The 279,168-nt window shown below is 38.8% G+C and overlaps 2 protein-coding genes across 32 annotated transcripts; both read left to right on the forward strand.

Annotated features, from left to right (window-relative positions):
• The first annotated feature begins 8,597 nt into the window (after positions 1-8,597).
• Positions 8,598-70,117, forward strand: jcada (junctional cadherin 5 associated a). Of its 4 annotated transcripts, XM_088642836.1 has the most exons (5): positions 8,598-9,058; positions 27,393-27,572; positions 46,193-46,578; positions 58,662-62,599; positions 67,168-70,117. In XM_088642836.1, exons 3-5 carry the CDS (start codon positions 46,280-46,282, stop codon positions 67,200-67,202), a joined length of 4,272 nt encoding a protein of 1,423 aa, XP_088498962.1. In that variant the 5' UTR covers positions 8,598-9,058; positions 27,393-27,572; positions 46,193-46,279; the 3' UTR covers positions 67,203-70,117. The 4 variants fall into 4 exon arrangements, with proteins under 4 accessions (XP_088498962.1, XP_088498963.1, XP_088498961.1 ...); XM_088642837.1 differs by lacking the exon at positions 27,393-27,572; XM_088642835.1 differs by lacking the exon at positions 8,598-9,058 and having other exon boundaries at positions 27,250-27,572.
• Positions 70,118-96,298: 26,181 nt separating this feature from the next.
• Positions 96,299-215,452, forward strand: svila (supervillin a). 28 transcript variants are annotated; one of them, XM_088642856.1, is made up of 44 exons: positions 96,299-96,714; positions 149,083-149,146; positions 151,541-151,632; positions 155,616-155,673; positions 155,861-156,012; positions 156,861-157,587; positions 159,161-159,244; positions 163,125-164,030; positions 164,456-164,626; positions 165,370-165,404; positions 166,394-166,458; positions 166,972-167,111; positions 167,824-167,919; positions 171,711-171,969; positions 172,894-172,971; positions 176,142-176,775; positions 177,709-177,931; positions 180,116-180,248; positions 186,773-186,820; positions 187,387-187,467; positions 188,955-189,023; positions 190,754-190,901; positions 191,672-191,764; positions 193,733-193,762; positions 193,919-194,005; positions 194,470-194,647; positions 195,386-195,558; positions 196,864-197,019; positions 198,270-198,406; positions 199,660-199,807; positions 200,096-200,241; positions 200,794-200,969; positions 201,464-201,611; positions 202,963-203,239; positions 204,772-204,926; positions 205,289-205,394; positions 206,718-206,925; positions 207,173-207,306; positions 207,962-208,117; positions 208,534-208,698; positions 209,727-209,848; positions 210,988-211,143; positions 212,221-212,241; positions 213,096-215,452. In XM_088642856.1, the coding sequence occupies exons 4-44, from the start codon at positions 155,666-155,668 to the stop codon at positions 213,180-213,182; spliced, it is 7,116 nt and encodes a 2,371-aa protein (XP_088498982.1). In that variant the 5' UTR covers positions 96,299-96,714; positions 149,083-149,146; positions 151,541-151,632; positions 155,616-155,665; the 3' UTR covers positions 213,183-215,452. The 28 variants fall into 28 exon arrangements, with proteins under 28 accessions (XP_088498982.1, XP_088498981.1, XP_088498983.1 ...); XM_088642855.1 differs by lacking the exon at positions 96,299-96,714 and adding an exon at positions 124,922-125,479; XM_088642857.1 differs by lacking the exon at positions 96,299-96,714 and adding an exon at positions 136,401-136,587.
• Positions 215,453-279,168: the final 63,716 nt, after the last annotated feature.

Raw genomic sequence — 279,168 nt, forward strand, 5'->3', positions numbered from 1 at the left:
ATTGTTTTACTGGCAAGTGTGAAGCTGCTATTCCATTACTCAGCTGTGATTTACAAACAAAGGCCTTTGCGTTTGGTAAAGCAATCTGTAGTCACTTCCTCCTCAGTTCCATGAATTGTTTTAGTGACATTGTGTAAACTTTCTAGTTTAACTTCCTCAGCCTGTGGAGGATAAGTTAGTTTCTTCAAGTTATTTTCCTTTGCTAACATTCAACCCATGAAAGAGACATTGTCCAATTTTTTGTCAAAATGGGAATCTTTTATTTTATCTAAAGAATCCTTTCAATCCATATGTTTTCACTTTGGAAGACCTGCATCCTGTTGTATTATTTGAAATTTCACACATGCGTGAGCCACATTTGGTGCTGCCGACACTTGGATTTTGATGACAGAAAACTGCTCGCACTCCTGTTTCATGACCTTAAAAATTAGAAATTTCTAAAGGGAGAAAAGCAAGACAGGCAGTAGAGCAGTGATTTATTATTCATGTATAGTTTGTGCAATATATATGCATTCACTTATGGTCTGGTATTTATTGAAGGTGGGAAAAACAATCAATTTTCTGACAGAATTTATCCAAGGTCACAGGCTGACTTATGCCTGTGTGCTTTGCAGGATAGTGAGTTTCTCAATCGGAGTGGGCAGTGCTGTACAAAGAGTAGCAGCTCTGTAAATGAACACTTCCACAACTTGATGAGTCCAACTCGGTTTCCACACAGATTATTGCTAGTATTATTATTACTTAGCACATTCATTCTTGATCGTAACATGTTAGAGGTCTTTTATCGTCCCAGTCAGCACTTGTGAACAGATTCGGTGGTGTTGTTGATGTCCTGTCCCAGCAGAGAGACCCATGGCTTTTGGACTGGGTCCAGTTTAGGGCTCTGAAAAGGACACCGATGAGTCACTGTGGAAATATGTGTTCAACACTCCACAGATTTGCTTTTTGTTTTTGTAGCTAATCAACATCAGCCAGAGCGCAAAGCTGAGTGTTTATTTTTTATATCAAGGCGGGTGGACACTAGCTGTAGAAAAACAGTTGGCAATGCTCTTCATTAAAGTATATTTATTTTACTGTATTTTATGCACACTGTCATTTTGGAAAAGCTGATCATAGTTATTTGAAATCATGCTGTAGGGTAGTTCTTTAGGCCTTAACCCCAGTTATTATTTTTTTCGAATAATTGAATCTTCAGCAATCTTCCATATTTCCAAACATCATTGCCTTGCAACTACAGTACGTTTCTTGGATGAACCTGCTGTACTTGGTAAATCCTGTTTGTACACATGTATCTTCCTTTTCTTGGTTTTATGGTTATTTGATTAAATTTCTGTATGTTGGTGGTTTGTTTTTGGAGCTGATGACAGCAGTTGTTCAGGCTAATTTCAGCAGTTTATACATTTTAATAAATGCAGTTACCATTAACTCTGTGATTAGATTAGAGCAGATATTCTCTTCTGATTGTGGTGGGTTGCCATACATCATGTTATATGGATAATGCACAATCTTCAATAGCTTAAAGGCCTGTAAACAGTGGTATTATACACCAATTTGATTCAAATAAAGTTTCCTGCCGTGCTGCTCAGTTTGGGCGAACTGATCAGAAGAATTCCGGCGTTGTACAATGCATCTTCTACTTCTGAATGATAGGATTTGCTGTGCTGACCGGCACATGTTTTTTTACTTTGCACTATGAATCTCTACTACTTGGTTCCTGACATGTTCTCAAGAGCTCCTTGGTGTTCGGTTTCCGGATGCATTTTTTACCTTTCTCAATTTGGAGTACTCCCTTTATTTTACGTATACTGTCTGATTTGAAAGCTTTGTGAAGCACATTCAGGTTGAAATAAAACATGAAAGTACTGCAGGACAGGTAAATACATCTGCAGACTGCTGCACAGTTCTGTAGTGGGGCTTAAACTCACGTCCTTCCCCTGTTTCGTGTCAAGGCTTCTCAGAAGGCAGCCTGTATTATTGTAACGTGTTAGAAGTCCTCTGTATTTTTCCTCCTGTGTGTTAATATTCAAAGTATTCATTTTTGAAAGCCGAAATTAGAAAACAAAGGTCACTCAGTCCATTCATATCATGGGACTTTCAGTTGTTTTCTGGTGTTTTTCTCTTGCAAAGTTTTGAAGCATCAAAAGGGCATTTGAGGCATTAAGTTTTAAGTGATCCTCTTGGTTGAGATGCTGAACCGTTGAGATTTATATGGATTATGGAAAGGATTTGGAATTTACATGTGTACTTCTGAACCCTTTTGCTGTTTTATAGCGTGTCTGTAGCTGATAGTTTCTCTGGGTGGTATAATCACCTCTGATAGCACTTTATCTTCATAATTAAGTTCCAGCGGGTGTTTGTAAGTTACAAAAAAAGCCAGCTAGATGGTCATTCAATCGTCGAGGTGGTGGAATGTAATTTTCAGAGTTTGCTCTTCGTCTCTGTTGCAGGATATAATTGAAGAGTGCATCTGAACGTTCAGCTGCCGCAAAGGGACCTATTGTACTGTGTAGCCGACTGGCTGCAGGCCAACAGCATCATCAGCTGAGTACTGTCCTTGGGAGCTGAACCCTAGATAGACCTCCTCTGAATCTGTGGGTCTGCATCAGCTTAATCTATTACCAGTAACAGTCCTGACAATTCTATCACCCCTACACTCTGCAGCTGGTGTGACTTCTCGCACGTCTGCTTTCCTGTGGAGCCTCTGTGCATCCTTCTTCCAGGACCAGGAGATCGGCCACAGTGGGCTCAGTTGCTGTTGTAACATCTGTGCAAATTGTTCCGACCGGCTCCGTTGGCGTTGGTGTTAGCAAACACAGGTGGAACGGCTTCCGTCTTGTGCCATGAGCCCAATGCCTTCTGGTCTGCTCTTACAATCTGAGTAACGTAAGAGGAGAATGAGTTTTGCTTTTTTGAGATGTCTGTTTTTACGATGGAAGTACAATATGTGGCGCAATTCTTTTATATTTTTAATAGCTTCCATTTTTTTCCTCTTCCTTTACTGGAATAACTTGAAACGACCTTTAAGTTCACACATGTCCAGTCCATAGATGAGTGCTTTACTTAAACCATGATAGATATGTTCCTTTAAATATTGTAACGCATATTGCCGACATTACAGGGTGGTGACGTCACCGCCCTCCCCTGTAAATAGCAGGGACCTCAGCTGTCAGGCTGAGGGGAGATTTCCCTTTAGCTCAACTGGCTGGGTCCCTGTTGAGTAACACAGGGGACCCAGGTTCAAGTCCCCAGCAGTGGGAGGACTCGAGAGGACCTGAGGCGGCAGTGGCGAGAGCACTACAATATGTTCGATTTTTATTACTTCAAAAACTGAAAACAGGGGAGCACACAAACACAAAAATGCCACAACCTTGATACTGAGGGCAATGCCCAAAATATGACACACTGCTTTGTGTCCTCCAATATGCCTTAAATTGTATGTTGACAAAATTAAGCTTTGAATAAGAATTTTACATATTTTATGCTCTACTTATTTGTAGGAATGTTATTGCCAGTACGATTGCTTCAACTTTATGATTCTTGATGGGTTTTTTTAACTCCCTGCTTAGTACCTTTCACATATGAGCACCCTCTAAAATTAACTGTTCCTTTAAATTTCCTTTAAAAAAAATAATATAATTATTAGTAGAGAAACCACTTTACAAATAAAGTGTTAGATTCTATAATACGATTTTAAAATCTTTTGTTATATTTTACTATAACAGATCAGTGATAATAGATTTTCACTTTGTCATTTTGCTGGCAACAATTTCAGCAATTATACACAACACATTTAAGAGCAGTTTCATTCGCAAGTACTTGTCTTTGTTTATATTTATAACTTCTTTATTCTTCCATCATTCCACTGTTAAAGAATATAAATCTTCACCCATGTTACTCAATTAACTGAAATATTGGCTTGTAATGTACCTAATTTAATGTAAGCAAGATGTGCATTTCTTAGAAGCAACTTAGAAGAATGTGGCACAGAAAGGTATTCAAAATGAAATTGGAAAGACTGAATAAAATAGCTGTAAGGGCACTGTGTTATGCTATATGCTTCTGCAATCATGATAACCCCATCTGGAAAAGGAAAGGCATTTTTGGAAATGTAAGGGTGCTTCAGGGGAACAAGATTAACCTTTGAACAAGAAGAGCATTCAGAATTTTAATAGCTGTTCTTTGAGTATAGAAAAGGGAAGATGCAAAATCGGTTTGAAAGCTCACCATGCGTTCATGATAGGCAAATGTCAAGTTGTCTGTTTGAAAGCAAGTTCAACTAAAAAAAAAATGATAGAAAAAATAAACACTAAAGAGACAGAAAAAAGTGTTACAAAAGTCCTAAATCATACATCTGTGTGTTATAGCTCCAGGTTCTAATGGGCTTTCGGCAGACACTGAGGAACAAAAATAGATCACAACTGTGGCTGATGACACTTAATAGATATGTTGAAATAAAGTTGCTTCCAGGCACAGACTTGTGATCCTATTCTGTGACCTCACTGGCTTTCTTTGTAGTAGGAGACAAGCACAGAAACAACCAGGGTATTTTCCTCGCTGCTTCTCTGCAGTGCCAGGGTAGATCTGTTCTTCCTGTGAACTCAATGAAATTTCACCGATGCAAAACCTGCACAGGAAAAGGCAGTTTTGTGGGGGGACAGCTCACAACATGACATTTTAACACAGCCCTCATGATTGTCTCTTCCAGTAGGTTTTGTGACACATCAACCATCAGGAATGGTGTGCCCTAAATGGACTTTTATTGCCATCCATTTCATCTATTTTCTAACCAGTTTATCCAATTCGCGGTCACTGAGGAACTGGTGCCTGTTCTGGCACGCAACAGCTGCAAGTCAGGGTACACCCTGGACAGGATGCCAGTCCATCACAGGGCAGAAACGGAGACACACACTCACACTAGGGCTGATTGTCCCAAAAGCCAATTAGCCTACCAGCATGTCTCAGGACTGTGGGATGAAAGTGGCACATGCAGCAAAAACCCATGAGAACACAGGAAGAATTCGCAAACTCTGCGCAGGTCTGGAATTGAACTCAGGGGCCCAGCGCTGCAAGACGACAGCTTTAACAACTACACCAGGGTGCATGTCGATAAATTTCCATCCAGAGACCAGGGTGGCTGTCCTGGACATACTGTACTAATCGGCCATGTTTGTCAAACTGATCAACAGTACATGCTTTATTCAAAATTCTGTTTTGTTACCTGCGTTTACAATACTGGGAGTGTTAGAGTATATTATCATTATAGTTTTTCTTCACATTTGTATTACTATTGTTTCACTTTATTGTTTCCTCTAGTCCTCACAATGAAATGAATATAGTGAGTAATTTTGTCTTCTAGATTTTGGATCGATTAATTAGGTATGACTTTCTGAACAGTGAGCTATCCTTAAACCAAACTATAAGTACTAAGCCAAGTGGTACCTAACATGGCAGGTAATGAAAACTGTATTAGCTAAAACAATAAAGACAAAGTCTACTTAAGCACTTGGAATGTGCTAAGTTTTCGGGCTTACATAAATACCGTTAGTTGAACTAACAGTGAAGCTTAATTGTATTCCAAGCCTTTTTTTTTGGCATTCATACTTGATAGGTTGCTCTCTAGAGTGGTTGAGGGGTTAATACTCAAGTGACCCCATTGCATGCTTTCAAAATGAAGAGCTTAATGGGTGTCATTTAACATCTTTATGATGTAATTGAAGACTTGTTTTTTCGGCTGGAGAAAGTGGAAGACCTTCAACGGTTTTCTCCCGGGGACATCAGTCGTTGGCGTACGAGAAGACCACTTTTCTCAGGGAAACGTGTGAAAGAGAAGAGTTTCATGTGCTGAGAACGAATGAAATCAGTACATGTTCCCAGTTTGAAAGCTGAAACCAGAGAAATCTCACATTACATATCCAGCAGTTAAATTGCAGAAATTAAATTTTCGCACTGATCCATAATAAATGTTTACAAATGCTACGGCATGTGACGTAGCATGTGCTTTCCAAACTGTGCTTAATTTAATCCAGAATAAATGTGGCTGAACTGTAAATGCTGCTTGCTCAACAAACTATCTAGCATATCAGTAGGGTTGTAAATTCTTGATATGATGTATTTATTGTTTTTTTTTTATTCCCCTCTGGCATTAAATATAAACATGACTTGGTTAACAACATTGAAATAAAACTGCATGTACCAAATGAGAAGGTTTAGATTGGCCTCACCCCAAACTTGTGTGAAAAGATCTAAGACCATGTTGAGTGGTCATAACAGGATTAAGAAAACAAATTGAACGGATCTTGGAATTTTTTGCCCTTAACTGTTGCTACACATTTGTAAAATGCTATTAGCATGAGGTGTCGAGTGCCTCTGTCCATAGCTGCTAAATCATGGAAAATTACAAGACGGGAACTGTACTGTGGATAGCTAAACTCGTTCCTTTATTTTGATCTGGATCAGAACAAGGAACAAAACCCCAGAAGGCACTTCACTCCAATGGTATGAGTCCTGGACACCAGAGTCTAACACAATACCTCCCAACTGGCTCGTTTTCACGCTCCAGGTGAAAAGTGTCTGAGACAATACACCTGTCTGGTCGTCTTAGTCTCAGACACAAACACACTGTTTTTGTGCTTGGGCTCCAAAGCTGCCCTGCCTTAATTTCCAGTATCTTGTGCAACTCAACCAAAGAATTACATTTTAGAGAAGAACTGAAACCTGTAATAAGACTGTGGCAACAGATGAGGATTACTCATTCTTATTGGATATTTTGTAATTGAGTAAATGAATGTGGAGCCCTATACTTATAGGATGCTGTGTGACATACATTATACTCCAGCACAAGTGTTAAAAAACAAACTACAGACACAGCAAAAAAATGTTTGACAATTAAAGAACCACATACTATAAGTCTGTTGATACTTTTACTTCATCAGCACTTAGAATGTTTGTTTGTTTTTTGTTTCTCATCTAACAATACAAGTAATGGAAGCATTTAAAACTTGATTTTATCCTTTGTAAAACAAAATAATATTTAGGCTGTCAACAAAAACAGCCTTTTGCTGAGTACTTCCTTTATAAGATTCCAAACCACAACACAACACTCACTTGGCCAAGAGTCCACAAGAAGAAAGCAGTAAAGCATATAGAATGTTGAAAATGTTACAATATGGTAGAAACTGAACATTCATTAATCCTGGATTGCAGGCTTAACAGGACGATATAGAAAGCACATCTATGGCTCTTCAGTTTCCTTTAATGGCATTATGGGACAACAGTGAAGTTAAGCAGTGAAGTTAAACAGCACCATTTCTTAGGATCTGAAGGATAAAAAGATCGTTTTGAGATCTGAAATATGAGGAGCCCAGTTTGCAAGATTTGGCCAGCAGCCATATCACCCTGCAACTCACAACTGGCAACCCACTGAAGCTAAGCAGGTGTGGGCCTGGTCAGTACCTGGATGGGAGAACTCCTGGGAAATACTAAGGTTGCTGCTGGAAGAGGTGTTAGTGAGGCCAGCAGGGGGTGCTCACCCTGCGGTCCATGTGGGTCCTAATGCCCCAGTATAGTGACGGGGACACTATACTGTAAACAGGGCCGTCCTTTGGGTGAGACGTAAAACCAAAGTCCTGACTCTCTGTGGTCATTAAAAATCCCAGGGAGTTTCTCAAAAAGAGTACGGGTGTAACCCCGACATCCTGGCCAGATTTCCCCCTGGCTTTTATCCATCATGGCCTCCTAATAATCCCCATCTCTGAACTGGCTTCATCACTCTGCTCTCCTCCCCACTGAGAACTGGTATGTGGTGAATGTACTGGAGCACTACGGCTGCCGTCGCATCATGCAGGTGGGGGCTGCACATTGCTGGTGGAGGGGAGTCCCTATTATCTGTAAAGCGCTTTGAGTGGCGTGTCCAGCAAAGTATTATATAATCGTAAGGAATAATAATTATTAAAGAATTGTCTCCTGTTCTCGGAAGTTAAAAAAACATTTCCCTGGAGTTTTTTTAACTTCTGTCCTATAGTAACTATTGACTGAAGAAGTCCACTGGGTTGAGTTTGTCAGTCCATTGAGGATTTCAGTACTTGGACACATTGACCACGTCAAAGTTTCATATTTAGTAGTTCATTTCATTTACTGACTTTGTTTTGTGATACCAGGCTGACTTCACTTTCTTAAGAAACTTGTTTTAAATACCTGTGTTTAGAAAATGTATTTCATTCCCTCCATTACCACGTACACATTCAGAGAACTCACCTTGTTCTTGAAAGCCTGGTCCAGAATGAGCCCAGGCAAGACCCAAAGGCTGATGGGCATACGCACATAAACATAATCCAATTTAAAAAAAACTAGGCAGGTTGTCTTATGGTGTAACTGTTATTTGAACTTGAAAAGTTCATTTTCTTTGGATTAAACTGGCATTTGGGGCATGCGGACCTCTGATTAGAAAACATAATGGCTGTACTGTCCTCATGTTTCAGGGGTGCTGATGCAGAGAAAGGAAGCACATGTGCTCCTTCTCCTTTTTTAGATAGTACCCTGCTTTTATTCCCCCCCGCCCCACCTCCCCTGTCAGTATCTGGCATGAAATTCCACACATGCCTTTAATTTAGACAGGGAGCACAGGAGTAAGTTATCTTACGCCTCTGGAATTTTCCACCGTTACTTCCAATGTTAGCCCAGATGCAATTAAGAGAAGGGGTAACAGTTGTGTGAAAATTAGATGTGCATTCAAGTGCTGTCCTGCATATGTGCTGGAGGATGCTTAAAATACAGAGAGACATGCAAAGAGAGAGGGAGATTTGTTGAAGAGAAGATCTGCAAATTTACCTTATCCAGAACCTCCCCTTCTTTGGCAGCCCCTTGGTTAAAATAACAGAGCATACAGTACATACAGAGTACAAAGTATAAGCTGCAAGGGGAGAGACAGACTTGGGATTTAGAGGATGCACACCAGAAAACGTTGTTAGGCCTTTTCCAGCTGCCTTTTTTTGTTTCAGTGCTGTACATTTTTTTATTTGCCGATTAGCAGAGACCAATGTCTCCTCAGTTTGCATCTGAGGTAAGCTTTTCTTTATTCCCTATCCTGAAGGTTGTTTGTGTACAGAGCAAGAGAAATGCATCGAAGCTGTGTCTCAGTCATGTGCTGTGTTTCTGTGCAAGGACTTCAAAAGAACTGTACCAGTACGAGCAAAGCTCTACATTTGTGTGCAAGCGTTAAAAAGGGCCTTTTTAAGGACAGCAGTGCCTAGCACTGTACAGCTAGAAATAGCAGGCTCCTGCTCAGGGCTGGGATTGGGCCAGCTGAATATTTTATTGCTGATTTATCCCATTCTGATTTTAATGAAGGGATGCCTCACTCTGCACTGCAGTGTCTGAAAGGAGCCCTGATGCCGGTGTGGGCAAGCATGCTCCAATAGCTCCCACGGAACCATTCAGACAAGAGTCTCCGTGTTAATTATTAAGCTAAGGATTATTTAGACCACTGACTCTTCAGATCCTGCAGTGGTCCAGTCATTTGCTGCCCTAGCTGGTACAGTACGTGCTGGGTTTAAAATTTCGGGATGTGGATTACAGCAGTCCGATGATAAGATTAGTAAGGGTTTTGCACCCCATGTCCTGCAGAATTTCTCATTGCTTGTTGTGTTGGGGCTTCTTTAAAAAATAACACCCTAATAAAGAACTGTGAGGTCTTAATGTTTCTGCTAATACCTTGAGATGAAATTGGGAAATAAATAAGATCCTTCAACTTGAAAGAGTACTTACAGGTGTTTTATTATGCTTTGTGTCCTGTTGGCCTACTGTCCTAAAATGCCAAAAGAAGGCTTTCTTCAAGGAATCACATTAAAAACAGGCCAACATTTCTTTCACACATTGTTTTCTAAAATATAACTATTGTATAACTATAAAAAACTAAAGATTGAACTATAAGATTGAATTATAAAAAACTTTAAGATTGAACTATCTCTAACTTCTGAAACTTATTTTATTTGTGGTCATTTGAAATGCTAGTGGAAGATGCTTTTTTTGTTCCCTCTCCTTTTTAGAAGAGACTATTACTTGTTTTTTTGCTTGCATTTCCTTTATGGTTTATTTGGAAGGATTGAGTCTTGAATTTAGGAGATCTGCAGCTTTTCTCAGAAAATAACTTTTTAACCCTTTACTGAATGCATGGAATGTAATTTCCTAAAGATTTTTCTGAAGTAACAACAAACAACAACAAAATCATTATTATGATATTTCTTTTTGAACTAGCAATATTTGACATCCACTAACATATATTTGTAGCAGTGTTACAGTACATGTTGGGCAGGACTCCCCAGAAAAAATCCAGGACGAGAGTTAATGTTGTTTTTCTTGAATAATTTGACTGCTAAATGTTCTGCTTCCTACCTTTTTCAATAATCCTTCTTTACCCATTACCCATACGTTATGGTCTAAAATAACAGACATAAAATTGTAAAAATGAGGGTGTGCATTGGAATAAATCTTCTTTCTAGAGAATAACTACAGTAAATGGTTACTGATGATTAGAAGAGCACCACTCATAAATCTTAAATTTCTTGAAGATTCCTACACTGAAGAGTAATGTTTTTGTATTTTTCAATGAAACTATTTTTATGGTCCTAAAAAAAAAGCTTATGTTCTCCGACAGTGTCCAGTGGCTGTTCAAAAATACAGAGCTTCTGTGGCCGGGTGGGGCTCCTGTTCCTCCTCTGATACTCAGGCTTGGCTGTGTACAGTACATACAGCATCAAAGAGACGCAGAGCAGTTTGCTGACCGATAAATATCAGTCAGCGCTGTGTTCATCTCTTTTACACAGTAATGGAGAGATGTGGCATTAAATCAGGTCAAATAACTAGCTATTCCAAGGTGGATGGAACATAAAAAATAAATTATTAGGATTTCTATGAAAAAAAACAGGGAAAGGAGAGAATGGATAAGTAATCCCATAAATTTGAAAATATTGGTGTGAATATCAAGTGATGGCAGTGCTGTGCTGCTCATCGTTACCTTTTCTTGTGGGTCCAAAACAGATGGAATTCACTGCATTCAGTGCATCTAAGCTTTCGGCCTTAGAAAATATTGCACTACATAAATAACTTCTTACGAAGTCAGAACACAATAAAATTGTGTGCATCGTGCATGATCTTTTAAGAATCGTTGTGTGGTGCAGCAATTGTACAGCACTGACCCATAGAGGGACTTCCACAGTGTAAACTGTAGTCAGCTTTTGTGTTTGCTTCTTGTCATTTCTGGCAAATGTATTTTGCAAATGAGTGATTATTTTTGCATTAAGAAGCGGCAGTACTATAGGTTTTCATTAATCTTCGGTAATCAAACTGCTCCAGCGTTCATTTTTAGCAGAAGCTGCACAAATGTACTTTCCCCAAACTAAAGTCTGACAATTATTTTATTTAGCCAGACATTATTAAGAAAGATGCACCCAAATACACATTCAGCAGAAACACTGATAAGTGCTTGTCTGGAGTATATCACTGGACCAACCTGCACTGACACAAGCCCTGTCCTCCTCTGTATCATGCTGTGAACTGGCACCTACTATCTAAACAAGAGGCATGCTTGTGTCCTGTTACTGTTTACAGAGAAGAGGCTCTGAAACCACAATAGTCACTGACAGTCTACTTGAAGACTTTAAAATCTTCATTTCGTCATGCCACGACTTCCTTTCATGTGTAATGTACTTTCAAACAAATAAGCACTGAAATAGAATAACTGGGAATCTCATGAAGTGTTGCTTGTGATAAGGAAGCAAAGATGCACTTGACAAGATAACTTGAAGTTGCAGCTGTGTTTTCTGTTAATAACAATGAGAAACTTTTTTTATTTAAAGGACAATTACAGCACAACTGAAAGAACATCAATCCCTCATAGAAGATTCTTGAGTCACATTTTACAAAATAATTTTCGTATGGCAAATAGAGATAAATGAACATTGCCTCAAGATCAATCATCAGGAATTGACACACAATATATACAAGTTTTATTGCCCTAAAAATGATCAATTTCTTTCCTATGAAATTATGCAAAACTATGTTAATTATGCATATAAATTATATGTCTTCTACATTTCCTTTTATCGTTGTATTTTAATTGTATATATTCACTTCTTAGGGAGTATAATGTGTGTGTTTGTTTTTTGTTAAATTAACCTGGAAAGGATTCACTGAGCACAGACTAGTTAAGTCAGATGACTGGAGTGAGACAGCAGGAGCCACTTTTTCACAAGGGGTACTGCAGTAGAAGATGTATTCAGACTTTATTGCCTCTCTTGATATGCTGGAATGTTTAGGATTAAACCGTTATGATTTCAACTCCCAATAATGTAACTGACATACTTCCACTTGTGAAATATTTGCGATGTCATGCGTTGTGATTCGCCAAGGTGTTTTTTACATTTGCTATGTCCACCATGGTTGCACTTGGAGATGGAAACTTTGAATGCTAATTAATCAATATCACTATGACATAAATCAGCTATGAAATTCAAAGCTGTGAAGGAAGTAATGAAACAGAAGTGGATATGCGATGAAGGCCGGACCTTTGAACATTTTTCACATTTGTGTCTGACGTGCCTTTTATTTATTCGGTTCGAATTTTTATAGTTGTTGTTCTTGTGAAAATGGATGTGAGCTGTAAAACTGGATGCACTAAAAATGGATATGATTTTCATTAAAGCTTCAACTACTTCTGATTATGTCCTGACATCTCTTACTCCTTTGGCTTATCTACAAGAATGTAGTTCCTGATAACAGCTCATAACATTCCGACTGGAAAGAAACAGACCTCACCCTGGATGGCTCTCTTCAGTTTTGAAGTGTTGTAAACCCTTATGTCTGCTCATTACTTGCCCTTGGCACAATATTCAGGGTACTTAAACTCATTACAAGGCACAGCTGTTCTCTTTATAGCTTCATTAAAAAAAAAAGTTTATTAGTTGCTTTCTATTGTGTCATCCATTCATAATGCTCCCAGAGATTAATGACAGTGATTGTTCCGTGGCCTACCCATCTTCCTACTGTACATGCACACGTTCAGACAACAGTTATCATTTTTGCCTCAATGAAAGAAAAGAACCTTACTGTATACTGTAGGCACCTCATTTAGAAGTAAAAAGATGCTAGAGTGTTCATGTATCTTACACCACTGTGTTCATGTTTCTTTCTAGTTTTGAGGATTAGTGGTTCTGAGCTTTTGAATTCCCTTTTTCAAAGGCTCCAAACTGTGTCTCTGTCCCTTATGTTTACTGCTAGATGAAAACTTATGGCTTATAGCTATATAAGCTTATAGCATTTTAAGCATTCAAGCTAGGGTCATTTTCCCCTCAGTCTGACATTTTAAAGCTTAAGGCTCAGACTGCTTATGCGAATGGTTAAAGAGCCAAGAGGAGCATGATTTTTCCTATAGCCCAGTCTGGGTCACTCTGGATGTCAATGCAGCTCTGTGCAAGCACAGAAAACATCTTCACACTTCCCAGTGAGCTAACCCTGTGACAGAACAAAAGGGCAGTGTCCTCTTAGCTTCTGGAACAAGTTTCACAGTGGCTCCTCAAGCAAAATTATTAATTTATACAAATGTGACAATGGGAGCAACTCCTTTCGCTGAAGCAGCAGGGGTATGCAATCCGATGTCAAATGGAGCAGCCCACTGTATTCTTTTCTTTTTCAAGTTTTTAGCTTACTGAAAGTTGGAAGCTCCGTCCTGCAACCTCCTCGTTTTTCATAATGGCGTCATTAACAGTTCCTGCCACAGAATGGTATGTCAGTTTTACAAGTTATTCTTGAGTGGTTTTTGAAACCCGTCCTGCTCGCTCAGCAAAACAAAACAAAAAAGTAACGCATAAAAGTGGACATGCAGAGCGAGACAGGATTAGTAATTTATTTTCCAAAGACAATAAGCAAGGGCTGCACTCCGGTGAGTAATAATATCGGCCCCTTTACAAGGCGCAGCTGGGTTGCAGATTAGGACTGTTTACAAAGGAAAAGGGAGGTGGTGGGTCTGGCTTTTGATCATAAGTTATTTTAATCTAGAGCTTTAAAAAGAACAAGTGCCAAAGCAGTATGAAGCATGGTCAATATGGCTTGCAGGACTGTTTCGATTGCATTATTAAATCCCAGTTGGACAAACCCAATATACAGTGTCATCTACAGTATGGACAGTGAAGCTTTAAAAGGGAATTTGTTGTAAAACCACTTGCTACTAAACAGCTTTTCACAATTTAGCTGTACCTGCACATTGACCTCTCAAAGGCCTATATTTCATAAAATAGTCCAAAAGTCCTTGTCTGCAGCATGCCTACAGACAGGGCAGGGTGGAGGTGTGAGAGATCTGTCCAGATACAGATTCCTGTGCAATGGGGGGCACACAGATGGGTCTCATGATGTACATAATCTGCTAGCGGGAGACCAAGAAGCCTGGATTGTGATTTTATCATTAATCCAATAATAACTTAGTTCGCTGTGCTAATCTTTCTGGAAACACCTCTTTTAGTTTTTGCATTTTGAAGAAAACAAAAAAGGCACTCACTTTTGTGCCAACTGCCTCGTACACCTATAAAGCAATCCTGAGGAGGGCAGCAGTGGCAGGGGGAAGTAGTTCTGTAAATCGTAATGATTTCACGAATGAACAGAGCGGAGAGCAGTATGACATTTTGTGAGCTTGTTTTCTATGACTGAAACTAGGACAGCTCTCCATGCTCTATGATTGTCGCCGCAGAAGCAAACTAGGGCATAGCCTTAATCAACTGCAGAGAGTTGACAAAAAATGGAACCACAAATGCAATGACTCTTCCGTGTTAGGAAAACTTACAACTTCTTCTGAAATGTCTTGGCAACCTGCAGCACTGATTTTTGATTTCCAGACACAGCTAAGTGTCAGAAATATAATAGTATGTCCATCCCATTAAAACCTTTCATGATCAATGACTTAAAGTGGCTGCTTAGACTTGATTCATCTTTGTCACACGTACAACACAAAAGATCAACAGGTAACAGACACATCGTTGTGTCAAGGGTAGAAAGTGTGCTCTTGTGATTTTTTTCACATTGGGTAATGTTGCAAATGGTTAGCATCGCTCAGAGGGTTGACAGGTTGAAGCAAGACAGGCTGAATTTTGAGCACGGATAAAAAGTGTGACTCTTCATGGCATAATCTGGGATGGATGCTCACCTCAGATTTAAAGGCTGTGGATTGGGAAGGGACATGTGCTGGCTGTAAAGCTTTCTCAGCCAGGCCTCAGTAACTGCTAGCCCATACTGAGAAAGAGAACAGCACTCCTTCCAATGACATATGTAAAACATAAATCTGGGATAATCCATGTTGTGTTTTGTTCTGTTTCGCTGTCATTCTCCTGTTCTACATGAACTGCAGAAAAGTACGGAAAAGTTCAAGTTAAAAGGGGAGAACTACAATAGCAGGACAACAGTAAGGCACTTAAGTGCCTTACGTAAGTAGGTTTGCTTGCTTAAGAAACCATCAAGAATGTTGCTTGAAGTCAGTTAATCCTCATACCACATATTTTGAGAGGCTGATTTTTCAGGAGCTGTGGCAAACTTTACTTGTTTATTGACGATGTGAATTTTGTTTGCAATGTGCAATTATAGAGCAATGAAGATGTAGCAGTGAGTAGGTACAGTAACTCTAGTCTCCCAGGCCTCCAAGTACCAAGCTCCTGGATGTTTTTGAGCTAAATATGAATTATCACCTACAGTAGTTAAGACCTGGGAATCACTGGTTTGTCTTCTTCTTCTTAACTTCAATTCAATTAAGTCACCTTTCTCAGTGTTTTTTCACATATATTTAGGCTGAGTGTGAATAATATTTATTTGAGCCCAACCATTTCAGCCATAGCACCCACAACTCTACATGTCTCCCAACTTCTTTTTCAGAACATGTACAGGTACACATTAACTCCATAGTGAAAAACAGAAAGGAAAAACACAATGTTTCGTCCATACAACCTTCTTTAGGTACACTGAATAACATTTGCTGTTTTTATTTTTTTTTCTTTATAGTTCATGTTACTGTACATGCCTTACAGTGCTCTGAATATTGCACACCCACGGGTTTTCACTGAATTTTGCTGCTTTGCATATTTTGGCACAAGAATTTAACAAATATGTAACAAGAAAAAGAGGTATGTGTGCCTGAACTTTAAGGCTTTAATTGAGTACACAAACATTACTCTGTAGAGTGCCTCACCATTAATGCTGTGAACGAAAGGATAGTTCTCTTCCTGTTATTTATCTTCTTCGGGTTGGCTCTTGAAAATATAGGAAGACCAGCTCCAGGGGCATGATTAAAATTAAAAATGTTTAAAGTATCAGAAGCTGTGTGATTATGTGAAAAATATTACATTTGCTATCTTACGTTCACATAAAATAGGTACAGTGTTTATCATCTAGAATTTTCAGACGTAATACCACTTAGATTGAATTCAATATTGCAAATAAGGAAAGGAATGATGACCTTGAATTGAAATAACTGTGCACAGAAATAAGTATCGTCAAGATGCTACTGTATACATACAGTATGAGAACATTTCGGTTGTTTCTGTCAGTTGTTTCAATCTTGTCTCATTTTCATTGAGGAGTGGTGCAACATTTTGCATGGGAGTCAGTTGCTTTCCCATGAAACCATGAAGTTCGTTCCTCACTGTCCCTTTGTATGCTGTCAGTGTAGAAACAGGAGGAAGAATGTGCTACAGTATACAATGTTAGTATTCAGGGCTGGCAGCTGTAATCTGATTGGGCTTTGAAAGCAAGGATGGAGCTGAGAGCTCCAAGGACAGACACTGTGTTGTCATCACTTAAAGCAAAAGATGCCGGTTTTCAGCAAGAGCATAGCGGACAACAGCAGTTCTCTAACTGTGTAGCATTTTAAAAACTTTACTTTGTTCTCACCAGTTTCTCCAGCTGGCTTAATTTAGTAAACCATCAAAACGGCGAGAGACCGTGCCCAGTAAAAGTTTGCCTCAGTACGTGTGGAAGAGATTTCACAGTTTTACCACATTTCAAATATGTATACTGTACCTTACACTTACTTTTCAATGTCGCCCTACAATCTTTTATGCTATTGCAAACTTCATCGGTACCTATGAACAGCAAAAACATAACTTTTATATAAAACAAACCTGTACTCCCACACTAAATCTGAAAGTGCTGTTAATGCTCTGCACTTGTGCTGCATTGTCTCTGTGACCCTGTGATACAAGTTATGCCGACTGCGAGTTTATTTTAAACGTGCCTTGTTGGGACTTTATCAACGAGGTTTTCCTATGACTTCTTCTCCCTCCTCCTTGTATAAATTCTACATTGACTCCTCTACCTGCCCCGCAAATGATCTGTTTGAGCTGTGATTGAAGTGCAATCAAATCTGCCCACTCAGTCACGCTGCAGCTCTTCACACTCACACACACACACACACGCCCTGTGTTAGTACCCAGGGGCATGCCTGGCTAGGTCCCAGGTGTAACGCACTCGAGCCCAGCACAGTTCACGTGGTCGTGAGGACACACATTGTTGTCCATTTTCCTACACAAAAGAAAGCGATTCAGAGAGCAGCCTTTGTTAGTCTCCAGTGCAGCACAGTAATGGCCCAACACCAGATGTGCATTATCTCATCGAGCGTCGATGCCTCTTGAGGACTTTACTTTCTCTCCTCCCTGTGGCTGAGCCCAGCCTGGTACCACCAGTGCGGGATGATATCAGTAATAAACAGCCTTTACATCACTTCATACTCATGAAACTCTGCACGCTGTCTTTATCCTTCCTCTTCCCTTGCAGAAATGTGGGGCGCCTCAGCTGTTAACTAACATGTAACCTTATTTTTGATCTATCTGGAAATTCTTCTGAATGTGTTGTATACTCAGAGTAAATTGAGTACAGAGATTAGATGGATCTCCCCCCCCCCCCCCCATGAGTAGGTTTGAAAAAGGCACTGTTTGAAAAACTCGCACAAGGGCAGAAGTTAGAGGCTGGATGCAAAAACACACAACATTCAAGAGGTTGTATTCACACCATGATGGAGTGTTTTGTTCATAACAAACATGTACATCAACAGCATGCCTGAAGATGTCTTTAAAGCTATTGATACTTTTGGCACTGAATGACTGCAGTCTAACCACGAGTTTGGGAATGATATGAGAAAGTTAAGATAAGTGATAAATGTAGTACTGAACCTTTCAAGCTCACCGATGATACCAGGATGGGATAACTGAGGCGGTGCGATGGCTTGGGGACGGTGCGATGGCTCTCTGGCTAAGGATCTGTGCCTGTGGTTGGGCTGGGAGGTTGCAGGTTCGTATCCTGAGAATCCTACTCCGTTGGGCCCCTAAGCGAGGCCCTTAACCCCAGCTGCTCCAGGGGCGCTGTATAAATGGCTGACCCTGCGCTCTGACCCCAAGCTTCTCTCCCTGTCTGTATGTCGGTGTATCTCATGGAGAGCAAGTTGGGGCATTCGAAAAGACAAATTCCTAATACAAGAAATTGTATACGGCCAATAAAGTGATCTCTTAGCAAACATTGAGGAAGCTGTAGAGGATATTCAGAAAGGTTCTGGGAAATCTGAGACGGGGCAAACACCTGGCATATGATGTTTAATGTCGGCAAATGCAAAGTGTTACATGCTGGTAGTAACAAAAAATCCAAAATGCGAAGTGTTGAACTTGAAGAGGCTACTTATGAAAAAGACAAATGAACAAACTCTCATCTTGTAGACAATGTGGAAAAGCAATAAGAATTTCAGGACTAAAAGCAGATAATGAAAATCAAGGGATATAATATTACAATTGTACAGTGCACTAGTTAAACCTCATTTGGTGTGTTACATTCATTTTTTACTTTATGAAAAAAGAGAGTGCTGTTCAATCCAGGAAAAAAACCAACCAGGTGCATTCTAGGCACACAGCAATAGCCAGAACTAAACCTTTTAGCCTTGAAAAGAGAAAACTGTGAGGGACCTTGATTCAGGTTTTCAGAATACTAAAACACTCCGACAAAGTTAAGCCTATGGACTCCTTCTTCTGAAGCATGAAACAAATAGAGACTTAGGGGAAGTGCAACATGGAAACTTAATTCAGGGCTACAAGTCCCTCCCACAAGATAAAGATATGAGAAGTTAAATAATTACCATGATCATTTTACCTGTGGCTATGACCCTCACCAGTACAAGGAGACTAAGAATTGATGGATTTTGCTAGATAGTTTTACTTGTATTCCATTAAATATATCCATATATTAAATTGAAATATATATGAAACACTTTTGCATTTCCTCTGCAGTTGCCAGTGTTCTAAAAAAAAAATGTAATTGTTTTTTCAATTCCGTAAAAGACACCCCCTGCCTCATTCATTGGCATACTCTACCAACAAAACTGTCAAAGAAAGTTCACTGTTCACTGCACTTGGGTGCTTTCTCGGGTTGGCTACATTTCACCAAACCCTCATTATGTATAGCATTTTGTTATATTGCATTATTTATGCTTTAAGGTACAACATAAAAAACCAACCATACCATAAATTAATCTTTCTGGTCCTTCAATGGAATATATTGCTGTACATACCATACTGGATGCCATGCAGAACTTCTCCAATTTACAGTACCTTCACATAAAGGTAGTAAATCTTTACTTAACCTGACCCAAGTCAATGGAGAACAAAATTCTCTTTTACTGTGATGGAAACCACAGAATGTGTATTTATTGAGCTGTGCATTGCGCTGCACCAATCTGAGTGATGTACCTTCTTCCAGGGCACAATAGCAGTGCTCCACCAGTAATTTGAACCCACAGCTGTCCAGTTGGTCCAGAGTCCTACTACTTGATGATTTCTTAAGGGGGCCTGCTGTCTAAGGAATTGTATGGCTACTGTGTTCTATTAAAATGAAGGTGAACTACTTTTTATACTTCAGCAGAGGCTTGAGAGTGTAAAGGTCAGATGCTGTATTTTGCTTCGGTTGCTTTCCAAAAATAACCAAATTCCACATCTGATCAAAATAAAAACGATCAGGTCCACAATCTCTATGGTTATTCCTTCCCAATGGTAATATAATACAACCAGACCACATACAGCTCTACATCTGCGATGTGTTATGGAAAGTGCTTACGCTGTCAAACTCAGTCATTTAGAATTTGTTTTGGAAAGGCAAAATGTTTTCAGGTTTCATTTCAAGTTAAGCCCTAAGGCTGTAGAGAAGATATGAATCCATAGAAGCTCAAAGACATATGCTTAGGACCATAGGAGTTTTTGGCATTATTTTGTTGAAGAAAATAATATGCTATTTTCCTCCCAGATGTTGGGATGAATACTGAGTCTTAATCCTGAATTACAAGACTACATTTTTTCATGTTCTTTAATTACTGACAGCTTCTATCATTATATGTATATCTTGTTAAATATAACATGTATTACCAAAATTTGTTTTGATCTCTTTGATTAAGCAATGGTGTAAAACTAATGACAAATTAGAAGAAGGAACTCACAAAACAGAATGTGGCAGATTAGATATACAAAGATTTTAAAAGGTAAATTCTACAAGAATTTGTATGAGAAGATTACAATATATTTGCATCTTTATAATTTACTTATTATAAAGAAGCATCAGTCTCAATTGCTTTTAAGCAAAAAATAGATTTTTTTTCTTCAGCAAAAAGTCATCTACAGTATCTAGTTGTGTTGTGAGACATGGATTAATCCTTCTGTAACATGCAGTATGTGCTTTCAGTATAGTCCCACTGAAATCAGTATTGTGAAGTTTTCCATTTTATATCTTAAATGGTTAACATTTACTTTGGATTTCAGATATTTTACAAAGTTGTCCCCTACCAGATCTTTTTTAATCTGTTTTTACTTTTGTGTAGGTTGATATTATCTGTGGTTCAAGACTAAAATAACTGGCTTTCAAAATACTTTGTTTTTTTTTCCTTAATTTGATGTGGTCAACTTCATTTGAAATCAACAGGAAATTAAGTGATATCAGAGGTATACCACAAGTTAAGAGTCAATCATTAAAAGAAAAAAAATGGTGCTTAGTAAAGTAAAACTAAGATTAAACCACGACTCTGTCCTTGCAGAGGAAAAACTGAATAGATTAGATAACAGAGTTTAATGGCTGTGAACAAAATGTTGATTTAGTCACTTCAGACATTAGACAAGGCAGAACTTTGAATTTGCTTCTTTTATCACAGTCCAATTTCTATATATTGTTGCCAATTTTGGCATTGGTTTTCATGGCTGAGGCAAGCCTGATCATGAGGTACAGTATAGAGAAATATTTAATGCATACTACATCGGACATCAGTGTAAAGTAAAACTTACAACAACAAATGCGTTTCTGGTACCAATCATCTGTATGTCAGGTTTTGAAAGATGCTGTGTACTTCGTAATTGTTTTACAGAATTGTTTCTAACTACCATAGTAGGAAAGCTGATAGGATTTTGCAGAGCTATCCATGCAGTACATCCACTTCAGAGATGACTGCACATCAACCCCAGCTGCACCCTACTGCAGTGTCAGAAAGAAAGAGTTCTCTTCAAAGAGTTCCGTCCTTCGGATGAGATGAGAAACCTAGGTTCTGACTCCCTGTGGTCATTAACAATCCCAGGGCGTTTCTCGAAAAGAGTAGGGGTGTAACCCCGGCGTCCTGGCCAAATTTCCCTTTGGCCCTCACCAATCATGGCCTCCAAATAATCCCTGTCTTAAATTGGCTACATCACTCTGTTCTCCTCCCAACTGATAGCTGATGTGTGGTGAGCGTTCTGGCGCACTATGGCTGCCGTCACATCATCGTGCACATTGGTGGTGGTGGAGGGGAGTCCCCATTATCTGTAAAGCGCTTTGAGTGGAGTGTCCAGAAAAGTGCTACAGTATATAAGTTTAAGCAATTATTAATATTATTAAAGATGTTAAGCAAAGCTCCTGACTAGAGATCATTAAGGATCTTGATACCTTGGATAGATTGCAATTCATGGGGTTTGATTTTTCCCATCTCTCTCTCAAAGCTATGCAGAACTACTGGTGCAACTGATTTCTATGTACTACCCAAAGGGTTCTGAACCTTAATGGTACATAAAGCTATCTCCTCTTATTTTCCAAGTGCTTACAGACTCGGAGAGATAGATGTTAAACTCAATGTATATCAGCCAACAGATCACCTCGACTCAAAATTATTTTACTCTTACTGTCTAGGAAGACTAATTAAAGAAGTCCAAAGCTGTACAGCAAACATATCTGATGACATAACCCTTATCCCTAAAGAGCGAATACAATATTTTCTTAGTGTACAATATTGGGTATACAAAAGAATATAGAATTAGTGGTTTTTTCAATTTACCCATTTCAGGAAATAAAGCAGTAACTGGGGTATATAAAGACATGTCCTGTGACACTATGTTCCTGCAACTTAAGACTCAAAGCTTGTGTCTCAGTGACCCTATTCCAAGATCACATCCTTGCACATCTTGACACCCTCTGCAGCCGAGCACAACCTTCTCACTGGAATCGAACTACAGTATAAGGTGGAGGAACAGCTGAAAGGAATACAGAATGGACCACTGCTTACAGATCTCAAACACCCCCTGTTTTCATTCAGCTGCAACTTCGCCTGACGTTACATTCAAATCAATCTTTTTAAAGCACTTGAATCATATTTTGGCTTCATCCATTTGCCTGGAATGTCATTTCAAAAAGGGTTTTCTTGTGTATTTTCCACTTGAAATGGAGATAGTATTCTAATGACATTATCAGAGGATAAAAATAGATTTATTCCATTTTAACTGAATACATAATAATTGATTTTGAAAAAATACGGCTTTTTGAATGACGTGAAATACTTGATATCTTTAGATGCTTAGGTTTTGAACATTCAAACTTATGATTTTATTTTATTATTTAATACTGAATTTGTTGTAAAATCAAGTTAAAATTGCTTTTTTTAAATGTACATCTTGTCTTTTGATATCGGTTATGAACTAAATATTGAGAAATGTGCCGTGGAAAGCTGATTTGTTGCATCTACACTAAGTATTTGAACACATCTAAAAGTACAGCAAATACTTCAAAAACCAGTCACCACTTTGCAAGTCAATCTCATTTAGTTTAGGACATCATCACTGCACATGTTAGCTTGTGTGGATTATGAAACCACAGGGCAATCTGAAAACCCAGGAATAGTCATAACAAGTTGGAGACCTCCAAATGATTGGGTAGGACGATTCTAGGAGGAGGCGTAGGTTTGTAATTACTGTACAGTAAGTGTGAGCTAAGCACACTTCATCGAGAAAAAAGGATGATGCGCTAAGTAGCAAAAGTTCACGTTTTTAAAATCAGCGCAGCTGCTGAGCACTTTGTTCAGATTTTAATTTCTGAATGTTTTGATTCTGGGCAGATTTATCCAGAATAAAAAGATGTGTTCGCAGGTGCTTCAGACTAATCACAGTATTGTGCAGGTTAGTGTGTTCTCTTGGACCTGGTTGGGAAAACAGCTTGGGCCAGTATGGGGAGTTGGAACCCCCTCTTTCCTCTTGCAACGGTTGGAATGGAAGGAGGCTACTGGACTGTGAAGGATCGGATAGAACATGATGCATGCTGGGAGATGAGAGCACGTTACCTGTATGTACACTTACATTCATACTACCTGCTAGGCATGGCAGAAGGGTTAGCCCCTCACTTTTTAAACTATATATTTATTATATACTGCTTACTGGTTTCTTTCATAACTTACAAAAGTTTCAAAAAGAGGAATAAGGGAGAAGATGTTCATAAGCACACAATTGGTAGCAGAAGCTATGGTGGCCCAAAACATTAACTTACAAAAAGCTTTAAAATATAAATAATTTGCTGGTTGTTCTAATACCATTTGGTCCCATTTATGATTCTTAGTATATTTGAGTGTTTTTTAATATATCAGTTTCTAGTAAACTGAAATGTCAGCAGAAGCCCAATCTCACTGTCATTTTGCAGTCTGAGCTTGTCTTCCTCTGATGACCTTAAGGTTGATAATGTTGCCTTGAACAGAAGCCACTCTTGAATGAATACCACACAACAGTTTTGAAATGAGATCGTTTTATTCTTGAACTGCACCTGAAATATTGATTACATTCTGTTTTGAATGTTGTCTTTTTTTCTCACCAAAACATAATTTGCCCAAAACCAGCTCTCCTAAACATCACTGCAGTGACTACTGCGCTTGTCGCCGGGTACTTCGTGCTGGAATTACAACCCTACATTCTTAGTCACTGTTAGATGGTGTTTTTACATAAATCTTAAATTAGATTATTTAATTACATAAATTAGACTTGAATCGAATTCCCTACAGTTTTAATGGAGTTTATAACAAAAGTTTGGGAGGGATGACAACAACCAAGCTCAATTGGACTCAGCTGTCAGTAATTAGCAATGGCTCCTCACAATCCATTCCTCTCCCAAATGCTATAAATACCTACAGTACAACATCCCTGTGTCTCTCTCTCTTGCATGTCTCTTGCATCCCACCTCCACCCCATCACCACCTCTGCAGCTGCCCCTTGGTCACCCTGCAGGGGGGTCCTGGTCTCCTTGTCCACTGGCCGGGAGGCCAGCCCTCAGCCAAGCGGGTTAAGCCACAATTTTGCTCCATGACGCTTTATTCTTGGGTGTTTGTCATTCTTCGTGAAATGTGAAAGCAGAGAAATATCTGCTTTCCAATTCAATAAAAGAGTTTTTCTGTAAATGCAACATAGTTCTCTTTTATTAATTACCACACATGAAAGGTCTCCTCAGTGAACATCCATTTATGGCCAGTTCCACCACAGAATTTTGGTCCAACAGCTCCTTAATTGCTGTATTGATCCTACTAATTATCAATTAAATAATTAAGGGGTAGTTGCTAATTGACTAATTCTGGCACAGAGCAGTAGCCTTGATTTGTACAACAGCTAACCACTGCCACCTAATAAATAATTTAAAATATATTTAAAATTGTATATATTAAATATATGATAACTTTTAAAAAATATTTTCCAAAATAGTATACTATTCAGTCTCTTCATCGCACCATAACTCCATAAAAATGATGCACCTTCAACAGAGAGTGTGTGTTTATAATTCTATACTTGTGAGCCCATGGACTCTCATTCTATTTATATTTTCCACTCTAAGCTTTTCTGAAAAAGGAGTCGACCTGGGGTGAAAGGAGAAACTAATATGTCTGGCACTTTGAAATTTCGGCGATAGAAGACACTATTTGGTTTACAAAAAGAAAGTAGTCTGCCTTGTGAGGGGTCTCTTTGACTGTACCCATAATTCCTGTTTCTCAGGGTTTACCGCCTCTGTGTGGATATTTTCTGAAATTTCTATAGTGTGGACACACGTTAATACATTCAGCCAACAAGGCACAATGACCATGGAGCTGCTAAAGATATATTAACAAGGAGCCATGACACATTTTCCTAATTAAACAACAGCTGGCACATCCTCCTTCCAGCCACAGGTTAATATGAAGCACAACAGTGCTGGAGCCAAGTCAGATAACTTCCTTGCGTTTTTTAAAGTACTTGTTTGGGTGCAAAACATTGATCTATGAAGACACGTCCTCTACAATCGTATCAAATGATTTGTGAAAAGGTATATTTAAAACTGGATTAATCTACATCTCACTGTGTTGCATCAACACCATAACAGGAACATCCAAAATAAACTGGGCAGTATACTGTACGTTCTTGTGTGATGTGGACTGGAACAACATGGCTGCCATGTTTCACCCACAGAAAGAACGATTCATTGTTTGCTGGGGATTATTATAGTAAAATGCTTTGGCAACTCTGGGTAGAAGGAAAAATGAAACTTACAGTGTATGATTATAATATTATTTCTGGTTGTGATATTACAGTAAATATTTATTTCTTTCACATAAAGATTATGAAAACAAACATTTGCTTTTGGCAGAGACAAGGTTTTGGAAAAATTACAGGCGTTTTATTTTTTTTACCAATCAACTACTGATTGCTTAATCAACTAGACTGCCAAGAGGAAAGTAAGTAAAAAGATTAATAGTGACCATGCTCAGATATTACATATTTTGGGAACTAAGGATAAGCTATTTTCTCTGTTGTGCCAGGTACCTTGTAAGAAGGAATAAAAGATGGTGCTGCAGCTCACAATACACCCTTACTGGCTTTACAAAGCCCATTAATTTGTGTTCTATTTTAGACCACCAAGCCTCTTTGTTCTTGTGCTTGAGCCCAGATTTAAAGGCCAAGAAAAAAATCTCATGCTTTACAAATAAGTAGCCTTTGTGGTTTTCACGTGAAACCTCAAAATTGGAAAAAAAACCTCTGAAAATGTGACAAAAACCTCTGAAAATGACCTACAGCGCCCATGGTTTGGGATTTATTTGTTTTTAATAAAAATCACACCATGTACAGTATGTAGTCCATCTGGGAAAAATCAGTCTCTAAAGAGGCTCAAAATACACATCCAGGAGATAAATGCTACTTAAATTATTACAGAAAGAGTTTCTGTAAAAAAAAAAAGTTTAGAAGATACTGCAGGTAAGCCTGTTATCCACTGTCAGAGCAGGATGCCCTAAATTTTCATATTGCAGAGATATGATCTCTGACCTCCAATCAGAAAAACGTACAAATGGAAAAGTATTTTGGAAGTTCATCCCTGTCTTATGATTACTGTACATGTTTTTAGATCTAGGGCTGAGATTCTTGCGTGATTTTTAAGAAAGGTGTCAACGCTAATCAATCTCAAAATTGATTTACATAAATACGCAAATGGCAGACATTGGACACAGTAGCAGCTGCGGAATTACTCCGAAAAAATAAACGCATAAACGAAAAAATCTCGCACATCTACAGATTTCGTTGAAAAATAAAGAAAAAATCATTGAGGGTTTAGCCTTCAAATAGTTTAGTGGTGTTCCTTACTTTTCGAAACAGAACATTAAAAAATAGAGTACGTAAAATAGCATGGTCTAGTGAAAACTACACTCAGGACACGAGAGGAGAAATTCCTCTTTTAAATCTAAACACTTGGTTCCCATACATGACTGTATGGTACTAAAAGACAAGTATTGGGTTTCCCAAACACTAAAGTAGTCCTATTAACCTGTATGCACATTTAAGCAAAAACAGGACACAGTATTTGTAGTCAGGGGGTATGTGTTGTATATAGAGGATGGGATCCCATAATCTTCCACAATTGGTTAACAATGAACGTTTTTAAGGGTAAAACCTCTGCGACGAAGCGTAACCTAGACATAACCTAGCTATATATATGCGTGTTACCTAGCATGACTTAAGTGGGATACATACTGAAAAATGTAAACAATGTCGTTAGCAGAAAAAAAGCCTACTAAATGAAGTGAGGAAATGTCTGTCTCCGCCGGTCAGGTTGTGGAAGCAGCGCGTTCAGTCCTTAAACGGTGAGGAAAACTCATTCCCTCCAGTTCCCTTCCCGATGACTCCCTCCAATCCCAGGCATGCTCAGCACAACCCACCACTACAGGGCTCTCAGCGACGGGAGCTGAGCGCAGGGGGACTGCAGGACTTGGGCTGGAAAGCATCGGCTGGGTATGTGACCGCCGTCTTTCCGTGTCTGCAGACACGGTACCGAATTAGCACCGGTTGTTTTCGCTGCTTCATGTCCAGGACTTACGCCAAGGGCTCTGACGGAGACGGTCGGTTCGACGTGTTGTGTACAGAAAACGTAGCCAGGACAGGACAGTGAAACTGGCAGCCGAGGCGCATCTGCTAATGCTTAATATAACGGCGCTTAAACTTGCAACCTGTAAGAGAACCTCTCTCAGTGTTTTTCTGTGTTGTTAATGTCTGGTAAAGCGAGATTTTAGTTTCCCGCCGATGTTATACTGGGATGTATAGCGTCATATTGCCGTTTTGATAGAGCAACGTGCATTTTTTTATGTTTGCAAGAATGACCTCTTGCTAATGTATTTTAAAGTTAGCACTGGTCTATACATTGTGTGGCTGCGGCGCAGTCTGTATCGGTCCCTGCATTATAACGTGTTATTTTTTTACAAACCTGTTTTTATAAACTGTACATCTAAAAGGAGCTTCTGTTTTACAAAAAAAATATTTAAAAAAATGCAAGAACCGACAGATTTTTCTGGGACTGCGTTAGAGTGGTGAGCAGGGTTGTAAGCCCTTTCTCCTTTTGATGTCACTGTCTGTAGAGAGGAAAGTGGATAAGACAGTATACGAAACAATGAAAAAGTATGTTCAGTTGTTAAGACCCAAATACTCCAGGGTTGGAGAGAGAAGATAAATTCCTGCGTGCAATGCTTGGCCTCACAACTCGCGGAAAAATGAAGTTGACTCTAAAAGTACAGAAATCCAACTCCTGACTGTATGCATTAGTCTTCAAAAGAGGAATTTACGAAGGCACTTAGACTGTGGACGTGTAGCATTTACATGAAATATTGGCTGCTTTGACTGGAGCGATTTTCTGGCTGGGGAAAATGAACTACAGTATAACAGCCAGGTGTGGATGGGGTCCCGCCAGCCAAGTGCTATTAAAGTTTAGAGCTCAAACAGCGGGGGTCTCTCGCCGCAACGTCCCAACGTAAATAATCAAAAGACCAGGACAGGAGAGGGGTTGATAACGGCGAGGTCTTAGGTCTTATCAATATGCTATGTGTGTGTTGCACGTAGGAAGCATATTCCTAAATTCCTATTCCCTCCCAGTGACCCTGCGAAGAGAGGCAACACATGATCTTCTATGGGCTTGGTCCTACCTTCACTTCGGAACTTGTTTCGTTATTGTTCTGCTCGCCTACCTTCTCGACTACATAACACAGGAGATGTACAGTACAGTATGCATCGTTTTGCGCGCATGTAAAGTGTATCGCTCGACCCGAACTGTTCTCGTTTTATTTTATTTTTCTTTTCACTTCTACAGATTTATCAGAAAGACAGGGTCACGCAGGCCACCCAGAGCATCAAGTGTTGTTGCCTGAATTTCCTTGCAAGGAAGTTTGACATCCGTTGTAACGAAAGCTATCACATCACCGTAATGTTGTGTCTCCCGTGACCTCGCAACCGCCTTACAGACCCTAATGACCACTTCACATGAGTTCAGTTTGACGAGACAAAATAATTAAAATCAGACTTGTTTCCTGAATGTTTTCATCCTCTGGGTTTCGGATATACAGCGTCATATCAAATGTCTGTCTGTCTCCTGCAGGGAATGACGTAATTTATTTCTCTGGAAGTAATTGCACAGGGCGTCATTTGTCTATAGTACTCCAGGAGGAAAAAAGCCAAAACTAAACTATGTGTGGTTTTGTGAAAATGGAAAAAGCCTTTCAAGTTTCAGATCTTTATGCATCAAGCATCAGACTAAGGCTCTGTTAATTTCAGGTTCACGATTACCAAACGCGCAATTTAATAGCCAAATATATTAATTAATGGACACTCTGAAATATGTTATTATTTAAGATTTTAGTACCACCCTTAAACTTTTAAAATATGTAGACAATAGATTTGATATTATCCAATTTTGGTTTGCCTAGAACTTATTGTTAAACCCAATTCATTGACTCATTTGTTATGGTTGATAACTTTAAGAATTATTACTTAACCAGCAGAGTATCCTTTGAAACTGAATTCTCATTAACATGAGGGTACTAATGCACCCATATTAAATTCTTTGAACAATAAGTGGACTACTTCTAAAACTATGTAAATATTTTCTTGGATCATTCTCCAGATAAACCCTAGCTATAAATTCCAAATTCCGCTTAAACTGTATGAAAAAACTCCTACTATTTCTCCTTTTTTTGTTCCATGTCACTTGGAAGGTTTGTATTTCTAAACTCTTACGGTTATGGTCGTAAATTATCCAGCAACAAGGTTGCTGACAAATCGTAATAAAAGCAGGTGGTTCCGAAATAGGACCTTAGATGGGGGCTCTCAACTGCAACGGGAGAAGACAAAGCCAGTTGGAAAAATATACAGTTATGTTTTATTCTGGCTAGTCACGCCAATTTCACATTGGTAAAAGCTGCAGCTTGTCTTCGGTGCTGCTTAGTTTACAATAACTGTTGATCTTAAGAGCTCTACATCAGTGAGCTTTGAAAGTAAGGTCTTGCCAGAAAACACTTATCCATGATGATGTAGAGAATAAGGAAAGGTTGGATCATGTCTAAAGAATGTTATACATGGCTCTGCAGTGTCTTGATAGCTTTGGATCACTACCATACCTGTTATCATTCCTGAGGTTGTAAGTTTACACTCGTTTTATACTTTAAAGACAGACGCCTCTTTTACTTAAACAGCTGAGAGATACTGTAGTCCTTGAAAAATCACCTTATTTGACACTTCTGATATAAGACTATGGATTTTAGGTGAGACATTATAATTCCTTCTCCCATTTAGCTATACGGTAGTTTTAAGCCTAATCATCATGCTCTTTTAAAGCAAGTGTACAGGATGACCAGTCATTGATGCTGCACGTCTTCATCCGCAGTCCCCTTTTCAGAACTCATCATCATTTATTTGTTTATCATCATTCTGATCATTAGCTCAGGGTGTAAGCAGTGTTAATCCTGAAACTTTAGTCTGTGTCCTGAGCCGTTTCTGAGTTTTAGCCCTGTTCAGGGCGACAGAGGAAGTTAAGTCAAGAGGAAACAATTGTCTTCCTGTGTTGTATTGCATAGACAGCGTTAAGCCCCCTGCCTTTGGGGATTCTATCTTTAGACTGTTTCTCGACCAGCTGCTGCCGACCCCAAACACACAGCGCACTTTTCTCCCACCCGTCGCGTTTCGAAGAGGGTGAGGTCGGACACCTCTCAGGTGGTAGGTTTTTGTAACGAGTCTGAATCCTGCTGCCAGCACACTTTGTTGTGCGGAGAGCTGCTCATAAATAGAGGCCTGAAGGAAGGTGGCTCATTAGTTCCAGCAGCAGAGGAAGAAGGGCTGGTCAGTGTTCCAAAACAGCTGGAATGATGTGAATTAGTCACAAGTTAGCTTTCAGCCATCATCCAAGAAGCTGGATGATTACATTTATTGAGAGGGTCACAGCTCCAGATGAATACTCCTTTCCTCATTCCTTTCCCTGTAGTCTCCGCTGTTTTACATTTTCATTTCGTTAACTAAAGTTTATGGAAGGAGAATGTTGCCAGTATAAAAAAGGGGAAAGGTTGGCATACAGTACGTTAAAATTGTGTGCCCCTCTGAAACCTGCATGAACAGAACAATATGTGAGAAACCACGGGTGACTGCATTTCATTGCGATTGCAGTGTCCATACTGCAGTAGTGCTAAATTTAATGAACAGTCTTTAGAAGTATTTTAAAGCATTTTAATGTATTAACTCTTAAAATGAGGTACTGTATGGTGGCACAGCCGTAAGCAGGGCTGGGGCCCTGGATTCAGTTCCAGACCTTGGCTGCTGTGTGTGTGTGGAGTTTGCATGTTCCCCCCATGTTCTGGTGGGTTTCCTCTTGGCACTCCAGTTTCCCCCCACAGTCAACAAACTTACTAGTAAGTTATTTGGCTTCTTGGAAACATTGCCCTGGTATGTGTCTGTGTGTGCCCTGCAATGGATTTGTGTCTTGTCCAGGGTGTGTCCCACTTTGCAGCTGTTGCTGGCCAAGGTAGGCTTGAGCTCTCTCGTGACCCTGCATTGGATCAAGCAGTTAGAAAATGGACAGATGGATGAATCAGAAAACTCCTAGGAAATATTTTGGCTCTATAGTAAGGCAGGGCTTCTGGACATTGGAATGCACATGGCCTTATAAACCCACTTGTTATGTGCGAGTTCATTCACTTTGTGTCAGTGCATCAAGCTCTGTGATGACATGGCCAAGCTGCAGTTAGGAAATCAAATTCAGAATGTCGTGCTGACTCCATTATGGGCCGCTTCCTTCAATTGTAGGTTAACTACAACGAGTTTTGTTCAATATTACGCTCTGATCAAAATTATTATTACTTTTCATAATAGAGTGAAACGATTTGCAGCCAAAATGTCATATCTAGACTTCCACCATCTCACCATCCATATAGGATCAGTTATGAGGTTGCCTAAATGCTGTTGAAATGTCCCCCAAAACGATCTATGCAATACATAAATACCAGCAGCTACATAAAGTATTACACAGTCCACACTGAGTGGATTTGTTGAAATGGTGGTTATGAGCTCAGTGACGATATATAGTTGTTAAAGAATTTGTTCACGTTCAGATGACGGCGGCAGTATGCATGGATTCACTGCATTGTTACAGAAACGCAATGTTTTAAAATAGCTCGGATCCATGCTGGACGCAGGAGTATATCGGCACACGTCAGAAGTCCAGATTGATCCGTTCTTGTCCGAGTGGAGTAAGTGGTGAAGCAGAATCAATCTGAAAAACCAATAACGGAAGAGCAAGCAGCAGCGAGATGTGTTATCTGATGCCTTCTTGCTGGGCGCCAAAGAGGAGGGAAGTGGAAAAATGAAACATCTGCAAATGTATTTGACCGAGAATTGGAATGAGCGGACAGTAGTGACGTATTATAAAGCATTTCAAATCCACAGCAGTTATCATGTCTCTATCAATTAAGGGATTTGTATAAAGTATCCATATGCGGGAGACAAGGAGGACCTGTGTAGTGTAGTGTAACCGTAAAGAACATAAAACACAAGAAAAATTATTATTAATTAAGTAACTTATTAGGTATGAAGTAGAATGATTAGTACACAATAAAACTACTTTAAGTGGAAAAAAAGTGTTTAAGGGATAATTGTCTTGGATAGGAGTGTACAGGTTTTGGATTGCTTCATACCCTTTTTCATATGGCTTTCATTTTGTTGCAGTTTTGGGGTCCTACGTTTGTGAGAGAAAATGTGTGTTTCTGTGTGACTTTAGTCCTCTTACTAGGCTGGACCTCACTGGTGTTCCTCAGGGCTTTATATTAAGACCTGTATTTTGTTTAGCTTTTATGGAAGCTCTCAATTATACAAATTCTTACTCGTCGGGACGCAGTCGTCCATATTTGTACTGATGATGTCTGTCTCTGTGCTTACCGATTTTATCGCTGCTGTTGGGAACATCACTGGAATGTCTGCCTTTTGTCTTATCAGAACTGCTTGGCGACATCCTGTATTCTCAATACTCGTTTAAGGTAACACAGTGGTCAGGAGTGCTGCTTCATAGCTAAAGGTTCTGGGTTCAATTCTGGCCTTTAGTGCCTTTCAGGTTGGAGTTTGCAAATTACCGCTTCATTCATACAGCTTTTCTCTAAAGCATTAAAGATATACAAATATCCAGGGTCTACTGGTATTCTACCCCTCGCGTGTAAGAGAAGCATGGATGTCGTAGGGCATTATCAGAACTCTTCCAACAGTTGCTCAAGACAGGGCTAACACCCTTTGTCTGCAAAAGTGCTGCATGCTAATTCCAAGCCATAAAAAGGGCCACAAAACTCAAGTAATCGTAGAGAAATAAATCTTTTATAATGTATATGGTGGTGGAGAGAATAATTAGAACTAAACTAGAGGAACATCTAATTGGAAACAGTAATCCTAAGGGATAGTCAGTGTGGTATTATAAAAAATAGGTCTTATATTACTAGAATTCTTGCAATAAGCAACAGCGCCAAAGGACTCACAGAGCTGATATGGTTAGTTTTTCACAAGAAGTTTAGGATAATCATAAATGATTAATGAATTGCAAGCAGTAGGCATTGAAAGTAATGCTTATATTTGGATTAGGAGCTGGATAATGCACTTTAAACAGAATATAGATAAGATAAGATCACTTTATTAGCCAAATACAATTTCTTGCATTAGGAATTGTCTTTTCACATACCCCAGCTTGCTCTCCATGAGACATAGACACACAGACAGGGAGAGAAGCTTGGGGTTAGAGCGCAGGGTCAGCCATTCTACAGCGCAGGGTTAAATGTTCATATTTTGAGTAGTGAAGTACCATCAGGATCTGTATTAGGACTACTGCACTTAATAATTTATTATTTTTTCTAATGTTGTTCCCAATTAGATTCTGGTATATTCAATAAGCTAGTCGGGTTTGTAGGTGATACCTAAATAAGGGGATTAACAAGCACTGCAAAAGTTGCAAAAGAAAGATTTAGATACAATTCTAGACTGAGTAACCACTTGGCAGATGATATATAATGTAGGTATGGACAGAGTACTGCATATAGGAAGTAAAAACATACACTAGAGATATACTGTAAAATGGAAAATACTGAGCTTGAAGAAACTACTGTATGAGAAAGACTTACAGTAGGTGTTTATGTTGATTGTGAAGGAGACCCTCATATAGCCTGCGCGCAACCTTTCTCTACAGACCGATGTATAAAAATAACTTAGAGGTTTAAAAAATGCTCATACCTGTTACTGGCAGATCCATATCCATCAGTCTTAAATATTTGCTTGATGGTTGGGTTTCTAGGCCTGCAGTAAAAATCTCACTTGCCTACACTATAGACCCAAACCACACTGAACATTAGATATAAATATGGTCATTGCAGAAACCAGACAGCTTCTGGCACACTTCCACAGTGCCCTCTTGTAGTGTGGAGGAGAGCTGGCTTATAATAATAATCAGAATACTTTTGGTAGATGGTCACTAAATAAAGTCTTACCCATAGTCTGTTAATTCCTATCTGAAACATTAATGGACTACCTAGAGTCCAGTGCTTGTTCTGAGAGATTTAGGTTGTCTTGAATCCACCTGTTGGTGAGTTGTTCCATGTGGGATCAGTCAATATTTGGAACTTGCAAAAGCTCCCTTTTTCTCCAAAAGACTTTGGACTTTAAATTTGCTGTTGCTGTGTCTCATTTCTGTCCTCTGCTGCCTGCAAAGGTGTTTGTTTACATGTCTTCATTTCCTGAATTGAAGACTGCAAGGCTAGCCAAGTCTATACCTGATTAGCAGAATGCTAATGCATGTGATTCCTTTGATCACAATGTGTCTGCTTTATAAGCCATGTCACTGTCATCTCAAAGCAGTGAAAGCTGGTGATGGACCCTAATTAATATAAGACAGGCCAGCCTGGGTTTAAGTACAGCCCTGCAAGTACAACAACTGGGATTATTAGGAATAATATAGTAACACTAAGCCCTATGCCTTTTGGCAGGCATTTCATTAAATAAACTATGAAGTCATTTACTCTTTTTATAATATTAATGTTTTGTTCTGTTTTTGCTGTAAATATGATCAAATGCCTTTTTATTTAGACCTTGTTCTCTTAGGCAAATGTCTTTTACTTTTTTTCTTTCATTGGTGAATCAAACATTGAAAAATAGCATCATGGGGGGTTGCTCGCTTTCTAGAACTTGTCGTTAATGGAAAAGCAAAGAAGCAATTTTTTAGGTTGAAAATCAAGTTTTTTTTTCTGTGTATAATGTGTTATATTTTAAGGACCACAAAGACAAGACGATATGACAACAGTAACTAAAATATTGGAAGTAAAATTATAGGATTGCAAGTGATGTCGCAGCGTCCTGGACATCATTGAACATTAAACACAATGTTTAGATTCCCACTTAATCAGACTTAAGCCATCCAACAAATGTCTTTAGCATTTAGTTGCAAAGGTCCTAGATGGATGAAGTAAAAAAAATGCAGAGATAAAGAACAGCAGATTAAAAGCCATCACGCACAGTTTTCTATAACATGTATTAATTTTCTTCTTTGCAGTTCAGGAATCCACACAAGAAGTGTGCTACTAATTGACCATAGTTATAACAATGGGGCAAGTGCACCTTCTGAACAGAAACCTTCGTCGTGATGCCTTTTGTTATCTTATTCAAACCACGAGGCAGTGTTGGTTGCTAATTAGAAGTTCAACTAGCTCATGTTAAAATATAGTTTAACAGGTCTTTCATGGTTTGTAAATTTTTTTAACACAGATTCTCATTAAACAAGAACATTGTAAGAACATTTGCCTAGCTTTGAATAAATCTCAGTTAGAAACTTGGAAACTAGAGTGCTTAAGGTATTTAAATGTCTTATTACATGGGAATGTAATACTATATATCTAAACACTTTGTCCAAGTCACAGTCATGGGGGGAACTAGAGTCTATCTTGGCAAGTAACGCGTGCAAGGCAGGATACACCCTGGACAGAGTACTAGTCCATTACAGGGCAGACAGTCACAGTCACACCAGGGCCAGTTTTCCCAGAAGCCAGTTAACATACCTGTATTTTTGGACTGTGGGAGGAAACTGGAGGACCTGGAGGAAACCCACACAAACACAAAGAGGCAGTAGACCAGGAGTTGAACCCAGGGCCCCAGCACTGCAAGGCAGCAATGCTAACCACTGCACCACTGTGCCACCCATCCCATATAATATCCATTTAACAATCCTATAGAAGAAATTAACTGGAGTCAATTGTATGTACATTGCCAAATGTTCCTCTTCAAAGGAGGATGCTACTCTTGAGTGGTGCCAGGTAAAATAACTTCCGCTGAATGTTTAATCAGCTCTGCTGTGGTGTTTTATTAAAACTGGCCAGAGTGTACATTGTATGATGTACAACTGTTTAGCACACACAGAAAAAAAACATTGATTAAAATGAAATGGAGTCACCGAATACTATAGGTGCCCACAGTTCCTTTAAAAACATTACAAAGCTGTTGGGTTTATTTAAATCATGTATTTAATGGAGTTTTTGCTTCTAGAAATAAAGTGAAAACTCTCTGGGATTAATAGCTTTCTTATAACATTTCATTCCCCTTATGGAAGTAGAAACGTACAGCATGCTGAAACAAGCAATATACAGTATATTAAGTATGTGGCGTTTATTTGACTTTGTGAATGTGCGACATGGCAGCAGTCATTGTTCTGAAAATGTGACACAGGAAGTTATGACTTATGTTCTTCTTCAGAAGAGGTTACAGCAACAGATGCATTGCTATAATTAGTACACGGCGATAGTAATGATGGTGTAAGATTACTGAATCAAATTTGTTCAGAAATGAGCAATGCTAATATATTACATTGTCATTTGAAAAATAGTGCTGTACAGCGCCCTCTAATATATTAATATGGTGTGAGGTAGGAGTGTTATGGTTAGGGGAAGATTGGCAGAATGAATGTGGAAGCATGGAGACTACATCATTCAGAAAAGGAACTGATATAGACATGAAATGATTTTTAGGTGTTTGCTTAGGGGAATGAAAAACGTATTTTTACACTTGATTGCAAACATGGAATTCTGTACACAGTGACTCCTGTGTGCTCATAGGTTTTTTTTTCATGTTAGAACTTCCATATATGTAAAATAATCCGAACATAATGCCTTAACCTAGGACATAAGGATTTATGCATGACTTGAGACTGAATTTGTACAGCTGTGTAGGACTCGGAACTCTTAATTTCTTAATGATTCTCTTTCAGCATTCAGTTTCTGGGGTTACAGTAGGTGAAAAAATGTTGTTGTTTTTTTTTAATGGCATAATGCAGTTATTTGTCTGTTTTCCTTCCTTTTTCGGCTTCATCATAATGAGCTTTGGCTCACTGTTTTACATTTAATTGCACATAGATCTGAAACACTTGCAATTAAGTCCTTTGGGCAACACACATCCTGAGGAAGCAGAGTTGACTGGGTGATGTCATTGACAAAACCAAATGTTGCTTGAGAAAAACACAAAGTATTTAGTATTTTCTTACAACCTGTCTCTGTTACAGTACTGAAATAATATAGATGTAAAGAATGGATTTTGATTGATTAATGCAGACAATATAATATATTTCTTGAAAGAAGATTATGTGTTTTCCTCAAACCTTAAGAAGTCTATGTGACTGTGTATGTGTCATAGTGTGTGAGTGAGATTGAAGATCTCTGGTGTTAACATTTTAAAGACACAGTGGAAGACCCTTTACAAGTGTTTCAAGACAAGTTTAGGATCCGTTCTGTTCTTCTGTAACCTTTTCATTTTACAAGGCTAAATACTTTGATATACTGTAAAACATTGATACCTGAAAGAATACAAGGTAGACTTGGACACTTTAGGAATACAACCTGTATTAGTCTGTACTACAACATGTGCATTGTGCTTGTTCAGATAGTGGATACACTCGATATTGATGACTTTTGTATTGGTATCAGAATTGAATGCTTAGGACAAGCCATACTATACATGACCATTAGATTTTCTTGACAGTGTTAATAAATGACAAAGTGATGTCAGAGCCAAAACCTACCTACTTTACCAGCATATTTGCTTAACTTAACCCTGTATGGATTTTTGTTCTAAGCTTTTCATCAGTAGTGGCTTCAATTTACATTTTGTTTTTTTCAGTGTTTTTGAGATATTAAAGCCTACACTAATTCTAACCCAACTAAACTGAAATATTATAATTAATCATGGTTTTGTAAGCTAGAGTTTTTTTTCTGTTTTATCCTTAGGCTGTTTTACAAGTACCTGTTATAAATATTTAATTTACAATTTCATGCAGTGCAAATAGTTAATAGTGTAAGCTTCTGAGACAACCCCCAGAAAGCCTAAACAAGGAACATTTAAATATGACAGCTCCCAATAATCTGATCCATTTTTTAGTGCAATAACTGAGGAATTTTCCGAGACTTAACTGACCTCTCTGCTGTATTTTGTAATTAATATTATAACCGACTGCTGTGTGTGCTGACTGTAAAAGGCAGACGGAAATCAACCAGTAAGTTCCATGGAGGTTTGTGTTAGAGGAAAACCTGGGTAGTCCTTCACCCCCAGTCTGTCCTCTCTGTCATCAAGTGCCAGTGACACACAGAATGGGACTCACAAGTGAAGAGACTTTTGCCCATCAGACACATTGTCAGATTGTATTATGTTTATATATGATGTCACAAAGCGTTCTTTCAGGACCCTATGCAGACAACACAATCCGGGGGGAAGTGAAGAAAACACTGGGAAAAAGGCATGCTAGGGGATGGAAGAAAAACAGGGGGGCGTGTCCATGGTGCGCTGGTGTTCGGGGGAGGTGTGGCCCAGGCAAACAGTCCAAGGGAGTCCGAGGCAAATCCATAAGTATAGCAAATGTCCAAGACCAGGTGATCCATCCTAACAGACAAACAGAGTTAAAAGCTGGAGCGGGATCTGGCAGAGGGTCAGGGGAATAAAAAGGGGGTAACGGGATCAGGAATCAGGGATCAGTAGGTCAGGACGCCGTGATGAAGCCTGTGCCATCGAGTCGCTCATGGACTCACGGAAAGGCGGGCTTCCGGGCGTCCATCTTCCAAAGCTGAGCCCCGATAGGCAGGAACGTCTGGCTTATATAGGACGGGGGGCAGGAACCGGAGGCAGGTGAGGGAGATAAATACAAAACTAGGAAGGGCTGGAGCGTCCTTAAGAGGAGGGGTTTACGATCATGACATATGAATATTCAAATATATATAATAATATGTAACAAAATGAGATTAAAGAACATGATCAATAAAAATGTGTCACACCAGAAGAAGGCTCCGCAGCCGAAACGTTGCGTTTCCTTTCTTCTCTTTTCAGCCTGGAATAAATCTTTACTTGTTCCTAATTTAAATATAATCTGACTGTAAACATAAAGCATAAGTCTGTAAATAAGATTATACAATATAATACACTCTTAATTCATTCAGTCTGTATTATATTAGCCGGAGTATTTGAGATGCTGTGGTTTATAGAGGGCCAAATGTTTTTTTATAAAAGTAGTTTTATTAATGTACTTTTGTGTGTACAGTAGTATTTCTTACAGTATTACTCAAATGTACTTACACTGTCGATGAAACGAATTAGTGCTGGGTAACTATAGTCTTCTACTTTCTGCCCTTAAGTAGAAAGAAAGCAGTTGTTTGTTCATAACCGTGGAAACTAGACCACACAGCACATGTGTCCTATGCTGTATTATACAGTGTCATATATGCTGTAGAGAGGTATCAGATGCTGAGTGTTCCATATAGTACCATGAGGTACCATATAGTGTGTAATGTAAATGTTTTTAACAATGTTAATGTGTAAAATCCTTAAGAGCAAGATGTTAATACTGGCAGCATAGGGTTCTGATGGACTATCCCCAGAGACCACTGAAACGGTACAAACATTTTATCAGTTATATGTGTTGTGTTTTGTAATACTCAGATGTAAGAATAATTCTTACAATATGTAAATATTTTCAATTGAGGATAGTTTTCATTTCATCAGCCTGCTCATTTAGTAATTGCAAATTTCCCCAAGAACACTGAGACATAGGAGTATGTCAAATTCAGATGAAATGTCAGGTTCGTTAAGCAGTGCAGTTACTTTATTTGTGAGTAGTTGATGGGGGAATTCTTTTAATAGCCCAGCTCATAATGTTCTTATATATTGTTGACTTTTATTGTTCTCTACTGAAGGATGTGTTTTGGAACATTAAGGCTGTATAACAAGAATCTTTTTGTAGTGAAGTATTTTTTCCTGTGAAGTAGATCCTGGGAAACTGTACCAGGGCAGTTAGTTATTCCTGGATTAAATTGCTGCCCTCTAGTGGAGAATGTGTAGAACCCTTGTGTATATCAATAAATCAATAAGCCACACAGAATCCATTAAGATTAGGAACCATAGAGCTGCTAGCCAAGCTTAATGAATGCTTATGCCCATAATCTTCCATCAGTCCACTCATGAGTCACAACGATAACGTGCTTTACAACAGCATTAATATATGGAGGGAAACATTCGTCAAGTCAAACGTTTTTATAATAGCACATGAGATTTTCTTGTTTTGAATTTTAGTTATTTAGTCTTACAGCCTTGCATTAAGAATTACATTTAAAACGTAAAACTTGGATGTTTAAAAAAATCAAAAACTGGAAACTTTTAAAAAAAATGTCCTCCAAAAATGAAAGTGATTTCTACCATTTGGAATAAAGGTGCCACATACAGATACCCTAAAATGCAAAAATATGTTTTTCTTTAATTATGCTTTTTAAATTGCGGAACAATATCATTTCACAGAGACGTTGGTTTTCCAAATCAGGGCCCACATTTAGGCCTGCTGTCTTTCTGTTCTAATGTTATCTCAGAAAGATCTCACCGTTGTCTATAAATCAGTGTCTGGCACAAAAATATCAGCCTGGGAACTGTCATGATTTGCAGACAACATTCTTTCATCTTTTTAGCAATTTCAGTGTCAGTGTCTGTCTATTGTTATGTGAAACTGAGGTTATTTATTTATATGCAAGGCGTTGTCTCATTCAGTGCATATTTGTGAAACCATAAACTCCTATAAGCTTTTGGCTCTTATCTTCTTTGGCAGCTTAGTAGCAAATTTGCAAAATTGCAGGAAGCCACAAACTCAGAAACAGATGGGGATCTGCAAGAGGGGAAAAAAAATTAACGTTTTTTTATTTACAAAACCTCTTCATCTGATTGTGTACAACAAGCTGTCTTTACTTTTGCCTCTCCCAAAGCTTCAAAATAAAGCGTTTCAGTTCGGACACAGAAGAATGTTGGTTGTGCTTGTAGAAATCGTTCAAAGGCATTTCTGACATTTAACATGACCCGTTTTTGATTAAAGAGTAAATATATAAACTTATTGTTTTGCATAAAATTCAGAAATCTGCCAGAAGAAAAACTTTGAGGCCCAATAACTTTCCTTCTGCCCATTGTAGAGCAAGTATTTTTGTAACTTCGCATGAGCTTTTAATTTCCTTTTATGTAAGCTTTTACTGTATATAAGATGTTGTCATTGTTGACTATATTTCCCACTTGTAGGCTCCTGAATATTTACTGTATGTTAGAAAATGGTTTAATTGCTTCTTTGTTGGTTTTCTTTTTTTCTTGATTCCTTTAAAACTTCACTGTCTGCAAGGACAAGAACAGGAAGCCACCCAGATATTCAGTAGCTGGATGTGAGCCTTTTCATTTCCTGACTTTGACCAGGGATGCCTCAGTCACAGGCAGACAACCCCAGTCCTGATGGTTCTCACTCTTTCTGCTTTTCTTCCTATCTCACCTTACCTTGGTGACTTCACTGAACTAATTAAGAGGATAGGATAATGAAATGAGATGCATTCTCCACATTTTAATCGGGCGCTAATTGGGAGATACCTGACTGACTGACCACCACCTGGACTGGGAGGGTATAATGTTCACCAGGGTTCAACAAGTTTTTGGGGGATGTTTTCTGTTGGCCTAGATCACTTTGCAACATGTACCTGCAGCCTGTGAATTTGCATCACTGGGCCTGTCTCTCCTGTGAAAAGGGAGACGTGACTGGGAAAAAGGTGACTTAGGTGTCTCAGCTGTTAAGAAAAACATAAACAATAGGACTCTTGGGCTTTAAACATCCTAGAAATTTGTTTTAATTTACTTTGGTCCATAGAAATATTTTATATTATACATTAGCACTGATACCATCAGTTTCACCCCTTTCTGTCCTTCTGGAGAATTCTTGCTGTCTTGTTGTCCAGAGCTGTCTGAAAGCAGTCTCTGTCCTTCCTTAATAAACCGCTTAGTAAGAGCTGCCTTCGCCTCCTAGAACCACTGCTTACTGCTGTGCTTATTAGACACAGCCCAGGTTTTCTGTGAACCCTGGTCTTGCTGGGCACCTGTGAGCTGAGCTTGCAGTGTTATAAGCCAGGGTGGCACCTTGCCGATGTGAAAGGACATGGTCGGGCATTAGTCACCACGCATGCTATCTATTTCGCTCCTCTCCAAGAGCTAGATGGTGGGAACTCAGGGATTTATGCATTTTTAGATAAAAGGGTGTGTCTAGGATTTCATAGGATTTTTGTTCTCCATGATGAAAACAACAGTGAAGCATCAAACTTCACTTTCAGCAGTTTTACAGAAAATCAAATTTAGCGTGATTAGGGATAAAAAAAAACCAAAAGCCCAAGTGGCCTGTAAAGCTTTTTGGACTCCCTGTTACGCTGGGGACCAGCAAGTAAAATAAAATAGATGGACCCTATGCGGGTGACGCGATAACAAGGAAGCCGTTAACAGGGCGATCAGAAATCGTGGTCAAAAGGGAAAGCGAGAAGGTCCAAAAGCCAGAACCAGCAACAAATCTTCAACATCCAGAACAGGTTCCAGGATAGGTCAAGTAGCCTATCCAAAAGTCCATAAACAAGGAAGCAGTCAAGTTACGAGAAGGCTCTGATGTGACACAAGATTTAACCCCCAACTGAGCGGGGTAGAAACAGACAGCAGGATTTGAAGTAGGCTGAAGGGGAGGCGTGAATGGAGGAAGAAGGCCGCAACCGTGTAGGTGCCCTCTGGTGGCGGGATGCCGGTACTGTAACTCTCTGCAGTCACACCCTTCAAGCCACCAGGACCCATCTCTGAGCACTGCTCGGTGTGTATCTAACACTTTGTAATGGAGTGTCACGATCGCAAACCCCTCCTCTTAAGGGCGCTCCAGCCCTTCCTTGTTTGCCTCATTCCCCGCACCTGTTCCTTGTTCCAGCCACTTTTCAGTTCCCCCTTAAAAGCCAGACACAGACGCTAATCTGGGCTCTGCACTGGTTCCCGTATCATGCGAGCCTGGGTCCTAGATACGTCTGGCTCCGTCATGCTTTTAAGTTTCTGTTCCTGTTCCAGTTTCCCCTGCCGGTCCCGACCCGGTTCTGGTTTTTAATCTCCTGTCTTGGATGGATCTCCTGGCCATGGACTTTTGCCTTGGTTTTGGACTTCTCTTTGGACTCGTCCCCGGATTGTTTGCCTCGCTACACCCTCCCCGACCACCAGCACTCCTTGGACACGCCCCCCTGTTTTTATTCCCGTATCCTGCATGACTTTTTCCCAGTGTTTCCTCAGTCAACCCCGGATTGTGTCGTCTGCATAGGGTCCGGAAAGAACGCTTTCGTGACATGGAGCTGAAGTCTCAAGTCCCCGGCAGGACTCAAAAACAGCCTCCTTGAATTGCTGGGGCTGTCAATACAGTACAGTATGTGCTCAAAGCAGCATTAACACGACTCATTAACACGATACAGATAAGCTTTGAAAGCTGAAATTCTGCGCGAGCGTGGTTTCATATTCCAAAAAGTGGTGCTTAATTTATTACCTTTATTTCAAGTCAGATATTGGACCTTAAATTCCATTGGATAATTCCTTTGGACTATCTGAAAACAGTTGATTAGTCCCAGAAAACCGAAATGTAAATCAATATAAGTATTAAAAAAATAGTTTAATAAGCTCTGAATCAACATTCTCTTATGCCTAATGTCAAGTTTTCTTAACTCAATGTTAAATATTCTAGAAACTTACTACAATGTTATGTGTTCTAAAATACTGTATGCTAGAGCTTACTTACAGTCATTTTTCATAATCTAACAAGTGTAATGTTCCTTTGCTTAAGGCAGGATTTTTCTGCCATAGGTTTTATATGAGCATGTAATTCCATTGCATAAGGGATTTGGGAGTGTTTTAAGTGGGCTTTGTTTGAGCTGCTGATGTAGGATCAACAGGGTCAGAAACAGCAGTGAATTGTGGAGCACCTACTGTACTGTATCTAGAGAACAGTAGTTGACATTATTAACAGTGACAGAACAGCTAAAAACTGATCTTCATTTGCCTTAAAGCTTTGAACTCCAAAGTTTTTTAACTCTGTCTTTGGAATTGTGTCACAAACACCTGCAACCAAGGTGTCAAACTAGGAACCTTTGTTAGACAGTAACAATGACGTGGTAAAGATAGAGAAGGATAGAAGTAAACTTTTGTGACATAATAGGATTAGCCATACCATCCTCTATGGTTTCTGTTGTATTCCTGTTATCTGTTAAAGTACTTAACTTCATGTAGGAGGTTAAACATGCACTGCTTTTATCAAACCTCCAATAAAGTTGGCATACTGTACAAAGTATACAGAGCGGACAAAAACAAAAAACATTTTTAAATCAAAATCCTTGGTGTTCAGTTCTTGCAATGTTTGTGATGTACAGTTATTTCTTTATTTTGATTAACTTTTAAATATATCCACAGGACTGAAAAACTAAAGAAAAATGCTCCATGAAAAGCACTGGAGTCTCTAACTGAAGGTTAAAGGTCAAATCTCCAAAGTCTCCAGTGCTAATAGGTTTAAAGTTTTAATTTAAAAGCCTTAACGTATTAAATTCTCTGGCATACACTTAGGAAAGAAAGTCCACAGTTAGGGGGCTACTAGCTGAGCACTTTGTTTCCTTACTGTTAAAACTGCCTTTGAACCTTGATTAAAACCCACTGAGACCTACAGTAGCAGGTTGAGGTGCTCGTTGGTGTTCGGTGCTGGCAGTCTAAAAGTTTCCATTTCACTGCTTTTGAGAAAACTGTTATGTGTATTTATGTAATAGGAACTTAAATATAGATGTAAATATGGAAGGATATATATTCTGCTCATTATATTGCAATATGAATGATAACCTTGATGATTTTTTAAAATATGCTAAAAAGCAGACTTTTCTTAGGTATTCATAGACGTATAAAGTAATAACTACTAAAAAATCAGCTCTGCATGTTGGAGTTATGAAATACTAAAGCCGATGGCAAGTTGTAATACACAGATTATTTGGGGTATTATCTGAGTGATTGACTGAAAACACTCCACAAATCCATTATATCTAAATATAAACCAGGTTATTATTTTTTTTATTTTGAAGTAAAGTAGTTTTGTTCCACTTCACACTTGAGTTTTTCCTGGGAAAAGTTTACAGTGTGCCGGATATTTGACTCACTCAATTTTAAGCTTTCTTAGGTAATCATTACAGAACGCAGACATTATCACTCACAGAAGGGGTTCCATTCACTTCATCGTGAATATCATGGAGTTCACACTTCAACATGATTCGTTTTTTATCAGATTAGATTCGATTCAGAGGGACAACCTTTACGAAAAGCCCGCGAGCCCGCGTGAAGACTTGTCTGCGTAACATCTAAAAGCTGCCATCCCAATCCCAACTACTGATGCCAAACCCTCTGAGTCAGCAGCTCTCTGCAGCTGCCTCTGGGCTGGAAAAGCCGGGAGTTAATATCTGTGGGAAAAGTACAAAAAATATCGATAGGATTTTGACAAGCCTTCATGAGCAGTTTAGGATCTTAAATACATCAGTCAGATCGAAACCGCATCTGCATGGGGGTGAATGGCGTGGGGGAGAGCAGTCTGGCTGTGTGACCGTTGCAGGGGTAAAATGTGGGATTTTGTTCTCTTCTTGCAGTCCTGCCTGTCAGACCTCACAGGGAAGGATATTGGCGATCATCACTTTAATGCTACCTTCTTCTGTTTCCTCCTGTTTTCCCAGTGATGGCTTCTGCTGCACACTTTTGCTCCAGCCCGAAGTGCTGTGCATAGAAAATCACACTCACCACTACAAGAGCAACAAAACAACATGTACAGCGTGGAGGATCTCCTGATTTCTCATGGATACAAATTGCCCAAAACCGCTTCTTCATCCAACGAGAATCGCTACGCCGATTGCCACCATGAAATCGTAGAGAACAGGTCTGGTCATGGAACAGCGAACGGATATGAAACAGACACAGGGGCCTACTTTTACAGCAGGCAGGCACCGGCAAAGGGCTACTTCAGTGACAATGAATGCAGGGAAAGCAACCAAAGGAGAAAAGCTGGCAGTGGTAACCAAGGTGACACACAGCCCTTGGGTGATTTTCTTACTTCAAACACTGGGTAAGTTCCCTTACTCTGCCTTTGCTGGCCCTCAGCAGTGTCTGAAATCCTGACCCCCCTCTGTGTTTGTGTGGCATTGCTGTTTCACTGAATGCTGCCTGTGCTGCTGTGTTTCGGAAGCATCATGGTAAGATAGAATCAGTCCCAGACTCGTAAGCTGTCGAACAGTTTGCATCACGAAATGAATTAATACTTAAATCTTTAACGCTCTCTTTCATTTTTGCGGTGAAACCAGGCGACTTTGCACCAAAATAATGCATTCAAAACATTAATTGGGTGCACAGGATTGAATATTTTATACATAGATCATAAATGGATGTCTGATGCATACTGTTCAGACAAGTATGTCTGTAAATACATTTACAGCAGAAGTCCTACATCAGGTGCAATATATATATATATTTTAATATGGGTTTAAAATAATGGCCTTAAGTACAAATTGAAACTGCTTGAAAAATTCAAATAGATATTGATTTGCAAAATAAGAAAGTTTAAAAATATATCGTCACTGAAGTTTAAATATAAAGCTATATCCCTATAGAATTATTTTATTTAAAATAATATGTTAGACCGGAAACACAGACCCTTGGCATTAATTTTTACTCGGTGGCAATAAGTATCACCACACTCAATTTTTTCTTTCCTATTTTCTACCAACTTTCAACCTCAGCAAAACATTTATTTTTTAAACATTTACCATGCCTTTTTGGAATGCTGTTTTCTAATTGGAATGATTGTATGTATTGTTTCAAAACATTCAATTAAATTAGGTATTACTGCATCCCAGCGCTGAGGCACTGGGTTCAATTCCTGGGGTGCTATCTGGTTGTATATTCTCCTTATTTTTGCGTAGGCTGCTATGGGGTGCTCTGGTTTCCTCCCATAGGCCAAAGACATGCTGGTGGGTTAATTGTCTTCTGGGAAAATGGGCTCTGGTGTGCGTGTGTGCGTGTCTGTGCTTGTGTTTGTGCGTGCCCTGTGATGGACAGTTGTCCCATCCAGGGTCTATCCTGCTTTTTGTGCCTGTTGCTTGCTGGGATAGGCTCTGGCTCCCTTGCGGCCCTCTATCGGATGAAGCAGTTAGAAATGGATGGATGGATTCAATTAAATTATTGGAAGTGGTGATATAATGATGATCAGTTGATCATCATTTAGTTTATTGCAGTACACTGTATGTATTATGGCATATTAATAGCAATATTGCTTTATGTAAAATGTGATAAAATGATGTCTCGCGCACAAAAGTACTTTTTTCTCTGATGGCTTTTGGATGGCAGTTTAAGCTTTTACCGATACATATTAGAGCACTGTCATTTTTAGAATGATTAAAAGTGCATATTGTAGGCTAAAAACTGAACAATAGTGTTGCATTGCAGGCTTTGCAAATAGGGTCTGCAGCACAGAGGCATCTGGAAGGTCATTTCTCTAGCTATGCAGTGATGTTGTGCAGTTCTATAGTCACAATGAGTTTATCAGTCGACCATGTAGAATCCAGCCTAACATGCACAGGGCCTTGCCACATTGTCTTCATATTTACAACAGGTTAGGTTTTAGAACAGATGGCCATATTGTTAAAAATGGTTGTTTTTGTTTCTTATGTGTAGAGAACCTTGAGTGTATTTGAACTCCAACATATATTAGTGTTGGGTTTTCCAGTTCACCTAATCAGCACTATATTTTCCAGATCAAGGGGATAATCAGTAAGTTTAAATATCTGAGAATTCACATGGAATTCTCAAACACTGAATTTACCAACACTGATACACATTCTAATAGACCACGGAATATTCTCTTAATCTGACACCAGACATTACCGATTCCAGGATCAACAGATCAGTTCAGCTGCTTCAAACCATAAAATGCTCCTTGCAGCAGTAGGTTGTGGACAATCTTTGGACTGTATTTGAATGTAAGACTTATTCTGCAACACAGATCATCACCGGGCCAGATCCTTTGAGAGCTATGGGCTTGAGAGTATAAATCTAACTTCTGAAGACTGAAGAGGAAGCTGCTCTATTATTCCATTATAATTTCCTTTTTTAAGTCTTGTTTTCTTTTTCCGAGGTTTCTTGATTTGTTTTACAGCCTTCTGTGTATTTTGCCTTTGTAATTTCTGTTTATATTATTGTATTCCATACTAAATATTTCAGCAAAAAATATGTACAGTAAATCAGCTTCAGAAGCCTTAACGACAGTATATTTTACATTTAGGAATGTAGAAGGAAGCATGCAGTCAACACATTTAAATACAGTGTATGTTATCATCAGTGGAGGAGAAAATTCAGATGATATAATGTCTTACCCATTTCATGACAGTCTATCTAAAATATTTGTATGCATGAATAGCATGTTTGAGCTATGCAGCAGTGATTTATTACCTCATAAAAGAGGTCAAGAAACCTGTGAAAAGTCAGAAACATTCGGATTTGTTCAACATAGAAAATCTATCCTAATAGAAATAGATCAAAATGCAAAATCTGTACTTGCAAAGGTTTAAATAGGGACAAACTGGAGAGATGTAGTAGACAATTCTGAAAACAGATGGAATTGTTTGTGTGAACTGTCAGGATAGGGACAATGTAAGCATTCTGGCGATTAGCATGAGAAAACATGCAGTAGAAAGGGATGTATAATTTGCAGATTTGGAGATCACATACCCTATCCTGACAATTACACCTGCATTTCACATCTGCAGTTGTGATGTGTGTTTGACATGCACTGACTGGGTATTTTCTAGTATAATGAGAAATAAAATAAGCTTTAGCTCTCAGTTTATGCACGTTTGTTTAGAGAAAAAACAATCAGTGTTTTGCTTATTGAATCTGGGATTTTGGAGTCATTTTCAATAATTGATCATTGACTGAGAGCCCAAAGGGCACTGGAGATGAGTTAAATTAATCTGTTGAAAATTAAGAAACAAACACAGAAAGGAATCAGACCAGCCATCTGATCAAGAGAACGATGCCTTTGTGTGTTTCAGTATGTTTAGCAACCTGACTGCACAGCCCTACGCTGATGAAGTCCTGGGACCTCACTTGATGTCAGTGCTGTGGGTCATCCTTAGACTGTGACCCTGTGACTTTCATATCACAGGAGCCCCTCTGTTGATCACCACAGCTGATGATAAAAAAGGAATCAATATAACGAATTTACCTGCGTTGTCTTGTCCTCGATAAAATGTCAGAGCGTCTGCTACAAAACAGATTCTGTAATTTTCTTGATAATCACTTTGTGAACTGAAGTGATGAGTCTCGTTTGATGCTAAATAATATAAAACTTAGGATACTTGCATATATTTCATACTGTATATGGTAAACAAATTGTTTTAGGCAGTTCTTATAGAAAACGTTTTTACACACAAATAATATTGTTTGAAAAAAGTTTGGTTTTTGCTTTGGTGCTGGGAAGCACCAAAGTTCAAATGTGATACCAGGTTAAGATTCGCAGAGATACTTTTTTATATCACTTACTGTAGATGTCTGTTATCAGGAAATGAGTTTCTACTATAATTATAAATTCTCTTAAAGTACCTGAAAGACACTTTTAAGACAAGTTTCAGATCCTTCCGCACTAAATTAGTGGTAAATTCCAAAGAAGCACTCTGTTTTATTGGCATTCAGAATGAAGAAAAACACAAGCGAAACAAAAAAACTGAATCTGGAGAACAGCTTGTTCGAAAAGGTTAGCGAGAAGGAAATGTCATAGGAGAAAAAGTTACAAAAAGGAAACCAGACTAAACAATTATCTCTGAAAAAACACACCCAGTCTTAGCAGTAAGGGACCTTTGACAATGGTAACCATTGTTTAAAGCAATGTTTGTTTACAGTTATGTGGTGTTCCATGTCTGTTGTCATACAGTTTGGGTTTGAAGTTGATCACGTCTTTGTCCACTCTAAATGCATACTCTGACTAGTACTTTGTAAAGTATTTTATCTAAGAAATGTTGAAAATTGTAACAAGATTAAGAAAAACTAAGACGTATGAAAGCAACACAAAAAACATAAAAGACTAAAAACCCAACAGCGAGACAATGGCCAAAAAGGTTGATCTTTTTGAACCTTTTTACACTTTTCTTGTTGAGATAAGAATAAAATCACGGACTGACTATGCAGAACAATCAGGAGTACGTACAAAGCTCAGTCTTTTTCAAAACATTCAAGAAAGGGACAACAGGATCCCATGGAAACGCACCAGAGATCCTGAAACGAATCGGAGATGTTTGCTGTGTACAATAATCACAACTATAGTTATTTATTAACTACAAGTTGTTTTTAGCAATAATACAAACATATCCTCTGTATGGGAGTGTGACAGAGCAATTTTCTGTGCTTGAAACTCGAAGTGAAGCAGGTAGTTTTCTCAGTTATAGGAATTCCCTGAAGTGACGGAGAAGGCGCTGGGCATGAGGAAATACAGGAATAGTTCTGGCGCCAACACCCAGGAGCACGAGGTGCACAGGCTGGTTCCCAGGGCCCTGAGACAGTTTCTCGGGTGTGTCCTGAGCGTACAGGGACAGATCAAACAGGAGCGGAAGAGCATCGGTTGGCAGAAGGTCACAAAAGGAATCAAGTTATGGCTATAGAAATGGGAGATCAAGAAACGGATTTAGATGCACAGTAAGAAAAGATGGCGCAATCCTTGCTGATGTTAGAAGTAGCCGTTCTCGAATTCAGAAACTAGTTAACTCAGTGACAGCCTGTTATCATTTGAAGAGAGGTGTACAGTTGGAAAACAGTGAAAATATGGAGCACTTTTTATTTGTATCTCAAATTATGCAGTAACGTGAGAGGACAGCAAACATAATGAACATTCGCAAAGACATACAGAAGCAGACATATTTTATTGCATTTAAAGAATGATGGTACTTCTTCACTAATGATACTTTTTCAGTGTGGCCATGCAGGTTTTGGTTTTTAAAAAGGATGTGAAAACTGGGGGCTTTCTTTAAAAACTGTGGCTCAATTTATTAAAGTGTCACCCTTCAAGAATAGCCTAAACGGCCCTGTTTTGAGCTTGAGCTGTGTTATGAGCTGAATGTGACCAGGATTCCCCAGCTGCTGGTGTGCTGTTGACTTAGCATTGTCTTGGCCCTGAGTGGGCCTTCTATGGCTAGTGCAGATGCAGCCACTAAGAATGCGAGTTAATCCTCATGACTGTGTTAGCGGTACCACAGTGTGGCATGGTGTGTGGTTCACTGGCCAAAGACGATCGATACTGTAGGTGGCACTTGTGGTGCATTAGATTTTAGTGAAACAATCGCTTAATTTATCTGTTTCCATACCCTGCACCTTTAAATCCACTTAATATGGAATTTTGTAACTGAAGGTAGATTTTGGTAGTTGACATTAAAAATAGCAGGACTGTAACATCTTTGAATTTCATCATTTATATTAATTTATGAATATAAATAGATCCTACATTGTTGGTGCTTAAGTGCTTACCTGCTACTTGAGTGGTTTGATTATTGAAAATTTGTACAAAGCAGAATTAGTCAGCTGGATATAAAAATAGTTTATTATTATGCCTTGTTGTCATGCCGTGATGTGGATTTTTCTGGTTTGAATCTGTATAATAATCTATATTTTAATACTAATTTCAGCAACAAGTAATTCGGAAGCAATTTTACTTTAGATTTTGATTATGAAAAATATATTTCACACATGCTGTACTGTAGTGGCTTTAAAACAATATGGTATCATACTGCTTTTACCATATATACAGTATATTTATACAGTATACTGATCATACTGCAGTTTATTTGAACGCTAGTGTTTTGGCATATCTGTGGATACGACTTCATGTGATTCGCTTGTGTGGCACGTCGGGAGTTGTAGTCTTTGTTTACGTATGTGATTCATGTGGCCAGTGTTTTAAAACTACAGTACATGCTGTGAATGAAATATGTTCCGTTTCAAAGAGACCATACCATCTCATAATAACAATGGAGTTGGACCGCCTTTAATCGCACAAACAATGTGCTGCTTTTAGCTCACGATGTACTGGAACTGTTCCGTCACAGCCCTGAGGTTTTAGGGCAGAAGGCAAGAGGAATGTCCCTGGGGAATGCCGTTGAGAGATGATGAAGTAATAAAGCAGACTGATGTATTATAACACAGCACGTGCATATTTTTGTAGAAAGAGTTACAACAGATACAAATTTTAAAAGAACTCTGAAATCTTTTAAAACAGAATTCATTAACACTCCTGTATTTCACACCTGCATGAGAGATCACGGTGCACCCAGCGGTTGTTTTGTTTTGATTATGCTGAGGTTATAAAGATGCAATGCACCAGGGCACTATTTCACGAAGTAAGTAAGATTGCTCAGCCTGATAATTTTAGTAAATATGTTCACAAAAGTCTGGATTTTCAGTTTCACAATGCAAGATCAAATTGTATCCAGTTGGGAATTAGCTATGTGAAGTTGACCCCAAGTTGAAACAATGAACCCCCCTACATTCATTCATGTTCCATTTGTGCCGGTTAGTGCCATTAAAGTAGTATTTTGTTCCCGAGCCACAGCTCCTTATTTTTTGCCTTATTGGAAGTCAGCTGTTGGATCATGTCTGATGAGAATTTTAGGATCTTGTTGGTTGTCTGGCACTGGTATGTGTTTTAAATGTTTTTAGGGATGTTATGTGGGGGGGGGCGATTTGTTTTATTTTTTCCTTGTTGCATCAGAACTCGTAACTTTGCAACCTAAAGCCCCTACATAATTCATTCTCTTGCATTATCTTGCAAATGTCTGCAACACTCTGCGGCCCTGCCCCCTTTGCAATAACTGGACAGTTAACGCATTCTTCTTCTTCGCATTTTTCCCACTTATGTGGGGTCTGCTTGTTTGCACCGATTTTTCCACTTCGTACGGTCTGCGGCATCTCGGCAGGTGACTTTTGCAAGGCGCATGTCGTAAATGGTCGCCCATGGTGCCGGCGGCCTTCCACATTCAATTCGAGGGCGGTCTTTGCCATTGATGTGTCATTGCTGCGGAGCACGTGTCCAGTGGTCTAGTCTTGTCAAGCCGAGGGTCCTTCGCGGCATCTTCATTTCCATCGTATGGAGTGCCTGTTCATGTTTCTTTGTCGTTGGCCAGCATTCAGTTCCGTATAGGGCCACTGGTCTGACACTGAGTGGTAGACTTTGGATTTTAGGCGCAAAGGGATCTTCTTGTCTCACAGTACTCCAGTGACCTGCCGCCATTTCATCCAAGCGGCGCTGACTCACGTCTTGGCGTCTTGGAGGTTAGTGCAGTCGGAGTTGACACATGAGCCTAGGTACTTGAACTGGGTCACTTTGTTCAGTTGGACCCCACCAGTTGCGATTGTGCCATCGGTTTGATCACTGCATTCCAGGAACTCCATCTTCTTGATGTTCAGTTTCATCCCGAATCGTTCAAGGTGCATCTTCCACTCCTGTACTTGGTGTTCGAGGCCGTGTTGTGTTTCACTTGCTATCATAACATCATCAGCATACAATAGCGTCCATGGATGTCTCGTTTGGATATCCTTGGTTACTGTATCCATGCAAAGTATGAATAGCAGAGAAGACAAGGCTGAGGTTTGGTTGACGCCAACATTGATCGGGAAGGTGTCTGAGGTTCCAGCTGCGCAACGTACTGAGCTAGTGGCCTTTTGGTACAGGAGCTTTGTCCAGCTGACATAGGCTTCGGGGACGTGGTGCTGTCGCAGCGCCAGCCAGATGAGATCGTGTGGTACCCTCTCGAATGCCTTTTCCAGGTCGAGAAATGCCATGTGGATCGTTTTCCTCTTCCTGTGGTGCCTTTCCATCAGTAGGCGGGCTGCGTGTATGGCGTCTGTTGTTCCGCAGTTTTTCACAAAGCCGCATTGGTTTGGCGAGATATCAACGATGGTTCTTAGTCGTGCGTTCGGCACACGCTCGAAAATCTTCGTTGTATGGCACAGCAGCCGGATCGGCCTGTAAATTGGAGCAGTCGTTAACATCGCCTTTGTCTTTCCAAATTGGCACTGTGATGCTGGTTTGCCACGTTTCCGGGGGTGCCTTTTCCTCAATGATCTTATTGAAGCCATGCTGCTCCTTGTGTTCCAAGGAGCTTCCATACTTCGGTTGGAATGTCGTCCGGGCCAGTTGCTTTGCCACTTTTCATCTTGTTGATGGCGGTGGTTACTTCTGCGATTGTGATGGTGGGTACTGGGCCGGAGATGGTATCGGCTGCTGGTAGTGGAGGATGCGGAAATTCCTCGTTGCATATTTTCTTGAAGTAGTCCTTCCAGCGCCGGAGGATGTCTTTTGGCTTCTGCAGCATCTGCCCATTTTCATCTTTGATGTTGATAACGTGTCCTAGGTCTTGTGTGGCGCGGTCGCGTGCGCGGGCGAGTTGGTAGATCTTGTTTGCCCCACCAGGCATGTCCAGTTGGTCATAGAGGTCCTGGTAGTCCGCCGCCGCCTTTGCAGTCGCCACGGTTCGCTTTGCGGTGGATTTCAGTGCGCTGTATCGTACAAGATCGTCTGAGCATTTTGATGCATTATGATGCATTATTCGTCTCACTTTCTGAGTGGCTGGATCTGTATATCCTGAGTTTATCTGGACTGAAGTGGTCAACCAGGGCCTCACATTATATCTTCCCAGTTAAAATGCTTACTTCACTATAAACTTGTAACATTTCATGTCTTACAACAACCAGACACCAGGTGTCTGTAAAGCACACTCAGAAAACTGAACAACTGAAGGTATAATGATTAGTACTATGTCAAAGTACTTTCTTTCAAAATGATGTTACTTTAACTTTCCTGCGGACTGGCATGCCTTCCAGGGTATGTCCCCCATTAACCTGTACTGGATGAAGTGGTTAGAAAATTAATAATTTCCTACTCCTTCCTTTGCACTCAAGTTACAATAAAATATGCTTCCATGCTATTCAAGTTACAGTATTAGATATGGTGGCAAAAATAAGCAAGACTATTGACGTTCTTTAATTGCCTTAGACAGCAATTTAAATTGTTTAGACAGCAAATCTGGGGGAGGAGTGGTGGTTCTGTGGCTAAGGATCTGTGCTTGTGGCTGGGAGGTTGCTGGTTCAAATCCCACAGCTGGCAGAGGAATCCTACTCCATTGTCCCCATGAGCAAGGACCTTAACCCCAGCTGCTCCAGGGGTGCTGTATAAATGGCTGACTCTCCACTCTGTCCTGATGTTTCTGTGTGCCTGTGTATCTGGTGTGTTTATTTTCTTCTCTCTTCAGCCTGGAATAAACCTTTACCTGTTCCTTTGCAGCCTACGCATGCTGACACAGCTCCCTACTTGAGTTGTTTAGCTATATCAGTTATGGAATGTTGTTGTCCTGATTTGAGGGTGACTTCAATCATCACCTTTGGTCCAGGCTGGAGCTGGAATAAAAAAAATGTACAGAATTCTTGCAATGTAATTATGCTGTGGTGCTTAATATTTATGCCTCTTTTCATTTTCTTTTCGTTACAGTGCTTTTAATAAAGCTGTGCATGAAGTATATTAGAAAGTTCTATAATAATACAGTCTTAGTAACAGGGGGAAACAGAGTATTAGATCAGCACTATTGTTTTGCCCTTGTTTAAACATCTGATTTTTTCTTTGCAAATCAGCCCAGGATGACAGCTGACTTGAGATTCGTCGAACAAGTCTCATTTTTGCTATATTTTTGTCTTGATTATGAATGCTGAGCATCAAAAGAAACATCCCTTACCCCTGCAACAAATTGATAAAGGTTGATGTTAAATCGCCTCATTACTTGTGCCCAATCAACTCGCTCACTAGTGAGGAAATTTAGTGCTTAATCAACATAGTCACTCAGGGATATCAGTCGGCCATGAATGATCAATTAATCAAAATGATACCAAGCACATTTCCTCAATATCTAAAATCTATGTACAGTATGTACACCTATAGTGATAAGTGATACAGTAAGTTACTCAGTACTGTATATATACAGTATAATCAGTGCAGGGGAAGGAGGTTATGACACTGGGAGTCTGTACCTTTCTATAGTGTTTCATGTTCAAAGGCCTCAATATAACCAGTTTGACATTTGCCTTCTTCACTAAATGCTGACACATTTCCTAGCAGGCCAACCTTAAGTTTCTGACAGGTTTAATGGTATGCAGCAAGGCTAAGGCAGGTCTGCCATGTGTTCAAGGGTCTTCAGCCGGGCCTGTCTCTCTCTCTCATGTCATAGAGCTTCACTTAAACATGCAGGCAGGGCAGCTACTGCACCAGGACCCACTGAAATGAAGAGCAATTCAAAACCAAACCAAACCTGCACGGCAATCTAGTTCATTTAAGGCGAAATGAGTTTAGTAACTGGGAATTAAGAGTTGACACTTCAGTGCATTACACATGCTTCCTGTGAATTAAGGTCAGGGTTGTTTTATATGCAGATTGTACTGCAGCAGACTTCCAGTATCACATCTTCAAGGCAGTCAGAGAGCTGACTCAAGCAATTCCATCAGACTTCTGCTTGTTCCCCCTCAGGGACTCAGGGAGCAGACTCTGTAAACTCTCATGGAAACTGTATTGAATGTGAATTGCAAAAAGGGTTTGGAATTGTATCCTTCATTGTGTGTGTACAAACTGAAAGGTGTGTTATGTAACATTTGCAAACTTACATTACTCTATAAGCATAACCAATGTGTATCTTTTTTCCTCAGGTTTTTCACATAGGTATGAGCAATGTTTAGGCTCAGGGCTTCCTGATAATCTATTAATTTGTACAGCGAGGTGGCAGGTTGTGTTAATCTCTTTGTAAATAGATATTTTGTGTGTTCGTTAATAGTTGCAGTTACCTAAACACCAGCTCATACTTTGGCTTGTCTTTGGAAAGGATTACATATTGTAGGAATAGAGACAACTGTGTGTAGCGAGCAACTCCGGCAAGAATGCGTTCGTTTTTTGAATGTTTGATGTTTTTTTTAAATTCCATTTTATGCAGTGCAAGAAAATAGAAACTGAAAACTGGAATGTGTATTTTGTACATTGTTTGCCATATGATTTAATCTGTGTTTTTTCAGCACTCAAGTGCCATTCATGTAAACTGTAAACAGGATATTGCTTCACAGAGTATTTTCCTCAGTGTTTTTTCGAATGTGAGATATAATAGTGGACTACCATGACTTTTTCGTCACATAAAAGCATAGAGCGAGTTTATCTCCCAGTAACTCTGTTGTGAATTTGATTCTGGTGTATAAAAAGAACAGAAATATATTCTCAAAATAATGAATGACTCTTCTGCTGTGATAGGAGTTCCAGGTCATGTCAGGACAGTTAGTGCTGTTTGCAGTGTATTGCTGGTTTGCTTCTTTAAGCTTCTGATGTAAATCTGTCTGATGTTTTCCTAGACAGAATTTATAGATCACACTTTTGAGAAATCAAAGAAAAATTTAACTGTGTAAAATACTCTTGAAGCTCTTTCATACCTGCATACTGTAGGTCTGTTTTCATGTTGAAATAACTGCATAAAGAATACTATTTTTGTAAGGAAAAAATGATTATCATATGAATTTGTTTTTAAAAATAAATATGGATGTTTTTTTTTTTACTTTATGCCCGCCCAAATTAGAATTGTTAATTGTCTCATTATGTCTTAGTTGACTTTACAAATCCCAGTACCCACATTGAGAGCTTGAGTAAGAATAGACAGCTCCCCCATCTTGGCTATCCACTGAGCCATTTATCAGCTGATATACAGTACTACAGGCTTCACTCATAGGGGTTCAGCACCTATTGGAGGAGTGTCACATCCCGCACTAATGTCACCATAAACCTGCTAGTGTACAGGAAGGTGTTTGAGAAGAGTAGATAGGAGCCCCAAGAGCTCCGTCTAACTAATTTTAACCCTACCCGTGGAGAGAACGATATAATCTGCATTTTTAAATCTTTCTTTATTATTGCATACAACACAATTACAATGTTATTACATATGTGATATAGTGAATCTTTAATACCTACAGAGTGCTGACCTTGAATTAGTCCATCCCCTTCTCCAGCCATAACTGCTGATTCCCTAGATCTGTTTAATATTTGTTCCATGATTTGTTCTGCCACTGCTCTGATGTGGTCATTTGCTTTCTTTAAAGGCCCTGTGATGGACCGAGGGGAATGTATTCTGCTCAGCCGAGGACACAGAGAGATGTGGCCTACTGGAGGAGACGAGGGCAGGACTTCAGCGTCCTACTGGATTACACTGACAGGGGAGAGAAGAGAGGAAGTAGCTTCGCAAAACCAGAAGGGACGAGAAGGACACACGAGCTGCCTGCAAAAGAAGGAAGAAACGACAGGGAGTGGTGGGAAGAGAGTGCAGTTTTGAAAGAGAGGAGCAAAGTGCAGGAGAAATGGAGGATGGCAGGCGATAGGAAATGGCAAAGTCTGGGCACAGAGGAGTGGAGGCCCGCTGTGGGCATAGGACGGCAGCTGTCAGATGGCGATAATGACAAGTGGGCAAAAGATCAGCGTGGCATGAAGGCGGAACAAGGTGCCGGTCACCCGAAAGCCAAGGGAAAGTCACAGTCTCTTCCAAGAGTGCTGTCACCAGAGAGTCTGCAGTATGTTGACATGCCTTTATCCAGTCAGGACGTGTTTAGTAGCCAAAGGATGAATGGAAAATGTTCAGATGGACCTTACAGTAAGTATCACGAAGAAGTGGCTGGCAGAGAACCGTGGACTGAAAAGTGTCGGGCAGGTGGTCACCCTGCCCTTTTACCAAAGCCCAGGTTTAGCAGGCCACTCAAGCCTCCATCGTATGAGGCTCACCAGCAAACAAGGGGGAGTTCTGAAATGATAGCTGGAGATCAGGAATCCAGATCAAAAGACAAGGTTTCGTATTTCTGCAAGAGTGCCGAATCAAGGCAGGACTTTCTTCCATATGAACCTCCAGGGTCAAACATGGAGCCTCCAGTTTATATACCTCCTCCGTCTTACAAAAAGCCCCAGCAACAGAAAGGAAGCCAAAAGAATATCAACGAAGTGTCTGATTACAAGTTCAAGAGAGAAGTGCAGCAGGTGCCAGAAAGAAAGGATGCAGGGAAGTGCTTTTCCAGACAGACAGGAAACTCTTGGATTGAATACCAGAAGGACAGAAATGTACCTGGCAGGAAACAGATGTATCCTGGATACATAGATGACCATCTGGGATGTATTCAGTACATACCCTTTGATGATCCGCGTGTGAAACACATTCAAGGAGATCTATGTGGAAACTCTCTAACTGACTCAGACAAAATCAAAAATATCAGCAAACGGATTCCTAAAGTGTTAGAACAATCTTCCCATGATAGTGCCTTTTCCCCCCCTGAGGGACTATTTTTTGATATGGACACAAGCAAAAGATCATTTCATGAACATGACAGTGGCAGTAATAGTGGTTTACACAAAGAGAGTGGCAATTCAATGGACCAAAGCTGTGTTAAGTATGAACAAGAGCGATCCAATGCAATTTATCAGAACAGAACAGCCAGGCAGATGCCAAACATGGACCAAGGTTTCTCTGAAAGTGTTACCAAGGTAAAAAAGTTTGAACCTGGTACTGAAGCAGACAACAAAAGAAATACAAAGAAAAGACTCAATGAGACCATATTCTGCTTAGTCTCTGTTCCAGTTCACTTGCAGCCGAATGGTGACAGGTCAGATCAGAATAATAATGAGAAAGATCTGAGCCACATAGAAAGTTCCATTGATAAAAGTATTGGAAATCTGCAAAACCAAAGTCTCCTAAGCACATCGTCTACTGATTTAGAGTTACAAGCACTTACTGGTGGCATGATGAATGACAAAAGCCTCAAAAAACCACAGCAAAGGAAAGACACAGATGACACGAAGTCCCAACAACCAAATAGACACAAAGAACTTAAATATTCTGGGTCTTGGCCTGGAGATCAGTACCGAGATCAGGAGACACAAACTAGCTTCCCTGAGGCTTCCAAAGGTGCCCCTCAGGGTTCTCCAAATAACCAAGCACAAATCCATAGCTCTCCTGCCTCTGAATCCACAATAGAAGTGAATTTAAGTCACGGATATGGGTATCCTATGAAAGGGCAGATGCACTTGAACCCCTCCAGCAACAGTGCTTTTTCAAGGACAACGTCTTTTTCCAACCAGGTAAAGAGCACAGCTCTTCAAGTTCCACCCTCAGGAAATCTAGAGGAGAAAACCTACATTGCAGCAAAGAAGAGTGAAAGTAAACCTGTGGCCAGCAATGGTAAAGAAGCTTTTGGGCAGTTTCTCTTGAAGCCTGTTAGCCGTCGCCCATGGGATGCAATTGAAGAACTGGAAACTTTCAACAAGGAGCTTCAGGAACAGATTGGGAAACGAGCCAGCGTGGATAAGTCCATCGATGAACTTGACGTGGCTTACAGAGATATTCTGGATTTAAACACTGCTAGCGCTAACACTGAATATACTAAATCACAAGTTTGTGACCATAAAAATGGTACAAGTATTTTGGAAGCACCACGCTGCAAACCAAGCAGCTGGAAAAACATGTTAGAAAGCAGGAGTGCAGCAACAGAAACTGACTTCGGAGATGTTAGTGCTTTTTCACGCCTTTCAAAAAAGACGGTAAGTTTTAGCAAGCCATCAAAAGAAGAGGTGTCTATGCTGCCCCAAAACTCCCCGAGTGACTGCAGAGTAGTTAACCAGGGTAATCTGCTTTCAAAAGAGTTCTTGCACAGAGATGTCAGTATTCCTTCGTGTATCTCCTCAGCTGAAGCACCGCGTGTCACCAGACAAATGAAGCAAGATGCGTCAACTCACACAAACCCCCCTAGCTATGAAGACATATGTTACTCTCTACAGCTATCACGGGAAGCCATGGGGACAAACAGAGCACCTAAACAAGATGACTTTAAACCGGTGGAATCTAAGTTTGCGAGCTTTAATGCAGTTTCTCAGACTTCAGTTAAAATCACTGGCCTCAAAAAACAGGAGGGTGTTCCTCTCAAAACGGAGCCTGACAGAAGGATAAAAAAAGAACACCTGGTTCCCAAACACAGTGAGGACAAAAGTTCCAGCATCAGCAGTCAGAGTGATAGGTTTCAAGGTGATGAGGGCCTACATTGTAAAGTCACCCGTAAGTCATGGGGGGGCAGAGATATGAATGGAGGATCATTTGTTATTGATGATGATGCGGAAAGCGTCGGCTGGATGAAGCAGTTTTCATTAGCCGAAACGCAGCTTCCAACCAACAAGAAAGCAGAGAGCGAGCAGAGTGAGGACCTGAGCAATCTCTTTGAAGTCAAAAAGGCTGAGGGGATTCCTGAGAACGAATCCATAGAGCAAAGAGCAGCTAGGATCTTAGGAATAGATGTACCAACTGAGTGTCTTTGTGTGGCAGAACAGAAAGGAGCCAAACAGGGAACAGAAGATCAGGTTACTACAGGAAACCGATCTTTGATGAAGGCCATGTTTTCTGAAGAAGGACTGGAGCGTAGTGCAGGTGGAAAAATATCGGGCCTGAAAGGAAAGCACGAGGAACTGAGCCCACATTCCAGGGTGCTGAAGTGGCAACAGCAAGAAAACGGTTTAGCAAACTCAAGAAGAGAAAATAGCTCCTGTTGTACGCTGGAAAAAAACAGTGTAGAAAACAACCTAAAGATTGTTCTCAGGAGCCATGACATGTCATCGGAAAAGCCACTGGTCACTAACGCCGAGGAAAATATGGTCCAAGCCTCCAGTTGTGATAAGAAAGGCAGAGTTGCCTCAAGAATGATCGAAGCCCTGCAGGACAAGCTGGCTTCCTCCCCCAGCCGCACAGTCATGGAGCGTATCATCCGCATGAAAGAGGTGGATTCGGTCTCCCGCATGAGGCGCCTCAGCATCAAGAGCTCGGACTCGGGGGACGAAGCCGAGAGCGAAAAGTCGGCCAAGCAACCAGAGGAGGTGGAGGAGCTCTTCACCTTTTCCACTCGGCAGGAAGCACGGAATGGCGCTGTCGCCAAGAGAGAGATAACTCTGTCCCAAGAACGCCATGTTTCTTTGAAGGGCAGCGAACCGCAGGACGATGAGGTCTCTCCCCCTTCAGGTAAGCGCTGAGGCAAGCAGGTGAACATGTGGGTGCCCAGCTGGGATATCTTTGACAAGTGCGACAAATCCCCCAAATTGTGACATTTTGCTTCCATTTTGGCGAACTGTGCACAAATTAAAGGGGCAAATGTAACAAGAGTCAATAGGTGTGGAAAACAGGAATACAAACATTTTGTCACTAATATACATTGTGCTGGATTTATTGGGAGATAAAACATGAAGCAAACGTTGCACGGGACCAAAAAGCCTTAGAGGTTCCCTGAGAGCTGATCCAAAGTCACAGTTAAAGTAAATTAAATTGTGTTAAGACTTTCTCTGGAAGAACTATAAAGCAGAAGTGTTGACCTTCTGACTCAAGCTGAATTTGTTACTGAATGTGCATTTTATCTGTTGAAAAACAACTTAGGGCTATTCTTTTTCCTGGTTATTTCTTGCCAGTTTGCCTGCTTTTAAAGCTGTAATTAATCACTGCTAAGTCTTTGACTATAAGTCTTTGACTAGTTAATGGTGACTATTACAGTACTAAAAAAAGTAGAAGGAGGTCTTGGCAGCTTCAGAGACAATGCTTGTAATCGCTGCTAATTCATGTTGTTTGAACAGGATGTGGTTTTCTCTTGGTTTACAATGAACTCCAAAACATACATATGTTCAAAACATTCAGTGTGTTAAACCCCAAAAAAAACAATTAATACACATTCAGAGTTTAAGGATACAGTGAAAGCTAGTCAGTAGCTACTTCATTCAATATTGCTGTAATCAGATGCCTTTTTTACTGTCACCATCCTCTCTATTAATGGTGATAAATGTAACTAAGATCAATAGCTTTCTGTTTTATCTTCATTAATTATCCATTGCATGTATATCTTCTGATATATTATATAATTTTATAATATCTAATATAACATACAGTAGGTAAATGTCTATATCTAGTTTTGCTGGTGAATGAAAACCTATGTATGAAGTATGGTGTGAGTGTACTGTTTGAAACCTAACAAACTGGCTTAGACTGTAACGTGGCTTGTTCAGAGTGCAGGCTGGGCTCTGTGGTCCAGGTGTTGCTGATGTAAGCCTGGGTCATGACCATGATTCCTCAAGCAGGAAATCTCGCAGGTGAGTGTTAGGCTTGAGGCAGCCAGTTTCCTCAATGGTCCACGACAACAGCGCCCCCTGGCGGTTGGACGAATGCCTGTGAGCTTACAGTGATGTCTGTGGGAGACGAGCATCTTCGCAGCAGTAGTACTGACATAGCTGTGTGGCGCTGTGGAACTTGTAACGAGCAAGCATGGCGCTTGTTGGAAGGGATTCCGCGCATGTAGAGTACAAAAGTCCATATTGATTGAGGACTTTGCATTTCAAATTGGGTTGATATAAAATAGAAGACAAATCGTAATCAAGTAAAACTTGTGAATATGTGTTTCAGAGTTATCTCTACTTTCCAGTGTCTCTTCTGATTTTTGGTTTTAAACAGTCATACAATTAAGAGTCACAGGACGACCTTGGCAGATTAAATCACATCGCAAGAACAGTCTCTGGTCTTACCTGCCCTAAATCCTTCCATTAACCATTTAAATGAATAAAAACATTTTAAAAACAAGCAGCTTTTTACAGTGCAATCTTATCAGTGTCCACAGATAGCAGAAAAGCCAAGACAAAAGAGAAAAGGTAATAAAAAAAGGCAGTGCACAAGGCAGTGACTTGCACCTTGACCAGGAGGATAATGGAGATAACCTACATGAAAGGATCAGTGTCCAGACAGGGCCAAAAAAATCAATAAGCCAGGCAGTTTGAGTTGAGTGTTTCGTCTGCCAAACATATGCTCAGACCTCTCTGAGTGCTGCCAAAAATTAAACCAGAGATCATTTTCAAATCGCTGATAACTTGTCCTTGTTCGCAGACCCATTACAGCCTATCCTACAGCTGCAAAAGGGAGTTGGTCATGTTTGTTTTTCAAATTACAATAAATAATTCACTTAAGAGCAAGGGGTTGCAATTATTACAAAACAACTCGTTTTACATGCCAGAAAACTATTAAGAGACAAAATTGTTGATATGTTTTGATCAAAGGTGTATTATACAGCAAACCAACTGTAACATTAAATATTCGTGATCCGAAGACTGATTTTGTACCATTTTATAATCGGATTACCTGTCTTATTAGAGTGAACTAGAGTGAACCGGTTGGTGAAGTCTTCAACACCCAGACCAATTACAGACAGCTCAAATAAGATTTTTCAGATAAAGGGGTTTTAGCACCTTTGGTAGATGTGTAAGAGTGCAAGACTGTGTAATGTGTGGGGATCCAAAGAAAAGAGAGTTTTAGGAGAATGGAATCTTTTGGGTAGAACGACTTATTCTTGAGTGCACTTTTTCATTAAATCTTTAGGAAATTGTTCATCGGCAATGCTATTCCTCAAAACATGAAAAGGACTCATACTGTATGTTAAATCAGACAAACTATTTATTGTAATCAATATATTGTAACTGGTGACAAAACTGAGAAAGCATTGAACCATAATTTGCAAATGACAAAGGCACATACCAAGAGCAATAGTAAGGCTAGCCAGATAGTAAAATCCCTTCAAAATTGAATGTTAGATTTGTTACATTTTAGGACTCATTCTACACATCGGCAATAAGACTGAATCAGTTAATTGGAAGAATAAATCTAGCTAAATCAAGGTGATAGTTGAGGGATTAATCTGTGTTTTTAAACATTTTGTTTAGATTAAGAGGCTGATAAATTGGTAAAGATACTTATGGGAACCCATAAGGAAGGATGCTTATGTAAAGGCTTCATGCTTTTATCTCTGTTACGAAAATACAATAAAACGTCCCCTGAAATGTGGGAGTTGTAGGCCTATTTCCTTGCTAAGCGAATATGCACCCAAGAACTATTGCCCCTCTAGTGAGGCACCAATATAGATTTACAAGTATAAGTAGATCTTAGAAAACAGAAATGTGAATAAGACAGTATTCCCAAACTAATACATTTTTGTTAAAGACAAAATTTAATCATTGATCAATTAAAATTAAGGTGTTAAGCATTTTCTTCATACTGTTTTGGAGCAAATTATGAATCTTTTTGAAGATTTTTTTCTAACTTTTGAAAACTTTTTCTAAAAAAAAAACTTGATTCATAGACATTATAGGGGGAAATTAATAAGAAATGTACAAAAGGCAGAGCAAAATCGGTAGAGCTTTGAACTGTTAGACAAGTCAGTTTTGTTATATGTATTGTGGACTGAGCCTTGAGAGTATTCGAAGTGCTGATGTGTTTTTTGTTAAAAAAAAATAATTGTTTTGCATAATTGTGCAGTATGTAAAGAGAAAAATAACCATATATGACAAAGGAAAGTATGCTGAGCTTTGCAAACAAGTAATGATAATGCCAAGGTTAATAGCATTGTTTTATGTGTACAGTACCTATATTGTTTCTAGTATTAGAGGCACTGAGATGTCATTGCTGGTGGAAAAAAAGATTTAGCTTTTCTGCACAAGTTATGTGACAGTCTCCAAGTGAACCTGTTCTACAAAAACAGAAATTGAAGAGGTGGATTGTCCTCAAAAGTACAGTACTGCTGTGGTGAATCAGGAAAGGTTGAACCAAGCTAGAACATTAACATGTCTTTGCCACAAGAGGGAGCTCTTGGCTATTCTGTTTGAATTTTGGTGAAACAATACATACTTAGTAGATGAGTTTTTAGATGCTAGGAAATACTGAAATTGAATAATGATACTTAAGTATGTTTTGTTTGCTTTACTAATCAAAAGCTACACATCCTAAGGCCTTCTCCTATAATGTAATAGGAAGAATATGCACTTCTCAGTTCAGAGATTTAGGGGATATTGGAGTCAAAATGCTTGTAAGGAAAGGGGGACTGACAAAGCCCATGAACCATGATAAAAATTAAACCAAGTCAGAACAGTGTTTGTTGGGACAGAAAATATCAAGCAATTTTCTAGCTCATTGTTTTGTAGCACTCAAGACGCATGTGGTAAGGTTGTAGAAATCTTATTGAGAGATAAGAGTCATGGAGACCCAGTCTTCAGTCCCTTGCTCCCAGTTCAGAGTGGAGGCAGTTCACTGAACCTGGAATAGACACAAGACACTTTAATGTCTAGTGTTAATAAAGGCTGCCTTCAAACATTGTTGCAAGCTTATTTCAATGTGTTTATAAAAAAATATTAATACAACATGGTCCACACCATGTGGTTAGCATTGCTGCCTCACAGATCTGAGACTTTGGGCTGGGTTTCTGGGGTGCTATCTGTGTGGAGTTTGTATGTTCTCCTCATGTTCATATAGGTTTCCTCTGTGTGCTCTGGTGTCCTCCACAGTCCAAAGACATAGAAATAGGTAAATTGGCTTCTGGGAAAGCTGGCCCTGGTGTGAGTGTGTGTGTCTGCCCTGTGATGGACTGGTGTCCTGTCCAGGGTTTATCCTTTTTTTTTTTACCCTCTAATGCTTTCTGGGTTAGGCTCCAGCTCCCCCATGATCCTGAATTGAATAAAGCAGTTAGAAAATAAACAGATGGATAAATGCAACTTTTTTTCTTCTGTTTGCAGATTCCTATGATCCCAGCAGAGTTGAGAGAGTTTAGAACAACAAGGACTGCGCATCTGACTGTCATTTACATCAGAAATTCTGTTCAAGCACTGTGACCTGGCTGCCCACTGTAATGCCTTCATTTCATCTTCCTCTAATGAAAATTGCCTTCTTCGACCCAGGAATTGTTACTTTCATCTGGTTTTGTGATGAAAGTGGTGTTTCACTGCCAGTGGGGAACAGCTCTCTCGGCCAGGGAGACTCCAGGCCGTGAGAAATGTTTCCTTTTCCCATTTTCCAAACTTTGTTTTTCATGGACCAACTTATGCAATGCTGTAATGAAAACATAACAGTTTCAGCCTATTCCCTAACAAAAGCAAAACACTATAAAATGTGATTGTTTCTAGATGTGGATGCAATTGTATGAATTGCTCAAATATGAATGTATTGTAAGTACTTGTATTTTCTAAATGAAATGGTCACAGAAGAGGAGGATAATGGGAATTGCTTTGTTACAATCAGCAATGTACATGCTGTTAGAAAGAGGTGCCTGGCCACTTAACAGAGTCCATTAATTAGGACTCCAGACATACGGGCTAGAAAACTGTTTATTTTTATAAGACTGTAAATACTATTACCCATTCAACTTGACTAAAAGTGTTATACTGTGCAGTATATCAAAACCCCACAGCAAACACTATTATTATAACCCTGCATTTTGGGAATTCATGTTTATAGATGGAGAATGTACGTATAATAGCAAACAGATTCAATTTAAAAACACTGTGGTTCACTACATCGTCTCCTTAGATAACGCAATATTTGTTGTACAGAGCTAATTTTGTTGTTTCTGCAACTAATAGCAAGCAGCAGGACTGACCTCCAATAAGTTTTTGATGGAAAAAATAAATTGAATTTGTGTATGTGTGTTCATTTCGAGATAGCAAACAACGTGTTCAGCATTTTCACCCAATGTTTATTTTTCTGTTATTTCATCGAATTGTTAATCAGTCTGCGTTATGTACAAAATAAAGTCTATTTTAACAATATTTTAAGAGAAATTTTGTATTTAACCCATTGTATTTGCCTGATTCAATTAAGCCTTGACTTATATTATATCTAGATTATATCGTTTTAGGATTATTAATATAATATGACTATCTTTTTTTATATAATTATAACGCATACGAACGGATGAGTGCTGTTAATTGTGATCTGGTCTTCTATGTAAAGATGATTGATTCTTAAAATAAGTTTTTTTTCCTGAACCTTTCCTCTAATAACTTTGTGAGTAGCTATTTCATTTGCTCACTATATTACAAGAAATAGGAGGCTTTCAAAAGTTCACTCTCTTCATGGAATTTATATGGTGATATCTCTCTTTATGAAATAGTACAGTTTAATTTCAGCATGGTCTTCACTGGGAAAAATCTGTGAATCGTTTTTCATGTTTAAACTTCATATGCTGGCATTGTCCTTATTTCAGCACGGTCCAGTGTGAGGCAGACAGTAGATTTTAAATAACAATAGGTTTCTGAGAAGTTTCATTACTTTTCATTCTTAGCAGAAACAGAAAGAAATAAATGGATCTAAAGAAGATCAAAACTCACATTAAAGGCGTTATAATTATGCAGCTCACCAAACCCACGTTATTTCATTTGTTGTGTAGTGCGTGGCTTACTTTCGCAGCGCTCCTTTGTTAAATTCATATTCGTTCTTTCAATAGTATTAATATGGTTACAATGTCTGTAAATTAACATTTCTTAGAAATAAAAGATGTTCTGATTTCTGTTTTAGATGCGTAACTTACTTCTATAGTTTTCCAGTTTAGGCTTTTTTGATATTAATATGGTATGCAGAAATAAGGATGGTATAATTAAAAACTATTAAAGTTGCTTTTTATTGGGTTTTCACTATTTGTACTCATTACTTGAAGCAGTATTTTATTCAAACTGATAGTAAGTCTTTGCAATAATAAACTGGAATATTTTATATGGTATTACTTGCGGAACTGTATGCTTTCAGATTGCTGGTAACTGGTTCCAGAAATCATTGGGAACACTGCTACTAATGTTATTGCTACTACTAATGGTAATACAGTAATAGTGAATATCCGTCCATGCTTTGTACACATAGTGCCACTAACATCCATCTTTATGCCTTTACATAGAATTTTGAAAACCTTGTCAGTGTAATCTGTTGAAAAGAGAGCAGGGCAAGAAATGTCATTTAGTGTTTGACACTTTTTACTGAATTGATTAACTAGCATAACAAGTGAAAGGATGCTTACAGTAGTCGTACATTGTAGTTGTCTTCACGTCTGGCTACTCACATTGCTGGATGTTGAGGGGGATCTTGAATTTTCGCTTCTCGTTAAATTCCTGAAATCAGTGACTTGGAAGGCAGAGGTCTGGAAGACACTGGTGACACTTTCAACCTTTTATTCATGGGTTTCGGTGAACAGGACAGCCTGTTCAGTCATCGTGAAAGGAGGGTGCTTGACCTTCTAGAGCAATCTATTTTTTGACCTTGGCATGTCTAGCAGACTGTTGTATTTTGGTGTCATTAATATTTTATATTGCCACCACTGCGCAGCACGGATAATTTTGCACATCTTGTTGTAATATTTTCTATTTTCATACAAAATTGAAGTGCTTTTTGTATACAGGGGGACTGTTGTTTCTTGCATGGATGAAATATGACAGAATTTGCATTTGGGACTTTTGTCTACCCAAGAAGCAAACCATTATCTTTCATACAGCATATTTTTATTTACAAAAATGATGCCAAGTATTTAAATTGACGAGCTACCAGGCTATTTTCAGAGTATATTAAAAGGGAACTCATTTATTTTTCTTTGAGGCACATCAATACCTTTGTATTTAAAACATGTACATAATATATTGGCATATGATTGTGCTGCTGATGTATAATAATGCAGATTATTCATAAATAAAGTATTTGCATGGATGTTGTGTTTGTTTTCATTTTTTTATTTTGAATATGCATGAAATGACAGCATGTGATCTGGTTTAATACTGTATGAACATTTCATGTGTAAAATAGCTGAGTCCCTGTCACGGATGTCGGAGGGGGCGAACCGTGGAGAGGCAGGAGAGTGGAAAGAGACCCATATGTGTAGCGGCAGAATGGGGGATTAGCCCGGACTCAGCAGTTCAGGAGTTGTATAGAAACCAATGCCCTCAGGCAGCGGACGTGGGGCGACCTGGATGCTAGGCGGGTCTCAGGACATCCGAACGTCAATGCTGAGTGTAGGTGAATCAGTGACCCGGAAATATATAGCCCCAAAGAGAGAGACGCACTGGAAGGACAGCAAAGCGCAGGAAACTAAGGACAGGACAGAGTAGGAGCGTCCTCTGGCTGCAGAGGGCATGACAGTCCCAGCATACAGTATTAAGTTTAGCACCAGCATAAAATAATGGGCCACTTCCTCACAGTTCATCTGAATGGGTATAAATGTCAGCCATCAGGGTGAGAATTCTAACCCAGTGTGTGGAGTTTGCTTTTCTCATGTGTGTATTTTCTGCCAGTGTTGTGTTTTTAAACACAAAAGGTTCAGTAGAGAACAATAGAGACTTGAAAACCTAACCTGTTTGTCTTGGACATACCGGTTGCTCTCTTATTTCTGAAGAAACGTTCTTCTGTTGCACCAAATAAATACTATTGTTCTTTAAATGGACTTTTTAACATTGTGAAAAGAGAAATGGTCTGAACTTAAAAGCACAGTTATTAAAAATAGCAGTAGGCTTCTTTTGGTCTAGTGTGTCTCTGAATGCATAACTAGTTACTCTTGGTATGAATATGAATGATACTGTGCTGGAGGAGGTGGGGAGGACTCTGGGGTCGTTCTCTGAAGGAGAAGCACGATTAAGTTACACAAGCTTGCCAGCTCGGGGAGTCTGAATCCCAAGGAGGCAGGCTTCTGCTCTGGAAGAACCACAGCAATTCCACCTTACACACACACAGAGCTAAGCCACAGCCTCTTCTACAACATTTGAGATTGACGTTGGTAATAAGATCACAAACAGTGAAGTGGCCTACCTGCCACATTCACTTCTATAAAATTGGAAAGAAGTTCCCACCTTTTACCATTCCTAAACATTGTATCATGAACACTTTAAATAATCTTTTGTTGCATTCTTTAGAAATGTCTATAAGAAAAGAAAACCCTGTAAGATCCAGCAGTTTCTTCTCATGTGTTTTCACCTTAACTTTCAGACCTCTGTCTGCTGCAGGACTTACTGTAGGCTGCAGGTTTGCTGAGCTGGTTCTAGCATTGACTCAACATTCAGGTAAGGAGGTAAATACTCATACGCCTTATGTAATAGTATTTTTCAGTCATGTGCAAAGGGAAATATTGCACTACATTTACACTTCATACATGTTCCATTTATAGGATTTTGCAATCAATATATTGCAATTTTGAAATTATCTCGTCCTTCTTTGTTTAAATATAATGTCTTTACAAAATACCTAATGCTAATGCAGAGCACTCTAGACCAGAATTAAAAGCATGTTACAGTACAAAGACATTTATTCTCATACAAAAAGGAAATGGTCCTGAAAAAGCATGCCTCTTTCTCTGAATATTTAATTAGAGGTCTTATTAATATTCTTGTGTGAAGGAAAGGCTTTAAGTCTGTAGTTTGAGCCCCTAGATTTGCTCTTTTCTTTGAAGTGCAAAAGATTCTTGCAGTTAGTTTCAGAACAAAAGCAGAACATTTCCCAGAATACCTTTCACCACAATTTGTTACCTACTTGGATGTGTCCTGAATGCTTCAATCCACGAATATGAAAAAGAACAGTACTTAGGGTCAGCTCATTTAAACTGATTAATTACAAGCGCTATTATATGTTTGTAATTATAAGCCACCCATTCACTATTTCTAAATGATCAAACTTGTCATCTTAAGGTGAATTGGCTGGAATAAAAAGGCAAATAGTACATTAGGGAGCAAAACTGAGATACTGTAAGTGATAAATAGGCTATATTTTTGGAAATACTATCCCTTATAGAATATTGTAAAATAACTCCACCATTTGTTAACTTTACAAACCCAGAAGACTATCCATCTAGTTTTTAAACACCTCATCCAATTCAGGCTCTACAAGCAACAGGCAGAAGGCAGGGTACGGCCTAGAAGATCAGTAAAAGATAGTTCTACACTGACAAAATGCAATGAACAAATGTGTACAGGGGTCGGGAGATATGAAAAATAAATACTTATTTCCACAGTGTGTGTAGCATGTCAAAATCTTACCAGGTTTAGACCTGTATTTAAAATTAAACTTTAGTGCAAAACACTTAGCAGGTGTTCAGTTAGTGAATCCAGATTCTAGGAATATAGCCCACTAGATAAAAAGCAGATAACAATACAACATCAGATAGGCATTAAACTGTTAATCTAAGCCCTGATATTAACAATGTCACCCTAACCTTAAAACTATTAATTTGCTGAGCTTTTTTCCAGTAGTTTTGTTCCTCCATGAATCTGTTCTTCCCGTTTACCATTATGAGACTAAGGTGCATAGTTTATACACACATTAATAACTTTATCAACATTTTAAAATTACCATTCTTCAAGGTTGACATACTTGTAGTACCATTTTGCTTGTAAATAAGCAAACATTTATGCATTTAAATTAACAATTATAGTTTCACTCTGATATCCTTCACAATGATTAACTCAAGAAAACGCTAACACCAATCTAAAAATGCTAATGAGATGAAGTGATGTTCTAAACTGCTGCAATTTATTGTCTATGTTGTATAATTACTGACAAGCCACATCAAATTCTTTCATTACCAGGATACAAACTACTGCAGCTGTTCAGAGCTGTAAAGTGGACTCAGATCACAGGATAAATAAAACTGCCTTGCGATGTTCCACCTTCTAATGATTAATTTCTTATTGCAGGGAGTTTTGTTTATCACTGCTTAAGGACACATAAAATTAGAAGGGCGTGTAAAAGGATGAAAGCAAAAGAAATGTATCTGCTCAGATTAGCTGTAAAGCATGAACCACAGTAGCACACAAAGTGCAACTTATTACGTCAGTATGTTCTTCCAATACTGTTTTATGTAAGAATAAAACTCGTAAATGTACTTTTAACCATTTTTAAACAAGAAGCTTTGTTGAAGGTACAGTATTCGAAATGAAGACGGATACATCACTGATGAGTGATTTTCTGAATAATGAAACGTGTTCAGAAACACTTCACAAAAATGACACATGTGGCTGATTAAAAGTTTCAATCTCTTGTGGAATAGAACAAAATAATAAATATAATTATAAATTGTGAATACATTTAGATGTTCAGAATAATTGATGCCCGAAATTTCTTTTGCATTTTAGAAAAAGAAAAAAAAGTTTTTTTTGTCTTCAGTGATAGATTCATTTTATACATGAAGAGGAAAATGTCTTATCTCTTTAGACATGGACAATACATTAAAAAACCACATGTAATGTAAGTCCAGGATCTCTTGTGAATGCCCTCTAAGCAAGGATAAACAAAGGACAGATACAGAAATCAATGCAGAAAGATAGATGTTACTTATATTTGATGTGACAGAGAAGCATCTAATTTCTTTGTTCAGCAAAGAAATATGATCTCACAAAAATAAAATGCTAACATGCTCGTTCATCAGTGAAAAACTGAGAGATTGGTTTTGTATTTCTTTCTCCTGCACTTACAGATGTTTCAGAGAGAAATACAAAAGAGGTCTTTGTTCTATTCTGACAGTGTCAACATGGGTCTGAAACCCAGCCAGCAGGAGGATTTATTAAACGTCTCTGGAAGAGAGTCAGCTGTCAACTTTTACAGGGACACGGTGCGTACATACTATTTCTTATTTTGTGGACTTCAGGATTTTAGCCTCAAAGCAAACTGAATAGGATCTCTGTTATAATAATGTTGAGGTGTGATTTGTTTTGGTCATATTCTTAATGAACACAATAGATTCAAACAGCTCGTATTACAATAATTATAATAATAATAATTGCTTACACTTATATAGCGCTTTTCTGGACACTCCACTCAAAGCGCTTTACAGGTAATGGGGACTCCCCTCCACCACCACCAATGTGCAGCATCCACCTGGATGATGCGACGGCAGCCATAGTGCGCCAGAACGCTCACCACACATCAGCTATCAGTGGGGAGGAGAGCAGAGAGTAATGTTGCCAATTCATAGAAGGGGATTATTAGGAGGCCATGATTGGTAAGGGCCAATTGGAAATTTGGCCAGGACACCGGGGTTACACCCCTACTCTTTTCGAGAAGCACCCTGGGATTTTTAATGACCACAGAGAGTCAGGACCTCGGTTTTACGTCTCATCCGAAGGACGGCGCCTGTTTACAGTTTAGTGTCCCCATCACTATACTGGGGCATTAGGACCCACATGGACCACAGGGTGAGCGCCCCCTGCTGGCCCCACTAACACCTCTTCCAGCAGCAACCTTAGTTTTTTTTCCCAGGAGGTCTCCCATCCAGGTACTGACCAGGCTCACACCTGCTTAGCTTCAGTGGGTTGCCAGTTGTGAGTTGCAGGGTGATATGGCTGCTGGCCATATCACAATACAATAGAATACAATACAATACAATACAATAGGCAGCTATGACAACGATTTCAATGACAGCTCAGTGACACTGAGGGCTCCACATGAAAATTAATATCCAGAGTGTCTTGGTTTCTTCTTTGGGCTTTTCACTGGTGACAGTGAAAGGGGTTACAGCATGTCTGCAGGTTTTGTAAATCTTAAAACTACCTAACCCGAAGAGCTCTGAGAAGCTGTTAATTGGTCCAATTAAGACACTAAGGAGCTGACTCAGGTCACTACCAGCCCTGCTGGACTAAAACCCTCAAGAAACGCCAGAATATTTATCCGAGAAAACCTGAGACTCTGTCACCTCGGGTTTGACCACAGTACTTTCCATAACGGCGTAACCAAAAAGAAGATTCCTGACAGAGGCAAGCATACCCATGTGTCCTACACAGCATCTGTACCATAGCAATATGATTAACACCAGGCCAGAGTGCTAAATACCTTACTTAAGTGACTGCAGCTCTGAATGTAAAGGATCCAACATACAATACGTGTAAATGTTCTGTGGGCCTTGGAAAAGCAATGAAACAAAATGATGCCAACCCCTCTAGATTCAAATTCAGAATTATTTATGAGTGAGAGCTACATGCAGCCCCACAGTTCTCAGGTTAAGTGCTTCCTCTGCAGTTTGAAACAGTCAGTTCTATTTGAGACAGTGCGGGGAAAAGGTCATTTATATAAATTGTAGGCAAATCTAAATAGCTTTCAGAAGCAGAAGCAATTTTAATTGCACTTTTTTTTCACAGAGGTTTTATGTGTGTGAAAAGGTTATATCTGAAGAAATATGTTTATAACAATTGTTCGTGGAATTATATTTTCCTAGCAACCTCCAGGTGAACAGAGCTATATACTACATACTGTATACAGATTTGTGTTTTCTTTCCAAATGCTGAACACTTGAACTACTGTTTAAAGAAGGTTTGTATTTTTTGTTTCATTAAGTAAACTGGAGTCTAGGAATGATGTACGTAACAGTGTTTTTGTAATCCTAGCTGTAGACCTATCTCATATTTAAAACTACAGTTACCCATCAGTTTAAGCTCTGATTAATCCTTGGGTTTAATGCAGTCCAAATAGTAGACTGATGTCTGCCTTTGAATATCATGATGACCAAAACCTTAAGAAATTCTAGCTAACCATAATCCATACCCTAATGTTTAACTTTAGATTGTATGGAAAAATTACAGCTTTGCCTTTACTTAAAATTCTTAATAACAATCTTGGCACATGCACCATATTCTGATAACAGTTTTTAGAAATCTATTCCTCAGCTCAGTGATATCATAAAGTTTGATTAATCTTACAATGTATTGGGATATCAGAGAAATGGATAAATATACTGTCCTGTACTGCCTTTTAACCCCAACTCTCATACAGTACTTATACAGTACTTATCAATAATTATAAAACCTAAAACCATAGGATAAACAAAGTAGGGTGTTGGATTCCTGCTCTAAAGCTATTCGTATTCAATAGCTAAATCACAAAACTTTATGCTAATTAATAAAGGTTATCAACCTCAGTCAATCCAGATTGAGGCAGTTAATCTAGACTAAATTAGACTTCTTCTCAAATTCACTGTAATGTCTTCCTGGATATAGAACGGAGAAAATGTCCTGGAAAGAAAACTAGTTTATTTGAGCTTGTTGTCAGAAAACACAAGAAACATGGTAACATTTAAAAACAGACTCTGAGTTACCATGACAATCATCTTTTGCAGCGTAGGGCTCAGTGACCAAGGCAGGCCAGATTGGAAACACCTGTTGAGAGTGTATTACTTTACTGAATATGTAGATACTTAATTCATATACATCTAAATAAAATGAATAAATCTGAAATTTTTCCTGTATAATTAAAACTATATATATATAGCGCAAAACACAAATGAAAAGAAAATCATAGCAGCCAGTACCCTTAAATATACAGACTATAATATTTCAGTATTGATGTCTTGTGAATGGCTCAGCACGTGAAATGGTCTGATACAGTTCTAGTGCATTATGAAGCCCTGAGGAAATCTTATTTTTTCTTTGTAGTTCTGCCACTCCAGATGTTGCAGACTGAAGAAGTGATTTTAGGATGCTAATATCAATCTGGCAGGACGCTCTCAGATGCATGTTTTTCTACATTTTGGAACTGTACATGAATTGTTGTGCCAAGCACCTGCTCTGAAGTCAGTGTTATTGTTTACTAAGTGACGTATTTTCAGTTGTATAGGTTTGGATTGCTTCATTTATCTCTAACGATCCTTATTGTCTTACATTAAAGTTATTTGCCACCGTTTTAAGCAGAATGTGACCAGTAGCAACATTTCCTAACACCCTAACACTATATAGTTTACCTAGTTGAACTCTCAACCATGAAAAACTGAAATTGCAAATGGGCTCCAGTCATTCTGCTAAATTATAACTGTCACTGACACAGTTGCCATGATTTCAGCACTATAGATTGTTGACTTTAACTTCTCCTGGGATAGTAAGTGCTTGATTTGCCCTACATTTTAAAGGAGAAATAGAGGTCAATTAACTTGCAGCAGCAGTAAACACTTAAGTGTTAAATCCTCATCTAACAGGCAATAAAGATAAATGGGCTGTCAAGAGAATGATTGCCTAGTCAAATTCTAATGTTAGTACAAATGTTGATACTTAATTAATAACACACTCCAGTCACAGGCATGTCCAACCAGATTAGGCTATGTCCAATGGATTATGGGCTGAACCCTTTGATTGCAGAAATATTTCTGTTTCATTATCTGGTTAGTAGGAAGGAAACGTAAAACGTCCTTTTTTTCCTGTTACAGTAGAAACACTTCTGCTGTGAAGACAAACTGCTCACAAATACTAAGGGCAAATTAGTATGAAAGAGTACGCTGTTCCATGGCAAAACACATCATAAAAATTAAAGTGTCCACACATGACTGTTGTGGAAATATAATTGAGTTCACTGTGAAGGGGAAGCAATGTAGGGGGTTTGTTCATTTGGTTAGCACTTAAGACTTAGCACTTAGGAAACTAAAGCTTATATATACAAAGCTCACATTAGGTGCCTTGGACGAGGACATTCAAATAAATGCATCTTTCAAACTAGGAGTTGCACATTTCAGTTATCACATTCAAAGACCTAGTGCGAAACTAAGACGTGTGCTTCAGATACCAAGATCTTATGTTTCAATGGCATCACATACTGTACCAGGTCACCCAGTGTCTATGTGTCTCTGAGTGTGAAGAATACAGCACACTCTTTTTCCATTCTGTGGTGAGGCAACCGCAAAAACAGCTGTTGTTGTTCTTGACTTTTCAACATCCTCCTCTCCAGCGAAAGGGAGGGCCTGTTCCATGGCATCAAAGACCGGGTCAAGAGCAGAAAGGAGCAGGACATTTGATAGTTATTAATGACATCAGCCTCAGTGCAATACTCGAGGACTGGCCTAGGGAATTGTTTTTCTTGCTTAGGAGTAAAGCTAACCAATAAAAACTGTTATTCCAATAAGTCTGTGGACTGTACAACAATAAGAAACAATAAACAAACGCATGTTTTATCAGCTTGTTAGAAAGCAGCATCTGGTTATGATCAAAAGAAAGGACAAAATAATGATTTGGGTGTTTTCTGCAGGACTTCAGTTAAAAGACAATTTAATATCTGTCAGCATAGATTTAGCACACGATGCCGGCTGCCAGACTTGAATGTTTATAAACTTGATTTAATCTCTTGGTAACAGGCAGCACTTCCAAAAGATTAATTGCAAAGACATTTGTCAGCAGAATTGAGCATTACATGGAGGGAAAAAAATATCATGTAAATTCAAGTGAATTTTGAAGCGTGATACCACTTCTCTAAACTGAAACAGCCATCATGGCAGGAACTCTTCATTAGGTCAATTCACAATAGAAGTCGGCCATACAGTTTAGATCCACAATCTATAGTCAGTGGTAAAACAAAATACTGGACCAATATCAGCCCTGTCATTTGCAACACAAAGCTTTGTTTAGGCTGAATTGCAACTTAAGAACATATGAAAGGTTACAAATGAGAAGAGGCCATTCAGGCATATCATCCAGCTGTTTCTTGAAGGAAGTCAAGGCATCAATTTTAACAATGACTCCCACAACCCTTTGCGTGAAAAAAATGCAATTCCACTTGTGTCCCCTGGTTCATGTTTCACTCTTTCTGAAGAAGGCCACTGGGTTCACTTTTCCATGCCTTTGAATATTCTGAGTGCATGTTTGACAATGGAAAATTAAAACGCAGTTTTTAAGAAAACATTCGTAACAAAATGGTCTGTATCCAAACTCTGAATACATGCAAATGTTCTACATTTCCACTCCCTCATCTATCTGAGCTAAAGACTGCAGCTGAAAAGGCTACCATGCAGTCCATTTTTTATTACAGAAAATGTACTGTAAGACTTCAACTACAACGTTTTTACTCATTCACTGTAGCAAGAGAAGGCAGTTAGTGCTATTGAAATATATGATAGTGAACAGTATAATGTATGATAGGTGCAGCATGGTGGCACAGTGTTCACCATTGCCAGAGCTGGGGCCCTGGCTTCAATTTCTGGGGAGCTATCTGTGTGGAGTTTGTATGTTCTGAATTCGCAAGGGTTTCCTCTGGGTGCTCCGGTTTCCTCCCACAGTTCAAAGACATTAATAGGGTTATCAATTACCCAATTAAGGAAAATTGGCCCTGATTTGAGCATGTGTATTTGTGTCTGTGTGTCTGCCCTATGACAGACTGCAGTCCCGTCCGCAATGAACAGTTACTCTGGGTTGCTGGGATAGGCTTTGGCTCCCTTGAGACTTTGAATTGGAAGACGTAGTTAAAAAATGGTTAGAAGTGGTTAGATGGATGATGCGTGATAGATGCACCTACCTATTCATGTGCCACCAGACAATGTGTTCACCACCTCCCTTTGCGTTTCCCTGTGACCCCTTGAGGAAGTGCATTAAAATATGCAGGAAGAAACAGGTGATTTATTTTGAAATTATTGCATGGATTGGTTCACAGTGAGTGTAGATACTCAGCCCAAATAATTAAATTAATATTCTCACAGATGTGACATTTAGAAAAGAAATTATTTTTACAAAATTCTTATAAAATGAAAACAATTAGTTACCAATGCAGCAGCTATAAGTTTGAATCTGATGATGTCAATTTGTTCCATTTATTGAAGACAAACTTTAGACATTTTTAAATGACTTAAACTTTGAAACATGCCCCAGTCTGTCTTACTTCTATACAAAATGGAATTCATTGATTTAATTTATATGACAATTTATTGCCTTTGAGGGAAAAAACACTATAAAATATGAGATTTATGGCCTTCAAATCATTTAAAGAAATGTATTCTGAGGGAGTACTTTCTGCTTACTTGAGTTACTGCAGAATAACACAATGAAGATATTTTTAGCCTTGCAAAATTTCACTTTTTTATTAGAAAATGAAACATCCTGCTTATTGCCCTTTGAAAATTTTATAAAATATATTGTTGGCAAGAGGAATGTTACTATTTGATTTTTTTAGAGCTGCACGTGCAATTGAACCTATAGTATAAGACCCAATATTTGATTTTATGCAATACATGATTCTCACATTGTTTGGACAAAATATTTAAGATTATACTGTAAATGTTCAGAAATGCATAAATCTTAGAGAATTGGCAGAATTTATTGCTTTGCTTCCTGTTACATTTTCTTGTGTTTCTGAAAAACAAATGATCGAAGGCGAGGCAATTCGAGGGAGAAGTGATCACATTAATGGTCTTGGGCTTTCTGTGAAGGTTGTTTTTATCGAGTTTTATCTTTGTCTTTGTCGAGGAATGAATTTAAAGCACAGAAACGAATATCTCTAGGGTGAATATTGCAAAAAGGACCAGTCATTTTAAATGGATATCTGGAGTCAGAGTTTTGACCCTTGTTTTGGAGTGATGTTTTTCTTGTTAGGGTATTTCTGCGATGTTAGTTTAATCTACAGTAGAGCTCTGTGTTGGGCAAGAACAGGAAGCCTTGTAAAGGGTGATATAGATTTGTGGTTGATGGCTGTAGACTTTAATCATGCTCTAGAGGCTCTTAGCCTGAAACCTTGAGGAACCCTGCTTTTAGAGGGAAAGGAGACGGGTGGAGGGGGTGCTGTGGTGTTGATGGATGAAAAGCTATTTTCCCATTTTTATAGTTTTTAAAGTTTACAGTTGCACTACAGTAAAAAAAGGTACTGTAAATAGAACTTGTAGTCTTTCTTTAAAATGTGAACTACTTTGTATGCAACTACTTTTTATACAGTATATCAGAATTTATACATTCACTGTTTGTATTAAATTTTATGTAATACTTTAGCATAGGTGATATTAAATTGAATCTACAGTTGTAGAGCATCATTGAAAGACAACAATTATTCATTTATTATTTTGAACATTATCAATTGGGGTTAAGTAATCATCTGTGACTCTTAGAATTTTGTCTTTCTAAACTGAGATTTACTATTCATCTTATTTTTCTACTGATATTTGTGACTAATACAATATTAAAAGGCTGTGAGTGTATAATTTCGCTTGATTATTGTGGTAAACCACCCTTTATTTGTTACTGTATGCTTGTTGTAACAAGACCTACTGGCTAGAATAGAGGAAGTGTTCCTTGACGGAGGAAGAATATCTGTGAAGGAGCCCAGTCTTTTGAGACTCAAAGACATCAAAATGGGAAGTAAATTATCAAGAGTGTTGAAGTGAGCTCACCATGATTGAACTTCATAGTAAAAGACCTGATACCTCCCAGATCAACACCTGCTCTACCTGCCAGAGAGTGTGCAGATCCTGTATACTGCCTTATCAATCACCTCCTGTAATTGCTCCTGAAGGATCCTCACCTACAAGAAACAGCCAATGAAATGAATGACTTCATTCAGGCGAGTCTGCCCTTTCAGGTTAATATGACTCAATGTGCAGTTCATCGCAGTGCAGAATGGAAGCTGGCTACACCCCAGTGACAAAAGCAATCAGCAGCACATCCAGTTAAGCAGCTGAATAAAAGAGCTGCTCCACACTGAGATTAGTTTAGACAACCCTTTTTCACAGTTTATAGTAGTGACTTTAATGATGGTATTTTTCAGTGCTGCTTCAGGCTTTCCCAAATCAAAGCCTTTTCATTAGGCATCTGATAAGTTTGACAAAGCATGCTCTCTGATTAGTTTGCATGCTGATTTCCAGACGTCACACTCACAAAAGGATCAACAGGCCTCCAGCAAACATGCAAACATTATGGACCAAATGTCCTGTTCTCAAGTGACAGTTCTCACATCCTTTACAGGGTTATGGAGTACTGATGACACAGCCTGTCAGCAGTTATATCTGTCTGATTTTAACTACATTGATAGCTTCTTAATGTTGAAAATAGCTTTTGCATTTCTCTTGAACAATGGTAGCCTGAGGACCAACATTTTTTGTCAAATGAATGAAATAAGCTAAGAAGCAAAGGAAAAAGAAATTTTAAATAAGGATCTAATAGCCTGAGAATAGCGTGAGAAATTATAGACTGTAAAATACTTCATTGTTTTGGCCAGGCTGTTCTCTTTTTGTTTTAGTAGATTTAGCTGAAACCAAATTCTATTTTTATGCGCTCCAGGCCACATTTTACAATTGGGTATTGTACTGTATGTAGAATTCCAGATAGTGACAAATGGAGAGACATTGATATCCATTGTAAATCAGACATTTTGGTCCGATGTTACTGGGGTCTAACTGTACTCCCTGCTAGTTGTAACAGTGCCACTTATCCCCTGAAAAGCCTGAACTACAGTATGGGAAAGTGCAGCTGTCGCAATCGTTAATGACGAACTATACAAGACAAGCATGATTAGTGTCCCCACAGGAGGCCAGGTTAGCCAGAAATATTTACTTAAGCGTTAAGCCAAGGCTGACCCAAACACAGCTGGAAAACACGCTCACCATCTTCAAAGTGAAACACGTTTGAGAACTGTTGTTGCATGGTCTATGCTACCCACACTTGAAATTCCATTTCATTTCATGAAAAGACATTTCATTTGTTTTCTTCTCCTTTGCATTCGTACCCTGAAACTGAACTTCACCTGAGATTTGTTGTGTACCACAGGTTCCCCAGCCTGCACATAAACTTCCAAAACCTGAAGAATGATATGCCTCGTATTGTCGCTTGGATATATCCATGATAAGCACATTGTTACATGAACAAATTTTCAAATTTAATTGACCCCCAGTTATATATACTGGCAGGATGAAACACAGAAGCCAAGATAGAAGAAACAATTGGGATAAATATGGTCCACAAACAAACAGGCACAGGTGTAAAACTGCCTTCCTGTCTAAGCAGCAACAATTGGCTTGGCTTCTTGTTCAATGGTAAAAAGTCTTCCGAGAGATTAACAAAGGCAGTTTACTAGGGCATCCAATTCATGTATGAATTTAATCTCTAAAATGATCAATTTCTGTATTTCTAAGTGTTGCTCTGTGATGGACTGGCGTCCTGTCCTGGGTGTAACTAGCCTTAGCTCTGGGCCACAGTGACCTTGAATTGGATAAGTGGTTATTGAAAATGATGTGATGATGTTATTGTAAAAACGTAAGAGTTTCCAACAAGGATTAGGAAATATTTTTAAATTAAATGGAAAATCTGATGTTCTCGTGGGTTTTCAAAAGTCACTGGGCCTAAATAAAAAAGAGAAAATGAAAAAGTGAAGGAAGAGGAAGAAGAAGTAATAAAAAGTAAAACAAATGAGTAGAAACGTGTCTTGCTATCATGATGTGTTGCTTTTATTACATGACAAGCATCGGCATTAGTCTTTCACATATAAGAATGTCTGGAAGTGTGCATTTAAAGCAGAATAGCCTTTTTGGCACAACAGGGAATTTAGTTTCATCCTTGCTGTACTATATAAGCTTTTTGTTTAGACAGTGACTGGCAGCCCACTGCCTCTTTGTAACTTGGTGTATGGACTACTGTCCCTCTTGATTTTCTTTCAAGCAGTGCTATCTTTAAAACAGTCAATGAGTACTATGTCCTCTTAAGCGCATGTACTGTGTGCTATAGATGGGTCTTTGAAAGCCCAAAAGGCTGTAGCATTGTAAGAAAGAATATAGACACAAAGACCCAATTTGACCCTGGCTGGCTAGTTGCTAACTGATTTGAGGATCTCATCCAGCTGTTTCTTGAAAGAAGCCGAATTATCGACTTCAAGAAAAGTTTTTAATGCACTTCCAGTGCTTCACTGTAATCAGAAGATGCCTGTTATTTTGTCAATGCGTGTGAGGATTTGAGGTTCCCTCCTCGTCTTCTGTAATCTTCTTAAGGGGATTGCAATGCTATTTTTAGATTTGGGGGTTACAAAGAATCAGTATTGATGAGTGCTTTTCAAACTACAATAAAAGTCAAATGTACACAGTAACTTGTAAAACCTCCAATTTACATCACAAAATAGACAAAATGTCCAGGTATCAGCAGCACCATGTTCTGCAATTCAGAACGAGACAAAAAAAAAACTTCCAGTGACGTGAAGCGGCCTTATCACATTGTAAACAACCAGGCTTTGAATACATCTCTTTTAATCCTAAAGAAATATTGCTTTAGATTGTGAGACAGTTTTGCCGACAAGTACTACTTAGTAAAATATCTGCTGCACAACCTGTACTTATTCACTCATACTTCACATTACATTTGTCATTACAGTGACTAGGGAGCAGGAAGGGCTGCATCACGTTGTAATTTGTGGGAACTCGATTGCGAGCTTGCGACAGCATGGAGACTTAAAGTACTTTCACAAAGTTCATGAATTTGTGCTTAATTTAAAATTGTAACATTTTTCTATAACGCCAATTAATTTATTTTGTTACCGAGATTTAAGATCTAAGAAACTGGGACTAGAGTTCCCCTTTCTCTGTACTCTCTCCGTAGTTTTTATGAAGTTTTAATGAAGGATTTTAAAGTTTGCTTCAGTTGAATAACCCTGTCTGTGTATTTCAAAATGATGAAGCTTTCAACAACATACATACAGTAAGACTAGTGCTTTATAATAACTTATACTGTATATGTCACAACTCTGCATATGAATAATATTCTCTTCCTGAAGGTAAAATTATCAATACTGTGGAGAATCTTATTGGATGATATGCAAATACTGTAATTCTGTATGGATGAAAACATCTCAGTGGCTTTTATCTTATTACTTTGCACTTAATTTTGAAGTTTTTATTTTGCACCAGTATTCCTTGCCTTTTTTTCATTAAAAAAGTCTTTTAACTTTGCACATAACTTGAAGCACTTTTCATAAGTGTTCTTATCATTTTAGTCAGTACGTGTTGGATTGCAGCCTTTTTCAGTTGCTTAAGGAATATTCTTACTTTTGATTTTAATTTATATATTGTTTTTACAGAAAATAACAATTAAATGTTTATGTCTATGAATAAACAATTAAAAACAGCCCTAATTTTCATGCTAGTTGTGGGCCTAGAGCAGCACAAAAGTATAACCAGCTATTTAATTATTTGGAGATACAGTAAATTCCTTTCAGGAGACAATACTGACTTTTACAATTCCACCTAGGGGCTTCTAATAACAAGCAATGGAGTTCAAAGAGATTAAAAAAACAGAATAGTTCTCTATGCCAGCTAACAAGGCAGTCTTTATAGTAAATTTAGACTAAGACAACCATTTCAAAATGTAGTTTATACAATTCTAGTTGACTGTATCTTCCTAATTGTTTTGATCTGTTGTATCTTCAGGATGGAGTAAATGAAAACATTTCTTTTTTCATGAAGCACAAAAACGTCACTCACATTTTGACCAAATACTGTATATTTTGTGTGTACTGAATTTGGAGATCGACTCATTTGTTTACGAACATGACATTTTGTGCAGAAAAATAAAAATGCTAAAAATGACCTATACAATTATTCAAAGTGACCTAACCGCTTGTTGACGTCAGAAAGCACCCTAATGTATGCCATGATATGCAGTGTAATGACGAGCAACATTTCTATCCAAAAACTGAATACAGTATAACAGCTTTCAGCTTAATTACCCTTTCTACATTTAGTATGTATTACTACAGTATATTACGTTCAGACTACAAAGAAGCAAACTTAATAAGCTTTAGGCCTAATAGTTTAAATCTGACCTTTAAGACTGAATGGCTGGCCAGTTCTTCTCTCTGTTTCAATATACGTCCCTGAGGGAACCTGCAGACAGAATCTGCAATGAAGATATAAGTCTTCTCTATGTAAGGCCTTAAGCTTTGAAAGCAGTACACAAGATTAAGGTATGTCCATTCTACAAATGTCCATTAATCCATTTTCTAACCTCTTTATCTGGGTTGCAGGGGAGCTGGAAACAGGCCCACGGCAGGGCACACACAGACATAATAATAATAATAATAATAATAATAATTGCTTACACTTATATAGCTCTTTTCTGGACACTCCACTCAAAGTGCTTTACAGGTAATGGGGACTCCCCTCCACCACCAGCCATAGTGCCCCAGAACGCTCACCACACATCAGCTATTAGTGGGGAGGAGAGCAGAGTAATGAAGCCAATTCATAGATGGGGATTATTAGGAGGCCATGATTGGTAAGGGCCAATGGGAAATTTCGCCAGGACACCAGGGTTACACCCCTACTCTTTTCGAGAAACGCCCTGGGATTTTTAATGACTACAGAAAGTCAGGACCTCGGTTTTACGTCTTGGTTTTACGTCTTTATGTTACAGTATAGTGTCCTGTTTACAGTATAGTGTCCCCGCTACTATACTGGGGCATTAGGACCCACATGGAATGCAGGGTGAGCGCCCCCTGCTGGCCCCACTAACACCTCATCCCCACATGGAATGCAGGGTGAGCGCCCCCTGCTGGCCCCACTAACACCTCATCCAGCAGCAACCTTAGTTTTTCACAGGAGGTCTCCCATCCAGGTATCGACCGGGTCACACCTGCTTAGCTTCAGTGGGCTGCCCGTTGTGAGTTGCAGGGTGATATGGCTGCTGGCCATATGGCTGCTGGCCATATCACCAGCAGCCTGACATGCATGCCAGGTCCAATTGTGCCAGAAGACAATTAACCTACCAGTATGTCTTTTAACCGTTTAACTGTGGGGGGAAATTGGAGTAAATCTGGAGTAAACTCACGTGAACACAGGGAGAACATTCAAACTCTCTGCAGACAGCACCCTAGGAATCAAACCCAGGGCCCCAGCACTGTGAGACAGCAATGCTAAGCACTGCGCCACTGTGCCGCCGCCCAAAGATGATTGCAGTGTTTTTCATTTGTCTGTGTGCATTACAAAAACATTTGATTATGTGGGTCTTTCAGCATTCTTAATCACTCCTAGAACTGTTTTCTCCAGCCTCTTTATTATTTTTGCTTTTTAACCCTGTTTCAAATGGCTTTATTATCTTTGACTCTCAGTGTGTTTGTGTGGAAGCTTGGTTATCAGTCCCACAGTGATTACATTGGAACAATGCAGGATGTGGACGTAAGAAGTCACTGGATCTGCTTTACTGGTGGGAAAATATATAGTCTGGGAGAAAGCTTGTAAAGTTAACTAGAATTAAATGAAGTAGTGCATAACCAGATATAACTTGGATTAAAATATATTGACAAGTAAATCTACCGAAACAATACAATTATAGAAATTCAGGGAAATCGGTTAAATTTATGACCTGAAACTTGTTTCTCAAGTACAGCAACAGAAACGTTGAATCTCTCTGCAGATTTTTATTCTTAAATAGGAGTATTTGCAGGTTCTTTGTTCAGTTTAAGGCTAGTTGGGTTCAAAAGAAGTGTGTAAACATTTTGTGCACAAGTTTCAGACATCTTCAGATCTTTTAACAAATGTTAAATGTTATGAGCAGCAACTCACTGGGCTCCACCAGTGTTTTCTACTTTTTAAATGAAACCAAAGTCATCATTTAACTATCTCTAACTTTGATCAGAATTTTCATGAATTCTCAGTCTAAGCTACAAGTTTCCAATTTCGCAGAAGCTGTTCATTCATGGTTTCCATATTGAGTACCAGTCTTCCCAGGTGCAGGAAATGCTTGCTCATATATGGTTCACCAGCTCATGGCAATGTGTTGTTTTCATGCCTCCCTCATCATGTTCTCTAACCAGCCAAGGCGGACAGTGGAGTTTTTCTTCACATTAGTGTACACACGTGATTTCAGCGATCTCTTAAGTTTGTTTAATTCTTTTGCTATTTTTAAGTCTCAGGATTCAAGATAAATGACATTGCATTTTACAATTAGATCTTTATTTGTAGCAGTGGACAGCACAGTGGTGTAGTGGTTAACGTTGTTGCCTTGCTGCGCTGGAGACCCTGCTTTTAGTTCCCATGGTAGTCTGCATGTTCTCCCTGTGTTTGTGTGGGTTTCCTCTGGGTGCCCTGGTTTCCTCCCGCTAGGTTAACTGGGCTTCTGACCCTGGTGGGTGCCTGTGTGTGCCCTGTTATAGACTGGTGTCCTGTCCAGGATGTATCCTGCTTTGTAATTGTTGCTTGCTGGGATAGGCCCTGGCTCTCCTGCCACCCTGAATTAGAATAAGCAGTTATTGCATAGTTATTGCAGTTAATGCAAATGCATAGATGGGATTGTAGAATTATAATTCCAGTTATTGAATTTGTTATTTTGAGGGAGAAATCTGCAAGTTAAGTTATCCGCTGACCAACGTACAGTAACACGGACGCTCAGAACGTATTTCCCATGTCCTCAAGTGTTTACCAACCGAGGGAGTTTTTAGGAGCATAACCCCCTTCTCTGTTTGCAAGGGAAACCTGTAAACACAAGGAACTGACATGAAGTGCTGGTAGCTAATCCATCACTTTTATTAATCTATGTTATTTTTATTCTTCAGTGTTTGTTTTGGCACAGACATACTGTACATAAAGTTTATTTTTTAACAACACAATACTAATTGCTCAGAATTAACTGTTAACGTCAGTGGTTGATTTTTCCTTTTGAATTGTTTACCTATTGTATCTAAAGAAAGAAAAGCATGAAATGAAAACAAAAAGGTTAAAAATGCTTAGGGCATCTGCACAATAGTTCAAGTGAATTACTTTAGCAAATGTAAAAAAGAAGAACGTATTATTAAGAGAGCCTGAAAATAATGATGTCACTCCTCGTCAATATGTGCACTGAATTAAGTAAGAGTTGTTTGATTTAGTGGGGGACATTATTAATGTTGTGTCAGAATCTTTTAAAAACAACAATAAACATCAAGAAAGCACATTACAAAGCACTGAGCTAATTAAAACTTTTCTATTGTTCCTCAGCCCAGAGCCCATGAAGTGTACACAAAAGTATTACAAAATTAGGGTGGATTCTCCATTGAGAAGCCAAGTAATATAATAAAACTATGGGGACTGTGAATGACCTAACAGTCTATCATTACTTTTATTGTGTTCATTCCCCAGTCACATTTGTCTTTTTAATTGGCTTTCAGCTGCTGTTTTGAAGAATTTGCTGTAGTTAATACAAAAAAGTTGAAAGAAATAGAATTTAAGGAAATTTCACAGAACCACAATAAACAAGGAGACCTTATTTCAGTGCAGTTTATTTGTAAAGTTTAAAAGAAATAGCATCTAAATGCAGGAAATAAAATAGAGATAGTTAGGCTTTTCCTCACCGTGTAAAAGAAAAGGGAAACTATATTCAAGAAGCAGGTTAAACAATAAATGTGTCTGTTTCTGAAAATGTCTATGTTTTTAATTTTCAAATTAGCAAAATGTGAATAAACTATTTGCACTAAAGAAGTACATAATTTTCACTAATAAACTGTTATTCTTGATTATTCCGAAAGAGATGATAGTGTAAACTTAGAAGATGCATTTTCATCGAACAGACACTTTTTACATTTCTTCTCTTTAAATGTTGAGTGGTAGAGCAAAGAGCCTTATTAGGAGAGAAGAAGGTGGATGTTCTCCAGCCTCCTAAAAAGTGCTTTGTTTGAAATAATGGGAAAGTCTCAATCATGGGAAATAATGCAGGCCAAGGTACTCTGCTCAATATCACTGTAATAAACTGTTGTAAGTACAGTACAGACTGCTTCAGAGTTCTTTCCAGCTGGGATGAATAAACTCCATTTCAATAGAATTTAAAAAAATGGAACAGAGCTTTTATATATTCCCTAGTTTTGTACAGTGAAACAGGACATAAACAAGTGAAATTTATTTAAAAGAGTACAAACTACCAAGCAATAGAGAATTTGTGATATATAAATGCGATACAGGGAGCAGAAGAATGCTTTTAAAGTCTACAAAAGAAAGGGTGGCCTGCACTACAACTAGTCCGTTGTATTATAGAATCTATTTAGTCTTAATTCATTTGGGTCTTGACATTTGCAAACAGCAAACTGTTACAAAAAGATAAATTCACATACAACCAACTCCACTCCAATATCATTGCATGTACTATAGTATATAGTATGCGCAAAACATAAGCAATCCTCACTTGTATGATACTTAGTACTAATGCATTGGTGTAAAGTTAATTAAAATAACATTGATCAACGAAAAGAAAAACAACAGAAATCACAAACTAATAGTAATTAACTAAAATAAACAACGTAAATCCCTCATCTGCATTCAGCGGATGCCTGCACTTTCTCTCTCTGTCTCCATAATGAAAGGGACAATGATACTGTCAATCTCCAGCCTGTCATTCCCTACACTGCCCACACGGGACCGGGAGTGTTCTTTACAATACAAAAAGAAAGACCAGAAATGCAGATGCAGTGGGTGCTTGAGCAGAGGGCAGGGAGAGGCTCATTCATGAACTGGATTCATCTCATGCTCCCCAGTTTGTAGCGAGTCTCATTTTCGGCTTTGTTTCATCCTGTTCTGCTGTTCTTCCATGCAAGATACCATGGGCCAGACTGAAAAAGCAAATTTGCGAATGTTACATTCACAAGTGTCAAGACCCTGCTGTATTTATGTACTGTATTTTAGGGATGAACATATTGTCTTACAGTATGTTGGGGTGATGCTGTTTCTTTTGTTATGTCTTTTTGTGGAGGGTTGGCATTTGTGGATTGTTCTGTTATTCTTGCAACATTTCCTACCAAACAGTTCTGATAAATTACAGTATGTTATTGTTATATTAGCTGAAGAGTTTTAATTTCCTGGTCCAGAGCTTTCATGATGTAGTTTATTTTAGATTTTTTATGTGTAACTAGTATGTAATAACACAACATTTCGGCTGTGGAGCCGTCTTCAAGAACACCCGAAAAAGACTCCACAGCTGAAGTGTTTTTTCTTTTCTTCTCTTTTCAGCCTGGAATAAACCTTTACTTGTTCCTTCACAGCCTACGCATGCTGAAGCAGCTATCTACTTGAACTAGTATGTAATAAGCTGTGTAATGTACAGTTGTAAGATCCATAAACTTTGATAGGAAATGGGCCAAAAACTTTGTGGGTATGACCTAGTTGAAAGAAAGTCTTTGAATTATATTATTTTAAACCAGTTCTTGTATGTACTTTTAAGCTAAAAAGGGTTATTTAATTTTCTTCAGAATTTCCTTCTGTCACTTCATCACTCCAATCTTGTTTGAGACTTAAAATGCCCACATATAAATATTTGGGATATTTAATATTATTTTTAATTATTACTGAAGAAAAAGTAAAAATACAGTATATTGAGACACCTAGAAAATAGAGCTGATCAGAGACAAACCCTATCAAAATGGAATTTATAACTTTGATTTAAAAAAAGGATAATTTTGGAATTACATAGTTAACACCTTATTGTTGGGAATGTACTGTACTTCCTAAAATACAGTGTCCCCAGTTACTATAGTGGGGCATTGGCCATTGATATTGTACTATAGAGGAAATAAAGCCATATACTAGGTTACCAGCATCACGTAGAGTGAGAACCTGGCTATTCTTGGAGGTCTTCCATTGCAGTAGGATGTCCCAGCCTTGCTTAGCTTCTGCTATCTGACTGCTGTCTAAATTGAAAAATTAAAGTCAACAGTCACTTGTTAATCAGTAGAATGAAATATGTGTATGTGCACATAGGGACATATTATTGGGGATGTTTTGTCAACTGGGATACCGAGCTGAATACTTGTACTGTATATGAGGTGCACCTGAATCTCACCTGGGTGCTGATAAATTGGAGTTGGGAAATCCTTTAAGTGAAGTTTGTGAATAGTTGGAATTTTCTGTTTGATACATGCTGTCTCAGGTTGGAGTGGGTACTGTCACGATGCAGTTAAAGCTCATATGAGAAGAGGTTTCCAGGGTTTCAACTGTAGACAGTCTTATTTTTTGTTATAAATTCAATAGAATAAAATCAGGAGCCAACAGAGATTTTTTTTTTTATTACAGTAATGTTAAGGGAGGGACCTATCTGCCACCAATCCTGTAGTGGAGATCTTAAACGTGGTGTTTTGAACAGGAGATTCAAAAGTTAAACCAAAATTTGAATAACAGAAGTTATTCACAAGGACCATCCAGATTTCTGTTTCAGATTTGAATTTGGTGTTATTACAGTAAGTGATGACCTTAGCCTGGATGATTTTGAAATCCAATGCTAAGTATCTAACACCATTCTTGACTTGTCAGTGCTTAACTTAAGAAAGTGGAGTTCTCTCTTTTCTTATTATACACACATCGCAATTGTTGTGTGAGTTGTGAGATATTATCCTGTATGTCTGCTGTGTGCACTGTCAAGTGGACCTTCAGAATTCTACTGCACTCCTTTTCAAACGTTTCAAGGAGGTATTGTCTGAGGCATCTGAAAATAAACTGTCAGAAAGTTGTGGAAAAAAAACATTCACTGTGTATGCAGAAACAGAAAAATGTTTTCTCTGATAAAGTTTCACCTAAAATTGAAAATAATCTATTTTATTTTAATTTTTGAATCATCATGCAGTGAGAGTTGCAACATGAACAACAAACAGGGAAAGCAAATGTGCTGTGTGCCCAGATTCACTCAGCTCCTTGTTGTGTGTCTTTTTTTCTCCAATAAGAAATTCAAACAAATTCATTTTTATGATGACAGGCAGACAGTGGAGATTATTTGTTTGCCACCAGCATGTTGCCCCTAGTAACCAGCTTCTACTTGCCTACGATATCTACCAGAGGAGCTCCTGTTCCAAGCCTTGCATTGAGCCAATTATAAACACTGGATGAATGGACAGTAACTTATCTTGTGACAGTTAAGTGTTACGAAAGCAGCATGGCCTAATAGTTCCAAACAGGCACGTTAAAGTTTAGTGAAAGCCATATGCCTGTTAAGTACCAAACAATGAATGTTCCCTGTAAAAATAATATATATTTTATCAGCTATGTAACTTCTAAAAGGAAGTAACAAACTATATAAAACATCTATTCATTTCTGAACTATTAAGGGAAAGGATATCTGGATAGTTTTTAGTCTGCCTCTCAAATCTACAGTATATTGAGGACCAAACTGATCTTTTGAGTATCTGACATACTTTCATGGTTTCAAGGTAACTTAATTTATTAAAATATGCTAAAATACTCAGTCTAGATACTTTTCCATTTCAAGACAGTATCTTGAAAAAGTGTTTGTAGTCATTAAACTTATTTTTGATTCAAAACTTGAATGCTCAAAAGGAAAACCTCTAAGAAAAAGATAAGTCAAAGTAAATGTTCTCAGTTTTCTGTTCTAGTTTGCTCTTGTGTGTCCGGACTGTGAGTTACTCTTGTATTGTATTGTATGTATTGTACTATTATTATATAATTCGTTACACTGTGGCTGTTGTGTGTGTTAAGCTGCTGTTGCACTGCAATTTCCCTCACGGGATCAATAAAGTATCTATCTATCTATCTATCTATCTATCTATCTATCTATCTATCTATCTATCTATCTATCTATCTATCTATCTATCTATCTAAATGTCAGCAATAACTACAGACAAAAATCTGAAAAATGTTGACTGTAGATGTTTTCAGGCCCCTGTGGCAGCAATTACAGCTGTAAAGCTTTATGGGTAAATCTCTACCAACTCAAAAATTGCACCAAACAACTTGGTGCTATTTTTGATTTGCTCAGGTGTCATCAGGTTGCTTTAGAAATTGCTTATGGACTGCAGCTTTCGGGTTTTTCCACAGATTCTCAATAGGATCCAAGTCAGGACTTTGACTGGACCATTCAAGGAAATTCACTTTAGAATTCTTATGCTACACCAGTGTACCTTGAAATGCAGATGACCTCGTGCTTTGCATTACTGTCCTGCTGAAAGGTGAATTTTCTCCCCAGTTTAAATTCCTCAGCAGGTGTAAAACAGGTGCTTCAATTAAATTCCCTTGTACTTTGCCCAGTCCAGTCTTCCCTTCCGTCTTAACAAGTTTTCCAGTCCCTGCTTAAGAGGGGCACCCCCATAACAAGATTTAGCCATCTACTGTGCTTGACTGCTGACTGGGATAAGTGTTGTGTCTCTTCTGTGTCAAAAGTGATGTTTGGTGTTTAAAACAAAAACAAAAGTTCCAGTTTAGTCTCATCTGACCACAACACCCTTTGCCACATTTTTGCAGGATCACTCAGGTGCTTTGATGCAGGTGTCTCCGTGCAGGATATGTAATCGGTTTACAACTCTGCCGTCAGGTCAGTTTTGTGGAGTGACAGGGATATTGCTGATGGATGCATATTTTCTCACTGCTTTTCTCTTTACTCCCTGCTCAGTTAGGAGAGACAGCCTGATCTAGGCAGTGTCTGGGTGCCACCTTCCCTGTCTCGATGACTGAATAGACTGTGCTCACAGGGGTATTCAGAGTATTCATTTTTGGCACCCTTCTCCTTATCTGTGCTTAGCAATGACTTTGTCCCTGATACCTTAGTTTTAAGGTGGAAGTTTTGCTTGACATTCACTGCCTGACTAAGGAGCTTCCTAAAGGCAGGTTGTTTTATTCTGGAATCAGGAGAACCACAATGATTGTGCACAGACAGAGGAAAATCAACTAATTGTGTGGTTCATTAAGGTAAGGTAGATTTGTGCATCTAAATTAATGTCGGTTCAGCACTGCAATGGGTTTGAGTACTTATGCAATCACTTGACTTTTTCATTTTTCTATCATAGTAATTATCTATTTACTCATTTCTTTAAGTTTTTTTGCTATGAATTGAAGAGTATGCTGTGTATTGACAAGCACTAATTTCTGCTTCAGAGTGTTGTGACTGCAAGCTTTAAAGGAACAAAATTTGAAAACTGGGCAAGGCTCTGAATAGTTTTGCGAGGCACTGCATATGTATCCTCAAATATGATGAGAACCAACATGATTATGTGGTTAGAAATTAATTTTAAAAATGTGATTTAATATATAATTCCTACAAAAAGATGATTGAAAAACAATAGGATTGTGTACACTATACATACTGTACTGTACAGTTATGCAGAAATTGGGCAGAATGAATAAGTGGAGTGATGCGACCATTCAAGGACATTCACTTTAGAATTCTTATGCTACACCAGTGTACCTATGACCTTGTGCTTTGCACCACTGTCCTGCTGAAAGGTGAATTTTCTCCCCAGGTTAAATTCGTCAGCAGGTGTAAAACAGGTGCTTCTCTAAAATTCTCTTGTACTTTGCCCAGTCCAATCTTCTCTTCCATCTTAACAAGTTTTCTAGTCCCTGCTTAGGAGATGCATTTATCTCAAATCGGACATTCACGACAGAAAAAGGGTGGAAGCAGTAATTTGGGCATTTTTGTTTTGAGATGAAGAGTTAGAACACCACATAGGCAGCTTTTAGACGACATTCCTAAAAACAGAAAAAAAATATTTCAACAGATGCAGCGGTAAAGACAAACTTGTCCCAGTTTGTCCACCAGTAACTCCTCCAAAATCCAAAGTCCTAACAACAGAACAAAATACAGAGCTGATGTTCTGTAAAACTGTCTTCTTGTGTTTCTCTCAGGGCTGACATAACATCTTAACTGGCTCGGGTAGAAGAATACTTCCAACAAGTCGGAATATTTCATTCCTGCCAAAACGTTGAAACCTGAGAGACATTCTCAGCTCTCTCCCAAAGCATCTCTGAAGATTAAGCCCATCAAATCTATTTCATTCAATTCAAATGTGGTCAGTTCATTTTCCATTTCACTCACAAGATGGTATTAAGTCCATATCACAGCTCCAGCAGATATTACACTGAAATTGACAGGCGGCTGCATGATTTGCTCAACAGAAATCACGTATTAAACAGCGGCTCAGAGAAGCTTTCAGGGCATCTGTTGCGAATGTCGCTTCAAATGAAGTCGAACAAAAATTGCAACTGTATTTACTGGATAAAAAGGAAAGATCGCATTACTTCTGCTTTTACCACTACTGTAAGCTATAATGAGTCCCAAAGATGAGCCTAAGTCATGATGACATAGAAAATGAAAATAATGGGCGTCAGGTGAACTGCTTTATGAGTTAGCGGGAGTCCGCTCTGCGCTCCGGGGTGACGCCGCCTGCTCTCTTCCCTGTGGCGCTGAGGAGCTGCCCCTTTAAGAGTTGGCTCACGTAGTCCGGAAGCTGCAGGACTAGGGGAGCCGCAGGGAAGTTTGAGAGAGAAGGCTGGTGTGAATGACAGGCGTTTGTGTATTCAGAGAAAACGGACAGCTTTCACTTTAAATAAATGAAACGGCCACAACTGCGCGTCTCAAGAAGAGAGCGTTTGAACTGGCAACCCGTGGTCTGCAATTACTACCAGCGCCAGAAAATCAGCCCCCCAGCCAATAAGAATGTATATGATCTACTCGCGAGTTTCTTTCGTGGTAACGTTTAAGCAGGAATCACAATTTTTATAAATTGTATAGTGGCAAATAAACATTGTCTGGCTTTGCATGCTTGTTCTTGCAAAATGCTGTACGCCGTGTGGAAACGATTGCAAAGAACCACCCAAAATTTCTCAAACTAATTTTCGAAGAGTTTAAACTGCTTCAGCCTAGCTGTCCTAATTAATGGAAGAGGTAAGTTAAGTTTAATCTTTACGTGCATTTCCCGTTTGTACTATTGTCTTTTTTTTCGCTATAAAAACATTTCAGCTCTTTGAGTCTTTCGGGCGAATGATTTGTTAAATCGAAATATTTTAGATTCTAAACCTAAAACTGTTTTAAGACGCAGAGGCAGCAGGTAACTGGTTCGTCACACTTGACTATTTTCGCTGGCTAATGAAATGACGCGCAAAGGTTTTTTTGGGGAATAAAAGCATAACGGTTTTAATTTGTTTTTCACGGAACATACCGCTTACTAAAATGGAAACAACTGCTCTTTCCATTGAACTTTTAAGTGAGTTTTTTTTTTTAAGTCGCTTGCTGCCATCTGCGCTAGCTCAAGCAAGTTGTAATGTTTGTGTTGGATACTTTCTTTTGTCTGAACGGCTACCACAGTGTGTGTTGATTTGCTATGGACAGACGTAATGTCCATCTGCATACTGTATGTTGATATAGAAAATATAATTATTTGGTTTTATAAATACAGGCCTGAAAACTGAATTTTGTTTTTCATTTTAGAATTCAATTGTCAGCCTAAACTATATTGTATGAGTGTAAAGTGTACAATCTCTGCTTTGTCGTGTAATTGCCTATTTTTAAGGAGGTTGTAAAATAGGATACATTTTGGCTTCAGTATAGAAGCATTTATTCCCCCTAAATGAGGTCCCAGTGTGGCTATAATATAAAGTTACCCTTGCTTGTAATTGAATCCTTCAGCAACCATCGGAGGATGGGGGCAACGATGACAAAAGCCACGAACCTCACATTTGTTATGAAGTGTACAACACCCTCTACAAAAATTGCTTTTTTACACTTGGGTACTCGTTATGTATGTGGATTATGGAACAAGTCTCTCCAGCAATGGGGTTTAAATCCCAAAGTGTCGTCCTCATTCAATGCAGTTTTTAAAAGTTGGGACTGCTTTTATTTAAACATTTTAATAAGATACTAAACTCTGTATTCCACTTTAGAAACGGCAGCGCTTTATAGGAATGTCCCTAGAGCTGGGGAGCTTCAGCTTTGTTTTAATAAAATCAGCATCCAAAGTTTCTTCCGGACATTTTCAAATACTTTTATGTAAAAATAAGTTTGTTCTTTTGTCTCCAGAGATAAGTGTGGGCACCAGTTTGGGGCAGATTTTAAAAGCACCGCCAGCAAAATATGATCTGTTGTACAAATAATTGTACAAATTTTCTCGTTTTTTAAAAAAATTTGTCACAATATACTATATACTGTTATCCCCTCACTAGCAAATGCTAAAAATAAATTGCGTACCTTTCAGTGAAGTAGTTACAGTAGATCTGATCAAGGGGAAGTATAAAAATTAGCATTATAAAGAACTTTATAGAAGAACTTCAGTTTCTTAAATAAAGATCAGCATTGCCTTCTATATTTTAAGAAGTAACAGTCATTTCCCAAATTCCAATATTTGTGTCCAATATGGCTGTGGTCATCTCTGTTCCCACTGTGTCGCTGTTGAGCAGGTTTTATGGGTATATTTATTGTAAGTCATTGACCACTAGATCAAATAAGTGCATTTTAGGAGATGGATGACAAAAGGTTGTGACTTTCTAGGTCCAGTGTTAATTGCCTATAGAACAGCCTCTCTGCTCTTCCGCAAAAAACTTTTAAATCTCTCAAATGAATTAATCATAAAGTACTTCTTCCTTCCTGTCAGGTCATGATGGTGGATATAGTGTGTCCTCCTCTGGTCCTTCAGTGCCAGACCTTTAGGCATTTTTGGTAACTTTACTAAAGCGTTAGTGTTCAACTTGAAAGAGGTCTATTTAATCCCAGAATATAATTGTGTTTTGGTGACAACAACACTTCTGCTCCTAATGTGACGGAGGGTAAATGCTTTTTTTAATAATCCTGTAATCCTTGGGGGGGAAATAGCACTGTTTAAATAGATTACATTTTCCCTGGGTTTTGTTTTTTCTGATTGGTTTCTAAAGCCTGGGTTAGCCTGCTTTGCTTGTTTTCTAAACATAGAAACTGTGTGTGCTATGGGTGAAGATGGCCTTTTCTGCTGTACAGCTGCCTGGTATTCCAGGGTGGCCTCTTGGTAGGACCTCAGGGAAGCTGCCCTCATGCAGGAGGGTGTGGGGCTGAGCTCCGAAGTGGAGCCACACCACTGACGTGTGCGGCAGGCTCCAGGGGCTTGTCACCAGCGCAGTATGAGTATGGTTGTACTTCAGCCAGGGAAAGGCTCCAGGGAGTCGTGTCAGAGGCCTGGCTGAGCGCAGCCTTTTGTTTATAGACCTCAGAATGATGATCTGCAGGAGAACACTATAGAGTGCCACTGAGGAGAGGCCATGCATTGTATTATTCATATTCTACATTGTTTACTTAACACAGGAGGTGAAAGGTAAAAAATGAGCCAAAATCTGAAATGAGCACTTAAGCTCTAGTGGGTTATTAATTATTGAGTAATTCGAGGTCCCAGCTGCTGTATTTTGGTCCTCGTCTTCAGGAGGACAGCAGTGTTAGAAGGTTAGAACAGTCATTGACTTCAATTTGTAAACATTCATTAGCTTCATATGGTGTCCAGTTTCCTTTGGCATCTGTTCTCTAGACCATAGAGAACACGAAGACTTGAACTTCTTTGCCAGTCAGATTCACGTGCTAGATTTTTGAGCCAGTGTTGTTAATTTTATTTCACAAAGCGGTTCATCCGGGGGATATGTATGTTTTGTCATTTGTAGTTTCATGAAACAAATCTTAATTGGGTCTGAAGGCAGTCTCAATTACAGTGTATGAAATGCTATGCAGTGTCGGAAAAAATCTGTATAAATTAGTTGTCGGAAACGGAACAGATTGACTGGGAGTGCTGTGGACCTGGTGCTGTATTAATTTGTGCAGGCTGGTGTCGCTGTGGTTGGCATTGCTGCCTTGCAGCACTGGGGCTCAGGGTTCCATTGCTGGGATACGAGTTTGTATGTTCTCCCTATGAGTGTATGGGTTTCCTCCGGGTGCTTCTGTTTTCCTCCAGCAGTCCATACTGGTAGGTTATTTGGCTTCTGGGAAAATTGGCCGTGGTGTGAGTGTGTGCCTGTGCTGTATGATGGACTGGCATCCCATCCAGATTGTATCCTGCCTTGCACCTGTTTCTTGCCAGAATAGGCTCTAGCTCCCCTGCAGCTGTGCATTAGATAAAGGGGTTACAAAATATATGCAGGCAGTCCCTTTCCCTTGGGTAACACCATAGAGTTTGGTTAGAGGCATCCACTTACAGCTGTTGGTAAGGCCTGAATAAACACCATAGGAATGTGGAGTAAACTAATTGTTTAAAAAAACATGTAACTTTTGCTCTTCTTGCTGAGCCTTGGTTCTTGCTGGTATCTGTTGCAAGTGTCAGCGCTTACATGGTCACATAGCCTTTGATTCATATTGCGAATGTAAGCCTACATTTCACAATTTAAATGTCCTAGAAGATAGTGTAAAGTTTCTTAAACTCAAAGCTCTGTAAACGTCCATTGAATAGTGGTAAAATACAAAGAAGAGTACATCAATGTGCAATATTTGGTAATGCATTTTAACGAGAGGTTTGAAAATGCTCTGAATATTGTTGTATGAAAGGATTTCCCAGCCTAGATACAGCTTTGCTTTTTTTTTTTGCAAAGGGGACAAACAAGAGACGTGAGCTCTTAGCCTTATGGTATGAAGCCCTGCTGCTTCTGGTTTTTGTTACAGCTGAGTTCAGAACTGTAATCTTTAGTTTTGTATATGAGGTGTGATTTGAAATTTTTCAGCCCATAAAAAGTTAAGTGGGATTGTACTTGGATTTTCTCAGATTCAGGGCTGTAACCAGCTAGACTCTTCAGAAAGACAAAAGGTCATTTGGGGAGTTTTTGATCCATATGTCTGTTAAGATTTTGTACAGAAATGTTTTCTTATTTTGGTCTAAAGTTGTTGGAACAATAGGCTTGAAGTAGAAACTAAGTATTAAGCACAGAACCAAGTAAACTAAAGTCTACACTAGTAAGTCATCAATACAATACATAATTGATTACCAGTTCTGTTGTCTGCTGGCTTCCAGTCCAAGTGTCCCCCAGGATCAGGGTCCCATCCACTGCTATAAAGGAAAGTTCTTCCTCGATCACCTTGCAATGGACAGGACCACGAGAGGATGCTCTGTTGGAATCGGCAGTAATGATTGTGTTGCATATTAACGCTGCCTTATTTTGTTAGTTTTTCCAATTTGATTGCTTCTGGTAACGAAGCATTCTGCACTAAATATTGACATTTCCATGTGACTTTAGCATCGGACCTATTTTACGGTATATTTAAAAAGTGCATGGTAATTTACCTCGTATTAACTCAACTGCAACCCTTTTCAAGAGCACTGGTAGCAGATGCTCTTGTTCTTAAAAAATAAAGGACAAAGTCTTCAGGATATGTCTGCCTGTGTTCTTCTGAATTATGCAGTAACCAAAGCCTATCTTAAAGCAGTGAAATAGATTTTATTGTGCTGGGCTTTGATGAGAGTTTTTGAGTTTTGACAATTGCTTACTTTAACCATGATTTTAAAAAGGATCAGTGACTTTTGTCCACCTAGCTAGCAGTATTGTATCGTGATATTCAGAATACAGTAGTAGTAAAATATTGCTACTCACAGAATTTATCGTAGGGGCATGGCTTCAGTATAACCTGGGTTCATAATGAGATTTACATCATGCATTTAATTGTAGATCTGTTTTTCTGAAACAGTACTGTTTTCTAGTCTGGTACTAATTTTGCTATTATGTAAAACAAGCTGCAATCACAGGTTAATTATCTTAATTTCTTCCAATTCCTGGAATTCAGATACTGTATCTAACATGATTGTACAGAGCTGTAGCATAAAGGTATTGAAAGAACCGTTAACTTGCATATTAATCCCTTATGTGGTAGTGACAAAGGAGGACAGCTTGTTGCTGGCAGCCATCTTGGAATACTGTACTTGAATAAGAGAAGATTTCAATTGATTTTATTCTTGTATAGCACTTTCTTTTAATGAGCATTCTCTAGGCACTCCACATAAATAATACAATAAAAAGTAGTCCCATAAACAGCTATATATAGAAGTGTGTATTTGCAGTAATTTCACCCTTTGACTTCCTAATTACAGGGTGACTACAAATGAGTTCATAATGTGTTGAATACCTTTCCACAATGAAAAGAGTGTCTCTTTCTAGGCAAATGTTAATATGGTCTTACACTCTCCTTTGTGTAATGGATTCATTTTTAAAGAATGACTAACCATTGCATCTTTATTCAGTAACTGGAGACTATAATTGTCCACCCTTCAGACTGTGATGTACGTTTGTGGAAAGTTTCCCATTTTTATTCAGATGAATTCCCAGAAACCCAGCTGTGTTGGCTGTGCCTGAGCTAATGAATTGTCATAATCTTGCATTTCATTTTGAAAATGGGCTGACAGCTTTAATTTCATCCTCTCCAAAATACATTGGTTCCAGGATCAGTGCTAGCAGTTTTAAGGTCCTTGACTGTGTTTGCAGAAAAGCCACTGCTAATGAGGAGAAAACGTTATACAAAGTAAGTGAGTAAGAAAACAGATTTAATGTTTTCACTCAAAAGACTCATTTTTTTCTAACTACTTCATCCAGTTTAGGGTCATAGAGGAGCCAGGACCTATCCCAGTGGGTACAAGGTGGGTAGCGCCCTGGATGGGCCTCTAGCCCATCACAGGGCACACGCGCGTGCGCGCGCACACACACACCACGGATGGTTTTACTGGGAACCAGTTAACCTGCCAGTATGTGTTTTGAAGTGTGGGAGGAAACTGGAGCACCCAGAGGAAACCCGCATGAACATGGGAAGAAAAATAAGTGAAAACATAAAAGTAGAAAATGAGAACTCCCTGCTGTGTAGACTAAATGCTGTACCCTGATTAAAAAAAAAATCAATCTGTTCTGATTCTCTTAGAGGGTTTCCATTTTGAGAAGTTGCGGGCACATCTCTTCTACTCAGTCTTGATAAATGATCTCAGATGCCCATTAATAACATTGGCAGGTTTTTGAAAAAGCAGTGTTTACCTTGCCCATCCAGTGTAAAGATTTACAATCTCTTGTCTATGGGGTCATATGCCTTCTTTTTCAGCAGTCTAACCTCATTAGCCTTGAGCTGTCTTTCTGTTAATCTACAGTTTCAGTCAGTTTTGCGTTTCTGACCTTTTTGTGGGGGCAAAACAACCCATGCAGTATGTGATGATATTAAATAAAAACATTATTGTTATGTCTTTAGGCCAAGTGACACAAAGCGTATGAATTCATTCACATTTACAGTGATTTGATTAAATGTGTAAAGGAAAATTACTTTGTCTTTAATGGCACTAGTATAAGAAATGACAACACAAAAATGACTATATAGACTTGTCAGAAAAGTAACATTGTATTCAAGTTATTTTCATGGGAGGAGAGCCAAAGATATTCCTGCAAAAGCGCCATTTAATATATACATGGCATGTCTAAAGAATAAGCAAACTTTCTCAAGTTTAAGCTCTTGGTTTTATTCATAAACTACTGTAGCATTAATGGTCAGGACGTCTGATGTCTGTTTTTCACTAGGAAGCTTCCAATCCATTTCTGTTCAATAATGTTGTGTCAGTTAATATACTTAATATAAATCTTGTTCATTTTATTTTTTGAAGTGAAAATCTGACCTTATTTTGTTGTCCCCCGATGCTCCATGACTCGCGTAGGAGGTGTGCTTGCCTTGGCTGTGGGGAAATCCCAGATGATTCTAGCCTTGCATAGAAGAGGGACTTTTGTATACTAACTGACATTTCTTTGGCCCCAGCTCTTCATTTAAGGGCCTTTGCTATGGAGGAGTCCCGCTTGTTGTATTGCTGGGATATTGGATGTTCTGTGTGGTTTGGCTGATGCTGTATTAAGGCTGCTTTTTATGTATTCCCCCCCCCCACCCAGGTTTTAATTGCTTTTCTGTGGGAAACTGATCTTAACTGATGGAGCTTTTGAAGTACCACCATCTTCCGGTGCTATGGATTGTCTAGTTTTTGCATAGTATTGTACATCTGTTTGTTTCCGGCACAAATCATTGCTGCTGGAGATTATTATAATTGGGTATATTCACTTGGTTGGACAATAGAATACAGGGATTACATTGTCTGGGTCCGGATACTTTGCACGGGTCTAACATCAACTTAGATCACAGTGGAAATGGTTGTGTATGTTTGCTGTAATCCTCGCAAAGTCTATTCTTCAGAGGTGAATTGGCAATGGATTTATGCTCTGCCTGCTGTGTAAAATCTTTTGCCAGCACTCAGTACATCTCTTATGTTATTTAGATTACCATATTTTATTTTTTTAAGAAATGGCAAGGAACAGCTTTTTCCCCAGCTCTTGAGTTGCACCTCTATAAAATGTAGGATATTGGGGGGGGGGTGGTCTGGAACAAGTTCCCCAGCTATAATGTCAACTGTTATTGCTTCTTTCAAGAAATGGTGGGATAGTATCTTCAGAAAAAAAAACTTAAGGAACTAGATGGGTCACGTGACCTGCTCCTCTCATTTACAGAGTGTATATTTTTTTTCATTTTTATGCTGCGATATTTCTTGCTGCTCGGTTTATTTTGCAGGAAAACCAGTAAGAAAGTTTTGTTCTTCGAATGATGGATGTCAATCTAGAGTGTGATTGGAGCTCCTCGGAAGCTCTGGGGCTTGGGTGAGCAGGAGGTGGAGTGCTGGAATATTTTTATCATTTCGAGAAGAGAGAACATTGACCTCAGCAGCTCATCCTCTGCCACCTCTTTGCTTCTTTGTAACACTTTTTGTGCAGCCGGTTTGACCTCTTTATTCCCGACCATACAGTGTCGATGTACTGGATAGCAAAGCATTTCTGCGTGTATTGTGTATTGATTTAATAAAAGATGATGGGAGCCCCTGACTGAGCCCTGCTCAAGCCCCTGTATTATCTGGAGCTTAGAAGCCGAGCTTGTACTGAAAGAGTAGGAGCTGAGGATAAGATGACATGGAGCAGAGCAAATGAGTGCAATAATTGCTGTGTATGGTTAAGTGATGGCTCTTCTCTGCTTACAGTATCTTTGTGCTAACCTAGACATTGTATTTAATTTGTCTGTTTTTGAAATATGCCCGTTTTGGTTTATATCAGTATAAATACACATAAACTACTGTCTTGTCTCCTCATCTTAATACACTAATGGCCAAAAGGTCAAGAGCTGTTTTCCATTTTGGAGGATATTGAAGGACTTTCAATGTTGATCAATTACCCTGCTCTACAACATTGTCCTATACATCACTCAAAACAAGATATATTGGGGAAAATAGCTGCACTTTCATTTTTGAGCACACAAAACAGGTTTATAATTTTGTTTTCATTTTTTTGAAATGCCTTTTGATCTTCCTTACTGTAGTTGTTGCTACACTAGCGTGGGCTCTGACGCTCATAAATGAAATGTGGTAGCGATTGGTGTCCTGTCTCTTTGGCGGTTTTAATATAAGAATTCTACGTTGAGGACCTATTTACACCTGACGGCGAACTCTTGCAGAGTCTGTCAGGGCTTGTTCAAACAAACTTGCGTCCACTTCTTCACCTGGCCTTATCCCATCCATGGTTTGGTTGGAATTGTAGCAGAGCTCCCCCAGAGCGGGTGGATTAATGAGGGGCCCCCACTCCGGCTCCTCATAGAATGGGCCAATCAACCCATCAGCCTTTCTGTGGGAGGTAGGAGGAAATTGGAACATCTGTGGAAAAACTCCCATGAGTTTGAACAAACACTGGTCACTACAATATTAAAAAGCATGCTACAGGTCATTTATTTTTTTGCAAACTTGTCAAACTAGACCTTTATTAAACCTGATACACATTGTGAAAGGTTAGGTCTTTTGTAAAACAAAACCTGTGGAATTTAGCTCCTGAAGCCGTGTTCTGCTAGTACAGTATATTGCACTTTAGGGTCTTTAAACTTCAGTTTCTAAGCTGATCGCAAGTATAACATTTCAGAAGTGCTGTGTTTTTAGCCCTAGTCAGGTGACAGGGTCTGTGAAAGGCAAAGCAGCTGTTATCAGGCTTTACAAACGTATCTGACAGTTTTTTTTTTTATTGTTGTGCTCCAACAGGTTGTCCTTTTGAAATGAGAGAGCAGCAGCCTATAGCTTTGTGCATTTGCCAGCTGTTGAGTATTCCCCCTGGCTAAGAGTGTAGACATCCCCTCACATGTGACTGGACTCATTGCTCCAGTTTTTGAAGCTGAATTTTATAACGGATGATTTGTGCGTATTTAGATATCCTTAATATAAATTAAACATTCACCTTAAATATATAGCTCTGTAGATGGAATTGGATCTACTACATCTAGTGTAAAAAGCTGTGAAAAAACTTGTGGTCTGTTTTTTTTCTGCTTCTGATGTTTGTTTTTCCCCTGTGTGTTACAGTATCGCTCCAACTTCTCCATTATCAAAGTGGGTGTGAAAATGTTTGGTTCTTTATGGAACTCCTTTGGTATTTAGTGGGGTTTCTCGTGAGCATTTTTACTGTACGTTTCCTGTTCAAACACAGCTTGACCTAGCGAAGCTCGGGTTTAATTGCGAATTTAAATGTCCTTTTAATTTTGGTGATGTCTGCTCACAAATCAAATCTTGTCTATACTTAAATGATACGGGTTGGAGAATTTCACTCCTGTACCGTTACGGCATTAGTTTGAACATCTTACTTTTTCTACTGTTCTAAAATGCTGTCATGCTCGGTTACTTTCATCATGGCAAAGCTCATTGGAATTGTCCAACTTTTCTGTGCCGCTGCGTTGAACGTTAAATTTTAACAGCCTTTCTTTGTTTACATTAAATCAAAGAATAACATGTTTTAACAACCCAACATTATTTCAAAGGAAAGCATCTCATCGTTTAACGCTTAATGTAAGAACTTGGATTTAATACAGTGAGTTAAGCATTATAGTAAAGGTAGACCAGTTGTCTTCAGTTTTCTGTTTAGAAATGAAAAGTAATTGGGAGGTATGCAATTTCAGGTGGATTTGAAACAGAGGATATAAATGTCTGTACATACTAATATGGTTTTCTTGTAATCTCAGTTACAAGTTCAACTTTTAAAATTCGATGTGTTAAACTATTAGGTGTGCAGTATGTTAGGATGTTCATTTTTAGTATACTAATTAAGTGATCTAATCCAATGATTTCCAACTGTTTCCTGCAACACTGTGGATGAAATGTTTATCCTTGTCAAGAAACTATTCTCTGACTAGAAATTTCATTAACTTAAAATAGGGTAGTACAGTACAGGCCATCTCAATCCACTTCAAATAAAAAATAAAAGTAGACACTAATGTTACCTGTAAAACATTAAGTATCAATAGAAAACACAACTTTGTGACCCTGTATTGGCTAAAAGTTAGAAAATAGATGGATAGCAAAGATGGTTAATTCCCTGTTCATGAAATGGGTACGCCTCCATGCTTTATGGTCTTTGTAACTTGCTTGCCTTTCGTCATGTCATACTAATCGCGTGTCTTTGTAATGCAATTTGTACAGTACGTGGGTAGCTGTGATCTGCAGCAACAGAGCAATCTTACTTTACATTGGCTATTCTTGGAAACATAAGGAAAACTGCAAACAAGTAGAGGTTTGCAAGTCATTTGATTTGTAGTAGCTGACTGAATCTGGAGGGGCCCCATTCAGCCATTTCTTGAAGGAAGTTTGTCGCTTGTTCCAGACTTAGACAACCCTTTGTATGAAGTGTTTTCCATCTTCTGCTTTAAATGCATCTCCCCTTCATTTCTTTTTGCATTACTGTAGTTTGTGTAACACTGATTCTGAAGATGTCCATTACTGTACATTGTTTTTTTTCAATGCCTTTGATGGTTTAGAATACTTCATCTCCTCCACATCACCCTTGTTCAAGACTGAAAAAAAAACAGTTCTTTAGGTATATCAGTGACAATACGTTTGAGCCTGGGAATGTACTTTTCTTGTAATTTTCTTAATTAGGACTTGCTAGTTTTATATGGAAACGATAAATGTAGCGACTTGTGGTCTGTTTACTGTGATATCATTGGTTAGTTGCAGCAACTCTTTCTTGCTCAGGCATTGCATTATTAAAGATTTTGAAACTGAAAAGAACTTTTTGACCCAACACTTAATCAAGTTGTCAGATAGATTTCACAGCCATTTGACAGTCTTTCTTATCAGTGTTGCTGTGTTGTAACCGTGCTTGGGGAACACTGTAAATTGAACAGTTACTTTTCTGTCATGTTTACCACTGTGCAAATAACTTATGCCATTTGCAGTGCTCTTCCAGGGTTGCCCCAGTGTCCCTACGTTTAGGTCCATAAACTGTAAAACAATGCCTGTAAATTCTGATTAATCAGAAAGTAATGCTAAAATATCAACTTCTACAATATATAATGTTTTGGATGCTACAGTGTGTGACATTGGGCGTGACCTGGAGTACATTCAATTAGCAGAGCACTACAGAGCATCACATAATAGGCAAGAGAACTCCCAGACCTGACTTCTTTGTCCACAAACATCTAAGCGATGTGCTTCTTTCTTAAACGGTCTTAATATTGCTTAAAATGTAAATATTATACACTGATACTAATGTTGTCCTTTTTAGAGCTTAATTTTGTTTTGGTTCTGTCTGAATAAGGCCAGCCTGAGCCTCATTGCCAGTTTCCTCAGATATTTTTGTTACAGCTTTTCTCCATCTCCTTTGTATTTTCTGCACCGTTACTTGTCATTCCATTGCACTTAGTCCGGGACAAATTCTTTTCCAACTACAGTCATTGAGTGCTTTGAATATCCATGCTTCCGTTTGCTTTCTTGGTAAAATGGCAAATCCTTTGTAATTCTGGCATGCATATCTTAGCTAGATGGTTCAAATAAGCAAGTGGAATTATAACTTTTTCATAAACGAAGTGTTGCACAATCTGAAGTATTGGTGCTCTTGTCAGCCTGTATAGAAAACGCAGCTGGAAACTGAATAATTAAGCTGGACTTCAAATTCTTTGCATCTTTATACTCGCAGAGATTATTGAAAAGTATACCTCTCAGTGATCCTGTATCTTCATTTCAGCAGGGGTCTTATTGGAAAAAGCACTACATCCAGAAATACTGGAAGAATGTTTTTCAGCAGCTGTATAGGCCATTGTCTCTTTGGCCATATGGTAAGCAATCGCATATCCGCTGTGCCTTCTTTCGAAGTAGTCGAACTAGGAATTTGAGCCGATGACTTTATTTCCTGTTGCTTCCAAATGTCTTTTCGGCCTTTTACAGTTCTAAGCTCATTTACAACACGGGGAGAACATACTGTACATTGTCCATGGAGCTAGCACTCCAGGTCTGGAACTAAACCCAGGGCCCCAGCACTATGACCCACTGTCACCGCCAACAGTCTAGTGCTTTGAAGAACATTGACCTACTCCACCGTTTCCTCTAGCCAGCTGTCAGCTGCTGGTATTGCTTCTTACACTGTTCTCGCTTGCATTGGGGGTCCCAATCAAGATATTACTGGTGTGTTTTTCCAGTGTGCTCCGAATATAAATATGTGGCTTGTTTCCTCTCGCATGTAAATAGGTTTGTCTTCATATTTGGCAAGCATTGGTACATTTCCTACAACTAATTTACCATTACTTTTGTTATTAAATGCTTATTGCCCGACTTAGAAATTTTCACTTTCGTGTGTTTTATATAAGGATATCTACATTTAGAACGAAACTGCTTGTTTCAAAAAGCACTTGCTTTTTGCTCTTAGTGTAGAGGAAGTGGTTAATATGTCAAAACACTGCTGCAGTATTAGTGGGTTATGGCTATTGAATGTTGCAGGGTTATTAACTTCCCCTTCCAACAGCCTGCACTTGAAAACAGAAGATAACACACCAGCTGCCTCGTCTGGTCCTGTTACTTTCCCTTATGAACCTGACCGTTAGTCCCCACAGCAGGGAGCTCACCCTGAGTGACCCCCCAGAGAGCAGCAGTCCCGAGAGACAAAGTGGAGATTACTGTTGGTTCAAATGGTCAATCACTTTTCACTTTCTACGTCATCTCATTTTTCAACATGGTGCGACACTGTCAATACATAGAGTATTTTAGAAGCAATCTTATTTTCAGTCTGAATGGTTAAGCCCCTCTAAATAGTGGGAAAACAGTACAAGAAAGGTGAGCTGAAGATGAGCAATACCCTACCTTTTAAAATGTGCAGTATTTGGCAATCGGTTTATTTTTATATTCTGAACCTAAGATGCGATTATCAGGGCTAAGGCTTTGGAAAGGGGACCTATTCTGCTCTTAAATAGTAATGTAAGGTCACATTTGCCTGTCAAGCCATTGGTGGTGGTTGTTAAATAGCAAGCTGGGGAAACCCTGGCTGACAACCAACCCATTCAGCCCAACAAGGTAGAATCAAAAACGCTTATCAAAGGCGAATCTTGGCTACTGTACTGTAATGAGGTTGCCCAGATTCAACCAGCAACATCTTGATTACCCTTTAAGCAGGTGCCTTTACGTGTTGAGCTGCTGCTTGATGTTATTTTACTTTTGTTTCCTTGAGTGTTTTCGGGGCATTTCAAAACCAGCTATGAAAGCCCCTTTGAACATTCACTGTGCCTTCTCCTGTGGGCTTTGTATCCTGAAGGCTGTATTGTCAATCCGTCTACAGTACCCATTTCTACACTGTCATCTAAAAAAACCACTGGAGCTTCTGTGTCAGGGGAAGGGCTGAACAGAACCACTAAGTCAGGGGTGTCCCTGCATCACCGGAACTCCTGGCTCTAATTGTACCTGCCCAAGTGTTTGCTGGTTCTCACAAACTTCCAGCCTTCACAAATGTGGTGAGAGTAGAGTAGTTTCATTTTGAACAAGTCAACACCACCCTGCTGTACTCAATCGTGCATTTTCAGCAACGTGTTTTTTCTGTGCGCTCTTGTCAGGGCTGATGTTGGCTTGTAAGAAGAAGTATTTTTAATAACTGTTGACTTTTGCACTTGAACATTCAAGGAACTGGGCTTTAAGCGTTTGGTTGGAGATCTAATGGCAATATTTTTGATTGGTTTAAGTATTTGTTCTTAAATGTTAGTGAAAACCTATGTCACGTAAATGTACCTATTGAACCATTTAGTTTCTTGAACAAATATTTTCACTGACATTGAAGGCAAGGAATCCGAGATAGTCATTTTTCTGAAAACAGCAGGCAAACAGCTGTAGAAGCATTTTAAGATACTATTGGCTCTTTGCCATGAGCCTTAAAGCTTACAGATTTGGATGAGGCAGGAGACTGCAGTATTGAAAAATTGGGTCATGGAGTAAAATACCAAGGTCTTTTATAACTACGTTAGCTCTTTCCTACAGAGGATGTGGATGAGAGAATGAGGGTTGCAGAGGTATTGATCAACAGAAGACACAGGAGATCATGGAAAATACTGGGAAGGTTTTAGGTTAATTGAGAACACTTCGCCTGAGATTTTGCAGCTCACCAGACCCATTCTGCCACTACCCTACAAGGTAATCAGATCTTCCGTTATTGTTCCTTGGTCAGGTACTGTATGCACAGTAAGTTCTAATTTACTCTTCAAAGTTCACGTTCACCAGAGCCTAACACTTTGTAAACAGGCTTGTCTCAGCCTTTTTCATTACTTTGCTGAACCTGCCAACCCTGCACTTTTAATCCAAACAGTTAATGGACGATTTAAATTTAAAAACTACATTTGCAGAAGAGGTGAAAGTGGGGGAACTGCATCAGCATGAAAGCTGTAAAGCAGAGGTTAATTCCACGCTGAATAGTGAGAAAGTATAAGGCACTGTTTTTGCTGTGAAGAAGCTCAAGAAATGTCCACAACTCACTGGAGAGTTGATATCTAGTTGTTCGTTTTTTGATATACGGTAGTACTGGAGGTAAAAGATTTAAGACGGCGTATGGATCAATTCTTATTTAAGTTCAGAAACTGCTGTGCAGTAATTAAAAATCTCAGTTTAACATAGTTACTTGGCAGTTAAGTCCTTTTGAACTTGGGTGGTCTATAATTTGAATTGCAGTAATAATCCTGAAGTCTTTCTGGTGCTACTACAGTGTTGACTGAGTATCGTTCATTGTATAAATATAGGTATTGTGAAAATTAGGATCACCCTTTACAGAAATCCAGGGTTTAAAAGTTGACCCATAAAGTGTATTATAAATTGCATATAAGAATTACTCTAACCATTATAAGAAAAGGGGGGGGGAGTTTGGTACAGATTTTGAGCAGTACATTTTTGAATATCTCCAGCTAGTCAAGTGTAGTTGGCAGTGAAAACCTTTGATTTTAGAAAAGAAAAATGTTAGTACTGCTTGAAAGTTTATTCTGCAAAAAACTTGTGTGGGCTTTGCCTTATTACAATAAGAATGCCGTTACTTTTAAGAGCTCCTTTGTCTGTAAACATGAATGAATACGCCTTCTTTTTTTTAAGAACCTAACTTGCAGACTACATTTGTTGGAGTAAAACTTGCTTAAATGCATATAGTAATCTAATTGGAATTCTACACATGACTTCACAAATTCATGGAAGTTTTCACATTTCAGAAGATTGTGGTGGAAAGTGAAATGCTTTCTTAGTTTGCCTTGTTCCTAGGAAGTATTTTAATCAAGTGCTTTGAGTTTCTTTCTAATCATTTTTTTTCAAATGCCTTTATCAGTATATTGGAATACCAGCCCTTAAATGGGAATTTGGACAGTCATGTTTGCTGACAGCTTTAGCGGTAGACACCCTTGTTTATGAAGTCTCACAGTATCATGAAGTAGCATTTTGATTCAAGCATTTGAGTACTCTTACTGCTGGAAAAAATAGCCAATTATGGATGTATGCATGTACTCTTAAGTTTTTTTTGTGCTGTGACCAAACTACCCTGATTTCAGTAACTACAATGGTGAAAGCCTCAGTTTAGGAAGTGATGTACTTATTGAATCAGAGTACTGTAAGTTCATTTTGAAGCTGTGTGTAATAAAAAAAGACTGTGCTGATCTGGAATTTTTTTGTTGTTGCAACAAAATTCTGGTCTGGTATTTTGGCATAGACAATGTCTCAGCTGTGTTTTCAACAAACAGCTGTTCTACATTTGAAGGCAAATCTAAAAACCATGATTCTCAAAGTTCCCAAACACTTAATCTTATTTGGTTTCATTCCCCCACCCCCAATGTAGCTTGGTCTCTTCTTACTTTTGATGTTTATCATCTGATTAATCATTGAATTGAAGGTCTTGTCTGGGACACTCTCCTAGATTAACTTTTCATCTTCCACAGACATTTAGAGTTAGCCTATTAATGGGATTTCAGCTTTGATTTCCTTTTTCAGTGAGCCTCCAGAGCTTTGTTTTGCCTTGGTGGTTGAGCAGAAGATGTGGGCGCTCAGTGATTCATACATTGGTGTTGACGTTTTTATTTTTGTGATGAAAAAATAAAATGTGTAGCGGATCGTAATTAGTTCTAAAAAAATGTGCAACTGCTCTAGAAAACTTAAATATTGTTTTGCCTTTATCTTGTAAAAATGTGTATACACTGTATATATGCATATATAAAATTCAAATAAGGTTGGTGTTGCTCCCTCTGTTAGGGGATAACACCTGTGACTCTACATCGTGGGAAGGAAAGATGGAATTTATACGTTGGTGTTGTCCACCATAGCATGTTAAACGTTTCCCACATGCTCCAACAGGATATTGTGCTGAGATTTTTACGTTGCGCAATGGACCTAAAGAAGCTCTTTACTTTTGTGAAATCCCTCTCCGCTCCGCTAAATAAATTAGTTCCATCCTTTCTGCTGAATACGATCATTTTGTTTCTGCAGGGAACTGCAGGCATTCTTACTCTGCTATTCGGTTTTTCCATAATTTTTACTTGGTGCTCTTTCCATCACTGGACTTACTCCATCACCAACTGTTGGTCCTTTTAACAATGTGACTGTTGAGGTCACGTATGAATTACGTATTGGTAGGTATTTTTTTGTATAGGTATAGTTTCTCAGATTTGACAAATTGGTATGTGATAAAGGTTAAAGCTTTTCTGAGAAATAGAATCTGAGTAAATTCTACAAATACACATTTAATAGAATTCACAATCCTTGTTCTTGGTTATGGTGCCTCATACTATAAACAGTATTTTGTCCACTTTAACATACTAGATGAGAGTCCTGTATTGAGCATATGGTGTGTTTTGTTTAGCAGAGATACAGTATGTTTGACTGGAAGAGAGCTCCTCTGTTCCACTCTTTGTAATATACTGTAGAGTCTTTGGGCTGACTGTTTTGAAGGACGGTTTGCTGAGTGGGCACAAATGGGGGGGAGAACTATTTATTTATTTTTTTTCTAGAAACCAAAACTCCTCTGGATATCAGAAAGGCATGGGCCCTGAGACGGAGTCTGGAATGTAACTCTTCTCAAGGAGCAGATCATTCTTTTAGAATTGTCCCGTGTTGGGAAGGGAGGAAATTGGATTGGGATGTATTTTGCAGTAGTACCTGTTAAGTGGCCATGTACAGTATATTTTTAAATCATTTTTTATTACAGTAAGTGTTTCTGTGACAATTTATCCATCGGGAACCTCTTTGAATGTTTTTTCCTCAGTTCAAAACCAGGGCAGAGCAACTTTTTCTGTCACTTATTCTTAGGCTTAGACCAGTTTAGATGTTCCAGCAGCAGATATCCACAAATTGGAAATAAACAGTAGAAGGGTGCACTTAATCTTTTGTGTCTTCTCCATTTTTCTTAAAAGTGCGGACTGTCATTAATTTTTTCCATGAGCACTTCGTGATCAAATGGGGTCTAATTGCTGTTTTTGACAATATGGTTGTCAGGCTAGTTTATAGGCAGGCTATTTTGGCTGAAGTTAATGGCTGGGATGGTAATGTTTTGTGAGGGTGAGTGACTCTGTCTCAGTTGTTTGAGAAGCATCTAATCTATCTTCAAGCAGATCATCAGCCTGGCAAGCATGATAAAATGTTATAGCATAGTGTCGGAGGCTAGCTACAGTCTTGGGTACAAGAGGAGAAATTTGTGAAAACCAGACGGCAAGATAAGACTTGCACAGATAAGGGGTAAGAGGGCTTTCTAAAGATGAAAGAGCATGTGTAAGCAATGTGATCATTTTCTTGTTCCTCTAACCTCGACACCCCTTCTCTGAGCAGTAGGCTGGCACCGACATCTGCAGTCCCCCCCCCCCTCACGCCTGCACCTGCTGATCACCGAGTTTCAAGTTTCCCATTTTGAATAAAAGGCAGCAATAGGCAAACTGAAACAATGCTGGTCTTGTGTTGAATAACTGGGATCCCCCAAAAATGCTGGATCAGTGTGTGCTGTTTTTATTCTGCCATGCTTTTGCTTGTTCTTTTGTAGAATTTAACATAGAAGGGCAATTCCAGAATCCCTGCCCCCCCCCCCCAAAAAAAAAACCGTTCTGGTCTTATGAGTTGAGACATGACAAGCTTTTTTGCCCCTCCTCAATAGCTACTTTGTAGGTGCTGTTCTGTATGATTAGATGGATATAGGACATCCTAATAATCCTACTCTACCCCTTCCCAGTAGTGCCTGCCCAAGTTTGCACTCCATATACAGTACACCGTGAGCACATACTGGTTTTTAAGCTATGTTCCATATAGAATCATTAATATAGCTCCACTTTGTTTGTGCTTGAAACGTCTAATAATCAATGTACTGTGAAATGTCCTGCTGGATGTGTGAGGGAGGAGCCTTGATTTTGTAACTTGTTTAATTAGGTACATCTTGAACACATCAGGGTGGTCTGTTGAAGAATGTTGTAAATAAGCCACAAAGTTATTAATGCATGGGTATTGTAAGCAAAGGTGTGTCCTTTTAAAGTCTTAAGATCTCAGGTTGGAGAAGAAAATTCCTCCTTTTTTGAGAAGGAAAGCTTATATACTATGTTTTGTTATTTAAGAGGGTGTTCGTTTGAAATATTAAAGAACATATTATACAGTACCCAATACCAGCTTAGGTATAAGCTAAGCTATGTCGAAAGTTCGACCAAAACATAACCTTTTGGTCTGGAAATGGAGATTGTGTTACTTTAGTGACTTGCTGTGAACTTTGTGGCAGGGCAGTAACAGATTTATTTTACAAGATTAGTTCCATTGGCATCTATAATAAGTGCAAACTAGGAGGCCCCAATCCAGATGCATGTGCATCGTGCTTGTGCTGGTTTTAATACAAATAAAACAAAATGTAGAAGCAAGGCAGGTATTAAGTAGAGCACTAAAAAAAATCAATGTTTTTTGTTTTGTCAAAAAATTTGCTTACCAGGGTTTAGTGTGTGCAAAGTGGATTTTTCTTTAATTATAAGCATTCCTTAAACTATGTAGTTAATAACTGCAGATCTTCATTGCTTGATTCTTTGAATTTCCAGATTACCCCAAAAGAGGTGCATCTGTCACAGTGACTCGATTCAACGTGCAAGACCTGATTTAATGGAGTCAATTATAACCATATTGAACTTGAACTTTATTGCCATATGTAACCGGTACTGGTACAATGGAATTCTTACTTGCAGAAAGTCTCTCGATTTGTAAAACAAGTCTAAAAAACAAAACAAAGTGCAAACAGTGCATCAAGATAATATACAAACAGTAGACAATGTGCAAGTAAACATGTAGACAGTTTGAATGTAAACAATACAGACGTGTAAACAATGACTAGAGATGTGCAATAGATAAGAAACCATAAAGAGGTAGATGGTGATGGTGTACAGTAAGTGTGGTCTGAGGGGGATGGCTAAATGTGTTCGCCAATCTCACTGCTTGTGGATAGAAGCTATTGAAGAATCTAGTGGTAAGTGTCCGTATGCTCTTATATCTCTTGCCTGAGGGCAGTGGGGTGATGGGGTGGTGAGTGAGTTCTGTGATGGCCAGAATTCTACCACGGCAGCGGTCCTCATAGAGCTGTTTAATCTCAGTGAGACCGCAGCCAATGAGCTTCTGGGTCATATTGACCATTCTCTGTAGTGCCTTTCTTTCTCGCGAAGAGGTGTTGCCATACCACATGGTGATCCCGTTGGTGAGGATGCTCTCGATGGTGCATTGGTAGAAGTTCACCAACACATGTATTGGCATCCCCCATCGCTTGAGGCACCTCAAGAAATAAAGGTGCTGTTGAGCCTTCTTCATGATATAGAGTCAGTGTTCACAGTCCAGGTTAGATCTTTAGAGATGTGAATTCCCAAAAACCTAAAGCTGGTGACTGTTTCCACTTCCGTTCCATCAATACTGAGTGGGCTGTGAGTGCGTGGCCTGTGTCTCCGAAAGTCCACTATTAGCTCTTTTGTTTTCTTTACGTTCAAGAAAACTACTGTTTTCTTGATTCTACTGTATATTATTTCGGTGGTCTTGATTGAGTTTAGAAACTGTGATGGTAGAAAATGTAGATAAAATGCCAAGACTGTGGGCCAGGGCCAGCCCTAGCTCTTGGGGCCCTAGGCAAGGCCTTGGAAAGGCCCCTCCAGATCACGATTTGCACGGACGCTATCGGCTCCCAGCATGACCTTATTTTACAAGTAAAGGTTTATTCCAGGCTGGCAAGAGAAGAAAAGAAATGTCTCAGCTGTGGAGCCCCCCCACCAAGAAGGCCCCACAGCCAAAACTGTTTTTCTTCTCTCTTCAGCCTGGAATAAACCTTTACTTGTTCTTTTGCTGCCTACGCATGCTGACGCAGCTCCCTACTTGAACTCCTTCAACCTTATTTTACTAATGTAGAACAATTACATTCTAGTGTATAACTAAAAAAAACTTTTAACCAGCTTTGAAGAACACAACTTTTAAACAGGAACACGAGGCATATCTTTTACTAAGAACTACAGTAACTTGTTTTGTTTTTTTTTTTACTCCCCATGCGGGAATCCATTCTGGAAGCGGGTGTATCCCTAAATGAAGTCTCTCTCTGGATTGGTTGAGTGGTCTGGTTTTAAATGCCAGAATGGGATGTCCCGAGATGGCGCCTGAAGAGAGGAAGAAGAAACGGCGAAAAACGTGATGTCGGATTTGTTTTCTTAGCTGTGGTGTAGGGTTGGGATTGTTGTGGCACCAGTGTTTTTTTTTTTTAAGTTTTCCCATTATAGCTTAGTTAAGTATAGTGTAGGAAGACTCTTTGGCTTGTCCACCCTTTTCTCGGGAGACAGTTTTAGCGGGTAATGGGGTTGTAGAACAGTGTAGTGGTTTTTTTTTGTTCCCTTAACCCCGTGTTTTGTTTTTTGTTACTTCCTAGCATTTTCCATCATCCTACATGTGGTTGTGTGTATTCCCGTCAGTTAAACCCTGGCTCATATGCAAGTCCCCATTCGCCCCTAGGCTGAGCCGTATAGGGGACATAACGGTAATGTGTTGTAACATTGAAAGTCATAAAAAGGAGCGTTAACAATGTTGAACCGAATCTGTTACGCAAAATTACTGAAACCTTTGACGAAATATTTTGTTCTTGAAATCCTGTAATTAAGAAATTAAAAAAAAGTGCACTCAATAACCAGGGAGGTGAAATCAGTATGGCAGAGCAGAGGTTTTATAAAGTTCTTATAAATCTATTCATATATTTTCGATCTCTGGTACAGTATGTTTTAATCCACTTGAGCTCTGAAAAGCTCCTCTCTGTTCCTGCTGCTGTCACTGGGAGAGATTGCCATCCAAAGGGCTCCAGGCTTAGTTCACAATGACCCCATTTAATGAATAATAATAATAAACTTTGTTTTATATAGCGCCTTTTAAAGGTGGCTTCTCAAAGCGCTTTACAGGATGACAATAATAAATAAGAAGAATTCAAAAGATAAGACACAATTACAATTACAACAATAACAATAGAGGAGACCATGGAAGGTGGTACTAAGAAGAGCAGAGGGGTGAAGAATGGAACCAGTTAAGTAAAGGCTTTTCTGAAGAAGAAGGTTTTGAGTCTGGATTTGAAGGAGTTTAGAGAAGGTGACTCTCTGATATCCTTGGGCAAAGAGTTCCAGAGCTTGGGGGCATAGCAGGCGAAGGCCCTGTCGCCCACAATGTAGACGGGCTTGGGGAACAGTAAGGAGGGCAGAATTTGAAGAGCGGAGGCTGCGAGGTGGGGAGTAAGGCGATTAATAGTTCTGACAGGTATTGAGGTGCCAAGCCATGTAGAGCCTTATAGGTGAGCATGAGGATTTTAAAGTCGACGTGGAATTTGACCGGAAGCCAGTTCAAGGACTCCAGGGTAGGAGTAATGTGAACACTTGCACTACAGGAGTGCATGAAATACAGGAGAAACTGCAAGGAAAGTGATGCGTTTCAATGCCAATTATGTATAATTTCTGAATAGTTTTTGTACTTTTCATTTGCTTTCATACTTTGGTTTGGCTGGGCAAAACTAATGTTTAGCCACACTGCATGTATACAATTGTGGGGAAACGCGACTCAATTAATTTTTAGTAAAAACACCTAAACTAGTCTACTGTACATGTCTAGCCTGAAAATGTGGCACATCTCCAGTTGGCTAGTTACAAGGATCTTACAGGCTCAAAGCCACATGAAATACAAATTCTTGCATTATTACAATGACTTGATTTGGTGTACCTCTGTTTTGAGATCGCTTATGCTACTCTTTTATGAAAGATGAAAAAATTGTCATCCCGTAGAAATTATCTACCAAATAATTGTTAGAGCCAAACATTATCTGGATAACTGGATAACACCCTCTTTATCCAGTGATTCCCCAAATAATATGCAGTATGTACATTATTTAACACTCACTACCATACAGCAGCATGTTCAAGAATAGATTGAGTTTGAAATTCAGTTTATCAATTGTATTGATACAAACTATAGTTGGCATGTACAGTTCTAGTTCCGATGAGAATCAAAGATTCTGGACCAGCTTTACATTTATGTGCCATTCTATCGGGTTTAACTTTTCACCTTAATGCCTTGAGTTCCAGCAGTGTGTTAGTTTCATCTTATCTTTCATCACTACTTCGTCCTGAATCTGAATAATACAGCACAGAAGAACTACTGTATTTGCATGTATTTTGTTCTTTTCAACAATTTGAAAACTAATTTTCCATCCGTTCCTCTTGATGCCGCAGTCGCAATGCGGCAGATAGTTGATCCTGTTGGTGTTGACCTGGTCAAGTAAGGTTGCCATTTGTTCTTGTGACATAAGAGACGTTCCCGATCTTCTAGATGTAAGTTCTGTCCTACTCGGTATCGGTACGGAAGGTCCCATGTTTTTCAAATGTAACATTGGCAACTGTATTGTCAGGATCAAATTAATTAATGGTAGTGTGATCTGGATCAATACTACCCCCTCTGACCGACAATAGGGCTCCATTGAGCAGCATTTACCCTGCATTTTTTGAGTTGGATTAAATGCTATTGAAGCATTTGATCTTGATCAGAAATGAAGGTGTAAATCCAGCTTTTATCAAGACAATAATTGGTAGTCCTACTGATGGGAAATCATTTTCAGCATATCCTGATAAATGCCAATACAATAGAGAAAATAAGCAGTAAAAACACACTAAAGGATCTTTAAGCCTAAATATTACCATATTAAAAGGTCATTCTTTGACCCAGTCATGCCCCATGCGTACCTGTGCCTCAGGAATTTTAATCAAATCGGCAATTTTTTTTAAAGTCAATTTGAGCACTCTGTTTTCTGTTCTGCAAGTGGCGGAAAAAGTGGTCTAGCCTGAAGTAAAAAAGTGTATTAATTTAGTTAATGCCTGTTTACCGAGTTGTGATCTGGTACTGTTGCCTCAGCATGAGGCTTGCATAAATGTCGGAGCCATATTGGTATGAACAAAGCTAAGACAACAGGCTAAAGCTTTCCTCAGTTCTTCAAAAGGGATATTTTTCTGTGATTTCAGTGTAGTACTGTTTTAGTGTATGCTCCAAAATGAGTCTGATCTGTGATTATTTTCTCTACTATAGTATGGGTATCGCTATTCAGAAACGTAAGGCATGTTGGTCATTCCTGTAGTTTCAAATCTGCATTAACAACTGAAAGAACCTGAAAAGAGTGTCACTGATTCATTCTAGGACAATGTTGTAAATGTTACAAAATGTCAATAAATATTTTAATATTTAGTATTTCCTCTTTGTGTCACTGCAGTTGTTTTCTCCATTGAATGGTATTCTGCAACAAGAGTTTCAAACCATCGTGTTCCAAAACATGGTTGGATTCTTCCGTTTTCTCCAGATCTGACAGGTTGCATCTGCTCTGTTGGGCTTCAGATCAAAGTTTTGTGGCGAGCAGTTCAATGGTTCTTAAAGTCTTCACTTTAACTGTAGTATCAGTACTGTTTGCTCTTTTCAAGAAGTAAGAATGCATAATATATATATATATCCATTACATTGAAAATACTTTGAAGAGGGTATTACTTTTAATTGTTGCTTCATATAAACTGCAGTTCATCTGTGTTGGAGTTTTATATGAGTACGCTAATAATACACTAGGTGTCACTGTATGTCGAGGAAATGTCTCTGTTGACTAGGCATTTTGTCAGTGAACCACTTTAAAAGACTGATCAAGTCCATGGGGTCAGCTGTACTGAACTTCAACATATAATGGTCTGGAGTCCAGTAAAAGCTCTTACTTGTTTTCATTTTTATCATTTGTTTATAAATGCAGGATTATTAAATTGTTTTGTTGAGGTGTTGCCAGAAGCTGTTTTGGGACTGACAATTTCGTAATGCTTTGAGCTTACAAAGACCACTCCAATATTAGAGACCATTCGCATTTCTACTTATGGGCAATCATGCTTTTGTTCCCTTCTTTTATTTCACTTAGCTGTGCTCCCTGATGAATTAGTAATGTTTTTTGTTTACGGCAACCTTTGATGACTGGTCAAGTGATGTCATGACAATTTTCTAGACTGCAATGTTTAATAGCTCAGTATGGTTAATTAAAATTTGGCTCTTTAAAGTACTTTCTGAAACAACAAATTTGTGAAAGTTTGAATAATGAATAAAGCTTCAACGGTATCTGTGGAATGTGGATCTAGATGAAGACTGCTGTAACGGGCATTTAGAGGCGGTCTTGTACATTTATATTCCAGCACTTCTCTGGTTGTTTATCTGATTATTCCAAGTTTGTCTAAGAATGTCTTTATATGCTCCTACAATTAACTTGTTCCAAATTACTACTATTGGAATCTCCGTAGTTGTTATTGTTCCAAGTGGGGGAGATCAAAAGGCATACTATATACAACACAAGCTAAAACGCATTTCTCTTTATGTGATCCTGCTAATAGCATATCAATGACCCATCACTGCATCATCTCTCAAGAAGCACCATGAACTTTGAGTTGGTTTAGATCCAGAAAAGAACATTTCTGCATTTTAAACGCATGCACTAAAATTACAACTAACATCACTCTCATGCAGGTTGGCAGTGTTTGCTGTTTGCTTTTAGCAGCACTTAAGAATTCCCAGGGCTCTCTCGCACACATGCACACAGCCTTATACAGTATACTGTGCTTGTCCTATTAGGTTAAAGCCCACTGTGTGACTTTGACAGGATGTTGAGAAATAAACTAAAAATTATTACGCATGAAAATATGGAGCCCTACAGTAGTTCACTTCCCCTGGAGGGTGTTGGCCCAGAGAATTATCTAAAATATCTCACTTTGTGGTGCAACTATGGGATTCTTGTAAGATAGTCAGCATTAGTTAAAGCTTATGACACTAATGGAAGAATAAATGTCATTAACAAGAACTTTTGTAATTTCCTCCATTTACAGTAGCTGGTCTGAAAAGCTGTTGCACACCAATAGTATTTTAGAAATTAAGACTTTAAAGTGTGGCCCAATCTAAAAAGAATCTTGACTGCAGAACAATGCACTCTGCTACAATTCTGCCACTTCAGTAAATTGGTTTACATCTGTGGGGTTGTGGATTTAGTGTCTTCAGTGTGTAACAAAGAGAACAGTGAGATTAAATAGAATCTGTGTATGAAGAAAGATTTAAGATGGATATTGTGATTTTTTTTTTTAAATCCCAAATCGCCAAAATGTGATCTGGTGAATAAGAATAATATCCAAGTCTTTTTGCTGTATCAGCCTCCTGTGTAGTACTAGGTCATGAGGTCTGCCATTACCATTGGTCTGGGGATTGATAAGCAATCGTGGGATAGTTCAAGACTTTTTGGGGGTTTGTGAAAACAATTTTTTAATATATTTTTTAAAGACTTAGAAGTACACTTTTTTTTAATTTCCCTTAAAAGATGAGCTTGGCCAAGAAAATAATACAGTATACAAAAAAACATACATTCTGTTGTGGGTTTAAGTGCTTGAGAGTGTGTTGAAAATCTATTTTGTTTAGATTTATTCCAATGAAAGTTACGTTTACAAATCTACCAGCAATTTCTATGTGACCGTTTTCCCTCTGGAATCTGGGCTTCATGTTCAGCCAGTATTGTCACCCCAGGTTATATTCAGTAAATGTTTGGTATAGCTCTAGTTTCCTCCCACCTTCCACAGACATGCTGGCTTGGTTCATTGGAGTATCCAAATTGTCCTGTGGTGGAATAGCAGTTTGTCCAGGAAGCAATCCAGGCTTGTACCCAGTGCAGGACAAAACTCCAGAATAGGATGTACTTAGGTTGCATATGTGAATATGCACCTTTTGGTAACATGGAATGCTTTTGGTAATGTTCAAGGGACCGATTTAACTCCTGGGATGTTCTTTCACAAAAGAAGGAACATACTGTTGGTACTGTAGAGTGACCTTATTTTTGACTAAAAATGGGAGCAGTGGTTTGATTTGGGGGGGAAATACAGCTCTTCTGTTCCATTAAATTCTGGGTAATATGAAATCTCCCTCCTAATGTTAAAGAAATACAGTGCAAACTCTTGTTCTTTTTAATGTATTCACTACAGAATGTGTTATCTGAGAACTTTATTACAAAAGCCCACGCTGCTAATGATGCTCTTAGAACAATCTTTCTCATCGTCCGCAGGAAAGAAGCCCCTCCAGCTTCCTGTCCTTTGTCAGGCCTAGTTCACAGTGTTCCTGAATATTGACATCACACTTCCTTGATCTCTTCTCCATCTGCCGTGTGTAGCTTTGTGCCTGGCTTTTTTTTTCTAGCCCCCTTTGAAGTGTCAGGGCTTGTTTTGATCTTTTTGTCAGTTAATTGTGAAGGTTGCGCTCACACAGGTGTTCAGCAAGTGATGTACCTAAACAGAAGAACTCCCAGTTTCTGGTCCTTGAGGTAAAGCAATTCTGTAGTGGACCACACATTAGATCATTTAAAATCAAAATGAATGATTCATAAAGCAGTTTGGACTCTATTTTCTGTTGGAAGGCATAGTCTTCTAGCATGTACATGTTTTACTACTCTAAATGTCATGGTTCCTGATTTAACTACTATATGTACTAAGGTTTCATTACTTTTGTGTAAATTCATGCCAAAATGTTTTCTTATGAGGAAACTCTGGGGGAAAAAAAGATGGGGAAAGCATAGTACAGCTTTTGTATTGATAATATGTTGAGTGCAGATCGATGAGTGAAATTAGCTATTCCAGGGTCAGACAAGGACTTAACAGTACCTACACTTTCCTACAAGAACCTTCATTGTGAAGTGACTTCCTGACTTATAGTGACAGGTGCTTCATGCAAGTTTTCTGTCCCAGCATTGTTCTGTTGTCAAAGGTCTTGGGACATCTGTAAAAATACAATTTGACAGAATTGACAAATTGTTTTAGCAGGTTATATACAGTATGTAATTTGTCTCTTCCACAAATATATCTGTATATTTATAAAAAAAATATACAAAATAAATATATATTTGCAGAACCCCCAATGGACTGTCATAGACCAGCCTAAATTCTTTTAAAAATTAACAAGGTCTGCAATTTCAGCAAGTCTATGAGTGTTCCTACTATACGATGAATATAATGCAGTTGAACTTTTCTCTTCAATTGTGTAAAAACAAAATGCAACCTTGTAGTCTAAGATGTGAATATTTTCTGCGTTGGGTTTTAAAACCTATGTTATTAGTGTGGTTTGGAGTAGGCTATTTGGGAGAAAGGGGAGCTGAAGAGAACTGCAGTCCGAGTTTGTTGTTATAACAGCTGATTTGATCCCTCGGAGTTTCAGAAGCTATTTATGGCAGATTTGCTGGTATCAAAGCTCCACAGTTCAGCCCATAAATGGTTGGCCCTGTATGAGGTTACCACGCTGCATTTGGCCTTCAGTCCTCCGAGGTGGAAGTGAGCCTGCAGTTTGTTGTGTCGGGAGACAGTGCAGGATGGGAATTTAGACATTTGGAGTTGAAAACGGCAGAAGGCGAGCCGAGCTGTATGTGACATTCTGTGAAAGACTTTTGGGGAAACTTTTTATAGAAGCCTGAAGAGCAAGCACCTGGAACTTTAGCTCTCCCCCAGTCCTTTCAGTTTGGGCACCATCAACTCCCCCACCCCACCCCCAACTCGTTCTGATTTATTTTACCCAGCAGTGCCATCGGAAAGCACCGTTCTAAATTTATCAGGCCCTGAATCATCTTTGCAGATGTAGCTGCCAGGCATTGCTTCTGAGAGACCATGTTGTGGTATTGGCGCTCCGATTGATATCACTTGTGTCCTTTTAGCCTCCTGAAGTGTGACCTTCTCTGAAAAGGCCCGAGGAGTACAGGAAGGAGTTTGAATTATTTTGCCTTTTTTTTTCCACTTTGCAATTTTAAAGAGAAGAAACTCAAGCTGGTGCAACTTTCATAACCCCATTGAAACCTTTTCTTGTTTTTCCCATGTGTAAATCAACAGAGTAAGTACCACTTTATCTTTTTTTTTATTGAACCACTTCTAGTAAAGATTTCTCAACTTTCTGTGCAGCAAGAGCATTTATTTCTTAAGCTGTTTTTTGTCTGGAGGAGGGATGTGCTGTAGGTCGAAGTTGTCCTAAGGTTTTTTACAGACGTTAAGTGTTTAAGTGTCTCATGATAAATTGTTTGGCTTTCCGATGTATTTTTGTGTTCACTGTCGGTACAAGAGATGTTAAAACAACTAGCATTTTAATTTTTAAATGTATCTCACCATTCCTGCAGCCAGATGCTTTGTGCTGTATATTAAGTTTTGAAATGGCAATGGTCAACATGTAAATCGATTAACTGTATTCATCTTTGGTATTGCACTTTTTTTCTCACTCTGCTGGTTGTAGATATTCCTTATTGACAATCAAGAATTGAACTCCAACATTAGTTCTGTTAAAATGGATTTCTAAATTTGTACAAATGGGACGAGCCAAGTCTTTCTCTATTCGGATGTGTGCACTGTTTTTACTTTTATGACGCGGAAATGTACAATGTTGTAAAACGGCTTGTTCACTTTTTTTTGGCCAATGTAGAAAGCCCCTATGAAACTGCTAACAATTAGTATGAATTAACATTCATGACACTAGTCCTTGAAGACCGTACCGGTGAACTATCTGAAAGTCGGTTTCGCCTTTCTGCCATGCCTTCTTGTGATCTTATCCCCACGTCCGAGATCCAGTCTGAGAACCCAATACAAAACACTTTTCTTTTATCACCTCGAGCTCTGTAAGGCACTGCTGGAGCTCTGAGTGATCTCCAGTGTGAGACTGGAAGAGGTGCGTTATTGTCATGTAAAACCATATCTGGGGTTAGGGAATGCAAAAATTGATGTCCTAATCCCTTGAACTGAGAGGTACCTTAAAACCTTTAACTTGAAACAAATACTGTATGAAGAATGTGGATGTGAGAGAACTAATTTGTATGGAGAGGACATGGTTTGAAAGGTCAATATGAATAGTCAGCCCAGAAGAACAAATGGGCTTAAAATTAAAGGGCTATGTCTTCTATTGGCATGGTGTTTCCTTTCATGCCGTTATCCTAAAATACAGCCTAACAGGTTACAGGAGTCTTCATTGCAGCTATGAATAGAAATGTGTAGTGTCCCTAATGAAGAAATTGAGTTAGATCTTTGCAATAAACTATTTTTTGGCTTTAACACACTGAGCAAGAGGAGGTGAAATTTATTAATTGTGTGACTCGTAGACTGTCGTGGGCAAACGAGGGGGGAAGAGGTGGTTTGTACTTCATTTAATGCGGTCAGTGTACAAGGAAGTTCCCACTTACCAATTTTTTTTTTTTTTAAATCCCTGCCTTTAGCCTAGTTTTGAACCTTTTAAAAGTAGTTTTAATACAAGCTCTCAGCTAACTTAAAATAGACCAAACCGTTTATATAGTGCTTCTAAATAGTCTGTTTAAATGAGTGGCTTGTAGGAGCCCATGATGTGTTGAGGCCTGATCTTGTAGCCATTTGTACTATAACTGCCTTATCAAAATGTAGACTCTCGAATAGCTTCAAATTCGTTAACTGTTGGTTACACCTAAAGATGAATACTTGATTGTTAAGCATTATTTACCAAATTTTCCTGCAGTAATGTCACTTTTTTTTTCTGAACTTGGGTTTGGGCAATCTCTTATTGCCTTTTATCTGTAAGATTTAACACTGGTTTTAAAGAAAGCAATAAGTGCAGGCAGTGTTATTTCTACTGAGGAAACCTGAACCTTAAGTCAGGTCTACAGAAAAGATTCATGAACCACAATTTCTTTAACTTGCATATACTGTATACTACAGTTGATTTGCCATTTACCAGAATGTTTATTTAAAGTGGCCTCCCTATGTGCTTCCAAGTTAAGCTAAACTGGTTGACAAGTTAATCTGAATTTGAGAAACAAGTCCAGTTTTTCCTGATAGGATTAGTGAATTCTCCAGTTACGTGGTCATTGTGGATAACCTACAAAATAAACCTCTGCTTAGAACTTAAAAGAAGCTGTTTAGATACGTTTTTCAGCAATGATTTGGAATACTCTAGATTATCTGTAGGTGTTTCCCAGTTCATTCTAGGAGGACTAAAATGATCCATTTTAAATGAGGGGTGAATTAAGGTGATTTACTAAGTTTCTTAGTAGTTTTCAAGTTGTGTACTGTAGGCCTAGGTATTACTCTTTTCATTGGAGTCAACTACCGTAATTATGCGGTCAAAAATTAAGTAAGATTACCGATAAGAGGATGTAATTCCAGTTTTGCATTTTGTGGTTGAATGGTAACAGCAAATAATCCAGCAGTGTCTTGAAGGTACTGTATCAAAAGGATGCTGCTTCAAAAACATAACAGGTTAGTTTCAGACTCCCATGACCTCCATACATGTCCCCCCCCCCCTTCAGACCAGGAATGGTTTCTCGTATTTTGCTGAACTAGTTCCAGGGCGGTACTGTATGTTCTTATCAGTAATGGTAAATTGTAATAAAAATAATGGTAAAAATTATTTCTTGATTTTAGGACAAATTAGGCTGGCAAAACAGTTCTCATTTGTCTAGAAAGGGATCAAAGCTGTTATTTAGTGGTCTCTTGCAATGTTTTCTTTTCCCCCCAATGGTGCATTTTTAATAGAAGGAGAAACTGTCTTGGCAATTGATTTTTTTTTTTTTAGTTTTGCTTAGTTCATTGCATTGTAAAAGACATTTAATGGGAAGAGCTGAGCACAAATTAATTTAATGTCAACTGAATTTCACTCATTCTGCTTTTGAAACGTTGCCAAATCCTGTCTGGAAGTTGAGAGTGGAGTTGATTTGAACCAGTGATGTTTTACCACAAGCTGCACTTCTTGTCCGTCACTATGGGACGAGATTCTCATTTTCATACAAGAGTGTTTTGCTCAACCCTTTGGCTGCTTTCCTTTCATTCTGTAAAGTAGGCTCGATGAAGAAGGCAAGATGTCCGCAAGAAGCAGTGTTCTAGAATGCTTTGATCATTTGGTTAGGTGTAGATGTAGGTGTTAAATTGTCAGCTGATAAATTCTCGGCCTGTTGCGTATCTGCAATCTGATCCATTGTAGCTGTGAAAAGAGATCTGCACTTGGGCATTGCCTCATTGAGCAGATGTCCTGCGATGAGAGGCTTCAGTTCACTACTTGGCAAAGTGCTGGGGTGAACCTCTCCTAGCCCTGATGTTAAAAAGTTCGGATTAAAAAAGGGTAAAGTACAGAAGGGCACACCAAAGACCTCACCATCTTTAAGGCCCTCTGGGGCCATTCTTGCTTAATATGGTTTGTATTCCTGTTGTAACTGGCGGGGGGGAATAAGGCAACACATTTTATACTTTTTAGGAGAAGAAAATTCTGTTGGCAACAAATAGGCCTTACAGAGCCAGACCATTAATACTGTAGCTGTGAACTAGGATGGGTCAAAGTTGGAAAATGTGTACTGCTAGTAATCTTTCTTTTTCCCTGCTGAAATCGTAGCTTGATTGCAGCACTTTAACTTTCTGCTGATTTTTTTAAATTGGAATCCTTTCACTTATTGTCCGGTCCTGCAATTTGGGCACAGTTTTTGATCAAATACTGGTGTGATGTCCAATGTAAAGTGCACCGAATGCTCTCATACAGTTAAATGTTGTTAAACTGTTTAGGGCTAAATGTTAAGGAAATTCAGTCGGAGACATGCACATTTCTCTAAAGGAAACATGTTTAAGAATAATCCTGAGGCCCACAATGTATTATGATGAAAGTATTGTATTAGATATAAAGAGTAACTGAAGTATGTTTTAAAAGAAATCCATGTATGTTTATCGATCTATATATGCATTACGTGTATGAGGACTTACTTTATGGGGGGCTTTTCTGCTTTTGTATTTTGCAAGATTAATTCTGAACTTGATGTTGAGCAGCAGTGACTGATGGTAGGTAGAAGTTTAAGGAGCCATGGATATCTGTTCTTCTTGCTAGTGGCTGTGAAGAATAGCAATACAAGAAATCTCCATGTCCTGGAATTCTTTGCTGTGGGAACAGTGATATTGTGGCGTTGTTCTTTAATGCGGCAGGAGAGGTTGGCTTAACACCCTCTTGTTTGGCTGCTTTCCAGCCGAAACATTCATATCGGTAACCCCGGAAATAGATGGGGGGCATCCTTGAAACTCCAGATGCTTTTCCTATATTTAAGTAGTGGAAGCCAAGACAAAAGGAGCTGGCAGTAACTGAGATTTTTGGGCTGCAAATGTTTGCTAAAGGTAATGCGGTGAGGGCGGGGAGTTCTTACAGTTGTGCAAGTTAGTTCTTGCTTAGATTTTTACTTTTGGTTTTTTCCAATTAAGCATTGTTATTTTCTTGGAAGGGCATTATTTAAAAGCTGCAGTAGTCTAGTGCTTGAGTAATCGATATATGCGTCCTAGATCAGGGTTTCTTTATTACAGCTTTCCTTTAACAGGGAGTTAATTTAATTTTCACTCTCTCATTTACGCTTTTGGACCATGGGTCTTTGATTTGAAATAAGTCTGTTAATACCTATATTTCCTTCACAGTTTTGTCTGTAAAGCCTGCAGTCTGAAGGTACTTGCTATTTCAGTCTCCTTATGAATTTATGTAGTTTCCTGCCAGGCGGATCAGAATACGGTGACCAACCAGCTCAAGAGGAAGGGGTAAGCCATCTGATGCCTCAGCTTGACATGACTCTCCTGGCTTGAGCCCCAAGTGAATTGTTGCGTTGAATAATTACAAGTGACGTGTGTTTCTGAAGGGTTTAACAGGACTGAGCTGGGAAAATCCATGACCGCTGCTGGCCACTGGAAGTCTGGGGCTTTTCCTCAGTGGGTGGCAGACATGTTGGAGGATTTCAGTTTATTTTGCTGCTCCATGTGTTTGTGGTGTGGGTCAGTAGGAATTAGTGGTTTCTAGGCTATCTCCTAACAAGTGCAGCCAAGTTGTTTTTGCTGGGTCTGATGTAGTGAACCATTTTACAAGGACTACTGCAAATGATTTTTTTCTGCAGTGGTTTCCCCCTGTATTTGGTTCAGAAAATGCAAGAGTGAAGGACGTGTATGTTAAGCCCATCGTGTGTGTGTTTTCTTTGAATAATGTAGCACATTTTTCAAAGTTAATCAAACTTAGTGACTTTAACTGAATTTTGAATGATTCAATAAGCAAACTGCAAAGAAGTGTTAGTGTTTTTTATTGCTTTGTAAATGCAAAACCTCTAAATGCTTTTTAATTATTCTTGCCTCTGGTTATTCTGTATTTCCTCCTATTCACTGTTACAACTTGCTTTCTTATTGTATTTGTAGTATTCATAGATTTAAAAAATCTTACTTATTTACAATATGACACATTTTGTAAAGTGCTACTTGTGAATGGTCTGGTTGATCATGATTTAAACTCTACTAAAGCTATAGGACAGGAAGTGTCCATATGCAATTTCTAACATACTTCTCAATTCATAGCATTGAGATGGAAGCCACAGTGTTGAGCCAATAGATATATATTGCCACCTTTTAAAGAACTTGCTCTTTTTTTCACACTGACTTTTGCTTCCAAAAAATAACTGTCATTTCCGAATGGTCCTATAGCAGTAAAGTGCAAGTATTGTCTGGTCACTAACTGGAGTCCTTAGACGTAGCCAGAGGTGTCCTCAGAGGAGCATGGAAAATGTACTCAAAATAATGAAATTGCTGTGTCTGAGCATATTGGGGAATCTTTATTAATATGCCACACATAAAGATTAATTGCTTACATATTTTTAGAAAACAAATATAGTTTGGACACTAGGCAGGTGCTGTGCTACACAACTCAGAATCTCGTAAATTGCATCATCATGTTGGATTAGAATGTATAAAGAAAGTGCTTCTCTTGGGAATTTGTTTCCTTGCATAGACATGGAAAAACCAGTAGGAATGTCAGCATGCTGGACATGGCTAATGTTTTCTTACTCCAGGTTAGAACATCTATAAGAGGGAATGTTTGTAAGTGAGCGGACTATTAAGGAACTGTGATCATTATATATTTACTACTGTAATTTTGAAACATTCTAGCCAGAATATAGTTGACTGATTTCAGGAAAGGAGACTACAGTATGAAGGAAACAATGTAAGACATATAGAATGGGACAGGCTATATATGGAATTCTGTAGAGAATGAATACAAATGGTTGAATATATTGGGTTGTACCCAAAGTAAACAAAAACAAGTGGTTTACTATCTCAAGAAAAAGAAGCAAATGGGATCGAGTTTGTGATATACTGGAGATTTACAAGCAACTGATAAAGGTATTAAGAAGCCCAAAGGGGAAGAAAGATGTTTTAATATTGGGGGGGGGGAACAAGTAAGGATGAAGTAAAAATGGATCTAGGGTAAGAGGAAGCTTGTAGAAGAGGAAAGGGAAATTGTTGATTTATTAAAGGAGTTCTCGGGTTCTTACCAAAGAAGAAATTGAACGGACAAGCTTTGGCTATTAAATAGTAGTGTCATTAAAGAGGTGAAGGTGGTCTTGAAGAAACACTTATTCAGGGCAATTGTATTATGCTAATCCTAGTTAAGGAAAAGATCTTATTCCTAAAACCAATTAGAAAACAAGTCATCAAACATTCACTGACGGGGGTAATACCCAGTGACTGGAATGCTCAATCCACATGCCCGTCTGTAAAAGTGACAAAACTGAACCAAGTAATAGATCAATAGTTTGACTTTTTATTATGCATCAGATAATCAAAACAATTAGAACCAAGATAGAGGACCATCTATTTGGGGGGACAAATGCTAGGGGATAACAAGCAGCATGGATTCAGAAAAGGTCAGTTGTGCTTAACTAATTTGTTCAAGCAACGATAGTACTGGACTAACAACAAAGTGCAAAATGGTATTCTAAGAATTTTGGAAACTTGTTTCATAAAGTTCTCAAATTACAGGTGGTATTTAAGGAGTTTTCAAATTGAAGGCATTCACGGTGTGTTTGGGGTAAATTGTAAATGGACAGGAAACTGTACTAATGTGGAGCATCAATGGGACTTGTATTCAGACCAAAGCTCTTCCTGATTCTTGTCAATGGTCATGATTCTGTTATAGTTAAACTTTTAAAGTTGGCAGATGTCAAAATATGAAGAGTAGCAAATGCTGAAGAAGCTACCAAGGAAGTTCAAAGTGGTAGGTATTCAACAATTGCACAAATCTAGCAGATTAATATAGAGGGAGTATTGCATATATAGTAGGTAGCACTCTTCTAGACAATTTTGGAAAGCAAAAAAAAAGTTAGTCTTAGAATTGATGGATGTTATTAAAACTATACTTTAAACTAGTAATACCTCATTTAGAACATGTACAGTTTTGGTCACCATATTGCAAGATTGTTAATATTGCTCCTCCGGAATCAGTCCAGATAAGAGACCCAGTGCACTCCTAGGCTTAAAGAAATGTCTTGCACTAAATAAAAATTGAACTTGTCTAGTCTTGTGAAGGCTATGAAGGAAATCATATTAAATGTTCTCAAAGGTATTGACATGGTCAACCTGATGGACTTCTTCAGAATCAACAGTGAAATATGAAACTTAAGGGATGTAAATTTAAAACTGAAAAGAGGATTAATTACACCAGGGTTTGTAGGACAGCTTATTATGTTGATGTTAAAACTGATACCCTTGTCTTTCAAGAAATAGTTGGATGAAATCTTCAGATCTGCTAGCTAGAAGGAATTGAATGAGCTTGATAGACCACACAGTATTGCTGGGCTAAATTCGATAACGATAATTATCGCGATATAATTTTAACAAAAGTTTGATAAATGTTCGATAGATATGTTTATGCTTTGCGCATGCGAACAAAATACTGCGCGTGTGTGTTGCAGACTGGGCAGCTAACGTGCTGTTGTTTACCCACACGGTGGTGGCTGACAGGATTGTAGTTAGAGTGGAGAAACGAGCGACACTGAAGCAAATGTAGTGCTGCCAACGACCAGCTCGAAGGACGATGACATCGTCGACAGAAAAGGTCATTCAACTTCGGTAATTTGGGGATATTTTGGCTTTTTACGATCAGACATAAAACAGAGCACTTTAAACTTTGCAGTCTGTCTGAGCCATCTTCTATGTGTGTTTTATCACACTGCAGTATTTAATTTTTCTATTAAGATATTTATTTTGTAAATTTTACTCATGCATATTTTGACGTAAAAAAGACTTGAATACTCTCTAACTCAGATTTGTTTAATGTTTCTGCTGTTTGGCAAGTGTTTGTTGTGTTCTTAAAATAAAGAGTTGTCTAATTTATCAATTAACTGTCTGGTTTCTTCAACTTTCACTCAGGAGAAAAAATCTGCCTTTAAACTTGAAAGAAATAATGATTTGACATTTATCGTGATAATTATCGATATTGACTGGTATGAAAATTTTTATCGTGATAATGTTTTTGGCCATATCGCCCAGCCCTACCACACAGCCTACATTTTTTTCAACTTTTCGTTTCTCATGACATTTTGTTCATCACGGATTGATGCAAAAATACTAGATCATTCCAAGTCCCTTTAGTAAAGAAGTTGATTGGACATACATGTAGGTAATGGTGATTTAACCTTTTGCTGAAAATCGAGAAAGATACAGAAATACAGAAATAATATATTACCCATCCACTTTATCAGGTTTTGTACCATCTGTATGGAGCCAGATCTTCTATAGACAGCCCTAATGGACGTCCACAATTGTGATGGCAACAGAACGATCTGCTCAATGTTTTGTACACTAGACCAGGCAATGAGGAGGTCCTTGTGCGATGCTCTAGCCAGGAGGGCTGAGTTGCTACAGAACTCCACTTGATTTATGATACTCTGACTGCACAGTGCCCCATTGCTCAAGACTGCATTTCCTACAGGATCAGCCAGACGTGACAACATCTGAGCAGGACAACACACGTCCTTGTGCTGCTTTTGAAACAACTGCTTCCTTGAGAGATGAGAATGTGACAGCTATGCTACGAATGCCCTGCCCCCCATACTTAAACCCTGTTGAACTTTTAGAGGAGGTTGTGTTGATGGGGTAATGGGATGATGTGTGGTATCTAGGGCTCATAGGCCAGTGAACAGGCAGAAGCTTGTCCATTTTCTGTGAGATGGAACATACAGAATCCCACAAGATAGCATCTGCAACCTGGTGCAAATCAGATGGACAGCTTGTATTATTTCTAATAGTTGCCATAAGCTGCTGTTGTGACTTTTCCAATAGACCCCCTATTGGTCAACCATGTCGATGACAAATGTTAATCGGCATAACTGCTTGTCATGTCTCTTCAATAAAATATCAGTAGACCAACTGTTAAAGGACATAATTTTCCAGATAATGTTTTGAATTGCAGCTATTAGTGGTTTATTTTGGTACCTCTTATTTATTGCCAAAGAGACAAATCTTTTTAAATCAAATCGGTAACTTCATTTATGGCAAGTTGATATTTTGTACTGGGGAAATTTATTTGTTTTGATGTAAATAGTTTGGTACATTTGAAGATAATGTTTATAGCTCATAGTCTAGGGGACCTGCACTAAACATAGAACCTTAAAAAATATCTCATGTTGGAGAAAAGTACGTCCTGTGATTAGTAGGTCATTATAATACCATACAAAGGGTGTTCAAAAACATCAACAGTGTTTTTTCTCAAATTAGTGCTTCAGAAAATCTCTACCTCTCACATTTCAAAACATTGGTTCAATAACGTATAGCCCAGCTAAGACTCTGGATGCTGTAAATATTGAATATAGCAGGAGTGAGTGACTGTTATAAGAAATAAAACCATGAAAATCTGCAAAAGCTAATTGCAATCTGGCAAGTCCAGTTGAAGTCGGAATAGCGTACATTAATGAAAGAGCTTAGTTGAAGATCCTTGATGTACAGTAGTGGATGCAAATTGGGGATCATGAATGTGTTACAAAGCATTCATTTTACTGATTTTAACCAAAGTGACTTGCAGAGGTTACTTACCTCTAGTATTTTTTCTTTATATGTTTTTGGTGCCCATTTGTAGATTGGGTACAGCATCTTGATCTGGGGTCAAGCACCTGACACGATACAGGTTGCATTACACTTGACTATATGCTTCAAAACTGAGAGAGGCATATGATATCTTTTGGAATAGGGTTAATAATTCTTAAACAATGGATATTTAGGCAATCTAATCTTATGTCAGATTTTACATTTATAATCTATTGGTCTATGGTCAAAATCTATGATTTTGAAGATCTCATGGTTCTATATACATACAGTAATGGAACTGTAGTTCAGGGTTTCTCAGGTCCATGGGTGTTAGGAATGCAGCCCATTTTCTGTGTCTCCTTAAGTTCTGGACCTGAGAGCTCTAAATAGAGCTAATTAAGGGTTATCTAGACTAATTTTTATCCGTTCTCCACAGCCTTAAGCGGTGGAGAAATTGGAGACCCAGGACATTTCAGGATTTCAGAACCAAAGTATTGTCGTTGGCAACCTTTTTTCTTCCTTTAATGTACATGGCAGCTTTACTACAAAATGAATTGTAAGTCGTGCAGACGTGATCCAAGGTCTATTTTTGATGTACCGGCACAAGGTTTTAAAAAGAAATGGTCTGAAACCTACATTTTCTTTAGTATAGTTAAAAGGTACAGGTATTTGTTACTGAGTTTTTCACATTTGAAATTGAAATGCATACCCATTACTGGAAGATTAATAAACTCAATAAAAAGACAAGCATTTCCTTCTTCAACTCACTGCTTTTTAGTAACGCAGTATCGGTACCGTCTATCGAAAAGGCGGGGCTGATAAAACTTTCTTAAGAGCCCCAGTTGGAAGAGCTGCCAGCAGTTGAGCAATGAGGTCAAAGGCTGTTGTAATACAAGAGTAATACTAGCCTGCATTTCGACCAAACACAATATGGTCTTGGTGATAGAGCTCTGCTGTAATGTGTTCCTTCTGCCCGGCACACAACACTTGCAAAGGCTGCCCTGCCGCAGCCTGCTCTTGCTGCTTCTCCTAATAAAGGCACGTCTGGGGAAAAACAGTGGCGAGACCGACGTGTTAAGCTTCCAGCTGTCAGACCTAGAGGCAGAGGTCTGTGTGGTGGGAGCTGGATTTGAGGTGAGTTGGCTACAGCCAGCTGTTTCCTGAAAACTTGTTGATGGCATAGTTGAATCGCATGAGATATATACACACCTTGGCAATGGTTGCTATGCAGACGACATTGTTCCTTCTATATAACACTTGTGGAGTCCTGAAATTCCGGCATGTAGGGCAACTGCTCTTCTGCATCGCGGGGAATCTGCAAGAACTAAAATATAAAGGGTAGGCTAAGTACTGTATAATACCTGAATTTATGGTAATGCAATATAAATATGGATACAGTACATAGGGTTCAGGTAATTCTTAGATATAGATTGCGTCATATGCCTTTCCCCCTTTTTTTGTGCTTTATTTCTGTAGCGGTTTTGTAACTCCTTCCTTGTGGTGGATTAGTCTAACCTTGAAAGCACACTGTAATACATTACGGCAGAAAACCTATGAATATACTGATGACTCCCTGCATGTCTTAAATTATCCCTGAAAGTGGCAGTAATAGAGAGAACTTGATAGTTCTATTCTGTGGTTGGCTTTTAAAGTGGGTTATATATTTACTGGTTTATTTTGATTCTAGTTACCTGCTGTCTTGGGCTTCAACTGTTTTGAGAAACTGCAGACATATTGTAGGGCCCCTGGTGGTGCTGTTTATGAAGCAGAAGCCTGTTGTAAAGTCATCTGGAGGTTTAGTATTTTGCTATTCTTTTGGACATTGTGGCTGTTTAGTCCACAAGAAAGAACATGGGTCCATTTATTTCAGCATGGAAAGTAATCCATAGTGAAGTGCTTTCCTCTGAGGTAATCTTTATACTGTATATGTATGCAAAATATTGAGCAGACTAACAAGCCATTCTCAAAATAACAAGATGTGGTTTCTTCATAGAATTGAATTTGCGACAGTGTATATCACAAAGTTGTGCTGAACTTTTAACCCTTTAATGAGTTCATATTGCAGAAGATGTAGAAATTTTATTTGAAATTATTGATCACATCTGTTGTCGATCTCTGCAATGGTCACAGTTTTTGTAATTGTTTGTCTATTTCTTTGAGCTGATATTGGAATTGTGCTCTGCTGGATGGGCACAGACTGAATGAAACCTGCCTTGCTCTGTAGCACATTTGTGGTTTTATGTTTGTGACTTAATTTTAAACAATTGTTCTTTACTCTTTTCCCTTAATTATAAAGAGGAAACAGTTGTAATCCAGTGTAGACTGAATTTATTCAGGTGTTTGCTCTAGAATGAAATGAAAGTTTTGTCGGGAGCCATCTGAATTAGTGCCATCTAAATCCAGTTACTGAAAGAGGTTTTAAGTGGGGATACTCCAGCTGGCCCTTACTAAGATTCTTGCATCACTAAGATTCTGCTTTGAAGGCAATATACTTAGGGTATTGACCTACTTTCAAGCCATTTCAAATTTTTACCTTTAAATGCCTGTACAGTATTTCAGAAACTGAAGAATACATTTTTGTCTAAGTCTCAGGACATCTCTTTATGTAAACCAAAACACTAGTTGAAATGAAGACCATCTTTGTGTGGGGAAAAAACTTGTTCAAGTGCTTTTCTGACACTTCAAAAATGTTTTTATATGACCACTTTCACAGAGGAACCCAGGTAATGAGTACATCTTCCGAATGGGTTTGTTTACCTGTACCATTTTTTCATTTGCAAAAACAAATTTGAGGATGAAAATGTGACAAAAAAAGGCTTGTCGATTTTGTTTATATAGTCTCTGCGCAACAGGAACATTTTGTGTATCGTGTGCTGAGCCTGGCATGAGTGAATGTTGTATAGTGCATACTCACAGGTAAAGTTCAGGTGTTTTATTTTATCTCTGCAAAGCAAAAACTTTTTTTTTTTGTCTGGCTTCTGTTTGCTAAGTGGCACTGATTATTTTGTGCAACTTTTCTCCTCTTGCATCAAAATACTTTTTATCACTTTGTGAAAATTAGTCTTTTCTTAAAGTACAACTGTGAAGGTTTGCTGCCAAAATTTCCCTTTGCTTGTGTGAGGTTTCATAATGAGTTTACATGTCTTAAAGTACTGTTTTTCAGCTAAACAGTCTGTCACAATTCTTGCTCTTTTAGATGTTGTACTTTTATATATTCTGTATCCAAACCTAGAAATATCATGGGTTTAAGACCAAGTTGACACACATTGGCTTAAGAGGAATATATTACTGGCAGGCTAATTACTTTCGCAGTGGGTTTCAAAGATGAGAAATGCATAGTTTTGGCCAACGGGATTCGTTTCCTTACAGTATGTGCTTTGCCAAGGGAACAGATTTTCGTGTCTGGCGCAACATACCTTCTGAGAGCTTTTTTGAAGTGAGAATGATATGGATTAACAATGTTACTTGCCAGTTTTCCAGTAATACCTTGTACCCCAATATACAACAGAAAAGCATTCAACTACAAACTGCAAGTGGTGTCTCTAATTTGTTTTGTCAACTTGTTTGTAGTTTTACTATTCAGCACTCTGTTTCAACATTACTAAGCAAGTAATTGTCCAAGGTGTCATGGACAGGGAAGAGAAATGCTTGCTGGCCAGCAATTAATTATGTTATGAATTTTGTTTCAAGCAATTTAAGAAGTGCTCAAACGTCTTTACTTAAAAATGTATTTGTGTTTTCGCAGCCTAGGAAACTTCTCTGTTATCCATCTGGTGGGGGGAAAAGGATGTTGAGATTTGTTTTATTCCATGTCTTTTCTCTTGTAATGATGGTCCAGTTTCCCCATCTCATCATCTCCCAGCTGCATGGTACTTGTATTCCTTTTTGAAAGAAAATAATGGCCATTGTTTCTACAATACATCTTGGTATACAGTTGTAGGCTCAGAAGCCCTTGACTTCCTTCTTCAGTTCAGAGGGGGAGCTGCTCTCTGAACAGAGTAGACAGTCCTCCAGTGGATGTTTTCTTTGAGGACCTCAAGCACTGTGCAGCCTTAAAGCCTCCAGCTGTACTGACTGCCTCCATGCTGACACTGTCTTGCTTTCTCACTCACATTGCTAATCGCAGTGTTGTGTCCTGCCAGCTGACCTGCTGAATGTAGGCATGACATCTCCTGGCATTGATGACAGCAGCTCACTGCTCTAGAGCTGTGTGGAATGACAGACTCGACCCAGTTCTCTGAGCCTCTATAGCCTGTTTAGATTTAGGATTGCAGTGAGGTTGTGTGGTATCTGTTTTTCCTCCCTAAGATGGCAAAAGTGGCAAAACACTGAAAACTGTTGTCTTAAAATGTAATGTAAATGGACACTTCCTGCGGCCATTATTTCAGGGATTATGGTCTTAAAATAAATTTTAAAGCACCAAGAGTCAGGATATCTATCGTTTAGTCTTATCGGAGTTCATTTTTTGTTCAAAACACTATGACATCTATTAATACTCATGAATTGAGGTGAACTTAATGTAAGCTAATTGTTTCACCACACCACTGGATACATGAGTGATAAAGATGAGAGATGGATTTGGAAGTCTTACCTCTGCAGTTATTTGCCTTTCAGACAGTTAAGATTTATTATTATTCCTTTTGTAGGGTGGATAGATTACTGTATATTGGATATGTCTTATGACCACTTTAGGGGAAAAAGCATTTTACAGCAGGGTGATTTTCCACAAGGGCTGTGTTTCTCATTTTATCCACTTTATGCAAACAAATGTTAGCACAGCAATGACTAAGTCTAGCTCTTACTGTATCTGTAAACCTATTGCATTAATTCTGTGGTATGTAGTAATATCAAATCGGTGTACACCATTCCATGAACAAAGTCTTTAATGGTTGTAAGGCATTAGCTATTAGTCCAGGCCCTTCTGTTGACTCAACAAGTAATTAGTCTTGTCTGATTCAGGGTCATCTCAATGTCAGAGTAGCCCTCGCCTTCTTTTCTTTTAAGCCTTACACTAGGGGGGGAAAAAAAAGATTAGAAAAGACTTTTACAAACAGAGACAGATAAGAGATTAAATGTATCATTTTTTTTTACCGCGATCGTGAATGTTTAACATTTATATTGTTAATAGGTTGTTTTTAATAACATCTTTCATATCGAAAGAATCCCAAAACACTTGAAAGGTGAGGAGGGACTCTCTTCATCCACCACTGTAACGCAGCTGCTACAGTTAACTGGCGACGGCTGATAACGTGCATAGTTTCCCATAAGGTGTACAGTGCAGCAGTGCATTCCACAGTTAATGTACTGCTTAGCAGACCTTTCATCTGGTTTATTTTGAGCTTGGGATTGGTGGGTGTTTGCCTATTTGTAGCAACAATAAAAAGCTTTAATGAGTGTCTGTTTTTAAACCAGAAATTTCCCTTCGTATGAAGGTAGTAGGACATGGATGCTTTTATAGCTGCTGACAAGGGTTATGCATGCACGCCGTCTGCCAGAAGGTACAGGGTCACAGGGAGCTAGCATGCTGTTTGCTTGCAGAGGTAAACAGTATACGACCTCTCAGTCAGCCAGTCAAGTTGCATGTTGCCTTATTAGGGTAGGCTGCTGGGAACGGAGGCTAGGGACAGTCTCTGTCGGTTTGCAGCTAATGGAGCTGGAACCTTACAGCTCTCTGCACCCCTGAGAGGTATCCCACTACTGGCACTGTTTGCAAAGCAGTCCCAGAATATGCAACTCTCAAGGCCTTCTCTCTAATGGCAGCTAAGATATTGCCATCTGCCCTTTGTACTGTATTTTTCTTTGGCGTTGGTTATGTTTTAAGTTAATCTGACTAGAAGTCGCAAACTAATTGTGACTGTAGGGTGCACTGTGCTTTCCTTTATCAACAGCTGCACAGGCTTCATCTGGGTTCGTGTATTCGACATTCTGTCATCACTTCATAGACCAAGACCTACTGTATGCAGGTCTTTGCAGGGAAGTGCTTTCTCCGTTCAGAAAACAGTTTTGTTTTGAGAAGGTTTCTCTTCTGTTCTCAAGTCTGTTTCAGTGATTTTAATTTCAGTTTCTAGTATGCAAATGTACATTTTTCAGAACCTTTTTAAATTCTTAAGCAAATTTTAGTATTTTCTTAAACCAGTGAAAATGCATTGCTTTAAGTACAGTAAGGCTATTTTAAAAGGGCTTGAGTTAAGCCATTGTTGTACTGTGTATATATATACACACTGTATACATACACACATCTTCTAAATAGTTCCAATTCATGGGCGGAGCTGGAGCCTACCTGGCAATTAACAGGCACAAGACAGGGTATACCCCAGACAGGGCTTCAGTCCATCGCAGGGCGGACGTGTAATGTGGTACATTTCCAACTTAAAAGACGATTGCCACAAGAAATGTAATTAATCTTGAAGATCTACAGTAGCAAAGACTTTTTTCAAAACTGAAGTTGTTCATTTTGCATTTAATAATGTTCATTGCCCCACTGAAAATTTTAAATCGTTTTTGTTGAAGAGCATTCTTAGCTTTGTCTTTGTTAGGTTGGAGTTCTTGGTTTTCAACAGTGGCAACCTTGCCTTTCCAAACCTGCCCTTTGAAGGAGCCTGTGTTTTGTGTAAAACATTATTGATTTTATGCTTTGTGTGCACAATTCCCACCACACAACGGTGTATCACCACTTATCCCCTCAGTTTTGTTCTGTCCTGTTAGTAAATGGTACACGATGAAAGCACTCAGTATTGAAATATCAATTGGATTATCAGTGCCTGCCTTGTCTTGAGACCATTTAGTTGTGCGCAAGAGAACAGACCCTTGTGCAAATAAGCAGCCGTGTGCTTTTCTCTACTTTGATCAGGAAACACATTCTAAAATGACTGAAGGTATTTTCCACACATCCTATCCAACACTGATTGTTCGCAGCAGGCTGTGCATTTTGTTTCCTTGTTGCAAAAAAACGATGGCACTTTGTTGTGAAACAGTTGTCCTTAAAAAGGAGTTTGCCATATTTAATTTCAGAGTGTAAGTTTCTAATTTTAACAATTGTTGTTTTTAAATACCAACATGATGTAATTGTCAAAATGTTTCTCATTCTGTTTTGCGGTGCCTTTACAATTGTGATGTAGTCACAATCTACTATGTATATTTTACAAAGCCTGTGATCTTTGTGATCTTTGCAAATTTATCATTTTCAGCATTTTTACTGTCGTCATGAAGAGAGGATCTAACTCATATTGACATACTGGGTATTTTATTAATAAGTTTGCTATTCATATTTTTGCTAGTGTAATGAAGAATGTACAGACTGAAAATTATATTTCCCAGAATATTTTTCTACGTTATTATTAGTAAATGGTACAGCCAGGAATCTGGCTTTCTTGAAAGTTTGAGTGCCTTTTGTGTAAAAAAAGTAAATGCCAGAATTTTTCCCCCACTGAACCTTGTGGAATAATTCTAATATTTTCTGCAGAACAATTGCTTTAAATGGAATGTATTGAATGCACTTTCCTAGAAGTGCTGGTCATGGTCATTTGATTGTATTACATTTTAGAAAGCCAGTTACTGAATGTGGCACTTCTCTTTATGCAAGTAGTTGTTTTTTCCCCCCATGTTGTTTGAGCCACAGTTTTGCTTTATGGTAGTTTTCAGACTAATCAACCCTGCTCTAGAAGTTGAGTCCAAGTTGCTGTGCAATGACAGATTTTTAGATCTTTATTCTCTTTCAACAGTGCAATTGGAGTTATATATATTGTGGTAAGATTAGTATGATTTTCCTCTGGAGAGATTCTTACAATAGGTGGAATTCTCTTCCCGAGACCCCACTCCCTCCTGTGCCGTTCCTATGTGGAATACCAGTATTGATTGTAGCTACAGTGCTAAGAGATTGGCATAGCAGTGTAGTGGTCTGGAATTCTGGGTTCCCAGACAGTGTTGTGTGTTCTTCATTGGGTTAACAGGCACTTGTGACAGATGATGTACTGCAGGTCTCTACTGTATCTAAAACAGACTTGAAAATTGTTATAGCTCACGCTAATCTGGGTTTACCCAAAATAGTGTTCCGTTGAGAGCCTGCTAGCCCATGTTTTAACTTGTTTTTGACATTTCAGATGTTGCTTTTTTTATGTATGTGAATATACCATTTGATAAAGTCTTCTTTTAAGGTTGCTAGACCTATTAGTTAATGCAAACGACTCGGTAAGATGGAAAATCCTATAGAGGTAATTGTAGATCCCCCTCAGATGTGAGCTGGCAGCGAATCTGTGTCTATGGATGCATGGCCTAGATTAGATCACAGCAGAAGTGATTTCTAAGCCTGTCACTTCTAATAAGTTCCATCAGTGTCTACTTGACCTTGTTTGACGTCAGTGAGTCCAACACTATGCCGTTTTTCTAGCAAGGATGGCAAATTATACTGTACATTCTTTTCTGTTTTGTCAATATACACTTGCAGTTTAGACCCTTAAACATGGATGTTACATTTCAAATAGATTTGTTTGTCCTAGCAGTAAATCTGTAGGAGCATGTTCTATGGTGAAAAGTGTAACTCTCAGCTTTTATCATATGGAGTTCGACATGTTTGGACAAGCTGACCTTATCCCTGTCTGTGCACAGTTACTGTAGTTGTCATACCCCACTTTCCTTGTGAGGGAGCATTTCTAACCAAGTGGGTCATGAACTGTTCTCCATGGGGCTCTAATTGGGAGAGGGCCTGCACATTCGATTCCCAGATCAGTTTAACAGTAGTTGCATCTCGCAAGTTGAACGTACTGTAGCTGGGCACTCACCCACAGCTATCATTGTGGACTTGCATGTTCTTATAAGTACTGTATATATTTTTATAACTTATTAATCCAGGTGCACCATAAACTGTGGAAAAGCTCGTAGAAAAACCTGCTTCAAAATGAACCACTTAGCACTAACTTTCCAAGTAGTATTTTAAATTCAACCTATGAAAAGGTTGAGTAATTTAGGAATATTGTCTTGTTTCCAACTAAATTGGAAACAAGGGCATAGTTTAGATAATCACTTATTACGATACAGGAAAAAAGGTCCTGGTAAAAAGTATATCATTAAAGGTTTTCTTTTTAGGGAAAGACCAGTTTCTTTTATTGTTTGTTCATTCTCTTCAAAAGCCAAAGTCATTCCAAGTAAATTTATTAAATACAGTAGCTACCTTCAGTTGTGAATCTGAGGGATCTGAAACATGGTCAACAAGCACGGCTTGTATTGGAATATCTCGGACCACTAAGAGGGTCCATTGCTTTCTTTTCAGTTTTACTCACATGTTGTCCATAAATCAAGACTTTTAACGGTGTGCTTTTTTGGCTTCTCCTGGGGTAGGCAAAGTATTTAGCATAATGATACGATTAGTCAGAGCCCAGTCCTCTGGCAGCCTGGGAGCTGATTTCGCGTTCTCTCTGAGCACTCCTTGCACTTTCTGATTACTTAGAGATGAGTGGAATTTCTTGTCCATTAGAGAAGATTGTTTCTCTTCTTTATTTGAGGAGCTGTGCCTCCGTTGCGCTGCGGTACTGTACCTCATCCAAGGGAGCAGATGTTGTGACTTCTTGGCCACAGACTTGCGGCAGTTTTGGCGATTCGGGCTCTTGAACGCCCTCATCAAATCTGTTTTAACATTTTCCTGTGCCTAATTTTCGCCTGTAATCTGATTACCAGCCTGAGCTGCTTTAGCATGCAGCCTATTGCGATGCATGCACTGTATTCCCTAAGCCCATCGATAGCTTGACAGCTTCAGTCTGTTCAGGACTGCTAGTAGGAATCTCTACATACTGCCTTGTAGGCAGGCCTTGTGCTGCATCTATACTGGTTGAGGAATAGCTGCTACCTCTTTTCCTGTTGGCATTTTCTCCCTTATTGCAACAATGTTCAGGAACCCCTGGATCTCTAATTACGTCGGCGCTATGAAGTATTGTGGACAAGGTAAGTGACCTGATAGTATGCTATTCGGAAATGCAGTGTTTCCAGTGTCCTTGCATTATGTAGTCTGAAATTCCGAGGACGCAGTTGAAAGGTAATGAATGAAATAGAGGGATAAGGATTTTCATCTGTGAGTTTAAAATGCAAAACAATTAATGAGTAATTCAGGGAGTCAAAAGGATGTTGTCTACAATTGCAGCTTTGATATGTGCATCGAGTTTTTATTTTTACTAGCATTTCAACTTGCTTGGTATTTACAACAGGTGTCGGCATACTTCATGCACATTTAATAAAAACAACCGCAATGTAATTCTCAAGCTTAATTCATCGGTGGAAGTCCTAAAAAAAATGTAATTTCAGTATATGGTAATGGCTTGCCTAAATGAGATAAATCAGTTCATAATGTTTTTATTTGCCACTGGATTTTTTTTTTTCCTGGCAGCTCTATGGGAAATTTCTGCCTTATTCTCAAGATAGGTTTTGAATGTGTAACACTAAGAAATACAGCGTTTTGCTTTGGAGCAATTACTGTAAATTCGTTTAAATTCTAACTGCAGAACATCCTTCTTTAGGATATTTTTAGAATTTTCTATTTCTGGGAGCTAGGCATTTGGATAATCATCCTCCTATCACCTAGCTTATTGACTATAAAGAATTCAGACATGTTCAGCATCTGTCTGCAAGTAACTCTCCCTTTATATTGGTTAAAATCTACTGCAGCTGAATTGTTTACTTCTAGGTTGTTGTGGCATCTGTTCCTGTGTAAATTTGGTGAGGGAGTTTTTTTTTAAATAATGGAAATGCGTATTTGGTAACCCTTTGAAAACGACAATTAGACTGTTTTATAGACTTCTTCGGTGCTACTTAAACAATTGTTTTGCATTGAATATTTAGCCTTTGATAATTGCATATGAACATGATTTTATGCTAAATATTTGCAATTTAGTTTTTGTCAGACCTTGAAAATTTGTTTACTTTCCTCAATTAGCACATTACTGAAAAGAATAAGGAAATGATCTATTCTTTAATGTGCATCGTGTCCTGTTGCATCACATTTTTAGAACAGGACAATTAAATTGTATAATAGGAGCTAGATTTTATGCGGCCTTCTAATTTGACAGTTCTTAAACCTTAAAATACTACATACTGTGTAGGCATTAAACATAGGATTTATGCTTACTTCCGTTACTTTTGTGAGTTTATAGAATATCCTAAGAGCTCCTAGAAAGCGTTATATACGCAATTCAATTTTTCTGTTTCAGCTACGTCAGTAAATTAGACACAAACGTAATTTGTGTGCATATACTGTAAAGGTATAATTTCCGCTGTAGATTATCTAGTGAGATATTTGGACATTTTCAGTTAATTTCAGGCACCCTATACAAAATATTAGCACCTCTTAATACTGGAATCTTTCACCCTACTGTAAGTAATTATGAGGCACATAAGAGAAAACCCAGTATAATTCATAAAAAGTGAAGGACAGCATGCTTTTTGTAACCTGCAGCTGATGGGGATGATTCCAATGGTGTTTTTTCACATTGGAATACCTATTGCTGTAGTTTTACGTTCCCTAGTTGGAATGTTTAATGTATATAAAAAGTCTGTTCGAGTCTTAGAAATTTCTTGCATGCCTTTAGCACTGCTATAAATTTTACTGAGGCCTGTGTCTGATTAGGCCCTCTTTCAATTCCCCTTATGTTGCACAGGCCCATAACCAAAAAAATATTCCCTGAGGAACATGATTCTTGTATGCACATGCAGTTTATTTTAAAGTTGTGAACTAAAAATAATTTTGCTTGAAGATGTAACAACATGGAAATTTGTATAGTATATTGAAAATGGAAATATTAGTATATTATGAAAATGTCATTTCTAAAACCATCAATTTTCTGATTTGTCAGGTATGAACCATAACATCAAAACAGTATTAAATAAAATGTCAGTTACTTTAATGTCCTCAATGTTCTTTATAGTTGTCTGTCAATTAGAATTGCTTTATCAGCTGTTGAGCTGAATTCTGAGAGGGATTTCTTCCGAATGAGCAATGTTTTTGGAGGATATTCCTTGCAGCTGAAATAACACTATATATGAAAATATATCCAGATGAGCATTTTATAAAAGAGATTTCTGACTTTGTGAAGACGTGATATGAACAGCACTAATATCTATAATGAACATTTTAAATGAATGTCTTCTGTTTTTGTGACTACTGATGTTCCCTAAGATGAATTGGTAATCTTGTGAACTGAGGTGTATTTAGAAGTGGAAACACCCGTTCATAAGGAAAATAAATTAAGCAGATGACAAACTTTTAGTCTACCTTTTATACGTCAGTAGAAACCACACGAAGCTCTGATAATGGCTAATGTTACAGTATGTTAGGCAACCAATTGGTATTAGTTTGCCAAACTTCTCAAACCAGATCCTTGCCTCTGCTTGCTGAACGGTTTGGTTAATTTTACTTTAAGCGAGTTCTTGTTTTTTGCTGGCTTCACAGCAGTGGAAATAAAAACATTCTTCAACTCTGGATAAACCCAGACATTCTTTCAGATAAACACTGGTTACTCACTTCTCAGTATATTGCAAACTGTTGAATATACAATGGCTAGAATTAAGACAAATCCTACAATCCAGTCTTGAGAATGGATTTTTACATCTATTAGAAATATCTGCCTCTTGAAATCGGTGAATACACATACATATAGAGTACACTGTATTAGCATTACATGAGCTTTGTATTAAATTGAAAATTCAATAAAAACATTTGGATGCCAAGAATCAATGGTGAAAAACAATACAATAGCTTTCCGTTATCTTATAACTAAAGTACATACTGTATGCTCTTTGATTTGTACCCGACGTGGTTGAAGTCATTTTAGCAGAGATCTCCAGCTGTCTTGGGTTCAGTAGCTGGATAAGTGTATTTTCACTAATAGAGCCTGTAGTTGGACAGTTCGATTAACACCACCAGCACTTGGCCTGCACTGCTATTGTGACGCAGGGGAGGAATGACCGAGCAAAAGCACAAAGCAATCAAAGTGTTCGAATGGAATCCTTCCATAGTTAGCCCGACTTGAGCTGGTTATTTTCCTCCCAGTAGAGTTATTCACAGCCAGCAGTCTTTCCTCCCCCTCAACTTTAGTAATTTGATCCATACAACAAATCTGTATATAAGGTAAAAATTTGGGTAACAGCTGAAGCAACGTGTGAACACACAAGCTGGTTGTCAATGCTGAGCCTCCATGATGTTAACAGAATGAATTATATGAATGTTGAGCTGCTTATCAAGTATGTGCCTTTCTAGGTATGAATAAAAATGATCTTTAGCAATTTATGGAATTGGTGGGTTTCTCTGATCGTCACAGTACCTCTAACGTCCATTGATTAGAGGGGCAAATCAACACTGCCGGTCTTAAGTTATTTTCCTTTGAACTGCTGTATGATTTTCTCCTGCCTGACTTACGGTAAAGCAGTAAACAATCAGATCTGTTAGCATGTTAAGTTTTTTTTATTATAACAGCTAAGCTGTGAAAAAAACTATTTTTAATTTTACTTCCCACCCAGGATAACCCAATGGATAATTACTGGATAATAGTTTTCTTCTCCAACTCAACGCCTAAAATAACAGTGGAAAGGCCTGCATTACCAATTCTCTAATCTGCAACGTTAATTTATGTAATTTTTTTTTACTTATAGGTTTTGGAAGTGAGACTCCAGTCAAACTTGGGAAGCCAAGACTATTTCAGAAGAGAGCATTAAGGTGAGCATTTGATAACCATTCTGAAGCAGAGAGAGGACTGTTTACAGATTACCCTTTATTCATCTGGTTTATTGCCGTGTTCTTTGTTGAAATCTGTAAGAAGGTTTGGTACCAAAAGCCCTCTAGAGAAAGTCCTCCTTTTGCAAGGCTGTTTTGGGAGTTTTTCTTCTTTTCCTATGACATTTGTAGAAATGGGGAAAAGTACAGGTTTATTCCATGCTGAACAGAGGAGAAAAGAACGTTTCGGCCGTGGAGTCTTCATCAGGTGTGAGCCTTCTGGTCACACCCGAAGAAGGCTCCACAGCTGGAATGTTTCTTTCTTTTCAGCATGGAATAAACCTTTTATTTGTTCCTTTGCAGTCTACGCGTGCTGACGCAGCTACCTACTTGAACTATTTGTAGAAATATCCTTACATCCATTGTCTGTTAAACAGTATACTGAAAGTTTTTTCCCCCTTTTCACAACATAGTGTGCTGTTTAAAAATATGGATTGGATCTGCTTAATTAAGGTGGTTTATTTTGTAGAAAAATAACTCAAACGGATCTTATATTGGTGACACTTCTCAATTTAGCCACATGAAGCTGTTCATATATTTCTGTGCCATTCTTTCACTCCCTTGCTAGTTTTGTGTTCCCAGTGAAATCACTTTCTGTTGATACAGCATCATTTACTTGAAATGCTCCTGTTGCCAGTGCTTTTTTTTCCCCATTAAAGATGCTCTAGGATCTCATTGTTTGCATTCATCAGAATGTGTGAACCACTTGAGGGTCAATGACTTATTTCCTTCTTTAGCTCACTAATCTCATTTGAGAGGATCTGTCTACATTCAGCACCTCTTAAAGAGATTATGTCCGGTACCCATAGGCTGGCTATTCTGAATGTTCAGGCCTTTTGCCTAAACATGCCTTAATTCAAAGATGCAGTTAGGGTCTTAGATTCAACCGTTTTGCATGAAGTTTAAATGTCCATGGATAGTACTGATCTATATTTGACAGACATTCAGTTTTTACTTTGGTTAATGCTGGTATCCAAAGCAAGCAGAAGTCAAAGTATTCATTCACAGCTTGCACCTCATCTTGTAAGGTAATAAACTTGTATGGTGAGGTAAAATCTTATAAGGTACTCCAGACAGACGCATTTAAATTTCTCATTTTTAAAGATGAACCTGTACTTCATTGAAGGAGTGTAGGATGTTTGATTAAAATTGCCCTCACTTTAGCATTCTTCCAAACCTAATTTTAATATTGTTCACTGTCATGATTGCATGTACTGAAGCTCATTCTGTTTGACCCAAGGTGAATATATGACCTTAATTGCGTAGATGGTTGGAAACAGGAAGAGATTTTGAAGTTGCCTCCTAAATTGAAACAACAAATTAAATACTTTGCCATTATAAAAATGTGCATCATTAGCATTCACAAAGTTAAGACTTTAGCTTTTCAGTATTACCTGTAATGTTCAGAGTGAACAACTGATGTTACTAATTTGAAAAGGGAGCATTCCTGTAACAGCATTAAATATCTGAATTTTTAAAAAGGTATGGTACTTAAATGACCTAATATCTCTTCTGTTTAATGGCAATATTAGGACCCCATCCTGTTTTAGTATCCCAAAGAAGTCATGTGATCACCCCCAAATTGGTCACATTTGTATTTAAAGCCACAGGACCTACTTAATGGGAAATAGGTGAAATTTTGTCTCATGGTCACTTGCATGTTAAATGGAATGCAGAGTGGATAAACTGTAAGTTGTTCAGAAAGACATTGAAACAGATGCCTCAACCTTACTTCATCGCTCAGTCAAACCATCAAAACTTGATACAGCATTGTCCTGATGTTAGAACCAGATAATCTAAACTTCATACTGTAATCTGGTTAGCAGTAATGTGGATATCCACACTTACAGTAATTTCTCATGATCTTGGTGTACACGACCTTAGGAATACAGGGATTATTTTTTATTGATATGATTTTGAGAGGTATGCTAATGATGTACTGTATAAGGACACTAATTTGTCCATGGGAATGCCATTAACTTTTCTTTTTATTATTCAAATGAAAGCTCCAAAGGGGAGAAAAACATACTTTTAATCATTCAGAACTTGTAGCACTGGCTTAGCAGATTTACAACCCAAGCATATATTTAGTTCCTCAAATAACTTCAAAGGATCAGATAGGCTAATAAGCTTTAAAAAATAATGGATCGGCTTTTAATTCACCACTGCCAGAAAATACTGTGGATTTTCCCATTTGCGAAAGTATCTAAAGGAGATTTGTTACCCTTCCATTCACTTTTCAAAGTGTATGTTTCTGTGAAGAACACAACATACGGCAAGTATGATTCTAACCACTTCACAGAGTTTATTCCCTGTTCTCTTGTCCTTCATTTTCAGTTTTCAGAAAGAATTTTCTTTTGAAGACAAAGAAGAATTTGCAAAGAGTACCAGAGATATTGATGCTAATATTTTGGCAGTCCTTCCAAAAGGTGAGTTAACCTTTTCTACTACTGTAATAAAGAACATGAATGGAATGGTATGTACAGTAGCATCAAGCATTGGGATAGTAAAGATTGAAGAATGCAGAGTTAGGGCACCTAGAACTTTTCTATATTTTTCACTTTGGATAATGGGATCAAACTAGTTACGTATTTGATGCCAGTTTATAGAGCACGTTTAGACTGTGTAAGGTGGTTGGTTGATGTTTTTCAGTTTGGGTCTTGCAGTACCATATGAGAAGGGAAGGAGAAGTTTCAAAGGAGAGCTGGCTGTGCAGCTCTATTTAAAGCTGTAAACTTGGATTTTCATCAATCACCTGTTTGCTGTCCGTTAGCACTTTGTAGTTACCTCATTCTTTTGGAGTTAACTTGTAAAGTAACAAGGTTAGTCAGGGGCATTACACTGTTCCTATCTTGGTCTTAAGCGGGCTGTAACTGAAACACTAAGTTTAGGTAGATGATATGAATAATCCGCCATGCCTGGCATTTACTTAAAATGTGTACATTTTATTTTTGTGCATCTTGTGTAAGTGTTTTGGTGTCCTTAACATCCATTACTATGCACCTCTGACTTGTGGTTAAGAAAGAAAACCACCATTAGGAGGGGTAGGAAGTGTGAATACCACATTGTTTACTACTGTACTTGCTAAGATCACAGCAAAACTATTTTAACCATTTCAAATTTTGCTTTTTTTAAGCCAGAAATGTTAGCTACAAATTTCTTAGCCAAAATGTTTTCTATTCTAAATAACTGAAATTCCCCATACATCTTTCAGAGAAAGGTCAAAGACGACAAAGGAGCTTGAGATTAGAGAAATAATGAAAGATGCTAAGCCTATTTATGCAAAAATAACTGAAAGCAGTAGCCTAACTTTAGTAAACAAAAATAAACATCAACATTTTCTGGTAAAATTTATTATATCCAGACCATGTTTTCATTCTAGTATACAGTATCCTAAGCCACAATAAATTCAGAAAAAATATTTTCTCAATAAATATTAAAGGTTAATGCTTTTAGACCTTTGTGGATTGTCTTAATAGAACTTTGTTTAAATTAAATGTAGTTAATGCATTTTTAAATGCAGAAGAGAAATGTCTCGCTGAGTAGCCAATTGGAAGATGAAGTTATTTGCAAAATGGTGTTTACAATTGTCACATTTTCAGTGGACTGATGTAAGCGTCTTGCACATTTTTATTTGCATTTAAACATTTAATTTCAATACTCTATATATACTGCTAAAAATGCTTCCAACCAAAATATTAATTATGGCTTCAATACAAACAGGTAGTCATTCATTTTTTTTCCCCCTAGTCTGCGTTTTACCGTTACAGACTAACAATTGCTGGTGTACTGCATTTTTCTGACTTCTCTGTAGTCCGTGGTCTTCAAATATTTGCTGTTATAGACAGCTTTGGAAGTGTTTTGGTCAATTTTATGAATCACCTTAAGCCTTATACAGTACCACTTTCTTGCCATTGTTTGATACAGTACTTTTTTTTAGGTTTAGTTGCCAGTAGTGCCAACAAACAAATCTTTTTCAAAGTAGCCAGCAGCTTGGGTGTCCTTTTTATGAAAACCAGAGTTTTGTTTTCCCACCCTGATGCACTTTTAGTTCCATGATTTTACAAAGCCTGCCTGATTTTATCTGAGGTTTGCTATGATGTATGGTACCTTACTGTATTGTGTGGTGACAAGCTACTGTACATTGTATTTAATAATATGCTGTTAACCCTGATTGCCCTAATTGAAACAAATAGTAGAACCTTTTTAAAAACCTACTTGTTTCTGATTAGGTAAAAGAGAAAGACTTCATCTTCAGCCCACAAACCTTTTAATCCAAATTGCTTTTTGCTCAAATTTGTTTTTGATAAATTGTAAATATATAGCCACCTTAGATGTACAGTAGATGATGCTCCTGCACTGTTCTGGCTGAGACTCGGTTTAGAATCAATCATGAGATATGATTTCAGATCTTACTAAGAACATTTGCCAGGTCTTTTGCTTTCCTCTATCTTTCTTCAGTGATATAACTACCAAATACTCAAAAAAATTCCCCTAACTCTTAATACCTTGTCAAGTATTGTTCAGGGAAAATAATATGAAAATTTATGTAGTTAATGTGTTTTTATGACCTGGCAGCACTGCATGTTGTGCTCAGTATGGTCGGTTTTCTAGGTTGAATACAAGTGTTTTGTATTTTGTGCTGTCCAATATTCTTTACTGCAGCAGTTACTGCATTGGCCTACATAAACTTAGTTTGGAATTACACCAGTGCAGTTTGTGTTCTGGGTCATGTGTTTTTTTTTTGCAGATAAAACTACAGGTTCAAAGCATATGATGCAATGATAAGGATCAGATTCTGTAGATGTATCATAGGATATTTTAATTCCAATAATAAAGCAAGTAGTCCAAATGTGTAGGATGTTTATTAATTTGTACGAAGAAAACAAGAAGCATAATGTTTAAATCTGTTTTGTTGCATGTAACTGAATGTAACACTTAGTCATTGATATAGAATATACTTCCTTATTCGCTACCAATTAAAGTAAAACCACCTTTGTCTCAAGCTTCTTTGAGAATTATGTCCTGTATATAGAATAGGAATTGTCAAAGCCTTTGCATAAAAAATGCGTATTGTCCTTAAAGGTCAATGTTTTTTTTTAATCTACATTATGCCAGTTGATGTCACATTCAAACTACAGTATTTACTTTTTATAGTTATTAAACATGCTTATGAACATTGCTTAGTTTAGCTTGGCTGTTTTTATACATCTTTCTCTGGTAATCGTAAGATCTTTGCCTCATATTTTTTGGGTTACTAAGCTGTTTGGAAATACAAGAGAAGGTATTTTTTTCTGTTTTTTTTTTTAGTTCACACAGAGAGGGGAGGACTTCAAACATTCAGCTGCTGTGTAATGTTTAGAGCCTGTACCGAAGGTTCTAGAACTCTGACCATGAATCTAGACGAGCCAAGTGTGAATCATTTTTTCTTTTTCAATGTAACCGTTCTTTTGGAAGGGCTACATTGATTTGTAAATCTTACATGTGCATTTTAGTTATTTCTGTTTTGCTTGTCTGGAGTGATTCCTGAGAAAAACAGTACAAGTTTAGAACAGAACCATTATTATTATTATTATTATTATTATTATTATTATTATTAGTTTAATTCTATCAGGTGTAGGAAGATCTGTGGTTAACTTGCTAGGATGTTTCTGCTCTATGAGTCAATCTCACCTCAACTTAAAATGCTGACACTCCTGCTTGACCACTTTTTTTTTTGTTTTGTTTTCACTTGTTGGTGCAGTGAAGTTGCAACAGATTTGCATCTTACATTTATTGTTAAGTCCATAACACTTATACCTAAAGTCTCTTTTATATGTATATAATGACAGTGGTTCCTAGATATGAGAAATGAATGCTGCTCTAATTTTGCTAGCAGTCTTTTATGTATTCATTCATTGGCGTGCCGGTTATAACCCTAAAAGTGATAACGGTTCTTAAAATTCACAGAAACCTTCTAAGAGCAGTTACATCTTACTTTTTTAATGCAATGTTTTCTTATTGTCGAATAAAGCATGAAACATACTGGATCATTTATAGTGAAATGCTTAAGTGACACCTGACATTCACCTTTGGAAACATGGCTCCATGTTTGGCTGGGATGAGTGGGAAATTTTAGTGCAAGCCTTTTGTCTGTATAGCTTTTTTTCTTGACTAGCTGTTTTTGTTTCATGTGTTTATGAAGGCTTTAAGTGCATCAGGTGACTGTCAGAAAAGGCTGTTTATTAAAATTGAATGGTTTTGCCGTTTTGAAATTTTTTAAATAGAATTAGCCATTTTATGTATATAATCAGCTGTGCAACCTCAGTCTTGCTTCCTAAAAAAAGTTTTACACCATTTATACTTTACTGAAATATGATAATCATACACACTTTCTTATTTCATATACGATTTCTCTTTTTCCTCCTATCAGTTTCAGAACTAAGGAAACGTTTTGAACCCGACTGCTCAGCTGTGTTGGAAATGAACAGGTAACAACTGTTAGATTAATCAAGAGCAGAATTGATGCAAACAAATGCAAGAAATCTAAGAAGAATGAAGCATTACCTGAAAGTCATACTGTACTGATCTAGGAATGTTTGGAGTTTTGTTTTTCACTTTTACTGATGTGCATGGTTTGCAGTTACTGACGGTGCCTTTGTTTAAATGTCTCTATAGGAAAGAGAGAATTGCCAGGCGGTTAGAGGGGATTGAGAGTGACTCCCAGCCAGTCCTGTTACAGAGCTGTGCTGGGTTAGTGTCTCATCGCCTGCTTGAAGAAGACACTCCACGATACACTCGGGCCTCTGATCTCTGCAGTCCATGCGCAGGTACTGTAAGCACAGAGGTCGGGGTGGGAAAATCTTTGATAACTGTGCCAGTTTTGAATAACATGATGGCTTCAGAAACCATGTTCTTTGCAGCACTGTAGAAATATTTTAAGTGCACCACTTGACAGAACATGTTTTCAATGTTACGTTTCATTGCTTTGTTGCCAAACAATATTATCAATGAGAAGATTCTGATTGCACTTGACTTTTATACTGTTTGGAAGAACAAACCAATATGCAGCATACAGCTGATCTAAATTAAGGAGTCATTGGTCTTGCAGTAATACAGCTAAGAAATGATCACAAAGTGTTGATTGACATGAAATGCATGGACTACTTTGTTACTATTTCACAGCAAACTTTTCTGATCTACATCTCTCATTTCCAATCACAGCAGTGCAATACTCTGGGTATTCTGTCACTGGGCATACAGAGCAGAACATTGCATGCAGTACAGTGTGACATTTAGGGCAGCCTTTGTGCTTTTTCATTCATTCCCTAATGTTCAATGAGGTTGAGGTCAACTGACTGACACAATTTTAGGATCTTTCTTCGTTCTGATGAATGTAGGTTGCCTGACAATTTACTGGGTCATTATTGCTCACAAACAAGCTCTTCAGCTAGAAGCGGCTGAACGGGGAATATTGCAAAGTTGCATTCAGATTCACTCGGTTTGTGTCAGTTTTCAGTGCATTAAAATTAAAAAATGTGAGCAACACCACAGTTGAGTAGTAAAGGATAATTCTCATTTTGAATGTGAGCGATCAGTTGTGATCACTTTTTCAACGGAGTGATAGATGTAGGAGTTTGACTAAAGCTTTGTTGTTTTTTTTTTAAAATCCTGCTAGTAGTGAGAAGGTTTAGTAAGGAAGAACTCGAGATCCCGGAGACCACCCAGGTCACTGCTTCAGAGAGGATGTCCAGAGCTAGATGTCGACCTGAGCCTCAAGCGGGCCTCACGGAGTCGACGTATAGCTCCGGAGCCCTGGACACCGCGGGCCTGGAGTCCAAGGCCGAGAGGATAGCCAGGTACAAGGCGGAAAGGAGGCGCCAGTTGGCCGAGCGGTACGGCATCTCTCTGGACCAGGAGCTGGACGTGGACTACTCGTCCCGGTACGCACGCGTGCGGAAGGAGTCTGACCCGGCCGAGAGGCGCCCCCCGGCGGAGCTCAACAAGCAGCAGTACCAGCGAGACGAGGAGGAGAGCCGCGATCTGAGCTCCCTGTACAGCACCCGAACGGGACTTGCGAGAGAGTCGAAACAACAGGCGCCCTCCGGAGCGAACGCTTCCCGAGAGGTGGCGGCGGACGGCTTCTCGGACCGGGAGAAGGCGATGAATTTGGAGAATTACAGGCGGGCCCAAGACAGGAGTGCCACGGCAGGGCTGTATGATCAGTCATCCTTTGCGGATATTTCCACCTCTGCCAAGGTGCCAGGAAAGGAGCTCTCCCTTACTGGGGTGCCAAGCTCTCCTCAAGCTGGACGCCGCTCCTCCCTTCCATCTCCAAAGCATGGCATATCTCCTGGCGACCTCTTCATTGAGCAACAAGCCCACAACATTCTCCACAGACAAGGGTGAGTGCTGTGAAACAGGAACCTTCTGGGTACCGCAGTGGAGACTGTGACTTGTAATACAGTTTTGTCTACCAAATCACTTTCTCCAGTTATTTTTTTCTTGGCCTGTGTAATATCTGGTTGGATGCACTGTTCTGTTTTAATTTGCTAGCTCAATATTTCATTTAAAGGGTCATCCTTATAAGGCTTTCCAGTGCGGTGCAGATTGATCTGAAGAAACTGCAATGAAATTGCATTGAATGTAGTGAAAGTTGGGTCAGTGATTGTGCTTTATTGCATGCCTGCTGCAAGTCTTTCATACAGTTTAACAGCACTTTGTCATGCAATTCCATAAAACATCAGACTATTTCAGTATGCCTATGTGGACAGCAGGTAGGCCCATTCTTTATAATGTGTGGTATCGGTTTATCTATAGGGAATTAATAGGTAACATTTTCTTCTAGGGTTCACTTTACTTTTCAATCGTTAAACTGACTGAAAGAGTGAGGAGTTTAGTTCCACTTATTTCCTTTCTGTTTGACCTTATTGCAGGCAAGTTCAGTAGGGCAAAAGGGGGGGAAAAATGGCTTCATGACACTAATGCCTCCAGTCTGCTCAGTCAAGTCTGGCAGCTGCCGCTTTCACTGTGTGGATTTCCTTGATACCACAATTACAGTTAGCTCTTCAGACTTCATTAATCACCAGAATTTAATTAGAAACATAGTTTTAAAATGTTAAATTCAGTCACTTAGAGTCTTGCATCCAAAAGTGTTTGACATGACAATTCTCTCTCCTTATTGTCATTGTAAAAGTAAGCCTTTAAAGGATTATTACTACCTTATCTGTGATCCATTGTCTTAACAGTTTTTTAAATCACAAATTTAGCAAAACGTCAAAGCTCTGCAGGGATATGCTTTTTTTAAAGCATTGTATGTATACTAATGTAGTGTACAGTTGAGGTTCCAATGTTAAAAAATGCAAATCTGCCATGGAACAGTTGTGGACACATGCTTCTTGACTTGTATCCTACCAAGCTGGTCTTGAGTTTCAAAACTTGGCAGCTTGGTAGGGGTCAGGTTTCACAGCATACCATGTAAGTTATCACTGGGACTGAAACACAATTACAGCCACTAGTCCACAGCTGGTCTTGATAAAATTCAGCATTAGCTCATAAATTAAAGCATAATATTATAAATCCATCTCCCAAATTGTTTTGTTACTAACAAATGAAGCTTGGAGAAAAGATGACTCTCTTCTTAAATATGTGCCTCCTTCAGTATGTATGGCATTCAGATGTTTTTTCATAGTTTAAGACTGATCTGGAGGTCAGACGACAGGATTAAGTGTTCAGACTCACCCACTGACATGCAAAGTTCAGGTGTCTCTTGGTGCATACTGCACATGAGTTAGTGTGTCATATTTGATGACAAGCATGTCTGGTAATAAATAAATGCTTTTAATGGCCAATAAAGATTAGTGTTTCCTGAAAGGGAGAGTGTTGGTTTGCCCCCAGTTTTTGTAGTGTTGCTGTTTTTTTTCCCACATCTTTGGCTTTGTGTTTACCTAAGCTGTCTTTTACCACATTCCTGTGTAGCCCTGTGGTAAAACCAAAGAGCGATTGGTTTCTTCAGAAAGATTCAGAAGGCGAGACACAATCTCTTATCAACTGGCCCTCCAGGTATTATGGGTTGTGTGGATTTCTAATCCTTCAATCATTCCTAACAAGAGGTCTGCTAACTTTTACCAAGTCCATAACATCACACCCTGAATGAGAAAATGAGCTCTAATAAACCTTAGCAACTTTTATGCACTTAATTTGTGTACCATTTTAAGTGATTTTACAAATGAATAGTTTCCTTTTAAAGTTTTTCTAAAAATACTAATTTTCCAGCTTACAGTTTGACAGTTTTCCTAGTTAGAAATGCACACCTTATTTATAAATCGGTTATGCTTCTTGCATCTTCAATTACTTTGTGGGTGTTTTTATGCCATTGTTAAAAAATAAGCTCCTAGTCAAACAGGAGCAGCCCAAATAATAGTTAAAACTGTGCTGTAAGGCTCTATTTTATGGTTGCCTGCCCTGTAATCATATTATACCAGACAATCTAAAGTAAAGACAGGCATCCTTACTTCGGGGGGGGAAACTAGCCAAACAGAATAACTTAGTTGATCAAGTCTCCACATTTATTTTATGAACTTTCTGCATGGCCACTGTGCAGTTAAATGCTTGTCAGTGGGTCTGGAATTCCTTGCATTTGAAATTAAATTCCCGTACTTGGCTGCTTCTGCTGACTGTGTTTAATGCTCACAAAGAGGAGGATTGTCTGGATGCAGCCGAGTCAGGGAGCAGCCCACTTCCACTTCCTCGAGCTAAACCACCAGCCTTCATGCCAGTTGAGCTGCAGTCTTGCGGCATACCACCAGAAAATCACTGTCTACCTTCTTAACTAGAGCACTTGGGTATGAATGTTTGGCAGCTGGATGCGTGTTTGTACAGTATGTGTGCAGTTTTGGTTTTGTATCAAGTGTGTTATCTATTCTGGTGTCAAGGCCTTTTTTTTTGCTTGGGAGGGAAATACTATTTTGCCCCCAAAAAACTCCTGTGAAGAAATAAAGCAAACCATTTTGGTATTAAATAGGTTTCTCCATGCAGTTGCCTCTTTCTGAGGCCTTGCATGAATACTGTAGTTATTACCAGCAAGTCTGTTATTTTATTATTGCTTGAAGTTGTTGTTTGTTAGCATAGATGTAATACGATTTATAGATATTCAGTAGGCTGAAGTGCTACTTTTATCACTTTAGTAGAGAATCCACAGAAACTGCTTATCAATGTACACTGAAACGCTTCAGGGTAGGAAATCTAAAGAAATTATCTCCCTCTGTATACTGTATTGTTTACATCTTAGTTATTCTCTATAAAAGATTTCTAGTGTTCAGCAGCCATATGAAAAAGAAAAATAACCTCTGGTGGATACTTCATTCAGATACCTTGGATGGTAAGAACTGTGAAATGTAGTGTAAACATACTGGACAAGGCAACATACTAAACTAGATGCTCCATCTGTAATTAGGCAGAATAGAAGCAATGGCTCTTAATTTGTATGAGTCAGATGCTGTTTCTTAAAGTGAGTACAGATACCAGTTTTGCCCTGTTCAGACTTAACTGAAGATATTTAAATAGTAGATGTTCTCTATCTGAAAATCGTAGACAAGAGGTGGTGCACTGTTCTTAAGAGGAGACGCCTGCATGCTATTGTATGCAAAATTAATCTTTTATTATTAAAAGAGGCCTAGAGTTGCTAACGTTTTGGCCAAAGACCTTCCTCAGTTTTAAAATTTAGTTCAGTCCTCTTAGGCATGATACTGTACTGTATATTGGTTAATTGTTTTTTGTGAAATATTCATTAACATAATCACTATTGATTGAAAGTATATTGAACTCTTATTTGTTTAGTAATTCAAATATGGAGTATATTGATAAAGAAATCTTTTATTCGTGCCCCAAACGTGGGTCAAAATTAGTCTTTTTGTGTTCACTACTAAATTACTTAAATTGCAAGGCATGAGTTCCTGAATTTGTACTGCATGTCTACATATTTCTGAAAGGTCCTTGTAAAACCCACAGTAGGCTTATACAGTAGTTTCGTCTAGTGGGTGTATTAAAGTTATGATTCTAACTGGATTCTATTCTTAAAATGTATAAGAATTATTTGTCGTCGTTTTTTTATTCTGCTGCTTTTCAGCAGTTGGGCCATGATCTTTCTTGGGAAGCTGTGGGAGAGTTGACCATCTGACCCAGTAAAACCAATTATCAGCTTTTTCTTAAGATGCAGTAAATGAATTGGCTCTCATTCTCTGGGAAGCTGTTCTTTGTCTTAGCTGTATATCCCTGTTTTGAGAACAAGCTGACCTTGTGACATTACAAGGAATAAGTGCATAGTTATTCATTTATTGGATATTCAAGGAGTGCTCAGGGTTATTGTCGTTACATCATTATATATAATACAATTGTATATCCAATAAGCCTTCTAGCACTAGGTAATATTGTGTAGCATCTGTTGATCCTTCTACAATACAAATGTCTCTATTGCCCAAATATGTGTACGTGTATATATAGAATAGAAACAGTGAAGATTGTTTATCTTAAGGATCCAAGACTAATCTTAGGAAATGGGGAACGAATCTGTAACTAATGGAGGTAATGCGAACAGGGAAGTCATTAAAGGGCAGAGGGAACCCAGTTTCCTCGTTTTCTTTTAGACAGCACTTTACAAATGTGTCCATTAGGCTGGGCCAGGTTACGTTTGAAAGGAACACCTAAGTCATACTCTTTTGTATTTCCAGTATTCACAATGGAGTACTTTTTTGTTTTATAGCAATTTTGAAAAATGGATGAATTTGAGAAAGTTTCAGTTAGTAACTCAGGCTATTAAATTGTTCAGATACTTCCCTCAGAACAACAGGAATGATTGCTGGAATCATTTGAGTTTATTTACAGAGCTGCTTGGAGAATCTGAAGTGCAGATGTCTGAATGTGTTCACCACACTTGAGACAAGCTAAGAATAAGCTTTATCCTTGTCCAGGGCATCTTGGCATTATAAGGCTGTTTTGTTTATCAGGCTTAATGTTACTTCACTGGCTTCTTTTCCCCCCTCTGAACTTTTTTGGAATTTCTTTTGAAGTTGTATTCCACAAAGAAGAGAAACAATCAGGTTTTTAATCTTAAGGCTGTAAAAAATAAATTATAAAGGAACAAGTCAAAGTTAATTCCACACTGAAAAGTGGTAAAGGAAATCATGGATTTGTTGTGAAGCCTCCTTCACACCCTACTTGTACTTTTCTATTTGTAATTAACTCCACTTGTTCCCACAGATTGCATACGGTCATAGCTCGAACCTCTTTAAATTTTAGTCGATCAAGGTAAATTATATTGCTTATAGTCATACTGTACATCCAATAAAAGTGAATATAAGAGCTTAAATTAAAAAAGTCCTGAACTTTAGAAAGAAAAACAAAAGGGGTTAAGGAGCTAAAACTAAATCTGCAACTTCCTACAACTGCCGTTAAGGCTGAGTATTTAAGTACCCAGGTATTAAAAAAAGACTTCCACTAAAAATCGCTGTCACATGTAGAGCGTGCTAATAAGATGATCCAAATAAATTGCATATAGTGTGTGCAGAATTTGTGTGAGGTGCATTGTGGGTGAAGTAACTCCCATGGTGCCAAAAGCTGCTATTAATTCGGTTTCTTGATATCAGGCTACTAACACTTTTCCTTCCTCTCCTTTCCCATGTGTTCTACATCCTTAACTTCTCTGTAAAGAAAAGTTTTTTTTTTGCTTAATTTTGTTGTATAGTCATCTCACTGATTTCATTGCAGGAAGGATGATCTTTTAGCGAATAATGGCAGTAAACGGTTCTGGGGATTCTTTTGCAAAGCTATTAGAGGCGTGTTCACAATTTATTTTCTAATGGGTGGGGAAGAAAGGTCTCCCCGTTCTTGGCAGAGTGTTTACTATCTGGTACTAAAGAATTTTAATCCTTCTTTTTTCTTAAAGAATTAAAGTTAGAGAGAGACTGGCGAAAGAGGAAGGTGTGCGAGGAAGCCCGGAACTTGTCAAAGAAACGGCAGCTTCCAGGAGACATCCACAGGTGTCCGCTCCTTACATGCGTGTTCATGACTCCTCCGCTTTTGATAGGGTGGCCCAAGCTCACCCTAGCCCTGCTCGCCAGCCGGCCTACGGATTCGTCCAGCCTGCTGGCCAGGCTCAGAGTGCCAAGTCTGTAACAGCGGGGGAGACGGAAGGTGGCGGTTGTCAACGCAGTCCCTCGCTCCCAGTAAGCTCTGCAACAAAAGCAGAGGGCACCCGTGAGGAGGAGCCTGATGGATGGTTCAGTGGAGAATATAGCCATGGGCGCCAGTCAGATGATAAGCAGACAGTCAGAACTGAGGGCCTCCTGAAGAGCAGGAAGGCAGTCCTGCCTTCAGAAATCCGCAAGAGGGAGAAGAATCGGGAGGAATTTCACAGCCCGCGAGACGACGAAGAACCCGGAGCCTCTTCCCACTCCGCGCACAGGCGACATGCTGATTGGGAAGAAGTCGGGTCTCCATGGCAGGCGGTCGATTACCAGAGCAGAACAAAAGAAGGCCCACAGAAAAGCGATGCTGTCGCGTGTCGTCAAAGGGCATCGGCACTGGCTCCAGCAAGGCACCGGAGTCCGGGCCGGGAGGTGTCCACAGCCAAGCACAAGATGCTGACCCGTTCGATGTCGGACTTTGGGGTGGTGCCAGGGGCGCCGGTCTTCAAAAATCTAGAACGGGATCCAAACCGAGAGATGGTGTTCTACGGTTCTGAAAGTAGTGTGCCAAATGGAGACCTCAGTGCAGTAGATACAAGGGTGTCTGTTGCACAGCTCCGCCATACTTACCTGGAAAGTGCCAATGCCAACAAGAAGCAAGAACTGTAGGTGGTATTTTGGAATACTGACCCCTTTTCTTGATTTGAAATGTGATTTGCACGGTCTTAATGAGTAGGCTTTCATGAAATGGTTTAAAAATCAGAGCAATGTGCTTCCTTGACCGTACAAGACACCCTGAAGCTTAGCTCACTGCCAGCATTTCGGGGAGCGGGCTAATTATTAAAATGGTGTTTGTGTCCTAATCCTGCCGCGTCTGCTTCTCACCTAAATGAGTAACAAAACTTGTAGCTGGAATGTGTGCAGAATACATCCATGCATGGTGTTGGCATGTGGTGTGATATTACTACACTAATTAAAAAAATCTGGGCTTGGGCTGCAGAAGGGAACAACCCTTAAATTGCTTCATCACTATCCTCTTTCTCCTGTCTCTCTCTCTTCTTCTCGTCATTTCTTCCTCACGTGCTTAAAGGGAGGCTAAGGTAGAGCTGGCAACATCGGGTCTCGATTCGGCTGGCAAAGCTGAACGGGAAAGGGGCACCCGGAGGCCAAGGCGCTATATTTCCCCGGGAGAAAGTAGAAAGACCTCTGAGAGGTTTAGGACTCAGCCTATCACTTCAGCAGAACGTCTGGAGACCGATAGGTAGGCTTCATGGGAAAAGGTTGACAGTGGAGGGGTCTGCCTTCTGAATGATGTTGCGCTTTCCGAGTTGAGGACGGGTAGCTCAAGTACTAGAGGAGAGCTCCCAGTCTGTGCTTTTATCATGGCTGCCCTCTTAAATACCAGTCAATGCAACTGAGTGGCCCTTCCTCACAAGGGGAATGAGACTGAAAATACATTGCTTTTGTTTGGTGGTTGGATAGTTCTGGACACAGTGCTTCTCACCCATCCCTGGTCTCATTCGTCTTGAAAAGGGAAAAACTATTTGACATGCTTTTCATGTCATTGTCGTGCATTTTCAAATAGCCCACTGCTATGCGTATAAGGCGGTGGTGAATTATGAACATGTTTAACAGAAAGGTTTGTGTTTTCTCAAGAGACTAAATAAGAAAAGGTCCATTAACAACAGACTGGAAGCTCGGTGCACAACAGGCCCATGTGATCACGCTTCATGAATCACCCATTGTTGTTTACTCTTGGCGTGCTGGTCCTACCCTGGTCTGAAACCTAAAAGCAGTAGAACAGTTCTAGTGCTAATACTGTAGGTCTCGAAACACATCAGTAACACTGTTTCCATCTTATTTCCTAATCATCCATTTGTTTTTATTTCCATTCATGGGAAATCTACTGCTTTTTAAACTAAAGTTTTGGATACTGTTTTATTTTTTTCTTTTCAGGCAGTGATGGATCTTGTATATTTTAACTTAACTGCTTTTCATTTACAGGTCATGTCTGAGTCCTGAGCTACAGAATACTGAAGGCAAGTGCTATTATATTTTTTTGTCTTATGTCCCTTTCTTGCTGTATGTGTTTGTCGATTCCATTCCTTGCTTGAAATATCCTGACATTTTGGAACATGATGGTACACATATAATGCAAGGTGTGATTTCTGAGTATGAGGCCATGTTGAACTTTGTTCCTGGAGGAAACTAAGAGAACCCAGAACTAGTCTTTTGGGGTAACTAATCAAATTAATACAAATAAATTGAGCAGAATAAAATACCCTTTTCAACACTTTCAAACTAATACCCTGGGGTTTTTGGTAGCTCCAGTATAGCCTTATGCTTTTTTATAACTTCTTGGTATCTGATGCAAAACTACTGTACTGTATATGAGACTGCCGGATTCAAATCTTTTGAAGGTAAATGTACCACTTTATTTTTTACCTAATGTGAATATTGTGTACTCTGTCTCAGATGAGTATATTAACTGGATTCTAGATGGATAGCTACACTGTCTGGTGCTTCTTTTGACATTTCCAAAGAACATTTTAAAAGCTTAATATCTGTTCACTCTCGTTCCTGCATAGTACAAAGTGACACATTTTTATTTTCAGAATTTATGGGACAATTCCTGAAGGGACTTGCAAAGAAACACAGCACACAAAAAATCCAAGGGAATTCTGTTTCAAAATAAAATATTTCAACCATGTAACTCGCACTTTCTTAAATGCAAGCATAAAAAAATGATGGGAAGGTTGAGGGAAAAAAAACAATTTCGGCAAATTCACAATTGCAATTTGGGAGAGCAAAAACCAAAACATCAGTATTACCATGATAACACAACATAAGGGAAACCACTATATGCCATTATTTGCCAGGATAAATAATAGCTTTTAGTGGGGGTTCTTGAATCCTTTTCTAGCTTTATAGCATAGTGTGTAATTCTATGTTTGATTTTGTCATCTTCTCCTGGCAATAGAGTACTTTCCTCCTTCCTGAATTTCATCTCATCCTTTTTGTTTTTCAGTGGATGAAGAGAAGTTAGATGAACGAGCAAAGCTGAGTGTAGCTGCCAAGAGGTCACTTTTCAGGGTATCGGCTGTGGTTTTTATTTTTTTCACTGCTGCCAAAGTTGTTTGCCACAAGGCTGGGGTGTGAGCATTTACCTTTCGTTTGATCCCACTGAGCTGTAATGACATCTGGTTTTGTGGCACATCTGTGTAGTCCTGCGAGGAGAGCGATCACCTCCCCTCCCTGTTCTACATTCCTAGATCCTGACTCACTTTGATTCCAAACGTCCCACTTTCCAAATGTGCGAGACAGCCAGACAGGACTGTCTTTTTAATGTGGCTGCACTGTGCATGCCTTGTGTGCATTAACACGTGTGCCCAACTGTTATTGTTCTAAAGTTTGTACAGAATACGCCTGTGTGATTCAATAACTCTTCAAGAATGTTTTGGTAAATGGAAATCCTCAATTTTCTTTTTTTTTTTAGTTTGATTGATTGGCAAAGGTTTTTATATGACCTGCTGCTGTGTACGTCATAAGGCGTCATCGACTAGTGTATTAAATGTCTCCATCAACCTGTCATCGCTCTCGCATCAGGAATTGGAAAAAAGCGTTGAAGTGTCGGCCGGACCTAAACCGCGTTCCCGGAATGCCGCGGTGGAAAGGAGGCTGAGGCGTGCCCAGGATCGCTCGCGCACGCAACCCGTCACCACCGAGGAAGTCGTCATTGCAGCAACGTAGGTTAAAAGGGTTTGTCTAAGGGACAATTCAGGTCGATCTTGATGCACATATCTGAGTTCTAAACGGTTGTTGGATCCCAAATATAAGCACATTGCCTTACTAATAAAGAAAACTTAGGGCCACACAAAGCTGGATAGGATTATACTGTATTTAGTCCGATTTAAAGGCAACAGTGTTCGTGAGCATTCATAGGCTGTCAACGCTTGTGACTGGAGATTACCAACAACACCCAAAACGAACATCTGTTGAGGGATCAGAGTGACTGCGGGCTGAAATGTACAGGGTGTTTCAGCGAGATATTGGCAAAATCCAGATGCTTGCAACACAACGGCACCCCTGGGGAAAGGTTGGAAATAGGGACGATGAAGGGTTTTCCTCAAGGCAGGCCTCGGGCCTTGAAATTCATTGATCCTGCGAACTTTTCTACACATTTCACGTTTGCCAATTTTTTTTTTTACCTCCATTTTCACTTGTATTCATTTCTTAACATTTTGATTGTTTTTTCATTGCGGTTAACCATTGCTGGTTGGGCTTTACTGTACATTTAACTTATGAAAAGCCACTTAAAAGTTACATGTGCTCGAACAGAAAAGGCCGGTGACCAACTGACAGTCTGTAAAATGTGTCCAACGTATCTCCGCCTATCTCCTATTTGTTTTGACTTATGTTTTTTTCCATTTGCTCTCTCCCAATCTTTGTGGCGTGAAGTGTACCTGCTTCGTCCTCACAAACTGTGACTGTCCACACCACAGTCGCCAGAATCCCTAGCCCCACTGTAGTAAGCACTTCTGTGCACAGCACCAGGTACTTGAGTGTGTGCATGCCAAATGAAGCCTGTGCACTAACTCGACTAATACCAAGTGTTCCAGCCACAAATTTTGGCCTTGTGCTTGGATGCCCAGCACTTTTTGAAAAATAGTCTTCTAACATGCTCTATTCAACATAAGGGACAAGACTTCATAAAACCTTGTTTCTACAATAAATAAGTGAAGATGTTTACCCATATGATAGTTAACATGTCGTCTTTTAATGTTTAATTATTAATGAATGCAGCTCGTAGTCCCAAGGTCAGGTGTTGCTTAGATTGTAATAAACACTGTATATTCATAATTTTGCTTGATCTGTAGTGAGGTTTTTAAAAGATTCTGGAAATTGAGGGTATTAAAATAGATCATTCAGAAACTGGAGTATAGCTCATTTAAATCTTTATTTTAATTACATCTCAACATCCTTTAAAATAAGCCAGCACCACTGAAATGACTTACTTTGTCAAGCTTTTTTTAATTCAGGAAAATGAACATTCTGATTTATTTTCAATATTTCAAATTAGTTTAAAATATTGAGAGTGCAAAATATTCCAGGGAAGAGTGCGTTTCCATGTAATCTTGGGAAAGCTTTGTGTAATGGCTCCAATTTCCTGGTCTTCTACGGTTTGTTTAAACCCATTGCAATTAGACCCTGGGTGCAGTCCATCACTACAACCAAGTGGTGTTGAATGCCAATTCTCAGTTACTGGACTCCGATATTCATTTGATTCATTGCAACATTTAATTGTTTTTTGCTTTTTTAAATTGATTGATTTACAGTATGTCCACATAAACACCCCTAACAGTTTTTGCTTTGTTGAGTATTGCCAGCTCTATCCAACACCGAGGCCTGTATATAGAGTTTTCATTGTGAGTTAACTTGTAAGAAGACTGCTCAGGTATGGCTCAGGCAACTTGTGTGATGCGTTAGGCTCTATAAGCTCAAGATCACTGGTTTGAATTTCAGCTGTTATTAAATGTTAGTGGGATTCTCCAGAGTAAATAAAGGTGAATTGTAAAAAATAAATGCTGAAAAACAGAAAAGAAAAATGTATTTCAGGTGTGGGGAGAATGAGGGAGGAGGGATCTTTGTTTTCTCTCGTTCTCCTTTGTAGCTTAAGGTACAGTAGCTGCACAACTGAAACATTTTTCCACCTTTCAGGGTGGAATTAACCTATACCTGTTGCTTTGCAGCCAGCACACCGAGTCTGACCTCAGACTTTTCCCAGGTTTCAGCACATAGGCTATTTCCATTAAGATATTGCAGTAAACAGACATTTGGTTAATGTAGTGCACATAATCTACTTAAATGTTAGCTTTCTTTTAATATCAGTCTCTAGCAGATAAAAGTCACTGTAATAACACTGTGGGTTGAGCAACAATTTTTATTCAAAAATGAAAAACAAGTGTTCACATGTTCTCGTTTATTGTCCCTGCAGTCTGCTAAGGGTACATGCGTTAGACCGGTTTAATACATGCTGATTTAGTATGTATCGTTTGACTCAACAGATTGGGACTTGGGAATGAAGCGACTAAGTCATTGAGCGCCCTTACTGTTGGTGTCATTTGACACCAGCTAGGGTCTCGGGTTTTTAAATTGGCCAACAGTTCCTCAACATCGTGTACTGCAGGAACAGTCCTGTGGCTGACTGGGCACTTGTGAGGGTGCAGTTTTGTTCACGTCCTCCAGCCGGGCGATGCCCTAGCTCATCAATGCTGTGGGTTCCCAGTGTTCCCTGGAACCCTGCGGAGTGAGTGGGGGCGGGGGGGGGGGGGGGTGAGGTCGATGCCCTGAGAGCTCGTGTCTCCAAATTAGGATTTTGTAACTCCTAACATGGAAGTTGAATGACAACTCAAACTCAATTATGTGGGTTAAACCTTTCCTAAATAAGTTAACATTTAAGCAGCTAACACTTTAAATTGCTTCTCTGTTCCACATTTCAATATCTTTAGTATCTTGCTTCAGACAGGCCCCTAGAGCATAGGTAGAGCATTTTACAGTTGTGTTGGACCAGTCTTCAAGACTGTTTTTGATGTCAAGATTGATCAAACTGTGAAAGTACACTTCAGAAGCTCTGAACAGCAATGGGGGGAGCTAAGTAGGAGGCTGTATTTTAAATCGTTGCTGAGTAAAATATATCTACGGTAGGTATAAACTTTTTAATGGCCTTAGTTTTAATTGTTTGCAAAACTAGTGTTTCTGTGGTATGTTTTCATGTTCTCTTTTGAAGGCAAATCCAAGCTTGGGTGTGTAACAGTATTTGGCAGTACTGTGTTCATATGAAGTGGAAAGAGTTGAGTTGGGATCCCAACAGGTTTATTTTAGGGAACTTATTTCTGGTCTTGAGCTTAATGACCATGGTAGCAGTTTACAGATACAAAGGAGAGTTCTTTAGCCCTTGTTTCAAAGAGCCACTTTCATTTTAAAGGTCTGGGGTGAATTTGACACCTGAAGAGACATTCCTGAACTATGCTTTATTTAAAAATAATCTAAGATTTTAATGTTTAAGAGGTTGTTGTTTTTTTTACAGTTGGTCAAAGATGGCTTTTTTTAATCTCCCACTCATGTTAGCAAAATAAACTTATCAGAAATTAAATATTTTGAATACATGCAAGCTGATGTAATGATTCAACATTCATTTTACTGTGCTTTAGTGCTGATGTTTGAGAGCTCTTGGAGCTTTCTTTCAGCTACATGGCGCCACCTGCTGTTTTTGTAGTTTGAAAAGGTCTTAAACAGGATGACGGCCATTTACACAGTTTCTAGTATGAAGTCTAGTGGCATGTTTATTTATTTGCATAAATGGATCTTGTGGAACTCTGCACTTGGAATTAATCCGCTCCATATACTGTACCCCCACACCTGCCCTGTTTAGAGACATTATCTAAAATCTTGGCAAAACGTTGCAAGTCAGTCAAAAAAAACTATACAGCTTATTCAGCAGCAACATTCACTACATGAGGAGACTAATTTGAAATGAGCAACAAAATGCTGGTTGTCTCCTTGTGAGAAACAAACGTTGAATCATTTTAATTTAATTAACTGTTGTATCGCGAACCATAAGTATTTGCTTCAACAAGCCTTGCTGCAGGATGCTGCTCCCTCAAATCGTGGATGTAGTAGCAATCCCCACAGGCTTTGTCAAAGAAACCACAATTGAGGAGTTTGTAAGTATTGTAGTCCGTCATGGTTTAGTAAAACATTGCTCACTGTGGCTACCTGTGATTCAGAATTAGAAGCGTTATACTGAAAAGGTAACAGTCATAAAGACGGGCTAGTACTGTTACCTTTACATGATTAAGTTTTAATTATATCATTGTCTACTTGCGCAAACAGTGTTTTCAGGCATTTTCTGCCTCAGTGCTCTGGCATACTGTATGTAGTAGTTTATTATATTGAAATAATACCCTACAATGGTGAGCCATAAGAATTCATCTTAAGGTTAGAACCCGATCACATCCCTAGCAATGTACAGTAGTTAGGGGTCAGTTACTCTCACAATGTCTTCTGTAAGACAGATACTGTATGGGCATGCTTTGACATCCACCTTGTGTATAGTGTCATTTACATCACACCCTTTGTTGTTGCTGTGTTTGTACACTTTCTTAAAATAACGTAACTGAAACAGGTGTTGCATCTATCTGCAAATGGAGCCGAAACATAAGAGATTGCAGGCAAAATCCTAGAGCCTGAGATCATCTTTTGTAATGTAGACTATTCTGTTAAATGTATTTCCCCCCCCCCCCCCCCCCCCAACTCGCATCCAGTAACTTGGGTTTATCCTACAGCTTGCAAGCATCTTCACACCAGAGTGCTTTAGCCCGAGAGCAGGCGAGGGAGACCGGGGAAACCAAGAAAACCAGCGACGAGCAGGAGTCGGAGGAGCCCGACCTGTCCACTCTCAGCCTGGCGGAGAAGATGGCTCTCTTCAACCGCCTGGCACAGCCTGCCACCAAAGTGGTGTCCAGGGCCAAGACCGACATCCGGCAGAGGAGAGCCAACGCCCGCTACCAAACGCAGCCCATCACCCTGGGAGAGGTGGAGCAGGTACACAGCCCCAAACTGGAGCCCTCTCCGACACAGACTTCTATTTTGCCTGATAGGAGAGAAAAATACTGACAGGCTACATGCAGTTTGAGATACAATTCTGTTACTGTTGATAACACTTAACTGTTGGTGTTTTTTGGCAAAAATCTCATACTCTTGTTCCCAGGAGAGTGACTGTGTTGTTTTGGAAACTCCCAACTTGTGTGGTGTAAGAACAGTTTCCTGTTGAAACTGGAGTGGGGACCTGCTTGGCCTTTTTTTATCCTCCCTGCAAAGGAAATGAAGCCCTCGGGCCGTTGGGACCAATTCAGCCAGCTTGCTCCCCTTCCCGTTCTCAAGTTTCAACAAGGATTTGCCAGTTATGGTTTTTCCTCAGAACTGTGAACAATACGGTGAAACCACATCTCTTACAAAACACAAGTGGATCCAAATGAAATGTGAGATATCTTAACCAAGGGAAAGCTTGTTCATAACAAACGTGAAGCAGGAGGAATTAGTTCCTCAGGATTTTCCTGCTGTGAAGGAGTTGAGGGGTGGCTCACTCTTCTGCATTGTGCTTGTAATTTAAATACTTGTGCTTTCTTCTATATGAATAAATATTGAAATCGGTTAAAACCGTCTTGGCAGGGAGCACTTAGACCAAAGTATTTGGGAATGGGTCAAGCAAATTAGTTTCTCACATTAATTCTTCATATAGTATCTTTGTACCAACCCTGTTTCATGGCAAACATGTTTAACGTTTATCATTTGGTTTATTTGTGTTAATGTACTGTAGTTCAGAGCGTGCAGGTGTTAGTTTCCCCCAAAGACAGATTACCTTCAAAAGCCCCCTGACATTTTCTGATGCCTTTGCCATTCCCTTTTTAAAAAAGCAAAGTGAGAAAACCAATGTCCATAAATGACCAAAGAATATCTCTGGTGCAGGAACTAGTACCTAAAAGCCCTTCTCCGCCGACCAGTGAAACTTCCGAACACCTGCAGAGAACGTTATACTCGGTTCACGTAAGGCTAGACGTCCCTTGGAGTCACTTGCATGTAGTGCTGTTGCATATAATATTGTGACTGAACTGCTTGTTTATTTTTACTGTATACCAGCAGTGTAAGTTATTTCAGCAGTTTGTGCTTACACTGTTTTTTTGCCAAAATCTTGCTTGCGTGTGACTTTTTCCCAAGTATTGAATAAGATTATATTAAAAATAAGGATATTATATATCCTATATATATATTAGTGCAAACTAAATTGATCCTTAATCAGATGTGTACTGATTAAACAGTTTGCTTCTAATACCTATGCTGCTCAAAGCGTTTCTTAAATTGAAAATAGCCCTGATTGTTGGTTTAAATTAGACTTTTCGTGACTGCCAATTGTGTCATATACACAGGGTGTGCCATGGTTCTTCTGTAGATATTTGTGCACAATATTCAGGCCAAATAGATTTAACCAAGTATTGTAAGTATATCGAACAATCACAGCAAGTATGAATTAAATTTAACAATCTGTATTCAGTATGGAACATGTTACTGTCAAACTGGGAACTTTACGGCATTAGGTTAGGTTATGAGCTTCTTGAGAGTTCACACTTCTTGCTTCAGTACAGGCCCAGACAGCCTCTGGACATAATGCGGTGGGAAGCTTCACTACTCTTGCTGTACAGCTGCCACCAGCCAGAGAAGGTGGACTGGTCACAGTTTTGTCTGTTGGTCTGATGCTGGTGTGTTGGTTCCACAGATCTTCATTGGGAGTAGGTTCAGAAGAGGTTAGCCAAGCCAGAAACTTGGCGTATTTTTTTGTTATTGTGCCGCTGTAATCCTAGTACTATATACCCTTGCAATCAACACATTGGATGTGCTGGATTGGTTTATGGAATGGAAAAACTTGGCTTAAGGACTTCATCAGTGTATCTCTAAGTAGTAAGGTTGGCCATGATTTGCTCCAAAGGTGTTCTCATTAAGCAAGGTTCCTTCCCACATCACAATTACCCTGCACAACCAGTGGACATTAACAATGCAACAGCAGCATAAAACTCACCATGTCCTTTAGAAATGTTTTCCTCAAGGTGTCAAATAACGTTGAGTGAATATAACTCTACCACCTCTTCAGATAACCTCTGGCCCACAGAAGATGGTTTTGCCTCTAATCTGTCAGACGTTCAAACATGCAGATCATTTTCGGGCTGATGTAAGAGTTATTTCTTCCTGGAGATATGTAAGCTGCAGCCGCTGCTGTTTGAAAACAATTGTGCAGATGGATCAAGGGATGTGATAATCCTGGCCCCAGTACAGTGACCCTCTTCCTTCCAGGATGAAGCCCTTCTTTTCCCACTCAGGGCTGGTTTCCTGGTTTCTCTGGATCAGTGTGCTCTATTTTTATAGCAAAATGTTTTACAGGCAGTTCAATTTTGGTCATGCTGATGGGAACTACATAGTAGTCATTGCTTGAGGGGGATATTATTTTGCTTTTATTAATAAGAATGTTTTCTTAAATGGCAGTTTTTATACAGAATAATCTTTTTCTCAGTATGTTATTGTCCTAGGGAACAGTAACAACTGATGTACAGTGTCAAGGTGTTTTACGTTGGAACTAAAATATATGAAACGGGATTCAAATGCTTCAGTCAACGAATATGGGATTACTATCTACAAAGTAAATAGTTTTCAAAAAGAGTGGTAAAACAAAGACTTTCATTTCTTGTGTGCATCAGTATACATCTGTGCATGAACTGATAAATGTTGCACCCGTTATGCATCTGTGTTTTGAATGAGAAAAAGAGCTGATCAGAATCACAGAAGAAAACTTTGATTAGCTTTCCTGTTTTCTTTTTTGATCAGGATGTATACTGTGTTCAAAAACCAATGTGTGCAGGACAAAGTTACCCAAAAGGTTTATTTTGTACTTTTGAATAACTAGGCAGAGTGTTTTAGTGCATGAGTTAAGGTTTTTAGTGATTTGAAGTAGGCTTGCTTTCTTTTAGCCCAGTCTGTAATAGCTGATCTGCAGAGAGACTAGATAACAGTACAGTGAATACTGCAAGTTCACAACCCATAGCACCTGTAGAACATTTCCTTTTGAGCTTTCCTTTCCTTAATAAAACACCAACCATCTCTTTCCTCTCCCACCTTTTCCTGTGTTACCATATTGCCAAAACAACAGACGTTCCTAGCTAACTTGAAACAGTGAAATTTTCCTTATTCAGTTTGAGTAATCCAGTAATCCATCCTAATTCCTGAACAAGAACAATTGTCTATTGAGTGAGACATTCCTGGATTTAGATGCAGTGTAACGAGAGAACCAGAAAGATGAATTTCTAAATGTACGTATACAATATTTAGTAATTATCAGTTTTATTCCAGATGCACTTTACCCATAAAGTGAATGATAATTTTTAAATACCATTTAAAAGATTGTTTTAAAACCTCTGTTTTTTGAGGTTTTACTGACCTGCTGAAGAGGGTTTGTAAAGTCAGGTTTGTAGTAGATTGTAGTAGGGACAAATGGCACAGGGGGAGAAGCGGACCAGGACAAAAAGAGAACGCTGATCTCGCCAGTTGCAAATTTTTCTAATCCATCTGAAAACCTGATCTAATCCGAACTTCACATGGAGACAGGAATTCTCTATCGATATAATGTTTTGTGAAAAATAGATTTCTCAATTTGTGTGGGTTGGTTACTTTATCATCTACTTGGAACATCTGTCTGTTTGGAAAGATAAGGATCGCTTGAGATAGCATCATGTTACAATAAATCAAAGTATAAGATTAGGCAACAACAAAAAATTAATATGAAATATTACATTGAAGATGGGGTTGTGTGGTCATCATACGTTAAACAGTCTGGGAGACACTTGTTACAGGAATGAGAAGCTTCAGTTGTCTAAGCCAGGTCCATACTGTACATCTTTCCTTATAAGCACCTGTTGGATGCATCTCTCAGCATTGTTGTGACCCGCAGAGATGATGAGCATGGCTTACGAGAAAATTTTATTTAAAAAAAAACAGCTCTCGGCTTGATCAACAGGATGTAAAATGAGTCACTGTGATGCGAATTTGATTACTCAGCATGATGAAGTGGCATTCGATCTTGATGCTAAATCACAGTTACTCTCTGAAGTGGCACAGTTACTCTTCGATTGTTAATGAAAGCTGAAATGTTTTGTCAATTTTGCCTTCCACAGCTGCAGAATGGAGGAGGTGGAAAGCTAGGACCTTTGTCAGCGTCAATTGTGAAGTCGGTAGCGGCTGCAACTTCTCAGGCAGCCGCAGTGTCAACCGTCCACGCAGGGGATATACACCGGGGGAAGCCTACGGCCGCCGCCGAGAGCTCTCTGCCCTCCGCGGGCGAGTCTCCTGAGAGAGCAGCTCCCAGGTACCACAGCCCTGCAGCCCCACCTTTCACAGAGCAGCAGCAGCAGCAGGCAGCAGAAATCAAAGGCGTGTTTCACAGCTACTCAGCTGCTGGGCAGCGACAGGAAGAGGCAACAGGAGCAGCACGAGAAGAAAGCAGCAGCAGCTACAGAAGAAAGCACGGCTCTCCAAACGGAGACGGCAGGCAACTAGGACCCCTGCAGCCAGGTGGGAGCGAGTGGGATTTGGACATCCGGCCCCTGAGGCACAGCCCTCCCAGAAGAAGCAGCAGGGAGCAGCTCAGCCCCGACACCTCGCCGGCAGTCGAGCCTTGGAGCCTCTTGAAGACAGACAGCGCCGTTCTTCAGGAGCGGCAGGAGGCCAGGGGGGTCCTGAAGGAGAGGCACCCCCAACGGGAGCTGTTTGAGTCTGAGAGTGTCCAAAAATCCAGGGCAGCTGTCTCGGGTAAGTGGTCTGGGCTGTGCCTCCATCTGTTGTGGCTTAGAAAACCGTTTACTGTAGGTATACAAGTATCATTTGTAGTGTGCATAATGGATTTCTTTTATTACATTTATATCAAGATTAACAGTTGTGACCTTGACTTGCAGCAGGGAGCTTTGCTGTCCAAAATAGGGTATTGAAGTAATTTCTTGCACTCTTTTTCTCAGCTGAGGTACAAGCAGTGCTGTTCTGTTTAATTAATTGCCGTCTCTGTCATGGCTTGGTGCAGTTTAAGAACAAAGGGAAGCAGACAAAAAGTCACTAAAATGCATAAAGCTGTTATTCAGGTATATGTTTTTGTGACTGCCATCATGGTTGTGCGTCAGCCTTATTTAAAACCTAAAGTAGACTTTTTTTTTCAAAACATTAAGGCATTTCCTGTAGTAGTGTCTGTTACAGCTATGATGCAAAAGTCTGTGGTTGTCGGCTTTCCCTTATTTGTCAGAGCAGACACTATGGTTTTCCTGTTTGGTGCTCACTTTTGACAGCAACAATGACTCTCAGCATTTGACCTTTCCTAACATGCTCGCGCATGTAATACAAAAGAAAAAATATTTGTTTGCGCAGAGCAGCATCTTGGAGAATTAAGCTTTATGTACTACAGGAGGGGAAAGGAGTAGAAACATGCAGGACAATATGGTTTTAACCCCAATACCGAAATCTAGCCTATTTAAATAGCTGCTTAGGAGTTCTCATTCCATCTTATGAAAGTCAGGCTGACAATTAGGAATGCAAGCCACTGGATCTCATAAAACACGTGCTGAGGCACCTCTAAACGGCAGCCTCTCTTTTCTGCCTTGTGCACCAATTGTACATACAGTACTCCGCTGCTTGACAGTTATGTATTGGTGTGCACATCTTCTAACGCCGTCCTGTGTCATGTGCGTCTGCGTGCAGAGCTGCTGGAACCCAGTGCTTCCCTCAGAGTCGGCGCTGCAACAGCAAGGAGTGTCTCTCAGTCTTTCAATGTGCTGCCCTCAATACTGCAGCCTTCAGAGCTGAGCGAAGACGCAGGCAACAGCATCAACTCAGAGCTCCCCTCTGGCAAGCAACACGAGCCTGACAGGAGTGAGGAGCTTTCCGACACCATGACGACTAAACAGTTGTCCATCAAAGAGAGGTAATTTCGTTTTGAGTTCTCGATCTTTTTCAGCGGATATTCCAGCGGCATTCGCCAGTAGTTTTGCTTACATGCAGTTCCTTTTATGTGTGTCTGTTTCCTGCATATTGTCATTCACATACAGTTCTCTGTGATCTTTGTACACGGTGAAGGGCTGTGGACTTACCTTTTTGATTCATTTTAATTACACTTTTATACCTCTAGTTATTGACATAGTAGATTTTCTCCAATTTTCAAGTTTAGTTTTGATTCGTTTTTTATATAATTTGATTTTCAATTGATAATAAGGATGTGAGGATTTTTTCCTGTTGTAATCTCCAGTAAGTGAAGGGTGCTCACCTTGATTCTCATTGTAAGAATGTAGGTTGCATTTGTGGTCTTGACAGGAGTTAAGGGGGTTTATTTTAGGAAACAGTGCTGTGAGTTAACACCGGTTGTTCAAGGAGAGGCAGCAGGAGTGTTTTAACCTCATTCTGTTGCAAGTTGGGAAGAAATTAGGTTGCTTCATTGTTTCTGGTGTGCTTCAAAAAACAGCTCTTTCATTCACTATTAAAACTTCACGTTTTCATAAAATGAATGACTTTTCCTATGTTCACATCAATTGCCATCATTAAAACGGAAATGTTTGACATTGAATGAAATTGAAAATGTTTGCAATAGAATATTTTTTTCCAAAGAATAGTGCTTTATGAGAAATTGACATGCATGTTTGTCAAGAGATTTTATCAAATTACTGTAGGTAAACATGTTTGTAAGTGATTGAGCAGAGGAGTGTTTAAATGACCATAGGTCGTGTATTGTAAAGTATGAGTCCAAGTAGGATATTCTATTATTGGGGGGGAAAAGTAACTGCTATGCATTTTCCCTTGGAATCTGTCGGAGCTCATAGCTGTTTGTCTGTACACAAGAATAAACTATTCCAGTGAAATGACGAATCAAGACAATTTTACAGATTTTAAAATTTGAGTTAAATCTTTTAAAGCAGTGCAAAAACATTAAGAATGTATTAGCCATTTATCCAAGGCACTGTTTATCCAAAATATTACAGAAATCTAAAGTACTTCCTACCAGATATTTAATGTCACGCCTTTTCAGTATTTTTTGTTGTTCTTTTGCAGTTCTGAATTACTTTAGGCTTTTTCACCAATAAGTGAACAGTTTTTTTGCTCTGTCTCTTAAGGTGCAAAAATAAGGTGTATGTCTTGCCCTACAGTAACTAGTGTCATCAGTATTTTAGAGATGTTCATTTTTGCACCAGTCACTCTTGACTTTTCATTCAATGTGCAACATTTAGTGTATTCAACCAGGCTGGTGTTTGTCCTGTCCAACTGGAGTACTCTTAATGACCTGGAAACTAATCAATGAGGTCATACAGTAACAAGAAAAAGTACATACTAGCTGGTGTTTTTTTTTTGTCTTTGTGGCAAGTTTCTTCAATAGTCAATTTAATGCATTTGTATCTAAATGGACTTTGCAATGCAAAACTACTGCAAAACAAAAAAATAAGAAAACATTAATCTGAAAAACATAAAGTAAGTACAACACAAAGTTCACAGACGAGATTAGTCCCATGCACTTTAGCTGCTTGTAGCCAACTGATTTGAGAATATTATCCACTTCAACAGATGCCAAGAGTCATCCCTGGCAAGTCAAACTTGCAAAAGAGAATCTTTAAACATTTTTTTACATAAATTGCATTCATGTTTATATTTGGTGTTGCCCAGAAATAACCAATATGTTTTAAAGGATGGGAATATGAGCTTGTCCTTTTAAGTCTGTAAGTAGTCGCCTAATGTATACGTCAGTCTTCCAAAACAGATCTGCTTTCTGTGTTGACTGAAAATCCTTTAAATTTCCTTGATGTGGTATTCTGACTTGTGCACTGATGGTTATTCATATCGTAAGTAAAGCCATTTAACAGTTCTGTTGCCATTTTGTAAATACATAATAGAAAAAAAAGCTAAGATGTTTACATTGAATGTTTTCCTTTTTTTTTCCCAAATTAAGTACAAAGGCACTTCGTTGCAGAAAGTAATTATTCTGCGTCTGACTACCTTATGAGTGTCTTCTGTTTCCATTTACCATAAACAGCCGGCACTCTGTATAAACACTGTCAAACAGCTATGAATTGAAGCCCAGCGAGGCATTTGGTGAAAATTAAGGCCGCATATTCTTCCTTCTTAGGCTGGCTCTGCTAAAGAAGAGTGGGGAGGAAGACTGGAGAAACAGGATCAACAAGAAGCAGGATGTTGTCCGAGTGGCCGTTGCAGAGCAACACGTGCAGCTTTGGGAGGTTGAGCAGAGCTTCAAAAAGAAGGTAACCTGACTTGTTGCAGCAAGTGGATAATCAAACCTCCATAACACCTCTACTAAAAAATAAACCCATCTGCATGACTAAGGAAAGCTGATTGTTGCTATTGAGCTAACTCCTATTGAAAATCTTTTAAAACCCATGCAAAGCTCTGTATGGCATTGTTATACACAGGCTTACCGTATTTACCTTTAGTTAAAGTTCTTTGTGCATTAAATAGGTTGTAAAATGCTGCTTCTCCCTCTTTATTTAGTCTTTATTCGCTTCCTAAAGTTCTGCACTGCTTCCTATATTACAGTAGGTAGTTCTTTGATGTACTGTACTTTCAAAGTTCATTTTTTTTGCTATGTATTGCAAGGCAACATAAAATTTAAGAGTACATAGGTTGCATTTATAGCAGTCGCATTTAATAAATGCAAGTAAAATAAAATCTGTTTCAAATTGATGGGGCAAATTCTGCAGCTTGGGTAAACATAAGAATTGATCACGCATACTAAACCTGGTTTGAGGGCATGATCAGTATCTGATGACCATGGGACATGAACAGTGGGAGTATAAGGTTGCGGAGATACTATAAGGCAGACTCCATCAGACGCAACAGATCATACACCAACACATTAGCATATTCTGGAGTTTTTGTGCCTGTAACCCTTAATTTACATTAGTAGTAACAAAGTTGAGTCCACCTTTTAACGTGCTCAAGTGAACCCAGGGGGAGAGGGGTTTAATTGCAATGTTAAGAAGTCTTGGTTTGAAAGAAATCTCTTTGTGCCTTTGCCAGGAACAAAGTGTTACTTCTCAGACTGATTCGTCAATACTTATGTTACTGATACCAGAGCAGAATGTCTGGTCACTCTGTCTCGGCAAGTAAGCTTTCAGCAGACGAGCTTTAAGGCTAGGCTAGAGTTCACACATCATACAGTGTTTTTCTTCCAAATATCCAATGTACAGGTAATACTTACCAATCATTGAGAACACGGCATGACGGATACTACAACCATTTGGAAATAGTACAGCATGAGAAATCTGATGACATACTGTACGTGATTAACTTTAAATACCCAGTCATATTAAAAAAACGTATGTTTTTTGCTTGTTTTACCCATTCAGGTCTTGTATAACATTACTCCAGTACTGTATTATATTACATATTACTATTATATTTGGAAAGGCTCAGTTTAAACACCAAGCACAATCCCAAGACTGTAAATATTTGTGGACCAGTGTTCTCTATATCAAAAACTGCTGAAAGATTGCCCCTTCCACAGATTGAAGCGTCAGAAGCTTTAGTGTAGAAAAGAGCCCATGGAGGGATGCAGCTTTCAGTAAAGCAATACCCCAGGGAATGAGCTTTTTTAAAACTTGTCCATATTTTGTTTGCTTGCCACTTTGTATTGAACAGTAATGAATAACATGGAGGAAATGTAATGCTGATTTCTTGGATCTTTTTTACAAAGTAGCAAGAGATCGCAGTTCAGATTTTTACAGAGAACAGGTTTGTAAGATTTTCCTCGAGCATAGTCATTCGACATCTGCGTCTGTTTCTCTGTCTAGCCTTTTTTTCAGTGAAGGTGGTATGGTTGTTTTGATAAGGTGGTGCATTCACGGATAAGAAACCTGAGAAACTGCCTTATTAATATACACTGTACCATGACTGCACTGTTTTGATGTCGTAGCATAGTTGACCCTTTAAAGAGCAAAGTTTACTCTTTTTGTATATAGACTGCTGTTATGGGAAGAAATATACTTTTTAAATATTGCCCAGTGATGAATAGCATGCAGTAAATAAGGTAACATTGATTTATTTTTTCAGTTTTTATGGATCAATCCTTCAAAGTAGCAAGATGTTAGACTAACAATTAATTGTCAGCATTGAGGGCAAGTATCCAGCTCATTCCTGGTGTATCCAATTGTATTAGTCGTGGGAGGTGGGTTTTATTCCAGGAATTCCTGGGGGCAGCTTTACTGCTCAAGTACACTAAGCTTTATATCTGTTGTGGTGGGGTGAAGAAAGTTTTTGTGCTGCATGAGTACGGAGGTCAGGGACTGAGGTTTATTTGAAATACTAGTCAATAGAAATGTTGAAATCGTTTGAAAATATTGATATAGTACATGGGATGTCTAGATAGATGCCTAGTGCTCTTTGCAGCCTCACCAGAAAGCCATTTTAAATTGTGTAGCTGTGAAAACTTGTTGTAGCCTTACCATTCAGCGTTCCCTGAAACAAGTATGACACCAGTACATGGTTGCTTGTTTGAGCCTGGTAATGAAGTCCCAGAACCGAAATGTTTTTCTAGGTGGAAGTGGGTACTGTGACGCAGTTTCACTTTCTGAAACCTGAGGGAACAGCATGCTACCCTCAAGCTATTGACTGCCACATCAAATGATAACCAATCCTGTTTTATAATATCAGTTAGGACTGTTCCAATTGCATTTTAAAAATCTGGTATGTTGTGTGGATTTCATACGGAGGTTTCAGCCATAATGGAAGCTCACATTGTAAAGATAGTTGTTTACTGGTTAGAATTCATTTCTTTGGATTGGTAGTAGGACCTCCCCATGCATTAACTTTGTATAGTACACTCCTACCATAGCTATCCACCATGTTAATATTCGAACATAATGGTAATCCTTCATGTTTCAGCTCTCATTCCCCTAGCAGTAAATCAACCAGTAAATAGCATCTCTTGTGACTCTTGAATTGTATTTTCAAACTTACTACGCCGTTACTTGGGTTTACTGTTTCCACAGGTCCTGGGCTTTGCACATTGTGTACGTTATTGCACATTGATAGAAATACTGCTTGAAAGGACTGTCTATTTGATCCAACATTACAAGACTGGCAGACCTTAGGCTTAGTACTGCACACAGTAGTAAAATGGATTGCAACACAATTTGTGGCTGATTTATGGTATCCATCCAAATGAATGTTTTGAAGATACTGTACTTTAAAGGATCATCTTTGGGTTCTGTTCTGTATCGGCTCCATAGGATTTTCTGTAGTGCTTTTAAAAATGCGTATTGTTGCTATACTGACATTTCACAGGTGATAAGTGTGGAATACTAATTAGAATGTATGGAATCATCTGAATTTCAATGTATTTTGTGCTTGTCCTGTTAATTATTTAAAAAAATAAATAAAGCAGGTGTCTTTCCACAGCTGATGCTTTTTAAGGATGAAACTCCCTTGGAGAGGTTATCAAAGCAAAACTACACATCATAAAAAATGTCTTGTAGTGCTATATGTATAGTTAAAATCCTTACAACACGAAGGTAACTGGAAGGTTACTGGAATCCTACTCTGTTGGGCCCCTGAGCAAGGCCCTTCACCCCAACTGCTCCAGGGGCGCCGTGTAAATGGCAGACCCTGTGCTCTGACCCCGGGCTTCTCTCCCTGTCTGTGTGTCTCATGGAGAGCAAGTTGGGGTATGTGAAAAGACAAATTCCTAATACAAGAAATTGTATAGGGCTAATAAAGTGATCTTATCTTGTATAGAAACCTATAACCCATTGGCTGTTACCATATAATTTAAGAATGATCTTTCAGGAACCATCTACAAAGTGGATTTTAATCCAGGTTTATATTTGGGTCACGGGGCAGTCTTAACACTGTCTTTGTCTTTATGAAGTGGATTATTCTCCTAAGGAGGTTTCAATAAATGCCACTAGTGATGTTGACTATATCATGGTAACTTTCAGTAGGTTAAATGTTGTTTCAGGCGTATTCCTTTTCAACCAGATGCAAAAATGTTTCTGGGAAAACTGTTCATTTTTCATGATTTTGGAATATTATGCAACAATGCATTAATAAAAAAAAACTCTTACTATACTTTTTTTTCCCCAAAGGTTATTGTGGCTGTTTCAAGGGCATCATTAGCAGCATGCTAAGAGATCTACATTATCTACAGTGCATTGCTGCACAGATAATTCACCGTTAATATAACCTGTTCTGTGAACCACCAGTGTGTAACAGGGTTGAGAATTGTGCTATGTCACCTTTGGCCTGTCACATGGCAGTTAGTGCATTTCAAATGCAGTAGGTAATTATCCTTTTTAAGCCTTGGAGATCAGATCTTTCACTTACAGTACAGTAAGTCTGTTTTGTGGGGAAACAATTATACTTTAAAATTTCTGATGAGCACGATCCATAAGCTTTGAAGTAAGCAACGTCTAATTGTATTTCACATTTCCACAAACGTGAATGTTGCAGTTTTAGTGTTACTGGGGAAGGTTTGATTTCCACTTTCTAGAAGTCTCCCATCAATTGATTTGTTTTATGTGCTTTCTGTATTTTAAATTGTAAGCAGCTTATCTTCACTTCATCAGCTCCCTACCTCTTTCTGATCGATCTGTCTCCATTATTATTATTATTATTTTGGTGCTACTATAATTGAAGAATTTTAGAAGATTTCTTCAAAATATTTAAAATTAAATATGCTTGACAATTTAGGTTTTAATTTTCAGGGCTACCAGCTTTAAAAGCCACCAGATGTACTGTTGGTGGTTATTAAATATGATTAACTTGAGTGGAAATTTAAATGCAGTTTTTGTCTGATGGAAGCATTGTGGTTTAACAGTAGTACTGTAGGACAATTTATCTCCAAAGTGTTTTTCCTGTAAGATAATAGTGTTTAACTTTTATCTTGTGAAATGTCTGTGGCCTTTGCTTAGGAAACTCCTAATTTAGTTTATTATACAACACAAACTGGGGAAAAAGTATCCGTCCGATTGAATTAGTCTACAGCAAAATATATGAACAAGTTGAGAAATGTTCAGTGTAAAGGTAGACCTGAGCAATGCTTCGCTTTTGTTTCTGAACTGTTTTTCCATGTTCCTAGAATGCTTTCAGCTTTGTTTCATGCATCTGTCTTTTGTCTGTCTCTGTATGGTTTTATTTTAATTTCAATAAATTAAATTTCGAAACTCTGCATGGAAAGTGTAATTCTATACAGTTCCTCAGTCCTGCAAGCTATAAATGTAAAATAAGAGGACTCACTAGTGTTTTGAAAAGTACGGTACTGTGTGGCCAAAAAACTCATGGCAGTGGGTTGTGAATAACTAGGCCTGTTGATTTGTTTAGTGACCAATATCAAATTAGATATGAAGTGGTTACATCTTTTCGGTAAGTCACTTTAATTTTTAACTTAAAACTTCTAAAGTCCCTTACACTTCTTACTACACACACCCTTTAAACCCCTAGTACTTCTCTGCTTTTGGGCTACCTGTCTGGCTTCATGCCAGGAGCTTAAGCTCTGGTCATTGTGTAGTTTAAAAGGCAAAATAGTTTTCTCAAAATATTATTGAAATGTTTTTTTTTCCAATTGGTATAAATGAACTTGGTGCAATCTGATACACTACTGTAGGCACGGTCACCGTTGTGGTTGTTGTGAAATGGTTAAAAAGACCACCGTCAAATTTTTTTGGTTTTCATCGATATGTTCAGACAAACCACTCTTGCCTGAATGCAGGTGCGGTTCTCATTCATAATATGAAGCAATCAAAACATCACAAGCAACATCGGGAGGAAACGGGAATTGCTGTAATAAAATCAAATGGTTAAAACCCAGAAATGTACTGAAGGTTTTTTTTAGATCAAACAATACTGAATAGAGAACACAAAACCATCTGGTCAAACAAGACGAGTAGCTTGTCTTAATAGAATCCTTTTAGTCTCCATGCAGCTGATTCCACGAGTAAGATTAGTCCTGCCTCTGTTTAATTCTGTATGCCTGCAGAATGTTAGGTGCTCTTTTAAAGCTTATGTTGGACAGCATGGATGCACTCGGATGTTTATAGCTTTTTTCCATGCCGTATAAATGAGGCTTTCTGATCTTGTTGGGGAAAAAGTCAAATTTTTCACTACTGTTATAGGACGATTTGGTAAGTTTAATTTTAAACTTTTAAAGTTTTAAAACTTTAGCCATAGAGATACCAGTGAGTTCTTAAGACTTTTTCCTTTCTCCTATTAGAGTGGCCGTTAGACTCCAGAAAAACTAAATCCAGAAAGGGGACTTGTACTCTGCTGGTGAAATTTATCAACTAGTAAATTGAATGCTAGAATTTGGCTAGATGTTCATTGCCAGGGTCGTGATTATGATTTTGGCTCACGAAATGAGGAATTAACCTGTTTAAAGGAAATATTAAGAAATGAGGTATTTAAAGAAAAAAAATGCTGAAAACAAGAAGGTGCTCTTTGTTTACCTTTTGTTTCATCTTGTTTTAAGCCAATAAGTTTAGCCAGGTGTAGCAACTTGAAAATCCCTGTTTTGTGTTTTTCTGCAGCCTTATGGCCCAAATGTAATTTAAGTGGTCAACCACAAAACAAGCATGTCTACTTTTTTGTGTTATGCCCAAGCATTTTAGTGGGAAGATGTCTGAATGTGAGAACTCAGCCTTTGAATCGTGCATGAGGTCGCTTGTTTAAGCTCTAGCAACTGGAGACTGTAAAAAGCCGTCACTGGGCAGTGGTGATGGTTGTACCTGTCCTTAAACAACTATTTCCAATATTTTCCATTTGTTTCAACTTATAGGAGGAAGGGGTGATAATTGACGGCAGTGCTGTCACTGATCAGCTCTGGGTAAGCTTGAATATGTAATAGTAGGAGAAATGTTGTGAACTATCGATAGATTATAAGCTGTTTTGGACTTCTGTGTATTCTGTATGTGTTTCCTCTTGTATTTTTACTGTCAGTGACATGATTAGATGAAATGCCCGTTTTCCTTCAATAAGCTTTAGGTTGGTGTATCATAATGTTAAATATAATATGGTCAATGACTGCTTCTTTTTTTTTAAGCATACACATGGGAGTGCACAATAATTTCGCTGTTGCTCACTTATCGGTACACTATAAACTAAATGCATGCATTGTGTGGAGTGTGTGAGGTGTGTATTCAGTTTTGTTCATGCTACACTCCTAACTAAGTATTAAGATATCGGACTCCCTGAAAACACAAAAGGAAATGTGCATTAAAGGGAGTATTAATACGGTGATAGGCGATCAAAGACAGGAGTCTTTGATTGGAGTGTGGCGATTTGATTTTGTTCTCATGTATCCTCTCCTCTCTAACTCTTGCTTTCTCTGCTTCCGTCTGTGTGTGTCTGCGTCCGTTTTCCTTCTGGCTTCGCTTTTGCTCCTGTCTATAGGAACCTGTCTATGCTTCTACTTATTCTCCTCCTCCTATACCTACTGGCCATAAATGTCAGTATGTTGTACCTTATAACCAGGTGAGGAAAGAGCCGCATGGGCTGTCAAGTGTTCAGTCTTTGACTCGACTGCCTGTGTGCCTGCCGAGTGGCTCTGGTTAGCTCCTGACATGCCTTTCTCTGTAGTTGTGCTTCATGCAAGTTGATATCGGACTCCTCAATTAAAAACAAAAAAACTTCCACTGGGTATTTAAATGTCATAACACTGTATGCAACTCTTTTTCAAATAACACCAAATGCTAAGAGATGTTGCCTTAAATTAGATCCTTCTGTTGGTAATTTTGCATTGTTAGCTTCTTGTTGAAGTGCTAACATGAATAAAACCATAAGCTTATCAAATTTTTTTCCCTCTTAATAAATTTGTATTAGCTTTTTAGTAGATTATAGCGTTTACTAACATTTTAATATGTGGCTGATACAGCTTGTATTCTTTTGGATGGTTGTGGTGACCAATACACTGCGTTGGCATGTTGGCTCCCTTGATTTAAAATGGCCATCATCGGTTGCAGTAATGAATGTGTAAAAACCTGACAGCATTCTTAATCTGAAGCCGTTAGATAATGATTTTAATCAGAATTAGATATTAGGAATTGGAATTGATTATGCTTCTGAAATACAAATCTGGCCATGTTTTGCCCTAGCTGCCACTGAGTGACGTAAAATCAGTACTTTAGGTCTTAACTCTTGTTAAGTTGTTTTGTTTCTTTTGCTCTGCATTATCTGCAAAATCAAAATAACTGATGAAAATGGTTATTTTGATTGTATGAAGTTGCAGATAAAAGTACAGAGTATAATGTAGGAATACGAAAGCTGTATGTAAGTTCCAGTATATAGTTTTATACTGTATAATGCATAATTCCCATCAGCACTGACGTTACGGTTCTGTGCTCTTTTTTTAATTTGTATGCTCTTAGCCTTCTGAGTTGTAGAAGATGTTTTTCCACTTCCCCTCAAATAAATAGTAAGCATGTCTTTGGTCTGCTTGGTTTTTGGCCATCCAGTTTTCCAATTTTTTGTTTTTCGTTAAACCATTTAAACCTTATAGTGAAATCTTTATTATGTTTTAGTGTTTTCTGAATTGTAATTACTATTTTATTATTGCGGTGTATGGTTTTAGATAGAAATATGGAGAGAGGATTCAGAGGATTTGTATTTGTAATGAAAAATTGGGTGCAGTATTGCATTTTTTTTTTAAAAGAATGAAACGTTAGATGAAGCGTATGGAAGGCTTTGTTCTGTTTGGCTGTAGAGTGACTTCCTCTTCTGTGCCGAGGAAGTTCACACAATTCTGCAGTATGAAGTGCCGGCAGATGCTTTCGCGTCTGTGGTACAGGCTTGAGAACCACTTTAAAGAAGTGGGGCCCTTGTCATCAAGGCTTGGTGCGGCCACAGTCTGCTCCTGTGAAAGGGCCTCTGAGGGACTGCCCTGACCTCTGCCTGCTCCCTTCCCTCACTGCTTTTCTCTCTGCTCTCTCTCTCTCCTTCCTCTTGGTTGTTTTTCCTTGAAGGTCAGTCCTCCCAGCGTTAGGGAGTCAAGCCCCCTGCAGGCGGATGAGCGTCACCCATGGCGATGGAAGGTGAAACGCACAGGCCTCACAGCATCCCCTTTGATTGTGATGGATTAACAGCACCTAACCCTCTTAGTTACAGAGCACGCCCCTGAAGGAGGAACACCTACTGTGTGTGTGTGTGGCATTTTTACAAAGCAAAAAAGTCCTGAAAGTATAACACTTGTTACATTTGTGTATTTTTTTTGATTGTTTTTTTTAGTGAAACCTTAAATAGCTTTATATTTCTGTGCATGTCGTGGTGTTTGACTTTAATCTTGAAGCCTTCTTTACAGTACAGTCTGCAGTACCTATCAGCTGTTGGGGCTTCTGTTTTTGCATTTGTCAGGAGCAGTACACCGTGCAGAATGTGGAAAATACATTATGTACAGTCCTCTAGGATAAATAGTTTACCGTGAAGGAGTGTGGAAATAACTTGTTTAATGAGCTTGAACCATGCAGACATTGGAGTATACGTCAACTCTGAGTGTATTGAGAATTAAATTATGTAAACTTGTCTGAGCATAAGTGTTATGTGGCTGTCCAACATCATTTTTACAATACCTTCTACTTTGTTTTCTGTATTGTCAGAAATGTTTTTCGTTCACCTCAGAACATTTTAGTAGCATGTAGAACTTGCAGTGGGGAGATGCTCTGATTTTTTTTTCCCTATAGTTAAATCTTTGGGTTCAAGCTAAATCTAATGCTGGTGAAATGGACATGGTGGTAGATCAAAGAAAGGAGGATTTGAAAAGCTCTTTTGGGGTGCTGTAGAAGAATTGAAATGAGATTAGTTTGAGCCCTTTATTATGCAGCTTTGTGTCCTTCAAGGCTTCCATGAGTCCTGTTGGCATTTCCCGTCTTCGCCTCACTTGTTCATGTAGTAACTGAGTAAATTTGTTTTGCCAATTCAAATCGTGTCAAAAATGAAAAGTAAGAATACCAAGAAAAACAAAACCATAATGCAGGCACATGTTGGAAGTATAATTCCTCTACGGAGCAAAATAAGAACAGTGTCCACTGAAGGAAAAATGTACTGTAGATAGAAATAATTGGTTACAGTGAAAATGAAAGGCCTTTGATCCGAATGCAGTATCGGATGATAACATGAAGTTAATGCAAATGAAAGATACAGTACTGTTTAAACAGAATACACTTACGGTAGATTTTAAATTCATTCCCAACTGAGAATTGTTCATTACCAAAACCCCACATAATGATTCCTTCCCCTCAGGTCCTACGACTCTGTAACTGTGTGGTGTGCAGTACTGATGTGTTTTTACAAAATAACCTCAATCTGCGCAGAAAATAGTCCAGAGAAGGCAGTTACTAGTGAAACGAGAGAAACTTGTGCTTTTTTCTTTTTCCTTATTATTCTAATTAACATGAATCATATTTTTGGATTAGTAGATATCTTCCAAATGTTTATGAAAGTCAACATCAAATAAAAGAGCAATTATTCTATCTGGTTCTTTTTCGGTAAGAGGGATAAAATCAATTTTTATGCATTATTTAGCTTGTATACTGTAACCGTTTAAGCCTAAATCTAACAGCGGTGATGGATGTAATTTTTTGGTGGAAATTTAAAAAGGCAATAGCTGTGCATGTGTGTATACATTTCTTGTGTTGTGTTCAGGTATATTTACCAGAGTCCGTTGCTTGTAAATTTGTCATTCTGCATCTCTTCTGCATCAAGGTCAGGTGGCTTGCCTGATGGTCTTTAAGCAAGTGGTTTTAATTACTCTGTCATTTTTAATCAGAGAATGGGAGAGGAGATTGAAGCCCAAATGACAATTGAAGAGAGGAAGCAGCTAATTTCTGCCCGGGAGGAGGCCTGGAAAACAAAGGGCAAGGGGGCAGCTAATGACTCCACCCAGTTCACTGTTGCAGCGCGGATGGTCAAGAAAGGTCAGAGGACACTGTTTTTCTTTAAACGTCCCCTACCCAAGAGCATTCCTGCTGCCCTGTTGTACAAGTTTAACATTGATGAGAGGTCCCCTGCTATGATCCTCAAGAACTTCAGTCTTTTTTTTTCCCTGAGCTTGGCAAAATGGATAATGTGATAAAACTGGATTATACTGCATGTCTGTTTTTTTACCCGTCTGAAGGATGTTGGATCATTTAACCGCTAGCAAGTCTTGATTTGAGTACACAGTGGTGTGGCAACCCTTTGTTTCTTGTTTGGTAAATGTGTTTGAGTCTACAGATTGTGTATTTCATACTCGAATGGAATTAGTGTCTTGTACATATACTGTACAGTCATGTTGTGGCTATCATTTTTGTGCCGTTTTCCTTTTTGAGAATAGGAAACTAAACAGAATCCTTAAGATCTTTGTTTTTCTGACTTAAATGATAAAGTAGTTTAATGATGAAATACATGTAGGATGTCTGTTGTTCCATGTGCTCAGTTATATTTTCAGATCGCATGATGGAACCGACAGCTCTTTCTCAAAGTTTGGGGAAAAATGGATGTGGATGTATACGAGTACACTTTTCAAGTGCATCTCATAAATAAGGCATTTTTTCAAGCTTTTTGTTCACTGAAGGAATCCAAAAATGATATTTTTAGAATTTTGTTTACATACAGTATAGGGTGCGCAACATTAGGTTGTCGGGTAGTGTGTTTTTGCAATTACGCCCCCGATGATATTCAATTCTGAATTTTATTTCTGCTGCAGGCTTGGCGTCCCCTTCTGCAATAAGTCCAGTGGTGTCACCTGTCTCAACCAGAGTGAAGAGCAATGCAGCTGCTATGTTGAAACCTCAGGAGGGTAAGCAGTCGGAAGATACCCAATTTTCGTTTCCATATAAAGCCATTGACTTACTTTAATTAAAGGAAATGAAGCATCCAAAGAAACCACTTACAACTACAAGAACTTCACAGAGTTATCATAAAAAAATCTTCTGTGCACTCGTAGTTTGTTAGCCTTGATGTACTGTAGATGAATGAATTATGATTAACGTTCGGCATTAACCAGATTAATCAACAGGTGGTGTACTATGCAAGTCGCAAGCTGGTCGTGCCTGTGCCCACCACTGGAAGCAATGCAGGCTGTATATCTGCTACACGTGCTTTGAATCAAGTTGCAATTGCTGTCTTGTAGGAATCTGTTCCATTCCTCTTGTAGAATCTGGACAAGCTTGTGCCTGTTCACTGGTTTCCAAGCCCTGGATGGGGCTCAAGTCTAGGAATAGGGCATGCATAGATCATTTGTTATTCCATGAGCTGCATGAGGACGTGCGTTGTGTCCTGCTGGAATACATACATCAGGATGAGACCATGTGAAGAGCAGCAAATGAGTTTTCAGGACTTGGCCAATGAGACTGTATTAAGGCATTGATCGCTAGAAGGTACCATTCTATAACGTCTAAATCAGTGGTTCCCAACCTTGGTCCTGAACACAATCTCTGCTGCTTTTCATTACAGCTGAGCTCACAATCTCCAATGGTAATTGAGGTCTTAGTTAATCTGCTTCCTTGTTTAGGCTTGCGTATACTGTAACTTGTTTTGTTGTTTTTGAGCATTAAATGTTCCCTATTTCAACAGTGCTGTTTCTCATAGCTTAACACAGCCTGCATTCTATTTGCTTGCTTTTATTTCTGGTTAAAGAGTTATTAATATTTGATCAATTTATGATGAACAGACAAGTGGGGATGACACTGTAGCGGATGCTCTCCCAACGGTCTTATTCTTTCTGCTGAGGTCCAGTTGGTTATATTTCAGGCAAAACGCATGAATGAGGGCAATTCTGAAACTCAGAATTTGGTACAGAGATGATACCAATTACACCTCCCTTTTTGCCTTTTGTAAGAGCTGATGATAAAATTCCAAATGCAGCCCAAATAGAAATTAGCCTTACAACTTGTTTTAGTTCCAGCCAAGCTCTCGGTTACATACTGTAATTGAACCCTTTATTGAGTTAATAGGGTTAATTTAGAAGTAGCCCATCTCTGCCTGGGGAAAAAAGCCTGGAACACCAAGGGAAATGAGGCAGTTAATCTTAAACATGTTGGAGGTTGCCTTTCAACTATTGTATTCAATAAATCACAAACTTATACTCAAAATGAGCAGAAACAAAACTGCAAATATTCCAACCGAGCCACTTGTTAGTAGAATTAAGGCTTCAGTTAGGCAATTAAGCTCAGCTGGAATGAATTCCAGCTGGTGTGTGGTTCTGGTCCTGACCAGGACTGGGGTTCCCTGGTCCACAGTCTTAATTCATCATTGAAAAGATCTTGGCTCAATTTTTGGCCATTGTACCTTTTAGGTGTTATTCCAAAATACCAATGGCACAAAGGTGGTTTTCTTGATAAGTGGGTCATGTTGGATCCTTGGAGTATTTTTTCATTGATTTTATTTTTCACCAGGCTTGGCCTTCAGTAGCTTAAATAACCTCATAGCCTTTGAACCATCAACTGTTCTGGTGATTTAGCATTTATGCACAAAGTCACTCAAGTGTATCTCGGTGAGTCATTAAATCAATCAAAAAGACACCAAGAATATTTGATCAATGTCCAAAATCCGTATACTTTATTTTTTAAATGCAGATATGTAGTTGGATGTTCCTTTTGATGCTATAGTTGAAGCATAAGAGTTTTGGATTTAGTTTGATTTCTGGTTATTTTCTCGTTAATCTACTATAGAGTATGTAATAAGATGCTGGAAATAACTGCATTTCAATTTGGTTTATTTTCACACTGAATTAACTTTACTTTTTCCTTTTTTTCTATTTTATAAGAAATGGAGGAAACACCCGAAACAACAGCAAGTGTGTTTCTATCTTTCTCTTGATATTGTATGATTTGTTTTAGGTGTCTTTGGTGTGTTGTCTGTAACTTGGTATTGTACATTTAGTGCATATATAATTTGTATAGTTTTATGAACTAATGTAGAGGTATAAAGATTTTTTGGTCTTCTCTTAAAGATATTGAAGCCAGACCAGATATCCACTTGGAATCAGACAGAAAGCTTGATAAACTGGAGTCTTTCTTGGGGCGACTCAACAACAAAGGTAAGTGTTGTATTTAAGGTTAAGGAAAAAGAGTGTGTGTATACACGTGTATACAGTACACTATATAGCTTGCTTAAAAACAGCTTAAAACGAATAAGCATTTTAGATTTCATAAACTATTCTAAAGGCATTCATTTACAACCTTTTCTAGTCTTTGATAGTTTACTTTGCTAGATTAGAGAAACCAACACAACTTTGAACCACAATGTAAAAACAATTTAATTTGTTATCCCATGTGCCTGGCTGGAGTTTTTCTGCCTAGTCTTAACTCCAAGGGATATTTTACTTCAGATTTAGCCTCTGGTAAACATTTTATATGGTGGTATCAGCAACTCTATGCTTTATTTTCCATAGCATTGCAGATAACTTTTTAAGACCACTTTAATTACTTTTTGCCTTCAGATTGTAATTTTGGATATTGATGGATTGCTTATCCTGGTTTTCCTTTTCCTATCCTGGATCAGTGGCTAGCTCACAGGAGGCAACACTCTCGGTGACTGAGAAGACAGTGAAGGAAGTGATGACATTAGACGACGAAGTATTCTCCAAATTCTACCGTCATCTATCCGATTTCCCCCATATGTCCAGCAGGATTGAGATTGATGATGATTTTGATGACATCTTTGGTACTCAAGCGCCAAAGTAAGCAAAACCTTTAATATATTTTTTTCAACAATGTACAGTGTATGTATAATGCTTAATTCTTGTAATAAGAGCTGTATAGCAAAAGTAATGCTGGGAATTCGAGAACCATTTGTAAGCTTTGAATCATACTGTATGCAACTTTTGGGGGAAAAAATATCATAAACTTTGCACATTTTAATGATCCTAAATTGATTTTTTTTTAATCCTCTGTCATCCGAGAAGCAGAATTGATCCATTTTTTTTCTTAAACTGCTTTTCTTCATTTTGCACTCTCCAAGGTGATTGAGATCCAAATGAGAACTGTCAGCACGCTTGAGATTGATTATTCTGAGGGAACAGTTTTTAGCATCGCTGTTAAAAATGGGCATTGAGCTAATAGCTCAACCTCCAGAAACTAATCCAACAGAAAATTCAGTGGGAAAATAATCGTCAAATCCATTTGTAGCTGAATGAATGTGCTTCCAACCATAACAAACTTCAGGATTACATTTGACTAAGCTATGGGAACAAGCGCTGTAAGAATATTAACCCTTTAGGGAGCTACCTAGTTTCATCATTCAGTTCTGCCTTTTCATTCAGTTTCATTCTTAGTTCTTTCATTTTTGTTTTACCTTTTCCCATCTTCCTCCCATGATGTAAAATGCTTCAGTACAAATTCTGTGCATTATGGTAGCTCCAGGAATTAGGAGATCCAGGTTTCTGCCTCCTGCTGTTAATGCCGTCTCTACCTCACAGGCTAACCTCCGCCATGGTGGAACATAAGCGTGCAGTGAGGCCCATGCGCAACGTCCAGTCCTCCAAAAACCCCCTGAAGCTGCTGGCTGCCCGGGATGACATCCGCCATGAGTACACCGAGCAGCGGCTCAACGTTGCCTTCTTGGAATCCAAGAGGATGAAAGCGGAAAAAAGTAAGATCGGTGCTCTCGGGACTTTTGTGATAAACCAAGTGGTGGATTTGTTAGGACACCGAAAACTGGGGAGGAGGCACTTGCTCGAATGTTTGGCGATATGTGGCTGCCTAATGTTAGAAATGAAGGCATTGTGCTCCAGGGAGTGGAGTGCCATGAGTGCTTGGCCATTTAAGGTCCCCTGGCAGTATTAGAAAGCTTAGGGATTATAAATTTGCTGTTCTGGCTATATTTTTCTTTGGGCTTACACTTCAGCCTCCATTAGGCTCTAAAGAGATCTTCCTAAAGCTTTTGGTGAAACAGTTTCTCATCTCTTCACCTGATATGGTGTGCAGTGGCTACCATGTGTCCCCCAAGTGGGTTCTTTGAATGGTTTCCCTTCCCATGTTAAGTCTCCTGGTGGATTGCAAAGAGCTACAGTACATGAATGCATGGCTTGTGTGCCTTTGAGTGAGCCACTATATACTGTAGTCCTTTTTATGGGTTTTGTTTTTGTTTGCATTTTCCAACTTGCATTTTATGACTATAAATAACATTGTTGGATAGCACTGGTATACAGTATGTTTGCTAACTTGTTATGGGTGTCCTTTAAGCAAGTTAGAATAGAAATCTTTTGTGCAACGTGGACTTTTTCACTTTCTTGCGTGGTTCTTACCTTTTGCAGCCAGAATAAAATGTACAGTACAGGTATGAGAGCCCACAAAGCCAAAATCTGTCACATCTTTCCTTATAGAATAAGTCAGTTGATGAGACAATTTTAAGTATCTATAGATAATAGAGTAATCAGACATTTTTAGAATATTATGTTATATTATATTAACATATATTAATATAATCTGTTAGAGTTAGACTTTCTCCATGTACTCAAGGCTAATGTTTGTTGGAGGAAGCAGCCTGTAAGAGAGGTGAAGTGTTCATGACACTGTTATCTAATCCTTTTAGCTTACTACCTTTAACCAGGAAAATGTTCATTGCGAGAGGCCCTCATTATCAAGAATGGCTTGGCTAGCGAGGAGAAACTCAATGTGAAGTGAAATCTTCAAAGAAAAAAAAGTCTGTGTGCTAAACTATGTTGAAAACTTCTACTCTGCAGTCCAAAAGAGGCTGAAATCAATGAAAATCATTTGATTAAAGAACCCGCTATTTAATCATTTATTTATCAGCTATTTTTCTATTTGATTACATAGCTTCAATCTCTGTCCATTGCAAACTCGTCCATTTTACAGTCAGGTCAACATTAAGTGTTCTATAAAAAATCTGAAACTTCCAGAAGTTTTTAAAAATGTTTCTTACTGTATTTTTTAGTGAACAAGAATTCAGGATACTCTGAGGTGGCATTAGCTGGCCTGGCAAGTAAAGAGAATTTCAGCAGTGTCAGCCTTCGGAGTGTTAACATCACCGAGCAGATGTCCAACAACAGCGCTGTGCCATACAAGAAACTCATGCTGATGCAGGTCAAAGGTAGTTGTTACACAATGTAATCTTGTGTTAAGTGTGTTTTAAGCCTGAATGTCCCAACACTCTGTTGCAAACTGCTTCAGATAATACTGAAAAGGCATTAATGTGTGTTTAAGATGTACATTGTAGAGAGGGGCAGGTTTGCTGGTTTGTTCTCTAATGATTTGGAGATGAATAACATCTTAAAGATCACGATCCAAGCCGTGCAGAATACATCTCCTTGTCATCTCCACCAGTGTCTGTCAACTGGTGTCACCAGTGTCAGTCAACTTGAAGTGAAATGTAGTTTTAAAGCCCAGGCTTGTTCTACCACAAGATATCTGCCCCCATATTGCACAAACTGTTGGACAGTATTTTCAGTAGCAACATGTTCCATCCACTTCTTCCAGAGCCAGCTGGTGGTGCAGATTTATCTCCGATCCAATGCACTAGGCACAAAATGGAGCACCGTTTTCACCGCCTAGTGAGCCTGCTGATGATTCCAGAGCTGTTTGTCAACATATGGAATAACAGTTTGCACTAAAAAGAGGCTCATGTTTCCCACTCATCAATGTTTTTGGTGGCGATTCCAGATTAACTTTGTGCCTGGCATTAACACCCCCCTGTGTAATGTTATGGGGACCAAGATGCAGAACCTACAGTAAACTCTTGAATGGTTGAGGCATGTACACTGTTTGAATAATTCTTCATCTTTTTGTCAATTTATTAAGTGGGATGTCCTATTCCTAGTCCCATGTCCGATTATAATCCTTCTATGCAATGCCATGCGTTTTTGGAGGCAGTACAGTATATTAAGGAACTTATTGGCCCTGCCAATAGTTTAGTTTTGCAGGGGAATTTCTTAGGAAATCCTGCTCAGCAGGCTGCTACCACTGTGACTAAAGCAGACTTGTTTATATTGGTTTTCATCCATATGGAGTTATGGAATCTATTTTTATCCAACATCCACTTTTTCCAACTTCTGTGTATTAAACTTTTTTTTTTGATACCCAGCTCTGTACAGGAACCACACCTTTCAATTTGATTTTATTTTTGTCCAGATTGATTCATTCTGGCTTAATACTCAAACTCCAGTAAGGCATAGTGGCTTAGAAGCAACATGTCACTCATATCAGTTTATTTACAATGTTTTAATGCAATTCATGTGAGAAGAATCCTAGTGCTTAGATTCCAAATTGCTTTAGGTATGGTGACTGAGCTCTGTGAAGAATAGTACCAGTGGAAGTGTATCATTCTTTTCTGTTTGGAAATAGGTAGGCGGCATGTGCAGACAAGACTGGTTGAGCCACGAGCATCATCGCTGAACAGTGGAGATTGTTTCCTGCTGGTGACACCTCATCACTGCTTCATTTGGATAGGAGAGTTTGCCAACGTCATTGAAAAAGCTAAAGTAAGTTATTTTCTTCACTCTTGTTCTTTGACGTGTGGCTAGAATAATTACTTTTTAAAGTAAAATGTGCTTACGGGTACACGGGAAATTCTTAATTTTAACTCGGTATGTACAGTACAGCAAGCTTCAGTCTGTAATCTGCTTTTGGTCCGAATTGAAAGCGGAGGAACGCAGGTTTCAGGGACTCACTGTTTGAGGAAAGATGGGACATTGGGCTTCTCTAGCTGCAGCTCATCCCCATGGCTTTGTCAGTCGTGCTCAATGGCAAAGCAGAAGATAGCTGTATAATTCACCACAGTGCTGGTTAAAAAATGGAAAGTGTGCAAATTCTCTTGGAGAGCAGGTGTTCAGAACTGAGATGCTCTGGTTGAACAATTGTGAGCAACAGCAGTTGTTGCATCCTTTTTTTCAGTAGTTCTGTTCCGAATTCCTCTATGAAACATTCTTCAAGAATAGTATGGCTTACATTTACAGGAGATTTGAGTTATACCAGTTAAAGGGTTTCAGACCCCATGATATACAGAATAAGGGTTTTTGCAATCTGTTGGGGAATTTCTTAGGAAATCCTGATCAGCAGGATACTACTGTGACTAAAGCAGACTTGTTTATATTGGAGCGATTCATAAGCTGTTCACTTTATTCAGTTAAGGTTTGCAAACATGTGGAATAGCAACATGTTTGCAAGGCACAATATGCTATTTTTATGTGGAAAGGCACATTGGATATTTAAAATCAGGGAAAGTATTTGCATATATGCAAATAGTTTATTTGCTGAATGTTCAGTGCTGGACTATTTTACAATGTTTCAGTTGTGAGTAGTGAGTGCTGAACATTTGTTCAAGAAGGAAGTGTTAAGTTTTCTATTTGAAGTGCAGGAGTTAATTCTGAGGCAGGAATAATGCTATTACAATGAAGGAAATGGCCTGCTTGGATACAGCGGCAGGAAGCTGCTACTGATCCACATGATATCCTTTTGTTCAAAACAGGCTCTGGCTTGGCACACTTGGTATTTGTGAGGACCGAGAATATCATTAGTATCGGGCCTGTTGTCAGTATTTTTTCATTATGTTTAAGTGGTTGGTGGTGATGTTCGTGGAAGAACGTATGCAGATGTGAATAATTTAGTAACAAAAGGTGCAGGAAGCAATTAATGAACATGTTGAAAGTTTCTCCAGTTTGTCTGTTCAAGTTAATGAGGATCTTGGGTAATAAAATGGTTGAATCACTTTTCCCCATCTCCATTTCCGCCTTAGGCTTCAGAGCTTGCTACATTCATCCAGACTAAACGGGACCTGGGTTGTAGAGCAAACTATGTCCAAATCATCGAGGAGGGAATTAATACTCACAGTCATGCAGCAAGGGAGTTTTGGAATCTTTTAGGAGGGCAGACCAATTACCAGTGTAAGTGGTGTTTTGATTTGTTTATTGGATGTCATTTATATATATACACAGACACAAAGCCTTCTAAACAAAATGTTATTGCAGCTCGGCAGTGACCTAAAATATTGCTGTCCCTTTCGAGTTCCAGATCTATGCCACCTTCTCCCACAACAAAGTCCTGAATAATTAATTAAGTCTGTGAAATCACTTTTTGTTCTACTGTGGTCCAAGAATGTGTGAAATGCATTAACTTTCAGCTCTCGTAAGAGTTCCAAAAGCCTCCATCCTTTCTTCGCTTGTGTCCCGTAGCGGCTGGAAGTCCAGAGGAGGATGAGCTGTATGAAAGTGCAATAGTTGAGACCAACTGTATTTATCGCCTTGTGGATGACAAGCTGGTCCCCGACGATGATTACTGGGGGAAGGTGCCCCGTTGCACTCTGCTGGACTCCAAAGAGGTCTGTAGTTGACTTTCACATGTCTACCCAGAGTTGACCACTCTTAAAAAAAAAAAAAAAAAAGAAGAAAGGTTTGAAAAATAAAGCCTAGTCAAATTTTTCACCAAAAAAAATGAAGTGAGCATCTGTTTAATAGACTTGAAGAAGAGGAAAAAATTACAACCACTTTTTATGAAAGCAGGCATTGATAGCCCTGGTATGATTAAGTATGATTGTGAATTTTTATACAGGACTTGGTCAGTGTCCCCCCCCCCAGCTTAAGTGCTGATTTAATAGCCTTAAAGAACTGAGTGGTGGATTGAGATCCTGATATTCTTTTTGGAAATACTGTATGTGCCCTATGCCACCTCAGTGGCTCTTTGTTTTGTGAAGACAATAGCAGATGGCAGGATTAGCACCCCTTCATTACTGTAGGATATGGTAGGAGCTTGTGCTTATGTGCGTTGGAAATACTGCAATATGTAAACGAGAGAAAAATGTTTCTTCTCGTTTTGAACCTCCAAGTACAAAAAACACAAGCCTTCAAGTAGGCACATTGATTTGTTTCCACAGGTGCTGGTTTTCGACTTTGGCAGTGAGGTGTACGTGTGGCATGGGAAGGAGGTCACACTGGCTCAGAGGAAGGTGGCGTTCCAGCTGGCAAAGTACCTCTGGAACGGCACCTTTGACTACACCAACTGCGACATCAATCCTCTGGACCCTGGAGAATGCAACTCTCTCATACCAAGGTTGGGAATATCCTTTCTTCTTTTCTGGACAGTGTACATCAGGAAGACTGTTGGGGCCTTTCACACACACACACTGTATACAGTGGAGAGGGCCTCTTGCCCTGTCCTTCAATAGAATGTTTTTATGAAAATCTGTAGGTTTGATAACAATGGACTCCCCACCACATTAGATGGCTCATATTCCCATTGTGTTCTCCTTATGGATGAGTAACCTCAATAAAACAGTTCTGATTTACTAGGTAAAGTAGCTCATTGAACTTGTGAAGTGTTATGTTTCAGAGGTGGATTCGTCTGATAATTAAGATTAAAATAACATGGCTCGTAGTTTTTGCTTGCTGAAATTTATTTTTAAGGGTTAAATGTCTGTATGTATGAACGATATAATTACCAACTACCCTTTTATCATACTTATTGATAATTTAAAATGGTGTTAAAAAGCATACTTTAAATGTTGAGTCTGTTATTTTCCAAATATTGTAATTGCTTTTTTTCAGGAAAGGGCAGGGGCGTCCTGACTGGGCCATCTTTGGCAGACTTACAGAGCACAATGAAACCACTTTATTTAAGGAAAAGTTTTTGGACTGGACTGATTCAAAAAAATCACCACCAAAGAATGGAAGTGAGCAAGTCAGTGAACAGAAGGTAATTCTGAAAAATGATCTCTTAATACTGCAAAGCACTAGAATACATTTTCGAGTTTAAGATTTGATTAAATTTAAGGTTTGTAAGAAATATGAAAATGTAACATGGTTAATGGTCATTTTAGTGTCCATCCATCAAAAGGGCAACAGAACTGTATCATGTAATTAGAGACCAATAAGTCTCTTGATAATTCTGTCAGAGAACCTTTAGTATGGATTAGAAATATGCCTTTCTTAACATGTTAGAGTTCTTTGAACAACTGCAGTAATGTGAACAAACAGAGCATATGACATGGTTTATTAAGATTTTTAGGAAGCTATTGATAAGGTTAATCATTATTCATCTTCTATCAAATTTCTTAGAAATACATTTGCATTAAGAACTGGTTAATGTGTAGAAAAGGGGGGAATGTGTAATGTTTTAAGTACTGCACGAATGTATATTTGGAACAGTGCCTTTCATCCTTTACCATGTAAAAACTAGGTCATTAATATAAGTTAGTCAAGTATTTAGATGATGCCCAAATAAGAGGATTAGCAAACATGTTGAAGCTGCAAAGTAGACAACCGGTAGATTACATTTAATTATAGACGAGTACAAAGTGTCGCATGCAGGTATTAAAAACATAGAAAATGTAAATAGTCTATATAGTCAAAATCATAGAATTTAATTAAGGGGACATTATTTAAAAACAAACTGATGTTCTGGAGTCAGTCAAAATATTTTCTCGGGCTCCAAGGAATGTCATGCAGTATATTGACGATAAAATTACATCCTTTTAGTCATGAAATAAGTTCCCTTGTCATCCATTATTATCTGCGCCTTTTAAATCTTTATAATTAAGTGAAGCGCAAATAGAGAACACATGGAAACTACATGGAAGTAGTTTTTCCTGGGATTCAAGAAACGATAGGACTAAGATCTAATTCTCAGCAATTATATAGGCTTTGTGGGCCAAATGTCAGCCTCTCAAAAGAAAGATTGCTATCTTTATTGGATTCTTATGTTTTAACAGGCATTATGTAGATGGTCATGACTTTAGTTTGGCCATACATCTCCGTATTATAAGGCATGGATTCTCGATCAGTCCAAAAGGACCCTTGAGAGCAAGGTGTCGGCTTTTGGCATCTGACATTCCTTACATTATCACTGGGGCACTTTGTTTGTATGTACAATCTGTTACAGTGCAGTGTATGGGCTAAGGTCCCTATGCATGATCAAATGAAGTTCTTACTTTCCAAATTGCAATGGCCCCCTTGTAAGAGGCAGACGTCTAGTGACTGTTCTTTTTCAGAAAATCTCCAGGCCAAAAATTAAATCTGTTTTCTGTGTTGTTTTTTCATCATGACAGGAGCAACAAGGGCATGAGTGCAAACCCTATGATGCACTGCTCATGCTACCGGTGCTGCAAACCCCAGTCAGCACGGTGCTGGATGGCTTGAACTTAGGGCGAGGGTACGGGCTTATGGAAGGAGAGGACAGGAGGCACTTTGAGATCAGCACGCAGTCGGTGGACGTGTGGCATATCCTGGAGTTTGATTACAGCCGACTGCCAAAGCAGAGCATCGGACAGTTCCATGAAGGAGACACGTATGTGGTGAAGTGGAAGTACATGGTGAGCACAGCAGGTTAGTCCAAACACTCCTCTTTCCAGCTCCTCAGGTTTCTGATCATGGCAGGGGGATTGATAGCATGTGAAGTACCTAAATCCTGGTGAATCTGTATTGCAGCTTTTCTTCAGTTTCAAGAGCTTTATTTTTTTTTATTTCACTTTCTGTGCAATTACTTAACTAGAACCTCTTTTGCATTTCTACTGTGAATATAATATCGACAAATAGCGTGAATGAAGTCATAGCTGTTTTCTTCTCAATACGTGAATAGTTTACAGTGAATTCAAGGATCGTAATTGGAGTTATCCAGTAATGGAACAGATCTTTTGTTTGAATCTTCTGGTAGTGCTTTCCTTGTTTAATAATTCAGAATGTATTACTAACGCTGTCATATTTTATAGCAAATGTATTTGTTTAAGTACCTTTAGTTTGGTGCTTCAGAGATGCCTAACATTGTCTCCTGGACAAAATATGTTCATTGTTTGTGAATTGTTCTGGCCTAACAGATTTATAAAGTAATGCTAAGGGAATGATTACTGTTTGAGTTCAGACTCACTAACTCCTTTTTTGTTTGGGAATACAAGGAGAAGATCAACCGAGTTGTTCATGTGAAGTAGTGAGGAAATCGGTGTTATTGACCATGTTCTTGCTTTCCAGAATGTGCCATGACCAAATTGTTAGAGCGTTTTTTTACAAATACCACATCCAGATTTGACATGAAGCAGGGGAAGGCTTTCTTTACTTTTTGTTCAACTAATATTTATCCAAAAAGTAAACTTTACTGGGTAATACATTCTGAACTTTGTTGTGAGAAGGTTGGTTTATAGTTCGTTTTGCTGCAAAAGGCACTAGTGGTGAAGAGTAACACTACAAATTGCAGTAAACACTACAAGTAAGTTATAAAACACTAACTTTGATAGATGGAGGCAGAAAGGGTTTGGTATAACAGCCGTGATCAGCCTGATATCTCTATTTATGGCATTTAAATGTGTGCAGTGCTGACTTCTGTGCAGTCGCCATGGGATGTTGAACCAACACTGATACAGACTGAGGGAGGCTGTCTTTTTCCCTTTCTGCCAGTAACTGAAGTAAAATTCTGTGCTGCTCAGTGAATGCTAGTAGAGTCAGGCAAAGAAAGTTCTACAAACAAAAACATGTCAAGAACAGCCCCATCCCAGTATGTTTATTCATGTTTTAGGTGCACGCTGTTTGGTGTTCTGTCACATCCAGACCACTTTAAGATCTAGCTATGGGCAAATGTCTTCCTGCAATTGAATTTCAGTCAGCAAATTGATTATCTTCTTTCTTATGGCTCAGATGGAGAGCAGAAAAGGAGTTAAAGAGCTAAATTAAACGCGTTATACCTTAATTTTCACCTTGGTATGGTATCTAATACAAGAAATTTTAAGCTAATGAGCATCATTTGTTACTGTGCATTTGGACAGTAGTATTGCATCGGTAGTGAGACGATGCCACTAATTGTGGATCGTCCAGTATCTGATGCTCCGTAAAGACCTGTGTAAAACTGCAAGGCGGGGCTGTTGTTGCAGTGGGGAAGAGGCAGAACCCAGAGCAGGTGCGAAGCGCCGCAGCAGGAAAAGAGAAGTGTGCCTACTTCTTCTGGCAGGGCCGCAACTCCACCGTGAGCGAGAAGGGCACGTCCGCACTGATGACCGTGGAGCTGGATGAGGAGAGGGGAGCTCAGGTAACGTCCCCTCTTAGCCTTGTAATAGTGGTTTCGAGACCCCCCCGTGCCTTTCGGTAAATGCCTAGGATCACTCTTAGTTTGTGCTTTTCTGGTATGAAATCCTTGTGTTCATTAAGCGTTCCTGCGATTATACAGTGTTGAAATATATTTTGTCATGCATAATAACTGACGCTAAAATATAGTGGTCATATCACAATTTACTGATGGACAGGACTAGAGAAAATCAGCCCATTGCACTTTTTGTTTTTTGTTTTTTTATTTTCTGTCCAATCTGTGCTGTTTCAAGTGTGTGTCATGTATTGAATGTCTTCCCTTCACTGAGTTTCCTCCCGTGTATCTGCCTCCTGCTCAACCCTCAGGTCCAGGTGCAGCAGGGCAAAGAGCCCCCTTGTTTCCTGCAGTGCTTCAGCGGTGGGATGATTGTGCATTCTGGGAAGAGGGAAGAGGAAGAAGAAAATACGCAAAGTAAGCATTGTTCGTGTTGAACTGACTTGTTTTTTTTACTTGGGGGTATTGTTTTACATCGATGAATTTGTGGAAATTCTCCGAACAGCGGGAAATGGGTGTGGAATACAAACAAAAACATTGTCAATAAAGTTATGTTTTCTGGCTTGACATTTCCTATCAGTGTCTTGATGGTTGTAATCTAATTATGGCTTTACTGCTGAATCTTGGTTTACTTAAAGTAAATAGTCTAAAATTGTCAGGTATGATTCCTAATGTGCTTTTGATCTCTTACTTAATTTTTACTTTCACATTACATGGTTTATCTTGGTTGAAAGAATTGAAATGCTTGCAAAACTGTATTCCTTATTTTTCTATTTTGGGCTATCCATTGGGATATCCATTACCTCCAAGTCAGAATCTATAGATCTGTGAATTTGTGGCTTTGTATAGCTTCTAGTGTGGTTTGCCTTCACTAAACCTGCCCCAAATGACGCAGTAGGTTTAAAAGCAAAGTTAATGTGAACATAATGTTTGAAGTTATAGTATAGTAATATAGCTCTTTACTGGCCATAGTACCAGTCTTGCAAGTCTCACAGGTCACCCATAAATCATCAGTTTTAAACACTTATGAGTTTGGAGCGATTTAGTCTGCTAATGTTTGGTGAGGAATGGCCAACAAGTGTCCATAAGAGCTGCATGGCATTGGTATTTTCATAACCTGCTTAGATGGTGAAAATGAAATTGTACTGTATTTAGATGCTCACGAGTTAAGTGACCTACTGTATAAACCATACTTCCGGCTCTCTATGGCCAGGGTAGGCCTGCTGGTCTGTACAGTACATGCGTATCTACTGTATGTGCATTTAAAAACAGAAGGTTTAGCCTTGTAAATGTTTTAATCACACGATGAACTTCAAATGTGAAGCTTCTGCATCCTTTGTTTAATTTTGCTCTCCTGCTGTGCATGAATTCTCCACACAATAGCTTCATGACTATAATTTTCCACGAGTTCCTCTCAGGAAATTAAGGGCTTCAGGATGCACAATAAGATTTCTGTTGGTTTGTTTAGATTATCTGCTGACTTTTATTTTAATGCCTTCCCGTACATTTTCCTAATACAGCCAAGTGATCCGTTTCAACCTGTCTAGTTATGTAATACCTTCAATGGCATTCTTTACTTTTGTAGTATTGCATGTCCTTTGTACTTTAGAAGGAAAATGCTAAATGTGTAGCTCCAGAGACTTCTGAGTAAAGGACAATGTGGCAGCCTGCAGTGTATATTACTGGTTGTGCTGGTGTGCAAGAAAGCACGGTTTTGACGGTGCCGTTGTATTCCGGCAGATGACTGGCGGTTGTACTGTGTACGAGGAGAGATCCCGGTGGAGGGTAATTTGCTGGAGGTGGCATGTCACTGTAGCAGCCTGCGTTCCCGGACATCCATGATCCTCCTCAACATAAACAGAGCCGTTATCTATCTTTGGCACGGATGCAAGGCTCAGCCCCACACCAAAGAAGTGGGGAGGACTGCAGCCAACAAGATAAAAGAACAGTGAGTTCTGCTGTTTGAGCAGAAGGAAATGTTTGAAAAATTGTTGTAGAACTGCCCTTTGTTTTGTCTTCTAACTTGCTAATGTCCTCATCTTCATTGCTGTTCTCATTGTGATCGAACTCAAAGAAATGCAACACTTGACAGATGCAGAACAATGCGACAAGATATTTAGTATTAGTTTTATGTACAAACATTTTAATAGCTAATATAAAACAATATAGGCTCATCCTGTGACCTGTGTTTGCAGATGTCCGTTAGAAGCTGGGTTGCACAGTAGCAGTAAAGTGACCATACACGAGTGTGACGAGGGGTCAGAGCCTGTTGGTTTCTGGGAAGCACTTGGAAGACGAGATCGCAAAGCATACGACTGCATGTTGCAAGGTATCACTGATCTTAAAAGCTGAACTGAAGTGGTGATTTTAGCTCAGTCGCCTGTCTGCCTCCCATTTGCAGTAGCTCAAACAGGCCTCTGCTCAGTAGTTTGGGCCAGATGGTGCTTGATGTGGTTTCTCTTGTGTGAAGAAGTTGATGGCACATTGAAATTTCCCAAACGACACCTCTGTTTCTCTCTGGTTTTGGACGGAATTAAAGTCAGCCAAGGTTATTCTTCAGGTGTCACATGCATTCTCCCTCCATTTTCTCTCTTAGCTCTGCAGTAAGCAGGCTGCCTGAAGTATGAAAAGAAACGGTTGAGAAACATGGCTTAAATGTGCCCCTGTAAGGCCATCTTGGCCTTGCTCATTCTGATACAAAGATGGGGGATGGCAGGGATTTCACATTTCTAAAGCTGCCGAGCATTGAATTAAAAACTGGTGGTTACAACTTTAAAAAAGGTGGATGGTTGGACTGGTGAATGCTAACTTCGGCAGCATAGCTGAATGCTCATTAATACTTTTATGATTAATACCCCAGGCAAACTTCTTAATGTTTTGATCAATCTTCAACGTACAGTATATAGTCTTTGGTTGTTTTTTGTTTGTTTACTGGTGCATGGTACAATACGATCAAAATGGTTTGTGATGCGACTTTTTTTCAGATCCGGGTAAATTCAACTTTACACCACGACTGTTCCAGTTGAGCAGCTCCTCGGGGGAGTTTGTTGCTACTGAGTTTTTTTACCCTGCCAGAGAGCCAGAGCTGGTGAACTCTCTGCCCTTCCTGCAGGAGGACCTCTACACTGCCCCACAACCAGGTACTGCGCCTCTCTAGCTCCTCACGGGGTAAAGTGGGATCTGGAAAGCCTGTCACAGCAGGGGTATATAGAAATTCTCTTCAGAGGCTGTTGAATTTTTGTTGTAGTGGTACAGAGCTACTATACTTCTCATCAGGTGCACTGTGGTGAGACTTGTTCCTGGAGACTCTTCTTCTTGCTGTATTTGGACTTACAACATCGATCTTCGGGGTTGGTTTCTTTATTCAAAAACTGGCAGGATGAGATCCTTGACTAATGAAAACCAAATGAGCTAGATGGCCTGAGAGACTCTCTTGTTTGTAAGATCAAATTGTATTTTGACTGACTCCTCTTAGTGGAGGGCTGTACTGAGTGGAGAGTAACTTTGCTGGAGCTTGCTCATTCTGCTCCTGCCCTTTGTTCCATTTGTGCTCCAGCCCTGTTCCTGGTTGACAATCATCACGAAGTGTACCTGTGGCAGGGCTGGTGGCCCCAGGACAGCGAGAACACCGGCTCGGCCCGGATCCGCTGGGATGCCGACAGGAAGTGTGCTATGGAGACTGTGCTGCAGTACTGCAGAGGTACTGTGCAAGAGGGGCAAAGTTAGAGATGTCTTACTTCAGGCACTGCCGGACAACCCATATCTGTGGCACAATCTGTGCTTCTCCAAGCGAAATGAATTACAAGAAAATTAATATGTTCTAAGTAGAAGAAATTAAATTGGAATCGCAGGTAATGTGATGAATGCATTGAGTAACTGTATATTCGTTTTTATCATAGTTGTTAAATAAGTTTAAAATGTGAAGTGCTAAACTAGAAACACCAGAAAGAATCATTATATGCTGATGGAATTTTCTTGTGCAATGTGGCGTTTGGACCCTGGTTTTTCTGTGGGAGTAAGGCTGGCATGTCATCTCGCAGCCCGTATTAGTCAGGGATTCGAATGAAAGGACAAACTACGATAACAGATGGGCCTGTTGAGTGCCTCTGCCCAGTGTAAGCTGAAACGAGATCAGCCACCGTGCACTATGTGGGGCTGTTGTGCAGGAATCGTATTGATTAATAAGGCAGCCAAAACCAAAGCATTCTGAAACACTCCATATGGAAGGTATGGGGCATTGAGTTTGGAGGCTCTTAAACTATGCCACCAGCTTAATCAAGAGCCATCAGAAATATGTGGACTTTAATCTTCACTGGTGTTGCCACAGTTTTCCTCAGTATACAGTAGTTAATTTCTTCCAGTGAATACTTTTTTTTTTAGAAGCATTGCATTTTTTCCTTTTAAAACACTTTAGTATTCTTTTTAACAAAGCTATAGGAATGGGGTGGTTAGGTACTTAAGGGAATCTACTGTATGTCTTACCATTATTATTTCAGCATAAGCCCTGTCCATGACTGCTCCTGACTTGATCCCATCCCTTTGGAATTTATGGCATTGATATTCATGCCATCCTGAGCAAAATGGTAAAACCTTTTTGTGCTCGGTCCTTTGGGTAAGATGAAATCCAGTAGGTTAGTTCGCCCCATCATCTCTCAGAAATTGTTTAGGCTGACATATCTTCTGAATAAATTATTAATATAAGGTGTTTAGGAAGTGATGTGGAAACTTTTTGGTTTTTACCTCTTTTAGAAAAGAAAGAGAAGAAGCCCCCCAAATCGTACCTGATCCACGCAGGGCTGGAGCCCCTCACCTTCACGAACATGTTCCCCAGCTGGGAGCACCGGGAGGACATCGCCGAGATCACCGAGAGGGTAAGCACAGTTTCCACTTCCCTGGCCCAGAGCACGGGCAGATATAAGCCATGTTCTATTACTATTAGCATTAGTATTGTGCCCCTGTACACACCATGTACAGTATTTATTATTGCCCATGCTACCTTACTGAATTTGAGAAATCTTAGAATTTAGAAAGATTTAGAGATACAGTAGGGTCTCAACATCTACAGATTTATTAAAAAATGTACCCATTTGAGATTCAGTCTAGCTGAAGGTGTCTTGTATGGAAGAAAAGAAGAGTGGGATAAAACAGGTGAAGTTCAGGATCTAGAAGACTTAAGATTGTGGGAGGACCTCTAGCCAGTGAGCGATCCTCTGCCTGTCCCTTGCCCAATTACCCACTACCCAGCGTCTGCATCTCAATGTGGTCTCGTTTTTGTGTTGTGAGGAACTCTCTCGGTTCCGTGTCTGGAGCAGGGGAATGACGGGTTCACTGCTCCTATCATTACAATGGGATATCTTAACCATCGAGGCAGAGAGTACATGCTGGACACAGAGGGGGGAATTCGTGTTTGTTTCAGCTGAATACAATAAGTTTGTGATTACTATTCTTTTAGTAGGTTAGTGTTATACAGTATATGTTAAAGTAAGGCCACTTCAGTACTTCCTTTATCATATAAGGGAGGGTTGCTTATGTCGTTTAACCATACATACTATAAAGTGTAGAAATTGAGATCCCTGTAGTATAGGGTGAACTTGGTTGGCTATTCGGGATGGTTCTCTTCACTGGACCCTTGCAAATGTCGAGACCCCGCTGTGATTATCTAAGTATGATCAAAGGAGATTAATAAAATAAGTAAAAATTTCCTTTTACATTTAAACAAAGGCTATTAGCAATCTTTATTCAAGATTGTATTCGGTAAGAAGCATAAGTGAGAATAGGAACACGTAATAGGTTTATTCCATTTTGAAAAGAGAAGAAAGAAAACGCAACGTTTTGGCTGTGGAGCCTTCTTCGGGTGTAAGCTGAGGGAAATAAAAGTGATAATATACGTACATAATTACCATGTGACTTTGTGTGGTATGTTGTAATTCATTTAGGCATTTTGATAGACTGGTTCTGCACAATGTTGTGAGCCCATGAATCACATGATGAGCCCTTTCCGACTTCACAGGAGGCAGAGGTGTCCAATCAGATCATCCTGGTGGAGGATGTGCTGGCGCGCCTCTGTCAGACCACGTACCCCCTGGCTGAGCTGCAGGCCAGACCCCTCCCCGAGGGAGTGGACCCCCTCAAGCTGGAGATCTACCTGTCCGACGAAGACTTTGAGGTGAGGGGCCGTCCTCTCCTCCTGCTCTGCCACGCAGCTGGCCGGTGGCAAGGGACTTGCCTGCCCGGTTTCAGGAGGAGTTTATTTTTCTTGTCCTGCTTCCGTTTTGTCCAAATGTTTTCATCCGCCGATTTAATAATGATTTAAAGTCAAGGAAACAAATGGGGCGATTTTATTTTTCATTTTTTCCCCTCCGTTTAAATTAACAAGATATTTTAAAAATCAAAATCTTTGTTTTCTGCCGATTTTAAAAGAAGTAAAAAAACAGGTTAACGAATAGAAGGGTGCTCAGGACTGATGCCAGAAAGTCAGTTTGCTGGATTTGATATGACTCCAAAGATTGCTTAAATCTTTGAGATATTGCAGTGAGGTGGGAGTTGTAAGAGTTTATTTTAAAATCTTGAGCGCATCAAAGTATGTAATATGTTAAGAAATCTGTAGTTGTTCCACCATAATTAACACTTCCTTTATATGTGCCTCTTTGTCTTAATGAATAAGTACAGTATACAGTACCATACTGATAAGCTGCAACAATGCTTTGTGAAACGGTATCAATCATTTCAGTTTAATGGAGAATTTGAGACTTCAGTCTAAATTGTATTCCAAAATGAATCAAACTATCAAAGGAAGATTGATCCCATATCCCATACAAATTAATGGGCTAGCGGACGAAGTGTACTTTTGCTTACTGACAGCTTCTGCAGAAGCACGTTTAAGCATTTAAGCTTTGATGCGCTGATGTAGCACGGATTTGTAGTAAACCGAGTAGATATTCAGTTCTTCCTAATCAGGGGGGGAGTTCTTGCTGTTCATAAGGTGACCATCAGAAAAGGTGTATTGTGTGGTGGAAATGCCCTGAATTTAGCACAATTTGGAGACGTGGTGATTTGGAATGCACAGTAATCTGTTCTGGAATTACTCTTGAGCTTTTCTTTATTCCTGGGTAGTCTTGATACACTAGAGGTTACATAAGGGTAAGAATTACCGAAGCTGTCAGGCTAGGCAGGGAAGACCTAACCTGTCAGAATGTTGTTTTAAAAAAATGAAACCAAGGTTAACTGTTCACTTCACTTCTAGGGTGTAGGGGCTTCTGGGAAGGTGAGTGCCATGCACGTGCACACTGGTGGCTCACAGCGTCTTCACTTTTTTCAGAAATGACAGGGCTCCTCAGCTTTCTCTCACACTGGCCAGAACAATGTCCTGTGCTTGTGTATCTCAGCCACTTTGCCACTTTTCTCAAGCAAAGAAATGAAGTGTCTAAATGTGCACGGGTCTATGACTCACTACTTTTACACAAAACTTTGAATTTTGAACTTTTTTGACTGTATATTGCTTTTTGAAATAGTGTATTATGTTCACACACCTTTTTACAATTTCAAAGGTTCTTTCATAAACTCAGCTGATGCTCTATTTGACATTTCCAGCACAAGCATGGTACCCTTTGTCTTCTCACTTGTAATGTCTCCCAACAAATACTGTTGGTCTTGAATCCGTTTAGTGACCAGGAAGTTCAAGGGATTAAGCCTTCCTCACGTGGCAGCTACTGTAAATATTGAGCCATCTCGCTAAACAGCAAATTTCCTTACATATTGGGCTCTACATTTGACTACAACATGCAAGTCTTCTGTATTTTTAGCAGGATTTGGAATGTTAGAAAGTTGGACGGAAATTTGTTGTTTTGAGCTGATACTTTCTAAGCACTTTTACAGTCTGATTCACCTTTTAAATCAGAAGTATTCCACCACTTGCTATATCAAAAGAACCCTGTAGAAATAACACCATAGTACGTACTGTACATAGTGCGCATGTGAGGAATGTTTAATAAAATTGATTTCTAAATCTGTGGAGGCTAGGGGTTGCAAGGTTGGGGAAAAATTTTATCATCCACAAATAAGCTGTTCTTCACCATGTGCTGGCTTCATCTTAATACATGTAATAAAATGTTTTTTCAGACTGCGTTAGAATTGACAAGAGAGGAGTTTGATGCACTGCCAGGCTGGAAGCAGGTGAACTTGAAGAAAGCCAAAGGCCTGTTTTAGGCAGAATGCAGATCTGATGAGTGATTGTACTGGACCTGCCACTGAGATCACTTTATTCACCCTTCGGACCAGCGGGCGCGAGGAGTCTCTCCCCACGTCCCTTGGAGATCTAGGAAGAAATGAAATGATCAAGGATTCTGGTGTACTTGCCTGTTGTAGCGTTTTTGTTTTCCCAATATTATGTTTAGGAGAACCCTCAATATTATTTCTTGAGTGGATTTGTCAGGTTCAGATCAGGCAATGCTTTTGTATGCATAGTCCTTACATGCACTTAAAATAAGCAGCTGTCCCTATGACGGATGCAAGATATCACTTGGACACATACTGCCTATGAATTTTGATATGGTTCTCTTCATAAGGTGTTACTTTGTGTGTGTTTGTGCATTATACAGAATCTATATTTATATAAACACCTTATAGAAAAAAATACAATGTATTCACTTTGAAGGGTTTGTGTCATATGTTGATTAGGAAAAAATGCTTGTATTAAAATGGAAATACATGCCACATTCTTTTTTTTATGCATTCTGAAATATTTGCTGTTATCAACAGGTAACACATTGTGTCCTCTGTAATCTTTCAGGTGCTAAGCTCAAAGAAAATGTATTTTTAAAGGCATGGAATTCAGAGAAAAGAAATACATTCTTTCTATATAATTCAAACAATGTATAGTGCCTTGCTTTTGTGTACAGTTTATATACAGAAAGATACTAGTCTGCATTTTGAAGACTTTCTTTTGTGATAAAGAAAATTAGAAAAATAAACACTGAGAAATGAAAATAAAAAGCTTCTTTTTGGTTATTGAAATGCTAGAATGTATTGACTTGTGCAAAATATATAATTTATTAAAATATTAGTCTCTGTGTTCAAATAAATGGAAAGATAATGGCAGAAAGATTACAGTGATCGCTGGTATCTTTCCTGTATGTGCAAATATTTTTGTCGACCTGCCTTCTTCGAAAGGCAAGAGAAGGAAGGACATAATTTAGTCTGTCACATATGTAACAGCATTACTGTCTTATTATTGCTCTTTTTTATTCTTAATCACCAGGTTAAGGGGAGGCCTTACCATGACCACAATGTCTATAGCACCATTAGGAAAAATATTTGTGTTGAAGTGAATACCCAGCTACAGCCAGTATTACAGCAAGTAATCATTCTGAACACTTTTAGAGGGTAAAAATACCATTCTTTACATAACATTATGCTGTATCTTAAGGTCATTATTAAAGGATACAATTACTTAACTTGATAGCATAACCAGAGGAGGATGCTGTTTAATGGAGTGTTTATAATAGTTGGGCGCCTTTATGTGGGGGAAAATACTTTAACAGCAGTTTATCTTAGCTACAATGACCAGTAATTTAAATGATGAGCCATTGAGAAGAATTGTGGAAAATGTAATTCAAATTAAATTTGTTGATAGGGTAGTTTAAAATAATCACAACCTGGTGCAGTCAAACCAATATTATTAACCAATCTACTTTATTGAGTTTGTTTTTTCTGAATAAAAATAAAGACTCCTAAAGATGGTGATATTGCCAATGTCTGGTATTATAAATTATTTCTCAAGTGGTTTCAGTTAGCAATCTTGATAAGACAAATGTGGATATTACATTGGAGTCTGAGTCTGCATAGGCAGACTTGATGTAATATACAGTACTTTGTTTCACCGGTATAAAACCTACATTTTGTAACAGCTGGATCATGGGAGCCTTATTGGTTCACATACTTTCAAAGGTTCACATTGTAAACATAAACCTAAAGCTTTAACTTTCAAATTTTTCTATTAGATTGTCATTTGAAAATAATCCAACCTTTGATTTACCCAGAATTTATCTTTTTTTTTTTAAGATGGTTTCTTATTGAAATCATTTTAAAATTCTGATCGTCTTAATTTTGTGTTCTGCTGTTCTAACCTCCTGGTGCTTGTCATGTATGCTTTTCTCCAGCAGGGGACGCTGCAAGCCTTGTAATCACTGTGCTGTTTTCTGCAAGTGTGAGCATTTCACTTTTGTTTTTGCCCAGTGCATTGGCAGCAGCTGCATCATTCCTTTATCTTACTGTTTGTGTAAGACTTGGTTTGAAAGAAAACTTGTGCATCTACTGTAAATTTTCTTAAGGAAATGACCCTTCAAAATGTATCAACATTGTTGCATATGTATATGTTCTTCTCTGTTCACACTCTGGTTACACTCTTCTCCAAAGAGTATCAATGTGTATAATTGTAGGGTTTTTTCCCATTAAATAACATTAATTTCAATCACAAAGTGCAACTTGGTTTCTGACCTGCCATGAACTGTATTTGAGGCACATTCACCTAAATTTCCTACTGCCTTTTTGTTTTGAATACCTGAATTACATCCCTTTGTTTCAATCAGTTTTTAAGCTTAATATTTTTTGTATGACCTACTTTTCTGTCCAGATTTTTTTTTCCTCACTCTTTTGAACTCTTTCCATCATTGTCTGAAACTTTGTAGCTCACACAGCACTAAAATGTTGGTACTGTAGGTACCTATGACATACAGTAATTGACTTGTACGGACATGGTATGGAAGACAAGGGACTGGCCTGAGAGACCTTATAATCAAAATGTTATGCAAACAAACCTTACACAATTTCTTCATCTGTGACTTATAGTAACACTTCCTGTTGTGTTGGTAAGAACATTTTGTCTAGTTTCAGAAACGGCCTTTTTCTGACGTGTAAAGATGGAAATTCCTGAAGATGGATAATGTAAGGACATCTGGGGCATAAAGAATGTCAAATGAATCAGATGCTTCATTTTGTAACAGTCTTTTTCCAAGTTGAAGATGCAAAAATGCTAAATGTTAAATTTAATTGTTCCTGTATAGCTTTAATGTAGCATATTTGGGGCACTTCTAATAAATCTATAAACCTCACTTCAAGCAAATGGTTTCTCTTAATTACTGTATAGGCTTCATAAGTATGAAGTCAAATGCGAAACATTATTCTGATGATTGGTTCCTTAAAGGTTTATATTAGGACACAGCCAGCTGTTGAAGTGTGACCCCTCCAGGAAACTACAGCGATGACAACCAAAAGAAGAGCACCTTTTTAGACGACTAGGAGTTGCAATTTATCACTTCAAGTGTACTGGTAAATTGGGCAAAGGTACTGTATCTGTCTGAAGATATTTTACAGCTTATCTCCATGTAACTGCTTTTAAATGAATCATCCCATCATTGAATGTTACGACACTTCCCCAGTCTCAAAATCAAGGTGAAGTACAGGAGCTGAATCCCAAGTGAACCGTGACGCAGCACGACTGATGGCCACTCGAGTGTTTCAGCACAGCTTTCCCTTCTGGTTTGTGTCCTGCCCAAGGCTCCCTACAGCTCAACTGGGATGGCAAAATCACCTCTGTGGGTATAATGGATCTATAGACACTGTCTCTTGACCCAAATATTCTTTTCAAGTTGGAACATAGGCTTTGAGTAAATGTCAAATACTCTATAGTGTATGTGAGAGAGCAAGTGCTCAGGCTAGATACAGTTGAATGGAACAGAAGCTTTCAAGGACTGGGTTTCTACAGGCTGCTCAAGTACAGTGGACACAGACAATGGGGTGGAGGTCAGGCGGTGTATGTTCCTGAAATAAAACGTTGATTTTGATGCAATTTATTTTGATTAAATCCTTTGTCGAGCCACATCGAATCATATTTTTCAACTTTAAGCATAGATACTGCTTTTCTTTTACAGAATAAATAGAATAAATTGTTACCCTTTTTTCAGGTTAAAGGTAGTAAATTTCAAAGGCAGACTGAAACTGACAGATGTACTATTTTATTTTAATATTACGATATTGTTTTTTCAGTCTTTCCAGTAGAATTTAATGCTAGATGCAATTTATCCAGGTCTGATAAGACCCGCCAAAATGCTAAAATATAATTATAAAGGTCTCTTGTCATTACTAGTCTCATTGTGTTGTGTATTCTTTGAGTCTCAGAGGCTCAACCAAGCAATGGAATATTATGTATTTATTTATATGGCCTTTAAAGGTCAAATATGTCTAAAGTACAGCCCATTATTCAAAACATGTAAAAGCTGCAAATGTCCCCTTGTTTGAAGCTGAACTAAAGGTGCAGCACACATTAAAATAAAGTTCAGACCTGATATTTTAAAACTTGAGCATTCCTGTCAAAATGTATATTCAGGCAATCTATATGTTTATTACTTTGATTTGTTTCAGACACTTTCTCAGGGTACATGCCAGACTACAGTACATGTACAAAATTTATATGCCAGGCCTGCATTTAATTTTTTTCGTAATGATATGGAATTTCCCTGTATCTTTTCAGATAAACTGTCTGGGCATGTCTGACTGGATTTTTCCATTAAAGTAAGCCATGGGAACACAGACAAACGTATCTAGCAATGGATACGACTGCGTTTAAAGCCTTTTTAAACTGGGAAACTGGATAATGTTCAGCACAGTAATAACGGAGAACAGACCACTGAAATAATAAGATACTAAAACCATTGCAGGGGTTCCAGTAGCTTCAATAAACACCTGTGTGTTCAGATTAAAAACCTGACCTAAACAATTAAGATATGTTTGTCAGTTGTTGTTTTTTTTCAGAAGCTCTCTGAAGGCTCCTCCTAAGGATCAGAGATGCCATTACAAAAACCCTCCAATGTGTAGTGGTCCTACAGCATGTGCACAAGGTTTAAAGGTTTGTGGAAGTCTGGACCAAGCTACTCGGCCATGTTATTGAGACCAGTACCCTGGCTTCTTTCTAGAAGTAGCTGGACATAATACTTAGATCAAACAGCACCTAATAATGAGCTAGATGGGCTGAACGGCTTCTTCTCATTTAAAATCTTTATCTTCAGGCTTGTGACTGGGACATGAAGAGGTTGACATGGGAGCTATAGTACCGTGCTGTACCTAATTGAACACCTGCGGTATGTGTAGAAGTGCCTCTGATACTAGCCCAGCTGATATAAGGCCGGTAATTAAGCTACTGTATCACCATGGTGTCATACCTGCCCAGTAACTCCTGATCATGAAAGAAGAACATCTTACAGTACTGCAGTAATGACACAGTCTTCTGGTGTCCCACACGACAAACTTTTAGAAGGCACTTCCTGTTCCACACATGCACTGGGCTGGTGAGCAAGAATATGAGGCTACTATTCTGTACAGGATTTTGAACACAACCCTACTCTGCACATAGGGCATGAGGCTTTCTAATGTCCTTGAATTCTCAAGTGCAGGCAGTAGACATTCAAATAAATGCATTTATATGGATTAAGTACTTATTAATGAATAAAAACAGATCAGTGCTCAGTGTTCAGACTGGGACAATGTAATTAGCAGAGTATCATAGATATCTATACTAGAACCACTTCTCTTCATGATTTCTGTTTAGACTTCCTGGCAGACCTTGTAAACTAGTCAAGGTTGCAGACGATTACAAAGTAGGAAGGTTAGAAAATACTATAGCAGCTGCAATGGAAAGAATAACAAGAATTCAAGACTTGACAAAAACGTGGCAGATATTTGGTAGACAAGTGCAGAGTGTTAGAAGATTTGCACTTCTGTACACAAAGGGTGGGTTGATGGGGTCTGAAACAAGCTGACCAACCATACTGGTGAAGCCCATGCCATTGCTTATTCTTTTATTCATACAGCGCCCCTAAGAGCAAACCTCTCAGAAATGCTTTGCAATATATAAAAAGCACATTCTGCAATAGAAAAATGTTGATAAAGCCAAAATCAAACCAAATACAGAGGATTAAAAACAGGAAAAAAGCTGTTGTTTTTTTTACTGTGTCATTGTACTCTTTCAGGCAAGAAATCTCTGGACTATAGGAAATCCTGAAAGTTTCTGAATTCGCCATTTTCAAAATAAAAAAAAAGATGTATTGATTTTGGGGAGATGTATGGATCTGAAGTTCTTACAGTAACACATTGTAATTTAATTCAGAATGCTCTTTTTACAGCCACTGCTTGCTCCTGTAAAGAATGCTTGTCTGCAAAAAACTTGGTGTCCAAGGCTCAGAAGAAAATCACAGGACAGTATTTCTTTTAGCCTTTTAGTTGGAGTCAGCACATTTTTTCTTTTTTCTTATCCTGACAGCAACATCAAGAAAACTTTCCACATAAAGTTTTTTTTTTCTTGTAGGAACTACAAATAAAAGCATGAAGTGCATTACATGAAATCATTTAAGGTTCTTTTCAGCCTGTCAAGAACACAAGGAATTGCCCTGCAAATGTGATGTGCTCCAAAGGTTTAAGCCTGAGCTGGCTTAGATGCGTCGCTAGTTATTCAGCATGGGTTTGGCTGACACAGCACAGGCCTGTGTCAATGACAGTAACGCCACATGTTTTTTATTAAATACTAAAGGGAAGGGATCTTTACAAAACTTTGTAAAGCCCGTCAAATCAACATCGTAACATTCAATATTTGAATTCTTTGAAAATAGGAGCTCTTGACTTGCATTTGTATACAGTAAGTAAGGCAGAATATGCAATGTGCAATTAAAGTTTAATTTTTACAGTCAGTGCAGCCAAAATAGAATAGCAGCTGGGATCGTTGTTATACGATATGCGGAGGGAAGTTTTGCTTTTGTTTCAAATCAAATGATTTTTTCCATGGAAAGTGGGGCAAAAAATCAAATGAATAAATGAAAAAAAAAAAACGAAAACACCAAAATGTTACCATGTGTTGTTCCGAGCAGTAAATTTGGAATTTGCTTCACCATTCGGGAACACAAACGGTCGGACCCGATTGAGACTTCACAAGAGATAATGCAAGAGCCTGAGGAACCGAACCAATGTGTACACATGGAATTAGCTGGGAATGGCACGATGGTGCAGTGGTCAGCTCACACTGCTCACAGAACTGTTGGGGTTCTGGGTTCAGTTCCAGGTCTGGGGTACTGTCTGCGTGGAGTTTGCATGTTCTCCCCGCGTTCGTGTGGGTTTCCTCCCACAGTCCAAAGACATACTGTACACCCCTACTTCCGCAGGTTAATTGGCTTCTGGGAAAACTGTCCTGGCAAAAAAATGGTTGTCCATAATTGCGGATGATGTTTGATTAACAGACAAGATATTATACCCCCTCTACTGAGCATATACTTTTTTTTTACTGGTATAACACCTTAACAAGAGGACAGAACAAATAAAAGAATAACCATCTAAATACAGTACATGCCATACTAAATGCAATCTCTTTCCATCTTTAGAGCAAGAGTTCACATGATAGCATATCAAATTAAAGATTTTTTTCCCCAAAAAGTGTCTATTGTGGGACAATATTCAGGAAGCTGCTAGAAATTATAATCTGCCATCATAAATAAGATACAGATCCTTTACTTGTCTTATAAAGTGTTATATCTCTATTATTATTATTTTATGCATCAACATCATTTTTTATAATTACATACTGTATTAAGCTATGAATTGAATTCCAATAGAATTATTTAGATAGATACTTTATTGATCCCGTGAGGGAAATTGCAGTGCAACAGCAGCTTAACACACACAACACAGCCACAGTGTAACGAATTATATAATAATAGTACAATACATAGAATACAATACAAGAGTTACTCACAGTCCGGACACACAAGAACAAACTAGAACAGAACAGTACACAGAAAATCGTATCACACATATGAATATAAATATAGATGTAACTATAGATATAAATATAAATGTATTGCACAGGTCCCTGGCATATATTGCACAAAAAATGGTTGTAAACGGGAAAAAAAAAAGAAAAAGAAAGAAAACAGATGTAGCAGTACAGTAGATGTGTAGATGCGTTTAGTCCAGAAACACGTCACTGTCGATGTTGCCTCTGCCAAGACGCAAGGTGGATGCGTTGTACAGTCTTATGGCAGAAGGCAAGGCATTTATTGGTTGTGTCCTAAAAAGAAGTTGGCAGAGATATCCAAAAATGATAATGGAATTACTACTCATATAGCCTGTATATTTTTTGTAAATAGGCTACAGCAAGTTTTGATATTCATCTCAACTTACAGTAAGTCCTACAACATTTACCGATGTACAGTAATCATTCTTGTGAGGCAAGACTCTTCTGTAATTGAGGCTTACATAGAATGTAGCCTAAAGAACTGGCTTTTTTGATGACCATTTACCTGTTCGTCTGCTGCTAGTTGTGACCCAGTTATGAAGCGATGTACTCTCTTTAGCTGCCTCCCTAAATTCTTTCTCTTTTTTTCTTCCCTTTTTCTGAAGGCATGCTCTCCTGTTTCTGTGACTGAACCATATATATACAACAAAGAATAGGCATGTTAGCTGTTTATATCAAATACAAAAAGACTGGCTTGTTTACTCAGTTAACTAAATTTTCTTAAGGAAATCTCAAATCTAGATAGTTACTGTAAGTAGCCATGCAGACAGTAATGTGGCGAGTTTGTCGGTTTGCGATCAGAATAGGTGAATGAAAATAGTGTCTTAAACACAAAGTGCTCAATATGACACCCTTGGTTTGTTACTTTTGTACAGTTCTTCTGAAATCAGTGTCTCTTCTCGCCGTTCAAAATTGTTTAACACGGCCTCCACAGGTGTAGTAGCCTACTGCTGCTTTTTTTGGTCCACTTTTTACAACGAACAGGAGGCGGGCACTTGTGCTCGACTGAGATCAATTAGATCTAACTTTTTTTTTTCCTAATGGGCGATCCGTACTAAATACAAAAGCAGAATCGTCAAAAAAAAAATTGGTTGGAGTTTTTTTCTACAAGTAAAAAGGGCACTTGAGCCAATGAGGGCAAAGGGACCGGGGCTTGAGCCACTGTAGCCACCCTGCTCTGCACGTCCCTGCTGTACAGAGCCAATACTTTCAGTTTTGCATTCACCATCACAGGGAAATAACAGATTCTCCAACTTTGTTATGATGTGACAGCTGTCTGCTACAAGAACTGTAAGTTCATCTTACAACACAATAGACTATTCTAATATGTATTGATTCTTGGAACCTAGATTTAAAAACTGATTTTCCTAAAACCACTCCTTAGAGTTGACAGGATTTATATTCTTTTAGTCACTTTCATGGTTTCATGTCAGAAGCATTTGACCCTTGTGCTAGTCTGACGGATAGGCCTGTGGAGCAGATACAGACACTTTGTTCCTCTAGAGAAGTAGCTTATCGTAATGAATAATTCAACTGGTAGGTGGGAAACATATTGTACGTTTAAAAGCCTTTGCAGATCACCAAGTCTAGTTAACTGAAACGGAGCTCTTTTTGTAGCAGGCTGTGCTCTGTAGGTTACTCAATATACTGTAAGTGCTTTTAAGCCAAGCATATGTTAGGAGTACATTCTTGTTCAGAAGCCAAAAAACATCTTAGCATCACTCTCAAGCTGATTTGTAAAAGCCTAACAATTTCTTTAAGAATTTCTGCCTGAGTGCAGGCATGTAAATAAATTATATGAGAGAAAAAAAGATGAACGGAACAAAGAAAAATCAAACTGTTGTATCACTACCTGATGGGAACCTCCAGGTGAATAGATCAGCACTCTCTCTAGACCAAAGTGAAACATTCCTCATCTGGGTCAAAAAGGTATGTCTATGCTTTGACAGATGTTGGTCTTGAGGGGGGTGGTGTGGTGCAGTGGCTCTGTGGCTAAGGACCTGCGTCAATGGCTCGAAGGTTCCCGTGGCCAGCAGAGGAATTCTACTCTAGTGGACCCCTGAGCAAGGTCCTTGACCCCAACTGCTCCAGGGGTGCCGTATAAATGGCTGACCCCGTGCTCTGACCCTAGCCTCTCTCCCTGTGTGTGTGTCATATAGAGCAAGTTGGGGTATGAGAAAAAACAGATTGGTCAATAAAGTGATCTTATCTTTAACACAATGCACATGTGTCAGGAGCAAAACTGGGATTAACATTAAAATGTGCCTTGGAAAATGAAGTCCATTGTATACAGTGAGCAGATACTCAACTGTCTGAATCTACAGGTAAATAGAATTTCAAAAAGGTATTGCATATGCTTTTATCCATTGCTATTAGATAGCTGTTTCCAGTTGAGCTTTGTGTTAATAGTGTTAAATGTATAAGCTGTTATCTCTGGAAACAGATACTGTATGGTTAAGGTTAAAACAATATTTTTCCATAACATTCATTTTTGGGTGGGATCCAGCCTAACTTTTCCCCCAGAAGAGCCAAGAAATATTATACAGAATGGCATGCTAAAAATGATTTTAAAAAATTCAATTTATGAATGATTGTGAGTCTTTCATAATATGAATTGTGATTTTTTTTTAAATTGCTGCTGCCTTTAGAAATTACACTGATGAAACTTTTCCTGTTCCTAGAGTCAGAAAGCCACTTCAAAACATTCGGGCATAACTGATTTATGTGAAATAAATTCCCCTAAAGAGACATTTTTGCAGCTCTTTAGTTACTAAGTTGTATTTATTAACCTTAATTTATTTTCTATTCTATAGGAATGAGCAAAATCCCAGTGGAGTTATGCTTGGATGGAGCATGCATCTGTGTTCTTGCCAGAACATGTTTACACATACCTGTACACATATGTTATTCTGTCCAGTCTGCCTACCACAGACCTGGTGTAGCACTGTGTAGGGTTGCTAGAACCTAATCTACAGAGTGAGGTATCTCATGAAACCTAAACAACATAGTGTTTTCCTGTGGCAAGAGGCCTAGCATAGTGGAGTTCACTGCTATCTATGGAGTGGCACGTATCATGCTCTGACCATGATAGACCATGACACATACTGTACTGTATGTGTTAGCTGATGTATAGCCAGGATTCAATCACGGTGACTTATAGGTATTCTGGCTTCACAGGCACACCTTGCCTATGATCCAGACAATAAGGGAAGTCCACTGCAATGAAAGGCTGGGTCTCTTTCCAGGGGAGAATTCAGCACAGACAAGGTTTCAAGGGGCTTACAGCCCCTCATCTTGAACAGGCTCATGCAAACTCAGCCCTGTTACACAGCCAGTGTATTTGTCTGTGTTCTCAATTATAGGAAATTGTAGAGAATGCCCTGTAGGACATCAAAGTAGGTCTTTATCCCCAAGGCAAATGAACGATACTGGCTTCTGTATGTTTCTGCTTACAGATAATTCAGCACAGAGAAGGGGAAAGGGTGCTTCAATCTCAAATTAGTTCATAGCTTCCAATGAAGTAAGGAAGCTAACAGTCACTTTGTATTCCATTGTCAAGTAAATATTTCATTTCAGTGAAATGAAATATTCAACTGAAATGGGAATTTAGAATGAATGTCTGCTTTTTTATAGTTTAAGTTACCCAACATGAACATGCTCCATGCTTTCATGGGATGTCAGTCCAATCCCCAAGATGACCAAGCAATTAAGTCCTCATGGCATCGTAAGAGATAAGAGAAACTACAGTATGATTCGTAACAAAATCACATGTACAAGGTGAGATTTTAACAGTTTAGATAGATACTGATGAATAAATTCATTGTTCTACTAATCTACTGTATATGTGGTTTAAGTATAGTATGTGGTTTAAAGAGTGTCACATTTGACAGAGGTCTGCTAAAATTATATTCCAAGTTTGTGGATTGCTTGATGAGGGGAGCTGCCCTGAATTTTCCAAAATGTTCCTTTATGTAAATATTATACAGAATTAATGATTCTGTAAATAATTTGAAGAGCTCCCGATTTCTCCTGTCCTGTCCTCTCCTGTGTTCTTCTGCTTTAACAAGTACAGTACAGTACTTGCTCCTTCTCTTCACTCTCCTGTTCCTTCCCTGTTGTGATGGAACCACCAGCCAAGGAACATCAGGACTCTGCACCCTGTCTGATGGTATAAGCATTTGCCTTTCTACTGGTCCTAAACCGCTCAACAAAAAAAGTGAAGTGGAGCTGAGCCCTATTGTCCTGACAAAATGCATTCTCAGCAAATATAACAAAATAATATAGGGCTGTGAAGATTAAAGATCTCTCCAAGCCCATTGTCTCTCATTTCACCTCTGATGGCCATGACCACTCTAATCTCTCCGTCTGTGTTCTCAAAGACGGTTTTCCAAACTCATACATCAGAAAGACTACTGAAACCCAAATTATCCTGCAGCTAGGATCACACCTTCCCCCTTCTCTTAACGACAGACTACTTTTCTTCTAAATTCTCTCTATTCCTTGCAGGTTTCATTTCACACCTCTCTACACCTATCCTGACTTCACACCTCCTGATTGGCCTCTCTTTCTGTCCCCTGCTCCCGCCTCTCATTCCTCCTCTCTCCCAGCTTTTGTTCTCCCGCGACATTACCTTTGCTTACTGCCCTGTCTTTCTCACACCTGAAGAAGGCTCCACGGCCGAAATGTTGTGTTTTCTTTCTTCTTTTTTCAGCATGGAATAAACCTATTACTTGTTCCATAACAAAATAATGTTAAATATCTTTCCTTATTTGTCCAAATTCCCGAGAGGTTAAATACATTGCACTTGTTTACCAAACATATGCATTCTGGGTGGTCTGTTTAAATTAATTATATAATGTAAATATGCAACCTGTCATTTTGGAAATGAAACACGATTGCTCTTCCTGGAAGGGCCTTTAATGCATCATAGGTCATGGCTTTGACAAGACGAGCAAACATTAAAAAATGGCCAAAAAAGCGTTATTACTCTGTGAAGTACTGTAGTATAGACTGATATTGTGTTGTTGGTTGTGTTGTTTTCTTCTTTGAGCTCATATATTTTTCTATATGGCTGTATAATCCAATTCATTACATCTGCCCTAGAGGTCTCAAGGTCACATCCTTTTGCATTTTACTTTATACTCTTTTACTTTTATTTAAACATACAATATATTTGCTTCATTAGTCACAGACAGTTAAGGCACATTTGGAAACAGATCAGAGACAGATGTCCTGCTCAGGATTCAAGATTATAGACTTTTTGTTTTTTCTTTGTCTCTCTTCAGATAAGAAATTCTGAGATGCAATAGAGGCCAAGCCATCAAATTAATGCTAACACCTCCATAACATACAGTAGTGCCAACAGAAAGTCTTCATGCTAGAGCTCGAGGGAAAATTCTTGAAAGTCTTGAATCCTTTTGTCAGCCTTCTTTTGGAGATACGGAACAGTTCTGTTTTGAAGTCAGACCAGAAGGCAATAAAAATGCATGTGAGACTGTTTTCTTATTTTTAGCACAACATCTCGACCTTCAGTGACTTTTCACACGATTGTGCACAGTGGTCTCATCTGTTGATGTGAAGCTCATAAGGGACTGGAGCTGAGCTGGAACAGCACTCGGTCTTCTTTCAGAGATCCAGACAGAATACAGTTGCATCTGGTTTTTTGTGAGAAGTGAGTTTCCCATCATAACAGACACAGGCTGTAGTCCAAACTACCCACAAAAAAGTTTAAAATCATAAGGGAAGACTCAATCAAACTCAGCCCCAGCTGCCATCCAAAAGCATATTCACAGCACAAGTCAAGAGCGTTTTTACACCTCAATAAATAACGATGAAATGCATTTGATTTTCAAGAACATATTCAGATTCTGTTTTAATTATTGGTTTATTAAGCCACCTATAACCTGTCAGATTAATATCCATAAAACCCATCAGGTTTTAGAAGCAGGATAAAAGTCCTGTAAATTAATGATACGCATCATGTAATGACATTGCTCAAGTCATGAAATGTATAGAATAAATTATTTGTATGACATTTTTATACTGTATATTTGGAATCTCCAGATGTTTTTGCAGTTCCCAACTCAATTTGGAATAGCCAGTTGATGAGCTAAATTAGCCAACTGGCTTTCAGCTACAAACGATGACATTGCACACAGGGGAGAGTGAGGGAGTGTAGGCATACGTCTCTAACTCACTTATATTTTAACTCACTCATCTACCTCACATTTGTCATGTCACCACAATCCACTACAGGAGTCCCTCACCAACGGCTCTACGAGGCTGCAAGTGCCCAGGTGGCCTCAGTGGTCACTTTGTCACCCAAACCTAAAGGAGCTCCTGACTGACTAATCTCACATTTGGCAGAGAGCTGCCACTTGGGGAGTTTCGTATTTGTCAGTAGCTGACATTGCCCAGGTTTGAAACCATCAGCCGGTTCTCTGAAATTAAAGATTTGACTTTACATTTGGTAGTTTAGCTCCACTGCAGCTGGGAGTTGGGGGAAAAGATGTAGCGTTGCTTGAGTACTACTTTAACTTCAAGATGGTTTGTTCGTTGAAAATCGCACTATCATGTTGGCATCAAGTGCTTAAACAATAGTGACAAATGACCAGGAGCTTCCTCTACATTGATTCTAGGTTGATGAAATCAAAGGTCATTGATCACAAAGACCACATTGAGAGACCTGTGTTGTTCCTCACATTTCTCACATGGTGGGAGCTGTCAGATGAAACCTGAATGGCAGAACTAGAATGCATCATGTAGAGAATGTTTGATTCAGTCTGTGTTAAACCTCAGATTATGCAAAGGAATAAGTAATATGTTTATTCCATGCTGAAAAGAGAAGAGAGAAAACACAACGTTTCGGCTGTGGAGCCTTCTTCAGCTCACACCTGTTGCAGCGTGATGTAGACTACGCGTGCTGACGCAGCCACCCACTTGAACAATCTCAGATTTTGCTGCTCAAAGCTGCTCATGGTAAACTGCACATGCCATGGTTTAAGACTATTTTCATTCCTTTTGTATGGGTGACAAAAAGGAAGTTAACTCAATATTTATTGAAAAAAATCACTGCGCAACTCCCGTAACATTCATCTTTCACCGTGACATTGCAATCTCTTTTATTTATGCCACGTGAATCTTTTCTAGATTATGATGATTGTGTTTTTAACAGTTTAAAACTTCATTAATGAATGGATAATCCAGCTGTTTTCTCTTAAGTAATCTTTTAATAATTGCAGCACTGTAAATTAACACCAGGGAACACTTGCCAGTGCAGAATACTATGAAATGGTACTTCTATACTGTATGAGGTATGCATATAAAGTACTACTGTATGTAAGGGCTTTTGGTTATCTTACTAAGATAATTCAATTTTATTGTAGTATAAGTTTCCATGTGGGTTTTAAAATGTTCTGTTTTTTTTCCTATATTTAAAAAAGAACGTTTTAATCCTGGTATATTTTTTTCCCCTCTTCACTGTTTTGTAACTAGGCAACACCTCAGGAATTGAAAAGTTATATCTCTGTGTCCTGGATAAATAATTTATGCTCAGATAAATTAATAAACTGCAAAGATACCTAAAGCATTTATAAAGAGCAATTACGAGCAAGGACAGCACGTCCTCTTCACCAGAGTACTTAAATCAAGGAGAAGTATAGTAAGATAACCTACTGTGTGATTATTAACAAAATCACATATACTGTACAAATAAAGATTTTAACAGTTTTTATAAATACTGATGAATAAATTCATTGTTCTACTAATCTACTGTATATGTGGTTTAAGTATAGTATCTGGTTTAAAGAGCATCACATTTGACACATTTGAGGTCTGCTAAAATTATTCCAACTTTGTGCATTGGCTGATGAGGGTAGCTGCCCTGAATTATCCCAAATGTTCCTTTATGTAAATATTATACAGAATTCATGATTCTGATAGTTCAATTTTATTTTATTTTTTGCAACACTTATCATTATGTGTTTTGCACAATTCATATTTTGCTAAGTCACTTTGGATAAAGATGTCATCTAAATAACAATAATAATAAGAAGAAATGTAATGACATTGATGGACAAAGTTTATCATTAAAAAAGAAAGTACTGTTCACATAGATAATCACTTTGACTTACAGGAGAATTGTTCATACATGGTCAGAACAATGATCTCCGATTCCTGACCTGTCGGTCTGTTTGTGCACCTTGGACTTACCCTGTGATTGTTCAGGATGCCTGCTTCCCAGATGACAAAACGTTAATCAGCACATCCTGTTTTCCTGATTGGCCCGTTCACCTGCCAGGCAGCTGGTGCTACAACACCATCCAAACATGCTGCAGTCCGCGCTCCTTATCCATGAAACACCAGCAGTGGAAAAGTGCCCCCTATCGAAATACATACAGTAAATACAGTGTGTTGTGATTATGAAACAGTTCTGGTTCTGAATATCAGCAGGTTTTTTTGTGACTTTATTGCCAAACGAATGACCGCATTATAGTGTGTCTCTTCTTGCAACAGAACCCATTCAGTCATCTCATCTCATCTTAAATATGTAGCTCATTAGTGCTTTCTCTTCTGAAGTTTTTCTTTTATTTTGTGAAGGTCAATATGTTCTGGATCCACATTTTATGAATGGAATAACAAAATAAAATGTATGTTTATTTCAGAGATTGCTAGGTTTACAGTTATACAATCTGTTGATACTGTGTGTGCACAAAGAAAATCATAATCAAAACACAATTCATCACAATGGCATCACAATTCAATCATGCTGCTAAAGACCTTTCTCTGTTTACTTTTTTATACAGTTCCTGCTTTTGCAACAGTCTAATCAGTCCACATCCAGAAATTTCTGTTTAAGCATTCAAGAAATTAACATAAAATGTGAATCTCTACATACAGTGACATTTCTCAGATCATTCCACCTCTTGTGGGTTCAGCAATGTGATTTACTGACTGCACTATACTCCCGATCAACAGGATTTTCTTTTCACTAATAAATCTTGAGGAAGCTCATCATGAATTGTGAAATCAGGGAACTATGAAGAAACAGATGGTACTTAATGAAGCACTAAGTGATTTTAATGCAATTAACATTTAATCCTGGAAAATACCCCTTTTAGTGCTTCAATATTGTTTCAACAGGGACCCAAGGGAATAGTCTGCATCTCAGTTGTTTCACAGTGTCACACAATTACAAGACGAAGGTGGATAACCCTGTTCCCACAGCATTTTCGAGTCCATAGAAAACAGCCTATGAGCAGTCACTAATGAGTGATACCACACCTCAGTGAAAGAGTGCAGCTGGAGACTGGTGAGACATAACACTGATACCCACAGGAGCCCAAACATCACATGGAGGAAAGAAACTTTTTATACAAATTGGAGACACTGAACAAGTTGCAAAAACATCCTAATGTTTCCATCCATCCATCCGTTTTCTAACCACTTGAACCAAACCATGGGCGCAAGCCAGGATACACCCTGAATCAGGGGCAGATAGACATGCAGTACACACTCACACCAAGGCCAGTTTTTCCAGAAGCTTATTATCCCACCTCTATATTTCTGGACTGCGGGAGAAAATCTGAGTACCTAGAGAAACCCCATGTGAACACGGGGAGATCTTTTAAACTCAACCAAGGGCCCCAGTATTGTGAGGCAGCACTTCTAACTACTGTGCCGCCTGTTCTAATAATGTTCTAATCAGTCTAATTGCTAACAGTCCCAGCCCAAGGCAGCGTTATACACCCTGACAGCCGCCAGGAGGAAAGACCTGCGGAAACGTTCCCTTGAACACCGTAGCTGGAGCAGTCTGTTGCTAAATGTGCTCCGCTGCCCAGTAACAGTCCCATGAAGCAGATGAGAGGTGTTGTTCATGATGGCTGTGAGCTTGGTCAGCATTCTCCTCTCAGCCACTACCTCCATGGGGTCAAGGCTCATCCCCAGCACAGTGCCAGCCTTCTTGATGAGTTTATTGAGCCTACAGTGCCTTGCGAAAGTATTCGGCCCCCTTGAACTTTTCAACCTTTTGCCACATTTCAGGCTTCAAACATAAAGATATAAATTTTTTATTTTATGTGAAGAATCACCAACAAGTGGGACACAATTGTGAAGTGGAACGAAATCTATTGGATTTTTGAAACTTTTTTAACTAATAAAAAAATGAAAAGTGGGGCGTGCAAAATTATTCGGCCCCTTTACTTTCAGTGCAGCAAACTCACTCCAGAAGTTCAGCGAGGATCTCTGAATGATCCAATGTTGTCCTAAATGACTGATGGTGATAAATAGAATCCACCTGTGTGTAATCAAGTCTCGGTATAAATGCACCTGCTCTGTGATAGTCTCAAGGTTCTGTTGAAAGCGCAGAGAGCATCATGAAGACCAAGGAACACACCAGGCAGGTCCGTAATACTGTTGTGGAGAAGTTTAAAGCCGGATTTGGATACAAAAAGATTTCCCAGGCTTCAAACATCCCAAGGAGCACTGTGCAAGCGATCATCTTGAAATGGAAGGAGTATCAGACCACTGCAAATCTACCAAGACCTGGCCGTCCCTCTAAACTTTCAGCTCAGACAAGGAGAAGACTGATCAGAGATGCAGCCAAGAGGCCCATGATCACTCTGGATGAACTGCAGAGAACTACAGCTGAGGTGGGAGAGTCTGTCCATAGGACAACAATCAGTCTTACACTGCACAAATCTGGCCTTTATGGAAGAGTGGCAAGAAGAAAGCCATTTCTCAAAGATATCCATAAAAAGTCTCGTCTAAAGTTTGCCACAAGCCACCTGGGAGACACCCCAAACATGTGGAAGAAGGTGCTCTGGTCAGATGAAACCAAAATCGAACTTTTTGGCCACAATGCAAAACGATATGTTTGGCGTAAAAGCAACACAGCTCATCACCCTCAACACACCATCCCCACTGTCAAACATGGTGGTGGCAGCATCATGGTTTGGGCCTGCTTTTCTTCAGCAGGGACAGGGAAGATGGTTAAAATTGAGGGGAAGATGGATGCAGCCAAATACAGGACCATTCTGGATGAAAACCTGTTGGAGTCTGCAAAAGACCTGAAACTGGGACGGAGATTTATCTTCCAACAAGACAATGATCCCAAAAATACAGCAAAATCTACAAAGGAATGGTTCACAAATAAACGTATCCAGGTGTTTGAATGGCCAAGTCAAAGTCCAGACCTGAATCCAATCGAGAATCTGTGGAAAGAGCTGAAAACTGCTGTTCACAAACGCTCTCCATCCAACCTCACTGAGCTCGAGCTGTTTTGCAAGGAAGAATGGGCAAGAATTTCAGTCTCTCGATGTGCAAAACTGATAGAGACATACCCCAAGCGACTTGCAGCTGTAATCGCAGCAAAAGGTGGCTCTACAAAGTATTAACGCAAGGGGGCCGAATAATTTTGCACGCCCCACTTTTCATTTTTTTATTAGTTAAAAAAGTTTCAAAAATCCAATAGATTTCGTTCCACTTCACAATTGTGTCCCACTTGTTGGTGATTCTTCACATAAAATAAAAAATTTATATCTTTATGTTTGAAGCCTGAAATGTGGCAAAAGGTTGAAAAGTTCAAGGGGGCCGAATACTTTCGCAAGGCACTGTATTTGCATCTTTTGTCATGATGCTGCTGCCCCAGCACACCACAGCTTAGAAGATGGCCGCCGCCACCACTGATTCATAAAAAATGTGTAGCAGTGTTCCACACACACCAAAGGACCTGAGTCTCCTAAGAGTTGGCTCTGACCTTTCTTGTACAGGGCGTCAGTGTTACCAGACCACTCCAGCTTATCATCCAGGTGTACCCCTAAGTACTTGTAGGAATGTACGCCCTCTATGTCCTCACCCTGGATGGAAACAGGGTTCAGCGGAGACTTATTCTTTCGAAAGTCAAAGATCATTTCTTTGGTCTTGCTGGTGTTAAGCTGGAGATGGTTAAGATGACACCACTCCACAAAATTGTTAATCAAGCTCCTATATTCCTCCTCCCTCCCCTCTCTAATACACCCCACAATTGCAGAGTCAAAGGGGTTATTAAAGATAAAGATAATTAAAGGGGTCATCTTAACCCTTAGGAATTATAAACCAGAGGAGGCCATTCAGCTCATCTAGCAAGTTTGGTAATTAGCAGTTAATTGATCCAAGGATCTGATCCACCCATTTACTGAATGGCTTCAACCACATGGTTGGGTAGCTTGTTCCATATTCATTTAACCCTTTGAGTAAAGACATGCCTCCTATTCTCTCTTCTAAATGCACTTCCATGCACTGCAGTTTCCTCTTGTGTCCACTGGTGTGTGTATCGTTGTTCATGCATACTGTACACTGTGCGTGCAAAACCTTGCACTTGTCTACTTTAAATGTCATCTTCAGGCAACAAAATATAATCTATTGATTCTTCAATATTAACTCTCCTCATATTTGGTATCAGCACACTTCATTGCTTATACTTACTATACCAAAATATGGATCATTGATAGAAATTAGGAATAGCAGTGGTCCATGTACTGTACTTTTCCCTGTGGTATGCCAATAACTAACTAAAAAACGTTTTAAAAAACTCAGTTCTTCATGTCATGTGCTCTGTATGTGTCCAGTACTGTTTTTGTGTGTTCATAGAATTCTAAAAAGATGATTAGGCAAGCGATAGGGACATTTCTTTATTTTTATTTGGTTAGTGTTCAATGGACACATACAGTACTGAAAATGAAAGGGTAGGGAGGGATTAGTTGTCCAGTGATTTTTTCAGCTCTCAGAGACTGCAGCCTGTGGCCTCCATGTGCTGTGGCGAGTGAGGGACACACCTTTCGTCCAATTGCCCGTGACCACTGAATCTCCAGCACAGGCCTACCTGTACATAGCCTGTGAGGTATAAAAAGACAATTTGGAAGGTAGGAAGTGTGCAATGATGCAGATTGGTGTTGAGACATGAAGAATACAATCAGCTAGTCCTGTGGGTATAACATACTGTAAGTATTTTAAAATTCTGATTAAAAACAAAAACAAAACACAAGACCTTTTACAGCATTAGGGCACAGACAGTGCTCAGTCTTTAAAAGCCATCACCATACAGTATATACATTACATACAGTACTTGTAACCATATACTGTATAAATCAGAACTGTAATAAAAACATGCATGTCCACATATTTTAAATCGCATTCAGGCAGAACCAGCTATCATGAATTCAGTTAAAATGTTTATATTTAAGACAACTCACAGGTTCAAAACACCAATGGCCTCCGGTGTGACTTAATGAAAGCACAGCAGTAGTTATTAAATTCTTCATACCAGTTAAGAACATAAAGGCCATAATAGCAGGCAGTGATGGAACAAATGCTTTAGATACTTAGATACACTGCTTTGCTTTCAGATACTCTTATAGTATCCATAATCCATTCAGTCAATTCTGGGATAGAGGGCACGTTTGTCAGCGTTGTTTATTGTTACCCATCACTTCTCCCTTGTTGTGCACTTTCCTGGACCCTGCTCATCTTCACAACAGGGTTTGAAAACCTCATTTCTTCTGCCCCACGGCAATGCCATTTCTATTCTCAGTGTCTAGAAAAAAGCATAAAACTGATAAATTCTTACAATCCATAAAAATGATTAAGGTGCCTATTTTTGCTAAATCAGTACATTTCCACAACTGTAGTTGATTTTCTATGTAAACCAAAACCATGCGATGTTCCATAAATATTTCCAGCTTGCAAATGCAGGAAATGAAAATTGTGATGGAAAAGAAAAGTTGAGAATTAATTCCCAGATCAGATATTGTACCAGCTATATTTCACTCTGATTATAATTTGGATGCTGGGGAGCATACCTGTGTGCAATTAAAATGGCTGATAATGGCTGATATAAACCAGGGCTGCAACAGCACATTATTACAATACATTGTAAATGTTTCCCTTCTGTAAAAACACACAATCAAAATCCGTACCGTTCAGAGCCCAGTGCAGTCCCCAAAAACAACAAAGATCTGTTCAAAGGCCTTACAAGAATGTTCATATTTGATCTTTATTTTACATTTTCATGGTGCACCGTTTCGGTCAATGTTTTGCTTAATCTTTCCCTCAAGACTGTGCCTTGTGATGAAGTGATTACAAAGTCATTATGTCCTTATGCAATTTAGCTAAATGGAATGATACTGACTAGTATCCTAATAAAAGAAAATGATTTTCAATTAAGTTGATTACTGGGATCACAAACAATTACCATTTTAGTTTGGGAACTGAAGATGCTGTTTACCGTGTGCTTATAGAAGGCTAGGGCTCATGCCTTATAAGATGTATTAAAATGATTCAGAAGTGTCTCAAAAATACTTTTGCCTCTTCCTCCTGGATATGCAATACCTATCTGAGGAATGCTAGTCAACAACAAAATCATTTACATCTGGGCCGAACAGTGCTCCTGTCTCAAAAAGATTAAATCTGTGTCTCCCACATGACTCAATCAGTAAAGGTGCTCTCTCTAAGTGCAGGGTGAGCCCTATGGCCCTGGTGTTACCAGTTTGAATGTGGGTCACCAATGATCTGGGACTGTGAATCTCCAGGAAGCAGAGAATAATTGGCAGACAGACAATCACGATGGACGGGGGTCTCTTGGTTTTCAATAAAAAACGGGCTTGCCTGGTGGCACGTGTGGGATTGTAGCATCATGGGTGAAAGACGCTCCAGCAATTTAGAAGTTAAAAGATGAATAGCTATGACAGGTCAGTATGTTGGGAGTGTGTGCCTGCAGGTACTCATTCTCCCCATGAAGCATAGTCGTTGAAAATGGAAGCCGAATCTTACACAACTGCCCATTCCAAACTTGGTGGGTGTGAGATTACTGATCAGCACGTTGAGTCAGAAAAGCTTTGAGGTAAGTCCTGGAAGCTGCTATTTTTCTGCTGGCTGTGGCCACATCATTGGCGCACACATTGGCTGCCAGTGTTGGGGTGAGGGGATCTGGCAGATGCGTTCTCTGTTTTATCAAACACAATGGGCTCCTGTCACCAGGACGACTGACCATAGTTAGAATGAGCTACATCGAATCCTACACCTGACAGAAAAGCTTTGCTGTTTTCAGTCCTGTATCACAGCGTGAAAAGGTCATAGCGTAAAAGATGTTCATCACATAAGATATATTTTTTTAAGTTGTGTTCATCTTTTGTCGCTGGTATGTGAGTTCTCTGATTTGAAATGTAATCTGATTTGCATATTCAGTGCTGTGGAAATGTTGTTCTTGTCTTTTGCCAACTTGTGCCATTACCAGTGAAACATGTTATAAGCTCCTGGTGATAATTACCTGAACTGCAACCATGTGGCATTCTTAGTAATTTCATTTTTTATGTGAGGCAGTGCCCTTCTCTGCATTGCCACTCCTGTAAAAGGACTTACTATTGAATGTATTTGGCCAAAACTAAAGCATCATCCTTAACTCTCTGGCACCGTGAAAAACTCGCCTGACCTCACCAAAGAAAGCAATCAGGTGTGACCATATGACATCGCCTCTGCTTAAAGATGTTATTGACTATCAGTATACTATTGAATATCATTAAGACATCTTAATTTTTTATTAAGAATTTGAATTGGCATTTATGTTTTCTTATATACCCACCCAGTATGGAATTGTTCTTTTTTAATGGAAAGAAAAAAAATAGGTAGTTTACCGTGTGACAGATTCATTGCATTGATGAAACCAGTACAATGAACTACAGCCTCACAAAACTCTTTAAAGGAGTCCTCGTTCTGCAAACCGCAGACAGAACCCTGCCCTGTTAATACCCACAATACCCTTGGTGGTCCTGTTACATTGCTGCGACCCTCTTTCAGCTGTGTTCCACCAGATGGTTCTAGGCCACAGCTAGCTACAGACATGGTCCAAGCTTGAATCAGAAACACCTGGACCTTTAGACTGAATGAGTGCTCATTATCATGATTCAGTTCTCAATCATGACGGTGCTCGTGTTAAACAGTTAAGGAAAAGCAGTTCCACCTATTGGTAATTCTCCCACTGCCATTCACATGCCTGTGATTCTGTCTGTGCATCCTTTGAATGTGGTTCAATTCAGTTTATTGTCATATGCACAAGTGCAATGAAATGCGTATTTGTGTGTATGCTCCAATACAAAGCACACAAATACGTTACAAAAATACCAAAAACTTGAACACAGAACAGCAGCAGCAACAACAGCAAGTTAAATAACATACAGTACATCTTAGGAAAAAAAACACATCAGTGTGAGCCAGTGGTGGGGGTAGAGTTCAGTAAACTGACAGCTTGTGAGAAGAAACTGTCTCTGAACCTGGACATACAGTACTGTATGTGCCCTTATGCTCCTATAATGCTTACCAGAGGGAAGGGGGGAGAAAAATGAGAAACCAGGATGACTGGTATCCTTAGCGATCCTTCCAGCCCTCCTGAGACAGTGAGTTGTAAAAATGTCTGAAATAAAGGGGAGCTGTACTGCAGTGATGGACTGGGCTGACCTGATCACCCCCTGTAATGCCTTCCAGTCAGACAATGAGCTGCTGCCAAACCCCACTGTAATACCACATGAGAGCACAGTCTCAAAAGCGCACCTGTAAAATGTGGTGAGGACAGTTGAAGACAGACCAGTCCCACTTACTCAAACACATTTTTCCCATACATCAGAAGACTGGCATTCTTTCATGATCTAATGAATGTTTACAAAATGGGAAAAATAAGTCATTCTTGATACACCCACAGAATGTAAAAATAGGAAAAACCACATCTTCACTCTTTCTAGCCTACATTATATTCCTCCCTTTCATCCTAAAATATTTCTGAAAAACACTGTCAGGCCTAGTCATGGGAGCACTGCTAATTCCTGAACCCTACTGTCACATTAAGCTCCTGATGTGCCTTTGTTTGTATTTCAGGTGAAGCTGATTAATTCCCCACACCTGTGTGACATTCTGAAATGCTGCCCTTCTAAAATTGTTTAAAGACCCAAGCATACAGAACCTACCTCAGAGCAGCAGGCTGTCCAAAATCATCTTCGAAAACCTTTCTAAATGTTGGGTGACAGTGCCATGGTTAAAAAATGTCAGAGGTAATGTCCTCTGGTGAAACTATGAGGGGAGATATTGTCAGGCTGTGGAACAGGCACAGTGTCAGCCTAAACAGACGGAGCACAAAAGCCTGGGGTGACCCCCAGCTGGGTGTTAAGGCTGAGAGGGTTAGGAAAACAGCCTTAACACTTCCTTTTGCTGAAAAGGCCTTGAAGCATGATAAGGCATACAGTTGGGACACAGGTTTGACATAAACCAAGGCTGAGAGTTTTTCACATCATTCAGTATTACAGTATTTTCTTTCAAAAACACCAAATTACTACTTTATTTCAGCAACGGATAACCTCACAGATACCAGATGCAATATAGTAAAAATGTAGTAGCCTGATAATGAACATTTAACAATGCAGATCAGATAGTGTGTCACAGTACGAAAACAGGCTATAAAGTACAGTAGAATTAGTGTGTAGTCTTGGTTCTCAGCTGCTTTATAGAACTGTATGTCAATTGTACCATGATATACAGTAGGTACCAGACCAAACCAAATTGTGCTGAACACACACACAAAAACACGCACACATTCACATTAGGGCCAGTTTCCCAGAAGTCAATTCACCTCCCAGTATGTCTTTGGACTGTGGGAAGAAACCAGAGCACCCGGAGGAAACCCTTGTGAACACGGGGAGAACATGCAAACTCTACAGAGACCGAGTTTGCCCCAGAAATTAAACCCAGGGCCTCAGCTCTGTAAGGAAACAAGGCTGATGTCTGCATTACTGTACAACCCTTGCAAATACTGTACATATCTTTAAAATATCTTTAAAACATATTATGTTTTTATTCTGTATCTTTAAAACTTCTGACACAGGATTTTTATACAGTATACGTGTGTGGTAATGGACTTTAACATACTGTAGCATAATGAGAACATTTGTTCAGAAACCTAATTCTACGTCATTTTAAATCAGAGGCTGAGGTAATGTAATGGTCATGTGCTATAGTAGTGATCACTACAGGTATTATAGCCTACCACAGCATCTAGCTATTTCAAATTTGCTAGAACCCATTTCCCTGCACCGACTGTTGGGACCACCAGCGCACCCACAGACCAGCGCGAAACAGATTCATTTTTAGTCCTCCAGCTGTTGTTTGCCTTTAACTAAAGCTTTTAAGTTTTTCATTTTTAAATGAAGGTATCCACAACAAAAACATACACACAAAAAATAATAACTTAGCACTATACTGTAGTCCTCAGCCAACAGAAGAGCAGGAGAAAAGAGAAAAGATAGGGTCCTTTCTTTGCAGGCCAAAAAAATTTAAAACAGCACCACTTTTCACAAATCGGCCCAGTCCAATCATCTAGGCATGCTTCCTGCTTCCGCATCAAAGATAAAACACTCACAGTCCTTCAGTAGTCTCTAACCTCCTCTTCAGTCCCCACAGTCCAATTCTATCATATTTCCTCTGTCCTGGCTGTAAGCCACAGTACAAGGCAAGGGAAAAAAGAGAGCGCCTGGGCCTGACATCCACTGGCGAAAGCTTAAACATCCTCTTTCTGGCCACATCTCCGAGTCTGGAATGAGGGACGGGAGTGTCTGGGTGATCACAGCAGGAAAGGCAGACATAAACAAGTGGGGGATGTTATATCAGCACACGGTGTAGGGTTTGCAGTTATGATGTTGCTATCTTAATGTTTTGACACCGTGTTATGGCATTAGTGAGTGTTGATGGCTCACAGCCATTTTGTTCGGAAGGTCTGAAATATGGTAAATAAAGGGCAGATGTGTGCCAAACCCTCTTTTTGCAGTATAACATTGCCGACAAAGATGGAACATTTACTCCCACTGCCTCCCTCTTTTCCCGGTTACCTGTGCAGCTGGCTGCACACAGGTGACCAGGCGTTACGGAGTGTCTCTCCATCATTTCTCTCTTCTCTCTAACCCTCTCTCCCCCTCTGTTCCAGGTCCAGTCTCACCCTGCTCAGTACCCCCACACTTCTGATGTGTTGCCTGTGACTGTCTGGTAATTTACGGGTGTCTAGGCAAACAGTGTGTCATTCAATCTGGGATGATTGGCATCTGGGCAGGCAAATCTTAAAGAGAGAAGGAAACATATAATTATATGCAAAAACTCAAGGAAACGTAACCCCCTAAACCACAACCTTGCGCCAACCCCCCCCCCCCCCCCGCAACTCACAACTGGCAACCCACTGAAGCTAAGCAGGTGTGAGCCTGGTCAGTACCTGGATGGGAGACCTCCTGGGAAAAACTAAGGTTGCTGCTGGAAGAGGTGTTAGTGGGGCCAGCAGGGGGCGCTCACCCTGCGGTCCATGTGGGTCCTAATGCCCCAGTATAGTGACGGGGACACTATACTGTAAACAGGCGCCGTCCTTCGGATGAGACGTAAAACCGAGGTCCTGACTCTCTGTGGTCATTAAAAATCCCAGGGCGCTTCTCGAAAAGAGTAGGGGTGTAACCCCGGTGTCCTGGCCAAATTTCCAATTGGCCCTTACTAATCATGGCCTCCTAATAATCCCCCTCTATGAATTGGCTACATTACTCTGCTCTCCTCCCCACTGATAGCTGATGTGTGGTGAGCGTTCTGGCGCACTATGGCTGCCGTCGCATCATCCAGGTGCGGCTGCACATTGGTGGTGGTGGAGGGGAGTCCCCATTACCTGTAAAGCGCTTTGAGTGGAGTGTCCAGAAAAGCGCTATATAAGTGTAAGCTATTATTATTATTATTAGTAGTAGTAGTTCCCTCTTAGTGCTTATTTATCTGTGTGATTGATTTTAATGTTTGAAGCACGTGGTATTTGTAAATTAAGCATGAAGACCACAGGGGCAGTAGAAATCATCTCTTCACAGGTGCACCACGTTTCAAAGTATTAGCCAAGAAAAAGGCCAGCTTCCACAAAGAGCCGAGTGAAAAAAGCAGTAGATTCATAGAGTATACTTCAGTGTCAGCTAAGAAGTGCACTTACTGTTTGCAGTAAAACACATTTGACTTTTGTTGCAATTACAAAAAAAATGGAGACAACCAAAAGATTAATACCTCCTGGTACCGTGGCGTCTTTTAAACACTATTTTCCTCGTTATTATTATATAATTTCTCTCTATTATTTCTGCGTTAGCTCTCTCTCCAAAAGATACAGATGAATAACTTTATAATAAACCACAGTAACACAATCTTGTATAATGCAGTCATGTAATCCAAAAAATGATCTACTGTACCTGGTGAAAACATTCTACATTAAGGACACAGCTCGCTCCTTTGTGCTCCTTTGCACTATTAATTAGTGTAGTAAACATGTACCCTCTTGTAATAACCATGATTCTCATGGTCAAATGGCCAAATCTTCTTCAAAAGGCAAGAGTTAAGGTTCTGTACCAAGTGTATATATACAGTACTGTGAAAGTGTGGTAAAGTGACACAAAATTATCCAATTTGCATTGGATCCAGAAATATCTGAATGTATATTTCTGAATCTAAAAGTAACTGAACTCTTCTTGTTCATTGACATATTTTTATCAATTCCATTCTTCATTCGTATTTTTTTTCCTAGAGTATATATTTTAATATGCAAAGCACTTTTGAAACATGAAAACAAAAGCTTTCAAATATATATAATGTGGCTCAGTAACTGCTCTAAGAAATTGAACTGTTTTGGATCAATAACAGATTTTTTGAAAATAGCATTGAACACACCATTTGTCTAAGTTTTAGAAATCCAGTACAGAGCGATAATTTACTGACAAATCTAATTGTTTTCAGGGAATTCTAATTCTAAATTTGTTGTTTCCTTTTGGTATAAAATTACATTCAATTAGAGATCAGGCCTTGTGCTATCACTGCTGCCTTTATCGGAAATAAGATCTCCTCAGAGAAGTGGAAAAAGGAGATGGGATTTTCCTTCTAAGCATCCAAACATGTGAAATTCACTCCCTGCTTGATTACAGGAAAAGTTTGGAATAATATCAGAACTTATATCTGATTAAAACACTACGCAAACGTTTTTGAAGTAAACTTGAGGTTTCAGTTGGGAGACTGAAAATGTGAAAATTTAGCTCTGTGATTGCATCTTTGATATAAAAACCTGAATCACCCCAAATTTCCTTCACTTAAACTGATAATTCTTGGCACCTCCAATCATCTACTGTAAGTAAACCCAGTGCAGTAACCCTATCTGTGGATGTTCTGTACTGTAGCTGAATTTAGGGGTGATATTTGATCCTGGCTTGAGTTTTGACATGTGCAGAATATTATAAAAACTTAATTCTTTCATCTCAGAAATATTGCCAGACTATGTTGTCTTTGACTCATAACAGAAAAGCTGGTCAACACATCTGTCTTTTCCAGAATTTCTAGAAGCATTGAATATCTAGTTTAAACAGTGGTCGAAGAAGATTTAGTGAAGAAATTATAGTTTCTGCTTTTCCACTTGTAGTCCCCGCAAGAAATGTGTCCATTTAAAATGTGTCATTAAAAGAGGCCTTCAGGCTCGACTAATGACGAGGAGAATACAGTACGATACTCAGAGATTGAAGTGGAAACATAAACAAGAGCCACCGTACATTTTCAACCTGCGTCTGTGCATTCAGAAACCTCAGCCAGGCACAGTGTCCAATTTAATCCTGTGCAACCAGTAACATCTTCTAGAAGATGGTGATGATTCTCAGGTTGCTGCGATTATCGGCCAATGTGAGTATGCAAGGAAAGAGAAGAGAAAGGAAAGAGAAAGTTTAAGTTGCCTAAGAGGATGAGCACATTTAAACATTCATGAAATTCTGAAAAGGACAGTTTAATCTACAATACGGACAGCACAGGAGGACAGAGTAGTTGGTCTGATACAAGGGACAGCGACTGATCCATTAATACATTTTTAGTTGCTGTTCAGTCAACATATCGCTCCAAGGTTACAGTGCTCATAGTATTTGAAGGTTTCTGGAATGGCTTAGAAGTAGGAGGATTAAAGTACTGGATCACTTGCCTAATTTGCATTTTTATTAGTTCAACCCAGCAAGTTGCTAAGGTATTAGGAACTGAGGTAAAATTATGAAACTGTTTAAGAAATATTCTGAGTAAGGTTTTGTACTGCTCTGAGATGTAATATCAATGTCTAGGCTCTTCAAGATATTGTTATCCAGATTTTTTCTGTGTTTTTGCCTGTTCTTATTTCTCTTTCTCTGTAATGTAATATATATAGTTTGGTATTTTGAATGTTAATAAAATGAGAAATAAAAGCTAAATGAGCAGAAGTTTCTGACTAGCACAGGAAATGATTAATATAGTTTTCTTACAGGAGACATAATTGTAATTGAAACAAAACAGTGGTATAATGACAGCAGGGCAAAATTCTTCATAGTCTTTTTGGTGCAGGAGTTGCCATTTTTATTTTCACCAACTGTAGCATTAAGCTTGAAAGTGTTGCTGTTTCAGAGTTTATACCTTAATGAGTAGCAGGAACTCCACGTTTCCCAAAGATGGCAGGGAATTATCTTTTTCAAATACTGTATGATGTTTTAGATCAGTGTGCATGTGACCAAACAGTTTAATTAGGTGAAGATTTTAATTGTATTGTGGATGAGCATCTTGACAGAAACAGCTCAGAACCTCAAGCTACTGTACGTCAATTAGAGAGCTGGTGTCAATTTTGTCCACTTATGATTTAGTGGATGTGTGGAGGTTAATTCACAACATCCATGCATTTTCTAACCACTTCATTCATCTCAGCATTTGTGAAATTCTCAGACCAAGGTGTAAGATTGTGAGATATGGTTCCAATAAGTGAGCTATGGAATTATGTACCGTTGCAGCTGCTGGCTGGTGAATGATCTTGTGGTGTATTACTACGAAAGAGTAATTCAATATGGATTTTTGTGTGTGTTGTTGACGTTCATTTATTTGGCCAGGCAGCACTTGTTTAAACACAGGTTTAAATAGACAAATTAATAAAGGGTGTTCTTACTGGTGAAGTTGTTGTGACCTTTAAAGTAGTGATATTGTTTTCTTGTAATTAACTGCTTCACCAGCTGGATGCTTTAAAATTTTTTGGGGGGTGTGACGCATGAGGTAAAGGATTAAACATTAAAAAACGATTATTTTCATTTTTTTTCTTTGTATGTTACTATAGTATATGTTTGTATTTTTCTATTCTTTTTTTGTATATATGTACCATAAGCTGCTTAATTGCTATTGGAAAATGTAATGTATTATTGTTTAACTTAACTGTTTACTAAAGGTTGTTATAAACCCTATCTGTCTATGTAATCATTAGAGAAATCATGTCACTGTTTAATTTCAATTTAAATTCACAAAAATGAAAATGCAGAAATAACACAGAGGCAACAGAATAGTACAGCCAGATCCCCAGGGGAGAAAATTGTGATAATTTCCATTAAGGATACGGCTGCTGGGTGCTGTAAATGCCATATGCATCACAACACATTATCCATATCCAGGTGACTGTGTCATTTAACCTTGTGAATAAACCAGTGTGTATAATTAATGGCAAGCACAGGACTGAGACCTCTGTATTGAGCTCATCAGGATTCTCATCAGCTAAGTGGTATTTGAAAATGACTCAACCTGTTTTAATTAATAAAGTTCTGGTTGGCTTATATCAGCTCTTAATCTGTCTGCCTGTTTAAGTCAGTGGCTAATCATGCAGATCATGAAAAGAGTACAACTGTAGGGAAAGAGGTGGAGGGGCCATTACCAATGCTCATAATTTTGGTTTCATGTACTTTTCATTACTGACGAGTTCATATACAGTAGAGTAGTGATCTAGCCCTTTGGCAGATGAGCATTATTTCATATAACAAAATATTTTTTTAAAAACCATATAATTCAAATATAAAACCTATGAATAATCTCTGCACAGGGGACTGTCTACATAAATCTCTCCCCTTCTTTTATCTTAAGGCCATGATACAATAATTTTATTTTGATTCTCCTATTCTGTGTGATTGATTTGAACTTACAGCTTTACTCTCTAAACTGTAGGAAAATATTATAACCCCAAATTTAAAATGTTACTCATTTCCATACGTGTACTGAAAAATGCATATCAAGTCCTTTGTGTGTATGTTATACAATGCAAAATGCAAATCATTAAATATTAACACTATTATTAACCATTTTTATAACTAATATTTTTATTAGATCTCCATGTAAAGAATACATTGCTGAAGAATTGTTTATTTTCTTATTTAAGTTTTTACATTGTGATTGTTTTCAACATTTCCCATATGAACTTTCCATAATCATTAATGATCGAGTTATATTTATATTTTGTGTTTTTCCTACTGAGTCACCTTGATTTGCCATTTAAACGAAAACAGCACAGAACATCAGGGATATCCAAATGGCCGTTCAAATCAGACTCTGAAATACTGAATAATAAAGCTCAGGACTGAAACCTAACACTCTTAATGCATGTGAAAGAATGCCAATGTTACAAAGAAGAAAACAACTAATGCTATTGAAATTATCGTTTTTTCTGGATTAGAAATATGTTCTTTAATCACATTTTAAAAAAGCAACAAATCATACAGGAGCTATCTAATAAATTGTGACAAACTTTTGCAAAGTTTACAGACTCTGAGGCTAAATGCTTTGGCAGATGTGGGGAAGAACTGAACAGACTTACAAACTCAATCACTTTCAGATGCAGGGTAGTCAGCCAGACTTTTAGATACAGGAGAACAAGGCCATCAAAATCATTAAACCTCCAAATTAGTCCTTAGCTGTTCAAGAATGCTGTGCAAGGATACTAACCAAGGGTAGTGTGTTCCTTACTCTTGTCTCATGTTTTTTTTTTTATGCTGAACCTTTGGCAGACCCTCTTGGTACAACATGCACCAGAGATGTAACACAAATAGAAAAGCTAGAGAAAACGAATATTGAGTAGTCTAATTCCAGGAGGGGCAGCACAGTACAGTGGCTTGGTGTTTTGCATTTCTGCCTCCCAGCACTAGGGTCCTGGGTTGCTGTCTGCACAGAATTTGTATGTTCTCTCCATGTCGATGTGGGTTTCCTCCTGGTGCTCCAGATTCCTCCCATAGTCCAAAGACATGCTAATTGTAAGTAAGTTAAGAAGGGAGAAGCTTTAACCAAGCATCAGCTTATTTCATTCCCAAGACACATATTCCTAATGATACCAAAGATAAAAAATGCATAACTTTAAAGTTACCAAAATATAATGATCTTTGTATCCTCAGTCTATGGCTTAATCACTATTATACTTAGTGCTTCCTTTATGAAGATGTCAGAAACACCTGAGAATTCAGAAAGGTGCACAAGCGGAGAACTCAAGACTAGTCAGCAAAACTAGGATTCAGACCACAGCTTCAGTCTGAGAACAGAGCCCTGAATAATGTGCAGGCAGATCTTAAATAGCCTGATTCACCTGCAATGGAAGTGGTTGCAAATTGTGCACAGGTGGAAGAGGCTTGCGGTCTGATTGTATAACCATGACAACCATCTGACTGAGGTGTGGTGAGACTCCACTGGCACTCCATGCTGTAGTAATGTTAATTCGGGTTATGGCACAAACATGACAGTGCAAGTGTGACCTTATTTAAGAATATTATTCACAATGTTGTGTTACAGTACCTGCATCCCGCCACCAGAGGGCACCTATACAGTTATGGCCTACTTCATCCACTCTGGGGAGGCATAGGCTAACCACAACCTCGTTAACCTATGACCGCGCCTCCCCTTCAGCCTACTTAAACCCTGCTGTCTGTTTCTACCTTGCTCAGTATTGGGTTGTACCTGTTGAGTTACTGCACACATCAGGACCTCCTGGGAACCTGCTCTTGACTGTTTCTTGGTTTATGGACATTAGGATTGCCTCCTCTTTGACCCTGATTCCTGATTCCTGGATCCTGTGTTGGGTATTGAAGGTTTGTCTCTCTTCTGGCTTTTGGGCCTTTATGCTTATCCTTTTGATAATTAATTTGGATATTTCTAATCACCCAGTTTATGGCTTTCTTGTTATCTTGTTAACTGTGCAGGGTTCATCCTTTTTCTAAATTACTGGAATCCAGTGTAACATGTTGCTCAGGATCTTACAAATAAGATGTTACTGCTCTGGAATAGCCAGATACATTCTTGGAATTAAGAGTATGTCCTGGGCTGGCACTCTAAGTGGGCTGACAGACTAAAGTGACTGAGTCTTTTTAGTCTTCAATGGAGAACATTACTGATTCAAATATTTAAAATCCTTAGGGTTGTTGATTCACTTAATCCAGTGAACTTGAAACTGTGAAACAAGACCCAGGAGATGTGTGGAAACTAAATGGAAGTGAAAATAAAACCTGGAAAAGGAGATGGTAAGAACAGGTTTGTTTAAGTATGGAACATGCTACCCAGTCATGATGTTGAAACTGATGCTTATCTTTGTCAAGAAATGGTAAGATGAAATTCTTAGATCAATTAGATGTTAGCTAACAAACTCTCCTTTGTAATCTTTTATAAAATGATTCATAACAAAAAATTTTTGAAGCAGCTCTATCAAATAAATATAAAGGGTGCAGCAAAGTATTTTTATTTAAACATCAAGCTAGAATTTGTGAATGTCTCATTCCTTTTTGTATGCCTTTATGTTCAAAATCAGCATTTTTGAAAGTCTTGCATTACAAATTACATGGTGATTCTGTTGTAGAAGCTAAAAAGTACTGGCTTAAATGGATAGTTAGATTTGCAGCTTTAATTTCCAGTGACCTGGCCAATTAAAATGCCAATTATCCTTCCTTCAGAAAAAGGAATTTAAGTTGTGCAGGACTGTTTGTCTGCATGATGTGATACTTTATTGATCATTTGCCACAAGTTTTATTTTGTCTGTACCATGGTTAATTGCCAAGTGAATTTGTGGTCCAGCACACCTGTGAAGCTACAGCTAGAAGAAAAGGGAATGGTAAATGTTACTAAATCAAAGACAAATGCAGAATGACATTAGTTCAGCATTTGTCCACTAGAGTTGTAGCACTGAGCCACAGTTTGCTAAGAACACTGGTTATTCTACAAATTTGAACTTTGTGTTGGTGAATAATACTTTAATGTAGGTTCACTGTCACTAATTTTGTTGGCTCCTTTATTGCCCTGCCTTGTACCAAGCATTTCCTGACAGGGAGCCATTATAACATCCACACCATCTCCTCTTGGTGACAAGGAATTATTTTAATAATAATGCCCTGAGATAACTAGTAAACGAATGCCACCACCAGCAAACACCAGAGCTGTTTTTCACTTCAGCCTTGCTTTTCTTTTGTACACACTTTGGTAACTACTGCATGTTACCTTGCACCTTTTCATTGGAAATTGTAATCCAATTGTAAAGATCCAAGTGATTTTAATTACTGAGGTGTAGGATAATGCAATGTACTTTTTTAAACAAATTGCTAATTCATTTTCTATACTGTGTATATGTACTAAAAGTATATGCTATGTTTGGTGTTTAATTATTCTAGTATAATTCTATTCTCATTTTTTGTCCCTGTATATAAATGGGGAAAGCTGAATTTCTCTCTGCCTCATGTACTGCTGCTTGTACAGCACATTTTGTCTCTTGCTCTCTGCCCACCGCTGATTAGTACACACGCCTGATAACCATTAAAGAACAACAAACCCAGGTGAGACTGTACTTCTCTCCTGTTCCTCCTCCTTCCTCACTCACGGACATGGCTGGGAAAATAAGGGACAATTTCTGCATGAATAGTGATTCTGTATAGATGTTATCACAATAGCTGTGAAAAATGTGCATTTCCAACTTCATTTAAAATTCAGATTATGCAAAGATTTGCTGAACTATTATGTAACCAGAGGAGTGCATCTATCCTTGTTAGATAGACTGAGGTCCCCTATCAGATAAAGGCTGGAAAGACAAAGTTATGCAGTGGAGCATGTTGACTTGACATAATGTTACTTTGGTAATTAACAGATGGGTTGATGGCTGATCCAACTATCCAAAATGGGTTCTACAAATAATGTGAGCTTGAATAAGTTTAATTGGTATGTCTTGAAGAGTTCAAAGAATTGTTCTGGAAGCTAAATTCCTTAACCTGAAGCTTCTTATTGCCTTTAATGTGTTGAATCTGATTGCAATGATTCTGTGATCTCAAAAGTGCCACCTTTGTCTCATCTGAGTTTGACTGACAGGTAGCACAGCAAGCAGATTGGTAAATTTGGGAGTAAGAAATGACTTAAGTAAAGATCAAAGATGTTCACAAATATTTGTGAACTGGATTCAGATATTTGAATCCTGCAACCAAATTTTGTCCAGTATAATTTCCCTATGGGATTTCATCAATTTCCCTACGGGATTAATAAAGTATTATCTATAACTGCCAGTAATAGCTTGATTACTATAATTAGTAACTATAAAACTCATTTTGTTATTAAGATATTCTTAATTCTTCATTTACAGTATATGGCCCTTTTCTGTAGGATGTTGGTGAAAAGAGAAATTCTGTATGATGTTCTATGGTCTCTTTTTGGTATGAATTATTGAGCAAGTGTTTCTATGTGAAGCAGAGCACGAACAGCAAGTTGTTCTTTCGAGGTGTCGGTGTTTGAATATGAAAGAAATGATCAGGATCAGTGCTGCAAGCAGTCTGCTAGTAATGATAAAGAGAAGTCAGGGTGTCCCTCTGAGTGTAAGAACCATACAAAATATGCCCTAAGGGTTTGTCTTTCATTACTTGGCTCCCAGAATTGAAATTAAGGCTCTCTATATAGCGTATTCAGCATACATTGGCACTTTCCAACATTATCATGCTTGCTGAATTATAATGGTAATGTAATACAATTTCCTTTATTAGCCCTGCTTGTGATCATCGTTTGTTCTTAAAGCAAGCTTTCTTTATACATAACCTGTAGGTTGGTGGAATAAGAGTATCTGCAAATCGCAGCATATTGTCAAAGTGATTATTTCTAGTGTCCACAACATGAAAATCCCTCATCAAGGTTTCAAGCAATGAGCACTAACAAGTAGAAGCTGACATTACTAAGGTACAGTATATCAGTCTCACAGAAAAGCTCTATGAAACTTTGCTGTTCTAATTTCTAATTCAGATTTTATTGCCCTGAACAGGAAATTGTAGAAGCTGGAGCCTTATCACAATAAGGGAGTTGCCATGTTTACAAAGATCTTTAACTGCAAATGTGAAGTCGTGATAAGAATATTTTAAACAAAGCTAGAAATTCTCTCCAAAACAATAAGTTATACTTTATGGAAGTGCATTTAAAGCTGAGAACAGAGGGAACTTCTTTGTAGGTTTAGGGAGTACAGAACAAGCTGCCCAACTAGGTTTCCCAAGTTTCTTTCAAGAATTGGTTGGCTAAGATCCTTGATCAACTTACTATTCAGAAAAGATAGCAATTTCTTTGAGAGACAACACTGATACCAAAGTGCTTTATCAATGGCATAAAATTCCTCAATGAAGATGCAAATAGTTCTTTGACAGTTCATTAGACACAAAATGAACAGAATCAGGTGATATTTACCAATATTCTTTAAAAGCATTGAGAAAAGCTATTCATATACAGTACCACTCGGATGAGTACTTCAAAAGAGTCTGAATTCTACTGATTAGAATACTGACTAATCAGAAACCTGCAAAGCAATTAATACTTCTTTAACAAGATAATCCAGTTGGTAATATTTTTAGTTAGTGAACAATTATAATTACAAGAACACTTACAATTACATCTAAAGTCATGTTTCTAATATATGAAGCAAATTAGAAGAGCATCAAAATGAAAACTGTTATAGGAGGTAGTCAGCATGAATTCAGAGTGCCACATGGAAGTCCAATCCTCAGTTTGAGATGTAAGAGAACTGTGTGCAATGTGTAACATTAATGTGTGTGCAAAGGCGTAAAGCAGAAAGTTGGCACTGATAAGAGCACTTATTCCAAACTAGAGTGAAGTCTTTTGTGGAGTACCAAATGGGTGAATTCTAGTACTGTTGCTAATCTACATTAATGATCTAGGCTCTGGCATAATCAGTACACTTTTCAAATGAATGGAATAAAAAAGTTTGAATTGCAATAAAGGAGGAATCAAAGTTCATGCCCGGGCAAATGCATAGCAACTGATATTTGTCATAGATAGGTGCAAGATATTATTTGTAGGAAGCAAGGATAAGTATTTCCAATATAAAAATGAAGAAACAATCCATTTGATAGATCCAGGTGGTAATGTACTCTCAGCAGCCCAAAAAGGCCAACAAAATGTTTAAATATGTTGCGAATAATGTAGGACTTAAAACAAGGAAAGTCAAAACTCTGTTGTGCACTAGTTAAACCTAATTTGAAACATTGTGTTTGGAGGCAGCACAAAAGAGTGCAACCAGACCATTTCCTAGCCTAAGAGAACATCATACCTGGAATGGGTAAGAGAACTGAATCTTATTAAACTGGAAAAGAGACAATTACCCCATATGAGGCAATGTGATGTTGGCATACAAAATCCTGAATAGCCCTGACCAGTCACTTCAGAGGGCTTCTGTTAAGATCAGGACTAATACCGTATAAGAACCTCAAAACACTAGTGGAAACTATAGGAGTAATTAATTTAGACAATGCTTCTTTACTCAGAGTAATGTGGGCATAAAGAACCAGCTCCCTCTAGAAGATCAAGTTCCTTTTAAGAAATACTGTCAATAAATGAATTACTTGGATTACTAGAAGCCAGACAAACTGCATGTGTGGACTGGCCCCCTAGTGTTTATTACTGTTGTGAAATCACTTGGATGCTCTGGCTTGGTTTTTCTTGTATGGGACAGCCTGGAATCTATAAAAGTGTGCTTTTGCCAGTTTGCTGTGTGAAATGGCTCTAAAGGCTGCATTTTGCATCTATTCTGTATCCTTCCATGAGCATCGGTTAAAGCCTTACATTAAGAACAGCAAAGCAGAACATGCTGTTCCTTTGTGGAGACAGTTGTAGAATTCCCCCCATTACAAGGCAACTCCTGATCATTTCTAATAAAGCAGAGCAAAAAGAATCATGATTCAGTTACAAGACTGAAGGTCATTGTTACATACGTGCTGTTCTCACTCCACTATGGTCTTAGAATGCTTAAATACTTTACACATTCTGATAGGTCTTGTTCCTGTAGCCTGGATTATTGAAGTGATTGAACTACTTACTGTATAGATCACAACTGCTAAATGTCAAGCCAGCATGGAAAACCATTTGACCTGCCTGCAAGGTATTTAATGTCTGGAAACCTGAGTTTAAATCAGACTTGGGTTATGAGTGCAAGGTGTTTGGCAACTGTCACACAGTGGCTTCAGGCTCTGGCTGCAGGGCCTTTCATGTTCCAGTTTAAACATCACAATTTTTTTTTTTGGATGCTTTTGCTTGAAACATCCAGGGCTTCCAAGAATAAGATGTAGGGGATTGTTGATTTTTAGATCATGGCTGGTTCGATTCTGACTGTTTTTCCCTGAAAATATTTAAGCATAAAAAGGGGTGTGATGAGTTATTTTTTTTCAGCAGTTTTAGATACTGGATTTTCACTTTGGGAAGCCATGTTCATGCATTGACAGCAGGGATTTTATTACCCTCTATATGATAACAAGGAAAATGTGGGGGGAACACAGATGAGCTAAGAAATGGAAATTGAGTCTTTCCTTATTGCTGTCATACAGTGTGTGCGCTGTCTGATTCTTCCATGCTGTTAGTACTTTCCATGCTAACCTGACAATCTGAATAAATTCTATTCAGGTTTGATGTTTCCTCCCCAGTTTCTAAACCTTTAACATGATTATTAAGATTTGAACCATTTAAAAAAAATCACTCCACGTGATTATGAAAGCTGCAAATGACCTGATAAATATTTTAAGCTCTACACTTACTCCCAGAGGTGTGTTCTAGTTGGTTCTGCCGTTCACATCCTGACCTACTGTACATCTTTTAATCCAATAGAAATATTGCTCTCCATTTTGAGATGGGTTTTGGCAACAAATACTTCTTACTTGTTCGCTCTATGCAGATCACACTAGAACTTTTAGTGGCGAAATGTCTGCTGTACTGTACAACCTGTACTTATTTGCTTGTACTGTACATCACTCATTACAGTGACTAGTAAGCAGGAAGGGCCACATGTCGCAATTCGTGCAAACTGTCGTTCTTGTAGGTGGTGAGGTTGGGGGAGTGTGACAACATGCCGACTTGCTGTACTTTCACAAAGTTACAAATTTTGTACTTAATTTAGAATTTGTAAAAATGTTCTATAGCACCAATGAATTTATTTAATTGAGAGTTAATGACTGGTAAGAGAAATTGGGACTACAGCTCCTCTTTAAATACTTACACAACATAACCTAAAGCATTGCCAAAGGTTTTGTAACAGTCATCAGAAATGGATGAGTTTCTGCTGACCTGGAAGAGCAATGCTTCAGTTGTAAGGATCATGAAAGGCTGACCTTGATGCAATTGTAATCCATCAGGATAATGTATGAATGGAAACCCTTTCCTCCAAATACAGCTCTGTGATAGTAGCCCTTCACTGGTGATGTCCCACCTGCAGTCTGCTTCTGTGTGACCTGCCAAGATGGTGCAGATGGGGACACATGATCATTCTCTCCCACTGGCCTTCAGGAGGAAGGCAGACCTGCCCTGGGAAAGGTCATAATTCATCATCTCTCTAAATTCACCACTCAGGCCAGTTGCCAAGGCTGATGGTACTACAGTCCGTAGGTTGTGATAAAGTTCTGTTCCTGTACTCAAGGTACTTAAACAAGCAGTTTGATTCTCTGACAAGAGACTCGGATTTGTTTGTTGTGAATGATCCCTATATACTGTACCTTTAGGAGCTTTATTTATCATGCATCTTCCATGGCTTAAAGAGAATTAGTTACCAATGAATAAATCAATTGATTGGTAAGCTAATTGTTATGAAATGTGAAAAATAAACAAAAGCAATATATAGTACCCTAGGTCATTATTTCTTATTAGAGGTAAACTGTGGACACATTGTCTGCTAATTGGTGAGATTTGTCAACATTAGGAAGTACTGCTAATAAGATTCACTCTTTGAATGTAGTTGTACCAACCAGAGATTTTATGTACAGTATCGAGACCTGCAGGCTCCAAAGCCAAAAGGATGGGTTTTTCCTTCCTTATTTTTACTTTTCAGTGTGGAATTGATTTCTGCGTGTTCCTTTGCAGCTCACATACATACAGTACATGCACTTTTGTAATGCATAATATAATAAAGAAACTAAAAAGGCCCATTTAAGAAAGCCTTATGTGCCGAGAGCCCTTATTAAAAAAAAAAAAACGTATCTTTATGCATGTTCAAGCTTTTTTTTTAAGGGAATGCTGTGAAAACGTATTCTTTGATCAAAATCCAGAAGGGTTCACTATTATAATACAATTCCTTTTTTTCTACTTTAAAGGATTTGCATCAATACTGTTAGTAAATTACTTGTTATAAATGAGTAATGTAATGCTAATTGTAATTATGTAAATACAGGAGTTGTGGTTAAGTCTTTCTGATGTAACATACTGTATGACATCCTGTTAATGTTCAATATTCTTGTGCTGTATTTGTACAACAAGTTTGCACTAAAACAACAAAAAGCCCAGCACTCAAACATGAGTATTTAAGGAGTCCATGGGACTTCTGTTATTTGTGGGGGGGGGGTATGAAAGACAACCACAGCTAACACTGGAAACAAGCATAAGCTTCTTCATTGCTTCACAGGATACTAAATAGCCATATGGAAGAGTAACTGCTAGCACAAGGGGTGACTTGCACCAAACATACTGTACAGGGAGATCCTGATATTAAAATTACACACTACTCTAACCATTTGCTCAGTAGGTATTTTGTGAATGTGGCAAATATACAGGAATGAAATGCAGAATGTTTTCCTAAAAAATGCTTTTCTATGTTTTTACATTCATGAACAGTACACAGTAATTCCGTGCTGAATTGAAAGGCAGACATCTTCTAGATTTACTATGCAAGGATTGATTAGTTGTTTCATTCATTTTTGTTTTTTGATTGAATGTCTTGGTCATACAAATGTTAAAACTGATCATCTGTATGAAAATGTTATAATGACCAACTGCCTGGAAAAAATGCTTTTCATCTTCATTTACAGTACTTTCGTGCTGAATTGAAAGGCAGACCTCTCTGTACAGTATGTCTTCCTCTCTCTGGATCTTAACCTGCTTTGAGAATAACAAAGCTATGTAAAGAAAAATCTAAAAAGTCACTTGTATCCTTTCTAATTGAGGTAAACTGCAGATCTCTTAAAGGTTTCAGGGGTTTTCTCGCTTGAAAATAGTCATTAATGATCTAGAGAAACAGCCAGAACTACTGTACACGATGAGTTAAATACTGTTAGTTAATAGACTCACTGTAACACCCCTGCATAACAGATTAAAAATGATTCATAAGCATCATCGCATCAGTCTATGGCATGATGCTCTTTTTACTCAAATGACCTCATCCATGGACATTGAATTGACAAGCTATTGGACCCAGGAGACAGGGTTTCAGTTCAAATGAGCTCAGTGAAAAAGAAGGGGCGGCCGTCAGGTCATGGATGAATCAACCCCAGGTTTTTCCGTCTCCAGCCTCTGTTCGCAGAATAGTACCTGTCCCTCTCAGTCGTTAGAAAAGGCTTTAGGTTGGTGACCTCTCTTTACCTATACTAAAGCTTGATTCAGAGAGTTTTAAGGTTTTAATGTTGATCCTTTGTGGCCTCCTGCTGGGTTTTCAACTCACCCTGCCTCTGACTGTAAAACCTTAAAGCCCAGAAGTCTTGAACCTCTATCATTAACCTTGTTCTAGGGAGACAGACACACCATGCTTCTGCTACAGAGCAAATTTCTAGTAAGTATGTAGGTACAGTAGTCAGTGCATTTAACTTGTATAATAACAAGGTTTCCCCTGTGAACAGAGTGCTCAGGCTGACAGAAACCAAGCTCACTCGGTAATGCTTGAACACGGAAAATAAAGATCAGAATTCATCTGAACACAGCACTCAGATGACATCAAGGCTAAGACGAATCTTAAACTGGGTACCAGTATTGTTCCCCAGTTTTTTTCATTCCCACTGGGGGCACTCAATGAGAGGCTTTTGAACCTGAGATAGACTGCATTTCTTCTTCATTGGGTTGAGCCAATAACATGTTCGTCAAATAAACACCAGCTTTGTTTATTTTTGTTTTAAACCTCAGTCTGGTCTATCATTGTAGTGGATTAGGATTGTTTGAGACGTCACTTGTATTAATTTACATTGTATTGCATGGTCAAATTCTTTCACTTGTTTTCAAGGCTGGCATTCAAGTCCCTCAGTGACTCTTGGGATATAATCTGTGCCTTTCTGATTACACAAAATTCTGATAGATGGAAAATGATAAATAATATGCAGTAATACTGTTTTAATGCTTTGCTGTCTATACCAACCCCTCTGCCAACAATTCAGCCATGGCCTTGGAATTAACTGCTGGAATAGAGTATGTCTGGCCTAGAGGTGAATATCATTATGGCAAAGCAATGGCACATCAAAGCAGCCTTGTTTCACTGGGGTAGCCTATTGCTGGTAAAACTGTCATGAAAACAGTCTCACTTTTCCACTTGCAGACAGAGCGAAGTAAAATGCCTAACTGTAGACTCTTCAGTCTGACTCTGATTAGATCTCCCCTCAATTTTTATATTTCTGGCACGGGGAGGGGTGCAGAAGCCTCATTTCCAGCCTCCTAGACAGAAAACCATTTGGACCAGAGAACAGGAAGCCAGCTATCGGTCACCAAATAAATCTACTGGCAATAATACTTTACTTCCTATCTGGAGAGCTTATATGTAGTATAAGAGCAGCTTAGTCAGCCACTTCTACACGACTTCGTATTATTCCCAAGCTGTGTGCTTCATTGTGAAGTGTCTAATTAAATATTTAAGCTGTGAAGTACTTTCTCTGGCATCGGGTGTAACAAACCCCTGTAATCTTGGGTGGAGCAAAGCACAGTAATTATACCTGTGTGAACAGATCAGAATAAAGGGCTGCATCAGACAGCATTTAAACTCCTTCATATGAGCGGTTATTCAGAACACTACTGTCTTTTGTGTGTTCAGACTCTTGTGGTGTTTCAGCATAAAACTAGAAAGGAGAAATGAACCACCGGCCTGCCTTGAGATGAATGCTTTGCTAATTAACACATGTACTCTAAGAATATACAATTTCCATTTGGCTGTACCTCTCATTCAAGGTGTAACTTACAAGGCACTTGTATAGCAGAGGCTTAAAAGGCATGTTTTCACCTTCTTGTATAGGGCAGTGAATTTTCCTTTGAAGCACACATCCTTGTCCTCTCCCACAAGAATAAAATGAATCCTGCTATATTTTCTTAAAACACCTGTTTCTTCTTTTAGTATTGACTTCCAGAATATTGTTGAAAAGCCTGAAAAATGAACACTAGGTGGCAGAAATAAGTGTATTTACAAATGAGCAGGCCCACAAAAGTGCAAGATTAACAATATCCCCCCACAGCTTTAAAATAAAATCCTAACTGGATAGGAAAGATTTTTTTTTTTACTGATTAGTGATGAAAAGATAAGATTAGATTTTTAGCTCAACACTGAGAAACTTTGCGACTTTGGTTTTTTGGATTGTTCACACCAGAAACAATCTATTGACTGTGTGCTTAGTGAGGTCATCACTTTCTGAAGATAAACCAGAAACCCTGGTGTAGAACTGTGAAATCACATGTTATCAAAAATGTTCTGATTTGCATACTGTTAATACAAGATACTTAGAGAGCAACAGGAATTTTTCTGCTGTGATAAAACTATCTATAGTAGCTCCAGGAAGGATAATTTATGTCATAAGGTTTAAACAAGTCAAATACATTAACTTCCATGAGAGCCTGGGTTTGAACTCTAAACCCCTCCTTGAGCTCACCTTAATGGAGGGGATCAGATTACTTTTCCACCCAGGCAGAGACCGAGTTCGTAACCCCACACAAGGAAGCCGATGACAGACAAGGGGGGATGGAGGAAAATGCGATAATGTGATCCTATTACCCAGTACGTGACAGACAAAATTATCATAATTCAGTGGGGAAACAAATAATATCATAATGCATTAGACTGTGGTGATGATCTGGAATGTCTTTATAAAGGAAACGCAGGTGAGTATAAGTGTGAGTAAAGGTATGTGTGTGGTCTATGCCTCACAAGAGGTCAGGAAATTAAGACTTTTTTTCTTATTCTTGGAGCAGTACACTCTATGAGTAAATTGTTAAAGGGATTAATATTTTATCTTAAATAATAACCTGTTCTATTCTTAATTTGGAATGTTATCATTTATCCATTTATTTTCTAACCACTTTATTCAATACAAGGTCAAGGGGGATCCAGAGCCCATCTAGGTAAGCAACGGGCACAATGCAGTATACACCCTCGATGAGACACCAGTCTATGGCAGCGCAATATCGCACACAGACATACAAACATGCACAAAAACTCACATCTAAGTCCAGTTTTCCCAGAAGACAATGAACCTACCAGTATGTCTTTGGACTGTGGGAGGAAAACGGAGCACCTGGAGGAAACTCACATGAGCATAGGGCACAAAAATAGTCGAAATTCCACACAGACATCAAACCCTGAAGTTAAACCTAGGGCCCCTGCACTCTGGAGCAACTATACTAACCACTGCGCCACCGTGCCGCCCAAAATGTTCTCAATGGTTTACAATTTCATTTTATTCAATTCTGTTTCACTTCAGGTTTTCAGTTGCTATGAGCCACAGCAATGAGAATTGATTGGCAGTTTGCTGACGGCTGGTCGGGCAAGCTTCTGTTTGACTTCAAAAAGCTAACCCATGTTTGAACAAATGAAAAATAATACTGCAATTCGGTAAGAACTTTGGAGAGCATAACCATACTTTCCATATTAATCCAGGCATCCTGATTTCTTTGGACTATCTGACAGCTTTATTTTAATTTGGTCAGAACTTGAAAAAAAATCAGCGTATCAATTAGTTCCGTAAACTGTCCAGAAGTTTTCATACAAAACACAATTTCTCAAGCTTTAAAGAATGTTACAATTGCCTTAAACAGCTTAGCAGTAATTCAAATACACAAATGACTAACTCCATATATTTGCAGGCACATCAGATGAATGACAAACAGGTAAAGCAGTATGAATGAGTTTGAACTGTCATAACCCTGTCTGTTCTTAAATCTTGTATAATGTGTAAGGTTGCCTAAATACAGTTTTATAGTTTTTATAAAGCTAGATATCAAAGGAATTAGGTCAATTATCTTTTCAAGGACCTTTCATTCTTATTTCACTGAGTGCTTAAACACAAACACTGCAAGGTACTACAACATTGCTATTGATAGCAATATGCCATTGTATCATAATAGAAGCAATAATAATGTCTTGCATTTATATGGTACTTTTTATTCCAAAGGATCCTAAAGAAAAGAGCTTCACACATAGATGGGAACCCATCAAAGGTGTGATAAGCACATTTTAAAGGTCCTAATTAGTGTGGTGTGTACTGTACTGTAGGCTTCCTAGTAAGGTACTGTATTTTGATAAGCTTGTGAAGTATACACCCCTTCCTCCTTATCCATGGTTCGTTCATCCATGTTTTCACATAATCATGCTGTCTGGACAAGCCCTTGTGTTTGAGAGGCCCTCTCAAAGCATCTAGAACATTCTCAAAGGCCTGAGGCCTCTCGCACTGTCTTGAGGCTCAATTTAAAATTTGCACATGCATTTTCCCCCATGTTACCCATCATATCTCCCCTGCTTCATCGCTTCTTCCCGAAATCATCTGGCCAATTTATTTTGATTTGCAGAGCATTATACTGTAAGTATATCCATGGTATAGTATGTATAAGTGGTACAGGAGAGTTTCTTTTTAGGTTACAGATTTTAGGGATATATCCCCTGTGAAGAGAGACTGGGTGAACTTAACCTCTATAATCCAATAGAAATGAATAGTCTAAAACACTATACATATTACTGCTTTTAACACTCACCCCTCTCTCCCTTATGAGAATAGGTATTTCATTTGGGTAGGTCCAGGATAGGTATAGAAAATGATCGCCTAGAATATCAATGATGTGTGAAAAATAAATGAAACGCATTGAAATTTCAAGGGGTTATTGTTTAAATTTGGTAGCTAATCTGTAATTCTGCCATAATCAAAGCCAGGTTATTTCCATTGTATGAGTGACCTTCAATTCCATTGAGTTATACAAATACTATATATACTTAAAAATAAAGCTCACTCTATAGCATAAGAAAGTGATCAGTCTATGCATATACAGTACCTTGTAAAATTATTCAGACCCAGTCATGACAATCTTTATAGTCCTATAGATTTTTAGAGAACTATTAGATAAATCCTCACCTACTGTATAAGATGTGCCACCACCAAGCTTGACAGTAGGGATGCTGTTGACTGAGTGATGGGTTCGTGTTAGATGTAACGCTTTGCTTTTAGACAAAGTTCAAATTTTATCTGCCATGAACAGAAAACCTTTTGGAACATGTTTTAGTATTATTTAGGGGCTTTGTTGCTGATGTCATACAAAATTTGAGAAAGGATTTGTTCCATACAAGCCCCCTTTGTATTGTGATGTAATGTCCAATTATGAGCCACAAGCATCCCATCCAAACTACTGAATTCTGTAGCTCTTTCAAAGTTGCTGTTGGTCTGAGTGTCTTCCCCTTCTTAATAATTGGCTTAAACAAGCTCAAAAAGATAATAAGGAAATGTTTGGGATGTTTTTATACCCTTCTTCTGATCTGCACTTTTCTACTGCTCTATTCCTGAGTTATTTTGGAATCTTTGCTTGAAATTCACTCCTGACTGAAATAACTTACTGAGATAAGCGTAGTAGTTATCTCTTTAGTTCTGTGTTTTACTTTGAGTGTATGGACTATGGTTTTGTACATAAAAATGATTGCCACTTAAAAGTGTCATGAGTGCAAGATTTAAAGCAACAAAATATGAAAACTGTGCAAGATTGCAAATAGTTGTTTTCAGAAAAATAAACTACATGGAGTTTGGCACTGACTTAATGTTTTGGGCATTGTTTTGATTATTAGATCATTCACAACATGGCAGTGATACATTTGTGTAACTTTGCTGCATAAACAATCATTTCATTAGTGTAATGTAGTATGATGTACTGAAAGATTGGGCACGGGGGCGTATGCGGAGAAAGTGGTCTATATGTTCTGCTCACTAAAACAATGTATTTGTGTCATTGGCATGATGGAGGCTGGACTAAATGAATGCATAATCCCTTGTTTTGGGGAAATCACAGTCAAAAACGTCCATCATAGCAAATTGACAGGCTCCAATCTGGAACTCCACAAGTCAAGACACAAAAGCCAAGATCAATTCAGAGGTCCAAGTGTGAGTATGGCCAGCAGCATTTAGTTACTATAGTAGCAATTAATGGTAACCTGACTACACTGATCAAGTTCCAACATGACCACACATGTTCACATGCTGCTCACTTAAAAACAGCTTTGCGAGATGAGAATATGAGTTATACCATGGTGAACATTTTGGGATGAACTGGGAAGACATGAGGCAACTAGGGCTCAGATACCAGTGAAGAGGCACATGTTTGTCTCAGCTCTTTGATAACTTTGTAATAAGTAACAGTATTAGACGATTTCTTTTGGAGTCTATTTTAAAGCTCAGTACTATGAACAGCTGCCCAAGTTGCAATTTGTAAGATTTTTTTATTAAATAAATGCACATTAATTTAAATATGAAGCATGCAATGGTGAAAGGACATAGGATCCTTGCTCCACATTTTACTATATAATCCTTTGATGTAAAGAGGCAAGTGAATTACCAGGCTTCTGCGGAACCACACTACATGCCCTGCCTCATAAAAGCCAACTGGAATGAGTCTAGAATTCATCAGTGGATGATTCCTGCACTTCCCCAAGGCCAGGGCAGTAACTGTAAAAGGCCTGTTGAGATTCTTCTGAAGGAGACACTTCAATAGCAACTACCCTGTTCATTTTGAAGTGATCTCCTTTCTGACCTGCAGGATTACATTTTTCTGAAATGACAAGACCCTGGTTTCTCTATATTGTCAACTCTTAAATAACAAATACAGGCATTTGATTTTTTTTTTCCTCCTGGAAGCAATCTCTCATGTCACAAAGCATAACACAGAAAACGGCACATAACGCACACCTGCAGCTGCCTTTCACAGAGGATAAGAGGATATTTTTGTTTCAAAGCTCCAAGATACTGTCGCCTATTGGCCTTCTCTAAATTAATTTTTCTTTACTGTGTTTTACTGCTTGGTCTGAGAGGCAATACCTTATATTCTGATGGTTTTGTGGTTCAGATGTTGAATATTTTTTAGCTTCCGACTGTACCATTTCTCTCTTTAAGAACTTGTTTGTTCATTTTATTTTGTTTCAGAAACAGTCCTTTAAGGCGTCTGTCATGATCTTTTTATTCTAAACCCGCTGTGTCCTGAGTAGCTACAGACCATAACATTTGTCAAGCCAGTGACTGCAGGAGTCCTCTCTAGCTCGCTAACAGGGTTAAAGAGATCGTAAGCACACAGAGCTAAGTGTGTCAGCGCTGTATGTTTTTATATTATCTTCAACTGAAGTAACACTTGCGCATTAAGTCCGTATGACTGCTTTTGAATTCCGAGAGCTCTGTGTTCAAACCCGTTTGGTTCATCAGTGAAGTGAGTTCTTATAACAGGCCCACCACAAAATGTACCGTATGATGATGATGTACAGTAGAACCTCTAGGCAGAAACTAGGAATTGAAATGTGATGTGAATTAAACCTGCACTGAGACTTTCAGGGCTAAAAGAGAAAATGTGTATATTGTATCTGCATTAACTTCAGTATTAACCAAACTAATGCTTAATTACACTTTTCATTTAATATGGTTTTGCCTCCGAAGAGCTACGAGGAAACATTTCAGTCTTTTAGTTTTTTTTTTCCCCCACAAAGGAAGGGTCTAAATTGATTGCCAGGCTTTCCCAACATAATCAGCATTATTGATTCCAACCAAAGCCTGGAGTTAAGGAGTAACATCTGAGAATATCTGTTAATGGAAAATGTGATTTATTGGCTAATTTTTCAGGAGAGAATTTGAGGTTAAGAAATTGAATGAATATCCAGAAGCTAGAAGGCACAGGTTGCAATTAACAAACATCATAATAACTCTTATAGATGCATTTAATTAATTCAGACATGGAAATTGAAGTTTTTTTTACATTGAAATTAATATAAGCATTCAATATGGTTTGTGAGCAAAATTTAAAAAAAACAAAAAACATTGACACTAAGATCAGTACATGGATACGAAGATGTTCTGTGGGGAGTTGCCAGTACAATAAAGTATTAGTGAGTTCTTTCTGGCAGGTGTATAATCCAGGTTCGTGACGGTGTTATTGCTTTTAGAGGTGAAATTATTTCAGGTTTCAGTGCTACATTCCTTCCAAGAGTGTTATAGACTTATTTTTTTATTGAAGGAACAATAGGTCATTTCCTGTGTACTCTTCTTGAGGTTTTGGCCTGCCAAACCCCATGAAGTCAAGGCACTAGAATTCTTGGCTACAGATCGTCCTCCGATCAAGCTGATGGATTGATGCTCCAGATTTTCCAGGCATTGAGAACTTTTCACTCTTAATAGCAGCTAAAGACCGGCTTTCCGAACGTTATTTGCATCTTCAGCACATTAGCATTTGAGAAGCTGCAAAGCTAGATGTGGATGTGTGCCAGATGGAATGAGGGTGGTCCAGGTGTTTCAGTACACAGGAACTAAGCTGGGCCAACAAAGGTCACTCATATTAGTTAGAGTTCACACACAGGTTGACCGCATAGTTTTGGCAAATGAAGTCTGTTTAATGGGCTTTTTTTTAAATGGCATCTAGAGACAAAGTGAACATTTTTTTTCCAAGCTGCATAATGCACGAGCATTAACATGTGATTTATGGACACATTTGGTTCTAATCATGTTTATACAAAATAAAATACAAATCCATTATAACCCTAGGGGCAGTGTACTCAATGAGCTGCAGGTGTTCACCTTTCCTGAGGTCATTAAGGCTTGTAGGATGCACTTAGGACATTCACATTGATCCCGATCTCTTAGGATGAGTGCAGATGAGGAAATCGACAGGGACTTCTTTAAGACTGTGTGTGCATCTGTGTTGAACAATAAACTGAACAAGTTGTTTCCTATCTCTATACTTTCCCTGGGTCTAATAAAGCCTTTCCTTCATGCGGGCCACCTTAAGGCTAACAGGGGAAAGTAAAACATAACCAGCCCTTTAATATCAAACCTATTGTTTTCTATGTCCTTTTTAGAGGTTTTCTCATGTGCAAACTATGGATGCAGCACAATATTCACGATATCCTAAGTCCTCAGTGTTTTTCATGATCCTCCACACTGCCACCACCTAATGTTTTAGAGGTACTCTATTCCACTTCACTAGGAATAACCACACCCAAGAATTAAGTGTACCAAAATGGAGTATTTTAGTCAAAATTGGGCTTAACCTTGGCTGAGGGCTAACATCTTAAACACAGGACGAGGAGGCTAGGACCCTTGTGCAGAGTGAGGAGTGACCAAGGGGTAGCTGCAGAGGTCACATACAGTATTTATAGTGTTTTAGGAGAGGACATGACGTCAGGAGTGATTGCTAATTACTAACAGCCGAGTCTGTTTGAGCTCCTGAACTTTCGATACAAACTCCATTTAACCAAAACTATCTCTGCTGAAATACAAATCCAAGAGAGGTTTAAAAATGTATACATACAGTAGCTGTGTCAGGATTTGCCCCAGTAGCAGCACACAGCTGCCCAAGCCACTCAGGGATGGGTGGGCTTGAGCCAGCAAGAGGAACTGCATGCCAGGCAACAGTGGGTCCAGAGGCAGTTGTGGATTCAGCTCTCCATCATGAAGAGAGAGGCATGGCTCTATAGCGCACGTGTCAGAGAGCCCATCCTCTAATCTCTCCTTTCAATGTGCTGCGAGGCTCCAAGCATTGGGACAGGTAGATTGGGAGTCACCTCCATTGAGAGAGGAGAAAGTAAAGCAGTGGGGAGATCCCATCTGAGGATATTTTACTAGCATTCATGCCTTATGCTAAATGACACATCCACAGTTATAGAGGACACTTAATGCAAGCAGGGGAGTAAGCAAGGAAAAAACACAAAACAAACGCTGGTTAATGACCCTACCATCACCCTACTGCTCCTTGTGATGCTGCTGTTTTATGGGACTTTCAGTCCAACTTTAGTGAGGAAAACAGGATCTTTCAAAGTTGAGACAAAGCAAAGCCAATTGTATTACAAGAGTTCAATGCACAGGTAAGTCTAAAACCTAAATTTCAGGTGTTGGTGTCTCCTCACTAAATTATCACTTCCCATTACAAAGTGCATGTGCAAGAAAAAATAACTACATCCTAGAAGTTCTGATTCATTTACTGTATATTTTTAGTCTATAGAGTGTCTAGCCAATGTTCAGCTTCTACTACTAAACTACTCAAGAGAGTTTACGTCCCATGACAGTTTAGTCAAGCACACACACAACCCAACGACAGGGACACAGTCCTGGGGTTGGGTTACCTGCCCACAGTGGAGCCCTGCCTCTGTGCTGTGCAGTGGTTTGTCTGTTAACCACTAAAAACTACTGTATGCAGGCCTAAGCGACTAAGAAACGTAGCAGCTTTTTTTTTTGTTGAGGCTGAATTACCTCTGGTTACTTCTCATTTCCCCTTTGCTGAGTAAACAACTATTATGCCTCATGATTTTGATATTTTATTTCATTGGATTTATCACCTTTCCATTTCCTTTTTGTAAGCTGCAAAAAAAGGAATTATTTTTCACTGCTGACAGCAGGGCGGCTGAGCCCAGGAGGCACATGGCCCAGGAGACTCGGCTGTCTGGTTGAACTGTGCCTGAAAAATGTGACTCATCTAAATGCTGCAGAGAAAAATGGATGAGTTTAATTGATTCTGACTACAGAAGTCAGATGCAAGCCTTCCCCAGGGAGGTGCATTGCAGGAATCCCTGTTACAGTATACCAGTTAAAGTGGGGAGGGGGGTGAGTTGGAGAGAGAGTGAGAGAGAGATGGAAGACCTAAATTAATTGAGCTACACGATCTCTCGTTAGTCACACATAAAAAGAGGAGACAGGCACGGAGTAGTGGGTGAACATTAATTTTTACAAGCTGAAATTGTCCAAAGCACATATACCACTTACAGAAATTGATATAAAATAAATTATATAATATTAAAGGGGGACAGTACGGGTGATTCTCCTTCCCTTCTTCCTGCCTCGGAGATATTGCAGCGCCATTTCTTCAGCTAATTAACCCATCAAAATGGAACTGGGAATTTCAGAGACTTTGTGGCTAATTGCAGCCTTATGAGCTGAGGTAGGTAGTGTGCACAGTCTGTTGTTCTCGGATTATAGTAATACACATCTGCCCTCAGTCAAGACTAGACAAGTAGAAAGGCACCCAGTTAGCAGCTCCCTTTTCAACTCCCATTCAACTGAAGTTTGAACCAAACTGTATAAAATGAATTTGTTATTTAAATGAGATATACCCATGCTTGGCTGCACATAATCCCACTAACCTTGTTAGTTCTGTACTGCGGCAGACTGTATTTTCTACATGTCTGGAAGGCTTATTTCATTAACCTTATTTGTAAGATTGTGCTGTAAATGTAGGTTACCACTCAAGCAAATGTAATTCCCCAAGGGGGACATTAACATCCTGTTATCTAAGGCTTCCTTCAGGAATCATCTAAGGACTGGAGGTGATACAGTAAAGATGTCCCACATCTTTCTTTTTTGCTAATGCAGGACGATGTCTTTGCACTTAAGTAGCATTACGCCTGGGACCTCATTGTCTCCCAGATAAATTCTATTAACGATATCCTTAAGAGTAAGAATACTGCCAGGGAAATCTGATGCTGAAGCTCTTCGTACAAAAAAAAAAAGTAAAGATCATCAAAACAGAGTTATTAATCCTTACCATGGCTGAATAACAGATGGTAACTGTCCCTTTGGGGCAAGTGAGTCTACTGTTAGGTATGTCATGAGTGTTGACCATCTGGATTGCAAATGTCCAATAAACTAAGGATCCAAAGGCCAAATAACGCCATGATTAAACAAAAGGTAAATACCCTCTTATAGACATACACTAATTCTGCCCAACTTTAAATTTCTAAAAATGTACAAAAACAAAAAATCTATTTCCAATCCAGTTTAATACTTAAACTTGCAAAATCCCAAAGCGTCCAGTGTTTGTCTGTGTGCATTATTCTTATTATTAAAGACTTCCTTTTTCTCCCTTTATAAAGATATACAGTAGAACAGCTTTGTAAAACTATACAATGCACACTATTGACAAAAAAGAAAATAAAAACTAATGAACAACCTGCAAGAAATGAATGATAAAAATATTTTTAGTAAGGCCAAGTGAGTTACATATATTTCAGTATTAATGTTATTTTTCCTTTCTCTTGGAGAGCATAGGCTCAAGGAATAAAAAATCTTAAGCTTACGGGGAACAAATTCTACAGCACAACATATATTGTACACATTTTCTCTTATTGCATTCAGAACTTTTCACTATGCACATTTGTGCTGTAATTGCATCAGATAAAGGTTGTTTTTGTTTTGCTGCAGATATTAATCTCCTGACAAAAATCCTAAGAACATAAGAAAGATTACAGGAAAGACGAGACTGTTTGGCCTGTCCAGCCAATTTGGTGGTTAATTAATTGATTCAAGGATCTCATCCAACTGTTGTTTTTTTTTTAAAACAGCCAGGGTAATGGTTTGGACAACACTTGTTCCTCACTCACATGTTTCACTGTTGATTCTGGAGTCCACTGAGTTCACTTTTTGAATGCTGAGGACTTTTGAATTGAATCAGATTCCCTCATATTCCTCCATGTTGTTGACTAGAAATGTTGAGCCTGACAGTGTAGAAATGTGTCTGCAAGAAATTCTTTTTCTGCTACAACAGTGCTGTGTTGAATCACTTACAGTACCTTCTTTGTCTACAACCTGGCTTCTGTTTTATTCAAACAGAACTTAAAGCATGTTCTTGGTTTTTTGTTTAAATGGCTCTTATCGTGACGGAGGCATTTTGTTCCAGTTAGCAAAACAAATAATGCATTTCTAGAACTGTGACCAAGGATTAAAGCAAATTGAACAACCCTGACAATGAGATTCCTGGGTGCTTGACTCTGTGGACAGGAAAGCCATATCCCTACTGTACACAAATAACAAAGAACTATAAGAAAGAGCATCCTCATCAGCTGAGAAACTCCAACAGAGTAAGATAAAAGGCAGAACACCAACTTGCCCCTCTCCATTCTCCCCCACATTACTTCAGCATCCTGCCCAGATATGACTCTGGATGTGTCATCCCTAGCACATACAGTAGGTACACACACCTGGTACGTCTTAACCGCAGCACAGTGGCGGACCAAACCTGTTTGACCATCATAAGGCCAACCATACTCGCAAAGGTTCTTCAAATTCCTCTACCCGGGTCAGATAGTGGATTAGATTTTGTACACCTTGCTGGGAAACTCCACACCAAAGCAAAAACCCTGTCCCTGAATGTGTACGCAGTGGACTCAGGGGGTCTGGCGGATCAGGAGTATGGCTAGATCACAGGATATGTTCCATATCGGAATAGCTGTTTGTCTTGACCCCTGATAAGATGCAGGAGTAGCAAATAGTCGATCCCAAGGTAGGGATTGTTCATCACTGGAGGGCCAAAGCTACATCAGAAAGCAGCTACCCACTTATTTCCATAGTGTTGAGGTCCCAATAGAGTCAGTGGGGTGCACTGAAGCATGTGTTGCAGGTCATAGGGCACTTCGGGGAGGCTGAGATCTTATGATACCTGCAGGCTTTTCATCAGGGCCAGTGCCACTGAACAGTAGACAAAGGCTGCAAGACTAAAGACGTCTGCATGATGAAGTAGGATCCACAAGACAATTCCAAGTGGCATGGAGCCCTATTGATGTACTGGTGCTATTCACTCAGATGTCTGCATCCTATACAGTACATTGTAGTGCAAATGGACTGTATCACTGACAAGAGTGAAGAATTCACACTGCCTGAGCAGAGCACCACCAACGCTGCTTGCCAGGCAAGGGGACACACAAAGAACTACTCAATGAGCGAGGGCAGTACTTTCTGTCAACAGTGTTCTTTGAGGTGTAGCAGCACCAGGGATTTAAAGTACTCCTCCCTTCCCCAGAGCAGCAGGTTGACACCATCCTGACATCTGCCCACCAAACTGAATGGAACAATTGCCTGCCCCTGGCCCAGCTTGGCTTGCTAGTTGGCAGTGTAAGGCTCCTTGGTGTCCCCTACTCTCAGCAGGGAAAAGAGCTGCACAGTTCCATGGGCTTTGTATTCATTAGGATCTGGACAAGCCCATTCCTCAGCCTCCATAAATGAATGGACATTGTCTACTCTTTCATTCAGGAGCAACTGACCAAGGCAGATGCCCAGCAAAGACAGTTAAAACAACTTGCTCACTCTTGCATACTCATGCTTATGAGTCCTTAAAAGGGCAAATAATTTGTTCTTGGCTATTAACTATGACTTTTATATATGAAAACGCAGAATTTGAAGTATCTTAACGGTCCTGCCCACCTCCAGATTTGTGAAATGGCAAAAGTCAACCAATATTCATTTCAAAGACAGATTTATAACACGTAGCCTGAAAATGATGCTCATTTTTTATCTGGTAGGGTTTATGACCATATGAACTGCCTCACATAATTGTATGTCTAAAATGTTAAGCACTACTGGGCACCTTGGAAAGGAATCTGTGGATAAGAGGCCACAAAGTCACAGACATGAAGTTACCTTGTACTAACCCCGAAGGTGAGGAATAGGCCAATTAAATACTTCAGTTTCCAGTATCTTCCCTTTCTGTTAAAAATGTCTTAAATATTTCAATCAGCTTTCATAATTACCATAGATCTGATAAACATGTCACTCTGAACCTGATATTGAATTTCGCATGCATCCTGTACCCCTGTCAAATGTTTTGTTGGCACTGCCTGGACCCTGCTTCACATTTGTATTTCTTCCAGTTCACAAATAGAATGAAACTCTAAGGCTATCTTTATTATCAATTAATGATATGCTTATTGTTCTTGTACGTAAATAAAGCAACAGCCACATGTTATTGGAGTGTTGTTGTTCGTGTTGATGAAATTCAAATGAAGGCTACTGAGCAAGGTTGGGTTCTTGTCTCATAAGGAAACAGGAAATGAAAAGGACAGTTTTCAGGATGTTAAGATTGTGATCTTTGTTGAGTAGTAATCTTGACATTGCTGCTTACAGAATTGGAACCACAGGTTTATGCAAAACATTCTCTTAAAAAGGCATTTGGAATTAGATGTACTTTGTTCTATGAAGTTTTTGCTCTTCTGTAAAACCGTACATACAGAGCTCAAAACCTAGTTTACACTAAAGACTAAAGTCTCAGCTGAAAGCACTGTTTTGAAACAGCAACATGATTATAAAATAAAGTCTGCCTCCTCCATGCTGCCATGCTTTCTTTCTCCTAGACTTTATTTAAAAACCTTTATAAAGCAATTCATGAATTCTCACTTGAGTAAAAGCTGTCTGTGAACTGAAACATCTTTGTTATTTTTTTCATAGAATGATGTCTACTACAAAAAGTCCCTTGTTTTACAAAAGGCATACACTAGAATTTTTTAATACTGTTTATTTTACTTATTTTTCTGTCAGCAGTGAGACAGATAAAATCCGTTAGATTAAGGATATTTCTACAGTATCTCCCTTTGAAGGGTTCAGATTCTGGTCCTGAATCCAGAAGATAGAGGGTATAGAGTACACAGAGTATTTTAATTTGAGAAGCAAACCTCTCTGGTCTCTGATTATTTTGAATCTTTTGCTTCGTACTGAGACAAGTGCATCACAGCGGGACAGCTCTCTTTACCTCTGTCTTTCTGATCGTGTTAGAAGCCCTTTGATCTTGTTTCTCCAACGCCATGACAGAGGAATGATGACTCTTCCAAGTTGGGGTGTTTGGTTTAAACAGCAATTGTTCCTTTTTCTGACAGACTGGAAAATCTTGTATAGAAAACTACTTTAATATTTTCAAAAGATGAGATGTCATCGTTTTACTGTATATGCACGAGATTGAGTTTTTTTCTGATGTTGAAATTTATCTTTTTTTTTTAAAAGGGCGTGAGAAACATTAGAGCTCATTGTATTTCTCAATTTATTGTGGGATTTCAATAATTTGATTTAGGAATCCATCTAAACTGTGTATAGAGTTAAACGCTGATTAGATTACAGAAAGCAGCCCCATTATACCGATAACAGTCCTGCTGACAAATTCTATCCTTCAATAGTGCAGCAATAAAGCACACAATTTTGTTCTAATGTATGAAATTCTGTGCAGACAAAATATAAAATATAATTATTATGGAGATTCCCTAATATATATATATTCCCTTTGATCACAGCTACAAATTAAAGAATTACCTTAAGTACCTGAAATCAGATGGAGTATGACTGTTTCTGCTTCTGGCACACCTCCACCTGAAGCACAGCTCTCCCACCTGTGTCAGAGGCTTATAAATTCTTCAGTGCTACATTGTGTCACCCAAGTAAATTAAATTTGAGTCCCACTGTTTACTCAAGCTGATAAAACAACAGAGAAGTTGACCTTCAAGCTACATCTCTTATTTATTTGTCAAATACTGTCAAGGGGCGCACACACACTACGCTTTGTTTACTCATCAGTCATCATCTTCTTGTCTTTGTCATTTGTAACCATAAAGGCTACTTTATTATCTTCGACGTACAGTCATTTTTCTTTGCCATTAAGTACTACCGCAGGCTATTTAACACACAGGAATGCCACAATTAACTTCAGGGTGCCTATACAGTAAAAAAACACTTTAAATATTTCACTAATTTAAATGAAAACAGGCGAATACACTGTGTATTTGACTAATATCAAAGGAGCAGCCTACTGTATTGTATTTCTAAAACTGAATATTCCATGGTACTTACATGGTGTTTTCTTGCTGCTTTGTGGATTGTTGGGATTTTATTTAGTGATTACATCTAAAATTCCTTGTGAAATATGCTGTTTTTATTTGTAAGTTGTGAGTTACTTCTTATTGAAAGTTCCAGGGACTGGGACTGCCATACATTTTGCATTTATATGGGTTCCAGATGCATAAATTATGTAATACAACAAGTGTCATTTTTCAGTCATTTTTTAACGTTTTTTTCTAACTCCTGTAGAACACAGTATTAGTTAATGGAGCCCTTGTTCATATAGTCACTTCTTGAAATAACTGTACAAAGACATACAGTAGCAGTCTGAGTGTTATCACTCACTATGATTGAAATATTGGCAGTTATTTTATGCATTTTAATTATATATTGGCATATACTACCTCATATATTAGGCGCTATTCTGTTTATAGATACAAACTGCTTTGCTCCTTAGGAATGTTAACAATCCACTATTGGTATTTGTCAAATGTTTTTTGCATTTGACTCTTGTATTTTGAGAAGGGAAATATTAACTATTGAACAAAAAAAAACCTGCTAAATTGCTTTACAAAATTTCAGTGATGATTTTTCAGTACACACCAGAATTTGGTTGTTAATTAATTGCTAAAGAATTTAGAAATTACACATCATTACACATGGGTGTAACCAAGTTGGGTTTGATATAAAAAGTTGTGTATGGTGCTATTGGTCCTTGTATGTTTTTTTTTAAAAGATGATTTAGTGTTTCTCAATATATGGCATGACACATAGCCTTCTGGTCTGTACGTCTGGTGCTGTTATGAGTTTGTATCTGCAGTTGCTGAGAACTGCCCTGGTGGTCACACCTGGTCACAAGATTGGTGCACTATACAATTTTAAGACTTTAATTGAACATTCTAACAATATATCCATACAAGTTGCTTGCGCACATTGTATAGAACACGTGAATGCGTCTATATTAACACATACTGTAGGACATGTTCATGAGTATCCTCTTCAAGCTCAGCATTTCCCATCTTGTATCTATAGTTTGTTTTTGTAATGTAGTTCTGCACACTTGTCAGCATTAAATGTCACCTTCTATGTGTTTCCTCTGTCTCACATTTCTTTTGTTGTTTTTACCGTGTTACTGTTTTATCTTGTTGCTTGCACACTAGCAATTGGATCACAAATTAACTATGACTAAACCATTTCTGGTACAACACTGTCAAATCCCCAGATGTCTTGGGGATCTTACATAGAAAAAGTGAGTCGCTATGCAATATAAATATACTTATAGAGAAAGGAGAAAGAACCACTGGGGGCCTTCTTCCTCTGTAATTTGAGTCTGAATAGACAGATTCTTGGTTTTAAGTAAGGGACAGCTCCTTTACAGCTGCTAGCTTTACAGCAACTGTTTCTTTCCTATTCGTGGTCAGCCAGGTTAAATAAATCTTTCTTGTTTCGTGATGTACTGTTTGTTAAGATTACATTGGATCTTATGGTCTTCTGATACCAATATTTTTTCTCACCAGTGAGAATAGGGTAAAAATGAAACTGTTTAAACAGTATACCTACAGTAGGTGACGATAGACTAGTTCAATTGTACAGATCAGGTAAATCCTTTCATATGGACATTCATCTTAATTTTTAGACAAGAGATACTGTAGGATTGGAGATATTCATTCGATCTCTGGAGATTCTCAGAGATACTGTAGGATTTGCTTGCAAATGCTCTTCTATTTAAAAACTCTTTTCAATTACACAAATATAAAATCAGTAACTAAAAAGCAAAGAACAGATTTGACGGCTGCCCTGAGCATACACTGTACTCTCACTGGAAGACGACAGTGCACATCTTGATAATGATTTTAATAATATACTAACCACACAAGATGGATGTGATCCACCCCACAAGGTCTTGTGAATATGTACGATGGGCTTGCAAAGATATCACACAGGAAACGACACAAAAACATATTATATTATAACAACATTAAACTTGCACGAAAAACGAGTCGGGCAATTGATCTGAAATTTCAGAACCTCTCTGATGTTACTTATTAAGCTGTGGTTTGGTGTATTTGAAATCTAACATTTAAAGGTGCATTCGATGAAATAACAATTTCAACCCCAAGTGTCTCAAACAGAATAAAGGTGCTCACTCAAAGAACAGGTTGAGTGCACTGGCCCCGATGTCCCTGGTTGGAGCCTCGGTTTTTGTTGCCAACATACTGAGACTGGGATTCCCCCAAGCTACTACATGGTGGACAATTGGAAAAACAGCCACTGTTTGCAGTGACGTCAGAAAAGGATGTGCTGTCCTTCCAGCTGGAGTGAATCAACAGCCCTGACAGGTGGATAGGTCAAACAGGCATGAGTACTGCAGCCACAAAACTGAGACTTCAACAGCAATTCCAATTTGAGTGGGTTTGTAGTAAAAAGTAATTCGTTTTTTTTTTTAAAGTAATAGAAAATAGATAACGATATTATAAACATTAAATATACTGAAGTAGTTCAAGTGGGGAGCTGCGTCAGCATGCGTAGGCTGCAAAGGAACAAGTAATAGGTTTATTCCACGCTGAAAAGAGTGAAAAGAGAAGAAAGAAAACACACCGTTTCGGCTGTGGAGCCTTCTTCGAGTGCGAGAAAGACAGGGCAGACAGCAAAGATTAAATAGCAAGTTAAGAAGAAGGAACTGTTCCTTCCTGGGCTATTTGCCCCTTCTCTTACTAAACAAGCAGTCTCCTAAGCTATTTAATCTTTGCTGTCTTTTCATCATGGAATAAACCCATTAAACATACATTAAATTTAAAGACGAAAGTTCATACCAGCACAATTCTGCTTTATTTGATGTACTGTATATTGGAATTTGTAGGTTCTTCTTGTGTTTGCGTGGGCTTCTTCCCAAAGTCCTATCAAACATACCTGTAGGTTAACTATCTTCTGTGAAAATTGGCCCTGGTGTGAGTGTGTGCCATGTGATGGACAGGTGTCCCTTCCAGGCCGAATCCTACCTTGAGCCCGTTGCTATGGCTCTCCTGAGACCCTGAATTGAATGATAAAACAACAACTCAAGCTGATAAAACAACAGAGACCCTGACCTTCAAGCTACATCTCTTATTTATTTGTCAAACACTGTCAAGGCGGCGCAGTAAAGCAGTTAGAAAATAGATGGATGGATTGCATTCATTATATAATGTTATCAGCCAGCTTGTTCAATTTATATATGTGTTATTTGAAGAATGAATGAATCTCTGAAAGAAACAAAAACGTTTTCATGCATTTTCAGATGAAGAAGGAAGGCAGACGGGAAGCATGCTTTGCTGTTTGCTTCCTTTACACTCTGCCTATGAAGTGTAAGAAGAACTCAATTAATCCCTTTTCACAGATCTCTTCTGATGGATGCCTGCACGGTCTCCTAATATGTCTTTTCCTTCCAAGTAGCTTCAGCAGCGATAGGAGATGAAGTCAAGCAAAACGGTGGGCATCATCTGTGGTTAGATTAATCTTTAGTCATGTATTTCTAACATTCTCTCAGAGCAAGACTACTAGATAGAGGAACAGCGTGGTCTACTGTCCAATGACCAGAAGGGAATTTGTTTGCTACAAATCATATCTTATCTCCAGTTTGCTTAAATCAAACCACATTCTACAAAGAAAAGACACAGTACAGTTCAGGTGCTATTTTTTTTTCAAATCACACATCAAAATATTCATCGATAGAATTTAAATTTTAATTGTCAAATATCTCACAATCATAATGGTGCCTTTAGGAAAGAATTATTCTTCCAATTAATGTTTTTCTTCCTGTCATGGTTTTTTTTTCAAATTAACATGAAAAGGACGCACAGATTGGCAACAAAGTTGTGCAGTGGTTAGCACTGCTGTCTCTGCTTGTGTCCCTTGCTTCCTGGGATTCAGTTCCTCCAGAAAGGGATGCAGAGGCACTAGAAAAGTACAATATTTTGTTATGGAGAGATTCAGCTGGAGGGTAGATGAAGGGCCGAGTCATCCTTCTCAGAGTTCTGGGAGATATGGGAAGGACATTTAATCTATGTAACATTCGTACCCTTTAGCATTATTTATATCATTTTTTTTTCATTTCTGTCTTGGTTGTTACGTCTTATCTGTTACGGATCCATAGAGTTAAATGAGTTGACCTTGTCTCTTGTCTGTTCCACCATGATGCATCTGGTTACAGACCCTGATTCACCTTTGGGTTAAATGGAGGCTTCCTTGTCCGTCAACAGGAGCTGGGGACTGAGTTTAGGGCTGTACAATTCTAGTCTAGTCTCCTCTTATTCCATGTTGGTGTGCTCTTGTACAGTGTGATTTATAAAAGGCCAGTATGCTGTTTGGAAATCACCTGGAGAAAGTTTAATATTGTTTTTAAAAATGTTCTGTTTGCTTCTCTTTTGTAAATAGATTCTCTTCTTAACAGCACCTAAGTAAAAAGGGTCTATTCTTGCTCTTTATTTTTGGTGCTGTCTACTCATGACTTCTGTGAACAATAGCACGGCAAAACTTACTGCCAGGTGGTTTAGTCACACTGCATTAGACAGCATTACAAATATGTACAGTAGCTGGGCCAAAGAAGGTTTTTTATTCTGCGGAGGGAAAAGGGTTTGAAATTTTAAAAATAAAGTTTGTTGTGTATCCAGTGAAGATACAGACAGACAGACATATACAGTATGCATACATGTATGAAGATATTTCAAGGAAATAAAGTTAATAAAATAACCGATTGACTAGCTATCACTTGACTCAACAGTCATTAGTTAGTTACAATACAGCAACCACAAAACCCCTCTTTCAAGGATGCAAAAAAGATTAAAATCAAATTGTGCAAAATCTAGACTGCAGAAGAGATGTGATATACTGTAAAGGCAAAGCATCAGTTAATTTCCAGGTACTTATTCACTCACACTTCCCAAAGTGTTGTGACACAATCATGGACAAAACATAACATGACATTCTAAAAGCTATCAGAAGCCAATCTACATGAATAAAGTCACATGGCTTATAGCAGAACTCAAGGACTGCATATTCAGACAACCCAAGACTAAACCTACATTTTTAACACATTTGAATATGAACTACTGTACATCTGACACTAACAATACTAAGAAAATACTAAGAAATACTCATTTTAATTGCTTTATGACAGATCATGTTAAGCGACAGAATATGACACAGATTACAATAGCATTTATCTTTTGATTTTAAAGTGAATTGGTTAAGAACCAGGTAAGATACACACTTCAGTGAATATCTACGGTGAGTATTAGGTCACTAAAATTTTAGTTGGCTATAAATGAGTAAAATATCATGACATTTTAACATTAATAAAAGAGTAAATGATGTGCTAACTTGTGTTTTATCCAAACCTTTTAAATGTAGATGAAATCTAACACAAAATATCAATGTAATTTAGCTTAGAATGTTTTTCTCTCCTCAGGGTAGTTTCCTTTCTGCAGGTGTCATAAAAAATATGGCGACAAAAGCAAAAAATATTTCATGTTATTTTTACTTTTATCTAGATTTTTAAATGTTTGATAACCTTAGGTTTAGCTCAGCCTCTTTTTCAACAAATAATGTACACGTAAAACTTACAGTATTTAGACAACAGAGATTCTTATTTTTTTAATGCCGAAGCTGTGAAGAAAAGGCTTGAAATAACTCTTCAGGTACTTAAATATTCATTAGCTGTTATCTTTTAATTTTTACTGGCTTACATTTTTACTGTAAATTGGAATCTTCATTTTTTTCAACGAGTATGCAAGCTTTTTGTCACACCATGCACTTCTTGTACACAGCATGCTCAGAGCCATGTCCTACAGTGCAGGTCTTCTCTTTATTTAGCCCTAGATTTAGCGGCTCTATTTTTGGTGCTGTGGTGTAATCAGGATTGAAATCTGGCGACTGCTGAGTCTAGTCTTTTGCTTTGATCACTTTGTGTTGCAACTGTTCCATATTGTACCTTACAAAATGTTCTAGATCTTTACATTGCAGGGCCAGAAACCTTTTGACATTAAAATATATAGTCAGCTTCTTCAGATTCCCCTGTGGCATATCGCCAAATACTTTTCCATTTTCAGGACATTTCCATTTTCCACATCCCAAGGCATGCTTGTTATAGTAAACTGTTCACTAAAACGTGTTGCACTGGGTTTTCTTACAGAACATGAATGGCTTTTAATTCTGCTGGGACAGGAGGTCCAGCCTTTTGGCACTGCACAATTCTCCCGCTATCGGTGGCCTGGGTCAGAATGACCCTTGAGGGGCTGTGATCAAATCCTGGAGGGGCCAGAGATACGGGCTCATTTACAGTTGTAAGAACACCAGAAAACCCTTAAACTCTAAAATTTGCCACCTTCATGTTTCATGGCTGTATAACTCGATTCTTAGAGTGCAGTAGTCTACACCATTCTCCAACACAATGGAAGTTCTTACCTGAAGTTTGGGAGGGAATAGACAAAGCCAATTTCATTACATTGCAGTTTTGTTGCAGCATGATTTTTAACACTTGGGCCATGCTCCAAATCACAAAAAAGAGAAAACGAGAGAGAACTAAATAGTAGAATATTGTATTAGTCTTGCTTTTGCTTCACATGTTTTCACCTCTATATGGACTGTGCTCCAAACTCCAAAAAAAAGGATAGAGAAAAAAATATTCTCTCATTTTATCTCATGCATAATTCAAAACATAGACCGTGCTCCATACAATTGAATAAAACAAAAATGAACAAACTAAACAACCGACAAAAGAACCTCTATGCATTTTCCTGCAGATCATCTCAAACTAAATTAAACAATTTAAGAAAGGGAAGAAACTCAGCCTCATCCTTTTTAAAATATTCACCTTCGCTATGGATCTCCAGATCTGTTGTTTCAGTGAACATTCAGACTTAAGCAAGTATATCCAGTTGCTCATAATCAGCCTACTGCCTCGTCCTCCTCCGCTCCTGCTTAGTTCCTCCTGTATCTCCCCACAGTGGATCCTTGACATCAAAGACTGGCCTGTAGTTCTTCAAAAAGAATACACCAAAACTATTTTTCCTCTTTCTCTCTCTGCCACTCATAAAATTCATAAAAGGTTAAGGTTCATAAAATCTAAGCTCTGTCATTCAGCATACTTTCTCCTCCCACGATTGCATCACCTAATGCACAGCTAGACCCCAATTTTCAGAAGGACACTGTATGTTGACCCTGCTGTCACCTAGAGGACCTTCCATTCCACCTTGTTCCCCTGTTTCTTTTA

The sequence above is a fragment of the Lepisosteus platostomus genome, chromosome 8, assembly GCF_059453375.1.
Source record: "Lepisosteus platostomus isolate fLepPlt1 chromosome 8, fLepPlt1.hap1, whole genome shotgun sequence".
Taxonomy (NCBI): Eukaryota; Metazoa; Chordata; class Actinopteri; order Semionotiformes; family Lepisosteidae; genus Lepisosteus; species Lepisosteus platostomus.

Excerpts from the sequence above, each read along its gene's own strand:
- jcada (XM_088642836.1), top strand. The coding sequence starts at position 46,280 with ATGTACAGCGTGGAGGATCTCCTGATTTCTCATGGATACAAATTGCCC. Across the intron at positions 46,579-58,661 it reads TTTCTTACTTCAAACACTGG|GCCCTGTGATGGACCGAGGG; the intron begins GTAAGTTCCCTT and ends CTTTCTTTAAAG. Across the intron at positions 62,600-67,167 it reads TGAGGTCTCTCCCCCTTCAG|ATTCCTATGATCCCAGCAGA; the intron begins GTAAGCGCTGAG and ends TTCTGTTTGCAG.
- svila (XM_088642839.1), top strand. The coding sequence starts at position 145,329 with ATGTTCAGGAACCCCTGGATCTCTAATTACGTCGGCGCTATGAAGTAT. Across the intron at positions 166,459-166,971 it reads CCAAGAGGTCACTTTTCAGG|GAATTGGAAAAAAGCGTTGA; the intron begins GTATCGGCTGTG and ends CTCTCGCATCAG. Across the intron at positions 208,118-208,533 it reads CTACACTGCCCCACAACCAG|CCCTGTTCCTGGTTGACAAT; the intron begins GTACTGCGCCTC and ends TTTGTGCTCCAG.